At 38.0% G+C, this 283,921-nt stretch overlaps 1 protein-coding gene across 2 annotated transcripts; it reads left to right on the plus strand.

Moving 5' to 3' along the window:
• The first annotated feature begins 27,033 nt into the window (after nt 1–27,033).
• CCN5 (cellular communication network factor 5) lies at nt 27,034–240,695 on the plus strand. Of its 2 annotated transcripts, none has more exons than XM_044090008.1 (5): nt 27,034–27,545; nt 79,972–80,194; nt 103,089–103,331; nt 130,063–130,277; nt 240,007–240,695. In XM_044090008.1, exons 1-5 carry the CDS (start codon nt 27,444–27,446, stop codon nt 240,007–240,009), a joined length of 786 nt encoding a protein of 261 aa, XP_043945943.1. In that variant the 5' UTR covers nt 27,034–27,443; the 3' UTR covers nt 240,010–240,695. The 2 variants fall into 2 exon arrangements, with proteins under 2 accessions (XP_043945943.1, XP_043945942.1); XM_044090007.1 differs by having other exon boundaries at nt 27,036–27,545; nt 103,083–103,331.
• The last annotated feature ends 43,226 nt before the right edge of the window (nt 240,696–283,921 follow it).

The raw sequence follows: 283,921 nt of genomic DNA on the forward strand, positions 1-283,921 counted from the left end.
GAGGAATGAAGGTCAGCAGGACTAAGACAGAATATGTGTGTGTGAATGAGAGGGAGGATAGAGGAATGGTGAGGATGCAGGGAGTACAGTTGGCGAAGGTGGATGAGTTTAAGTACTTGGGATCAACAGTTCAGAGTAATGGTGAGTGTGCAAGAGAGTTGAAGAAGAGAGTACAGGCAGGGTGGAATGGGTGGAGAAGAGTATCAGGAGTGATTTATGAGAGACGGGTAACAGTAAGAGTAAAAGTGAAGGTCTACAAGAGGGTAGTGAGACCAGCTATGTTGTATAGGTTGGAAATGGTGGCACTGACAAAAAGGCAGGGGTCAGAGCTGGAGGTAGCAGCATTAAAGATGTTAAGATTTGTACTGGGTGTGACAAGGATGGACAGGATTAGGAATCAGTATACTAGAGGGTCAGCTCAGGTTGGATGGTTTGGAGACAAAGTCAGAGAGATGAGATTGCGTTGGTTTGGACATGTGCTGAGAAGGGATGCTGGGTATATTGGGAAAAGGATGCTAAGGATGGAGCTGCCAGGTAAGAGGAAAAGAGGAAGGTCTAAGATAAGGTTTATGGATGTGGTGAGAGAGGACATGCAGGTGGTTGGTGTGACAGAACAATATGCAGAGGACAGGAAGAAATGGAAACAGATGATCCGCTGTTTCGACCCCTAACGGGAGCAGCTGAAAGAGAAGAAGAAGTGTTATGAAGTAGACCCCTTACCACACATGTCTTAGGTAACCCTTTGCTAAATCCATCAGTGCATGAGCATGTTGATCAGTGCTCATACTTTGATTATGTTGACATTTCCTGGTAGGATCTTTGTGATGTTTGTGACTACTGCAGAATCCAAAGCCTCATAAATCATTTCATATATGACATGGGTAATTATTATTTGAAGTGCATTGATATTTCTGTATAAGTTATTCTAGCGTACTGGAGTGAAAATTTTCAGACTACACACACACGCACACACACACACACACACACACACACAATACTTTTTTCAGTCCAAAGTTCACCCAAAACATTAACAAACTTAAAGCATTCTTAGCCCTCCATGACTGGTCTAATATCTTTAATACACAAGACTCTAACTGTGTGGTTAAAATGCTTACAACTACCAACTTACAGCTCTATGTCAGATTGTTTACCAAAATCTCAAGACCCTAAAAATACTACAAAACACTATGGCTTACTAAAGAACTAAAACTCCTCCTGTACCTGAGCGATAAAGCATGGCTTAAATGAAAACTAAACCGTAACCCAAATACACAGCTCATGTTTATTACTCTGAGCAACTTCTCTAAGCAAGCAATCCACAGGCATTAAAAAAAGCTCCAGCTTATGTCTAAACAATTTTTTTACAGAAACCTGAACACTTCTAGAAGAAAGCCAGACACTTTTTAGGCTGTATCTCTCATCCAAACACTATAGCAACCTACCAGCACTGTCAGTAACCTGTTTCCAATCTTCATCTACTACTCTGTCTCCCCTTCTAATATCCCATTCTCATACTTTAAATATATTCAGTCTAAAGAAATTGAAATGCTGCTCAACCAAAGTCCTATTGCTGGACTCACTGGGTTTAAGAACTCTCATCCTTGGCTCATCTACCACTGCACAAACTATGTCATCAGTCACTTGAACCATATCTATAACATCTGTATTACAAAAAATATCATGCAAGTCATCTGAAAAACATTAGTCACACCTGAATAACCCAAATCAACCAAGACCTCAGACTTTTACTGCATCTCAATACTTCCCACTTTAGTGAAAAGCTAAACTATATGTAACAATTCTCCTACATCAGCAGGTGCAAACTTATGTCCATGAAGCAACATGGTTTCTTGACTAGTCCTAGCACAGTAATTGCTCTATCATCATTAACTGACAAAATTCGAACTGAACTGGATAAATGCAGACTAACTGTGATAACAGTATTCATTGATCTCGCTAAGGCTTTTGACTTGCTGAACCACTCACAGCTACTAAACCATATGCTGCACCTAAGTATTAGTCCAGGCACCTGTTCCTGGTTTTAAGAATTTGGTCCCAGCTGTTGTTTCAAGGTAAAAAGTAGGGTCCTCATTATCCCCAGTTGCTCCATATTTAAAGGTGTCCCTAAAGGCTTTGCACATACCCCACTCTTCTTCATAAGCAAACTTCAGGGTACCTACCAAACGGATTTCTCTTTATGTATGCAGCTTATATGGTAATATTCATATCAAGTCTCCCACACTCCTTTTTTCAGGAACAACTACAAGATGATACCTGTGCATTCTCTACTTAATGTATCAACAGAAAACTCTTCTTCAACACCTCAAAGTCAAAACCCATGTTCATTGGATCAAGACAGAAACTATTAAAAGCCCTACCATATTTAAACTTGCATGGCCTCTGCAATGAACCAGATGAAACAACAAGCTCCTTCAAACATCTAGGTATTTGGATGAATCATTCTCTAAGCTTTCAGCTTCACATCCAGGTCAAAAATGAACTACTTACTCTTCTTGGCCAGGGAATTAACTAACTTTCTCTCTTCAAATGCTCAAGTGGCAATCAGAAGAGGAACGCTACCATCCCAGCTTGGAAACAGACTACTGTTCAGAGCAGCAGCTTGATAAACAAACATCAAAGCACTGCTGAGTGGCACAATATCCTGCTTTATCACCCTAGTTACAAGATTTTAACAACTGTTATTTTACTTTCAAGAAGACTAAATAGTTCCCTATTAAAAACAGTAGTTACTTGACTCCGTACTATTTAAATGCTGCAATTAGAAACATCCCCCAGATTCCCAACCAATAGTGAAATGTCTAGTATACAGCCTTAGAAATCAGTCCCAGTAGTACACATTTCCAGAACAAACCTGACCTGCACAGAGCTCAGCTTTTCTGCAATAGACCCTAAACTATGGAAGCCCTTTCCAATACACCTTAATATATCAAACCACTTACTAAAAGTAATAGATCCCAGCTTAAGATATACCTTCTCAGAAAAGCCGAACGTAAACAGTCTTATTACAGACCATATTCCATGCTCAATAAGTTGCTAAAGCCAGTTCCACATTCACCTCTAAATATATTTGCAATAATATTCATAACCTGAGTCCCCAATGGCAGCATCTCCCCTTCTTCTCCCCATGTTTTTTTCAATTCCACCACATCCTCCTAAACAATATTTATGTTATGTAAATACTTTATAATAATGTTTTTTTTTCTCTTTCTGTATTATTTACCTAAATAATTGTCTGTGTTATTCTAACTACTAATGTTCATTTAATTTTATTTTTCTCCTACACTGAACCTAAAATTGTTAAATATGGATCAGTGCTCTACCCTGGTGAGGAAGTAGAAATAAGTAAAACAAAACAAAATATGTTCACTTACCACAATGATTCATCAAGACTCCTTTCACTGAGGCCTGATGGATCACAATTAAATTGTCAAATACACAAACCAATGAAAACTAAATCATCAGTAATATAAAAACTCAACATACACAAAAAATATAATTTCAACAACCATTTTTGAAGGGTTCCCCCTACACTTCCAATATAATAGTTTCCCCTGTATCCTCAGTCTCTATACAACCAAACTCTGAGGACACACAACCTCAGAGTAAAAAAAAAGTTTGCTAAGTAAAATTCACATTTATTATTTAATTCTTCTTATCTGACCTTAAAATAGACAGCTGACAGTATGTACAAGAAAAACAAAACTTGACAAAATCTCTTGTCAGCATACTGCATCTAAGTTTCAGTTTATTTAGTCCTGATAAAAAGGAGTTCAATTCATCATTACATAACCATCACATTGTATATTGTGTAGAAATGATTGTAAGATGCTTAGTGGTTTAAAATGAATAATTCTTTGTTAAAATATTTATACATAGCGAAACTGTTGAGTGAACAGTGCAATGGTGCAGTGTTTGTGTTGCTGATCCACAGCTCTTGCTTCTCTGTTTGTAACCCAGCTGGGGTATGTCTTCAGTGTGGAATGTGCATATTTTTCTTGTAGCTGCATTTTTTTTTCTGGGTTCTGCAATTTCAGTGCATGTCCAAAAACAAGCAAATAGATTAATTTGAGAGTTTGAAAACTGACAGAAGGTGTCCATTGAGAGTATGAGCATATATGTGTGTATATGTATGAATATCCTGTGTACATCTGCATGTATACGCATATTCTATAATGGACGTGTATCACCAGTATACCATCCAGGATTAGTTTCTCTGCAGCATGTCTGTTTAGTGTGTGGACAGATCCTGAATCCAGAGAGGGCTTAAAGAATAGAGTGACTACTGGTAAAAACAAATCAAAAAAAGAATGAATGAATAGCAGATTGTGAACAGGCTTCATTAGGACATTAGAGACAAGTAAAATATCCAACATAACATTACCATCAAAGCAAACATGTAACATCTAAAGTGTGACATATTGAAAGATAAGGACAGCCTACTTTTAGAAACTGCACACATAGAAATTACTTTTACAGATTGTGTTACATCTGTTAGATATATGAAATGATTTCTGAGGCTTTGGAGTTTACAATGATCATTTGGACCCCATGCAAATTGTGTACTAGTGAATGGTAAGATCTGTGATGGGGGTCACAAGATAGAAGACCATATCACAGTGTCATATGTTTATGTCTATATATAGACTGTACATAACAATGCCTTCACAGGGCATATTGCTTTAGTATTTGTGATATACTAAAGCAGATATAGTGTTTTATGAAAGTTTACAGCATGCCGTTTGTGAAGAAATTAGACACTGTCATCTGTGCTAGCATGTCTGGCTGAATTTTGTACATAATTTCAGATTAACCTGTGTATTATATGCTTGCATGACTAGCTATGATATCGTAAATAAGTTCTTAAATGTTGATTTATAATCTGTACAGAATGTTTTAAATACTTGAACAGTGTCCTTTTACATTTGTAACTGTGCATGTTTGTGAAGGAAGATTCTAATGGCAAACTGTCTCAGATTCAGCTGATCTGCAGATGATGCCATCAAAATGTTGACAGTTGCTATGTGTTGCTGTCAGAAGCTGAAAGACAGGAAAGAACTTTAGAAAACAGCTGTTGGTTTATTTTCAAAATGTTGTTGTCTTTCGGCTTTTCCCGGTTAGGGGTCGCCACAGCGGAACTCCGGTCCGCTAATGATTGGCAGTAGATTTTTCATGAATGCCGAGGTGCCAGCTCGAAGTTCAACCTTCAACGAAGGCATGCTTATTTATGCATGTGTTTCAAACGCCCACCCAACCACGGGGAGGACATGCAGCCTCCAAATATGAAATGAAAATTAGAACTGGAACAGTTATGACAGGTAGACTAGTCTATAAAAGAACCTGCTGAAGACAGTTGAAGTCAATTGTCAGTTACAGAAGTCAGTTGTCAGTTGCCAATTAACAGCCACTTGTGAGTTGTTCACAGATGTACTGTGCATTGAATACCCAAAAGGACTCACCAAGAACTGTAAGCCTGCCTTTGCTCTGTTGTCGTAATTTAGTTTAGATCAGGGACAATGTTCTTTAGTCAGATAGGAAATTATAACTAATCAGTTAGATCAGTTAGAGTTTTTCTGAATGTTGAATTTCTATCCCAGAGTATTGATTTCATTTTCCTGGTGACTGAGTTCAGTTTGTTTATTGGAAATTACTGTTTTATATTTTTAATCATTTTACTCATTATTAAATATTTTTCTTAACTTACATTGTGGCTGGTCAATCAGTGTTTTCTTTAGTGATCTGAGAGTGCTTATACTTGCCTCAATAACCCCCCCAGGACTCTGAAAGCCTAGCTGCTAAGGTCATTTGCTATCATTTGTTTTAATATTTAATTTTCATAATTGGACACCCCTTTAAAAGGGCTTGAAGATACTCTGATTGGTGGCAGCATTACTGTAGTATTTTGGGGAAGAGACACACCTGGAAATCTGTGTCAGGCTTTCCCAGAAGTGTTTGGATGTGTGAGATTTAATTTATTTAAGTGTGAGTGTAAGAGAGGTCTTAATCTGGGACACATTGCTCTGGAGTGTGTAATAAGGAGTTATATTAGGGGTGGATAGAAGTATACAGTCCAGTCCCAGGTTATAGAGCATGTTCCTGTTGTGGTTTTAGGGGAAAATTGTGAAATATTCCTCCTGTTTAAGTGACAATCTCACATTGGAGTCAGTAGTAAGAATTGAAGCTCTTTAATTACTGACCCAGGATAGTGGGAGATGTACATTATTTGGTGGCAGTTCAGTGGGATATTGTCTGGACGTCACACCCCTCATATTAGGGGTGACTGACTTAGTTAGGTATTGTGTCTGACAATACTAACATGAGTGTGTAGCAGTGCTACCAATATCTCTGCACTCTCTTAAGTATCACTTTTAGAAAGAAGTATTCACTTAACTGCACTTCATAGAGGATTCCTGCAGTGTCTTCATTAATTCAGATTTCTCAGATGTTGCCAGCTTCTGATGTGGCATTTCTGAACTCAGGGCCTCTCCATTTCTGTCTGATTTTTTTTATATACAAGTCACATCTCAGATGCAAAATTTTAATATATATGCCACTGTCTGCAACTCAGATGCAAAGATAAGAAAAAACATTTTTCTAACTTAAAATATCTCAAGCAAGGGAAGAGACTGTAGGACAACAGCAAATAATCTTTCAAATAAGCATTTGTTCAAGTCCTGTTGCTTATGCATAAATACACATTTAGCAACAGGACGTTTATCTCAGTCTGTGTCTAACCTAGTGGGAATATATCTAATATAATACACAGCATGCAAAAGCATTATAACAATGCATTGAAAGTCTGTCTAACCTAGTGGGAATCTATCTAATACAATACCCAGCATATACAAACACTATAAAGGCATGTTAGAAGTCTGTCTAACCTAGTGGGAATCTAATATAATACCTAGCATGGAAGAACATTGTAACGACAATTTAGAAGTCTGTCTCTTAACATCTTCTATAACAATGCCCTTGTATCCTTTTGCTCAGTCTGTGTTGCTCCATAACCCTATTTGCCCTTCTATCCTACTGGAGACCTGACTGATAGCATCATCTATAAAGCATACCTCTATTGTTTAACACACATTTGCTGGTTCTGGCTGCAAAAAGTGGCTGATATATTATTTATTTATTTTGATCCTGAAAGAAAAGTTTAAAGTTCCTGCAGGAAAACCCGAAAACATACTTTGCCTGTATATACAGCAATGTGCATTTCAGAATATCCCAACTTAATCTATGCTCCCAGTATGAAACATTTATATAAGCTCTACCACATGTTCCTTCTAAAATACAAATATCACCAATAACTCATAATAATGTAATTCTAGAATCCATCTGACGATATTTAACATACTTTTGTATGATTTTTATTTGGATGGCTTGATGATGCAATGATATGAAATAATATTAGTCCTGTCTGTTTTTATACCAACATTTCTTGGCAGACCTAAGGCTGTGGAAAATTCTTGATCATAGCCTTCTAAGACTCTCTCATTAAGTACTATTAGTTTAATAATGTTATACATGTCTGCAATGATCTTTTAAGTTGTATCAATTTCATTTTTTTGTCCATGGTGTCTTTTCGCAATGCTTTTATTTCTTTTTATTTTTCTCATTTGAAATCAGGTTTGACTGCTAGTTGGTAATGTCTAGTCATATATACAGGCTTTTGTTTTTGTCCACCCTGGTGACAACTAACCCATATGAAGTCCCTTTCTCCTTTACAGCTTTGTTCTTCCATTTTTCACCATCCTCTTTGTTCCATTTTTAGATGAAAAGTGTTCATTGCATAGTGTTAAAACCACTATAAAACTGGGACCCACTGAATATTTTGAGGACTTTCTATATAAAAGGAAGTTTCAGCAGTGGCCTAACCAAATTACAATGCATTATAATAAATGACCTCAGAAGTTTTTATAGACAAGAGCTGCTTACAAATATTTTTCTAAACAATGACTTAACTCCTTATCTCCATTTTACGTAGTCTCTTCTCCTTCCCTACATTCACTGTATACCTTACCTCTAAGATAAGCTTGCTAGATTAACCCCCCGTTCTCTCTCTCCAGTTTGCTAGATTAATAAATATCTCTCTCTCCTCTCTCCTGTCCTGTACCCTCATCCACACTTATCTCTCCATCCCACTCAGTCACTTACAACCTTCATAGTGTCAGCTTTCCTTAATTGCACCTTATTCACTATTCTACCTCTTTTCCACCATTCACCCTACCATGCTATCTGTCATTTTAGTCTGAATTAACTTTATAAATAGAATTGTATATATCTTGATAATAGACAGATTTCTTGTTTATTAGACAGACTTCTAGTATGTTGTTACCATGTTATTGCATGCTTGATGTTGTACTAGATAGACTCCCACTATGTTAGAAAGACTTCTAATATGTCGTTATAATGTTTTTGCATGCTGGACATTGTATTATTTTAGATTCCCACTAGGTTAGATAAACTTCTAACATGTCATTACAATATTTTTGAATGCCGGGTATTATATTACATAGATTCCCACTAGGTTATACAAACTTCTAAATTGTCGTAAAAATGTTTTTTCATGCTAGTTATTATATTAGATAGATTCCCACTAGGTTAGATAAACTTCTAACATGCTGTTGCAATGTTTTTGCATTAGATAGACTCCCAATAGGTTAGACAAACTTCTAACATGTCATTACAATATTTTTGAATGCCAGGTATTGTATTACATAGATTCCCACTAGGTTAGACAGACTTCTAAATTGTCATTACAATGTTTTTTCATGCTAGTTATTATATTAAATAGATTCCCACTAGGTTAGACAGAGTTCTAACATGTCGTTACAATATATTTGAATGCTCGGTATTATATTAAATAGTTTCCCACTAGGTTAGACAGACTTCTAAATTGCCATTACAATGTTTTTCCATGCTAGGTGTTATATTAGATTCCCACTAGGTTAGACAAACTTCTAACATGCATTTATACTGTTTGTACATGCTGGGTATTATATTAGATATATTCCCACTAGGTTAGACAGACTTCAAGAATGTTGTTATAATGTTTTTCCATGCTGGGTGTTATATTACATAGATTCCCACTACGTTGCACAAACTTCTAACATGATGTTATAATGTTTTTGCACGCGGGGTATTATATTAGATTCCCACTAGGTTAGACAGACTTCTAACATGTCATTACAATGTTTTTGCATGCTGGGTATTATATTAGATATATTCCCACTAGGTTAGACAGACTTCAAGAATGTTGTTATAATGTTTTTCCATGCTGGGTGTTATATTACATAGATTCCCACTACATTGCACAAACTTCTAACATGATGTTATAATGTTTTTGCACGCGGGGTATTATATTAGATTCCCACTAGGTTAGACAGACTTCTAACATGTCATTACAATGTTTTTGCATGCTGGGTATTATATTAGATATATTGCCAATAGGTTAGACAGACTTCTAACATGTCATTAGAATATTTTTGCATACTGGGCATTATATTAGATTCCAAATACTTTAGACCAACTTCTAACACGTCGTTACAATGTTTTTGCATGCTGGGTATTATATTAGATTCCCACCAGGTTAGGCAGACTTTTAACATGCCAGTATAATGTTTTTGCATGCTGGGTGTTATATAAGATTCCCACTAGGTTATACAGACTTCTAATATGTAGATACATCATTTTTGCATGTTGGCCATTGTATTAGATAGATTCCCACTAGGTTAGACAGACTTCTATCATGTCGTTATAATGTTTGTGCATGCTGGGTATTATATTAGCTTCCCACTAGTTTAGACAGACTCCTAACAAGTCGTTATAATGTTTTTGCATGCTGGGTATTATATTGCGTAGACTCCAACTAGGTTAGAAAGACTTCTAACATGACGTCATAATGTTTTTGCATGCTGGATATTATATTAGATAGATTTCTGCTGTTAGACAGACTTCTAACGTTGTTACAATGTTTTTGCATGTTGGGTATTATATTAGATAGATTCCCACTAGGTTAGCCTGACCTCTAGAATGTTGTTATGTTTTTGCAAGCTGAGTATTAAATTAGATTCCCACTTTGTTAGACAGACTTCTGAATTGTGATTACAATATTGTGCATACTGAGTATTATATTAGATAGATTCTCACTCGATTAGAAAGACTTCTAACATGCCTTTATATTGTTTTTGCATGCTGGGTATTATATAAGCTAGATTCCCACTTGGCTAGACAGACTTCTAACATGTCGATATTAATGTTTTATCGTGCTAGGTATTATATTAGATAGATTCCCATTTGGTTAGAGAGACTTCTAACATGCTGTTATAATGTTTTTTGCATGCTAGGTATTATATTAGATAGACTCCCATTAGATTAGACAGACCTCTACAAAGTTGTTATGTTTTTGATGTTGAGTATTATATTAGATAGATTCACATCAGGTTAGACAGACCTCTACAAAGGTATTATGTTTTTGCATGCTGGGTATTATATTAGATTCACATCAGGTTGGACAGATCTCTACAAAGGTGTTATGTTTTTGCATGCTGGGTATTATATTAGATAGATTCACATCAGGTTAGACAGGCCTCTACAAAGGTGTTATGTTTTTGCATGCTGAGTATTATATTAGATAGATTCACATCGGGTTTGACAGGCGTCTACAAAGGTGTTATGTTTTTGCATGGTGGGTATTATATCAGATAGATTCACATCAGGTTAGACAGAGCTCTACAAAGTTATGTTTTTGCATGCTGGGTATTATATTAGATAGATTCCCATTTGGTTAGAGAGACTTCTAACATGCTGTTATAATGTTTTTTGCATGCTAGGTATTATATTAGATAGACTCCCATTAGATTAGACAGACCTCTACAAAGTTGTTATGTTTTTGATGTTGAGTATTATATTAGATAGATTCACATCAGGTTAGACAGACCTCTACAAAGGTATTATGTTTTTGCATGCTGGGTATTATATTAGATTCACATCAGGTTACATAGACCTCTACAAAGATGTTATGTTTTTGCATGCTGGGTATTATATTAGATAGATCCACATCAGGTTAGACAGGCCTCTACAAAGGTGTTATGTTTTCGCATGCTGGGTAATACATTAGATAGATTCACATCAGGATAGACAGACCTCTACAAAGGTGTTATGTTTTTGCATGCTGAGTATTATATTAGAAAGATTCACATCAGGTTAGACAGACCTCTACAAAGGTGTTATGTTTTTGCATTCTGGGTATTATAATAGATTAATTCACATCAGGTTAGGCAGATCTCTACAAAGGTGTTATGTTTTTGCATGCTGGGTATTATATTAGATAGATTCACATCAGGTTAGACAGACCTCTACAAAGGTGTTATGTTTTTGCATGGTGGGTATTATATCAGATAGATTCACATCAGGTTAGACAGACCTCTACAAAGGTGTTATATTTTTGCATGCTGGGTATTATATTAGATAGATTCACATCAGGTTAGACAGACCTCTACAAAGGTGTTATGTTTTTGCATGCTGGGTATTATATTAGATAGATTCACATCAGGTTAGACAGGCCTCTACAAAGGTGTTATGTTTTTGCATGCTGGGTAATACATTAGATAGATTCACATCAGGATAGACAGGCCTCTACAAAGGTGTTATGTTTTTGCATGCTGAGTATTATATTAGAAAGATTCACATCAGGTTAGACAGACCTCTACAAAGGTGTTATGTTTTTGCATTCTGGGTATTATAATAGATTAATTCACATCAGGTTAGGCAGATCTCTACAAAGGTTTTATGTTTTTGCATGCTGGGTATTATATTAGATAGACTCCCATCAGGTTAGACAGACCTCTGCAAAGTTGCTATGTTGTTATGTTTTTGCATGCTGGGTATTATATTAGATAGACTCCTGTCAGGTTAGACAGACCTCTACAAAGTTGTTATGTTTTTGCATGCTGGGTATTATATTAGATAGATCCACATCAGGTTAGACAGGCCTTTACAAAGGTGTTATGTTTTTGCATACTGAGTATTATATTAGCTAGATTCACATCAGATTAGACAGACCTCTACAAAGGTGTTATGTTTTTGCATGCTGGGTGTTATATTAGATGGACTCATATCAGGTTAGACAGACCTCTACAAAGATGTTATGTTTTTGCATGCTGGGTATTATATTAGATAAATTCACATCAGGTTAGACAGACCTCTACAAAGGTGTTATGTTTTTGCATGCTGGGTATTATATTAGATGGACTCACATCAGGTTAGACAGACCTCTACAAAGATGTTATGTTTTTGCATGCTGGGTATTATATTAGATAAATTCTCATCAGGTTAGACAGACCTCTACAACGGTGTTATGTTTTTGCATGCTGGGTATTATATTAGATAGATTCTCACTTGGTTAGACAGACCTCTACAAAGGTGTTATGTTTTTGCATGCTGAGTATTATATTAGATAGATTCACATCAGGTTAGACAGACCTCTACAAAGGTGTTATGTTTTTGCATTCTGGGTATTATAATAGATTAATTCACATCAGGTTAGGCAGATCTCTACAAAGGTTTTATGTTTTTGCATGGTGGGTATTATATTAGATAGACTCCCATCAGGTTAGACAGACCTCTGCAAAGTTGTTATGTTGTTATGTTTTTGCATGCTGGGTATTATATTAGATAGACTCATATCAGGTTAGACAGACCTCTACAAAGTTGTTATGTTTTTGCCTGCTGAGTATTATATTAGATAGATTCACATCAGGTTAGACAGACCTCTACAAAGGTGTTATGTTTTTGCATGCTGGGTATTATATTAGATAGATTCACATCAGGTTAGACAGGCCTTTACAAAGGTGTTATGTTTTTGATGCTGAGTATTATATTAGCTAGATTCACATCCGATTAGACAGACCTCTACAAAGGTGTTATGTTTTTGCATGCTGGGTGTTATATTAGATGGTCTCACATCAGGTTAGACAGACCTCTACAAAGATGTTATGTTTTTGCATGCTGGGTATTATATTAGATAAATTCACATCAGGTTAGACAGACCTCTACAAAGGTGTTATGTTTTTGCATGCTGGGTATTATATTAGATGGACTCACATCAGGTTAGACAGACCTCTACAAAGATGTTATGTTTTTGCATGCTGGGTATTATATTAGATAAATTCACATCAGGTTAGACAGACCTCTTCAACGGTGTTATGTTTTTGCATGCTGGGTATTATATTAGATGGACTCACATCAGATTAGACAGACCTCTACAAAGATGTTATGTTTTTGCATGCTGGGTATTATATTAGATAAATTCACATCAGGTTAGACAGACCTCTACAAAGGTGTTATGTTTTTGCATGCTGGGTATTATATTAGATTCACATCAGGTTTACAAAGGTGTTATGTTTTTGCATGGTGGGTATTATATTAGACAGATTCACATCAGGTTTACAAAGGTGTTAAGTTTTTGCATGGTGGGTATTATATTAGATAGATTCACATCAGTTTAGACAGACCTCTACAACGGTGTTATGTTTTTGCATGTTGGGCATTATATTAGATAGATTCACATCAGTTTAGACAGACCTCTACAAAGGTGTTATGTTTTTGCATGCTGGGTATTATATTACATTCACATCAGGTTAGACAGACCTCTACAAAGGAGTTATGTTTTTGCATGCTGGGTATTATATTAGATAGATTCACATCAGGTTTACAAAGGTGTTATGTTTTTGCATGCTGGGTATTATATTAGATAAATTCACATCAGGTTAGACAGACCTCTACAAATGTGTTATGTTTTTGCATGCTGGGTATTATATTAGATAGATTCACATCAGGTTTACAAAGGTGTTATGTTTTTGCATGGTGAGTATTATATTAGATAGATTCACATCAGGTTTACAAAGGTGTTATGTTTTTGCATGGTGGGTATTATATTAGATAGATTCACATCAGGTTAGACAGACCTCTACAACGGTGTTATGTTTTTGCATGTTGGGCATTATATTAGACAGATTCCCACTTGCTTAGACAGACCTCTACAAAGGTGTTATGTTTTTGCATGCTGGGTATTATATTACATTCACATCAGGTTAGACAGACCTCTACAAAGGTGTTATGCTTTTGTATGCTGGGTATTATATTAGATAGATTCACATCAGGTTAGACAGACCTCTACAAAGGTGTTATGTTTTTGCATGCTGGGTATTATATTAGATTGATTCACATCAGGTTAGACAGACCTCTACAAAGGTGTTATGTTGTTGCATGCTGGGTATTATATTAGATAGATTCACATCAGGTTAGACAGAGCTCTACAAAGGTGTTATGTTTTTGCATGGTGGATATTATATTAGATAGATTCCAACTTGGTTAGACAGACCTCTACAAAGGTGTTATGTTTTTGCATGCTTACTATTGTATTGTATTTGTGATATTCGTCTGTACTGTAAACTGCTTTTATATCTACTATTTGTACTCACTTTTCCAGGGCTGAACATGAAAATGGTCTCTTGGATCAGTGCTCTACTTTAATCAACAAATGGTAAGTAGATATATAACTAAAAATCAATAAATAATGACCTTAGGACTGGAAATTGTCACATTTGGATCTCATCATGTCTGGTTGCATCCAGTAATCCTGAATAAAATAAAATACACAATGATGACAGAATAAAATGGAAAACTGGTTGTGCTTGCACTATGCACTTTGTAATTTCACTGATTATTCTGTCTAAAGTTAAAAATAAATGGCAACAAATGTATGACTTCTTTTGGATACACTCTTCCAATGCTGTATTACTTATCCCAGCTGTAGAGGAAGGGTTTCCAGCTATTTTGTTTTCTCACTTTATTTTCTTGATATGTGATCATCTTCTGTCAATACTTCTGACATAGATATATGTTAAAGCCATTAACTAAAATAGCATATTTTAATGCCTTAGCTGCAATACAAATAAATGTGACTTACCCAAGCAGCAATAACAATAAATAAACTAGAAAAGAAATATCAGAAACAAATGAAGAGTTCATTCCTTTATATTTGCACAGTAGTTAAGCATAAAATCTGTCTATATGAGAAATATAGGCAGTCACTCTAGCTGCTACAAATGACAAAGCAAACAAAACACACAACTCAAGATCTTTGTTCAAAAGATGTAACCTCACGTACAGGTGAACATAAGTAAGTGCGTCATCACAAAGCCTTGCTGACTGACATTCAGACCCCAAACTGTGGGCAGTAAAGCCAAAGGATGAGGAGTTTTAATATACATTAAAGACATACACACCTCCAGGCTGGTCAAAATGTATGACGCACAGGAGACACTCCCGGTGCAGTTAACTATTGACAAGACCCCTATTCAAATCATAGCTAGCTACTGGCCCCCAAATCTGACTCAAGATGCCCAATCCACCTATTTGGACCTGCTTGAATCTATCAAGATTCAACCCTTTTCCCCTGATCCTTGGTGACTTTAACTGCCCAAACACAGACTGGAAGAACTACTCATGCCAGAACACAAATGCCCAGAGATTTCTTGATTTTGTCAATGAAAATGCCTTGGAACAGCTAGTCGATACCCCCACAAGGGGTGATAATATCTTGGACTTGGTATTAACCAACATGAGTAACCACTGCAGCATTCCTATAGTATCATCCTCCCTGATAAGATCCAACCACAAAACGGTCACTTTCAAAGTCACCATCTTCCGCAATCCTCCTCTAGCTAGGATCAGACATAAAAATTTATCCAAATCTGATTACAGCCTCCTGAGGGATGGTATAAACAGCTTCACAGCTCCCTCCCCCTCTGTAGGAACTGACACCAATATCCAAAACTACACCAAAGTACTATACAAGCATTTTTATTGATGTGTGGAATCAGGAATATCTGACAGGACTAAATCATCTTCTGCAAGGAAGCGTAAATCTGCCTGGTGGGCATCTGCAATAAATAAACTCTATAACAAAAGGAAAAAAGATGCTGTCCAAGACCAAGAAGGAGCAGGTGCCCAGTTGGAAGCAATGTCTCCTTAGCCTGAACAAGTAAATAAGAGCACTAGTGAAATCCACCAAAGCAAACTTCGAGTCCAAATTGGCCACATCTACTAGCGACAATCATAATGCCTTCATCACATGTGTCTGCAACCTCAAAGGAAGCACCCGGATCTGTTCAGAACTGGTGGTCAAGGACACCACATATACAAATGCCATAGATATAGCAAACTTGCTGGCTGACAGATTCACTGAAAACTTTACCCCTCTGTCCCCCCATCAGTAAATCAAGACATCCCAGTGCCTGCCCCTTTCCCCTTATATTTAGGGAACAGATCATCACTGCTCTCTCAAAGGCAAAAAATACAGCCTCCAATGGGACCCGATAACATCCCAGGGTGCATCCTACCTAAACTCAGGCAGGAACTTGCAGCAACATTAGGCACCCTATTCAGCCAAAGCCTGAGTACTGGCTTCATCCCAGCTGAGTGAAGGACAGCCACTGTCATCCCTTTACACAAAGGTGGAGCATCCACTGATCTGGGAAATTATAGACCCATCAGCCTAACTAGCCTGATCTGCAAGGCCATGGAATGGATTATCATGGACCTCATTAACAAGGACATTGGCAACCTCCAAACACTTGATCCCACATGGTTTGGCTTTGTCAAGAAGAGGTCATATCTGCTACGTTTGGTCGACTTCTTTGAGATAGTCACCAAAGCCATGGATGAGGGAAAGATGGTGTACACCACCTACCTTGACATGGCCAAAGCCTTTGACACTATTACCCACTCAGGCATAATAGATAAACTCTCTCAACTAGGCACTAATCCATATGTTACCAGATGGGTAGCAAACTGGCTTACGGATAGAACCCAAGTAGTCAAAATAGGGGAAGCCACCTCAAGCAGTAGACCTATAACAAGCAGCGTACCTAGGGTTCGGTCTTGGGGCCTCTGTTATTTGGGATATACTTTTCTGAGGTGCAGGCCAAAACCAGTGGACTATGGCTGACCAAGTTTGCAGATGACTGCAAGCTGGCTGCTGTCATCAATTCCCCTAGTGATGTGGACATACTCCAAGAGGGTCTCACTCAGATAAATGACTGGTGCGAGAAACATGGCCTTAAGCTGAATACCAAAAAATGCATCATCATCCTCTTTGAGGAGAGTGACATCCCCACAAATTATCACATTAAAAACAATGTCCTAAGCACTCAATCAGTCGTGAGGGACTTGGGCACCCAGATTGATAGCAACCTAACTTTTGACCACCATGTTGCTTCCATTGTATGGAAAACCTTCTACATGACCCACCTCATAAGTAATGGTACCTTATCCAGGGACAACGAGGTCTTAACATCCCAGTATTCTTCCCTTACAAGGCCCATTATTGAGTACAATGCCCCTTTTGGTATGTACCTCACAAAGCACATGCAGCAGATGGAGACACCACAAAGGTTCTTCAACAGGAAAGTCCAGGGCCTCAAACATCTATCATACACAGATAGGCTAAAAGCCCTATCCCTCTACTCGGTTTCATACAGACTCCTCAAAGGTGACCTCTGTTTGGCATACAAGGTGATCACGGACCCCACCTTGATGGGACTGCTGCATATCCACAAGTCAAGCCCCACTCGAGTAACCCGCAAGCATGGCCTAAACCTGGTATGTAACATCAACAAGACCTGTTGGTGGGACAGATCTGTGTCCCAGAGACTTCCCCATCTATGGAATAGACTTCCTCTCCACATCAAGCAGAGTACCTCCTTACCCCTTTTTAAATGCAAGCAGAGTACCTCTTTACCCCTTTTTAAGTGCAGCCTGGACAACTGGATGGGAAACAGAAAATATAGCCCTGGGATTTAACCCATATCCCTGCTGGACAGGGGCATTGGGAGCTGATTTGTATAAACATGGGCAAAACTCTTGGCTAGGCATATAAGGGCCTCAGGGCCAATACCCTAGTATCCTCTTATGATCCTATGATCCTATAATCTGGCTTAGAATAAATCCACTAGACATAATTGTCCCTTTTCTGTGGCAACCTCAAGCACTGTCTGGTTAGTTAACTTGTTCATAGTCACAAAGTAGGAAATGAAGACAGAAAGACTCAAACTTTGTACCCAGGAAACAGGAAGCAGCTCATTAAGAGCTCAGATCTTTAGCTCTCTGCACTAACTGCCACTGCATGTTTAGTGGGCACAACATACATCATTACATATATGCAACTTTTATTTAATCTAATAAATGAGGTTATTACCATATCAAAGCGTCCATTTTATTTACTTTTGGACAGTGTTAGAGCTCATTAAATGAGTAAGTAGGCAGCACTTCGTAATGTAGGCAGTCCTGTATATAAGATAAAGGAATAAAGCAACACAAACATGAAGTAAGCACTGAGGAGCAGAGGTAACGCACATTGTGATGGAGGACAGAAGTCGTACCACATTCTGCAGAGGTGCAGTATACAGACCATCTTCTCAGAGTAGGACGATGATAAGGAAATGATAGATGGTATCCCCTAAACTATAAACAAAATATAAGCATTGCTCATGGTGAACCTTAAAATGCACCAGATTCTAAATGGAGCACTTTGGATACAATTGTATCTAACAGTAGAATTGTTCTTCATACCGTACATGTTTCAGGTCTCAGGCAGCTACCAGTATAAGCTATTTAAGAAAAAGTAGTCTTGTATTTTGCTGAAGTGCATGGGCAGATCATTTTCAGATATATATCCATAAACAGAGAAGCAGGGAATTTAAAGGATGAACTTTTTTTTTTCTTTTTTGGAATATAATAAGAACCACTGCTATACCTGATTCTGAACTATAGCACTGAAAGTACCTGGAAAGAGAAATGACTTAATGTAGCCGATACATCACGCTCATGATACTTTGACAGTTTCATTTTTTAAATATGTGTTTGGTTCATTCTTCTGCTTACTTCAGACCATGACGTGTGTAGTTGTAGCCTGGGCCTTTACACTGTGAGAAGCAGATGTTTTCTACATGTCCTGCTCACTGATTTTTATACATGTCAGAAACAGATGTATGTAGTGACTTGAATATGGACACATAATATGTGCCTTGCAGCATTTACCCATACCATTGATATGGTTCCTATTGCTGTAGTCTGTTGAGTCATTGACTGCCTTCTTCTCATTTTCCCCATTATCGGCTAGAAGGATCATTTACAAAAGCTCATCCCTCACCTATAACTACAGTTCAGTGACACATATTTTGCTCACTGCACTCTCAACCCACTCCACTCCATTCCCCAGATGACCTTTTGACTCCCAGGATAATATTCAAACCAAAGTCACCAGTGGTGATGTAGACAGAGAACTTGTACCAGATGTGGGACTTTTAATGGACAAGGTGAACCTTTTTCTTTTACTGACCTTCCAGTCATTACCAGCCCTAGATGTTATGACCATTCTCTAAGGTATGTTTAATACGTAATTGATATTTTTGAACATAAAGGACCCAGGATGTATGTTGCATTGGCTGGATTGTATTATTCATCCAGCACAGATATGGATTTTGACAGAAGGGAAGCTGTGGTTAAAAAAAAAATCAATATGTAATTAAATATTTCCAGGAAATTATTAATGGAGTAAATGAGTCACCTGATTCTATAGTAAAAAGTATCAAACAGGGAAAAGTAAATGTGGTAATGGGTAAATATGTAGCCAAAGACTCGCATCCTACTGAATTACTTTATGTTTCAACAGTTACAAGTGATGATAAATGCAAGGACAACCCAAACAGCAAATCTGTTAAGGAATAGCCAGTTAAGGAACAGTCAATGTCCCCAAATGTCAAGTGTGCAGGGATAAAGCTCTGGCTATGACCCCGACAACCCAAGTTTGATTAATGGGAAAAGGTGGGCAGAGAAGGGTAGGATTGAGTAGATTAAACTATTTCACAGAACCTGAGAAGAGAAAGATGGTGGTCCCTCTTGGCCAGTTGTTCCCGTGCAAGTGAAGGGCTGCATGCTTATAATGGCTGTAGAGCTGAGGGATGTAGACTTGTTGACCCCAAGCTACTGATGGCAACTCTCAGGGAGATGTCTGTATCTGAATGGAAGAACAAATCAGATCCAGCAAAACAGCGTATGTTGCTTAAGTGTTAAAAAAATGTGGCCTCAAGGAAAGGAATAAGGGAAACTGAGCACCCTTTAAGGTTTGTAAAGAATTCAGGATCCAAATGTCTTCCTGTTACACTGTAAGTCACAAACAAAACAACTTAAAATGGTCTCTCTCTTAGTAGTCTAAATCCAGTCTGCTTGTTTCCACCTTCCCTTTGTATCTTTTGGCTGTCTTTTTTACCAAAGAATTTTTAGTTTGGTTTCATTTAGTCTGTGGATGTTTCTTGTTCCTTGATATCTCCGAGTATACTGCTCTCCAAAAAAGTGTTGAACAGAGGTATATACTTTAAAATGAATTTAGATGTTTCTCTGAGTAAATGTGACTCTACACACACATATACAAGTGGGGGATGTAGAGGTGTTGAGGAGTCAATGTCCATTTGTCTTCCATCATGTTTTGTGTTGTGTGTATGGGTTGGTGATACTAATTCTCTTCTTTATGTGTGTGTGATTTTTTTTTCAGCATAATGTGTTTAGGACTTGTAATTTATGTGACATTCGCTCTTTAGAGCATACTGCCTTGTATTTGTTATATGTACAGTCAAGATCTCAGTCACCACAGGTGAAGTACATAAAACCATGTCTAAGCACATGAAGGCAAAACTGTACAATACTGACAAATTATGAAAACAGAGACCAAGTGAACCATAGATGAATCAGTCTGCAATACACAGAGGTATGAAAGCTTGTCTTAGCATTAATAGTTATATCTTGTTTAGTGCTGTTTCTATTCAAAAAGAGAGGGCTCATCTTGTTGTGTTGAAGTGTAGTATCACAGATGAAAAAGATATATTCCAGCTATTCATAGTTTAACTATAATCCTTATCACTGATGAAACCATTCCTGATTGCATAGATGAAAGGACCTTTTTGTTGGGGTGGAGTTGTTTTTGTGAAAAATGGTGTCATCTATTTATGGAAACCATGATTATGTGCAAAATAAGTGTGAGCCTTGTGCAATGCTTTCACAGTTCCTGCTTGCACCAAAAAAGATCCTTGTAGTGGGATGGTGTGGAGCTTTACAATCACAAAGAATATCATGAAGTTCCTGAAACTTTTTCTATATGCAAACTACTCAAGTAGAAAGTACTGATGACCCTCATAGGCAACTAGTGCTGATAGGTTTTAGCTGTTTGGCTCCAAGTCTAAGAAGGAAATCAATAATGTTATTGCATTAGAAGACTCACTCAACAGGAAGACAAAGAACAGGCAGCATTAGGTCATGTTGAAAGTACAATGTGTAGATGAGTTTAGCAGATATCAGCAATACAGAATGGATGGGCACCTGGGACGTACAGTGAGCAAATACCTGTATGGGACATCAGAGGTTGGGAATGTATTGTCACTTGAGAAATATAGCACACAGATACCACTATGAGATATCAGTGGTGCAGAATAGATGGGCACCTGGGAAGTACAGTGGGCATATGATTCTAGTGGCATTGGTAATACAGAATGGTTTGGTACCTGGGAAGTACAGTGGGCATATGATTCTAGTGGCATTGGTAATACAGAATGGTTTGGTACCTGGGAAGTACAGTGGGCATATGATTCTAGTGGCATTGGTAATACAGAATTGTTTGGTACCTGGGAAGTACAGTGGGCATATGATTCTATTGGCATTGGTAATACAGAATGGTTTGGTACCTGGGGAGTAGAGTGATCAGAGCCTCTAGAGGACATCAATGGTCCAGAATGAATGCATACCTGCGAATACAGTGGGCACTGGGCAGATACATGTATAGTATATCAGTGATACAGAACAGATGGGCACCTGGAAAGTGCAGTGGGCAGATACCTGCAAGGGACATCAGAAGCTTAGAATGAATGTAGAACTTAATAATAATGATAATAATAATTCATTAGACAATTTATAAAGTTTAGAAAGGGTTCCTATCAGCAGACCGAAGACGCATGTGTTCAAATGCATCTTGGTCGAACTGAAAACGCTGTGACGGCAAAATATTGAAGCAGCATGTAAGCGAATTCTTTCCCTGGGAAAGAATTTGCTTGGCCACTTCAGTAATTTGCCGTTTTCGGCACTGTAGTGCGGTCTCGGAGTTGGTATATTCAAGTAGGGGGGGTGTGGTGGGCAAAGCCCCCCACTTAATGTTATATTTTAAAGTGTTTTCTTTCTTTCTTTTTTTTTTTTTGTTGGAACAGCGATTTTTTTCCCTTTCGGTTTTGTAAGCTTTCGCTTACATGGGGTTGATTAATCACCATTCACTTACCTAAGCATTCGGTGATCTAATATAGACCCTTTAGAAAGTGGTTTATAAAAACCTAGAACAGAGTTACAGGAAACAAAATCAAAGGTATCAGTCAGTCAGCCAGTCACTCAAGTATTATTAAACATTTATTTATAAACTATTTAAATAAAGAAAAACTGGTGTGTTACAATTTAGAAAAAAACTGAAAGCAATGTGAAAATTCTATCAGGAAAATAAATCTAACCTGGCAAAAGAAAAATTCTACAGCACTAAAAAGATTAGCAATGGCTAAATGAAACAACAAGCACAAACCCGATGGAATACTATATTGAAAATCAGACATTTCATCATTTAATATCACATTTCAATACATGAATTTCAGTAATGGTCTGAAGAAGCGTATCTCCGAATAAGCGAAAGCGCTTACCGTTTGTTCATTAAAGTCTACTTTTATTTTATTTTCGTGGTGAGTCCGAAGTTTTGTTTCATCATGAATTTCAGTAATGTAACAGATGTAATGTAAAAAAGATGAAATAAATAAATAAATGTATATGCAGGCAGCAGATATTTGCACATATATTCAAGTGAATACAAGCAAAGTCAAAATAGCATATTAGACGGTAAATATGTTGATGCTGAAACTAGAGTAAACTGATATTAATAAGATATAAAAATCCAACAATCTGTGAGAATGAAAGGAAAGAGACAGACACCTACAGGTACTATTGCACGGTTGTAAAGTGCCAGGTAAAGAGCGACAGAGAGTGTGATGAACTGATATGGAGGTCTTTGCCAGTTAGATGTTGAGGAGGCAGTGAGCCCTGGAAGGGACTATTCAGTATTTGTAAAGATGCCTTTGCCCACAGCACCCCAATCTTAAGAAATGTGAAGGTGAGAAGCACTAACAGCATTTTATCAGCCAGTCAGAGTTTGGGCTGTACAAGACTGATGATGTGCTAAGTCAATGATAATACTGATTGCAAGCATAGGCTATGCTCCCTGAGATGTGACACCGTCTCAACGTCTTGTGCATAAACTGAGACTCCTTCCAGCCTAGCAGCACAAGAGTAAGAAAAGAATGAGTGTCATATGTCACTAGATGTTGTATTTCTAATGATTTGTGACTTATTTCCCCTATAAAAGACCTGTGAGTTGTTATGTATGTTCATATATAGGTTCCTATTCCCACAAGATTTCTATCATTTCTTTTTGGCCCAGCTAGAATCCATTTGGTTGAATCCATGTGACCAAATGTAAAGCTCATGGACAGAAGATATAACCTGCCTTGAGCCTTAAAAAGCTCTGAATTAGTTGTATTAGAAAGGACTATACATGAAAGGGAGAAGTCGCACCCTCACTTACTGAAAAAAAATACTGGTGAGTTGACTTTTGTTCAGCCACATATACTGGAAGAAGCTTTGTTAAACCAAAGTACATTTCCTTTCCAGTTCTTGCTAGTCCAGCCTTATCAGTAGGTCACAGCTGAGATAGACAATATAAGATGATGGATGAGATTATCCTCTTCCTTACTAAAGGTTTGATTCTGTCCTCAGACAATTGGTGGGGAAGTTATAAATTGAGTGGTTCAGCCAAAATCAGGAGAGTTAAAGGACAGAAAATAGAGTGTTGCACTTTGTATGCAGACTGTGTCTTCCAGTGAGTTATTAAGTCATGGAGAGTCTCACAAATCAGTACTGGATCTGTCACTTGAACGTGCATTCATTCTACACAGTATGCACAGCCTAGCCATTAGTACTGGTTTATGCAAATGCACTAAGCAGGGACAGTTGTTTCAATGTGTAATCAGAATACCTGGGAGGGGAGGGGATCCCACCTCTTGTGGGTGCTGAACAAAGAAGATGATGAAATAGGCCCTGAAATCCTACTCAGACCCAAGTCAAACCAAACAACCCACAGAAGAAGAGAGGGAGCCAAAGAAAGGTGCCTGATGACTGCGATAAGCTTGAAGTCCAGTGAGCCTGAATTTTCATTGTTTCCAACACAATGAGTACTGGTGAAGCCTCAAATGCAAAACGATCAATTATACAGTATTCATATCTCACAACTGTCTAGATTCTCTACGAATATCCACATTTTTGTCTCATATTTTTGGTCTGTTCCTCATAAAACTTGTGTTTTGGGGGTAAATCATTGAGGATTAAATTCACTAAATAATGACAAGCATTTCAGTTTCTGACTCAATATTTTTCAGAAAATACATGCTTATATGCTGTTCTAGCAACTTCAGAGTTTATAAGAACAATATTTAAAATCTATCCCTATTTGTGGCTTTTTCCAGATTTCTTTCATTAAGAGGTTGAGTGGTTTGCTTATAGCTGAAAAATTCTCACAAGTATTCAGAGAAGATGAAAAAGTTAATCAGTTACCGGCAATTTATGCTGCTTGCAGGAATAAATGTAAGGGGCATGATATGGAGCCACATGATTAAATAGGTGAAATGGAAAGGGGTGACCTTAGGAATATAGGTAGGAGGGAGTGTATTATGGATAAGTCAGGAACATAGATTCAGGAATTAGATGAAAATGAACCAAAAAGCAGGTGTCAGGACAGTGGAATTTACTACCACAGTAGGTTGCCAAATTTAGAGAAAACAAAGGAAATAAACAGATGATGGAATCACAAAAGGAAAGGAAATGTAGGGGCCTGGTAACTACCTAATAATATAAAGGGGTTTTGTGTGCCTTTAAGCATGTGAAATAACCTTCTTCCTACAGATTCTGGGTATGTTCCCAAGAATGTAGATTTATCAGTTGCCCTAGTCACATGATCTTGAAAGTGATAAAAGAATTGTTAATAATCATGAAGGTGATAAAAGAATTGTTAACAACAAAAGTGGTGCAATTCTAAAAATAGGAATTTCAACCCCGTGACTTAAATAAAGGAGGGAATGATTTCACCACTGAGTGGTGGTGACTGGAAGTTAGAATAATTAAGCAGGGGTCAGAGAACAATACTCCTGCATGGATGCATGGAGTAAAGGCCCTCACTAAATAAGGCAGGTGTCAAAAAATGTACATCATTTCAGTTACTGGGTTTACACTTTGGGTGCTCACAACAAATACTACAGCTGGGAAAATGTGCTAAGTCTGCTTGGGAAGCACAGCAGTTACAAACATTTTTATGTATTCCTAGACAAATAAGAGCAATAAATGCCTTGGGTGCCAATGTTCGTGGCTTCTTCATTTTATATGCCAGCAGCAGCTGTTCTAGAAAATTAACACCTGTCTGCAACTTCCTCTACAAATTCTGTGAAGCACTGTGACATACTAGTTCACATTCTGAATCCCAAAAGGACCATGATATATGGTTTTGCCTACCTTACCATCCCTTGTCAGACTCATTTTTCCATATTCTTCTAGTAAGTGTATACAAGCAAACACTTCATCTCCTCCCTCCCTCTATCTCCTCAGGTCTCCAAATCCTCTGCTTTAATGATGAAGTCTCCAGCAAGGCTTTCCATCCCTTCCAGGTTTTCCTGCTTGCAGAATTCTTTGTGATGACCAGGATTGCCCATAGCTGTTGCTTGATTAAGCATCCTGTGAAAATTCTGTACTCATATAAGATGCAGTTCAGGGGATACAGAGTGCATTTATAGTGTGGTTCTGAATGCACCAGTTCATTTGTGCCAGTGAACACTTGTAACATAACCTTTGACCTAAATATGAGCATTTCCTAAGGCAGCATATTAGAAATGGATGCAAAGAGTTTTGCCCAAGAAAATATATCTAAAGCAGAAAATTCAGTGATTTATAATAAGTGATATCAATGTGAAGAAATGACAGCTTCCTCATAGGTTTGCCATGTTCAGTTTAGCCCCAGTAAAAGCAATATATCTAAATGCCTTTATAACAGCTTTTGCCCTAGTGAGTATATCTACAGTAATAACTTGTTCATATATTACCATTCAGTAAGCACAGCATATCTCTCAACCAATTATGGATAAATGTCAACAGAATCAGGGACAAAGCCAGAAACAATCAGGGACAATCAGGGACAATTTTAAAATATTTGTGCTATTAACTTGAGACATTCACAGAATCATAACATATGAATTAATGTACATTTGTGAGGTAAAAGAAATCTACAACTCTTAATTATTGCCATTATTCATTAAGTTTAATTCACCAACTTTCCTCCAAAAGTCATCAGTTTTAGGAGGGATTAAGCGGGACAGAGCTAAAATTTGAGTTAGAATCAGGGACGTCCCTGAAAATCAGGGACAGTTGAGAGGTCTGCCCAGTAACACAAGAATAGCAGTCGGATAACAACATGAAAGGTAATCAAGGGCATTATTAGCTTCAAGACACCAATTCTAAATGATTCTTTCATGCACAGCACTGCAAAAAGCACCAAGTTATTAAACAAAACAGAAGAGTAAGGCTAGGAAAAAAGTATAAAAGTGAATCAGTATTTAAAAAAAGGCTTGCACACAGAATGCACACCGTGCATTATAATAGACAGCAGATTGGTCCTATGCTAATTTCCTTTCAAGTATGTCTAGCTAAAGTTACTTGAATCTGTCTGAGAAACAGTAGCTTTCACTTTTACAATCCCACAAAAGTTGTTTAGTGAATACTTCAGTGACATTAACCTATGACCAGTGTTAGAAGTTGTGTGGTGGTAGGCTTGATTTCATATAGATAATAGATACTGGCTGCGTTTGCCATAGCAGGCTCCTTGACAAGGCTACAGAAAATGGTATTACAAAATTTTCCAGCTTTGGATACCACAGTTTTTACAAAAGATTAATGTTGTTCCAGGTACAATACACTACTGTTTCCTGACCACCTATCTGCCAGGCCTGTGGTAACTGAAAATATTTTCCCTTCAGCATTTCTACAGAATCAACATACTCTCTCACCTTTAGGTAAGTGGAACTGTCAGCTGGAATGTGGAATCAGAAAAATCTTGATCCTTTTCCAGCGAATTCATGTTTGTACGGCAATCTGTGAATGACATCAGAGCACTGACATTATAAACAGCCCCAGGCTCTCATTCAGAGTTTGCAAACTGTAACTACACTTGCTCTCTGAAATCTCGTATGCTGGGACACTGCTATCTCATAAATCACTACAAAAAAAGGAAAATGAAGCCTGAAAACCAAGTGATTCCTTATCTCTGCTTTTTGTGTATCCTGCCTGAGGTAAATATACATTTTTTCATGAAATTGTTTGGAAAGAGGGCACTGGGTTAGTCATCAAGGCAGTTTTCTTTTCTTGTAAATTATTGCAGGGCATAATTTTCAAACCTTTATGTAGCACAGATGTTAAATTGCAGCATTCTTCCCATGCTGTGTCCTGCTTTTGTAAGTTTTAAAGTTTTATGCATGCTTTACTGATTTATTTCCACTGCCCATGATACAATGATTATCAGTTCCAGAGACTAAATCAAACTACTGAACTGAAAGTAATCCTGAAGTAACCAAAAAAGATTCATACATTTATCTTTCCTCATGAATCTTAGTAATAATTATTTCTAATTTAACATAGGCACATTCATTCCTGTGCTTTGCTTGAATCTTTAGAAAACAACTAAGATGCTATATAGCTACAAATGTTGCACTATTGCTTCCTCTGCTGGACATTTTCTGATACTGCAGCTTGACAATGTTTTTCTGCAGTAACATGTTAAGGACATGCACCTTCAATGATGACATAAACGTATTTCAAGAGTGTCATATGTACGAATTCTGTAAATGTTATTTGCATGCATGACTGAAAAGAAATTCTTGCCTTTGTGTAAAACACTATAATGCTGTACAGGAAAGACACTAACAGTTTAATTTAAAAAATAATTCAGGAAGCCCCTGTAACTATGTTCTTTGCACAATAACGTTCAACTTGTTTGCTCAAGAATTCTGGACAAAGTCAAAAATAATGGGGTGACAAAGTTCCAAAATTAGGGGCAATTTTAAAATATTACTCTGCTACTGCTGTCCGTATCTATTGGATTTGGCTATTCTACAAAGCTGATTGGCTCTTCTGAGGGGGTGGGGGTCAGGAACTAGAACCAGGCAGTAGGTGAGCCAGCTACAGCTGTGAGCATACTGATCACCAGTACAAATGTTATAAAAAACAGGACTTACATCCATTTTAATATTTTCCCCACTTCTGCTTTATTATTTTCTGAGCAGTAAAGAAAAACATCACTGCTGCTTATAATTCATTTAAAAACATAGTACATTGTTGGGACTTAAAGGAGCTGGTAGATGTGAATCAATGCTTTTATAGGTTGATTCAAACACCTGAGGTTTTGTTTACACTTACTCTAGAGTCTATTACATGACTTCTCTGCTTTCTCAATGTGTTATGTAGTGCATAACACGATACCTCTGCAAAGTAGTCTCAGACAGTGTCACCCCTCCCATTCATCTAGCTATTTATGAAGTTGTGTAAAGATTAATGTACCAAATAATGCCAAAGAAAATTCATTAGCCTTTGTTTGGCAAGTAAAAATGTACTTGTTAACATTCTCTGTGCCCAGCAGTCTCATCACGTCTCCTTGTCTACCATCTATTATCTTTGTTAGTACAGATACTGTGATGATACCAGTATATAGTCCCAATTACTGCCTTCAAGATTCAGGCAGGAGCTCTACAATAGATTGTATGACATGTTATTAGTGCACAAGACATCATAAAAGAAAGGGTGTTTCTTATGTTGTCAACATTTTAGTACACTAGAACTTGGACTGTCACCAGAGTGAGTTTTATGCTTGCGTTGCACAATCTGAGGAGTATGACATCAAGGCCCTCACTACAGCAGAGTACAGTGGGACATGTCCAGTGTAAACACAATGATGTGTAAATGTTTGGTGATGTTAATAGCAATTCTATGGCATTGTGATTCAGATTAATTTTAGTTCAGTCTCATTTAAGCATGATGTGATTATTTTTAGTAAAAGTGATTCTGGCACTGTCATGATATTGGTATGCAGTCACAATAACTACACACAGGATTCAGACAATCTCATGATAACTACAAACAGTCACAATAACTAACTTCAATTGACACTTCTGGTTTAAATATAGCAGAAGAGACTTCCACTGTTGAGAGTCTTATGTTAGCTCACAAAGGCCTACTGTATTTTTCACACTCCGATATACTTTATACATAACAACTGCAGTACAGTATGTATTAAAAATTGAAATGGGATTACTTCTTGGACAGTGAAGCTTATCTTTCATTTATTAGATAGAACGTTTAGAGTCAAATATCACCTTGAACATTAAAACTCATACTAACACTTCCAATTGGACTGGAATGGAAGATGTTTCTATTGCAGACCTTATATAGTGGTATCTGTATCATCTTGAATAATGGACTAAAACTAAATGCCAAGAAGGGTGCAATTGGATCCTTCAGCAAGCATGACTATCCTTGTAGCTATCATAACTCCATAGTGAGGAATCTGAGAACCTATATTAACAGTGAGCTGTCCATTGATCACCATGTATCAATGCTGTAAGAAGTCCCTTTTCATTGCACAGCTTATATCTAAATATATTACATCCAGATCCACTGTACTTAGCACTCGTTAGGCCAATCAATAAGTATAACGCCCCGTTCTGCATGTACCTACCCAAATACTTGTCACAACTGAAATGCTTTCTCACTAAAAAAAATCAAGGGCCTAAATCATAAAAACTATTCAGACTGTCTCAAAGCCTTGCCCCTCTTTATTGTATCATATAGGCTACTAAGAAATGACCTCTGCATTGCATATAGAGCTTCAGCAGACCCTGTTCGGTCAGGTCTATTACACATTCTCAAATCTATTTGTATCATTAACCCCTGCTACAAGAATCTCAAGCTCTTTTGCAAAACAAACAGAATATGTTGGAAGGCTATGACTGTATCACAGAGAATAGTGCTTCTATGGAACTGTCTTCTGTGCAACATAAATTTCTTCTCTTACTCCATTGAAATGTAATTTGGATGAATGGATGGGCAGCAACAAATTCAGTGTAGTTTAGCATTCCTGTCCCTCATGGATAGGGGGAAACATTTAAATGTCCCATCATATCCTTGCATGGCCATCTTTGGGTTATTTGTATGCAAAATGTATGGGCTAAAATCTACCATGGGAATGTAATGCTAGGCTTCTTAAAATCCTCAGAGATCAATATCCTATGAATCTATAAATCCAAATCAAAAGAAACTACACCATCCATTTTCATTACTGAAGTAAAAAGTCTCTTTATTGTATTCCTGCATTTCAAAATGTCACATTTCAGCGAGAAACACTGTTACATGAAGGAGTTTCAGCCTTTTACCTTCGTTAGTATGACCTACACATAGTTGTAACATCCTAGTATAATTAGTGTGTAACCAGTTCACCACAGTCACCCAACAACACATTTAAAGTGGCAGCAGCGTATTTATTAAGTAAATCACCATTTTAAAAAACTGTGAAAAATAAAAACATAAAGGATCTTATTTAAAAGCCTGTTGCCAAAATTTAAAGATTATGTTGTTCTTTCTAAAACACTAGTATGCTTTTCTGTACTTAAGATATACAAAAATACAAACTTTCTACTTTCACCTCCTCCCCAACACTACTGTATCATCATTGGAAAAGGATGGTATGAGGGATTTGCATTTTCATGGTACAGATATGTTGAAATTTGATACTGACAATTTTGATAAAATTTGAAAGGGAAGTTTTAAAAACAAAAAGATAGTAACCCTGCTAGCTAATAAAGGTGGAGCATTAGTTTTTTGGAAACAACAAGATTATATGGCTGAGCCTATGAGACAAATTAATGATGTTTATTTTTACAATCACTTGGTAGTAGACCTTACATGGATGTTTAAACATGAAATTGATTTATTTTTAAATTAGACTTTGGATGAAGGTAGCATTACCAAAAAAAACCTGTGCAGTGAATTAATATAGCAATAACCCACGCCTGGGTGTGGGTAATGCGGGATTTACCCACGGTTGGCATGGTTTGGTCCCAAGGGCGAAGCCCGAGGGACCAAACAAAGATAACCGTGGGTAAATCCCGCATTGCCCACACCCAGAAGTGGGTTATTGCTATTATACTATGACATTATTTAAGAAAAGAAATAATTACTTTTCTTAAATAATGGCATTGTATAATGCCTCTTTCCTGCCCTTCCGCAGCTGGCTGGTATCCGCGGCAGTGCTGATGTACTGCGCATGCCTACGCAGTACATCAGAGCTGAGGCCAAAAGCAACGGAGAAAGCAAGATCTCTGTTGCATTTTACTGTTTTGCTATGTTAAATGGGTTTAACATAGCGAGACAGCTTTAAAATAAACAACAGACATCTCTGTTGCTTATTTTAAAGCTGTCTCGCTATGTTAAACCCATTTAACATAGCGAACAGTAAAAGCAACGGAGATCTTGCTTTCTCCATTGCTTTTTTAAACCTGTCTCGCTATGTTAAATGGGTTTAACATAGCGAGACAGCTTTAAAATAAGCAACGGAGATCTCCGTTGCTTATTTTAAAGCTGTCTCGCTATGTTAAACCCATTTAACATAGCGAGACAGGTTTTAAAAAAAAGCAACGGAGAAAGCAAGATCTCTGTTGCTTTTTACACACTGTGTCGCTATGTTAAAGGAGTTTAACATAGAGAGACAGCTTTAAAAAAAGCAACGGAGATCTCCGTTGTTTTTTTTAAACCTATGTCGCTATGTTAAACTCTTTTAACATAGCGAGACAGTGTTTTAAAAGAGACTTATACTATTGGAAAAAGTCCGGGCGACCGGACCTTTTTCCATTAGTATAAGTCGATTTACAACGTGCACGCTGGCCAATTAGCATGCATGTTTTGGAATATTAATGGGGGGTCATGGTATAATGGTGGACAATCCATGGGTTCAGTCATATTATATACTTGCTAAGCTACACAAGGATGCACACAAACCCCCAGGGAGATCCACAGTATGAGGTAATGCTTCCTTAACTGAAACACCATCTGACATCTTGGCTACAAAAGTCACACATTTGTTATTAGTCAGGTCTTGCTTAAAAGATACTTCTCATTTCTTACAAGTAATTGAAGAAGTGCTGTTCGAACCCAACTGGTACCTTTGTACCTTAGATGTCAATTCTCTATATACCAGTATTTCCCACTGGGCTTATTTATGAGTCCAAGAATATGGTTAGAAACAGCTAACATTTATCTGCTTGAATTCAATACATTTTGCTACATCTCATGGAATATATCCTAACATTTATTTTTATTTTAACAGCCAATGCTTTTTCAGCTTAGTGGTAGAACTATGGGGGCTCCTTTATCCCCATATATATGCAAACCTTTTTATGGCATACTTTGGAGATATAATGATCTACAACCCAACCTACAATGTATTTATGGAAACCATAAACATGTGACAGAGGTTCCTTGATGACTGCTAGCTTATTTAGACTTCCAGTTCACATGACCTTAATTATTTTGTTGATTACCTGAATGAAAATAACTGAGACTTGAAATTTAGTGAGATATTTGGTAGACGTACAATTCCATTTCTAGATGTTTTAATAAAACAATGTAATGCCTCAGGTCTCCCACCAAATGCTGCTAATATCCTAGGAGAAACACATAAAGTGTTTTGATGCTAAACATAGATTTACATTTTTAGATTTACAGTTGTTACAGTTTGGCTTGAGGGTAGGTGACTATTTTAATAAGACGGAGTGTGGAGAGTTAAAATGTTTTTTAGTATTGTGAGCTGATAGAGGTTCAGGACTCAATGATACTGTCCCTTTAAAACTGGTGCTTAGGTCACATGATCAGTTTCATTAATGATGGGCTTGCTGGTGTTATATATGTACTTCATTTTTGTTTTTGTTTTTGTTTTTTTTTTTGAATGGTCTAAAGAAGCACCTTGTATGGCATGAAATTACTTATTGCAGTAAATGTTTTATATATTTTTTATTTGGTTGCGTTGGATGGTCTTTCTTTTATCTGTAAGGTTCTAGCTTACCTAGTTTCTCTTCTTGTAAATTGATCCATCACAGAAAACTATGTCCCAGGTCTGTGGAAAAAAGTCCTTCATTTTAGCATTATACAATGGTGAAATATCCACATAGCTCTCCAACTACAGGTCTACAGCAATGCTTTCTCCCCAGTCATAATTCAGTAGAAGTTCATTCACACACAGTTTCTGATGCAGTCACTGAAAACAATCTTTTCTTACAAACAAAGCTGTCTTTTGACCCAAATATAGCACCACTACTGCCATTCTTAGCTTTGTTAACACTGATGACCATTTAGGCGACCTTTTGATAACGCTCTTCCTTGACCTATCCGAGGCATTTGCTACTTTTACCAAAAACTATGACATAAACTGTCTTCACTAGGTTTGGCTGAGTTCTCTCTTCAGTGGTTTCATAGCAAAGTATCAAGTACAGAGCAGGCAGTAAAATGACATAATGAAGTTTGTTCCTTTCTACTACAAGCAGTAGGCATTTCCCAAGGATTAATATATGGTTCCTTATTTTTCAATTTATTCATCAATGATCATCACAGAGTTGCCAAACATAACAATATAGTTCAGTATACAGATGATTCATCTCTTATCTGCTCTGCCAAAAAGCGTTCCATTCTTCCAGAACTAGATGAAATATTCTTCTCTTCCCTCCAATTCTGGCTTGAAAGAACTCTCAACACCCACTAAACCCTAAGAATATTACGGTTATCATCTTTAGTCCTAAACAACTCTTATAGCAAAATACACTCTTCACAATAGCAGCAGCTGATAACACAAAAAATAGAAATTATACGACATTCCAAGCTACTAGGGATAACCATAAATAATCAAAATAAATTAGATCAAAATATACCATAACCAACAAAAAAACACCAAAATAGATTCCCTTTATAGAATAAAGTCTCACCTTACCAACACATCTAGAAAAACATAACTGCAGCTCATCTACATCCACCTCTCCTACATGCCTCTTCCATATTCCCCAACCTTTAAAATTACCTGAAAGCTAAACTCTAACGACACTTTAACAAAGCTGCAAAGCTGCACAATTTGCTGCAAATCATCATTATTGGACTCTACATATGGAAAAGCCTGATGTCATTCTGAATTTGGGAATCACTTTAGAGGGCCCTAAGTGTAATTTCATGATTGGCTGGGGGGGGGGGGGCATCTGTTTGTTTACTCATTTTTCTGTTTGTATAAAGTCGCAGCACTCCTCATTGCACAGTGGCAGTGTATAAATGCAAGGCACGTAGCACTGACATGTTTCCTACAAATCTACTTCTCAAAACTCCCCCCAGTCTTAATTGCACATAAAACAAATATTTTGCACACTGAGAATCACTGACCCATGAGTTTAGTCTTAGATATTCTTGACAGAAGTCTTTACTCATACAGCAGCCAAGCTAACCAATCACAGACCTCTCAGGTACCATCCCCTAGTGATTATGCAATAAGCATATGGATATGAACCTTCCTACAATCTCTGCAACCAATTTGGTGGATATAGGTGTTCCAAGGTAATGTAACAATTACCTCATGTTTACTGACAACCACCTAATTCTTAAACAAGCTGATATGGCAAGTACGAGATAATTACACAATGTGACTGGAGGCAAGTCTGTCACATACAAGCACTTATAAAACAAAAGAGGTTGTCAGAAACACACACATTAAACCTACCACTCATAATTTGTACCAACCACATAGACCCACATATGCTGAGGCTCTTAAAATACAATCTTTCAAAACCCCAAAAGCCTCCCAGATGTTGCACCCACAATAAATACCTTCAGCACCCTCAAAAGCACTCTAACAAAACAACTCCCCCATGATACATATAGGCACATCTCACAGCATCACAGCCTCTAAGCCAATAAGGCAAACAACCACATAACCCAATATTTTGCTGATATAGGACTGGGTCGTTGAGCCATCAGTATCAGTATGACTCAGATATAGTCCACATGGGTGTAAATAGCATAAGACTTTCCTCCCTGGACTATATGAAGAGACACATGATGGAGCTCTTGTACTAGTATGAGACAATCATTGAGCAACATTCTACCTTCTCCAAGGATGATGCCACTGAAGATAACTGACTTAACAAATGGCTTAGTGATTCAAAGGGGGTACAATATTTGTTAGCCTGGGAGGATATGGTTTACAGACCATGCTGCTTTGCCAGGAATGGCCTACACTTGTACCCTTTAGGCTATTGTTTATTGGCTAAAACCATGTACTCTCTAAGGAGCCTTTTTTTAAGCATTGATAATCTGATACACCTTCTGACATAGTAAAACCAGAATATCTAAAGGTTTTACTACTCAAAACGAGAAACTCCACTATCTGCAGGCTCTCCTTACCCTGAAAAATGTAGACATTTGTGAAGTTAATGAGACTTGGTTTAAAGCCAGGGCAAGCACCCCAGCAGTGCAGGGCTACAATGCCTTCCACACATTTAGACTACCTATTGCACCGGAATGGACAAAAGGTGGACGTGTCTCAGTTTGTATCAAAAACATGCACACCTCAAGGTCGGTCAATAAGTATGATGCACTTGAGTTTCTCCAACTTAAAATTACCATAGAAAATGTCCAATATCATATCCTTGCAAGCTATAGGTACCCCTCCAAAACCCAGGAAACCCATAACAGATTCTTCAGCATAGTGAAGACACTCCCTGTTCAACCCAACATCATATTCATTGATGACTTTAATTACCCCATTAAAGTCCAGTAATTATACAGGCCTCTAATATGCATGCCCAGAGATTCCTGGACTTTGTAAATGCAAATACCCTGGACCAGCTAGCCCATACACCCACCAGGGGTCAAATATTTTTGAATTGGTCCTCACAAGCATGGGAGAATATTTCACCATCCCTAATGTATTGTCCTCACTGATCAGGTCAGGCCATAAAGCTGGTTCCTTTGAAATAAAAATAAAACACAAAACCTGCATAGACCTGGACCTTTTATGAATTATTCTAAGGCAAGATTCCTACTATTAAGTGATCTCATGACAAAATTCCAAGCTCTCTCAAATCTTCCTATGCAGAATTGTTCAGGGAAATCCTGTATATTCATATTGCATCACCCAGGATAGAAACAGTTGTACCCACCTGTAGCAAATGCAAGACTAACTAAAAAAAAATACTATCCTAGTGGTATACAAAAAAATCAATAGGTTATACAACAAAAGGTAGAAAATCATGGCAAAAACTAGAAAGTGCTATGCCCAACAAGGTAAAAAAAAGTCCCTCATCAATCTAAACAAGTAACTTAGGGGGTTTATCAAGTCTATCAAAGCCAAATTTGATGTATAAATGGCATCCCACATCAAGGACAATCACAAAGCTTTTTATAGCAACCTCAAAGGCAATACACAACAGTGTATTGAATTAATTGTAAATGGAGCCACCTGTATTGATCTGGAAGGCATAGCAATTCTACTGGTAAACAAATTTAACTCCAATGTTACCCCCCAACACCCTTCAGGAAATATCCATGACGATAACTCATTCAGCTATCTCTAGAGAATAGGTTCTCAAGGCACTCTTCCAGGACAAGAACACTACATCAGTGGACACGGACAATATCCTGGGATGCCTTCTCAATAGCATGAAACATGAACTATCGGGTCCACAAGAATCATTGTTTAACCACAGGATACAAACAGGCTTTATGCTGAATGAATGGAGGATTGCAACAGTTATCCCACTGCACGAGGACAGGCCATCCACAGACCCAATGAACTATTGACCCACAATCCTGAGTGGTTTAATATGTAAAGCCACGGAAAGAATGATTATGGATATGTTACATGATGACATAGGAAGCCTACAGCCACTAGATGCAACTCAGTTTGTTTTCATCCTGGGCAGGTCATGTCTACTCATCCTGGTGGACTTCCTTAAGAAAGTCACCAAAGAAATAGATAAGGGTAAGACAGTGCAGACTGCCTACCTCAGCCTGGCTAAAGCATTCCAGACAATACCCCACTCAGGCATTGTAAACAAACTCACTGAATTAAGTATTAACCCCATGACACCCGCAGGATAGCCATCTGGCTCACAGACATGATCCAAGGAGTTAGGATAGGAGAGTGCACCTCCACAAAAAGGCTAGTCACTACAGGAGTGCCTCAAGGTTTAGTCCTGGGGTCGCTCCTGTTTGACATCTACTTCTCTGAAGTCATGTCTAATCTCAAAGGTTTCTACCTGGCCAAGTTTGCAGATAGTTGCAAATTAGATGCAATCATAGAATCCCCCAAGACACAAAGTCCCTCCAAAAAGGCCTAACACAGACTAATAACTAGTGCTGGAGTCACAGTCTTAAATTCAATGTCAAGTGTACAATAGTATCTTTCTCCAAGACAGCCCTCCTGCAAATTACTTCATTGGTAATACACCTCTAAAAGTAGACCCAGTAGTCAGGGACTTGTGTGCCTTATGTAGATAGCAAGTTGGCCTTAGACCATCATGTGTCTACAATAGTAAGAAAATCATTCTATGTTGCACAATGTTTAAGCAACAGTATGGCATCCAAGTGCAAGGATGTCACAGCTCTGTTGTATTCTGCCCTCATAAGACCAATCATTAAGTACAATGCTCTCCTCAGCGTGTACTTGACCAGGCATATGCAACAAATGGGGCATCCACAGAGGTTCTTCAGCAAAAAAATTAATGGATTAGAAAACAAGTCCTATGTGGCCACCTCAAAGGTCTGTCATTGCACTCAGTCTCTTACAGGCTGCTGAGCGGTAACCTATGCCTGGCCCACAAAGCATCCACTGATTCAGCCTTAATGGACCTGTTGCAAATCTGCAAAACAAATAGCATCAGAAACATCTGATCCAGGGACCCAAACCTCAACTGCATGCTGGAGGGACAGGTATGCATCTTAGAGGCTACCCCTTTGCAGAAATAGGCTTCCTATTCATGTGAAGCAAAGTTCTTCCCTGCACTTATGCAAACAAAACTTGGAATAGTGGATGGCCAATTATAAATTTACCCTGGGTCTGGCACCTATGTTTCTGTTAGAGAGAGGAAGCTTAAAAATGCTCAATCACTCATACCAAAGTGTATTCCCTCCCCCCAACAAACCTAAGGGATCAATATCTTTCTAATATTACTAGGAAGCATGGCTAGGCTTAAATATGCCCATTAGGGTCATTAGCCTAGTATTCTCCTATGAACCTAGGATTATAAACTTAGCACAGCCTATCACACATACAGCTTAACTGGCTTGAACTGTCACAATCTCTTACATACTCTTAACTGCTCAAAATATACAAGCTCACATAGAGCTCAGACACATGTACATCTCTAATTAATATCGTCAGGCTCTAGTCTTCAAATAGGGACCTGTGCTCAGGAGATAAACTACTTCTGACTATAACCAAATCACATAGTTCAGCAGGTGGCTCAATATATCAAAATCTTACTTCAGCAATTTGGAATTGCATTCCACTGTCCCTAAAAACAATTAAAAACTTAAAATCTTTCAAATTACAACTTATGCAGCATTTCACAAACACATGCTCTGCTCCTAATCAACCTTACACTACATGAAAAAATAAACAAACAACAAATATCCCTATCTAACTAACTAGTTATGCATATATTTTTTCTGTTTCGTGGCTTAACATCTTCAACAAACGCATAAACTTTTCCCACTATTTGCCATCCAAGTATACCTTCAACTCTGCCTGCTACCTTACCATTATCATCTTTCCTTCACCCTCATAACTCTCTCCTGTCTCACAGCCTCACAGCTCCTTCCTTCTCTCATGTAAGCTGTAATTCATACTTCATCACCTTTTTCAGCTTTTCAGGCTCATCCTGTTCTTTACTCACCCCGCCTCACATCTGCATACCTTTACTCTCTTTCTCTATCTGTCTGTGTTCTGCCTCCAGGTCTTCTATCATAACTCTACTTCATTCCCTCACTTTCAAGTCATTACCCCATCTGGCTGGCTACCCATCTACTGGGCCAGTATAATCCTCCCTTCTCCTACTTAAGTTAGTACTATTTGTAATAATCACACCAGTTCCATACCCAAAGTGACTATTGTTTCATTTTCCCAATGATAGTTCTAATGTACTGTGACTATGTATTGTAATCTTAACTGTAACTATAAATTTCTCTCTTCTTCCCATTTATACTGTATTTACTCTGCTAATATCTCTTTTTCTTAAAGATATACTTATTATTTCTATCCTTCTTGTACTTATTTCTGTTAGACTTTTTTTTCTCTAAAATATACTTGTATTAACAATGTCTCATGCATATAATAATGTTCTTTGTTATTAAGATGTGTTAAAATGGATGGTTATATAATGTTTATTCCCTTTTGCAGTATATACTTTTGCATTGTATTTTAAAACTCATTCTTGGTGGTCCCTACATTGTCTAATTTATAATTTTTATTGTATGTTGTTTCTTGAGGCTGTTCTTCCCATGCCTCTAATGAAAATGAGCTTTGCCCATTCAGACATACCCTGTAAACAAATGTAAAATAAAATAAAATATTGTAAAACATGATAACATCCTTGCCATCACCTTATTTAGACAAACTTTTTTCAAAAAATTCTTTATTACTAGCCAGCAGCTGTCATGGATTCATGAATGTGAGTCACTGAAAATCACTTCCATTTTACATGATTGCAAGCTTTTGTGGGGAGACCCCCCAAACCCTCTAACTTATACATACCAACTCCATGGTCACGCAGCAGTGGAAAAAGTGCAGCAACCCCCATTCACTGAAAGTGATTTTCAACAATTCAGTGTTCGCGCTTCCTTCCATCAAACCATAATCCTTCTACAAACTTTTATTTTGCCACTGTCATTCCCCACATCTTTAAAAGTGTTCCCAAAATACAATTTATTAGCCTCAGGTGAATTTGTTTTGATGAGAATGACTAATGCAAATATGGTAATGAACTGGCCTGACAGACAACTCAGAGAGTGCAGTGAAACTAATATCAGTAAAGCTCTGGAGACTGCTATTAACTTGATGTGCACTGACTTACTGGAATACAAAACAGTGAAGAATTTTTCTAATAAGAAGGAATTCAGTAATATAATAGAAAATCATTGGGGCATTTGTTGTTTAACCATGTTGTGTAAGAATTTCTACTTGAAAACAATGTCTGTTTTCTTATAGGATAGGAAAGGTATAAGACAATTTTGTCGGCAACATAAGCTGGAAAACACTGGAAATTAACAGCTAAAACTACACTTCTAGGAATAAACTGATTGGGCTGCCACCCATGTGGTAATTCTACCTTTTGCACAGTGGTAAAACAAAAAAACACTATGACTCTTAACAGGTTTAACAAGTTTAATTACTTGTTCTAGTACCCATGCTATTTATCTGGTTACATGTGTTTACTCTGCCTTTTGCACAAGGAAAACAAAAAGGATGCTCAAATACTATATTTCTGAACATATGTGATGTTTAATGTAAAAGGGAAACAAATGTTTCATATAAACAAAAGATTAAACAACCAGGGGTCCATCTTTACATCTACAGGCACCGACAAGGTCCTACAGAAAGGGGCTAATCCGGTATTTATTCAGAACTTAATAAATCAGGAAAAATGTGGATTGTTAACCTGGGGGACGGGTTGCTTTATCCAAGTCTAAATGAATATTTGTAATAAGTAACTATGTCCTTCTTACAGGTATAGTGCATAACCATTCACTCAATATCTACTATCTGCAAGGCATATTTATTCTATCTATGTTTGCTTTTATGCAAAGAGAAAAAAAAGTTCTGAGACCTTGCACAAATTTGTAATTTAGTTTTTGATTTTGCTTTATACATTTTTGTTAAAATGGTCACTTACTCATTTAATATGCTACCTTCACTTTGAATGTATTCTTGCATGAAGTGGTTACACCCTATTTATACCAGGATGTTACAACTATGTAAAGATCATGTTGGAGAAGGTTGCCGAACAACAGTGGTTCATGTAACAGCATCTCTCACTGAATTTTAACATTTAGAAGTGTTTGGAATACAATAAAGAGACTTTTAATTCACTACTCATTATTGTATGGAGCTAGTTACATTTGGTTAGAGTTTGCTGGGGAATAACTGACTCATTGAGTAAGGACGGCATCCGTACCTTGAGTGTGGTTTGCTAGTCACCATGTTAATGGTGACTTTGTCTTGTGAATGAACCAGAAACAAACACAGCACAATCTAGGAAAGGAATATCAAGGATTGTGTAACATGGTCATTCATTTGGGGCAAAAGAACTGTGACACTGTTGCTGTACTGTCATCTAAAAGTATAGATAAGTTTCTGTAGTATTAGCCGCATTACCACCTAGAAGTGTAAATGTGGTTCTGCACTGGTAGCTGCTTTGCCTCTTAGGAGACAAAGGTTGCACTAGTGCTAGCTGCTCTGTTACCTAAAAGTAAGAATGCAAAACTACAATTGGTTCTGCCACCTAGAATTACAAAGTAGTACTGCAGTGTTTGTTGCAACGTCATCTATTAGTACAAAGGTAGTACTGCAGAGTTAGCTGCACTGCCAGCTAGGAATAAAGAATAGTACAGCAGTGGTAGTTACAAAGTTACCTAGGAGTTCAAAAGAAGCACTGCAGATTTAGTTGCACTGCACTGCCACTCAGGGGCAAAAAGTGGCACTACAGCTGTAACTAAATTCCATTTAGTCCACAGAAAACAAGTACCGGGGACTGGATAGCAAGCACCTTAAGTTTTAATACAACCACAAGTACGCCAAGCACAAGAAAAAAAACATATGAACGCCTTCCACAAAATATGCGTTTTCGTCACAAATGGACTTCATCAGATGAATAATCAATTACAAATACACCTTATATACCTAATTAAAAACATCACAACCTATCAAATACACTCTACATTATGAAATGCACTAATCAAATTCCAAACTAATAAATTATTAAATATGCTCTCGATTTCATTTAAAATAAGTTAGAAAAAACTGTATTATATAATTTAATTTGTATAATTTAAATACTCTTTACTACAACAATAAAAACAGTTCCTAAAAAAACTTTCATTTAATAAATACATTTTAAATATATATATAAATATATATTAAAAACATTTTACTTAAAAAAGACCATTATTTTATGAGAGAAGGACATCTACTGGTGAAAAACATTACTACACCCTGGTTTTCATATCTTTGTGGATCTCATTTTAAGTAAGGGTAAAATTGAAATATTTTCATTTAATCCAGGTTTGTTGTTCGCTTCCAAAGCCACTTGCCACCATAATTCCCTATAGGCTATTATGTCTTCCCAGGGGCCCCTAATATCTGTACCTACATAATCTAAAACAAAAAACAGAAATTTTGCATTTGAACATACCTTAGTATGTCTAAAAATAGCATTTGTCTCTTTTTCCTTTTTTACATCATACATATGTTCATATATTCGTCTCTTTAAAGTTCTTTCTGTCTTCCCTACGTAGAATGAGGGACATTCCACACATATGGCTAGGTATATTAGGCCCCTGGATTCACAATTATAATAACCCTTACTGTTTAACCATCTTTCTCTACTTACCAAGAATATTTTATCTTTGTTAATAATGTACTCACATTGTTTACATCTCCCACATTTATAAGTGCCCATTTTTGTTCTAGCTCCCTTTTCCATTTTTGTGTTATTTCCCATATTGTTTTCTAAAAATCCTTTAATATTAGTAGTATTCTTAAACACTACCCTAGGTACATCTTTCGGTAGTCCTTCTAAATCTGTTAGGGTCGTGAATCTTTCCCATTCTTTACAAAACACTGTTTTTATCTTTTTATTTAACAAATTATATTCAAGGGTGAGGGATTGCTGAAAATTTTCATTTTTTCTATTTTCCTTTTCATACACATCTTCTCTTATACCAAGAATAGGTTTAAACCTATCACATCTTCCTCTTTCCACTTCAGCCCTAATTTCCTTGATAAATTCTACTGGGTATTCCCGCTCCAGGAACATTTTTTCCAACAAATCACATTCTAGGTGCACAAGCAGCTCCCATTGCTACTCCTTGCAACTGTCGAAAAAATTCACCATTGAAAATGAGAAAATTGTTTTTCAATACCAAATCCATTAAGCTTGTGCACACTACCTTTTCTTCCTGGGTCAACCTTTTATTTCCAAAAAGTTCATCTTCAAACATACACATACCTGCCTCATAGGGAATTGAACCAAATAAATAAATAATATCAATTGTGACAAATATTAAGTCATCATGAATTAAATCTGCATTTAAGCTTCTCAATAAATCCCATGAGTCTCTTAAAATAGCTTCTTTTTGGACCCATATATGTTTAGTCTTAACGTCCACGTATTTGGCTAAAGAATTAGTTTTGGACCCCCCCGCTGAGACAATGGGTCTTAGTGGGGGGTCCAAACTATTTTTGTGAATTTTCGGAATTCCAAATATTACTGGAATCTTCGGTTTCTCTATCTTTAAGAAAGAATAAGTTTTTATATCTATAAGATTTTCTATTAACATGCCTTCTAGTATATTGTCTATTTTTTGGTAGGCCATATTTATTTCATTTCTAGAAACTTCACTATATTTCACCTCATCTCTTAAAATTCCATTCATCTTTCCTTCATACAAGATGACATCCATCACAACTATACCTCCACCCTTATCGGGTTTCATTACCCGTATATCCTTGCTACTTTTCAACTCATTTAATTTTTGATGCTCATGGGGGTAAAGGTTGTGATGGGCATTATTAAACTTTATATTTTTCTCCATATTCCTAACTTCTCTTTCCATTATTTTTCAAAGTTTCTTAGCTGTAAATGAATAGGTGGATTAAAATGGATTTTTTAGTTAGTGCTTTGTCTCTTATTTGATTCCCTACTACTTTAGTATCTGGACCTAATCCTTCTTTATGAAACAACAACTCTAAATTCAATTTCCTAAGAAAAAGCTTCATATCTATTAAAGTTTGTGTAGAATTACCCTTTATAAATGGTATGAACTTGAAGCCTTTTTCCAATAACTTAAAGTGCTGAGAATCCAGCTCCAAACTACTAAAGTTATAAATAGTGAAGCCCCCTAGAGTGTGTTTGTGGTCTTCTACTACTATGTTTGTAGTGAGTTCAGTTTCATTTGGGTAAGGGGTCACTAAATCTAGTATCTCCCCCTCCCCCTTCTCCCCCCTCGCTTTTGAAAATTTCCATTCCACCTTTTTGCTGCTACTGTCCAATTTCCCCTTCCTCCTCCTTCTAAGGGGGGAAATTCTGTGTCATAGTCATTTCTATCTCTATCAAAACCTTCATCACTTTCTATAGGTTTTCCAGTAACATTTTCATTATAATTGTAATGACTATCATACTGATATTTATATTTATAAACAGTAGGTTTTGGGTAACTAACCTGATTTTCATAATCTTGAATGTCCCTCCTTAATTTATCCATCTTTCTATTCACCAGTAGTTTACATTTTCATCAACTTCTTCTTTTAATTTAAAATATTTCTGTCTTTCTAGCTCTATTTCAAAAATTAAATCATCTTTAATGAAAACATCGAGAGCATCTATCTGTATTTGAAGGTTTTCTAAGCTTCTATTATTTTCTTTTACAATCAATTTAACAACATCCAAACCACATTTATTGAATACTTCTATCAATTCTTTATGAAAGTTTGATCCAATTTGCACGTTATTTGGATATTTCCAAGTCCTCAGTCCCTTTGGGACTATATCACATTTAAGACATTCATTCAAGTATGCATTTTCTATCACTATATTTTTATATTTATACATCAATTTGTACAAATTGTCCATTTTTTTACTGTAAGAATCATTGTTTGAACCACCAAGTGGTTTATTGTCTTTAAAATTAAAACAGAATGGTCTCTTCAGCCATTCTTGCATTTCTATAGGTTTATTGTGGTTAACAGTACCTGGTGGACAACGCCTTTGCTGAGACTGTTTATTGCCAGAAAAATACGTCGCTCCTTCCTCCTGTTCATCATGAAAAATAGCTGGTAACGCTTCAGGGTTGAAATTACTACCATTCTGTTCTTCTCCTTCCCCATTCGCTCTTTCAGCGCTATTCCTTTCTCTTTTCCGTTTACTTTTTTGGCCACAAAATTCATAGTCTCCATAAACACCCTCCATGCTTCTCGTTGCTTTCACTTCCTGGTTCACGAAGGACTTACACAAAGGCATCAATAGGTCAATAAGCTTGGTTAATTGACCAATGAGCTTTCTTGACTGACCTAAATCATCTGTCCCTCCAGCTTTTGCCTGCGTCTCCGTCTCCATGGCTCGCAAAAAGCACAAAACCACGAAAAGCAAGCGATGTCCCAACCAAACTCCACAGAAAACAAGTACCGGAGACTGGATAGCAAGCACCTTAAGTTTTAATACAACCACAAGTACGCCAAGCACAAAACAAAAAACATATGAACGCCTTCCACAAAATATGCGTTTTCGTCACAAATGGACTTCATCAGATGAATAATCAATTACAAATACACCTTATATACCTAATTAAAAACATCACAACCTATCAAATACACTCTACATTATGAAATGCACTAATCAAATTCCAAAACTAATAAATTATTAAGTATGCTCTCGATTTCATTTAAAATTAGAAAAAACTGTATTATATAATTTAATTTGTATAATTTAAATACTCTTTACTACAACAATAAAAACAGTTCCTAAAAAAACTTTCATTTAATAAATACATTTTAAATATATATATAAATATATATTAAAAACATTTTACTTAAAAAAGACCATTATTTTATGAGAGAAGGACATCTACTGGTGAAAAACATTACTACACCCTGGTTTTCATATCTTTGTGGATCTCATTTTAAGTAAGGGTAAAATTGAAATATTTTCATTTAATCCAGGTGTGTTGTTCGCTTCCAAAGCCACTTGCCACCATAATTCCCTATAGGCTATTATGTCTTCCCAGGGGCCCCCCCTAATATCTGTACCTACATAATCTAAAACAAAAAACAGAAATTTTGCATTTGAACATACCTTAGTATGTCTAAAAATAGCATTTGTCTCTTTTTCCTTTTTTACATCATACATATGTTCATATATTCGTCTCTTTAAAGTTCTTTCTGTCTTCCCTACGTAGAATGAGGGACATTCCACACATATGGCTAGGTATATTAGGCCCCTGGATTCACAATTATAATAACCCTTACTGTTTAACCATCTTTCTCTACTTACCAAGAATATTTTATCTTTGTTAATAATGTACTCACATTGTTTACATCTCCCACATTTATAAGTGCCCATTTTTGTTCTAGCTCCCTTTTCCATTTTTGTGTTATTTCCCATATTGTTTTCTAAAAATCCTTTAATATTAGTAGTATTCTTAACCACTACCCTAGGTACATCTTTCGGTAGTCCTTCTAAATCTGTTAGGGTCGTGAATCTTTCCCATTCTTTACAAAACACTGTTTTTATCTTTTTATTTAACAAATTATATTCAAGGGTGAGGGACTGCTGAAAATTTTCATTTTTTCTATTTTCCTTTTCATACACATCTTCTCTTATACCAAGAATAGGTTTAAACCTATCACATCTTCCTCTTTCCACTTCAGCCCTAATTTCCTTGATAAATTCTACTGGGTATTCCCGCTCCAGGAACATTTTTTCCAACAAATCACATTCTAGGGCAAATTTATCATCATCACTTGTCATCCTGGACCCCCTTACGAACTGCCCTTTCACTATATTCTTTTTAGTGTAAAAAGGGTGGGCACTCTTAAAGTGTAAATAGGAATTCGCATATGTGGGTTTTCTATAAACTTTTGTTTCAAAGATTTTGTTCTTTATTGTTATTTCTACGTCCAAGTATTGTATACTTTCTTTGGAATAATTATATGTGAATTTCAAGAACTCAGTAGTCTCTCCTATATATTTAATAAAGTCCTTTAAAGTGTCTAGTCCCCCTATCCAAAAAATTAAAATATCGCCGAAAAACCTCTTATATAACGTTCAATATTTAACAAAGGTTGATTTAAAAATGAACTTCTCCTCCCAATTTGCTAAGACCAAGTTTGCAAAGGTAGGTGCACAAGCAGCTCCCATTGCTACTCCTTGCAACTGTCGAAAAAATTCACCATTGAAAATGAGAAAATTGTTTTTCAATACCAAATCCATTAAGCTTGTGCACACTACCTTTTCTTCCTGGGTCAACCTTTTATTTCCAAAAAGTTCATCTTCAAACATACACATACCTGCCTCATAGGGAATTGAACCTAAATAAAATTTATTTATTAAATGAAAGTTTTTTTAGGAACTGTTTTTATTGTTGTAGTAAAGAGTATTTAAATTATACAAATTAAATTATATAATACAGTTTTTTCTAACTTATTTTAAATGAAATCGAGAGCATACTTAATAATTTATTAGTTTGGAATTTGATTAGTGCATTTCATAATGTAGAGTGTATTTGATAGGTTGTGATGTTTTTAATTAGGTATATAAGGTGTATTTGTAATTGATTATTCATCTGATGAAGTCCATTTGTGACGAAAACGCATATTTTGTGGAAGGCGTTCATATGTTTTTTGTCTTGTGCTTGGCGTACTTGTGGTTGTATTAAAACTTAAGGTGCTTGCTATCCAGTCTCCGGTACTTGTTTTCTGTGGAGTTTGGTTGGGACATCGCTTGCTTTTCGTGGTTTTGTGCTTTTTGCGAGCCATGGAGATGGAGACGCAGGCAAAAGCTGGAGGGACAGATGATTTAGGTCAGTCAAGAAAGCTCATTGGTCAATTAACCGAGCTTATTGACCTACTGACGCCTTTGTGTAAGTCCTTCGTGAACCAGGAAGTGAAAGCGACGAGAAGCACGGAGGGTGTTTATGGAGACTATGAATTTTGTGGCCAAAAAAGTAAACGGAAAAGAGAAAGGAATAGCGCTGAAAGAGCGAATGGGGAAGGAGAAGAACCGAATGGTAGTAATTTCAACCCTGAAGCGTTACCAGCTATTTTTCGTGATGAACAGGAGGAAGGAGCGACGTATTTTTCTGGCAATAAACAGTCTCAGCAAAGGCGTTGTCCACCAGGTACTGTTAACCACAATAAACCTATAGAAATGCAAGAATGGCTGAAGAGACCATTCTGTTTTAATTTTAAAGACAATAAACCACTTGGTGGTTCAAACAATGATTCTTACAGTAAAAAATGGACAATTTGTACAAATTGATGTATAAATATAAAAATATAGTGATAGAAAATGCATACTTGAATGAATGTCTTAAATGTGATATAGTCCCAAAGGGACTGAGGACTTGGAAATATCCAAATAACGTGCAAATTGGATCAAACTTTCATAAAGAATTGATAGAAGTATTCAATAAATGTGGTTTGGATGTTGTTAAATTGATTGTAAAAGAAAATAATAGAAGCTTAGAAAACCTTCAAATACAGATAGATGCTCTCGATGTTTTCATTAAAGATGATTTAATTTTTGAAATAGAGCTAGAAAGACAGAAATATTTTAAATTAAAAGAAGAAGTTGATGAAAAATGCAAACTACTGGTGAATAGAAAGATGGATAAATTAAGGAGGGACATTCAAGATTATGAAAATCAGGTTAGTTACCCAAAACCTAGTTTATAAATATAAATATCAGTATGATAGTCATTACAATTATAATGAAAATGTTACTGGAAAACCTATAGAAAGTGATGAAGGTTTTGATAGAGATAGAAATGACCATGACACAGAATTTCCCCCCTTAGAAGGAGGAGGAAGGGGAAATTGGACAGTAGCAGCAAAAAGGTGGAATGGAAATTTTCAAAAGCGAGGGGGGAGAAGGGGGAGGGGGAGATACTAGATTTAGTGACCCCTTACCCAAATGAAACTGAACTCACTACAAACATAGTAGTAGAAGACCACAAACACACTCTAGGGGGCTTCACTATTTATAACTTTAGTAGTTTGGAGCTGGATTCTCAGCACTTTAAGTTATTGGAAAAAGGCTTCAAGTTCATACCATTTATAAAGGGTAATTCTACACAAACTTTAATAGATATGAAGCTTTTTCTTAGGAAATTGAATTTAGAGTTGTTGTTTCATAAAGAAGGATTAGGTCCAGATACTAAAGTAGTAGGGAATCAAATAAGAGACAAAGCACTAACTAAAAAATCCATTTTTAATCCACCTATTCATTTACAGCTAAGAAACTTTGAAAAAATAATGGAAAGAGAAGTTAGGAATATGGAGAAAAATATAAAGTTTAATAATGCCCATCACAACCTTTACCCCCATGAGCATCAAAAATTAAATGAGTTGAAAAGTAGCAAGGATATACGGGTAATGAAACCCGATAAGGGTGGAGGTATAGTTGTGATGGATGTCATCTTGTATGAAGGAAAGATGAATGGAATTTTAAGAGATGAGGTGAAATATAGTGAAGTTTCTAGAAATGAAATAAATATGGCCTACCAAAAATAGACAATATACTAGAAGGCATGTTAATAGAAAATCTTATAGATATAAAAACTTATTCTTTCTTAAAGATAGAGAAACCGAAGATTCCAGTAATATTTGGAATTCCGAAAATTCACAAAAATAGTTTGGACCCCCCACTAAGACCCATTGTCTCAGCGGGGGGGTCCAAAACTAATTCTTTAGCCAAATACGTGGACGTTAAGACTAAACATATAAGGGTCCAAAAAGAAGCTATTTTAAGAGACTCATGGGATTTATTGAGAAGCTTAAACGCAGATTTAATTCATGATGACTTAATATTTGTCACAATTGATATTATTGATTTATTTGGTTCAGTTCCCTATGAGGCAGGTATGTGTATGTTTGAAGATGAACTTTTTGGAAATAAAAGGTTGACCCAGGAAGAAAAGGTAGTGTGCACAAGCTTAATGGATTTGGTATTGAAAAACAATTTTCTCATTTTCAATGGTGAATTTTTTCGACAGTTGCAAGGAGTAGCAATGGGAGCTGCTTGTGCACCTACCTTTGCAAACTTGGTCTTAGCAAATTGGGAGGAGAAGTTCATTTTTAAATCAACCTTTGTTAAATATTGGACGTTATATAAGAGGTTTCTCGACGATATTTTAATTTTTTGGATAGGGGGACTAGACACTTTAAAGGACTTTATTAAATATATAGGAGAGACTACTGAGTTCTTGAAATTCACATATAATTATTCCAAAGAAAGTATACAATACTTGGACGTAGAAATAACAATAAAGAACAAAATCTTTGAAACAAAAGTTTATAGAAAACCCACATATGTGAATTCCTATTTACACTTTAAGAATGCCCACCCTTTTTACACTAAAAAGAATATAGTGAAAGGGCAGTTCGTAAGGGGGTCCAGGATGACAAGTGATGATGATAAATTTGCCCTAGAATGTGATTTGTTGGAAAAAATGTTCCTGGAGCGGGAATACCCAGTAGAATTTATCAAGGAAATTAGGGCTGAAGTGGAAAGAGGAAGATGTGATAGGTTTAAACCTATTCTTGGTATAAGAGAAGATGTGTATGAAAAGGAAAATAGAAAAAATGAAAATTTTCAGCAATCCCTCACCCTTGAATATAATTTGTTAAATAAAAGATAAAAACAGTGTTTTGTAAAGAATGGGAAAGATTCACGACCCTAACAGATTTAGAAGGACTACCGAAAGATGTACCTAGGGTAGTGTTTAAGAATACTACTAATATTAAAGGATTTTTAGAAAACAATATGGGAAATAACACAAAAATGGAAAAGGGAGCTAGAACAAAAATGGGCACTTATAAATGTGGGAGATGTAAACAATGTGAGTACATTATTAACAAAGATAAAATATTCTTGGTAAGTAGAGAAAGATGGTTAAACAGTAAGGGTTATTATAATTGTGAATCCAGGGGCCTAATATACCTAGCCATATGTGTGGAATGTCCCTCATTCTACGTAGGGAAGACAGAAAGAACTTTAAAGAGACGAATATATGAACATATGTATGATGTAAAAAAGGAAAAGAGACAAATGCTATTTTTAGACATACTAAGGTATGTTCAAATGCAAAATTTCTGTTTTTTGTTTTAGATTATGTAGGTACAGATATTAGGGGGGGGCCCTGGGAAGACATAATAGCCTATAGGGAATTATGGTGGCAAGTGGCTTTGGAAGCGAACAACACACCTGGATTAAATGAAAATATTTCAATTTTACCCTTACTTAAAATGAGATCCACAAAGATATGAAAACCAGGGTGTAGTAATGTTTTTCACCAGTAGATGTCCTTCTCTCATAAAATAATGGTCTTTTTTAAGTAAAATGTTTTTAATATATATTTATATATATATATTTAAAATTTATTTATTAAATGAAAGTTTTTTGAGGAACTGTTTTTATTGTTGTAGTAAAGAGTATTTAAATTATACAAATTAAATTATATAATACAGTTTTTTTCTAACTTATTTTAAATGAAATCGAGAGCATACTTAATAATTTATTAGTTTGGAATTTGATTAGTGCATTTCATAATGTAGAGTGTATTTGATAGGTTGTGATGTTTTTAATTAGGTATATAAGGTGTATTTGTAATTGATTATTCATCTGATGAAGTCCATTTGTGACGAAAACGCATATTTTGTGGAAGGCGTTCATATGTTTTTTGTCTTGTGCTTGGCGTACTTGTGGTTGTATTAAAACTTAAGGTGCTTGCTATCCAGTCTCCGGTACTTGTTTTCTGTGGAGTTTGGTTGGGACATCGCTTGCTTTTCGTGGTTTTGTAAATTCCATTTAGTACTACAAAGACAGTGACAAAGTTGTAGCTGCACTGCTACCCAGGGTTACAAATGCATGACATTACTGGTAGCGCCATTGTCATCTAGGCATGCAAATGTAATACTGTAAGGGTTGTAGTTATTTGCCTGGCTCACCCAAGCTTCAGCCATGCTTACCCAATTATAAAAGCTCAAGATGGACCTTACTCATACTTTGCTGCTGGCATCACAGTGGAATTAGATCATAGTACTCACACGATAGTGAGCTGTAGGTGATACAAGGTTAATACAGCTAGAGAAAGAGGCAAACAGGCATTGCATTGTCCAACAGTGACTATTCTTTCTCTGAGGTAAAGCAACCCCAAAATAAGTCATTCCCTTCTGTGATGGTCTCTAGTCCAGGGCAGTAACCAAGGAGCATCAATCCTCAACACTGACATCAGTAAGGGATGGCCACTGGGAACACAAATGGATACACACAGTATTTTCAGATGCATCTCTCTGCACCAAGCACAATTTCCCTTAGCACACAGGGAACACACTCCAGACCTGGGGTTGGACTCTCACTCTCTCTCTCTCTTTCTCTCTCTCCTGGCCCCAAACAAGACTCCACACTGAGCACATTAAAGCTCTGTGTCCCTGTTATATGTAGCTGACACACACACACACACACACACACACACACACACACACACACACACACACACATACACACACACACATGGATATCTGATTTTCACACACACACACACACTCACACACACACACACACACACACACACACACACACACACACACACACAGCCACACACACACACACACACACACACACACACACACACACACACACACACACACCTGGAAAAGGCTGGCACAGATTTACCAGCTATGCCCCCTCTGCCCAGAATATAGGATAATTACGCTGCCACCAGTCAGGTACTCTACGTTTCTTACAAGCGTACTCAATTATACTGAATAAAATTAATCCTAATACAAATGGTGCAGTTTGACCAATGCAACAAGGCTTTCAGGAGCAGCCACAGTGTCAATAAAATAAGCATAAGTACTCTTAAGATGTTAAAAGTATTATCTAAAAGAGCAGCCACAATGAAAGGTGTAGAAATATTTAATAATAAATAATAAAATAGAAAACATGAGAATACTGAATATCTAGTTACAATAAACACCAGAGTTTCAATCACAGGAGATATAAAAATAACACAGTTGGATAGATTCACACAGATGCAGAAAAACAATACTTAATTTATCTCACTATATTTTCCAGACTGACTAAAAAAATACTGTTCCCTAGTTAAGTTGCTTACTAAAGCAAGGCAAGATGAGTGTTGAGTTGCTTACTACAGCAAGACAAGATGAGGTGCTGAGTTGCTTACTATAGCAAGGCAAGATGAGGTCTATGGTTGTGTGAGATATCTGTGAGAGATCTTTCCTATCAAGTTCCAGAAAACAAAGTGCTGCTGTGAGAGTTCTGTCATATCTCTGACTAATATCTAAAGAATCATTTCAGTGCTGGTTGTAGAATGACATCACATCTGGTAACCTGACTCTAGTACAATACACACCCAGATCTTTGCTAAGATCTGTTGCAGCATCTGAAAGCTATAAAGCAATTTCAAAAACTCCACCCTTCCAGGGTAGCAATTAGTTCACTTCTCAAGACAATACAGTAAGATACATAGCTCTGGTTTTCCCAGGCATTTTTTGTCTCTGGCTGCAATCAGACCTGTAAGATAAAATCTTTATGGCCTAAACCAACCCATTTCATTTTCATCTTATTTTTCAAAATTAGCTGGGCTGAGATTAACCTCTTTCCTTTCAGAATTCTCTGTTAAAGCATATACACTTAATCAGTTATAATAGTACTGTCTGACATACATGTATATCTATTTTCTGTCCAGCAGAACCCAACGCTGATGCATTTTTAAGACAAGCAACTTTACAAATACATTTTTAACACAACTATCTGTACAAAACAGTCTGAAAGTCAAATGACATAAAATTCTTTACAAAACTCCAGATAGCTATGCTGGCATATGTTAAACATGCACTGACCTACTCTGCCTGGCCCAGATGGCACTACCTCATATCGTCACACTCTTCATAAGGGCTGAACATCAACCGATCCAGTGTACTACAGACCGATCAGTTTAACAAGCCTAATATGCAAAGCCATGGAACAAATTGTCATAGAAATGATAGCAATGAAACAAATTATCATAGAAATGATAAACAAGGACACTGACAACCTACAGATATTGGGCCTATCCCTGTTTGGCTTTCCCATTCCTGCTTAACATGGTAAACTTCTTTGAGGATCACCAAGGCAATGAACAAGGGTAGAAGAGTGCATACTACGTATCTTGACCTGGCTAAGGCATTTGATACAATACCACACTCAGGCATTGTTGACAGCCTCTCTGACCTAGGAGTAAACCCTTACATAACTCACTGGATTTCTGGATGGCTCACAGACAGGATCCAAGAAGTCAAGATCGGTGATACCACCTCCACCAGGAGACTGGTAACCAGTGGAATACCCCAAGGCTCCATGCTGGACCTGCTGTTTGACATCTACTTCTCAGATATCAAGGCTAACATTAAAGACCACTGGCTCACCAGATACACAGATGACTGTAAACTGGGAGCTATTATAGAATCCCACTAAGTAACAAACATCTTGAAAGTGTCTTTAGCACAAACGACTGGTGCCAAAGCCATGTCCTAAAAATGCCAAAAAAAATGCATTATAATGCCCTTTGGGAAACTGTCAATTATGTTAGTTACTCCATTGATAAACACCCCTAAGAGTTGACCCAGTAGTAAGGGATCTGGGTCTTTGACATGTAGCTAAGATAATAGGAAAATCAATCTGTCACCCAACTTATATGGCATCCAAGTCCAAGGAAGTTATAGTACCACTATACTCATCCCTTATCAGACCTTTCCCTGAATACAGGACCATCTTTGGCATGAATCTAAGCAGGCATTTGCAACAGCTGGAAAGGTGTCTCTCCAGGAAAATTCAGGGCATGACTATTTTGTCCATTGTAGGTTCATAGGTCCAGCAAGCCACTGAAAGGGCTCATCCCTTTCAGTAGCTCGCTGGACCTATGAACCTATAATGATTGTCTAAAGGCTCTGTCTCTATATTCAGTTTTCTACAGGCTGCTGAGAGGTGATGTTTGCCTGGCTTACAGAGCTTCCTCAGACCCTGCCCTGATGGATCTGTTGCATGTGCAAAAAACAAACACCACCAAAAATATTAGATCCAGGGATCTGAACTTCAATTGTGACATAAACAGAACATGCTACAAACAGAGTCAGATAAGTGTCCCAAAGGTTCCCTGCACTATGGAATAGGATCCCCAACCATGTAAACTAGAGTTCATCTCTGACTGTATTCAAACAGAATGTTGAGAATTGAATTGGAAATCATAAATTTACCTCCAGTCCGACCCCCAAGTTCCTTATGGACACAGGCCATCAATAAGAAAAGTATTATCCTAGTTAACATCCCTTAGAAATCTTTAGCTACCTGCCTACTAACATACCCCCCTCCCCACAGTGTATGATAATTGGGACCAAAAGGGTGTGCGGTATATGGCTAGGCTTTTAAGGTCCTTAGTGGTCATCAGCCTAAGTAACAACCTATGAACCTAAGAATATTAAAGTAAGGGGTATACAGACATGCTGGAGAGCTTGATCCTTGCAAAGCATGTTTTATTGATATCACATTTACTGATAAAGAGAAAAGCTTGATTACATATATTACTAGAATGCATGCCCTCAGGCTGTCATTTATGGGTAGATGACCTAGCTACTATCATATAAGCTTGGGTGAGGTGAGCAAACATAGTAGATCTGTTCTGCAGTGACATCTGCACTGCATTCAAGGAATACACAGTTAGTACTGTGGTGCCAGGTCGGAGTACAATGGGAGTACAGCATTTGCAGTGCTACTGATACGTAACAGGATTAGTGAGATTGTGTTGTTGTGGGTTCTGTACTATGACTGGGTACTAATGGTGTGCTGCAGTTCCATCTAGGAGTACAAATGTATTACTGCTGTAGCAGCTCTACTGCCACATAAGAGCACAATGATGTCCTGAGAACTGTACTACCAGTAAAGAGTATGACAGTAGTATTGCAGTGGTGGCTGTACTGCCATCTAAGAGTACAGAAGTATTGTAGCAGTCACACCAATGCTGAGAACTTGGTGTAGCATAGTATTACTCCAAGAGTAGTGTGGCTTGCATAGGATGATGACTTGAGGCGATGTGAGGGACCCATAATGTTTATAAACACCAGTTTTCCTACAGCAAGAATTCCAAAACACTTAAGCTGAGGAAAATATGCCTCACATTCCTACAATGACCCTAAAGCTTATCAGATTTTTCACAGATAGCCAGATTGTTTTATTCAATTAGAAAATTCAGCCAAATATTAAAACAGAGATGAAGGTATATGTGTTGGCAAGGATTTGAACTGTAGACATGCATAATTCTAATGTGATCATGCTGACCACTGGCACCAGCAATGTAACTAAAAAAATGGCACTTATATAGTTAACAAACACACACACACACACACACACACACACACACACACACACACACATATTTTCTGTATTCACCTGTTAGCATGGTGTATATTGCAGTGCCAGTGACCCATGCATGAGGACATACCCTGGATATTAAATATTTAGATGGGAAGAATAGAAACAGTGGCCACAGGATATGTTTAATTTCCTGTTTGAAGAGTGCTGAATTTTACTTTCCACATGCCGCCCTTGTTAGAGATCATCATATTTCTCTGGTAGGGGGTTTTGCTTGACTCATTATCCATGCCCTACTCACTGTACCATATGCAAGACTCTGTCTAGGTGATGGCCATGTGAGTGTCCAGTGTAACTGCTGAGCTTGAGATTTTCTCTTACTCTTTAACTACCTACTGTTAGAGGCAAAAACATCCTGATACATAATTAAAAGGTCAAAGGTTTTAGTACTACGCATGAGCAGGAGCAGAATACAGTACATGGGGGAAAACAGCCTATCATTTATTGCGTAGTACTAAAGCCATGGGTCTTATATATAGATACTGCTGTGGACTTCTCTGCAGCTACCAAGTTTCAGTAAGTCCATCTGTACTTCTCTGCTGTTATCAAGTTTTAGTAAGTGCATCTGGAACCTTAAGTTCCTATTTATATATAACACAGCAGATGTTTTAATTGAACTTCCATATATTGCAGTTTCACTGTCTTGTGTTGTAATGGTTTATTATATATGCTCATAGACTTGGTAGTCATCTCAAATGAACCTTTCTATGAGCCAGTTTGTGGCAGTGTGATGGGAAACAGAGGTAAATACTCTACAAACATCTTGAATCCTTTTGTGAAATACAGTGCATTCTACCTGACATCCAAGGGTTCCAAGATGCTGGGCTATTCAGTCTTCTCATATTGAAACACTGACAGCCTATTACCAGTACCTCTGTTTGATTATTTATGTTCAGTATTATAAAACTTTTCTCCCACCCTTCTTAGCATCAGTTTTTGGTAATTGTGGCTTTCACCACTAGTCATGAAACCTGGCGGTGATTGTAACTATGTGCTAGAGCCATGCTTTGATCACTCATAAGTAATTTGTGACTGTAGCTATGAGCTAGAGCCATGCTTAGATCACTCAAGTAATCTGTGATTGTAACTATGGTAATTGTGGCTTTCACCACTACTTATGAAACCTGGCGGTGATTGTAACTATGTGCTAGAGCCATGCTTTGATCACTCATAAGTAATTTATGACTGTAGCGATGAGCTAGAGCCATGCTTAGATCACTCAAGTAATCTGTGATTGTAACTATGTACTGGTGCCCTGTTTCAATCACTAATGATTAATCTGTGATTGTAACTACATGGTAGAGCCATGCTTCAATCACTCATGAATAATGTGTGGTTGTAACTATGTGCTAGAACCATGCTGAGATCACTCAAGTAATCTGTGACTGTAGCTACATGCTAGAGCCATGTTTCAATCACTAATGAGTAATCTGTGATTGTAACTACCTGCTAGAGCCTTGCTTCAATTACTTATGAGTACTTTGATCACTCGTGATTAATTTTTTAATGTAACTATGGAGGTAGTGGAGAGTTACCGAATAGCTGGGTAACTACAGCAGAACTAGTAAGGGAGACTGCTAGAAAGGTGTTTGGTGTGACATCTGGACAGAGGAAGGAGGACAAGGAGACCTGGTGGTGGAATGAGGAAGTCCAGGAGAGTATACAGAGGAAGAGGCTGGTGAAGAAGAAGAAGTGGGATTGTCAAAGAGCTGAAGAAAGTAGACATGAGTATAAGGAGATGAGGCGCATGACAAAGCGAGAGGTGGCGAAAGCTAAGGATAAGGCGTATGGAGAGTTGTATGAGAGACTGGACACTAAAGAGGGAGAAAAGGACCTGTACTGATTGGCTAGACAGAGGGACAGAGCTGGGAAAGATGTGCAGCAAGTAAGGGTGATAAAGAATAGTGAGGGAAAGGTACTCACAAGAGAGGAGAGTGTGTTGAGTAGATGGAAAGAGTATTTTGAGAGGCTGATGAATGAAGAGAACGAGAGAGAGAGAAGGTTGGATGATGTGGGGATAGTGAATCAGGAAGTGAAACAGATTAGCAAGGAGGAAGTAAGGACAGCTATGAAGAGGATGAAGAAAGGCTGTTGGCCCAGATGACATCTCAATGGAAGCATAGAGGTGCTTAGGAGAAATGGCAGTGGAATTTTTAACTAGATTGTTTAATGAAATTTTGGAAAGTCAGAGGATGCCTGAGGAGTGGAGAAAAAGTGTTTTGGTACCTATCTTTAAGAATAAGGATGATATGCAGAGCTGCAGTAACTACAGAGGGATAAAACTGATCAGTCACAGCTTGAAGTTATGGGAGAGAGTAGTAGAAGCTAGGTTAAGAAGGGAGGTGATGATTAGTGATCAGCAGTATGGTTTCATGCCAGGAAAGAGCACTACAGATGCGATGTTTGCTCTGAGAGTGTTATTGGAGAAATACAGAGAAGGTCAGAAGGAGTTGCATTGTGTCTTTGTAGACTTGGAGAAAGCATATGACAGGGTGCCTAGAGAAGAGTTGTGGTATTGTATGAGGAAGTCAGGAATGGCAGAGAAGTATGTAAGAGTGGTACAGGATATGTACGAGGGTAGTGTGACAGTGGTGAGGACTGCAGTGGGAGTGACAGATCCGTTTAAGGTGGAGGTGGGATTACATCAAGGATCAGCTCTGAGTCCTTTCTTATTTGCAGTGGTGATGGACAGGTTGACAGATGAGATCAGACAGGAGGCCCCATGGACTATGATGTTTGCAGATGACATTGTGATCTGTAGTGAGAGTAGGAATCAGGTTGAGGAGACTCTGGACAGGTGGAGATATGCTCTAGAGAGCAGAGGAATGAAGGTCAGCAGGGCTAAAACAGAATATATGTGTGTAAATGAGAGGGAGGGTAGAGGAATGGTGAGGATGCAAGGAGTAGAGGTGGCGAAGGTGGACGAGTTTAAGTACTTGGGATCAACAGTTCAGAGTAATGGTGAATGTGGAAGAGAGGTGAAGAAGAGAGTACAGGCAGGGTGGAATGGGTGGAGAAGAGTGTCAGGAGTGATTTGTGACAGACGGGTACCAGTAAGAGTGAAAGGGAAGGTCTACAAGACAGTAGTGAGACCAGCTATGTTATATGGGTTGGAGACAGTGGCATTGACAAAAAGGCAGGAGTCAGAGCTGGATGCGGCAGAGTTAAAGATGTTAAGATTTGCACTCAGTGTGACTAGGATGGATAGGATTAGGAATCAGTATATTAGAGGGTCAGCTCATGTTGGACAGTTTGGTGACAAAGCAAGAGAGACGAGATTGCGTTGGTTTGGACATGTGCTGAGGAGGGATGATGGGTATATTGGGAAAAAGATGCTAAGGATGGAGCTGCCAGGTAAGAGGAAAAGAGGAAGGCCTAAGATAAGGTTTATGGACGTGGTGAGAGAGGACATGCAGGCGATTGATGTGACAGAGCAAGATGCAGAGGATAGGAAGAAATGGAAAGAGATGATCCGCTGTGGCGACCCCTAACGGGAAAAGCCGAAAGATGATGATGATGTAACTATGTGCTAAAGCCATACTTCAATCACTCGTGTGTAATCTGTGATTCCAACTACGTGTTAGAACCATACTTAGATCACTCATGAGTAATCTGTGATTGAAACTATGTGCTAAAGTCATGCTTAGATCACTCATGAGTAAATTTCAGTGTTACATAGTCTAAACAACAGCAGGAGCAAAAGCAATTTGGTGCTCTTTTTTACTTGACAGACCCTTTACAACTAACCTTCCCTACCAAAAAGCAATGCAGGCATGCAGCTGCTTTCTGTAGGTCACAGGTAGGGATGTAATTGTTTTTTCTTATTTCATTCAGTTTTTTCCTGTGTAGCTGGAGGCAGACAGCTTTACCAAGCATATATCACAGAACACTGAATAGTGCAGCTTAACTTCTTAAGCAGATGGTGAAGCTGGACTTGTGTTCTGTTAGTGAATGACTAATAGGAGAGGTTCAGTGGATACCAGTCAGATTCCAAACTATAGATGGTCTGCCTTATCAAGAGTTAATGCAATAGGTTTTACAAGGATAAATAGCGTGGGGTATCTGACTAACTTTATTACTGACTGAGAGAGAGAACATATGTTACATTACATGAGTCCACTGTGCAGGTCCTTCAGTGTGCTAGAGTCAGTTGGGCAGGGGTAGGAAAATGAGATGGTGATGAGTCTAAGAATGGTATTTCTGTCAATCCCAATGCCACAAAAGCAAATTTGCTGAAAGTCACTAAAAGTTTTTTAGTTTTTTTTTTTTTTTGCAAGAGTTTCATTTTTTTCCTGCACCTATGTGCATGGCTCACTTATTCCATTCTCCCTTAAGTGCTATTTCTTGTACTTTCTAGCTTCTGTATGAACATCAAACACTTAGCTAGGCTTCATGAAAATTCACCAAATGCAGAGTTCATTTATTGCAGCTTTATATGAAAGTCATTTAACAGGTATTAACAGCAACATTTCCTTATAGAATACTCTTGGTGGTTGTGTTAGAAATGCACATGAGCGGTCATTTTAAATTCTCCCAGTCTTATAAGGCATCCTCAACATCTAAGGTCCAGCTTTTTCATAGTATAGAAAAGAAGTCAGCAATAATTAAGTACATGATTTTCCTATTTAGATTAAAGGATTTCCATCCCCAGTTCTGCTGATTTCAGCATAAAGGCAAATGTAATTATTTATAGCATTAATGGTAGACACCCACACAAGATATGCCACAAGGCTTATTAGGGTCGATTTTGTGTTGGAATGTTGCCCTTAGAAGCTGGGATGTAAAAGAGTGTGCAACACGCCTGAATATCAATTACTTGAGGATTAAACTGAGCCTGTTCTGAATACGGATGTTCATGAAGGAAGAAAATAACTTGAGTGATTTATACATCATAACTTCTCACAGAGCACTTTACATTAAAACGTCTTTATTCTAAGTGAACCATTTTACTGTAATATCCAATAACCATGTAAATAAACGGCTTCAGTGCAGTATTCATTTGATCTCTTGACAACACTCTTCAGCAATGATATAAAGAAATATGCCCTAAAGCATATCGAAAGAGAAGAATATTCAAAGAAGTAGCCAGTGAGTTACATCAGGCGTGCTGGAACATATCTCCTATTAGAGAGGATAATAGATGGGTGTCTCACTGCCACAGAAGATGAAAACAAAGAAATAAAATATGAGCCTGTACTGAAGTACAAAATGTATATTGTGTGTGTGTGTGTGTGTGTGTGTGTGTGTGTGTGTGTGTGTGTGTGTGTGTGTGTGTGTGTGTGTGTGTGTTGTGCAAGGTGACTAGTAATCGTTATTTCTACAAAGATTTTCTTTTTTATTTGATAACTTGTAAACAACAGCCATGTCTGATAAAAGCAAATCACAATAATAAACTAATATATAGTATTCAAACTGCATTATTAATTAACAGAAAGTCCACATTATTATATTTGATAATAGTGCTTTAAGCAAGCGATATTGCCTGGTAGGATGGGCATTATCAAGGAATTAACTCATGTACAGGGGTGTTATGTAGCCCAACTGAGTAAGCTCACTAAACAGCAAATCTGCATTTAGCGAGCATTAAAAACTGGCAGATATCTGCTTTTTTTTTCTGTCTGAGCTTCATGGCAGCTTAATATGATGCTGTTAAGCAGCAGACTGGTTTTATACTGGACATTACCTGTACATTAACACCCTATGAGAGAATGTTCATTCTCCAATCAGGATGAATATATGCAGTTTGCACATTCTCTAAGCAAGCAATAATGCCCAACAGGGTGTGCGTTATTGTGTAAATAACACCCACACATCAAAATGCATCTATGGCTATGAAAACTTACTGAAACATTAACTATTAACATTTAGACAGAAATGTAAAGTTTCTTTTGCATAAAATGAACTGTCAGACAGCTTCTACTCAAAGTACTGAAAACCTAATTTTTATCACATTTGACAAAAGCTCTCCTCATATCAATAGTATGTATCAAATGAGCAGTTCACCTAATGCTTTGATAATGCAGTAGGTATACAGTCAAAATAAAGTTTAGGGCAAAAATGCAGCATTAAATGGAATGTTCAGCTTTCTGCTGTTTACTTTGTTTCCATGAAGATGTTTGTGTTACTGTGTTGAGCATACCAGTAGCAGATTCTAGCAAGCATATACAACAGGACAGCAACATAATGTAGAATGATCGTAACATCCGTGCTGCCTAAAGCATGAGACAAGCAAAGAAATGAAATGCAAGAAACACATTTTTCCCTCAACTCTAGATACATTCTACAGAATCTGTAGTTCACATGTTCTAAAAAAACTCATTGAGGTCTAGCCCCAGACTAGTTTGTGTTTCTTACTTCACTGGTGTGGACAGAAAAAAAGCACTACGGTAAACTGTAATGTGGCTAATAGGTAACAGAGAGTTGATGATATTGATAACAGTAGTACATACCAGAGGCATCTTCAGTTGAAAATCTGTAGGGCCTAACTAGGTCTGGCCCACCATCCAGCACTGCATTGTGGGACTCTGTCGAGGTGGTACCACTTATAATTGAGACCAGAAACTCCTCCTTCTCCATAAGAGGTGGTACAGTAGATGGACAAACTCCTGTTACCCTCTATTCCCATGCTAGTGACTCTGCTTTGTGAGTGGCATCATGGATCATATTAGTCACCCTGCAGTGGACCATGTCATAATTACAAACCTGACCACTCAGTGTTGACAGATATGGTCAGGGAAAGGCCGGTCAGTGGAATCGATAGCAAAGACTCATCTGCTATGAAGACGGACAACCACTACTAACTCTTCATTTTCAGCATCCATAAATGTAGGCTTGCAGGAGGATGCGGCAGCACCATCAGATGCAGTAGCCTTTTTCTGTATCTGTTTCTTAGGCATAGCTATTGGTATGGAAAACAGTGGAATTAATAGCTGTGGTTCTACACTGGTCTTAGAAATCCTAGCACTAATATTCTAATAGGCCATCTATTATGCATTAGTCGGAATTGACACTAACATGTGTATCCATAAACCATCTTACATGAATAACAGGCATGTTAGTGCCCTGAACATAATCCACCCATCCTAAAAAACAAGCACAATATAAGTAGAACAAAGGTTGCGGTTAATCATGCATATAGAAGGCACACACCTGTATAATGGTGTATGGGATGGTATTGCTGCTACAACCTACTGCAACAAGCCTGCATGCCAGTACATTTAATAGCGTGTTGCCCAGTACATTTAGAAGCACTGACAAAATGACATAAGTTATAGGCCTTACATTACAGTGCACACAAAAAGTTACCCTTGGGCAAATGAGTAGATTCATATAAATTAAAGCAGATGCTTTATTTAGCAACAGATATTGCGACAATATAGGATTCAAACACCATTCATTGTTTTCTTTCATAGTGAGTACAGATTTGTGCTTCTCATCATGTGTATACAGTGTAGATTCTCCACTCTAGGCATGATGATTATGCTAATTAGGGTAAGTCTCATTATTGCTTCTGAATTGATCAACTTATACAATGAGCAAACCTGATAGACATTGTAAAAATGGTTACATAATGCTGTGTTTATGCTTGAGAACCTGCTGGCAGCTTTGCACACATACACAGGAAGCCAACTATGTGAGAGATGAGAAAATTGTCATCCCATAATTAACTATCTATAAATGGAGTTGCAGAGGGATTGAAGGTCGATATGTTTAATGCCTTAAGGTGCCATTGGAAGAATAATAATATAGTACCAATATTTTATTACTTTGCTATCCATCATGAAAATGAATTGCTAGTCAGTGTACATCACTGAGGGAGGTTTAGGCACATGAGAATTGTTTTGGGCACCAATTTCCTGACATTTTTCCTGGGGCCTCTAAAGATGAGACAATTACAGCTGGAAAAGGCAGAGGTAGTGCTCCTTTTACTACACACAGGTAGTGTGAGGAGGAGTCCAAGATCTTTCATGGACATACTCATTAAGCATTATTGTCAGAGTCTCCTGCAGGAGGGCTATACTGGACTAGAGTATAAGGCTGATGCTTGGAATCGTTGGTCCAAGGCTGTCACCCATGCTACTGGCATCCCACACATGGGGGAATATTCTCATCACCTGCTTAGTGCCTTGAGTTGATGCAAGCCTGATCTCCTTGGTGAATGGGAGGTTGAAGGTGGGGTGCAGTCATCACCTCAGTACTGTAAGTATAACATATATTAAGCAAACAAATAACCTGCCACTGCATGCCACCATCTTATTTTTCATTCTATCCTTTTTGTCTCTTGCCCCTGTAAAGAATGAAAGGAATACAAAGATGCACATGAGCAGAACACAGCACTTAAGAGACTGCCAGGGTAAGTAAACATGCAGGTGTGAAAAATGCCTCTGTTTAAATAGTAACAGTTGTAAGCGCTAAACATAATTCTGTATAGCTTTTCTACACCAGTACTGCATCTATGACTACTGGCATTGATCAAGACTAGTGGTATGACGGTGCAATGTTAGCAGGCCTGCTCCTCTACAGGTGGACAAGTACATCTTCATGTTAACCCTGTGTGCACAGAGGTTGTTTAGATGGCTATAAGTTCAATTGCCCCTTCCCAAAAACTGAGCTGTTGTCATGGCAAAGTATATTTGTCATGCCAGTAATATTTATGTACCACTAAAAGGTCCTTATATGCAATATCCATTAAGTAGTAGTTTGCTAGGAATTTCATAATAGACAGCATAATTGAATGGCCCTTGTCTTTTACCTGCACTAGACATATTTACTGGGTGATCAACATGTTTAATATATATATATAGATATATATATATATATATATATATATATATATATATATATATGTATGTGTATATATATATATATATATATATATATATATAAATATATATATTTCTGCTACCATTTATCGAAATTACACTTACCTGAAATCCAAAAACCCATGACTCCACCAAAAACTTATTTAACCGGGGAACGAACCAACAATACTTTTAACAGGGAAACTAACCACTTGGCCACTAGGGTGAACTTTGCCCTTTTCCCCAGTATAGTGCAATTGCAGAGTTGTTATATTTATTTAGGATGGTGTGGGGGGTGTAGCCCCCCATTTCCATGGGTTAAATTAGCTTTCCTTGTTTTGCCTTGTGTCCTGGTGGCCAAGTGGTTAGTTTCCCTGTTAAAAGTGTCGTCAGTTCATTGCTTCACTTGATTAAGTTTTCGGTGGAGTCATCTTGGGTTTTTGGATTTCGGGTAAGTGTAATTTTGATAAATGGTAGTAGACCCATATATACAAGTATAGTTTTTTATTGTCAATATACTATAATTTTGCTGTAAGATATTAAATCTAGTATTTCCAAATACCTACAAAGCACTGAACAAGAATGTCCTTCTCCGTAAATTAGAATATTGTCTCCTGTAATCCCTTTACACTCTACTTACATCACTCAAAGACTACCAGTCACTGAGAATAAAATTGTTAGATTTGCCTACTTGCTGATGTCCATGTACACCATTACAACCTGCTAAATGACCTACATTGATTATCCATAACTAAAGCTCCACTTATCTTCTATGCACCTTTTGCAGCCCGTGTGGATTGTTAAAACCTAATATAAACCTGCTACTTTAATAAAAATGGATAAGAGCAGTATAACATTCTGCTGTATGCAAATTGTATCATAGCTATATATGAATTTTCTAAAGTTTTGCAGTTATGTAATCCTAACACACTTTCATATTTGAAATGCATAATGAAAGTTTCCTTGCACTATTTATTGCCTTGAGCCATGGTCATGGTTGAAAATGGTGTCTGGACCAGTCCATCTACCCAGTTACCAAATAGTAAGTAAATAAATAAATAAACACTCAAATAGCATCACTGCTCACAATCATAGCTGTGATATCCTGATAAATAGGTCTTGCAGTTGGTGTTTTCTTATGTTACACTGTATGATGAGATGGCTTCCGCCCTCCATCCCATATACTGTAATCAGACAAACAGGTTGATGATGCAGCTGTGTAAGTCCTACTATTATATTACATTGTTATGGTTTACTGTATCAGTAACAACACAGTTAAGAATGCAATACTCATTGTTTTTGTGTTTTTCTCCCCCCAACCTCTTTGTCACTATCATTTCTCTTTCATACATCTACTTATTATTTTTTTATTTCTCGTTATTAGTTTTACTATTATATGCAGCAGAACAGTAATCTGCTCCTCAGCTACTGGCAAGGCCTGTTATCCCCACAGAGGTGTCAACAGTTACAACTCCACAACCACCACCAAAAGCACCCAGCACATCTAGGTCCCCTTCTGCCACAGCTACAGCCACACCTTTTACCTTACCTTTACCACCTGATTCAGGAAGTCCTGCATCAAATGGTGGAACAGGGGTACCTGTCAGTAGCAGTGCAAGTGGAGATGACACTTTTGTCACCCAACAGGAGATGGCAGAGAGTATGAGGCAGATAATAGTCGGGAGGCTGAATCTCTGCATCAGCACCATGGACACTATGCTCCTGCAACTCAATGAGTCATGTCCCTGCCCAACCCTGACTCTACCTTCTGATACAGGACACAATGGTGATGGTTACTTCACCCTGAGAACCATCACCATTGTGCCCTGACTCTACCTTCTGATACAGGACATAATGGTGATGACTCTCAAGGTGAAGTAACCTCCCAGTGGGTCTAAGCTGGCAGAGATTGTATCTTCAAACACCCACTCCTTGCCCTCAATCTTGTGTTCCCCTCTGTTTTCTGTCCATGTACATCCCTTTATGTTATATAATCTTCCCCTCACTATTGTCTTCCCTCTGTTTGTCTGATGTATCCTTCACCATTGTTTAACCCCATTCCCATTGTGTTATGCTGCACACTGTCAGCCATGTGTGTCATGTGTGTTTTTCCTGCTACCCATCTTCCCTGCATTTTCCTTCCTTGACTTCTTTTACCAACTTTTCCTTTCCAAAAAAAGATATCTGTCCCACAAAAAAATGTTCCCACCCATACCTCTCAACTTCAGGTATTTGACTAATGTACACATGATTGGCTCCAATAGTTCATTATTAAAAGTGATTTCAGTCATTAAATAATTACAGCTTTTGTTGTAATTCACCAGGATCAAAACATTGCAATTTGTGTTCCTATTATATCTCCATTCTGATCATTCCTTAGTGGGTCACCTTGTGTTCTAGTCTCTTACTTGCTTCACCTTTCCATTTCTATCCTATACTCCTATTTTCAATCTATAATCTGGTCAAAAAATAAGTAACCACAACAGACACATGCCCACAAAGGGCTTGTTAAGAAAATAAACTTTCTGTGGTCATGCATTGTGCCAAAATAAAACCACAGAGAAAAAAAAAACTTTTGTCACCCTATAGCAAAACTGAACAATATGCACTAACAGTACTGCCATCAGTCATGCAAATGCACTGCGCATTAATAAGCAGCACCCAGCAACTGTAATAAGTTAATGTTAATAGTTTTACTGTAATGGCTTCGATGGCTCATTATAATCATGCAGTTTGTCAGTGCACTGAGTGCAAGGTTCTAATCCCCTAAAGGCAGTATGTTGTTTTACAGTTTGGTTTGCATTCTGCAACTGCATTCCATTCCCCTGCACAGTTTTTTTTCTGATGCCTTTCCTGTGAGTGCTTATGTGATATACCTGGTTAATGCCCTGGCCCAGAGAATATGAGTGAGAAAAGCCATTCGGTTAAAATCCATTCGGGTGTATCTTGCTTTTCCTGTTCCCTTGAAATCTGTTTTACTGGCACTTTCTCTATAAATGCTTCTGCGGCACGCCTGGCTAATGCTGTGGCTCTGGGAATATGAGAATATGAGTGACAAATACATTGGTTGAAATAAATGTGGGTGAATTGCTGCTTCCTTCTTATTATGTGTTCCATTCCCTGAAATGTGTTTTGCTGACACCTTTCCTGCTAACGATTGGCATACCTGGCTAATGCCCTGGCTCAGAGAATATGACTGGCAAAAACATGGGTTTAAATCCACTGAGGTGTATTTCACTTCTCTTGCTATCATTTGATCCTTTATCTTGAAATGGAATAGTGTTATAACCAATATGCAAATTATATCCGGGAGTTTAGTACCTTCTAATCAAATTTATATAAGGATTTGTCTAGCATTGTTGAGCTAAGAAGTTGAGAGAGATGCTCTTACCCTACCTTCATCCTTCTCATTCCCTACTGGGTCACCCTGTGGTCTCCCCCCTCTGCTTTCTTCTTTTTTCATCTCTGCTGTATACCCCTATTTACAGCCTTTAATCTGGTCATAAAATAGATAAGCACAACCCACACATTCTCATAAAGAGCTTATGAAACAGAAATCATCTTTCTGTATTCATACATTACATGAAGGTTGCAGACAACAATATAGATGTAAATGTACCACTAAATAAAAATGGCTAATGCCTTTAGTCTAACTGCATTGATGGCTCAGTATGCTGAAGAAATCATTTCTACAGTGTCAATACATTGAGTGTGGGTTTACATCCCTTTGGTGGTTGTATGTTGCTTTACAATGTTGGTTTTGCAATCTGGAAACGTGTAAGATTTCCAAGATTTGTGTGCTTTTTTACAACTTTTAGCCTAACTGCTTCATTGGCACCCTGTGTTTATGCACTGTGGAGAATTTCACTCAGAAAGGCATGGGCTCAAATCTCTTGAGGTCTATCTTTCTTTTCTTGCTATTACTGTGCCATTGTACTACATTCTGTTATGTGTGTGTGTTTTATGACACCTTTTAATCTAACTGCTGCTGTGGATCCCCCTTGCTAGGGAACTGAGCATATACTGGTATGTGGACTGAACTAAAATATAGACTCCCCTGAGGATACCACATTTTCTTTTTTAAGATATTCATGTTATAGTACAGGTCCGCTATTCACAGTCTGATGTTATTAGAAATAATGAAGGTTGGGCTGCCAAGTTAATTTACTGTATCCCACCTTTCCTTTCTAAATACATTATTTTAGATTTAAGTATTGTAATACCAACTTCTCTATTTTATTTTGATACTCTGTTTTAGTGGGAAACTGTCTTATAGATTCATAGATTGTTAATAGGCTAATGGCCTGGAGGCGCCTTTCCTAAATCTAGCTAAGTTTTCCCAAAGAATAATGATGTCCTGTATCCAAATATGACATTGGGGGCCAGACACTTATAAGCTCTTTGTACTGTTTTGCTTTTCTCTAAGGTTTCTGCTTCTATAACGAAAACTCTACTCCACCTTGGATATGCACTTTTTTCACTTTTATGGAACATTTCTCTGCATATATATTATTGAACGTCACATCAAAACTGTCAGTGTAGTTATTCAGGCTGTATTAAGGGTACACACAAAACACATATTCGACAACTACCAGAGATGCTCTTTCACATACAATGATTATCTCATCTGCTCAAAATTGAAGCTGTCTGTGAGGGGATCTAACATGTTGGCACCACAGGTCTTTTCTGTGACCAGAGCCAAAACATGGCCAAATGGGGCTCTAGGCAGGGTAATGGACCCACCTCCCACAGCCATTCCAGTGTCCCATTACTTGGCTGTCTCTCCCCATTTATCATATGCACTGTTCAAACTTGTCAGTATGCATATTATTTTCTTTTTCAGTGATTACAGAAACTTAGATTTAATTTAAAAAATTTAATTTCAAACTTTTAGAGCACAAACATCGATATCTATTTGCTAACCAAAACAAAAGTCTCACTGAAAAAAGACTTAACGTGAGCAACATTAAGCTTCTCTTTCCTTGAAACTCACATTCATTGAAAATGCATGTGGCTAGTGGCATATGCAGTGTACCTTGATCCCTGGGCTGTTTGCAGACCATGTCCCCTGCGCACATTTTTAGGACCATGCATAAATGCATGTTTTCTTTGATTCATCTTCCTAATTGTTTTAAATTATATTTCTTGTTTAATACAGCAACATCTGTTACAGTGTGTTTTAACTTTGTAATTCTGAACATTTTTCTATTAAGCAGTGAAACAAAAAGTATGAACCAATAATGACAAAAGTGTTGATTTTCAGAACATTTCAACTATAAAAGGCCACTCAGCCTACTGTTATTATAATCCACCAATATCCATACTCACCAATATCCATGCTCAGCAATTACTGCCACTTTATCACCTGTGAACATATCACATGACTGACTGTGATAAAGATGGTCACAATAAAGTATTCCAGTTTGCTTGCTTTACAAAAATGCACATTAGCTCTCAAAGGCAGACTAACTTTGTCAGCTTAGCAGGATCATCTTTATCCACAGAAATCCCCAAGGACAACAATTATAGCTGCACTCACATCTGAGAAGGATGCAAAAAATTGTGTTAAAAATAATAATGACCAAAGTCACATATTTCACATTTGTTTCACACAACCACACAGTGGCCAAATATTCCACCTTAATTCACACACTTGCACATTAGTCCTACAAAGCCAGATTAAAAACTGTGTAAAAATTACCAGATGATAATAACATAAATGTAGTTTCATCCACAGTGAGTCCCCCAACCTGCCCCAATTATAGCCACTTTTTTAACTGTGTACACCCCTCATTTTTATGAAGCAATACATTTCATGTACTTTATTGGTAGCTTTGGATGAACTACACGAAACTGTATAAAGAGCACTAGTATCATACCATAAGATCCAGCCACATGTAGCACAATTTTAAACTGTAGAGTATTTGAGAGCAGAAGAAATATTAATATCATATGCTAATTTAATATGCACAATCACCACAGAAGTAAAAGTCATCCAACTAATTCCACATTAAATGGGAACTATTACTAATGCAAAGTTTGCTGCTGGCAAACAACCTTGCATGTCAGTGCTTCAGCTACAACTACAGTGCCTACTATCCTTGAAGAATAAATTTCCTATGTTGCCACAACATTTCCTGAACTAAAGCAGCTCTACACTAGGGAATGACTAGCAAACGATTACCAGTTCAAAGTTACTAGGCCTGCTGTTCTGGAGACCACTAAGGAGCCTAGCTGAAATTCCCAGTTATTCCAACCCACTTTCTGCTTAAGTGATTTGCTCAAATGTCACACAGTAGGTACATTAAGGTGGAAAGATCAAACTATGCACTATTGACACAGGAAGCAGCACATTAACAAGTTGGAGCTTTACTCCTCTGCACTAACTGCCAGAGTAACTGCTTTGAACTAAATTCAGAAACCCTTTACAATCCTGTCTTGTAGAGAAGACTGTATTACATTAATATACAATGACTGCATAATGCATGCAGAAGATTTGATGGCTCTGATCATCAGTCCAAATAATGCAAACTATATGACCTGAAAAATATCAACCCGTTTGCAGTTGCTGGAGGCTGTAAAGACAGTATTTCAAAATATATTACTAAAATGCAACATGCGTAGACTATATTACACAATCCAGGTCTATTAAAGAACTAATTTATTCTTTAGTGCAAGGAATAAAGCGAAATGATTAAAGACAATATAAATGCTGCAATAACTTTTGTTTAATAACCCTTAAGTCATACTAAAATCAGAAGTGTTGCTGCATACTGTTTTGGGGGAGAGGGGCTTACATGTTTGCAGGACACCTACACCTCATTTCTGACCTCCCCATGTCTTCTCTGTCTTCAGAAATTCAGTACTGGTCTGACCAACATGAATAGCTAATAATTCTGTATCATTGCAGCATACACTTTCAGAGTCAACAGAGACAGATTATGGACAAATGGGGCCCTATGCAGGATAATGAAATCAGATCCCCACCAGCCATACCAATATCCACTACTTGGCTACTTGGCTATCTCTCCCCAGTAGAGCCCCAAACACTAAGCCCCTAAGGCAAGCAAACACACTTTCCAGGACTCTCATCCTAGGGGACTCTATTGTAGGGTATACTAATATCCTTCTAACCAGACTGAACAAGGAGAGGATAACAGTTAGTTGGTCATCTGCAGGCAGGATCTACCAAATCATGCTGCACTCAAGTCACTACACCACAGGTACCAGAATGATTCCATCATATTCCATGTATGTGTAAGTGACCTGAGATGTGCCTCCCTAGGCTATAGGAAGAGAGACCTTATGGAGCTTTCAGAGTGTATCACAGACTGTTATGAGCCTAGCATTGAGCATCATATTACCATCACTGAGGATGCTGCCATAATATGAGCAAACGATGATTGGTGTCAATAACTGGCTGCCTTTCTGGTGTCGTTCTAAGGGGATCCAATATTTGTCACTTGGGAGGACATGGTTAACAGACAACATTGCTTTGCCAGGGATGGTCTGCACCTCTCCCCTCTAGACCTTTGAATACTAGCTAAAACTTTATCTACCCCCATAGTGCTTTTTTAGGCAATGCCAAATTGACAAACCTACCAACATAGCAAAATCAACTCAAATGAACTTGAAGGTGTTACTGCTCAATGCCAGGAACCAAAATAAAAACCTTCATTTCATTCCCTCCAAGCCCTCTTCATACTGTAGATTATAGACATCTGTTCGGTTACAGAGACATGGTTTAAAGTGGCAGAGAGTACCCCAGCAAGCTTTTAGTGCCTTCCCCACTTTTAGACCAGTAGCTGCACAAACAAGGGCTAAAGGTGAAGTTGCCTCAATATACATCGATAACAGACATACTGTACTTCTAGGGTGGTCAGACAAGAAGTAGTACTGGAGTTCCTCCACATGCATATCACCATAAACAAAATCTCATAGTATATCCTAGCTATCTATAGGTCACCCTCCATGTCCCAAGAAGCTCACAATGCATACTTGGGCCTACTGGAGCACTTACCATCCAACCTAACACCCTACTCATGGCAAGCTTTAATTAACATTCTATAGGCTGTGAATCCTACATGATCTAAAATCTAGAGGCACAAGGATTCCTGGACTATGTAAGTATATACACCCTTGACTAAATAGCAAATACACCTACTAGAAGGCCCAGCATATCATACCTTGTGCTCACAAATATGAGAGAATACTGCCCCACCCAAAGTCTTGTCCTCCCTGGTAAAGTCTGATCAAAAAGCCGGCTCCTTTGAAATCCAAAGCAACTCAGTAATCCCTTTTCAGTGCAAATTACCTTTTATTCGGTGATGATTTGTCAAAATTCAATGTCCATCCAAACCTTTAGAACACAGCAGCCTATGCTGAATTGCTATCAGAAATTCTGTACAGCCACATCAATGACTGATGAAAGGCTACTGTACCTACCAGAAGTAAGGGCAGGGCTAGCCCCAGAAACAAATCACTCTGGTGGCATCCCAAATTAAACAGGATATGCAACAAAAGGCAAAGGTTTATGGCAAAAATCAGGAAAGTAGTTCCCATAAAGATAAAAACTCTATCATCAAATTTAATAGGTGACTAATAGGGCTAATTAGGTCAAGTAAAGCTAATTTTGAGGTTAAGATAGCATCCCAGGTGAAAGATAACCATAAGGCCTTCTTCAGCTATGTCAGAAACCTCAAAGGCAGCACACAGCAATGCGCTGAACTGGTGGTTAATGTTGACACATTCAGCAAGTCTTGTGATATAACAAATCTGTTAGAGGACAAATTCAGTTCGAACTTTACTCCCCTCTCACCCCAAATCATCCCGCCAAAAATATCCTCAGACATAACCCACCAACAATAACTAGGAATAATGTACTGGCTGCACTTGCTAAAGCCAAGAACATGGCCTCAGTAGGCCCCAGTAACCTCCTAGGATGCCTCCTGAACAGTCTAAAATACAACTTATCAAGACCCATCACATTATTTTGTAAAGTCAACAAATAGAATCCAATTGCTCTAAACAGTCCAGCCAACACAAATACAAAGGAGCAATTGAAAAAGAAAGCGTGAATCCTTGGTAATACGTAATACACATGTGTTCGAAGGAATAGGAGTCTCAGTGGAATAAAGTGTATTACGTATTACCAAGGATTCGAACATTATTTTTTAACTATATTCTTAAAACAGGCTTTGTGCCGTGTGAATGGAGGACTGCAACATTCATCCCCCCTTCATAAGGGAGGACATTCAACAGATCCTGGAAACTACAGACCCATTAGTCTGACTAGTCTTTTCTGCAAAGCCATGAAATGAACTATCATGGGAATTATCAACAAGGAAATTGGAGGCCTCCAGACACTAGAGCCACCCGTTTGGCTTTGTCATAGGAAGGTCATGCTTACTGAATCTGGTGGACTTCTTTGAAAAGGTCACTAAGGCAATGGATGAGGGGGAAACTGCGCATACTGGCTACCTATATCTGGCTAAAGCATTTGATACAATACCCTATTTGGGCATTGTCAACAAACTTACAGGACTAAGTATAAACCCCTTTATAACATACAGGATAGCTAGCTGACTGACTAATAGGACCTTGGAGGTTAGAATCCATGAGGCCACCTCCACAAAGTGACCAGTCACCAGTGGAATTCCCCAGGGCTCTGTGCTAGGCACACTCCTCTTTGGCATCTACTTCTTGGATGTCAAAACCAATGTCAAAGACCTCTTGCTAACCAAGTTTGCAGATGACTGCAAACTGGGAGAAGTCATAGAATCCCCCCCCCCCCCAAGATGAGAGCACACTTAAGGAAGGTGTGACAAAGAGAAGCAATTGCTGTCAAAGCCATGGCTTAAAACTTAATACCAGGAAATGCATTATAATGCCCTTTGGGAAGTCTGCCACCCCGGGTAACTACGTCATCAATAAAACACCTCTAAAACTTGATTAATTAGTCAGGGATCTCAGAACACATGTTGATAGTAACCTAGCTGTCAAGGTAGTAAGAAAATTCTTCTATGTTGTTCAACTTATAAGCAAGGGCATAGCAGATACCTTTCAACAATGAGATCCCTTTGATGCTTTGTAAGCTCTCTGTGAACCATGTTTTTTGCTGTAGCAGGCAGTAAATGTCAGGAAAATCTAGGAAAATACTAGGGCAGCTGAACTTTATTTGGGGTTAATCAGAGTCTCTTTAATTGATGGCAGGTGTGTACCAAAGAAGACTGAATACTGTAATTAAATCAAAAGGTGCTTCAACAAAGTATTAGTTTAATGGTGCACACTTATGCAACCATCTTATTGTACATTTTTTATTTTTTATATTTTTCCCCTAACAAATGTGTTTGTTTTTCAGTTGAATTGTACAGGTTCTAGATCACATTAAAGGTGGGAAAAGTTTTGAAATGATTTATTGTGATCTCATTTTTGTATATCACAATTAAATGGCTGAGTATGTGCATGAATGCCATCTGGAGAGGAGGGGGGGTTGTGTGTGTGTGGAGGGGTGGCTGTCATACTTTCACACATCCCTAGACTAATGAGCAAAGCCAGGAAAATTGAACTGGGGGAACTACTAGCCTTGAGGAAGGAAGACTACATATTTGAGTTGGGAGGAACAGTAAACATCAGGGATAACCCTACAGACGTAGGTCAGGGGGAAACACTAGACACCAGGGATAACCCCCACAGATGTGGTACAGGAGGAAACACTAGATATAGAAGATAACCTCACATCTGCGGGTCTGAAGAAACACTAGAGACACCAGGGATAACACAACAGGTATGGGTGGGGACACTAGATACCAGGAATAACCTCTTGTGACATAATGGTACTTACTCATATTGAGGATGGGGATAATAAATGGAAGGAATAGCCTCTCATGTTTTAATGGCACTGACTCTGCATAGCATGCTTTGAAGGAACTTAATTAAAAATATTAAAAGTGGTGCAAGGAACCACTAGACACCACGGATACTATTAATTAGTGTGCCTGAAGGGCCCTAAAAAGGTTTCCAATTCTGCTGCTTTCCACTGAGGATATTAGTCCTCTTTGCCAGGGACAAGTAATTGCAAAGGGGGTAAAGGGATTTGAACCCCACACCCTACGTACAGTAAGCCTCGGCATTAACTGATAAGTTAGTGAAATGTGGGTTTTTTAATTATATATTGAGGACCTTATGCATTATTCCATTCATACAACAATTAGTGACATATAAAGGGCAGGGACAAAGAACAGCAGGCAGACCTCTCAACCTTGTAGTGCAAGACAGAACAAAATCAGAGATGAATATTAATTATCCCTCCTACAAATATAGAAAGTTGTCAGTCTAACAGTGTTTACGTTACCACTGTTACTGGAAGATATGAAGAGTGAAAATCTAATGTCTAGCATTAATTATCAACCCATATCAAGCCTTTGTTGCTCCTTTCCTTTTCACTTGTATACCGAACAACTTTGGAATAGAAGCGATAAGAGAGTTTGCAACCCATTTTGAAGTTGATATGGATGTAAACTTAGTTGCAACTTGCTAGAACTAATCCTGTAAAATAATGTGTTTTTATATGAAGATAGCTATTATTACCCCTGTGCAAATAGCTAGGCGAATTTAGTCTTAGCCGAATGGGAAAGACGATGGGAAATGGACACTAATAACTATTGGAAGAGTTAGATCATCTTTTACAATAGATTTGTAGATGATATACTATTCTTATGGAATGGAGGAAAGCAGCAGTTGAATGGTTTTGTTAATTATTTAACAAACACAACTATCTTTTTAAGATATGAAGTGAAAACATCAGAAAGTGACATAGAATTCCTGGACGTCAAAATTCTAATGAACAAAAATAGCAACAAAGGGATTGGTGCTACCTTGTATATAAAACCAGTGTGGAGGAAGCACATGCTACACTATACGAGTATGCACCCAAGACACAGTTTTCAGAATATTGTTGAAAATCAAGTGACTAGAGTGTCTAAACTCTGTACTGATGATGAAGTATTTCTAAAAGAACAAGATATCCTGTTACAAAATTTTGCATCCAGAGGTTATGATAGAAGGAAACTAGAAATGAGTAAAGATCAAGCAATGGCTGTTCGTCATAACAAGGGACAGCCATACTACTCAAAGAAATCATTTAATAGTGTAAATAAAGAAATAGTAATGACCTCAGGTGCATGATGACCTACAGCACTGACAATTCTGAGGTGTGTGAAACCATAAAAAAGTTTTGGCCCACCCTCACTGCTGATAGCAAAATCAGGAAAATAGTAGGAGATAAACCTAGTTTTTGTTTCAAAAACAAGAAGAACTTGAAGGACTTGCTATGTAACAGCAACAGCAAATCTAGTAAACAAAAGACAGATGGAAAAAAGCTAATGGGTACTCGAAAGTGTGGCTTTTGCAAAGCATGCAGCTTCATTAATTGTACAAATAATTTCACACATCCTGTAATGAACAAATGCTTTAAATTCTATGGGCTTGCAAATTGCAGTACCAAGAATGTTATTTACATTGCTACCTGCAACTCATGCTGTGCCTACTATGTAAGAAAAACGAATAGAAAATTTAAAGAATGGATACTTCGTCATCAATTAGATATCAAAAATAAAATAGAAACGAATGCTCTTTCTGTTCATGTGCAAGAGAACTCAGGACATCTGTTCTCTTTTATGGTAATCTCATGTATACACCCCAACTTACGTGGAGGAGATTTGCTTAATAAAACCAAAAAGTAAGAAATGAAGTGGATCATGAATTTTAGAGCCAATCAGCTGCCAGGACTTAATCAAGTAGTTCCTATTAAACCTATGCTAAAAGACAGAAACTTGAATAGGAAGTGACATCATGACCCAGTGAGTGTGTTTACTAAACATCGTTTTTATTGGCTGGAAGTTCGTAGATTTTATTTAAATAGTATTGTATCAGGTCAGTGTAACAGGATCTGTTGTTTTTTTAACTGAAAGCCCTTATCCCATCTGACCTGCAGTTAATCACCAGTTCATGTTTTTATGTGTTTTATTAAAGACTCGGGCTTTTAAAGATTTCTCTTGCTTTGGTGGAAGCCTATTTTGTTTGTATATTGCAAGTAGTGGGGTTCTTTCTGAACCTCCATGAAAGTTTTAAATTACTAGTCCTTTTATTACACAAATGTTCACATTGACATTACCTTTGGTGAATCACTTGTACAGTTATAAAAACTTTCCTTCTTTTTTCTTTTAAAAAACTCATCAGTACTCAGAAATTACACCATATGTCCGTTCTTTATGCATGCATCAGTTATCCACCTGTGATGAACTGTAATCATATGCATGCCGTTAATTCTCTTACCATATCTTACTCTCAAAATCAAATTTCTGCCTTCTGGGTCAGCTGATGGTTTCCATCTCTCCAGCCATGCTATTTTTTTTATCTTTTTTCTCTGCCCTTACCAATGCTTCTGTCTTGGAGATGGATTCTGGCCATGTCAGCAAAACTTCTTCAACCCTGTGTACCTGACACATCAGAATACCCTTGTATTACTACCAAATAATTCACGAAGGCATAGCTGTTTGAATGCTTCTATTAAGCTGCTGGTCTAACAAACATTACTGTGATGTGCCAGGCACATACCTTCACACACGCACATACACACATATGCTTGAGCACACACAAGACATGTAAACATGTACATGACCACTAACATTGTATTCACTTCAGCAGTCACTAAATTAGTTATATCTAAAAAAGGGTTCCTATCAGAACAACAAAAAATCAAAATCATGAATGCTCGGATGAGCGAAAACGCAGGTAATTAAAATCGATATTGTGAGATCGCGGTACAGTGAAGATTGGAAAATTTGCCCTTTCCTCACTGTAGTGCGATCTCGGAGCTGTAATATATTTTTAGGGGGGGGGTGCAGCCCCCCACAATAGCAATTTCGATTACCTGCATTTTCGCTCATCCGAGCGTTTGAGATTTTGATTTTCATCTATGTAATATAGACCCTCTAAAAAAAAGCATAACTGTTAAGGTAATGAGTGACCCAAAACATAACTTCTCGGTCTAGCTGGTAATTTTGCAAGACAGCAATTGGTTTTAGTTACTTCTGTGTATACTTTTAGAAAGGCATGTGTTATACTGGGTTATAACAGATTACGTATTTTCAGCTAATGGACAGCTTAAGTTTCTATGATACTAATAACCTGGCAAGTAACCACTGCAAAAGTACAGTATGAATATTTAATCAGATTTTTAATTTTAAAGATATGTTACATTTCACACAATACTGGCACTATAATCCTAAAAATGTATCTTTTAAATGTTACAGAGTTTTCAAAAAAAGGTCAGGCATTTATCAAAAACACAGATGTTGCAATCTAAGATATGCAAGTCATGCCTCAATTGCTAAAACACTATGAACTTTTCTTTGCAGATTATTGCTCAGCTGTGTCCGAGGCCTTGCTACTGCCCATGGTCACCTCTGCGCTGCCCAGCCCATGTGCCTCGAGTGATTGATGGATGTGGTTGCTGCATGATTTGTGCCAAACGGCTAGGGGAGCTATGCAACCACATGTACGTGTGTGACCAGACTGAAGGCCTCACATGTGACTTCAGCACTCCCTATCCATGGAGGCCAGGATGGGGAGTTTGCAACTGTGAGCATGAAAGATGAAATTTTAAAAGATAAGATTTTGAATTATTTATGATATAAATGCACTGATACATCAGAAATTTGCTAGAATCTTAACAAAGTTCAGGTAAAAGGTTCTTGTTAATGCCTCGAGCACAAAACTGAGGGAGCCATTTGAACAGCACAACAGCACACAGATAAACGCATTCAGTGACATTAACATAGATGTGCAAACACAGACACACACTATATAAACATATGTATATTAATATATATATATATATATATATATATATATATATATATATATATATATATATATATAGATATATATATATATATATATATATATATATATATATATATATATTGGTCCACAAAATATTGTTGACTCTATTGTTGCTCGACATCTGTTGTGTTCACTGCACAGATGGTCGACATCTGTTGTGTTCACTGCACAGATGGTCAAGAAGTGTGGGAGACTGCACAATCTTCAAAGTAGGGTAATATGCCCTTTCCCTGACATTGTGTGATGTCGGAGTTAATATCTAGAACAACAGAGCATTTATGCAAGTAGATGCATCTGTGCACTGAAAGTCATACCCAAAAGTATAAGACACAAGCCATAGCACAGTTGCACACCAGCACTACATGACATGACATGATATTGTTACATGATCTTGTTACAACTGAAAATGTGAAATCACAGACTGGTATAGCTGAGGAATAAAACAATGCATGTATTTCCTGGATTAGATGTGTCAGCACATTCCTAGGACGGATAGAATAAAGTGCTGCAGAAGACTATATAACCACAGGTATTTACAATTGCAGGGCTACCTGCCATATGCATAAAACAGAAGGAAGGGATGTGAAAGAAACCAAAAGAAAGGTAAGGCTGTATGAGGCATAGCATATACAAGGACAATACAGGAATGTGAAGTAAAAGGAGGAGGTAGGGCAACATAATCTTGTGAAGTCCCATTTCTTGCATCATAGAGGGCAAGAGACAGAGACAGAGATTAGAAGAGATGGAATGATGAAAGTTAAAGCAGTGCAGGAAATGGGGTAAGAGATTTGCATACACTACAATTGGAAGACATGGTATGTATGGAGAAAAACACAGGGTAAAGAAATGGTGGTTGGACAGGTTGAACAATGCACAGGGTATAAGGTGTGACTCAAGAGAAAGGGGGTGTACATAGCTGAGGGCAGAGCAGGGTATAAGCATCAGTGCATTGTCTACCACACCATTCAGAGTGACATTACAGTAATCCGTTATCATTTTATGGATCAGTATGACTAGTGCTCTGAGTCACAATCTGGTGGTCTGATGGTGGAGAACAGCTGGGTGAGTAAATATGCACTACTCTACGAGAGTGTGCACCTGTGCCATACCTGCCTACTGCTCTCTCCACCACAGCTGCTGGGTCATCTCAGGCAATGGTGCCAGGCTACCTGCTGGTAAAGGACCAAGACCCTCTGGTGAAGCACTCCCAGTCTCATTACCCTCCTGATCCACAACAACAGCCTCAGTAAAGGGCAGAATGCAGTGTTGGAGCCTGCTGAACAAATCTATCAGTCAGACCTGCATTGAGTAGACACAGTAGTAAGTTTGCTATAGATGAACTATCCTGAAATTAGACTGAATACATATAGGGCATAGTCTCACTCTCCGTCCTAGAGCATAGTCTCACTCTCCTTCCCAGAGCATAGTCTCACTCTCCTTCCTAGAGCATAGCCTCACTCTCCTTCCTAGAGCATAGTCTCACTCTCCTTCCTAGAGCATAGTCTCACTCTCCTTCCCAGAGCATAGTCTCACTCTCCTTCCTAGAGCAGAGTCTCACTCTCCTTCCTAGAGCATAGTCTCACTCTCCGTCCTAGAGCATAGTCTCACTCTGTTTCCTAGAGCATAGTCTCACTCTCCTTCCTAGAGCATAGTCTCACTCTCCTTCCTAGATCATAGTCTCACTCTCCTTCCTAGAGCATAGTCTCACTCTCTTTCCTAGAGCATAGTCTCACTCTGTTTCCTAGAGCATAGTCTCACTCTCCTTCCTAGAGCATAGTCTCACTCTACTTCCTAGAGCATAGTCTCACTCTGTTTCCTAGAGCATAGTCTCACTCTCCTTCCCAGAGCATAGTCTCACTCTCCTTACTAGAGCATAGTCTCACTCTCCTTCCTAGAGCATAGTCTCACTCTCCTTCCTAGAGCATAGTCTCACTCTGTTTCCTAGAGCATAGTCTCACTCTCCTTCCCAGAGCATAGTCTCACTCTCCTTCCTAGAGCATAGTCTCACTCTCTTTCCTAGAGCATAGTCTCACTCTCCTTCCTAGAGCATAGTCTCACTCTCCTTCCTAGAGCATAGTCTCACTCTTTTTCCTAGAGCATAGTCTTGCTCTCCTTCATGCACCATTCTCACACTTCCTGACAGGCACTAGCAGAAGCTGTCATTCTTCCTAATCTTCTCATTTTGGCTTAGTCAAGATTTCTTGTAATAACAGGTTGAGAGGTATGGTGGTGGCACAATGTAGACATTTATAGGCATTCGTGATCACTGGCCTAAGGCCTAATTTGCCTGTGTCACATAAGCAGGTATGAAATTAAATTGTTTTAGAGGTGTACCACCATTTGGTATGATAAGTCAAGCACATCTGGAAAGCTATACTGAATGTTTGGATACCAATATTAGGAGGAAAAATATTAGACTGTTTCCATACACAGTTCTGAGGAGGTGCACAGTGCTCTGAATGCCTGTATTAAGCTGTTTTATTTGCCTTCCTAAAGATGTGCACCCATGCACATGAATCTTAATTACAAAAATCTAGCAATAGGGCTAAGCCTACCTGGGTGTGTGTATTGAATGCAGATTGTACTGACAACAAGGTAACTTATGATATCAGGGCAACCTGTCCCTTTACATTCCTGTCACTAGGTATGGTGAAAATATTGCTTGTCTAGTCAATGCGCTGACCTTTGTTGGTGAGTACAAAGGCCCTATACCTGCACACATGTATTCTTTACCATTGCACTAGGCCAGGGATATGTTACCACTTACCAAGGCATTACTTAATGGTGGAAGTAGGGATAATTCTCTTACTTAGCACATGTCTGTAGGTCCTAACAAAGTAGATGAGCCCTGTGGGGTGTGTTTGTGCCAATGTGTGGAATGTACACCTACTATATATTTTTCACACATCTATCCCTACATGTATCATATGGCATATCCCCATAGTTATTCCAGTAAATTTATCCCTACATGTATCATATGGCATATCCCCATAGTTATTCCAGTAAATTTAGCATAGTATAACTATGTTAACCCTTTGCCTGTATCTGTCATGTTATCCGTCTCAGTAAGGTATAGTCTATAACTCTGTGATATGTGTTCTCAGGAGTCTGTATCTCTACAGGATGAGGTGAAAAGCAGAAGTTGGACAATTTCAGCTCTGATGAAGACTATGTCTAATAGCTATCACTCAGGACACACAAATGGCACCTGATGTAATGCAGGGTTGCTCACCAACCCTTGTAAGATCTGATTCAGCAGACATTGGTCCATAAATGCCATCGAGGTGACAACTGAACATTACAGCAGTCTCTTAAACATGTTACCAGTATGATACACCATGCCATGCCAGCCCAATGAAAAGGCACATTCCACAGAAGCTGAGTGGTCACTCTGAGGGCCTCCCAGGAGCAGCAGACTGACAGGACTAGAGGAATTTTTTGTGTCCATATAGGAGGGGCAATGATTCTGGAATTATCCCTGAAAGATTAGGCACTGACTTGAGAATACCCACCCTCATGCATCTCAGTGGATTTTTCATCAGGTTACTGCCATATTCAGCAGATCTCTGCATGCCATCAATGTACAGCAAGACTGTAGATTAACCACAGCATATGTTGCCTATATTTTGTTATAGAAACAGCGGGCTATATCTCTAAATCAGGATGGCAGTAGAGATAGGTTACAATTGTACTGCACATCTTGTAAGTGCACCATTTGCATGCATACCACAGGGACACATTTTTATAATAAAGACTCATACTCACTCATGCATTCACTAGAAGCTATATGAGATTATGTCAAATGAAGAGAAAGGCGGGCTAGAAATTATAGTAAGTGAAATCTAACTATCTGGATTTACACGTGCCTGCAGTAATTTTCACAATGAGCTCTTTTAAATCAATGTCATGCTCTTGACCTGCACCACTAATAGAACAGAGACGTGTATACGTGGAACATTGCAATATGCATCACAGAGGGCTCGCAGCAAAACTCTGAGCACTTCTTTTAATTCATTACATTTATTGCAGGTCCGAAAGCTGTTAATTTGCAGTCATAAGTGTATAAAAATGGCCCACATTATCTATGCCTCAAGCAGTGCACTCAGCTCAATTGTCTTTAATAACTAACTAGGGTACTAATGAAGAAAGGCATTTTCCCTGTACGTGAATCTGTGACCGTAGTCCTCTTTACACTGGCTGCATCAGAAGAGCAGCAGAGTGATACAAACTGAAACGGACACAGTGCCGCACTCTGTTTATACAAAGAACCAGTATGCAAGCCAATCCATCTGGTTGTGTAGCAGGTACCCCAATGCAAACCTGATGAAACATTATTCATACAAATGCAGCTGCATAATACTTATAAAAAAAATTATTAATACTGAGGGTTCCTGTTTGGCATAGTGCTTGTAAGAAGCTGCCCACATATACATCAACCACTCATCTATAAGTTGTAGGAAAGTCCAGTGAAACTTAAATAGCACAAAATATCGTAACTTTCAGAAATTCTGTTTTCTTTTAATAAAGTTGGATAATAAAAAAATGGCAGCTTATTTAAAACATTTAAAAAGTAATGTGTAAAACTTCAAGCTAATGAGCAGACCCCTTAATGCAGTAACAAACTAATCAGGCAATTGAAATAATCCACCTTCCCCGGGGCAGTTGCCTGCCCACACAAGTTTCATTCCCTCACAGAATAGTGTAAGGCAGCACCTGAATGGCTAATAAAACACAAGGGGAAGTTGAAGTGAATATTACAGACTCAATTTCCACTACAAGCAACTGCTTATGAGAGAAATGACTGACTAATGGCAAGTTATTAGTGAAGACGCCCTCATCGCAAAATATAAAAGGGTTAGTAAGCAACCAGCTACCAGAAAGCTCCTCCTAGCAAATTTCAGTAAAACAAAGTGGCAAGGAACAAATCTATATGGAAGGAACTCAGTGAGTGTGCTATCTTAGATGTCTGTGGGACTACTGGTAAATGGGGAATGGGAATCTAGTACTGCCTGAGCCCATGTCTGCTTCCAAAGAGGTGATGCTGAGGGAACCCAGTCTCCTGCCAGGGGCTATTTAGCCTTCAGCATCACCTAGCCCACTGACAAATCTTCAGAAAAAAATATATACACAGGAATTAAGAGCCCCAATGGCCCTACCTGTAGAAGTAGGACTCCCCAAATTTGGAAACATTGCAATATATCAGGATAGATCAACCTGAAATCAGTGGTGTACTGTCATATAATGATAAAATGGGATCATAATGAATTAGTTTCTAAGCTAGAGGAAATAGTTGTAATTCCAAATCATTTCTACACCATCTTATGTAATCATGTCACCCTTCAGTGCAAAGTGCAGCTTATGTTCCTCTTTCTAGGAAGACATGAATTTTAAAATAATGGAGTGGCCACTCTAGTGTTGTAGAGGGATAAAGCCCTGACTACAGTCAAGTGACCTGGCTTTGATTAGTGGCTTGGGTGACTAGTGGATCATCAGGGAGGGATGGGCATGTCCATCTTCAGAAGATGGTGTCATGAGTGTCTCCTACGATGATCCCTGGTGGAGGCTAGAGGCAATGTGGGGTAGGATATGTGTTCTAAAGAAGAAGTTGGGTGGGTGGACATGACCAAACTGCTGCAGAGGTGAGGAGATAGGCCACAATTTATCCACTGCAAACCTGCCCCATAAATGTAACCAGAGACATTGTGAGGGGGGGTGGTAAGGCATAAAAGAAAAAAATCCTGACAGATTCAGATGTCTGAGACCCCATGATGCCCTCAAGATCCACAACAGTCCCCATCAGATTATGGAGTAAGTCAGAGTGGAAATAGCTGGTAAACCTGGCATGGATCTGGGTAGCAATGCTTGAAAATGATGTGGGAGGAGAAAAAAAATTATGGAATGAGGACATATGCTTACTAGATTTCTGGTAGAGTGCTGAGAAGATAGACTGCAGTGCACTGCATGCTCTTTCAGTCTGGATAAATGTAGTGATTATTTGCTTAAATATCAATAATTTATTTGTTAAAAATTTTAAAAAATAAACTAAATAATTCCTTCACTCTTCTCTGCAAGTAACTCATTTTGCTGACTTTTGTTAACAACTTGTTGTTAACCTGGAAGAGAATAATTTAGGAGGTCCAGCTCCTAGAGCTTTAGGACAAGCTAATTGATTGTTTTCATATTCCTTAATCTAAGTTCATTCACCTGGATGATGGTGAATAAATGTGGGTACTGCAGAAATTAGTAATGTTTAAAATCCAACAAGACTTGGGGCACATGGCAGTGAGGTGGAGTTTTACTCACATTAGGTGAGGAGCTAAAAGATGAAGCCATCAAAGACAGGCACTGGTGCTAATTTTCACAAAAGAAAGAGGTCATAGGCAATAAAATATCTGATAATGATCTTAAAAGTGTTTTTATATGTTCATTACAAAGGTGACAATCACATAAAAAGTCATTTTCAAAATCTGATATTAGAGATTAAGAAATTATATAAGGAATGATTTTAGGACTCTGAGAGGTACTCCTAAAGGCTACACTTTAACATTACTAGAAGTAAAAGAAATTGCTATATATTATGTCATAAAAAACATGTAACTACCTAATAAGGAAAAAAAGGAAAACACCAATACTCACTATTCTACTCTGCTTCATTTCTGCACATGAATTTACCCTTCACTAGACTGTACCTTTCTCTGCCTTCCCTTCATAGAATAGTTCCTTTTCATGTTAAGGTCCTTTGTTCATAACTCCTCTTTTCTAAAGAGTCGGTGGCATATAAATTTAGGTCCCACTGCCAAATGTTGTTGTTCTTTCGGCTTTTCCCAGTTAGGAGTCGCCACAGCGGAACTCCGGCCCGCTAATGATTGGCAGTAGATTTTTACGGTGCCAGCTCGACGCCCAACCTTCAACTAAGGCACACCAATTCACGCATGTCTTTCGAATGCCACTCGACCATGGGGAGGACATGCAGACTCCACACAGAAGGCGCTCCAGCCGAGAATCGAAAGGGAGAACCTCTTGCTATGAGGCAACAACACTACCTACTGCCAAATATGATGTAGATATTTCAATTACTTTTATGTAATTTTTTGCAATTCTTCAGCATTCTCCCCAATCACTGTTTATACTGCAGAAGCTAATTTAACTCAGTTGTAGAATCTAATCTGACGCAATCATACCTCACATGTATGTTCATATCGTAGTCTAATATTTGCATAACAAAATAATACTTGCATGTAATCTTAGTCTCATTAACTATATTTATGCAATTCATGGGATTTTCTGTAAATCTATTCATGATAATTCATGCACATTTCTGAGCCTTTGACTTGGGTCATGTTTGTAAAGGGTTTTATCTTGTTATCAAGTTAAGAAATATAAATAAAATAAACTTAAAGTCTTCAACTAGATAAAAACACAGTCAGAATAACCAGCTTTGTTAATTTCCAATATCCACAATAAGAAAGTTTCATTCCCTAGCTATGACTCATCATCTAAATAACATTTTCACGCAATGTGTAGCAAAGCTCTTTATATACGGTTTCACATCGCTGTACCAATATCTCTTCCTATATCTCAACATACATGTATATACCACTGAGCTTCAGTATAAAAGCAAACTAAAGAGCAGTTACCATGAACATATCAGATAAAAATGTAAAATGATATAGCAAGTACCTATATACTTTTCTAAAATGTCCGCGTTTTTGTTAGATCAGATTTTTTTATCTAGGTGTGCACATACCCACTGTCATTGGTGAAAGAAGAGTAACATATTAGGTTTGTTAGAAGACTGTGTTTAAATGCTGTAGCATTGGACAGTAATGCTGCTATAAATCATGGAAATGGAAGAATACATAAAAAGACTAAAATAACCTTTCTATCTACTTGCTTTCTATCTACTTGCCAGACAGCAATACAATCAGAGAGATTATGACAAGTCATTGAAATATTTTTATTGTGCTGCCAAAATAAAAAAAGATTAGATGAATCTAAAATGATACATAAAAAAGGTATAAATCTTAAAATAATGCTCAGTCTGAATTCCATTTCTGGTGAGTGTCCATTATCCCAAAAGAATCTTTCTGAGGCTATGATTGCTGGCAATTTATTTACTTAGCTGTTTTATTTTATATAGGTCTATCCCACTGACCTAAAGGCTACTTAACAGGAGAAACAAGCTCTACAGTACAACCTAGGGAAATTTGTTGAGAACTCAAGTTTGTTTGTCTTGGGGATGTCAGACAAATTTCTGAATTACTATGTTTGAAGAAAATTACAAGGAGGACAGACAGACTCCTTCCAGATACCATATGAATAACACAACTAAATCTAAGGCCATGCCACTAAGAGACAAGATCACTAACCCCTGTGTTGACCAAAATATAGATACACTGAATAATTAGTCCTTTTAGGTTTGATCTTGAAAGAAAAGCACATAACTGGCATCGTTTATAAAAAAAATTAATGCGGGCAGATATTTTTGTATGTCTGCATTGTGAAAAGCAATATTTAGCTGTTGGCTACTTATTTGGCAGTATTCTTAAACTAACTTGTTCTGTTCTTGTTGTTTTATTTGGCAATAACATCTGACTATTGAGTATCACAGAATAACACTTCATTAACACAGTAGAATTAATACAGCGTTGAGATGCTAAGAGTATCTGCTGATGAATGAATTAATGCACACTCTAAATCCTATGTTTTGTGTCTGGTAAAACTGCACATGACAACTTCAGCCTACATTAATTTGATCGCTCCCAGAGCACTCTAAATGAAACTGAATTACTTGATCCTTGCTGTCATCCCATCACTCCACTGCATCCTGTTACACCACTACTAGTGTTCTACCAGCAGAGATGGATCCAGCACATGGTGACATAGACATGAGCCAGATCCAGCACATGGCTAGGGCCTGGTACTGGCTGGGGGGGAGGGGGGGGAAGAAAAATGCCCCATCTTAGCAAAAAAACAAAAACAAAAACCTGCATTTTAGCAAAAAAAAAAATCTTTAGCTTTAAATCTCAGCATACCAGAATGCACATCATACATTCAGGGAGGAATATATCAAAAATCTTTATCTTAAAATCTCAGCATACCAGCATGCACATCATACATTCAGGGAGGACGATATCAGCACAAGTAATCAACACCTCTCAGGATTTCTACCAGCATGTGGGAGATTTGACTGATGCAGGACTTTTTGTCAAACAAGCAGAGTAGCTTCCAGTGGGACTTTGTTCTCTTGGCAGCAGATAAGCAAAAGTGAGTGCACACGGGGATGGGGGGGGTGTATATGTCATGCTATGATTTGTGTAAGCCACTGAGGATTACTGTCTTGTTAGTGTCAGTCACAGAGTTTCATAGTTTGTGGTTCACAACATACATGTTCATATAAAACATATTACTCTGTTCATTTTTGAATGATCTAGAGTAGTTTGCTTGATTTGTCAGTCAAATGAAATTTAGGTTATTTGGGTGTCGGTCAAATGGGTGTCAGTCAGATGAATTTTAGGTCAAGTGAAGTAGACACACACAAACATATGCACACCAATCTTGCAAAGCCAGATTAAAGACTGCATTAAATGAACAGATAAAAAGAGCATAAGGTACTTTCATCCACAAAAAGCTCCCCAGCCCCACCAGCAGTTGCAGCCACCTAACTGATGGTGCACACCCCTTATCGTTAAGAATTTATTTATTATTGTTATTTATTTATTTATAATAAGAAGAAATGAAATGCCAAGATGATTTCTCCTCTTTCCTTCCTTCCTATAGCTAGTCCCACAAAGCTTCACCCTAGCACCACTACTGTTAACTTACTTATCAACAACTTAATAAAAGGAAATAAAAAAGTAAAAAAAAGAGTAAATGTAAGTATGATGTCCAGATAATATCCCAATGAACTGCCAGCAAATAATGTGACATCCAGACAACATTACACCAGACTGCCAACAATAATGTGACATCTCCCACTACCCTGGGTCAATAACTAAGGAGCTTCAATCCTCACTACTGACTCCAATGTGAGACTGTCACTTAAAAAAAGTAATATTTCACAATTTTCCCCTAAGAGCACAACAGGAACATGCTCTATCCCCTGGGACTGGACTACATACTTCTGTCTACCTCTAATGTACTCACACTTAAATAAAATAAATCTCACACATCCAAACACTTTTTGGAAAGCCTGACATAGATTTATAGCTGTGCCCCTTCCCAAAATAATATAGTAATGCTGCCACCAATCAGAGCATATTCATGTCCTTTAAAGTGGTGTTCAGTTATGAAAATTAAATATTAAAACAAATAGTAGCAAATGACCTAAAAAGCCAGCTTTCAGAGTGGACTGGGAAGTTATCAAGGCAAGTATAAGTACTCTCAAATCACTAAAGAAAACACCGATTGACTAGCCACAATGTAAGTTAATAAAATATTTAATAATGAGTAAAATTATTAAAAATATAAAACAGTAATTTCCAATAAACAAACAGAACTCAGTCACCAGGAAAATGAAATCAGTACTGAAGGATAGAAATCCAACACTCAGAAAAACTCTAACTGATCTAACTGATTAATTATAATTTCCTAGCTGACTAAAGAACAATGTTCCTGATCTAAACTAAATTACTACAACAGAGCAAAGGCAGGCTTACAGTTCTTGCTGAGGTCTTTGGGCATCCACTGCACAGTACATCTGTAACTGTCACTGTTGTAACTGCAACTGACTGTTAACTGTCTTCAGCAGGCTCTTTTATTGACTAGCCTAACTGTCACAACTGTTCCAGTTCTAAATTTCATTTTATATTTTGAAAATCAAGCAAACGCTGTTTTCTAAAGTTCCTTACTGTCTTTCAGCTTCTGAAAGTAACACACAGCAACTGTCAATGTTCCGATAACATCCTCTGCAGATCAGCTGAATTTGAGACAGTTTGCTGTTAGAATCTTTCTTCAGAAACATGTGCAGTTAGAAATGTAAAAGGACACTCTTCAAATCTTTAAAACATTCTGTACAAACAGATTATAAATCAACATGTAAGAACTTATTTACAATATCATATCTAGTCATGCTGGCATGTAATACACAGGTTAATCTGAAATTATGTAAAAAAAACTTCAGCCAGGCATACTAGCACAGATGACAGTGCCTAATTTCTTCACAGTAAGAAAAACAAGTTTTGTTCTTAACATTGTTATATAGTAAAGTATTTTTCAGTGATTGTTGTATGTAATAAAGATACTAAAGTTAAAAAAATACTTATTTTCTTTTTTTTAGTTTTAAGGAAAGGTAAGCATTACAATGTAGAAAGAGAAGAAAGGCTAGACAAAAGCATGTTCAAGTTAATATGCTGTAATCATGGGATGGGGATGGGGTGCAAAAGTACATTGATTGCAATATTTATTTGTTTATGTTTTATTTTATTTTACATTTGTTGACTGGGCTAGTCCAACTGGATACATGTCCCTTTTCAGTGGAGGCCCGGGGAGAAAAGCTCCAGTTAAAAGCATACTATAAAACATACTAAAAAACATACAGAAACATCTAATACAAAAATTAGAAAATGACATTAATATAGAATAAATCATCTTCAGTTTAACAAAATTTACAAAAGGACTGAAAAAAAGACTGGAAGAGTTAAGCATGGTAAGTGGTACTACAATATATGTAGAGCTAAGATGTTTTCTCTGCTTTTGCCTAGGTGAATGTCTGAATTAATGTGCTTGGGTTAATCTAATAACAAGTTTCTTGTGTAAGCATGTGTGCTATAAAAATAAGAGAACACTTTGAATATAATGAAAAATATTCTTTTAGTAAATAAATCTTCAGTGTGAGTTGAGAAGTCTGCAGTGGGAGGCAGCTATACATTTGGTTCTTATGTTTTCATGGAGACAAACTGATTACAGGTTGAGGCACTAAATCTCAAGAGCTCTGGACATTGTTTGCTGAGGAAAGGTATAATTAAAAGATACAAGGGCAAGCAGCTTATTAAAAAATACAATTTTACATTTTTCAAAGTAAATAGAAGATATCAGTTTTCCTGGTACCTAAATACCTCAGTGCATTTACTAGAACAGTTATGACTTCGACTTATTTAAAGATAGTCAGTGCACTTTTTCTTAGTACTAAAAGTTAATGTTTTCTGAAAACATACAAGCTGTTTTTTACATCTAGGATGGGAATAAAGATAACTCACAAACACAGGAATTAATGTAAGTAGGAGTGCAGGCTGTAAGATGTGCTTTAGAATGGACAACCGTAATTTAGGTTAGAGAATGTCTGTGGCTACAGCATTTGATTTGGGACAATTTCTTCTTATCAGGAGAGTTAAACTTCATTATTTGAAGATGTACATAGTTTTGTATGTTTGTTTTAAACTAAAATATTATGGGGGTGTTCTGGGGTGTCATTTTTTTGTTTGTTTGAGGGTTTTCATTAAAACAAAAAGGCTTGTAAAATGTGGCATAGATTCAAATGGAGATGACAAGAAACAACTGTATAAAGGATCAGCCTGCCAAACATTAGTAGGTGCATGTAACATAAAATGCCTGAAATAGACATTTAAAAAAGCTGACATATGTAATAGGTAGATGTAATAACTTCTGATCATAATGGTTACACTATCCATATTATTTTAGAATCTGGATGCCCTCACAGGTATAGATAAAAAGGTAGGAAATTTGAATTATATAAAGAAATGCAGAGTACAAATAGCAATGCTATAGGAGATACATTTAGAAAGAGATTAATAAAGAAAGGATTTCAGGATTGATATTCAGCAGAATAGCATGGTCAAAGGAAAAGGGGAGTACTTATGCTTATTTCTAGAGGAGTTCCAAAAGTGATGGAAAAGGGGAAGAAAGACAATAATGGCAGACCTGCAGTAAGGGGCTATTGGCAAGGGAATTATGTTGGCATATATTTATAGTCTACCTAAAAGTGCTGTTATGAAGCTCAAGCAAATTGTGGGAGAAATGATCAGTTTTCAGCATGGAATATTACTTATAGGTAAGGAACTTGAGTTGCAACAGTGACGATCTTCTTCTTCTTCTTCTTTCGGCTTTTTCCCGGTTAGGGGTCGCCACAGCGGATCACCTTGTCCGCACATTGAATGGCAGTGGAGTTTTACAGTGTCGAGTTGCCAGCCCGGCGCCCAACCTTCCACAGAAGGCACACTCACACGCACACCTAGGGCCAATTTAGAGTGTCCAATCCACCTGCAGCATGTCTTTGGGATGTGGGAGGAAACCGGAGCACCCGGAGGAAACCCACGCGACCACAGGGAGGACATGCAGACTCCGCACAGAAGGCACCCCAGCCGAGGATCGAACCGGAGAACCTCTTGCTGTGAGGTGGCAATGCTAACCACTGCACCACCATGGCCACCCGAGTTGCAACAGTGACGATGTATCTGAAAAACCTAGAAAGGAAAAATGTAACAAAACAGGGTAGATTTCTGAAGGAATTTATGAAAATATTTGGTATAGAAGACTTGAATTCAGTACTAGGAACTTGGAGAGAATTTACATATTATTCCCCAAGGTGGGATAACTGGGCTAGATTAGACAGAAATTATATTTCACAGGAATGTGTGCATTTATTTGAAAGCTTCAGCTCCATCCAATAGCTGTTTCAAATCATGCAGCAATAACAATTAAAATAAATATACATGATAATATATCAAGATAAGACACTGGTGCCCCCCACCTATTTGTTACAAAGAGAAGAATTTAAGGAATGAGTAGGTGAAATTATTTGAACTTTATTATGGAAGACAGACATTTCTTCAGAAGTTATAGCTAGTGATTGTGATAAAATGAAAATGGAGTTTAAAAATAGGGTAGAAATAAAAGAAAAAAGATATAATTAAGTAACAAAATTATTTAGTGGGTCTGACAAAAGTTAATGTATTAAATAATAAGGGGAATCTCAAAGAACAAGAAGAGCGTAATTGCAGAGTGTGAAAGAAAAAATACAGGAATATCTGGATAATATGCATTAGTTTAAAAAGATTTCTCTTAAGCACGTGTATTTTGATAATAACTCCAGACCACAGAAACTTTTAGCACAATGACTTAGGCAACAGAAAGTAGAAAGGGTTGTTGCCAAACTTAGGGAGCCTATAACAAGAAAAAGAACCGGTGATCCTACAGATGTATTAGAGATATTTCAAAATTTTATGAACATTTGTACAAAGCAGAGAAATGTGGAACTCAAGAAGGAGCATAAATGGAAATATTAATGGAATACTTAAGTTTGCCAAGGTAAATGAGGCTCAACAATTAACAGTTAAGATAGGAAGAGATGTGACAAAACAGTGACGTGTAATCAATCTGCAGGAAAGTTTCTAGGAATAGATGGTATTCCTATGGAAGTTTGGAGGGAAGAAAGTGAAAAAGATCTGGAAAGTTCTGTTAACAGTATTTTAAAAGTAGGGGATGCACAAAAATCCTGAAAGAAAGCTGTGGTGGCTGTAACACCTAAAGACGGTAAAGATCCATCAGACCCAGCTTCTTACTGGCTCATTTCAATTTTAAACCATGATTATAAAGGTGTTTATAAAAGTGATAGATATGGATCAATGTGGTTTTGTGGAAGGAAGGCAAACATTTAACAACACTAATAGCATAATGATGATCCACAGGGGGCAGAATGTAAGAAAATACTGCTGCTGTTGGTGGATCTTGATGCAGAGAAAGCATTCAACAGGGTAAACTGGGATTTTATGACTAGGGCAATGGAAACATTTGCATTCCTTGATAAAATAATAATGTAAATTAGGAGGATATATGAAGGATCTGAAGCAAAGACTGAAGTGGAAATGTTCCTCTCTGATAACGTATGTGTGAAGAGTGGAACCAGGCAGGGTGTCCTCTTTCCCCCTAGTTATTTATGTTATATATTGACAAAGAAAATAAGGGACTCAGAAATAAAAAGTATATAGTTGGTATGGTAATCAAGAAAAGTTGTCTTTATCTGCAGACAATATTATTTTTTACCTAATAAAACCAGAAAAGGACATATCAGTATTGTGGAACATTTTGAGACAGTTTCAAGTCTTTTCAAGATCAAAAATTAATGAAGATAAAACAAAGGCTATAGCTGTAAACTATGTACTCACACATGAATTGGTTCAGCAACAATACCCATATTTCTGGGATATGATAAAATGAAGTATTTAGGAGTATGGACTAAAAAGGATTCTGCTATGGCAGCTAAGGATATGTAAGAAGAGACTAAAAAGATAATACAAAAACTATCTTCCTCTCTTAAAACCTAGTTGCCTCGTGGTTTGAGCGTCTTTTCAGGCTTGTTGGCTGTTGGTGAAGCACCCTCCAAGAGGAAAAAACGCTAAGAGAAGAAGGGAGCCACTTTTGAGATTTTAAGTATTTTTTCTCTGTTTATTTGCTAAGTTTTTCTGCATAGCTGCCTAGCTTGAGCATTTTCTGGCTTGTTAAACTTGATTTCTGTATTAGTAGCTGTATTTAGAGCACAACCAAAAGCTGTTTGCTGAATTTCCTGTTTGCACTTAATTTTAAATCGTTTTTTTCTTAAAACTTGCATATTTTCTGTCCTTGACCTAGCACTCTTGTGTGGGGTCATTTACTGCACTGTTATAGCTTGATATTACTTGTGAACCTCTGCTATCTCTGTAAAAAACAAAAACAAAAAAAAATCTTGCTTTTTCCCACTTTTCTGAGAGTTAAAAAAGTTCAGTTACAGGCTTGCTGTTCCTGAACTGTTTGAAAGTTTCTGTGAGGCCATTTTGCTTGGGCTGAAGGAGGGTCTCTGTGTTCATCAGTGGCAGTGACTAACATTGAGCAGCTTCCCTGCCCCCCGTAGAGGTGGTTACTGACTTGAAACTGTAGTTTTATTGGCCACTAGGGGTCATTCCCATAACTCCTTCATCTTCCTCTCTTAAAACCTAGTTGCCTCGTGGTTTGAGCGTCTTTTCAGGCTTGTTGGCTGTTGGTGAAGCACCCTCCACGAGGAAAAAACGCTGAGAGAAGAAGGGAGCCACTTTTGAGATTTTAAGTATTTTTTCTCTGTTTATTTGCTAAGTTTTTCTGCATAGCTGCCTAGCTTGAGCATTTTCTGGCTTGTTAAACTTGATTTCTGTATTAGTAGCTGTATTTAGAGCACAACCAAAAGCTGTTTGCTGAATTTCCTGTTTGCACTTAATTTTAAATCATTTTTTTCTTAAAACTTGCATATTTTCTGTCCTTGACCTAGCACTCTTGTGTGGGGTCATTTACTGCACTGTTATAACTTGATATTACTTGTGAACCTCTGCTATCTCTGTAAAAAAAAAAAAAAAAAAAAAAAAAAAAATCTTGCTTTTTTCCCACTTTTCTGAGAGTTAAAAAAGTTCAGTTACAGGCTTGCTGTTCCTGAACTGTTTGAAAGTTTCTGTGAGGCCATTTTTGCTTGGGCTGAAGGAGGGTCTCTGTGTTCATCAGTGGCAGTGACTAACATTGAGCAGCTTCCCTGCCCCCCGTAGAGGTGGTTACTGACTTGAAACTGTAGTTTTATTGGCCACTAGGGGTCATTTCCATAACTCCTTCATTTGTCCTCAGAGGAGTGGTTTAAGGCAGTAACTTGTAGTTTATTGGCCATTTTGGGTCATTTCCTGTCTTTTCCAGCCCCCTGCTATAAAGCACGCTTTAGCGCGCATTAGCGCGATTTAGCACGGAGTTGCCACTGTTGCACACTAGGGCAGCTCGGTTAAGCAGGTTTAAACTATTCGGCTACCTAAAGTCCATTCTTCAAATTTTCCCTTAAAACTACCTTCCTCGAACTATACTACTGATCTAATCAGCGTATCCTATAATTAAAAAGATCATCTCTACTTGACTCCAAGTAGACTATTCTCTATCTGTTAAACGTAGCACTTGCTCCTACAGTACTTATTACCTTGATACGGCACTCTTGTCATAGATAGTACCCCAAAAAGGCAACCCCCATTTCTCAGTCACCCACATCCCCCGGAATCTTTTTTAAAGTTTTTTGTCTATTCCTTCTAGCATGTCGAGGGATCAGTTGCTAGTGTCCTCTCCTGCTCAGCTGGTGAACCTGGGAATATTGAGGCAATGTTACAATTGCCTCATGTACACAGACAACCCTCTCCTCCTCCCACAAAACACAAATACATGCGAGAGATGCAACTATACGGCCAAACTGGAGGCTGAGCTCTCTCAACATAGGACTGGCAAGACCAGTCAGGAGGAGAAGGTTACCACACACACTATAGACCCAGTCTCGCATAGTACCATTACAACCTCAAATCATACACATAAACACACAAAGACATACTCGGAGGCTCTGATCAAAAATCTACCAAAACAGCAGAGGCCACCAAAGCAGACACCCAAACAACCACCACCTCAGAACACAACACCTGCAACACATAGACCTCACAGTCAGAGTGTCAAACAGTCACAGCCCTTAAGGCCAAACACAATGCCAGACACACTAGTCATTGGTGACTCCATAGTCAGACACACTGATGTCCCGCTCACCAGACTGAGTAAGGAGAAGGTCACAGTAAGCTGCCTGTCGGGCGCTAGAATCCGCCACATAACGCAAGCACTCAGGTCTCTCAACAGCAGGTACAAATATGACTCAGTCATTGTCCACGCTGGTGTAAGCGACCTGAGGCGTACCTCCTTGGACTACATGAAAAGAGACATTGAGGAGCTCTCTGATTATGTAGCCCAGGCAGGTATGACCCTGACCTTGAGCAGTATCCTACCTTCACCAAGAATGATGCCACAATACAGAGATAAGATGATCAGCTTTAACAATTGGCTTAAACACTGGTGTCATTCAAAGGGGATCCAGTGTCTGTCTGCCTGGGATGACATGCTGGACAAGCCACGCTGCCATGAGGGCGGCTTGCACCTGTCACCCTGGGATTCGGATATTGGCAAAGGCTCTTGCCACCCCATAGTGCCTTTTTAGGCAAGGCTCAAATTCTAAACCTACCACCCTAGAACACAAAAAGGAAAAAACTAAGGGTAATGCTGCTCAATGCCAGAAGTCTAAATCTCAAAATGCACGCACTCGAGGCCCTTCTCAGTATGGAGAACATCGATGTCTGTGCTGTGACAGAAACCTGGTTCAAGGCTCCTGAGAGCACCCCAGCGCTATCAGGTTTTACCTCATATCATGCGTTCCGGCCCCAAAATCCGGACAATACCAAGAAAGGAGGGGGGGTATGCATATTCATCAAGGACACCCACACCTCAAGACTGGTGGCAACGCACGATGCATCGGAGACCATCCAGGTGCAATTAACCATAGGCAAGACTGCTCTGCAAATTGTAGCATGTTACAGGCCACCCTCACAAACTCAGGAACCTCACATGGCCTTCCTGAAAACACTAGAGGGGATAAATGTATCACCAAACACCATCATACTAGGTGACTTCAATTACCCTAATATAGACTGGGAACACTACTCAAGCCCAAACACCCTAGCCCAAAAGTTCCTGGAATTCATAAACTCAAATGCCATGGAACAACTAGTCACCATCCCCACAAGAGGAGATAACATACTTGATCTCATCATCACGAACATGGGAGCACAATGTTCAACACCGGAGGTGTACCCCTCACTGGTGAGATCAGACCACAAACTAATCTCGCTGGAGGTCCTCATCCCACCCCCACCTGAAATAAAAAGACCACAGTAAAGAACTTCTCAAAAGCCGACTTCACACTTCTAAAGACTAGTGTGGTCTCCTTTAAGGCCCCGAGCCAGCGGAAAACAGTACTCAAGCCGCTGAATCACTTACAAATGCCTTCTACCAGCACCTGCAGGACTGCATGGATAAGGCAATCCCAAGCAAAACAAAGACTCTTTGTACCAAAGGCAAGCGTCCAGTCTGGTGGACCCCAGCCATAAACAAACTCTACAACAAAAGGAGGAAGCTACTACAAGATAGAGCAAAATCCTTAAAAGGTAAGACACCCTTGATCACTATAAGTAAAAACTAAGAGCTCTCATAAAATCATCCAAAGCAAATTTCGAGAGAAAAATAGCTAAAGACTCAAAAGACAATCATAAGGCCTTCTTTAGCTATGTTAGAAACCTGGGAGGAAACTCCCAGATATGCTCAGAGCTAGTTCAAAATGATGTGAAGATTACTGATCCTACAGACATTGCCAACATACTGGCTGACAGGTTCAGTGCAAACTTCTCCCCTCCCCAAAGGAGAGATATCTATACCAAAGCGATTGCAGCACCCCAAACATCTCCAGCGCCCAAGTGAGAACTGCTCTCTCCAAAGCAAAAACACAGGTACCATGGGACCTGATGGTGTCCCCGGCTGTGTGCTCCATGAACTCAATGAGGAATTAAAACCACAGCTAGGACAGCTGTTTAATCAAAGTCTTACCTCTGGATACGCACTCAGGGAGTGGCGCACTGCAACTGTGGTACCACTTCACAAAGGCGGTGCCTCCACTGACCCTGGAAATTACCGCCCATTAGCTTGACAAGCCTTATCTGCAAAGCCATGGAGAGGATCATAATGGACCTCATAAATAAAGACATAGGGAATTTGCAGACTTTGGATCCAACCCAGTTTGGCTTTGTCAAAGGCAGATCATGCCTTTTAAACTTGGTTGACTTTTTGAAACAGTCACCAAAGCCATTGATGAGGAAAGGCAGTCCATACAGCCTACCTCGATCTGGCTAAGGCCTTCGATACAATACCCCACTCGGGTATCATTGAAAAACTCATCAGCTTAAATGTCAACCCATACATCACAAGATGGGTTGCAAACTGGCTGAGTGACAGAACCCACAGGGTCAGAGTTGCTGGCGCCATGTCAGACTCAAAGCCTGTCACAAGTGGTGTCCCACAGGGCTCAGTCCTGTGCCCACTCTTGTTTGGCATCTACTTTTCCAGTACAAGCAAACACAGGAGGGTTATGGCTGACAAAGTTTGCAGATGACTGCAAACTGGGCCATAGTAGAAAACACATCTGACACAGATATCCTTCAGAAGGGTCTCACAGAAAGCGGATAACTGGTGCCAGAGCCACGGCCTAAAGTTAAATGCAAAAAATGCATAGTCATACCCTTCGGGAAAAACAAGGTTACCCCTAGCTACCAAATAGGTGGCAATCCACTGAGCACAGAAGAAGTTATCAGGGACCTGGGGACCCAGGTTGATAGTAGTCTGTCATTCGACACCCATGTAGCTAAAGTAGTTAGGAAGACCTTCTACATTGCCCACCTTATCATGAAGGGATTCTCATCTAGATCAAGGGAGGTCATAGTCTCCCTTTACTCATCACTCATCAGACCAATGATTGAGTACAATGCCCCATTCGAGATGTATCTGACCCGACACTTGCAGCAGCTGGAGAGGCCACAAAAGTTCCTCACCAAAAGGATAAAGGGTCTCAAAAATCTGTCCTATGCTGCCCGACTGAAAGAACTCCAGCTCTATTCAGTCGCACCGCTGCTCAGAGGTGACCTTTGCCTAACATACAAGGCCATGTCAAACCCAGATTTGATGAATATGCTTCACCTCAAAAATCTAGATCCATCAGAGCCACAAGGGCGGAGACTTAAACCTTGACACGGCTATTAATAGGACGTGCTGGAGGGATAGATTCATCACCCAAAGACTCCCTATGCTGTGGAACAAAATCCCGGTACATGTGAGGCAGAGCACCTCGCTGGCCTTGTTCAAGAGAAATCTTGACCAATGGATGGGAGATCGCAGATATACCCCAGGGATTACCTCAGTGTCACTGCTCGACAGAGGCACAGCAAAATAATGGGTATAGTTCCCCATACTAAAGGGGTGGCGTAAGCCACAAAACGATGGGCTAGGCTTGTAAATGCCCTCGGGCAGATAGCCTAGTATGAACCTATGAACCTATGAACTAAGAAACTGTCAGCTCTTGTTTTATGATATTGATAGCAAGTTACAAGCAGTGAAAATGTTTTCAGTCCCCTTAGTTTTATATATAGGAAAGGCATATTTTATTAACCAGAGGAGAGGAGAAGTTGTGGACAGTAATTAGTAGAGTGTTGAAGGATTTTATCTGGAAGGAGAAAAGGCAAGATTCAAGTTGGATATGTTGATTCTTCCAGTAGAACAAGCTGGTTTAGGATTTGAAGATATTTGTGTGATTCCCAAATATTCAATAAAGTCTAGAAGACTTAGGATGTTTGGTTGGACATGTTATGCATAGGTATTTTTATACACCAATCAAACTCAAAATAATTTTTCCTCATGTTGATGCCAAATGGTGGAGGTGTGATGGAGAAGACAGCAGTGACTGGGGACATATGTTTGGGGAATGTAATGAGTTGGCATTAAAATTTCCCTACAGAGTACTCTGTCAGAAATATTGGATGAGCAAATGGGTGTAACTAAGGAAATGATTTTTTAGAGCTGGGATACAGGAACTGAATTGCCTAGACATGTTAAGGCCTTGTTTAATTGTGGTCACTGCAATAAAATCAATTACTAGAAAATGGAAAGCAAACAGTGTAGACTTAGTAGGAACCTTTATGAATCCCAGTGTCTATGTGATATATAATGTTTTGCCACTGTGAATATTAATTTGGTTTGTTTTCTTTTATAGAGATGCATGTTTGCCTATGTCTTAAGTGATAATTCAATAAAGGTTTTTAAAAATAGCTCTGTCCCTGCTAAACCATCCTAAAACTGGTGATTTTGGAAGAAAAGGTGATGGATTACATTTCCTAAATAATGACAATAATTAGGTTATATACTGCTTTTACTTCAGAAAACATGTGTTAATACACATTTTCTTATTCTCTCAATGCCTAAAATTAATAGTACTCATATTTTAATTTTAAAATGTGTCTGTGATTATTTCTGGATTTTTCCTGATTTTGGAAGTATGCAATTGAGAGACAAAGTGGTCACCAAAGAAGAGCATCAGGAAGCTGGTATAAAAAAGTCCAAATGAACTATCTAATGGCTTGTCTCTGTTAAGCACTACTAATGTTTTAGTGCAAGACTAGTACTTAACAGCATGGGTAGGTGGTGATTAACAAAAGCTTGCTAAGCACTTTTCTGATGTTAGAAAGGTACTTAACATTACTGTCCACTAATTTTGGAGTGCAATGATAGCACTCCATGCAGTACTGATATTGTGAGAACAGTCTTTCAGAAATGGAACAGTGGCCAACAGACACAGACTGTTGCTAGCAGATATTCAGATGAAACTTGAATCAAATACTAGAACTGGTAGTCCACCACTGCTGGTGGCAAGATGTTTACCAAGAAGTCTCTGATCATGTTTCAGTAATATACAGTTCAAGTTGCAAATCATGTCCTAACAATATGCAGTTCAAGTTAGGTTACAAAATCACAGCAGTGTAATGCATCTAACACATTTCATTAAATGTGCTTAGTACTGTCACAATACAAAATAGTAACAAAACAGTACACTTTGTTGCAACAAGTATAAAGTTAATTCAGCACACTCTATAAAATTATTTGCATTTCAAAATGCTGCAAGTCAAATGATTATTACTATAAAATTTCTCTGACCAACTTTAAATTACCTCTCATAAGGTAAATTAAGAATCTGAAAGGTGACATACTAAATTCTTTACACTTTTAGTTGCAGATGATGAAGGTTGTGAAGTAGATGGAAAGGTTTACAAGGAAGGTGATGTTTTCCAACCAAGCTGTAAGTTTCAGTGTCGGTGCTCAGATGGTGGAATTACATGCATCCCACTATGCACCGAGGATGTCCGGCTGCCTAGTCCTGACTGCCCATACCCACGGCGAGTGGAGATCCCTGGAAAATGCTGCAAGGAATGGATATGTGAAAAACGAGAAAATAGAATCTTACATCATGCCATGACAGGTAATGTGTATGGTTGCAAAATAATTAATTTACTATTTATTTATTTATTTGACATTTGTTAACCAGGTTGGTCCAACTGAGTCGAAGCCTGTTTTCAGTGGAGACCCAAGGAGAAAAGCTCCAAATACTTATACAATTTTATGAAAATAAGCAAATTAAAAATAGACAAAGATACAAAAATCAAACAATAGCAATATATCAGTTTACAAATTTGAGAAATCCAAAACAAATTATAAACATAACTATGGTAAATGCAGTAGACCAACACATGTCAATTAACTTTTTACGTGTTCTTATTACATAAGGGGAAAGCTGTTTAAGCCTTAACCTCCTAAAAGTGTTAGCAGGTAGAAGTAGTAGAGGAGGAAATAAGAAGTAGAAGGAAGAGGTAAGGGTTTACGTGGGGTCTTGACAAAGGCATATCCAAGATTTAGCTAGACAATTTTTTAGTTCTTTTCTTAAACTACTGGAGTGTGTAATGCTTCTTATGTTGAGTGGGAGTTTGTTCCAATTATTAGATACTGGAATATTTGATAATACTTTCCCAATTGTTTTATTGGGTTTATATATTTGAAGAAGTTGGTCTGTGCTACGGAGTGGGCACATAGGGGTGTAGTAAGATACAAGATTTGCTATGGAGGATAGGCCGAGGATTTGTTGAGTAAGAAGTGAGTTTTCTGGAGTTGTAAAAGTTGAAGATGATATGGGAATTTGAGTCACTGCAGATACTTTAGTGCTATGCAATGGTGAGAGGTATGTGGTAGGTTTGCAGCAAATTTTGTGATTTTACTGTATGCCTATTCCAGCTTAGTAATTAAGGAAGAATAAAGGTTTGTAAGGATTGGGGCAGCAGAGAGAAGGCTTTGAAGTAACTAAGCTTGAGTCAAGGAGAGTCCAGAGTCTAGAAATAGGAATTTTTTGTTCCTATAGAGGATACCCAGTTTTTATTTTTTTTTTTTTGTTATTGTTGTTTTGTTTTGTTTTTTTTATGGACTGCTGGGCATGGAAGTCAAATTTTAATTGATCATCTATTATCATTCCAAGTAGCTTTGTGTGGGATTCCACATTAATGATGGTTCTATTTAAGGAAGAAATAGTAAAGGTGGGTTTGAGATGTGAAGGTGATTTTGGGAGAAAGAATAAAAGTTTATAGCCTTTTGTAAGCTTAGTTTTAGGCTGAAATACATAGCAGGGCTCTGTATCTATCAATTAAGGATCCTGTGATTGAACTGACCTTTTAACCAAAACAACATATTTTAATTATCCATTGCATCACAATTTGCAAATTTATTTTGTAAACAAAGAAACAAACTCACATGCGTGCACACACACACACACACACACACACACACACACACACACACACACACACATACACACACACACACACACACCTGCTCTATAAGCCCTGCTACTAACATAGTCAAACCCAGAGGTACTGAATCTTGAGGCCCAACCTTTGTAGTGACCAGCTCTGATTAATTGTCTGTTCAGCTTCATGCAAAAAAATAAAATCACAAGTCATGCACTGCATTGTCACAAAATAAGATGGGAGCACTGTCACAGCTGTGTCTGTTATAATCCATTCTACATTTTTGTACAGGAATCATATGTGTACAGGTAATAATTTTTTAAACCTCCACATCAACATGGTGGCAGTATTTCTGCATCTGCAGTACCTTTTGTATTTACCTAAACCAGTGAACAACTGCCTGTGCTACTTTTCAATTTTATATGCTCCAGCTTAAGCTGTCCTGCTGTAGCACATCACCTGTTGAAAGCAGACCTCCATACCTCTTGAATTCTTAACAAATCTGGATAATTAGGAACAGGTTTTGCATTTTATGAAGGATATAAAATCTGAAACTTAAATGCATGTCTTTATTTAGCAAATACAATTCTCAGTGATTTGCCAGAAAATCATAAAGTTTATGAGAAAAGACCAAAAATATAAAATAAAAATCTGGATGTTTTCCATAAATCTGAACAGTTGAAAGGTATGCAGACCTCTCAACTGTCCCTGTTTTACAGGAAGGTCCCTATTTTCCGGTTTGATTTACCTGCATACATGATATACTTATTTTGGAGGTATTTCCCTATTTTTAGGCTTTATTTATACCTTCACACAATTTTCTAAATCCCCCTCATCACAGGTGATTTTTAAGCTTTAAGTTTGGTGGACAAGCTGACAAAAGTGAAAGCACAGAGGATCAGAATTCCAGAACTGCATTCTCTGAAAACGTCTTGCTGAAAAACTGTTTTTAAAGAATTTTTGCAGGGAGACAAGCCCCTACACACCCCAGATTAATATATACTGTCTCTATGGTTGCATCAACTTGAAGAAGGGGAAACTCCCCCCAAAACGGAATCCCTATTGGCACAACTTGCTGTCACTGATTTCCTATGGAGGATCATTAGCAAGTTGAAACGCAGGCATTCAAAACATGAGAATTCAAACTTCATCCACCAGCTGGAGAACCAGGTTTTTATAGCTGACTAAGATACAATAAAATACTACATGACCAACAAACAACTGATACCAATGATTTAAACAAAAAAGATACACATCTTCATAGGTTCATATGTTTCTACTAGGCTATCGGCCCTAGGGCCTATATAAGCCTAACCATAACAATTCTCTGGCTATTTCTTCCCACACTATTTACTTCCTTGGACCCTTGTCTAGCAGGGCGACTGACGCAATCTCCGTGGTGAATTTTCTTTTTCCCATCCAATCATCAAGGTTCCTTTTGAAGATGGCCAAAGAGTTGCTCTGCTTGACATTTATGGGCAGTCTATTCCAGAGTCTGGGTAGTCTCTGGGTCAGGAACCTATCCATCCAGCATGTTTTGTTTATTGTGATGACAAGGTTTAGATCCGTGGAGCGTGTGGCTCTGAGGGATTGGGATTTCTTTAAGGAGAGCATGTCCAACAGCTCTGGGTTTGACATGGCCTTGTATGTTAAGCAGAGATCACCTCGGGGTAGACGATATGCGACAGAGTATAGATGGAGTTTTTTAAGGCGGTCAGCATAGGGCATCTGCTTTAGGTCTGTGATTCTTTTAGTGAGGTATTTCTGCAGCCTTTCCAGTTGTTGCAGATGTCTTGAGAGGTACATACCAAATGGGGAGTTGTGTTCTGTAATGGGTCTAATGAGGGATGAGTACAGTGGGACAACGACCTCCTTTTTTTCTGGATGAAAAGCCCTTAGTGATGAGGTGTGCCACATAGAAGGATTTCCTGGCTGTTGTGGCAATGTGGTTACTGAAGGTGAGACCACTGTCCACCTGTGCCCCTAAGTCTCTTATCACACTTTCGGTGTTTAGTGTACTGCCACCTATGTGGTAATTCACAGGTACATGTTTTTTTCCCAAAGGGGATAACTATACATTTCTTGGCATTGAGCTTGAGCCCATGGCTCTGGCACCAACCAGCTGTTTCTGTAAGGCCCTTTTGTAGAGTATCGACATCATTTGGGGATTCAATAATGGCTCCCAGTTTGCAGTCATCTGTGAACTTTGTTAGCCACAGTCCCTTAGTGTTGGCCTGTACTTCAGAGAAGTAGATGCCAAACAAGAGAGGTGCCAGGACTGAACCTTGAGGTACTCCACTTGTCACTTGTCTGGAGCTGGATTTGGAGTTAGCTACTTTTACAGTGTAGGTTCTGTCAGTAAGCCGGTTGGCAACCCATCGAGTGATGTAGTGATTAATGCCCAGCTTAGTACGTTTATCTATGATTCCAGAGTGGGAGATGGTGTCAAAGGTCTTAGCGAGGTCTAGACAGGCTGTGTGGGCTGCCTTACCCTCATCCACGGCTCTGGAGACTGATTTGAAGAAGTCAATCAGGTTCAGGAGACAAGATCAGCCCTCCATGAACCCAAACTGAGTGGGGACCAGTGTTTTAAGGTTGCCAATGTCTTTGTTTATAAGTTCCATGATAATACGTTCCATGGCCTTGCAGATCAGGCTCATCAGACTGATGGGGCAGTAGTTCCTGGGATCCAAGGTGGATCCCCCCTTGTGGAGTAGGATAACTGTAGCTGTGCACCACTCAGTGGGCATGAAGCCTGAGGTGAGGGTATGATTAAACATGACACTTAGGTGAGGTGCCAGTTCATTCTGTAGTTCATGTAGTACACAGCCCGAGATGTCATCTGGTCCCATGGATGCTGTATTCTTAGCTTTGGAGAGTGCGTTTTTTACCTGTGTGGCCGTAATTCCCGGAATTTGGCAATCTTCCGGTATTGAAATGGGCCGTTTAGGGGGTGAGAGGGGGGGTAAAGTTGGCACTGACTCGATCGGCCAGGATATTGGCAATATCCTTGGGATCAGTGTATTTAATGCCATTCTGTTGTAGCTCAGGGCAGATCTGAGCATTGCCATTTAGATTCTTGACATAGTTATAGAATGCCTTGTGGTTGTCTTTGGAATCTTTGGCAATTTTATTTTCGTAACTAGCTTTGGAGGATTTTATGAGGGATCTCAGCTTCTTACTGAGGCTGATAAGGGAGTTTTTTGCATCCTGGGATTTTCCTCTTTTCTGCAACAGTTTCTTCCTTTTGTTGTAAAGTTTGTTTATGGCAGGGGACCACCAGATTGGCTTCCATTTTTTGGAGGAGAGCATCTTGGTTCTATTTGGGATGGCATGATTCATTCATGAGTGGATGTGCTCGTACAGTGCCTTAGTGTAGGACTCAGCATTCGAACTTTCAGTTCCCATCTGCATGGGTGTCATGAAGTTGGCAACGTCTGACTTGAGTAGCATGAAGTCAGCTTTGGAGAAGTTTTTTATGGAGGTTTCCTTACTGGGGGGGTGGGGGTGGGATGTGGATGTTAAGAGTGATTAGCTTATGGTCTGACCTGACCAACGAGGGGGTGACCATAGGTGTGGAGCATCAATTTCCTATGTTGGTAATGACCAGGTCTAGGATATTGGAGCCCCTGGTGGGACTATGGATTAGTTGATCCAGGGCATTGGAATTTATGAATTCCAAGAACCGTTGGGCAAAGGTGTTGGTACATGAGCAGTTTTCCCAGTTAATGGCAGGGTAGGTGAAATCACCCAGTATTAGGGTGTTTGATTGTATATTAATATTTTCCAGTATGTTTAGAAAGGTGTAGGGAGAATCTTGGGACATGGTGGGGGATCTATAGCAAGCTACAATTTGGATTGCAGTCTTACCTAGTGTTAGTTGCACCTGGAGAATTTCAGACGCATTGTGTTGGGCAACTAACCTGGTGGTGTGAATATCCTTGGTGAATATGGACACTCCTCCACCTTTAGTGTTTCAATCCTGGTTTGGTGGCCAAAAAGTGTGGAAAGAGTTGTAGCCTGGTATTGCAGGGGTGCTCTCTGGAGCCTTGAACCAGGTCTAAGTTACTGCACAGATATCAATGTTCTCCATTTTTAGGAGTGCCTCGAGAGAGTGCATTTTGAGGTTAGACTTCTAGCATTGAGTAGCATTACCTTCAGATTTTGCATGCTTGTACCTGTTACGGTGGTGGTTTTGTCTTTTGAACTTTGCCTAAAAAAGCACTATAGGGGGTGGCAAGAGCCTTTGCCAGTAACCTGAATCCCAGGGGTGACAGGTGCAGACCATCTCTGGCAAAGCATTGTGGTCTGTCGATCATGTCGTCCCAGGCAGACAGATACTGGATCCACTTTGAATGACACCAGAAGCTTAGCCAATTGTTGAAGTCAATCATTTTGTCCTTATATTGTGGTATCATTCTGGGTGAAGGCAGGATGCTACTCAGGGCTAGGGTTATACCTGCTTGGGCCACATGATCCGAGAGCTCTTCCATGTCTGTTTTCATGTAGTCCAGGGAGTCCAACCCTAACACCCCACTTAAAACCCAGCTGAGCAAAGGACATGGCTGATAAGTGATCCCAAGCCTCACCAAAGCTCACCCTTCTTCATCTCCCTTTTCAGAAGCAAAAAATAAATAATCTTACCTATGAACCTTGTATTGTATTTTTTAAAAGGCAGTTCACTGAGGTCTACAGATTTAGCACTGTTTTTCTGATAATGCACTTACATTTTTCCATCATCTCTGTCACTTTCTCTGTTTTTAAACATGTTTCTGGAGTACTATTCCACATTCCTACTGAAACTAGGACGATTTATATGCTGTTTGATACTGAGATGTTATGCTAATTAAATACCTAGATTTTTGGCTGGATGTACTTTCTTTTCAAGGACCTTTGTACTTATTTTCAATATCTGCAGGTTGAGGTATGGCAGGCAGCCACAGAAACATCTGAGTGTTACATTACGCTGTAAATTCAGCCAAAATATTCCATAAATATACAGGTTCAGAAGGTAAGAAGAAAGAAAGGTGTAATCCTGTCATCTCACTAACAGTAGTTTTGGTGATATTAAAAAGTGTGAAAACTTCCCACATAAACTACCTTCAGTGAAGATAAGAAAGCAAGCCCGGTTGCACTCATCATGTGGGGGACACCCACATCTCTCCCAAACTTATATCTACCAACTCTGAGGTCACACAAAAATGGATAAAAAGGCAAACTCCATTGAATAGTGTCTGCACATTTAATGTTTGGTGAAACTAACTTTGTCGATTTGGCACATTCCCAGGAAATGTATAATGGAAACAATTTGAGATGAGCTGTGAACAAAGCAACTTGAAGTAATATTATGGACATTTTGTGGATTCTGGAATTTTTTAAAGGCAGATGTTGCCAGCTTTTACCTCCTTATCTGGTTGAAATTAATGGGTGGCAATGATATCCCTGATAACACCTGTATATGTTTACACTAAATCCAGCCTGACTCCTGGGTATAACATAACCACTGACTATACAAAAACCATACAATACAATACAATATAATACATGAAAAGTGTCTCTGGGAATAAACATTTAAAAGCTAAAGGTATAAATGAGAAGTGAAGTATCAATGAGGACTGTATTCTAACATCTACATTTTTTATTATTAATTTATTATTTAGAAGAAAAAACGCTGCTCCAAGCCACAAAACGGTATTTTAATAAACAAATGTAAGCGCTTTTGTTTCCAATGCTACAGAAACATCATCAGACAAACAGATACACTACATCACATCCTTTAAATGCCATAAAAACATCACTTCCTTAAAGGATGAACCTCACTTCCTTGAGGAGGTGGGGCCCAAGCGCAAGGCATGTTATACAACATCTTGTACATCTCACTTCCTAAAAAAGGTGGTGCCAAAATCAAGATACAAAGTTACAAAACATTTTATCACCTTCATAAAATCCTAGTGCATTTTCAATACTAACAGGCCCCACATTTTTTCATTCCACACCCATTGGTGTGGCCATTCATTTGTTGCTTGCTGGTTTCAAAAATACCCTTAAAGTTTTTGTTATTTTCATAAACAAATTTGGGTTCTGGGCCCAACCTACCCAAAAGTCCCAATGATACAAAAACCATTGACCAGTATTTCTTAATTGTGTCCTGTAATAAATAAATACCTGGATTGTATTGCAAAACAAATACTTGTGGCAAGTTTTGCCGATCCTGCCAAGTGTTAGTTCCTTGACCATCAAGATTAATAGAATTGGTACCCACATCATTGTTGCATAAAAGGAGCTTATATCTAACATCCCTGTTTTCCATAACATAATCAATGGTGCTATCCAAAAAATCTTTGGGGTAACACCTTTTGCGGAACATACCAACCAATTTTGCAACCTCTGCTTTGAGCACTTCACCATCTTTGGTTGCTATTTTATTATTTATTATTAGCTTATTCAGGAAAGTCTGACTTAGAACAAAACCAATTTTCAGAGGAGGCCTGGGAAGAAATGCTCCAGATGCATGTCTTTTTAATGTGGGAGGAAACCCACATTAAACCCAGGTCACACCAGGAAAGAAGCACTTTCAGTCAACTGGCAGTATAAGCAGAAAGACTGCATGTCTGTTTGTGTGCATATATGAACTGATTAAAAACTTAAGGGTAGAAAGGAGTGAACATCCGAAGACTAATATAAACACACTGGATAAAAACGTAAATTGAGTGTTAAAGAAAATCAGCATCTCATGGAAAATATAGTAAATGACATGAAGGATAATAAAAAGTGATCTTATCAGTATTTCAGAAAAGGTTAAGATACGGGGCCTTCTCAGGCTTACTTTATAGCCTTTAAGACTTTTGGGGAAGTCACAGACATTTCCATATTGTTTGCCATTTTGTAAACACCGACAAATCAAAAAGTTCCAACTTAAGTAAGTCAAGTTGGGGTGATATGAAGGGTCACCTAATGGTTACAGAACAAAATATAACAATATTCTTAGGAAAGCTGGATTATGTCTAGGCCACTGGCATGGATGATAATTAAAATAGAGATCTGAAGTAATTAAAAGAAGCCCTAGCAAAAGTTTAAACACGATTCATTAGGGTATTTTGTGAGAAAGAAATAAGAAATCAGAGGACTGGAAATTAGTTACTGTTGAAACAATACATAAAGAGAAAGGAAGACCCATGAGAGCATTATAGTTACAAACATGTGACGTCATGAAGGCCTTAGCCCTAAATAACCTATCTAAGGAGTTGGGGAAAACAGGTTTTGTGAAATATTTATCAATGTACATATACAGAAGGTAGATCAGTTACAACCTGTAATCAGCTTTTTTAGATAACATGCTCATGGCAGTTGAATTGAATAGCCAAACTGGCGGGGTATTAATTGACTACTCTGCTGCTTTCAATAAAGTTACTCAAGTAGCCAGGTCAATTGGTGTATTACTGAGCAATCCCCAGATTGGCACCCCTTCAACCCAAAGTTATGAAGCAAAAAAAAAGTCAGCTGACATTGAGGAACAAGAAAAAAGGTCCATGAACAGTGCAGAGCAGCAAAGAGCTTATACTGCCTTCTTGCTCCAGTTATAAACATGCACACATACTAACAACTACTAAATACATTCATTTAATTGGTCCTGGTATTGGACACTGCTGTTGAAATGGATGCTATCACTCCACTGATGCCTGAATGACAACAATGGTGCCCACTAACAGCTTTTGTTTGGATCAGCCATCCACATCCCTCCATCATAGCTATTATGTCAAGTTAATTATGAAGTACTGATTGCTTAATTATTATAACTGGGATTATCTAGACTCCTTGTAAATTGTATAACAGCATGAAAACAGGAAATGACAAAGTAAAAGTCCTGTTGTGGAGAGATCATGAGATGTGGAAGTGGGGTGCTGCAAGTGTCTATTCTGGGGCCTTACATTTCACATATTAACTTTCTATCTGATGCCTTTTATAATTTGTATGTAGATAATTTGAAATTGTGTAAATATGTAACCTGTGAAGAAGACCACATAGAATTCCAGAATTATCTTGACAATGTATTCATTTGGGTAGAGATAAGCAACGTGAAAACTAAAATAGATGAAACTAAACATATGCTGTGTGGCCCTTAACATTTATGGAACTGTTATAAAAATGGCAACAATGGATGGAGCATGAGATTTTATTCAAGGATATGTGTGTGTGTGTATATATATATATATATATATATATATATAGAGAGAGAGAGAGAGAGAGAGAGAGAGAGGGGGAGAGAGAGGAGAATGAGAGAGAGAGAGAGAGAGAGAGAGAGAGAGAGAGAGAGAGAGAGAGAATTAATGTAGTGTTAACTGTCAGATAAATATTTCATGTTGTGAAAGCGTATCAAAAATACTTGTCTGTGTCAGAAAATTTATGAAAGAGTACAAAAGACCATTGGCTATGTTACAGAATTTATTTATGTTAAAGTGATGACAGCTTGTTATATTAGACCAATTAGATCAAAAAATCAAGTATGACAACTGCCTAGGGTTCCATATGGCAAGATCCAAATGACAAGATTAGAAGGAATATAGCAGACATTTACTAAAAAATTATTACCAATTGAAGATGCTGCCAGATGAGGAAAGGCTCTTAAGATGAGGACTATTTTCAGTAAGAGGCATAAGGATGGGAACTTTATTGGCTTGGGAGGTTGGCCTAATGGTTAAGGTGTTTGCCTTACAAATACAAGGTGCAAGGTTTGAGTCTCCCAAGGGATAATTGGCTAGGCTTAAAATGTCTTGCAAGGGCAGTTAGCCTAGTACTAATCTATGAACCTATGAACCTATTCAGGTATACAAGCCATACAAGGGACATTTGTTGAGAAAATAGATATATTTAAAAAAAGAAGAGAAAATACTGACCATGTAAAGTTGTTAAGATCATTTAGGGAAAAAAAGAGCAATAAACTACTTCACAGAGAGAGTGGTAACTAAATGGAACAATATCCAACTAGGCACGAAAAATGGTAAAAGCTTAACGTTTCAGGATTGCCGTTGATAAGTGAAATAGGGCAGTCTGTTACAAGGCTTGACTGGCTGACACAACCTTGAGTCTGGGTCTGAACGTTTCCTACAGAGTATTGTATTTTGCTATAAAACTAGATTTCCTTTCTAGGTAAAACCTCTTTTTCTAGAAATAATGAGTCCAGATTTTAGATTCTTAATTACCATTATCTTTGTCAGAGTATATGAACTAACTAATTAACTTGTATATAAGGGTGTACACACAAAACTCATGTTAGGATTATAGACAAGCAATCATCAAGAGTAAAGAAATGAATTAGAAAAAGGGAACTTAGGAATGAAAATTAAAATGGCAAGGAAAGAGGATAGAAAAAGAGAAAAAAGATTGTATGAAATTTCTAATAAGAAAGATAACAACAAAGAAAAAATTTATTATTTTAAAACTGTATGAAGTGATTAATGGTTAGTAATGAATAAACCAGCGTTTATACTGAAAGAAAAGCCTGTGGTGCTTTCAAAAGAAAATATAGCTCTATAAAAGCAAACCTGAATATCCCTAGGTGAAAAGCCTGAACATATATAGTGTTTCACCTGTGCATTTTAACAAAGTGCCTTGAAGATGTGCTGTTTGTCTCTGTGCAAGTTTCTTTAAGTATGTATCATATGAAGAAGGAAAAGTGACAATGACATTAAGGTTTATTTGGGAAGATCTAAAAAAATACATCACTCAAGTATTGATCAGCACATATGTAGAAAGAACTGTGTAATTTTTTGTGGTGAGCAGAATTCCTTTAAAGAAATGTATGATAATGTCATTTAATATTATGGGATCTTCCACATAGAGATTACTTTAGAACTTGGGCCAGAAAAACAGAAGGATAAATCCTATGAGCAGATCCTTCAAATATTATAAGGACAGTTTGAACAAAATTGCTAGCAGTTACAGAAAGATTTAATTTTGATCAGTGTCTGATTGTCTAAACAAATAGTGATGCAGTAAGCTACTGAACAAAACAATGAGATGAAAACTGAAATCATAAGAAGTATAGATGAAGCACTTAGACAGAGATTTATATGTGACGCTTAAGTAAAGCTTCCCAGACAAAAGTACTTTCTGAACCAAACTTAACAATTGTAAAGGGGTTTGATATTGTTTTGAGCACTGATAATGCAAAGATTCTCAACAGCTGAGGAAGCATAAGGCACAGTTTATTGTGGTACACAAAATCAAAATACAGGCCAGTCCTGTGTAAGGTAAGAAGTTTTGTTTGGCTATAACAGTAGAAATCATTCCCCATATCAGTAGTTACAACAAGGGGAAATACCCCACTTAGGAAACATGGGACACATAAAGCTGACATTTTATAGTAAAACACAGTTTCAGATCCAAGAGTAGAAATAGTAAGCATCACACCAAAAATATTAAATATATATATATATATATATATATATATATATAATGACAAACTTAAAAGCAACTCTGAATTGTATATTTTTGATATGTTCTCAGAAGAGAAAATAATTTGTTTTTATATTTAAATCCAAAAAATATTGCTGAGGTATGGCTCCAGATTCAAGACAGAATATTCAATGCAAAGTCTCTTATCAGTACTCCCTTTATTCAAGCACAAGCGCTTTCACAACTTAGCTTCATCAGGTGCATATAAAACAGTAAATGATACACCTTTTATATAGCATTCAAATAAAGCACATGATCATGTTCTATCAAATCTTAAAGACATACCACTCAATAACAAAAACTTAAAATAAAATGAAAATGCACATAAAAAATACATATGTATGAAAATAATAAATATATAAAAACAAGCATACTACTCTACATATAATGATTTAAAATCATCTAATAAAACCTCTCTTTGAAAGTATTGGTTTCATGGGAACACATTCATTAAGCCCATGACCAAAATTAGCCCTCAACATCACTATCCACCTGGCCTCTGCTTCTTCTGTCCTAACTCTAATATCACCTCCTCTAACACTTTCATAAACCTTAGACAAAACTTTAAAATGAAAATAATGGTCCTTCCCCATACTAGTAACATGCTTGGCTAAGGCATTGGTCTTGGTCTCTTTTTTGATATGATACGTATGTTCCCTAATCCTTTCTTTCAGCATACGATCTGTCTTTCCTATATAAAAATGGCTACAAACTACACAATTTGCCAAATAAACAACGTGGGAACTCTCACATGTAGCTTGTACTCTAATGTCAAACACCTTACCTGTGTCTGGGTGCTTGAAAAATAAACTATCATCAATGCATACACGTTGCGCACATTTGCCACATGGCCTGGTCCCATTAATTACTTCATCACTAGAAATCTCTCTAACCCTACATAATCTCATTTTTAGATTCTTCTTATTCCTAAAAGTAAACTGGGGCCTCAAACCCACAATCCCAGAAATAAAGGGATCCGAAGTTAAAATTTCCCAGTGACTATTAATAATATCTGTATAAGCCTTCACATCTCTAGAATATGGTATACATACTTTCAGTCTATCATCACTTCTCCTGGGTGACTTATCTGTGGTTGCATTCTTTGATGTTGAGGGCTAATTTTGGTCACGGGCTTAATGAATGTGTTCCCATGAAACCAATACTTTCAAAGAGAGGTTTTATTAGATGATTTTAAATCATTATATGTAGAGTAGTATGCTTGTTTTATATATACTTATTATTTTCATACATATGTATTTTTATGTGCATTTTCATTTTATTTTAAGTTTTTGTTATTGAGTGGTATGTCTTTAAGATTTGATAGAACATGATCATGTGCTTTATTTGAATGCTATATAAAAGGTGTGTCATTTACTGTTTTATATGCACCTGATGAAGCTAAGTTGTGAAAGCGCTTGTGCTTGAATAAAGGCAGTACTGATAAGACACTTTGCATCGATTATTCTGTCTTGAATCTGGAGCCATACCTCAGCAATATTTTTTGGATTTGTGTTTCACTTGCTTGTTTTTGCTGGGGTGCCTGCTGTTTTTTGGGCTTTGTTATGGATTTTATTGTTTTTATATTTGTTGCAAGTTATTAAAAAGTGCATATGAAAACAGATGCAGATGTAGCAGTATCTATAATACCTTGATGTAAAAGGTAGTGATAAATTGCAAGGAAACTAAATATGTAACCCAAATTTGTTGCATGGAGTTTAACTCAGTGCAATAAGAGCTTGATTTGGATGAGTAATAGTTTAATGATTAATTTAGAACACTGTAAAGTAAATCAGAGTGCTGCACCAAAGTTTTGCAAAAGTAAACAATTAGCATTAGCATTTCCATATGCCGCGGTGGTACGGCAGTAGTGTTGTTACCTCACAGCAAGAGGTTCTCCCATTTGATTCTCGGCTGGGCTTGAGAGTGTCTTCTGTGTGGACTCTGCATGTCCTCCCCGCAGTTGGATAGTGTTCGAAAGACATGCGTGCTTAAATGGGCATGCCTTCGTTGAAGGTTAGGCATCGAGCTGGCACCTCGGCGTTTCATAAAAATCTACTGCCAATCATTAGCGGACCGGAGTTCCACTGTGGCGACCCCTTACCGGAAAAAGCCAAAAGACAAACAACAACAACATTTCCAGTGAAAGAGCAGATAAAGAGCTTTGAAGGCTTGAGAGAGGGGAAATGTGCCATTAGCCAAGTGAAGCATAATAAATGGACAGATCTGACTATTCCTGCTGTAAAAGAGATAATTCCATATTTATCTGTGGAGATTATAAATTGAACCAATCTGCAAGTGACATATCCTCTCATTTGAATGTAAAATATGATGACTATTTTATGCAGTGTAGAACTATTTTCTAAAATAGATCTAACCACTTCTTATCAACAAGTATTACTTGATGATGATTTTAGAAATACGTGATGTTTACTACTCAGAAAATCTGCTTTGTATACAAGAGATTACTACTCACTGTAAATTTTGTAACGTCTAATGTTAAAGAATAATGGAAAACGTATTCAAGGGTCTGAAAGTAGCTGTAGACTTTTTATGATTTCTTAATTAGAGAAAGTCATGCAAAGGATGCTAGACTACAAAATTAGAGTTAAAAAACAATCAAAATATGAGTTTTATGCATCACAGACTAAGTGTCTATGACATGTGCTGGACAAGAAAGTGATGCACCCTTCCACAACACAGAAGTGAAGGCTAGTCACAAGGGGCACCAGAATGTGTCAAAGATTTGCAGGGATTTATTGACTTAATTAAATATTATGGATTGCTCATGCTTCACCTAGAGACAACTGTATATGCTGCTGAAAGATCCAGGTAATAGGTACAGTCAGCAAAATACTTTCAGAAAAATGTGAAGAAATGAAAGCTTATAGTAAGGTGCTGAAAAATTCTGATCATTAGTTGCGAGTAGCTTTTTTTTTTTTTTTTTTTTTTTTGCATTACCACGGTTTATGACATTGATACAATAATTCAACATGTAATGACATTAGGAGATGAAATTTCAATAGCATATGCATCAATAGCCCTTTTTCATGTCAACAGAAAGTATTCTGAAACTCTAAAAGAAGCACTTGCTTTTTTCTGAGTAAATTAATTCTCTCTGTTTTTAAAACCCAAACTTCTTGCTAGCTATAATCTTTTTCTAACTTTACTTGATGAGTACAATACCCGCGGTAGTGGTGCTGCAGTAGTGTTGTCGCCTCACAGCAAGACGTTGTCCCGATTTTCAGCTAGAGCGCCTTCTGTGTTGAGGCATGCGTGAATGGGCATGCCTTTGTTGAAGGTTGTGCTTCAGGGCTGGTAACTCGGCCCATAAAAATCCACTACCAATCATTAGCGGACCGGAGTTCCGCTGTGGCGACCCCTAACCGGGATAAGCTGAAATACACAACAACTTGATGAGTACAATAGTTTATGCAAGGGCAGCAGGAAAAGTGAGAAATAAAAATAACATTATAAGCCTGTACAAAGTTTTCAAAAGCTATGATAAAGCTGATTAACTCTCTAGAATTTGGATAAGGGACACTTTTGGGTATTCTTGTTAAAGCTGGTTTCACTGCATGGTAATTGTAACTTCTATAAGGCTGTCACAGATGTTACATTTTGTGACAGAAAGTTTACCAGCCCAAGCAAAAGCAAATGCTGATGTGAGTCTGGTATTGTTTTTAAATATTTGGAGGAAATAGGATATTTTATATGTGGCACTTAAGTACATATTTTTTTGAAGCTGGAAAAGCCGTATTTGAGAAATGCATTATGAACATACAAACTATCTACTGTGCTGATGAGGTTAGTAAGAAGGCCAAAACATTCATGTCTACAGCTAGTAGGGTTTGGCTTTATTGGCCTGAATGTGACCATAAGGACATAAAAAGTAAAAAAAAACTCATGGACAATAATATGCCAAGTAGCTGAAACACCTGATGTCCTTAAGAGGTCACTTTCATATATCCTATGGGCCTCCATTACAGGGGGAACAAGATTCCTCTTCAGCTGTTTGACTGCATTGATATTTGTTTTTTTGTTTTTGTCTATGTTTAAGGTTTGGATATTTCCCATTAATTTTTTATGTTGATGTTATTACCCTACAGTTTTTGTATTTTAAACTTTGTTTTATGTATTTTTTTCCCTGAAGTAAAAGTTGGTGGTGATTGGGTCATTTAGGAAACCTTCTTTTTGATTTATTGATTGAAAAGTAATTAGATCAAGTTAATTAGTGGGAAGAGTTGATAAACAGTTTTCTTATGTAAGGTAGTCACCTACATTCCTCTTCAGCTAAGAGCTCTGAGTTTAAAACTGCTGTTTGACTGCATTGATTTTTAAATTTTTTTCTACCCACTCACCCAATTCTTGTTGGGCTTTTAAACTTGGTGCCTTTTGGCTTGACATCCCTACTGTAAATTAGAGTTTGCAAGCCCCTCCCAGTACTATTTCTACTGGGCACTGATAGCTCAAACTATAAAGCACTCCCATTAGACTGTGAAAGATGAAGTTAGCTTCTGTTTCATATAATCCCATTTCAGGTAGTGCACACTGCAATATTCAGAGTGCTAATCTGAATTGTGTGTTGTTCTTTTCTACATTTATTTATTTATTTATTTATTTTATTTATTTTACATTTGTTGACCGGGATAGTCCGACTGGATGCATGTCCATTTTCAGCGGAGGCCCGGGGAGAAAAGCTCCAAGGGTAAGCAGATACAGCATTACATAATACCAGCATTACATATTACAAACAGTTTATTTACAGAGATTACATAAGTAAGCAAGTTAAACAAGTTCCACAGGTTAAAGTTAGTCCTGAGCACAAGTCAGGATTAAATTAAATTACACAGTAAACTGGTTAACAGATTTTTACACATTCTAGAGAGAGTTAGCCAGGCTTGATACATTGACATAGCCAGTTAAGTGACAAATGTTGTTTGAGTCTAGTTTTAAATTGACATAAGGTGGAAAGTAAGGTAATATCAGCTGGAAGAGAGTTCCAGGATCTACTTACAGAGTTTGCAAAGAGAGAATCACCGGCTGTGTTATTAATTTTGCTAGTCTGAATTAGTAGTTTGTTAGAGGATCGAGCGGTCTAGGATTGTTATAGGGGTGATAATATTTTTAAGTGCAGGAGTATTGTCCGGATTATAGAGGATTTTATAGGCCATAATCAGTTGGTTATACTGGATTAGGCTAGGTATTTCAAGCCAACCAAGCTGATTTAGATTGATGCAATGATGTGTCCTAAAAGGCAGCCCAGTGGCAAACCTGGCAATGTGGTTGTAGCAAATTGAGAGTTTGTTAAGGACAGTCTTGTTCAAATTCGAGAGTAGAGGGGATGCATACAGAAGGGTTGAAAGAAGGTGAGAGCGAGCTATGGCAATTTTAGCTGGAGGGGTTAGGAAGGCTTTTATTCTGTAAAGTGACCCTAGTTTTTTATTGATGGTTTTGATAGTTTGGTTAACATGTAGGTCAAATTTGATATCATTGTCTATGATGACACCTAATAGTTTTGTAGATGGGTCAGGGGAGATTATTGTGCCATCATTTGATTTTATGGTAAAGGTGAAAGCGGTAGACCTACGTGTTGGTGAAAATAACAGCATTTTAGTATTTTTGGGATTTAGGATCAGACGATGTTCAGAAAGCCAGTTTTCTATTGTATTAAAGGTGGTCTGGGTAGCTGACCATAACTCTACTGGAGATGTGGCTGAGCAAATCAGAGTAGAGTCATCAGCATATTGGATACAGCTGACTTTTGGGATGACAGTATAAAGGTCGTTAATGAAGATGGAGAACAGCAAGGGCCTTAGTACAGAGCCTTGTGGTACTCCGGGGGTGTTAGGTAGAAGGTTAGAGAGTTTGTTCTGCCAGAGGACAGCCTGCTGTCGACCATTCAGGTAGGATTGAAATGATTGGAGGGCTCCAGTATCTAGACAGAATGTTTGCAGGGTGTGGATTAACAGTTGGTGATCAACCATATCGAATGCCTTGGAAAGATCCAAAAAGAGGGCTGAGGATATATAATTATTGTTGCGATTATGGTTTATGGTGTTAGTAAAGGCTAGGAGGGCTGAAGTAGTGCTGTGATGAGGACGGAAGCCATGCTGAGTGTCTGCCATAAGGCGATTTTGGATTAGGTGGTGCATGAATTGTCTATGAATACATTTTTCCATAATCTTTGCAAGTGGAGAGAGTATAGCTATTGGCCTATAATTGGAGAATTCAGTAGAGCTGCCTCCTTTGTGAAGTGGGATTACATAGGATATTTTCCAGATGGTGGGAATTTTAGCTTCTACTATGGTTCAATTGATTAGTATTGAGACAGGGTAAGCAATAGCATCAGCTGATTTTTGTAGGTACTCGGCAGGGAGTTGATCAGCAGAAAGTGTAGTGGGTTTTAATTTTTTAATCAAGGTACGGATAAGTGAAGTGGCGACTGGTTGGAAGCTGAACGCAAGTAGGTTTCTAGGGGTGCTACTTTCAGGACCAGGGGAGCTAGGAGGTAGTTGGCTAGCTAGGGCTTGAATTGTCTCAGTAAAGAATTGGTTAAAACTATCAGAAACATCTTCAGGGTTTTATCAATAGTAGCAGCAGGGATTGGGGTTGAAGTTTGTCCAGGATGTAGTAGATTATTTAAACCTGCCCAAAACTTCTGAGGGTTATTTTGATTTACTATCTGTAAATTACAGTAGTGTTGTTTTTTGTCTTGTAAAATTGATTTTTTGGTTTCGTTCCTGGATTGCCTGTATTTAATGTGATCTTGAGGGTCTTTAGAAGAACGCCATAAAGCCCATGCTTTGTTTCTAAGGGTAATTTTGAGTTTAGACTCTATAGAAAGCCATGGTGCAGTTTTTGCCTTGGTTCTCTTTGAACGAACAGGTGCATGCAAATCAAGGATCTCAAGGAATTTGTTGTTAAAGTATGCTACTGCTTCCTCTAAGGGGAGGTGTTCTAGAATAGACCAATTACATGAGTTTAGTTCTTGTTGGAATTTGGCAGGGTCAAAGTTTTTATTGTTTCTAACCTTTCTGAGTAAGGGTTGTTGGGAATTAATGGTTTTGTGCTTAATTACATATGTGAGAAGGTGATCGCTTAGGCCATTAAGGAGGGTACCAGAGGTGTACAGTTGGGGTGACTGTTTATGAGTACCCAGTCAAGTATACTTTCTTTTGGTTGGGTTTACCTATCCTGGTAGGGGTGGATATGATTTGTGTAAATGCATGCAGGTTAATATGGGTGGTTGGGGATTCTAAGGAACAGATGCCCCAGTCTATGTTAAAGTCTCCAAGTAGTAGGGTTTCTTGGGGGTAGTGACATGATAACCAGTGCAGGATATCTTCAAATGTAGATATATTGTTACCTGGGGGAATGTACATACAGATGATATTAATGCATTTATTTTATTAAGTTGCAATTTGGTGGCAAGAATCTCAGAGTTATTAATCTGAGGAGGTTGTATTACATCTATGGTGACATTCAACTCAGATTTATAGAGTACAGCTACCCCACCCCCTTCCTCGAAGCACGATCCAGCCTGTGTATGTTGTACCCAGGTGGTAACACTTCATTGTCTTTAGTGTTAGGTTTTAACCAGGTTTCAGATAAACAGAGAATCTCAGGAGTGGACATCCAGAAGTGCATGCAATTCATGTACCTTGTTATTAATGCTTCTAATATTGAGATGACAGACTAGGAGAGAGTTAGTTGGCCTATAAATTGTAGGTTTGTAGCTTAGATTACAAGTAGAGGGGGTATGTGTATCTGAAGTGAGTGGGCCAGGGTTGGGGTGAATATCACCACCAAGTATTAGGTTGAGTCTATACTTGGTGATGAACTTCAGGAATTTGTTTATTAGTTTGTGGTAGTGTTTGGTTCTAGAGCTAATGTGCCTGGGGTTGAGATGTTGATAGACTGAACAAGATGTTGGATAGATTTAACCAAAAGTTAAATGTTTGCATTTTAACTTGGTCTGGGGCATTAGTTTTGTAGTATAACTCACTATAGTGACAGAATTGTAAATTGCTGCAGTATCGGAGCCTCATTTATTACATTTCTACTGCATTTTTTTCTGTTTGTATTTTACTTAGTCTGGGAACCATGGTGTTGTAATACCACTCATAACAGTGAGAATACTGTGAATTGCTGCAGGATCTAACCCCCAATTATTACATTTCTACTGCATTTTTTCTGCTTGCATTTTACTTGGACTGGGACCTTAGTCTCATCTTGTAGTATCACTTATAATAGTAAGAGTATAGTGAATTGCTGCAGGATCTGAGAACTATTTAGTAAATTTCTACTGCATTTTTGTTTGCATTTTACTTAGTCTGGGAAACTTGGTCTTGTATCACTCACAATAGTGAGAGAATTCTAAATTGCTGCAGGATCTAAACTTTGTATATACATTTATACAGCATCTTTACTGTTTACTGATTGGATGCCTCTATAACCCATCTCCTACAACCTGTGTTAAGCTGTGCAGCAGTGGCTTGCAGTGCCCTGTATAGAAGCAGGCACCTAGAGTTGTAATTTTCCATATAAAACTTCCTCTGCTATTTTCAAGTATATAGCTGAGTGCAAAGCAGCTAGATTTCCCATTGAGAAGCATTACCCAAAGAGTGTTATTTGAAATCAATTATACTGCTAACCCAGCAATTCTAAACCATAATTGCACCACCCCCTCATACTTCACAAAAAAAGAGGATCCATAGCCATGGATGTATGCTTTCCTACTGTCTCTGTAGCCAGCTTATTTGAAACTGGCATCATGAAACAATGTAGCAATTGTCTCATCTTTACTGACAACCACTTTATTCTTAAGCAGATTGACACAGTATTTGAGATATGTAATTAAACTATGGCTTTAGAGGAAAAGCTCCCACATATAGACACTAATATATCTCCAAACATGTTGCCAGTAACACACACATTACCCCTACTATAGATCAGATGAATAAACTCACGTGTTCTGTGGCACTTAAATGCAATCTACCTAAACCTCAAAGGCCTCCCATACACTGCTCTCAGCAACCTCCTAAGCAGTCTACCGAGACAACACTCCCCAGGACACATACAACTATATTGCATAATTTCTTAACCTCTAAGCTTTTAAGGCAAACTGCCTCACAACCCAATATATTAGTCATTGGGAACTCTGTTGTGAGACACACTGATGTCCTCCTCATCAAGCTGAGCAAGGAGACAGTCACCATTAGTTGCCTGTTAGGGGCAGGGATCTACCAGATCACACAGGATATTGAACGTTAAGTACCAGCATGACTCTGTCATAGTCCAAGTGGGTGTTAATGATCTGAGATGTACCTCTCTGGACTATATGGAGAGGGATATGATAGAGCTTTCAGATTATGTGTCCCAGACAGGTATGAACATAGTATTGAGTAGCATTTTACCTTCTTCAAGGATGATACCACAATATAAACATAAAACGATTGACTTTACCAATTGACTTAGTTATTGGTGTCATTGTAAGAGTCTAGTATTTGTCACTTTGGAAGGACATGATTGACATACCACGTTGCTTTGCCAGGATGGTCTCCATCTTTTCCGCTAGACTTTCAGATATTGGCCAGAACATTATCCATCCCATAGCACATTTTTTAGGCAGTACCAAGCTGATAGACTTTTCAGCATAATAAATTCTACAAAAGATAAACTAAAGGTGTTACTGCTCTATGCTAGGAGTCTCAACAGGAAGCTGCACTCCCTGGAAGCGCTCCTCAACCTGGAGAGTGTTGACATCTGTACAGTTACTGAGACACAGAAGGCACCCCAACAGTACAAGGCTATAATGCCTTCCACACATTTACACCAGCTTCCCCACAGAAGGGACAAGAGGTAGAGGTGTAACAATCTACATAAAAAAATAAGCAGACCTCAAGATTGGTCAAACAATATGACCTGCTTGAGCTACTCCATGTCCAACTAACCTTACATAAAGTCCAGTACCATATCCTTGCTCATTATAGGTCCCCATCTTTGACCCAGGATAACCATACCACATATTTGAATGTACTGGAGTCATTCACCAACATCATATTCATGGATGATTTCAACTATCCCACCATAAACTGGAATGCATACACAACCACTAACACTCAGGCTTAAAGACTCCTGGATTTTGTCAATGCAAACACCCTGGAACAGGTTGTCTGCACACCTTCTAGGGGTAAAAAGATACTGGATCTGTTTCTCACAAATATGAGATGCCCCCACCACCTTGTAATGTCATCACTGATCAGATCAGATGGCAAAGCAGTCATTCTTGAAATAAATATAAAGGTTGAACTCCCAGCAAACCCCCAAATGTATAAGAATTTTTCCATGGTTAACTACTTCATATTAGATGATGGTATAGTTAAATTCCAACCCCACCCCAAGTTCAGAGAATGCAGTAGACTATGTGGAAGTGTTTATGGAAACCATGTGCATGTATGTAAATAACTGCAGAGAAACAGCAGTACCAAACCAAAATAAACTTATGACAAACTCCAAAAACAACTCCCCTTGGTGGACCCCCAGTATAAATAGGTTGTACAACAACAGAAAGAAAAAACTATCCAAAAATAGGAAGCGTTATGCCCAAAAGATAAAATATTCTGTCATCTGTCTCAACAAGTAACTCAGGAGACTAATCAAGCCCACTAAAGTCAATTTCAGGGCAAAAATAACCTCCCAGACTAAGGATAACCATAAGGCATTTGTCAGTTATGCACGCAACCTCAAAGGAACATCCAGCAGTGTGCTGAACTAATAGTAAATGGAACTTCCTATACCAAACCAAGGGATATTGCAAATGTGTTGGCCAATAAATTTAGCTACAATTTCATCCCCCTATCACGCCCAGTTCCCCCAAGAAATACCCTCCACCATTTCTCCCCCAGTTACCACTAAAGAACTTGTCCTCATTGCACTGCATGGGTCCTGATAATATCCCAGGATGCCACCTAAATAATTGAAATATGACCTGCCCACTAGAATCTCTTTTCAGCCAAAGCCTCCAGACAGGTGTTACCTCCGAGTAATATTTGTTCTTTGTGGAGATTTTCTCCCCGGGCCTCCACTGAAAAAGGGCACATGGTTAGTCAGACATACCTGGTTAACAAATGTCAAATAAATAAATAAATCTGTAGTGAATGGAGGATTGCAATGGTCATCCCTCTACACAAAGGTGGACCATCAGTAGACCCAGGGAACTACAGACTCATAAGTTTTAGTCTTATATGCAAGACCATGGAAAGAATTATTGTGGACCTGATAAACAAGTCATAGTCATAGGAAATCTTCAAACAATGGACCTATGCCAGTAGGCAGGTCATGCCTACTAAACTTGGTGGACTTCTTCGAGAAGGTCACTACAGCCATGGGTGAAGGCAAAATAGTACATACTGCCTACCTTGACCTGGCAAAGGCATTTGATACAATACCTCATTTGGGTATTGCAGACAAACATCACAAGTTTAGGCATAAATCCCCATGTCACTATGATGGATAGCCAAATGGCTCACAGATAAGACACATGAAGTTAGGGTGGAGTAATTCACCTCCACCAAGAAGCCTGTTAATGGTGGTATCCCACAGGGCTAGATATTGAGACCTCTCCTGTTTGGAATATACTTCTCTGAAGTCAAGGGAAATGTAGAGGGCCTATGTATGACCAGATTTACTGACAACTGCAAGCTGGGTACACTCATAGAATCCTTCAAAGATGTAGAAATCCTCCAGGAGGGTCTGACACAGAAAAACAAGAAGAACAAGGCCTAAAACTTGGTGCAAAAAAATGCAAAATTATGCACTTTGGGAAGATGACCACTCTGCAAATTACAACATTGATAACAGTCCCCTAAGAGTAGACCCAGTAGCAAGTGACTTGGGAACTCAGGTTGACAATAACCTGAACTTTGATAACCATGTGTCCATGGTAGTAAGAGCATCCTTCTGCATGGCACAAAGTATAAGTAAGGGCATGCATCCAGATCTAAGGAGATCATAGTCCACTATACCCAGCCCTCATTAGACCAATAATTGAGTACATGCACCCTTAGGCACTTAAAACAGCTGTAATGGCCACAAAGGTTCCTCACTAAAAGAATACAGGGTGTAAATAATGTGTACTATGTGGACCACCTCAAAGCCCTGTCCCTGTACTCGGCCTCCTACAGATTACTGAGGGGCTATCTATGCCTAACCTACAAGGCATTTTCCAGTCCAGCCCTGATGGATCTGCTACACATTCGCAAATTAAACAGCACTAGAATTATCTGATCTAAGCATATAAACCTCTTCTGTGACATAAATAAAACACGTTGAAGGGGCAGTATATGTCTCAGAGATTATCCTTTCTCTGGAACAGACTCCCCATTCATATGAAACAGAGCTCTTCCCTAAGCCTTTTCAAATGCAATTTGGACCAATGGATGGGAAATTGCAAATTCACCCTGGCTTGTCATCAGTGGCCCTTATGAAAAGAGGCAGTTTGTAGATGCCCTAAGACACAGGCATATACTAAACCTATTATAGTCTCTGGGCATTGATAATTGGGAAAACTGGATCGTGAATATCTAGGCTTAAAAGGGCTGTAGGGCCATTAGCCTAGTAACTCCTGTGATCCTGTGAGCCTATGAGCTTATGTTGCAGGCCTTCCTAGCATTGTTATGCACCTACCTCAAAAAGTACATTATTTATAAATGGTCCAGCAAAATCAATTTTTCCAGCATCTTCTTGGAAATTTCAATGGAAATGTTACTTGTCTGGACATCTATTCTATTTCACATAACAAGCATGCTTTACATATATTTGTCATACATTGACACTGGAACGCAGCATAAAACAAAGGTAGTTAGCCATGTTTGCATGGAAAAAAGAAATGATTAATAACAATAATACACCTAGTTACCTAGCAACAAATGCATTAGCTGAAAAATATGTACAAGCCTTAAAGGCAACTGTGAGAAAATTAATAAATGCCATGATGGAAAATGAATATTAAATTTCAGTTTTTTGGTTGCAGTAGAGAACAACTTCGAATTGCACGGACAAACGCCTGCTGAACTGTTTTCTGAATAGCCATATCAGAACTAGACTGCATATGATGAAAGATTAGACAAAGTTTGGGTGGGACTGTCTGATAATGGTTTTGCAGGTGCTTGTCCTATAGTGTAAGTCAAAGTTCTTGTCTTCTGCAACCAAACAAATTTGAAATTGAATCATTAGTTTCGTACAAGACATTTATCAATTTCCTCATACTTGCCTTTAAGGCTAGTACATGTTTTCAGTTGAAAGAAAGAGTACTTGCAAAGGTTTCATAATGGCAATCATTAGATGGACAAAAATCTGCAGCATGGCAGTCGTAAAAGGTACAGATTATTCAAACAGGAAAATTCAAAGTATTTATGGTACATCACCGGAGAGGTCCAAAGTGGATTCCCTAGATGAAACAGGCCCTGTTTTGTATCAGACCTAGATTAGCAATTACACTCATAGAGAAGTGAATCCCGATATCCAATTACTGTACAGTGACTGTGCTAACATGACATTTATGGAGGATTAATAAGCTTCCAGTCTTGATTTCCCTTGACTCTAGAGACTAGTAGGCCAAACAGTGAGTCTCACGTGCCAGTGAGCTGAAAATTAGTACAAGAACTCAAACAAATCTGAAAGGGCTAGATATCTATGTCATCATCTGTAGTACTGTCAAGTAAAGCTAAGAGAAATGCTTGTGAACCTCTGTATGAAAAGGAGGACTGAATATGTACCAGCACTCTATGAGCTTCCTGTCTAGTAGACTATTTATGTGCATTGAAATAATATTAAACTTCAGTAAGTTAATAAAGCCAAAGCTAAAAAGGAGGGATAATGTGATGTACTGAATAGTGCACGTAGCTCAGAAAATGGCAGCCTGCATACCGCTATATAAAGCTACTGCATATGTGTGTGTAGTGCAGTCTGTGTTCAGTCCATATTTGGTAAAAAAAAGCAGATTCAGCCACTGTTATTGGTCCCTATGTGAGTTTCATCAAAGTAAATAAGATAAAAATAAACTTACTATACGGCAATAACACCATGCATAGGATTACGGATGTTTCATCACTACATGTGTATGCTGGACAGTGTAGTATAACAAGGATTTGCAGCCAGAGAAAGGCACTACACTCAATTTCATTTTACTCTTGTAAATTACATTTCCTAAAACATTATGCTATAAGAATGTTGATCTGTACATTAATTTAATTTACTTCTGTTTCAGTTTAATTCCGGTTTACTGCATATGGATTCCCTGCTGTTGACTGAGTTGTAACTAGAAGAGGCTACAATTGACTGTGCACACTTCTCTACTCTGCACCTTACCAATCTCTGCTCCCCATAGAAAGTCATTACCAGTGTGGAATATATTACTGCATAAGCAGTTATTCTTTTGTTTATTTATTTTTTCACAAACATGGAATTAATATATATAAGTATGACTGTAGTGGGTTTGCCTCCTCCTCCCCAACATACACACACATACACACACACACACACACACACACACACACACACACACACACTCAAAACATGCTATTTTTTCATCTGGTTGAAGCTTTGACCAGCTTAGTTCTTAAAGTTGAACCTTTGACAATTTCATCTCAGCAAGATTTTGTGGATCTGCATATTTTTAGAATTCTTACTGCAATATTTCAACGTGAATATATAATGCTGTGAGTGAATTGCTTTTTATAGAAATAAGGCATGGGCTTTCAGAAAGAAGTCCTTCACTTAATCTCTGTTCTTTGTGCAAGACAAATGGTTCTGTTTGACATGTAACTCATAGCAATGCTTAGTGGTATAGAAACATTACATGCATGCACAAAAATAACTGAGGGAAGGCAAGGCTGCCTAGCAAGTGTCCTTTGACATTAAAATTAGTGTAACAGAGCTTTGTGACTCTTACTTCCGTTTCAGCGTCCACAGTCACAGATGTTAAACCTGGAGGAGATTCCATACATGAGCACCCAAACTGTGTCGAGCAGGTTGAGGAATGGAGTGTATGTTCCGTGAGCTGCGGAATGGGAATATCAACTCGCCTCTCTAATCAGAATCAAGAGTGCAGGCTTCAGATTGAGAGACGGCTTTGCTTCATGAGACCATGCCATGGTTATTGGAGGGGCATAGCTTTTGTAAGTTCTAATTCTCTAATTTGAACAGTCAGTGTACTGAATTTCATGCTGACCTATAAGTAGATTTTGTACATTGTTATTGCAATGATTTCTCATTCTCTAATGTTTCTGCAAGTTACTCAGATTTATCTAATCCCCAACCTTTGCTGCATCTTGGTAAGATAATAGAAATTATATTGTGCTAAACACAAGTGTGAGTTTCCTTAAAAAAATAAATATATATATATATATATATATATATATATATATATATATATATATATATATATATATATATATATGGATCTAGGACTTTTGCTCGAATGAGCAAACGTCCGAATTCTTAACAACCGAACACACTTTAACTGCACCCCCATGTGGGGAGCTGTACCCCCACACCCTCCCTACTTTAATATTCTCCCTCCAAGACCGCACTACAGTGGGGAAAAGGGAATTTTCCCTTATCCCCACCATAGTATGGCATCGGCAAGAGGCATACTTATGCTAAAGTACTTCTTCGGTGAAAAGCACTTCACGTAAGTATGCCTGGCTGTTTGGGTTTCGGACGTTTGCTCATTTGAGCAAACTTCCGAGACACATATATATTTATATATATATATATATATATATATATATTTTTTTTTTTTTTTTTTTTTTTTTTACATTTGTTTACTGGGAAAGTCGACTGGGCAGAACCCATTTTCAGTGGAGGCACGGGGAGAAAAGCTCTAACATAGTAACAATGCATAAAAACACAGATATAGTGAGATTTTTTATACAATGATAAAAGCTATGACAGGAATATTGTAATTTACAGTACTTATATAATAAGTAGTAATTGAATAGAATTGGTTGAGTTTTATACGGTTTTGAACTATACAGTTGTCCAATGGTACTAACTGTTACATATAGCTTACATTTGGCAGAAAAAAGTTAAAATGTTAATTATAAAGTTATATTTGCAATTCGAAATAAAAAAATAGAAAAAGTAAAAATTGCACTGTAATCATTTTCCGTTCAATTATATTAATGAAAAGGAGAGTAAAGGTAAAAGTGAGGAAGAAAGGAGGTCTGCATGAGAAACAATTGAGGGAAGATAGGAGTTTTAGATAGAGCTAGTTAGTGAATAAAATATTTCTGTTTAGATAAGTGAGGTAATTGATAGGTATTAAGGTAGTTTTAGGTGTAAGGGAGAAACAAGTTATAGTTATTCGAAGGGTAGGAAGAAGAACGTATGTGTGAGATACTAACGTTTGTATGATACGTTTATGAGTAAGGGGGAAAGAGATTATAGCTGTTCAAAGTTAGCCTGCACTGTTGCACGAGCAGAGCCTGAGTCTGATAAATAATTGTTGAGCAGCTTTTTTAAATTGAGGTGAGTTGATAGTAGTTCTAATAGAGTGAGGAAGTTGTATTCCAGGTTTTTGCTATGTGCCATGAACATAAAGTCCTCTGCAATGTTTGTAGATTTGGTAACTTGCAAAAATGATTAATTTAATGAGCGTAGTATACGTTTGTTGAAATAAGGCTGTATTATATTTAGGAGAGCAGGAGTTTTCTTAGGCCGATAGAGTAGTTTATGAGCCATAGTTAGCTGGTTATAAGCCAGGAATTGTGGTAGTTATAGCCAGAAGAGTTTTTTAGAGGGAAGCAGTGGTGTGTCCTACGTTTAGAGTCTGTGAGAAATGTTGCTATTTTGTTATAGCATGTTTCTAGTTTGTCTAGGTCTGTCTTTTTGAGACTGGTAACAATGGTTGAGGCATACAGGAGAGTTGACAGAAGGTGGGTTCTGGCAATGGCTACTCTAGAAGTTTCTGTTAGAAATATTTTGTTTCTGTATAGGGTTCCTACCTTTTTATATATTTTGTTAATTGTTTGTGATATGTGTAAGTCAAATCTCAGTTTATTATCTATTATAACTCCTAGTAGTTTAGTTTGAGGTTTGGTAATACAAGAACAACATGCTTGAACTGATACCCTCACAGGAACAAAAATTATAAAAAAAACTTCACCAAAGCTAACTACAGCATACTAAGCTATGGTATAAAAAGCTTCATACCACCCACAATCTCAGACACCAATGTTCACTATGCAAAAGTGTACTCAAATGCCCTGTACAAACACTTAAGCGACTGCATAAACTCTGCTGTACCTGACTGGATCAAAACCAGGTCTTCCCATAAAAACAAGTCACCATGGTGAACTTCAACTGTAAATAGATTATATAACAAGAGGAAGAAACTGTTGTCAAAAAGCAAGAGGGATACCACTCTGCAGAGGAAGAGATCCCTCCTAAGCCTAAAAAAAAAAAAAAAAAAAAAAATCAGAAATCTTGTAAAGTCTTCTAAAGCAAATTATGAAACTAAAATCACATCCCTAGCCAAGCATAATCATAAGGCATTCTTTAACTACCACCCAAAATCTAAAACGATATGCCCAGCTATGTGCTGAAATGGTTGTAGATGGGATAATTCATACTAGACTGGAAGGTATCGCCAGCCTGCTAGCTGATAGATGCAGCGCAAACTTCACCCCCTATCTCCACCTACCATATCCCAAAACATACTTGACACCAGCTGCCTAGTATCTCTAGAGAACAGATCATCTCTGCTGTCGTCAAGACCAAAAACATGGCCTCAGTGGGAGCAGATAATATCCCAGGATGTTTACTAAACAAGTGAAAACAAGGCCTAGCACACCTCATAAGCAAGGGCATAGGATCCAGGTCAGGGGATGTTATAACTCCACTGTCCTTAAGCCTCATCAGACCACTAACAGAGTATAATGCACCCTTTTGCATGTACATCACCAGATACCTGTAGCACCTGGAGAAACCTCAGAGGTCTCACTAAGAAAATACAGGGACTTCAAACCATGATCTATGTGGGAAAGCCCTGTATTTTACTCTGTATCTTATAGGCTGCTGAGAGGTGACTTGTGCCTGGCCTATAGGGTAATCTCCAACTCTGCCCTAATGTAAATGCCATTCATCCACAAGTCAAATGGCACAAGAGTCCCTCACTCTAGGGATTTCAGCCTAGCCAAAACATGCTGGCGAGACAGATTTGTCTCCCAGAGACTGACGCTTCTCTGGAATAGACTTCCTAGTCACATAAAACAGAGCTCCTCACTGACTCTATTCAGACACAACCTATATAATTGGATGGAAGACTGCAAATTTGCCTCAGGGGTGGCACCCATGTCCCTAATGGACAGGGGTAGCCGGTGTTGATCACAGACCTGCTCTGTTAATAAATTTGTTCTGTGAACTACCTAAAAAGAACAAATGGGGATACTTGGGATTAATATGGCTAGGCTTGTAAAGGCTCTAGGGCCGTTAACCTAGTAACCTCCTATGAACATATGCCACATCATTCATACTCCAGTATCACAGGACAGTAACCCATAGCATGGGGATGGACTGTGTTGTGACTTACTCTCTATCAGTATTCTGTACCTAACTATGCTCGAGAAAGCCCAGCTATCTCATGCTCCACATGTTCACCCACACACGTGTGTGCGTGTGTGTGTGTGTGTGTGTGTGTGTGTGTGTGTGTGTGTGTGTGTGTGTGTGTCTCTATGTGGTTTCCACTTCACCTTGTCCACACTATGTTCCATATGTTATCCACAGATGAAGATGCTATGCATCTCAACAGAGTCCTCTCTCTGCCTGAGCTACATATCAGGGAGTCATAATGTACCTCTCACAGTCTCACAGCCAATACCGTGGTGGGCTACTGATGACTGCATGAATCCTGTCTTCTCTCATTCATTGTTGTAACCCTCCATGCACTCTTCACTCCCCTGTCGGTGAGTTGCTATGGAGCCCTCCAAAATGTCCGATAGTTATCTAATCAGTCTCTCCACCTGCCTAAAGCCAATATATCCTTACCTCAGCAGATTTTCCACACTTGTGTAATGTATAGACCAATTTAGATATTTACTACAGATCTCCATCACAACTGTCCCTGAGCTCCTCATCCACTGTCATCATGTAGCTGAGAAGCAACCCCCCCCCAACTAAAAATAAAAATATTGTTACCCAATCAATCTCTCACTTTCCATTGGCCTGATATCCTTACATAGCAGCTGTGAATTTGTCTTTTCCCCTGCAGACCAAGAAATATATTACAAAACTGTGTTCTGCTCACTATTCCTGCAATATCAGTAACAGAAGGAGCACCATGATGACTGTAGTTGTTTTTTATCATGCAGTCTTGAGGCTCTTAGTTATGCTGAAGTGGCAGTTTTGGCTGAATGAATTGCACATTTAAAGCAATGCTTTCCTTATGTAGCTTGCACAATGAGGCTTTTGCCTGCCCATGCACATGCACTGAAGACTACAAAGTAGTTTGCATATGCACAAACAAGTCAATGACCTCTACAGCTCCATGTGTTCCTTGAATAACTCCCAGTACCTTGGGGCACTGTGTCATAACCCTGGACACCAATGTGCTTTGTACAGTGCCGCAGCCTTAAGGCTAGAACTTCCCTACCACTACCATAGTACATTGGTGGTAACATGTGACTATATGGTGACATTGAGCTTCATCATGCTGCTCTGCTGACCATCGATGTACATCACATGACACTCACAATGTGCATCAGGGTGATTCTGCTGCTATTTTCCTGTGGGAATCTGAGAGGGCTCCCAAGTGGTGCAGATACAAAAATAATAAAATCTTCCTACACTTCCTGCACAGGGATAACTGGAAGTACCTGCTGAAGACTTCCGTGTCAGCTTCCTGTACAAAATGGGTACCTGGTACTGCCTTGCCAAGGTAGAAGAGTGATGCCACAGGCAAAGGTTTAGCTGGCTCATCTAGTTCCCTGTGCCAGTCCCATGAACTTGTATCTCACTCCTTCAACTCTTCAAGTGAAGACCAAAGAAAAAAAAAACTTTGACCCCCAAGTACCTTATGTACTGGAATTTTGGTACAGAAAACAGCTCTTGATCATGCCCCCTAAAACTCTGCACCCAGGGCTTTTGTCCCCTTCACCTTGTTACATTACTGACAACAGGCATCATGCACTCTGGTGAACAGTGATGATATTGATACATCTACCTAAAGAGATGCCATCATAACCTTATTAGCCAAATGAAGAGAAAGTTAAAGGAAAAGACCCCGATTTCTACACTAAGTAATAATGACTGGTGGTTACTCGAACATAAGTAGACATTATTGCTCATCTATATGCAGGTCTTGGGGTTGATGGACATGTTTCTTTTTTGTTTTCTGTTTCCAACACCTGATGAAATAGAAGACTATAGGTTGATTTGTCGGGGGAGGGGGCAAACAATACTGTTCAGGTATCAGGATATGTGCATGTTATTCATGTTACAGTTGCATATTTGTTAGTCACCTGCTTCACTGCCCTTGTTTGCATTGCTGCTACTTATTGTAACCAATGCATATAATTTTGTCTTGCATTATGTGCCACCTTACATATTAATGCATCATTGAACTGTTATACTACCTTTCTTACAACTATGGATTGCCACCCATTAGATGGTAATGCTGAATGGGATGACAGTGGTTATTCCACTACCATCGTGGGTGTCATTGTTTACTGTGGACTTGAGTGGTTGCCTTCATTCAGTGCCATATCCATGGCCATACCCTATCATTACATTGCAGTACTCTGGTTAGTCTGTCATAGCTTAATCTTAAACTGGCCATTAAATTTCCCTTTCATGTGCCAGTTAAACCCAGCATACCATAAGCATGCATCTACTTTATGGTACCTGCCATATGTCATGATATGCTTTTGCACTGGGGTTTGGAGTCCCATGTGTGTATTAGTTTTAGACATATGTGTCAGAGTCTGCATGGTTTGATCTCCACAATACCATTGAAGGTGCTGTTAGCAGGCTGTGTGCTACCTGATATAAGCTTGTATAGGATGGCACTTCAAAATCATGAGGTTGTTAACCCCAGCATCACAGCTGTCTGCAGTGACAAAATTTGCATCTCATGAACTGTTCACATACCCTGGGGGACTAGTTACGTAACATTTAATCTTGACTCTTGTGGCACAAATGCTGCTGTAGTACCTTTCATCCAGTGGACTATATAGTTTTTTATTTACCTCTGCAAACTTAACAGTATTTTATTCCTGCTAGGACTGTCTTGTCACCCTGTGTGTCAGAGTTTGCTGATACTGGTTTTCCTTTTGTGTTTTTCTCTCTCGTTCTCTCTTTCTCCTTATCACTGCCTTCATTTAATTTTTCTTTTTTTTTTAATTTGTCCTTTGATTTTTTTTTTCTTTTTCTCTTCATTTATGTTTATACATTATGCACTGCCCACCAGTGGATCAATTGTGGCAGCAACCACCACACATTACTTCTGCTTTTCTATTACTTGTTAATTTGTCAGCAGTCTGCAGGTCAGCCTATCTGCAGGGTAATGTAAGTCATCTAGAAAGGGGTGACCTGGAAGGGTTCCTTGTTTCACTCTGATGGTCTGACTCTGGTGGGGAGAACAAGTTCACCATCTGGGGGGAGCAGCAGTGATTCATAGCATACCAAACAAAATAATATACACTCCTCAGTAAAAAAAAAAAAAAGGCACATATACAAGAGACAAACTAAACGTTTAATATAATAGTAAGTGCTTTCACTTGAAGTTAATCCAAGAACTTCATCAGACTAAATACATTTGCTTCAACCAACATTTAATTAACCCGCTCTTCAGTCACATGACTTAATAGCCAACTCATCACTTACAAAATGTACTACAAAAGACACGCCTCCCTCCCTCCCCTAGTTATGAACCAAACATGACTATATAACAATATAAATTAAATATAAACCATTCTTAAATAAATGACTTTAGTTAAAAATCACATGTATATTTATATTTAACAAACATTTAATTCTAAACCTTATCTATTTCGTCTTTTAAGCTTTAACAAACAGGCAAGTGAACATAAATCATTCAAGCATGGGTAATGATAAGCATTTAACTTCACTTGCCAAAAAAGCTCTTTTCTATCTAATTTTAAAACCAATGGGCCACCCCTAATATCTAAGTCTACATGGTCAATAACTTTAAATTTGAAATGATGTCTGGGATTTTCAAATACATGTTTTGCTAAAGCATTCAATATTTTACCTTTGTTGATACTATAAATATGCTCATGAATTCATTCTCTAAGTCTACATTAGTTTTTTCCTACATAGAATGCTTTGCAAGCCTGACACTTAGCTAAGTAAACTACTGCTTGAGAATTCCAACTAAATTTATGTCTAATATTGTATTTCTGATCCCTTACAACAAAGGTCCGCCCAGTTTCTATATATCTACAGTATGGGCATGATTCACATTTAAACATACCTGCATGAGCCGGCAACACTACTAAAGGCTTCTCCAAAATGCATTTTATATTCGGCACCTCAAATATAACTATAGGTTTATTAGCTAATTTTGTTCTTATGTGTGAGTCGTCAAATAACAAAGTCCAATTCTTAAACAGAATTTCTCTTAACATGTTAGAATTCTAACTAAACCAGGTTATAAGTTTCATACTAAAATTATGTTTCGACATATGTTGCTCCCTTGACAAAGTTAACTGGTGGGTTGGTATATTGGTTTCAATATTCTTACTTAAAATCGATTGAAAATGGTCAATAAATCTCTTTTCCTGTACTTCTTTAATCAGATCATCAATTAAAGAAATTGGGTAAGTTCACCTAGAAAACATTTCTTTTAACTTTTTACACTCAAGAGAAATTTTTTTTCCAGAGATGTTATTTTGGCCACCCTTACTAACTGTCCTTTCACCATGGAACGTTTTTGGTGAAATGGATGAGCACTAGAAAAGTGCAGGAAGGAATTTGAATATGTACTTTTCCTAAAAATGTTTGCTACATATCTCTGATTAACTCTGTCTTTAGATAACTCCATGTCTAAAAATGGATTTTTTTTTAGTATTAAATGCAAAGAAAAATATTAAAATATTAGTGGTATTGTTCAAATATTGAATTAATTCAGTAGCTACATTCTGATCCCCCTTCAAGATAATAAAAATATAATCTAGGTAATGGGTAAAATAATATATTTTATCAAACAATTGTTGGTTTGTAAACAGATGTTCCCGTTCCCAATATGCCATAAGTAAGTTAGAAAACTTGTGCCACATGCGAAGCCCATCACTACATCCTTAATTTATAAATAATAAGAACCTTCAAATAGAAAGTAATTGTTACTAAGAATGATATCCAATAATTCCTCCATTAAAGACATTTCTGAAGGGAGTGCTCCTTTTTCAAACAATAATTCTGTTACCCATTTAATTCCCAGTTTCTGTGGAATAATAGTGTACAGATTCCTTACATCCACTGTTAATAAATTATGTTTTTCTTGAAACTCCAAATTGTTACACTCTCAACAACGGACCAAGAATCCTTACATATCTGGGATTCAGTAACCACAAACTTTTTAAGTATGTTATCCAGTACCTTTGCACATGCATGAGAGATAGAATTCCTCGCGTCCACAACTGGATGAAGAGGGGGGTTATATAAGTCCTTGCAGATCTTAGGGACTCAAGATCACTGGAATCATAGGTACAGACATCATTAAATAATTAAATAAATCATAATCCACTTGGGCATCTATATATAAATAGAACCAACACGAAGAACCCAATAAAACTAAAAACTGCAATCTAGATGTGAATCCAATAACCACTTAGAAACAAGTTGTTTAGCACTTTCATTCACAATTTATTTAGTGAACTTCTTCAGAAAAAAATCTGTCTAACCCTTATTTCCTTTTATATCAAATCTTACAGGAAATGACCTCATATATCAACCATATTATTTTATATACATAAAAAATAAATTTCCTAACTTGTATTTAAAAAAATACATGTGTATACATGCACTCATGTTGCTAGTATATCTGAACCATTTTTTTACACATTTTTTTTTTGTATGTGTTATCTATTCTTTAAAAAACATTTAAGATTGATGGACTCATTCAGTCCTGGTACATCATCAGCTCCAAGTAACAACTGCCAAAAGGCTTCTTTGCATTCCAAAATATTGTTCAAGTCACCTCCAAATACAATTTTGTCTATCTTATCTATAACAAAAAACTCAAACTTTTTAAAATATACACATATAGAAGCATGCTTTGCCAAAGAGTTCGTAAAATCCTTATTTTTTTATGGCCAAATTGTGCTCATAAATTCTCCTCTTTAAAACTCTTATAGTTTTTCCTATATAGTAATGGTTACAAGTTAGGAAATTTATTTTTTATGTATATAAAATAATATGGTTGATATATGAGGTCATTTACTTCATTCAAAGAAACTCATGTATAGGTATCTGAATTTAATAAGTTGAACATCTCTCATTATAGTCCCACAGATCCATAAAGACAAGGCTGCCTCCTTTATCAGGTTTCATTACTCAAAATTTACTCATCCTTAATAAATTCAACAATTTCATTCAGTAGTTGTTAAATGACTTCCCTTTTTAAACATGGCTTTATCATTCCTACTATGACTGTTAACCAAACACTGTCTCACATCCATTTCACACACTCATTCAAAACATGCTAATGTAAAGTGAAGTGGCGGGTTAAAAACACTTGCTAATCTATTTTCATTGTTGCATACAGTAAGTATTCCCCAATAAAACAGATACATTTAATTTCTGTACAAATAACTTCAAATCCAACAACGTTTCTACCAAGTCAGCTCAACGTGACTGGACAAAAGTCAAGCCTTTTGCTAAAATGTCTACTAGTTCTGGTTCGACTTTAAATTTTGAATAATTAAAAATATTAAAGTCACCTTGAGAATTTCAAACTATTTCCAAACTGTTCATCTCTGCTGAACCACCATCCACTTCGATGACAAGAGATGGTTTCACTACTTGCACCGTTTGTTGGAGCTGTGAGGTTTCATTCTGAATTTTGATCTTTGTTGGCCATTCCTGTAATTATAGTTGCTGGAAAATTTCGAATCTTGGATTGGTTACAAGTGTCATTAATATTAATGTTGGAATGGGAGTCGTTAGATTGATCCCTCAAATGTTCACTCCTTCTCAGAGGTGGATTCATAGACTGGCTTTCATTTGAATTAACTTGTGCTACTGCATTAATATTAATTGATGCAGTCAAAGTTTGCGCTGCTGGTTGGTTATTTATTGCTCCGTTTGTTTTATTCCACTCTTGTGATGGCGGGGGTTGTGGATATGCTACCCCATTCTCATAATCAAGTCTAACATGCTCCAGGTTTTTTTCAGTTTAGTAGCCCTCAGTTTCTGCATTAACTGATCTATTCTGTCAAAGACCCTCCCATACTCATACCTGTATCGGTCAAAGTCTAGGTCCTGATGCACAGCATTATCTAACAGGGCAAGTGCATCCATCAAATTATCTGCAAACATGGTGTAATGTTTTATAATCATTTTCAACAACTCCACACTCTGTTTATTAAATAAATGAATAAGATCAAAATAAAAAGGAAAATTAGATTTGAGCCCAGTTGGGTAACACCTTTGCCTTAACCCCTTAGGGACTTGTTGCCTATGTAAACACACTTTAAAAAAGGCAATCTCCAATTGTAGGTTTTTTTTTTATATTTCAAGAGCTTATAATCTAACACTTTCAAGTTATCAACAATATTGGCACCACTGGCTTGTTATTCCAGGTATTTATCTTCATTGGTCACCTCAAACCCAATTGATTTGAGTAACCAGTCATTAAGAACTGGGACCCCAATTATCAGCAACTGTGCCTCCTGTGGTTGTGTCAATGTCTCAACACTTGGGATAGTTTGCTGGTCCATTCAGAACATACAAGCTCGAGAAATGCTGTTAACCAAACCAGATCTAGAAATGTTTACCAACTCAATTTGCCAATAATGGGGGAGGAAACAAGGCAACATTATGAGATGATGTTATGGAACCAGGACACTCCAACCCAGGGACCAGTAAATTAACAAAATTATGTCCTGACACTCTACAAGAAAGATCATCCACCTTTTGGGTAAGTAATTCAACCAATCTGGTCAAGTTTCCTATGGCTTCAGCAGCATTTTCTCTCTTGCTATTTCTCTGCGAGAATAAAGCAGGAGTATGAATGCCTCCTTCAGTAGCCATGCATTAAATACACCAAAACAAACCAAACCAAACAAAATAATGTACATTACTCAGTAAAAATAAAAAAGGCATGTATACAAGGGACAAACTAAACATTTAATATAATAGTAAGTGGTTTTGTTCAAAGTTAATCCAAGAACTTCATCAGACTGAATACATTTGATTCGACCAACATTTAAATAACCCGCTCTTCAGTCACATGACTTACTAGCCAACTCGTAAGTTACAAAATGTATGACAAAATACATGCCTCCCTCCCTCCCCTCATTATATACCGAACATGACTGTATAACAATATAAATTGACAGCTGTGTCTCTATATTCTTAAAGGATATGCACACCTCCAGACTAGTAGCCCAGCATTACTCTTCTGAGATACTTCAGGTACAACTAACATTGGGTAAGACAGCAATTCATATTGTAGCCTGCTATAGGCCCCCAGCCATGTCCCAAATCTCTCACTCCATGCTCCTAAGCACCCTGGAAACTATTAGGGTCCAAACCAACACTCTAATACTAGGTGACACCAACTACCCCTCCATCAACTGGGAAAACTACTCATGCACCAATACACTGGCCCAATGCATACTGGAAGTCAGCAATTCCAATCCCCTAAACCAGCTCATTCTTACCCCCACCAGAGAAAGCAACATTCTTGACCTGGTTATTACTTACATGGGAAACTGTTGCTCTATGCCAATAGTCAATTCCTCCCTGGTTAGATCCGACCACAAACTAATCACCATGGAAATCCACATCTCACCCACACCCCCCGCAAAGGTAACCACCATGAAAAACTTCTCCAAAGCTGACTTTGGGCTTCTAAAAATATAGGTGGCTAACTTCACGGAACCCATGTCAATGGAAAATAGATGCATGACTGCCGAATTATACACCAATGCACTGTATGAACATGTACATAAAAGCATGGAACTAGCCATTTCCAACAGAACCAAGATGCTCTCCTCCAAAAAAAGGAAGCCACTCTGGTGGTCCTCTGCCATTAATAAACTCTACAACAGAAAAAAGAAACTGTTGCAGAAAAAGGTGAATTCCCATGACTGGAAACATTCCTTTATTAGCCTCAACAAAAAGTTGATATCCCTCATCAAAACCTCTAAAGCCAGCTATGAAAGCAGAATTGTGTCAGACACTGAAAACAACCACAAAGCTTTCTATAGTTATATCAAAAATCTCCATGGCAATACCCAGGTTTGCTCTGACTTACTGCACAATGGTACCTCCTATACTGAGCCAACAGATATTGCCACCATACTGAACTACAGATTCAGTGCCGCCTTTACCCGTCCCCCCCAAAGGATCAATCACAATACCAGAGGCATTCCGGGCACCCAGCATTACTGCAGCACAGGTTAAAGCTGCATTGTCAAAGGCCAAGAATACAGCTTCCATGTGACCCGACAATATCCCTGGATGTGTTCTACATGAACTACAAAGTGAACTGGCACCACATCCGTGTGCCTTGTTCAATCACAGCCTAACCTCATGCTTTGTCCCTAACGAATGGTGCACTGCTACAGTCATCCCTCTCCATAAAGGGGGAGTTACTACAGACCCTGGAATTTATCACCCAATTAGCCTGATGAGCCTGATATGTAAGGCTATGGAGCGCATCATCATGGACCTAATTAACAAGGATATAGGGAATCTCCAAACTCTAGATCCCATGCAATTTGGTTTTGTGAAAGGTAGATCATACCTGCTCAACCTGGTTGACTTCTTTGAGTCAGTTACCCGAGCTGTGGATGATGGCAAGGCAGTTCATACAGCCTACCTTGAAATGGCCAAGGCCTTTGATACCATTCCCCACTCAACAGTTATTGATAAACTCACCAAACTAGACATCAATCCCTATATCACTAGGTGGATTGCAAACTGACTCACAGATAGAACCCACAGTGTGAAAGTAGTGGACTCCAAGTCAGACTGATGACCAGTCACGAGTGCAGTCCCATAGGGATTGGTCCTGGGTCCTCTCCTGTTTGGCATCTACTTGTCAGAATTCCAGGCCAACACGGAGGGACTCTGGCTGACCAAGTTCACGGATGACTGCAAGCTGGGAGACATTATTATATCCCCAAGTGATGTAGACATCCTACAGAAAGGCCTCACTGAGACCAATGACTGGCATTGAAACCATGGCCTTAAGCTTAATGCCAAAAAATGTGTCATCATCCCCTTTGGGAAAAACTCATTGCCCACTAATTACCACATTGATGGGAGCCCACTGAACACTGAAGGCATGAGGACACAGGCTGACAGAAACCTCTCCTTCAACCACCACTTTGCCACTGTGGTCAGAAAGTCCTTCTATGTGGCACATCCCATTACCAAGGGTTTTGTATCCATGAAGAAAGAGGTCATCATCTCTCTCTACTCTTTCCTCATTAGGCCAGTCATCGAGTATAATGTCCCATTTGGCATGTACCTCACTAGACACATGCAACAGCTGGAAAGGCCACAAAAGTACCCCACAAAGAGGATCCTAGGCCTTAAACACATGTCATACATGGACAGACTCAAAAAAAGAGCTATTCTTTGTCTCATATCGTCTGCTAAGAGGTGATCTCTGCTTGACTTACAAAGCCATGTCTGACCCAGCTCTGCTAGAAATGCTACATCCAAAGAAATCTCAATCACTCCACACCACATGCTCCAGAAACCTCAACCTCATTACCACAATCAACAGAACATGCTGGAGGGACAGGTTCATAACCCAGAGACTGCCCATGCTCTGGAATAGACTTCCCATACATGTCAAGCAGAGCACCTTACTGGCCCTCTTCAAAACAAATCTTGATGAGCGGATGGGAAAAAGAAAGTTCACCCGGGGATCACTCCAGTGGCTCTACTTGATAGAGGCACTGGGAACTAACGTCAGGTGGCAATATGCCAGGACACTTCTAAGGGCTAGGCTTGTAAAGGCTCCACTGTCATTAACCTAGTACACACCTATGAACATAAATATAAATCATTCCTAAATAACGGACCTTGGACAGAAATTGGGTGGACCTTTGTTGTAAGGGATCAGAAATACAGTATTGGACATAAATGTACTTGTAATTCTCCAACAGTGGTTTATTTAGTTAAGTGTCAGGCTTGCAAAGCATTCTATGTAGGAAAAAAATGAACGTAGACTTAGAGAACAAATTTATGAGCATATTTATGGTATCAACAAAGATAAAATCTTGAATGCTTTAGCAAAACATGTAATTGAAAATCCCAGAGATAATTTCAAATTTAAGGTTATTGACCATGTAGACTTAGATATTAGGGGTGGCCCATTGGTTTTAAAATTAGATAGACAAGAACTTTTTGGCAAGTGAAGTTAAATGCTTATCATTACCGATGCTTGAATGATTTATGCTCAGTTGCCTGTTTATTAAAGCTTAAAAGCCTAAATAGATCATTTTTAGAACTAAATGTTTTTTTAAATATAAATATAAATGCAATGAGCAAAAGAAGTAGAGTAGAACTACACGATTCCTCCAGGTTAAAACAAGAAACTTTAATTACAAAATGTAAGCTCGTCACAGTTAAAATAATTGCTTCTTCAGATGTTCTAACACAATTTTATATTATATATTTTATATTTTATATATATAATTTATATTTTATCTATCTATTATGTGGATTCATTTTTCATTCTTTAATTTTTAGCTCTGTTTGTGCTTTAAGGCAATATTAACTATGCAATTGCTTAATTGCTTTCATCGGAGGGTGAAGTGAATTAGGTACTATAAAAAGGGAGATTTTTTAAATTGTGTTTGACTGTCTGAGGAAGCAGTTATTTCGACTGTGAAAGCGCTTACATCTTGTAACTAAAGTTTCTTGTTTTAACCTGGAGGCATCATGTAGTTTTACTCTACTTCTTTGACTGATTGGATTTATTTTTGTGTTGAATAGAGCTTTTATCCTGAGCTATTGGATTTTTGTGGATATAAATATAAATGCGATTTTTTACTAAAGTCGTGTATTTATTTATTTATTTATTTATTTTACATTTGTTTACTGGGGAGGTCCGACTGGACAGAGCTGTCTGTTTTCAGTAGAGGCCTAGGGAGAAAAGCTCTAGAACAATTGCTAACATACTATACATAGGATATTTACATGAGCATTGTGGTTTACACATTCAGTTATAAAAATATAGCAGAAAATAACATGTGATTGCATAAGATATTTACATAAGCATAGTGGTTTAGACATACAATTAAAAGTATAGTAGGTAGTAACATATGATTGTTGTTCATACAGCATGTTTAGTAAAGATAATCTTGAAGATGTCCTGAAGATAAGACAAGAAAGGAAAAACTAGAAATGGAGGAGAATATAGACAACTTCATATGAGGTGCATTGACTTTACAACTTAGTCTAGGGGAGAGTTAGGGGGTATAAATGGGACAGTGGTGAGTAGGCAGCAGTGAGTCGGTAAGTAACGTGTGATAATATATAGTAAATATAAAAATATATAAATGTATTTAGGAATGGTTTATATTTAATTTATATTGTTATACAGTTATGTTTGGTTTATAACTAGGGGAGGGAGAGAGGCGTGTCTTTTTTAGTACATTTTGTAAGTTACTAGCTGACTAGTAAGTCTTGTGATTGAAGAGTGGGTTATTTAAATGTTGGTTGAATCAAATGTATTCAGTCTGATAAAGTTCTTGGATTAACTTTGAATGAAAGTGCTTACTATTATATTAAACATTTAGTTTGTCTCTTGTATGTGTGATTCATTGTATGTCACCTGTCATAAGGTAGAAGGCATGATGATAGCCTTGGAAGACTGGCAGCTGGACATCCATATTGGCAGCCTGCAGAACAGAGGAGACTGACCTAAGACTGGGTATGGCATTGTGCAGTGTGGCAGACAGATGATGTTGTACCATATCCCCCATCACTATCTTTCCTTGCCTTCTGTATTTCCTCCCCAGTTCATTGTCCAAACCTCCCTTTCACCAATTGCCCTTCCACTGCCTGTCTGTATGTCTCATTTATGTTCTCCTTATAATGATGTTTACCTGTCTGTTACTTGTGTGTGTACCTATGCTGTCATCATTCTACCCACTTTCCTGCCTGCAATTCCCCTTGCTACTTCCCCCCATGTATCACCTTAAAAATATTAAAATGTGGGGCTCTATCTCACCCTTGTTTCCCCACCCTCATGCCATTCTTCCTTTCCCTTGCCCTTTTGTGTGTTTCTCTGCTTGATTTTTTCCTTTACAATATAAAAGCATTATGGAGTTTGCACTACAGCCATTAGCTGGGCTATCAGCCATGCTCATAGTGGCACATCATTGCACATGTGAACGTGCAGTCTCACATGCAAGCTACATACATGCTGTGGACTCATGAGATCACATGTTTGACATGATACAGTAATGGTCATTATGTGACCTCTTTTGTTTTTCTTATTCTGTCCTCATTGTGCAACATAGCCCCTATTGCATAGTTAATCAGCATCAAGCTGCATTCTGCTACTTTGTCTATGTTGTTTGGCCATTACATAGCCATGTAAACAATTTTTTTTTTCTGAATTCAACCCAATGTCTCTTTTCAGGAATTAAAAAATATAGCCTGGATTGGGAAAGTGTCAGTTGCTACATGGATGCCATGTTTTGAAAAACTACTGTAATTTTCAGTCTGATACGTAACTGATATAGAAATAAAAAAGGAATTAAAAGTCCTGCAAAAATATTAAGGCACAGCAAGCACCTTACCTCTGAAAGAAAAGTCAGTAGCCCAACTTTTGTTATTATTATTTAAAAAACAGACAAAAAAATATATGCGACACGAAATAGGCAACTCAGGACTCAAAGAGCTGTAATGCTCCACTAAGTATAGCAGCAAAGTTAAATTCTAAAACTGCAAGTAGCTAAAGTGAACAGAGACAAAAACAAATCAAGGATTCAAACCAAATTGTGATTTAGTTTATTTTTTTTAAATTAGCACAAAAGTGAATACTGTTATGAATTCACCACTAAGGTTTAATCTAGACATTCTTTGTTACAAGTGAAATTGCTACTAATTTACCGCAACAGTACAGTAAAATACAATCAATGCACAAGAACAAAGCCAAGTTTCAGAAGGGCACATGAGATCAAAGTACAAAGCCCATAACAGCACCTCTCACACCTTCAGTCCCCTCGCTACTCCTGTTACTTACACATAGTAACTCTGAGATCATTAAAATAGGTTATTTTCTTTCCAATTCCTTTAAACTACAAAAAAGCATAAAATAAGGCTGTCTTTTATCACCTTTACTTTTTGTATTGAACCCTTTGCTAATAGTATTAGATCCAATAAGAGCATTAATGGTATCAAAATCTCTTTGCTGATGATATTTTATTAACAGTAGGAAATATAGAGAACTCATTAGAACATATAATTTGTTCCCTGAGTCTGTTTGAAGAAATCGCAAACTTAAGATTTAATCATAATAAAACAAGTACATTATTAATTAATAAAAAAATTTTAAAATCCAGACAAAAATATTCTAACTTCATTTGAAATAGTGATCAAATGAAATACCTTGGTTTAATAATTATGTCTAACAGTAAAGAAATGATACAAACAAACTTTGAATAGGTTAGTGGTAAAATTTTAAGTTTATTCACAAATTGGAACAAATTCTTCTTTACCATGGAAGAACAATTAATGCTTATTAAGATGGTAATACTCCCTAAATATTGTTTGTCTTACATCTCCACCACAAAAATTGATGAAGAACATAAATAATATTCTACTTAATTTTTTTTGGCATCCTAATAAACCAAAAGTTTCCTTTGATTGGCACAGAAAAGGTTGGGATAATGGTGGAACAGGATTCCCTGATATTCAATTGTATGCTACTTCAACAACTACAAACATTTTAGCATTGTGGATAAATTCATCTTATGATTCAAAATGGAAACAAATGCTTCAAGAAATATCATTAGCAAAAAAACATATCACAACCAGTCATAAACAAATAGTCCCTAATATTCTTATCTGGTTATTAAAAGATTTTTGCATAAATGGAATTATACCCTCTTCTCAAACTCCTTATTTAAATAATATAATTTCCTCTTAGCAAAAGTTCAAATCTTTTTCTAACCATTGTATTAAAGACTTAGTATGATCTGTGTTTCCAATTTCATATACAAATAGCTGCTTAAAAACTCATAACTTTAACAAAATGCTAGTACTGAAATAACAAAGTAATCAGTTTTTAAATGGTACTGATATATATACTGTTGAAAATTTAAGGTCCAAATACAATCAAGATTCTGAGAACTGGTTAATTTTACAAATATTTAGAGACTTTGTGAACAGAGATTAATAAGATATTTAACCTAGATAGGAAATTATTCACCAAATTATTGGAATTCTTAATAAATATCAATAATAATGCAATGAAAAATAAACCATATTTGTCACAAATTTATAAAATTCTTAAGTAAGAGTTCACATGTGTAGACTATTCCTATTGGAACTACTCTGCAAAAATTAATAATGAAGACGTCTGTGAAGAATACAAGAAAATAATATTAAAATCTACAGATAAAACTACATCTTCATTATATTGGAAAATGTTCACTTAGAAATTCTTACACAGAGCTTTTGTCACTCCTAACAAATTACAATTATGTATAAATCAAATAGAATCAAATGCTGGAGATGTGATTTTGAAATAATAGTTGGTTGGATGCATACCGTATATGAGTGTGAAGTCATCTCCCCTTTTTTGGAAATAAATTAAGTTAATTCATGTAATATTTCTAAATCTTTAGTTTTATTTAATGTACCAGAAACCAAGGAGGACAGAAAGTTGAAAATAAAACGGGGCGTGTAAAGTGGGGAAATATTGGAAAAACAAATTACAGATAAAAGAAAAGAAGTTGTAAAAGTTATGACAAAACAACTCTGCTCACAAAAGCTGCAGGCGTATACAATAACAATTAGCCCTATTCAAAATAAGTGAGCATTACTTAGTATGACAGGCTAGCAAATCTGTGTCTACTTATACTGCTCAGGCTGAATTACAGTGCAACTTCATAAACAGTTCAATGATTTGTGCTTTCAAAACATTCATAAAAAAGTTTTTCCTATCAAAATGCAGTTTGCATAATTCATAGCTACAGCACAACTGTTGTAATTGGCATTACAACCATTTCAGTACAAGATATCAGAATATAATAGCTTTTAAGCTAATTGACCACCTCCTTTTCCTTCACTCCCTCCAAGAAATTGGGGTTACTCCAATACTGTCACCTAGTTCCAACATTTCTTAACAAATAGGTATTTTGCAGTCAAATTGGGGTCATCCCTATCACTTTTAGTATCCCTTACTAGAAGAGTGCATCAGAATCCATATTTGCTCCTGTTTTGTTTTCAGTCTTTATTAACAAGCTGCCTTTTTTTTTCATTTTTTTTGGAATTTTTCAAATACATTTGAATGAATTCTATAGTATTTATACATAACATCTTAAATAGCTATGTAAACTATTTACATTTGCCTGACACTATAACAGATCTTAATTTACGCAGTTACTTTATAAGTATTTCCAATCCATTATCAATTATTGTATAGTGTCAATCAACGATAAGACTTTTCCCCAACGATTGTTGATAAATGGCTTAGGATAAATTCTTAGTTCTTTAATTTTAATTTCCAATAATGCTGTCATCTTCAGAAGGCTGTAGAAGTCTTCTAAAGTTGGTATTGTGCTTGCATTCCATCTTCTTGTTATACACTTCCTTGAAATTCCAAGTATAGTCCATACTAAATACATGTTTGACCTATTCAAATGAGGACATTCGTTCACATTTAATAATAAAAGAGCTTTAGTTAAATAAAATGATTCCTTAAATAAAGCTTGTAGAAAGTTATTAATACCATTCCAGAACGGCTTAATTATAACACAATCAAAGAAAATGTGGTCCCAATATGCATTGTGTACTTGCTCAGATCGCCAACATATTCCTTTTATGGAAGAACTAATTTTACTGATTCTGTCTGGGGTTAATAATGCTCTGTGCAAGCATTTCCAATTAAAACCTTTCCAGTATTGTGTAAAGGCTGTATATTTTTTTGATAATAAGATATTTGTTTTAATATCTTCAGTTAACTGTACTGAGTGTCCTTTTGTTATATATTCCCAATATGAGGTGTTGGGTGTTGTTTTATAATTTATCAATATTTTGTAAAATTTTGAAATACTGTTTCCTATGTCAAAGTCATTATATATGATTTCATATATGTATTTTGTGAATTTAGGTATTTCTTTAAATAAAGAATTGTTAATTATTCTACTTAAATCTTGTGACTATGACAAAATACTCTGTAAAGTTACCCAGTCCTGTTGTGGAATTTTGTATGATATTTTTATTACTTTCATATCAAAAACTTTTAGTTCTTTGATACATTGGAGACAACAAACAAATCATTTCTGTTCCCAGGAATTAATAATTTCTCTGTATATTGTGTGGAAAGTTATTTGTGACTATAAATGGTGTTAAAAGATCAAACCAGATTTTTAAATCTATATTTGCCTTAATAATTTTTCTAAATGAGTCAATGTAATAATTAATCGTACGAGTTTTAGTGGGCTTAGTTATGTTATATTGCATACTAATGCATAATATGTGCCATGACAAATTGTTTTTATCTGTTATTTGAATTTTTTGTACATCAAATTCATTTATTGATATTACAGTTAGTAATTCTTTCCAATTTGCAGAGTAATTTGGACTTATCCAATCTGAGATTGTTTTAGATACTGATGCTTTTATATGTGTTTCTATATCAGGAAAGTTTAATCCTCCCTGTTTCCATGGTCTAATATGATGTATTAGAGCTATTCTGTTTCTTTTGGGAAACCATACAAATTTTACTAGGCATGCGTTTATTTCTTTAAGTATATTCTTTTCTGGTAACAGTTGTATTGCCAAAGCTATATATAGGATCTTGGGTAGTAAAAGCATTTTATTAACTGTAGTCTATCTTCAAATGTTAATATTATTTTGTTCCACTTTTCCACAGAGATTTTAATTGTATTGATGATATTATTTTAGTTTTTGAGACTAATTCATTATTATCCTTGCATAACTCAATTCCTAGATATTTTAAGGAATATTCTTGTTTCTCTATGATGTGATCCCCCTTAGTCTGCAGTTCTTTTTTTATTTAAAAATAAACATTTTGATTTTAATTTATTGAAATCGAGTCCTGAAGTCATGTAAAATTTGTCAATTAATATATCTAATTATTCTAATGTCTATTTTGTATTAGATAATGTTAGCAATATGTCATCAGCAAATAGCATTACTTTAGAATTGTATTGTTCATAAACATCTATTCCTTTAATTTTTATATTGTTAGGAATTGAATCTGCCAATATTTCAATAGTCAGAGTAAATAGAATCGGTGACATGGGACATCCGTGTTTAGTGTGTTTTAGATTCAGAGGTAAAAGGACCTAACTTGACATACACTAAATTATTTGTATATATATTCTTTAGGAGATAAACAAAGGTTGCAGGAAATTCAAATAGCATTAGGATATGGAATAAATAGTCCCAATTTAGGGAAGGCATTCGCTATATCTAAGCCAGTTATGAGTGTTTCTTTATTTTCTTTATTAACATAATCTATAAGAGAAATTATCCTTTTAATATTATCATGTGTGTGTCTATGATATATAAATCCAGTTTGATCATTATTTATTGTTTTGGATAGTGGTATTTTCATTCTGTTAGTTAATACTGTCATAAATATCTTATAGTTATTATTTAATAATGATATAGGTCAATATGAGGTAGAGGTTTGGCGACTTCTTTTCCTTAAGGATTGGTGTGATTAAGGAATATCTCCAAGAGGGTGGTATTAAAGCTTGTGACTGAATGTCTAATAGAATTTTATGGAAGAGGGATAGTATCTTTGAAGGAAAAAGTTTATATATTTCCAAAACTATGCCATCTATAACTGGAGCTTTATAATTTTTGTCCTCTTTTATTCTATCTGTAATTTCTTTGTATGATATGGGTGCTTGCAGATCTAGTTTTAATTTTTCTGTTTTTTTATATTAGAACATTTTTCATCTAGATTTAATTGATATGTATATTTTCTTTTTGGAAATGTTTCATATAGTGATTTCTATAGACATCAGAAATGTCACCTATATCCAAGACATTTTCCCTTTCTTTTCATGGAAGATACTTTCAATGTTATTAGCTTTTGACTGTATTTTGATTCTTGTGGATAAATTATGTAGATATTTGGGAGAAGTGGCCAAGGTATTAATTTTTAGTTTTTCTAAAGCTAAATCAGTTTTATGTGTTAAAATGTCATTGTATTTATTGTTTAATACTTCTGCTTTCTTTTTCATCTCAAAATGATTTTGATTTTTGCAGCTTTTAATGACAAAATTTTGGATTGCAGATCTAATAATTCAGAATCCTATTCTCTGATTTTTTTTTATCAAGTTAGGGCTTTACCATATATGCAAGCTTTTAATGAGTCCCATATTATTATTTTGTTTATCTCTGTGGAGTAATTACTATCTAAGAAGAACTGTCATTCAGATAATAACCAGGGATTGAACTCTTTAATTTTAGTTATATATGCTGGAATTCTGGAGTTAAAGATTAATGGTTTGTACCCATTTTGAAGTTCTAGACTCAATGAATTGTGGTCTGAAAAGGGACAGTGAGTGATTGAGAAATTAATGATTTTAGAATGTAAGTCATGGGCATCAGATATTTTATTTATTCTAGTTTGGGTACCAAATCTGTGATCTTGATGAAAAAGCAACAAAGATTTATCTTCTTTAAATTTGAAAGTATCTACAAGATGACATTATTCTACCCACTTGTTTAAAGCTTTTGATACAGCAGATGTACGCACAGGTCTTTTATTTGTAGTTTCACAAATATCAGATATACAATTAAAATCTCCTCCTAATATTAAGTTGTCTTTATAATTATTGGAAATGAAATCCAAGTGTTTTTTAACAGTTCCTGTTCCAATGCCTGGGAACCAGTATAGATTGGCTAGGGTCCATATTATGTTATTATATTTAACTATTACTAATGCCATAAGGCCTTCTTTATCTTCATACTTATAAATAATTTCTGGATTAATCACATTTGTTTTCCATAAAATTATTACACCTTTTTGTCTTTGTCTTATAAATGGAATGCGCCAATATCATATATTCCTTAGGATTCCATTTGTAATTGTCATTTGTTTTGAAATGAGTTTCTTGAAGGAAGACTGTGCTTTGTTCAGTTTTAAATATTTCAGTAGATTTGATCTCTTGCTAGGATTGTTTAAGCCATTGGTATTTAAAGATAATAACGTTAAATCCATCTTAGGTTATTTAGACTATGTATTTTTTGTTTTATTGTGACTATTAAACATTTTCCTCTGATAACTATAAAGTATATGTTTGAGCTTTTAAAGGAAATTATCAGTTTTATACTTTGAGTGTTTATCAATAAAGTAATGTTTTGGTCAGGCATACTAAAATGTTTCTGTAAAATAACAAATTTAAATTAATAAATGTTAACCAAACTAAGATCCACACTAGTCATGGAATGAAAATCATTCCTAATCTGATGGATAAACCTAAATCCGTCAGATTATCACTCATACCTTGACAATCCAGACCATCTGAGCTCCATAAATATCATATGGAGGATATTTGTAATAGGAATATGCAATATTTATATTATTTTGAACATATATAGTAATATTGTAGATTATACAGAATTCTAATACAATATAAATGTCTACCTATTGTATAAACAATTAATATTTACATGAAATATAGATGACAAGCAATTCAATCATAGTAAAGTAGGATGTAGCATATATAAAACCTCAGTAAAAGATTATACCACACAGTTATTTAATGTTCACCCTTATTGATGAAGTCTTTCAAAACTTATTACTTAATATAAATAGATGGCAATAATATTTATACCTAATGTTTATAATGCAATGTATTTTACTGGATATTTCAGAAGTCATATTTCATTGTTTGCCAGCATTTAAGTAATCACTTTGTTACTAACTTAGTTAAAACATCAAGTTTGTTTTATGTGAACATTGATGAAAGTTAGCGCATTTTAATTTCAGTGCATCCCCCCCCATTTCCTACACATAAGGATTTTCATAGCTATCATTTCTTATTACAAAATGAGTGAAATTATAGGTTAAAAATAACAAATTAACGTATTGTGATTAATGATTACAAGTTCCCTTTCCATATTCATAAATTGCCATTTTATGGCATATACTGAACGTTTTTAGATTTAAATAGCAACATTCTATTTTATATAATCAGCAAAGGCTAAACTGAGTGAATATTGTCAATTTAATACTATTTGTTCAGAATGTAATTGTTACATTCTGTGACATTCCTAGTTCAGGCCTCTATTGTTTCTCTTGAACAACTTTATCAGTTTGATGTCATATATAAAACATTAGTTACCTTGGTAACAGCTTAAGTATTATATATGGTCACGATGGGTTACAAGACCACAATTCAAGTTAAATCAATTATATGACTTGTTATGCACATTTACTTTTATTAGAAAATCATCATGCTTCCCCTTCATATTCAATATAGTGTATGTCATTAGCGACAAGTTAAAAGAGTAATCTTATTATACACAAGCCCATATTATTAAACTGTCTATTGTCAATTTAATACTATTTTTCAGAATATGATTGTTACATTTTGTAACATTTCAAGTTCAAACTTCAATTGTTTCTCTTGAACAATTTTGTCAGTTTGATGTCATGTATAAAACATTAGTTACCTTGGTAACCACTTAAGTATTATATATAGTCAAATGGGTTACAAAAACTACAATTCAAGTTAAAGCAATTACATGACTTGTTATGCACATTTACTTATATAACAAAATCATCATGCTTCCCCTTGATGTTCAATTTAGTGTATGTCATTTATGACAACTTAAGACAGTAGTGCTATTATACACAAGCCCATGTTATTAAATCCTGTCTTCAATATTTAAATTCAGCAGACTGCCTCATCTTATATGATGATTATATATTTTATGTCTAGATTTACTAAAATCATACATTACATAACTATTGTGTGTGTGTTTTTTTTTTTTTTTTTTTTTGGCTGTTGCTTAGTTATTTGAGAGACCACAAGCTGTAATGCTTATTCTTATTATTAGCTCCTTCCAAGCATGTTTATACAGTCCATAGACTTTAAATTATGAGACCCTTCTAAGTTTCTTATTTGGTATAAGCATATTTCAATCCTTACATACACACATATCAGTACTTCAAGCATGGGCAACAATGCCCATCCAGTTTTGCCAAAATACCATTCGTTTGTTCATGTGGTGTGTTTCCAGGCTGTTCTTAAAATATCCAAACCAATATTTGTCCTGTTCCATTTTACCAGCCTGTTCCATGCAGTGGCCACTCTGCCAGTGAACCACTCAACACACCTTCCATTCACACAGATATTTCCATGAAGGAAATCTGATGACTCTCTAGCACTTTCTGGCAACCCTAAACAACCCTAGAATCAGCTATCCCCATATGCCCAACACATCTGAGCAAGCTCACCTCCCAGACCACTGCAAAGGGTACTGCACAATATCAAGTGCTGTAGTCTTTCACAATAACTCAGACTTCCACTCTTATGTAAATTCTTAATGTGTTTGGACCAAAATACATTTTAAATATAATTTTTTTTTCAAGAATCAACTTAATGAGCTAAACAAAGTGTTGGGAGACCATCAATATGTGTACATGTGGTTTAAAACAGCCCTTTTATTATATATGTATTTTTTAAAAAACAAAAACTTCATTGCCACAAATCATCTCGAAGGCTCCTCAGAGCCATTAAGCATTATCATCACTCTGTCTCTGTTACCATAGCAACCTGGGAGCATCTGTTTCTGTTAGTGTGTCTGTGCACTGCATACCAGAGGCTTGTGATGCTCCTGAAGCAAAGCTTCACTTCACTGCAACTTCAAGCCTAAATTCTTTCAGTGAGGCAGCAGCCAGAAAAAGAATGTTGAGCAAACAAATAAAAAAAAAAAAAAAAAAAAAAAAAACCTCCCAACAAGTCGCCACAACAAGCGATAACACTTTCTTCCAGCCTTCCCATCTCTCACTCGGCAGATGTATAAACAAACTATTTTCTGCCAAAATATCCCAAATCACAGTTTTATCCACCCCCTTCCCCTGGATCCAGGCTAAAACACCAAATGTCTCTTCCTAATACAGAAGCATCAGTAAACCTTAAGCACAAGCCTCAACCCACAGCTTCTCGGAGACAAAAGTGGCAACATACAACAGCTGCCAGACACAGCTGCATCCATGCACACCATGTCAGGCTTAATCAAACAGCACTCGAAGCTATGATACCTGCCATAACTGATATTAACTATGTTTAGCCAGAATAATAATGACATTTGTACTAGCTGCCAGACATGGCTGCATCCACACACACCATATCAGGATTGATCCAAAAGCACTCGTATCTATGGTACCTGCCATAATTGATTTTAACTATATTTAGACAGAATAATGATGACATTTGTACTAAGAGCTTGCCACTATTACTTAACCAAGATATACATGACATTTCTAAATCATACTTTAACTGAATAAGGCATTATTCTTCATGACAGCATTTGTTTTCAAAACACTGTACTGTTACTGCTATTAAATATGCTGTTAATTTGTTACATTTGAGTCTGAACTCTGATGGATGGTACCTTATTGAATTAGTTAATTAATTACTTAAATTATTATAAGTAAAATCAATGAAAAATGAACAAGATAAGTATTCACTGAGTTCAAGTAGGGGAATAGAAACTTCTATGTCTGTATTATATGTTGCTTTGTTTGGTTTATATATATTGTAAATAGTAACCCATCTTGACCTACCTTTGTTTGTGAAGAATTACTGGACTCTTTGAACATTCTGAATAAATCATTACTGCTTCTCAGTTGTTTAAGAAACCCTCCTTTTTTTAAATAAAAACAGATGACAAGTGATGTACCATATCAGTTGATACTTTTTTTTTTTCAAAACAGGTTTATTGTTTTAACATACAAGAGAAATATCATAACAATTTTATACAATTAATTAAAAATAGATATGATTATAACATTCAACAAAACAACTAAAGTATTTACAAAGACATCCACTACAATCAGATCAATTAATTAAACTAAAATACCATGCTATTGAAATTAGGATTTTTTTTAACAAATTTTGTAAATTATCCCATACAATATAATAAGATGTTTTTCTAGTTGTTCTTGACCTAATTGTGTTTATTTCCATATGGCACACTATATTCATAACATTTTTAAATTCATTGAACGAAGGAGGTGTATCTGAAATCCAATTTCTAGTTATTATTTTCCTAGCCACTGCTAGAATAGACCATAACAAGGGAAGCTTAACCTTTTTAACACTTTGAGGTACAGGTGTGTTGAATAATATAAGAGATTTAGAAATAATGAAATTATCTGTAATAAGAGCCTGCAAAAATTCATTAATTGACTTCCAGTATTCTTTCAATTTTATACAGTCATAAAACATATGAGCCCAGTCAGCATTAATTTCTACATTACATCTCTTACATAGATTATCTTTATTATTTATTTTATTCATCATCAAAGGTGTATAAAAAGATCTATGTAAAAATTTCCATGTATAAAGTCTCCAGACAATGGAAGACGTAGTTCTATAGGCAGATTCCAATATATATTGTTTATCTTGTTGATTTGGTGGGTCCCTATTAATAGAAGTGAAATAATTCCAGTATGAATCTACACTGTAAAAGGTTTCTTGTCTGATAATTTTATGTATGTATGAAAGTTTACCTTTATCAGAAACTTTATGTTGTAAATTTAATATCAAGTAATCAATCAGTGTTGGAATAGATTCTTTAACTGTTATAGGCATTAGATCTATTTTATTAATGAGATGTTGTCTAAAGGTCTGAACCTCTAACCAGCAAGTTTCTCTTAGATCAAATTCTTGTTTTAAGAAATCTAGATTTTAACTTTATTATCAGATATCAACTGATACCAGTACTTTAGATCATTATCTATAGCTAAATGAGTTCCTTCAGAAGTAGATGACAAAAGCATACCCTGAGTATACATTATAGGGAATATAATAAAATTCTATTCCCTATACTTAGGGTGCATGAATATAAAGTTACGATAGCTAATAATAATATTTAATGGGTAACAAACCTTATGTTTAGGTGTAATAGGTGAAGTACAAAATTCCTTTAGTAACCATAACATGGAGTTATTTACAATCATATTTTTATGTGTTAAGGAGATTTTCATGAAGTGCATACTAATTAGCTCCCAATAATCTTTCCATTTTGCGACATATGACTGATCTATTAATAAAGTAATAACTTTTACAATAGAAGAGATAGTATATAAATTAAAGTCTGTTAAAGAAATACCCCCTTGAGACCAGCTATTAGTATGTTTCTTTAATGCAATCCTAGGTCTATTAGGTGCCCATAGGAAATTTAACATTAGTGTATTCAGTTTCTTGATAATTATTTTTGTAGGTGGAAGTATTATTGATTGTATTAAGTATAAAATCTTGGGGAATATTATCATTTTAATAATTGTAAGTCTCTCCTCCATAGTAAAAAACATATTATTCCAGGTATTAAAAAGATTTTGTATATTAAGAAAACAGGTATTATAATTATTATATATAATAGATTTAATATCTTTAGGTAGTATTATACCTAAATAAGTTATCTGACCTGAATTGGGTACATATTTAGTAAAATCACTAATGAGAATATTTTTTCGTGTATATATAGGTAGTATTTTAGTTTTTTCTTCATTGAATATTAAACCAGAAATACTTTTAAAATTCATCATTTTATCAAATAGAGACTGCATAGAAGAATTAGATCCTGCTGATGTAATTAGAACATCATCTGCAAAAAGTTGAATTTTGGATGTTGTATTTTTATCTATTTCAAAACCCTCTATGTCAGTACTGTTTCTGATCAAATTAGCCCAAGGCTCCATTACTAAAGTGAATAATAATGGAGAAAGTAGACATCCTTGTTTTGTACCTTTAAAAATGGGTATTTTTTGTGAAACATATGTTCCTACCTTAATATAAGCCAATGTTCCTTTGTATAAATGCTCAATTAGATTTACAAATGCATCTGAGAAGTTTGTGCACTTCAGTAAGGTAAACAGATAGTCCCAACTTACTGAATCAAATGCTGAACGTATATCAAGACTAATAAGTGTTAAATCTTTCTTTTTCCTATTTGCAAAATCAATTAATGTTAAAGTTCTTCTTATATTATCAAAAGTATTTCTATTTACAATAAAGCCTGTCTGATCTATATCTATAATGCCGGGGATGATTGTCTTCAATCTATCAGCAAAAATACTCATAAACATTTTATAATCAACATTAAGTAATGAGATGGGCCGATATGAAGTACATCTAGTTGGATCTTTATTAGGTTTTAAACTTGGCGAAATAAATGTATATTGCCAAGATGGGGGGGGGGTTATTAACTCAGTTTGGGCCAAAATAAAAACCTTATGTATTAATGAATATGTACTTTTAGAAAGGATTTTATATATCTCTGGTATAATACCATCATTACCCGGTGCTTTGTTTGATTTAAGCTTATTTATTTGTGTAATAACCTCTGTATATGAAATACTTTTGTCCAATAGTTTAATCTGTTGTTTATTAAGCTTTTTATTCATGTTTGTGGTTATAAACTCCTTTATTTTATGTTTAGGTTCCATGTTAATGTTATTATGGTTAATTTTGTGAAAGTGATTTCTAAATTTATCTAGTATTTCTGGTATACTAGAAACATTCTTCTTTTTCCTTAGAGAAAAGATTTCTTTGATATGGTTTTGTTTATTCAACCTTTTTGTTTTATTTTTAAGTCTATGTAAGTATTTGGGGCTTATTGAATAAGACAAAAACTTGTATTCCTCTAAAGTTATTTTAAATTTATGAGTTAAAATTTCTTTGTATTTCTCATTTAGTTTGTTTATTTCTTCAATAACTTTCTTGTCCATAATATTTTCTTTATTATTATGTTTATAAGAGTCTAATTTACTTTGAATATCTAACAATTCCTTATCCCAAGATTTCCTTTTATTATTATACCATCTGATACTTTGTCCATATAGATATGATTTTAAGGCATCCCAAACATAGACAATGGAGACTTCAGGAGTATTATTTATGTCTAAAAATGTTTTACTTCTGAAAGTATATATTCTTTATAGTCTTTTAGTTGAGTTAAGTATGCTGGTATCCTTTTGATCTGAACATTATGAGTATTTTTTATCATGAATTCAAAACAATTGAATTATGATCAGATATAGGACATGAAATGATTTTGGAATTAATTAAATCTGTTACCATCTGGTTAGAAATAAAGACCCTATCTATTTTTGAATAAGTTTTGTATCTGTTAGAAAAAAGGTGTATGGTAATGATTTTGAATCTATCTGATTATTAATATCATTCAAATGATAAGAATTAGCAAAATCATTTAAATGTTTTGCATTAGATGTAATTCTTCTTTTCCTATAGTGGTAGTATCACTTTCATGTAGTATATAATTAAAGTCACCAGCTAAAATAATATCTCCTATAGAGAATGATATGATCTTATCAAGATGATGTTTCACTGTATTAATACCAATTCCAGGTATCCAATATACATTAATTAAAGTGTAAGTCTTCCCATTAATTTGTATTGTAACCATACAAAACATTCCTTTGTCATCCTGATAAGACTTAATGGTTTTAGGAATGGGCATACTTTTATTCCATAAAATAGCCACTCCTCTTTTTCTGAGTGTGCTCTGAACTAACCAATACTGTATATTTGTTTGTGGCTAGTTTATCAATATCTTTTTGCAAGAGATGGGTTTCTTGCAGGAAGACTAAGTTGGCCTTATGTAAATTAATGTATCTTATTAGGCTTGCCCTTTTACACGGATTATTCAATCCATTAATGTTTAAAGAAATTCCTTTTAAAGATGTCATTTGGCATTTTTAAACTTAAGAATCTTATGATCAAAATAACAAATAACAACATAAGTAATATTACATCTCCTCCTTTAGGTGTACCTTTAAATATAGCTGTATTTATTGAATCTCTTATGGGATTTTGTATAGGATTCAATTTTGTTTGTAGTGACAATAAGTGTACAAAATATATTGTGGATGTCAAAACTATATACATATAACAATGAACAAGTGAAAATAATGTAAGGATTAAACCTTGCATCCAGCCTGGAGTTAAAAACTCCAACTTAGAGTAGTATTTACCACTCAAGTTAACCCCCTACCCTAAGCAGCAGTACCTCAGCTACCACCTTATCAATTTAATACTGGTTATATTTAACTTAAATTAACAGCTTTCAATTCCATTATTTAGCAAGACAAGACTACACATTTGATAAAACAGCATCATATAAACTAAAATAAACTTTTTTTTTTTTTTTTAAAACTATTCATACTACTATATACATCTATGTAATATAATACACTTGTATTCAAATAGCATTCAAATAATCTTGATATTAGGAACCAAGAGGAGAGAGAGAAATAAAAGACGTGAAAGAGGGAGAGAGAGTGAAAGAAAGAGAGAGAAAAAAAAAAAGGAAGGCATATTTACATATTAATTTATTCAAAGTATGTAAAAATAAGTTCTATCATTCATTTAAATCAAAAACTTTGGCTAATATGGTTCAGACATTACATATATTAAGATGCATCTATTTTCTGTCATGTAAATGCAGTCAACAGCTTCCAAAAAAACCTTGAATTGCTTGTATATGAGCATTTTACTCATACTCATTATTGTCAATAGAATAAAATATTATATTTATAGAAACTGTTATAAATCATACTGCATAGTTATGCAAATTCTCAGAAACACTTGCATTATTGTAAAAAAGCCATCTGTATTTTGTATGTCTATACTACTGCTTTAAAATATATCACATGACAATTTCTGCCAGAATAGAGTTATAAAGTTATTTATGCTTGTCAATCAGATGAATTAAATGAGTTATAGTAATGTATATGTTTGGAACATAAGTTTTTAACACAGATTAGTATGCTGCAGTCAAGTAGATTTTCAAAAACACTTGAATAAATGTTTCATTTTCTATGCCTTCTAAAATAAGACATTTACTTACTACAAGAAACTGCATAATTTAAAATCATTATAACTGACATATTTTATGGATTATAACATAGATATTTAAGTAATTATATAAAATAACTCACATTTAGATGTTAAAGAGTTAATTTTCCTTCACATAGTCACATTTGCATCAGTTCTACTTCCTGGTAGAGTGTTCTTCCTGAATCTGTGATGTGTCAGTGTGATATCTGGGTCAAAGGTCACACTGACTGCTTTCAGCTTCTCTGTGAGAATTCTGAGAGTTGAAGCTTTTGAAACAACTCGAGGACACTGTTCATGAGGTAGCACACATCCCAGATTGTCTCCCTTAACATTTTGGTGGGAAACTTGTTAAAAACTAGTGACAAACATTCATTTAGCAGTGTAAATGCATCTAAACATGACAAAACCATCGCGATATATTTTACAGGTTATTACAGCCTCTATGTAAGTGAAATTAAGCCCAAAGTTATTAATAAGTAATAAAACTCAATATTTATGTCCCAACTCAATTTTTATGCAAATCTTATTATTTACTATGTCTATATGATCAAAAAGAACTCCAGCTCTATTCAGTCTCATACCGCTTACTCAGAGGTGACCTGTGCCTGACATATAAGGCCATGTCAAACCCTGATTTGATGAATATGCTTCACCTCAAAAAATCTAGATCCCTCAGAACCACAAGGGCGGGAGACTTAAACCTTGACACGGTTATTAATAGAACATGCTGGAGGGACAGATTCATCACCCAGAGACTCCCTATGCTGTGGAACAAAATCCCGGTACATGTGAGGCAGAGCACCTCGCTGGCCTTGTTCAAGAGGAATCTTGACCAATGGATGGGGGATCGCAGATATACCCCAGGGATTACTTCAGTGTCACTGCTTGACAGAGGCACAGCAAAATAATAGGCATAGTTTTATTCAAACTAAAGGGGTGGCGAAAGCCAAATAAGTATGGGCTAGGCTTATAAATGCCCTTGGGCAGATAGCCTAGTATGAACCTATGAACCTATGAACCTAAAAGTATTTCTATATATTAATATGAAAAAGAATAAAGAGAAAGAATAAAGAAAAGAAAAAGAGAGTAGAAAATAAAAGAGTGTAAAGCAGAAATAAAAAAATGTAAGAGAAAGCTATAAGATGTATATACAATGGAATATTACTTACTGTTTATATTAATAGAGTTAAAAATAAAACATATTATTTACTATTATTTAGTTCTAATTATTATTAGTTAAAGCATGACAGATTATTTACAAACAAGCATAAGCAGTATAATCAAGAAAGTATAATTAGGAATAGCATTTGAAGAACATATAAACTTTTTGCAAGAAATAAATATGTTATTATTCTATTAATCATATTTTCATTACTCTTCTCTCCCTGCCCTCCCCCACCCTTTACCCACTACATAATCTAAATAGAATGTCATTGTTTAAACAAAGAAAAGAAGAAAAGGAGAAAAAAAAGCGAAAAAAAAATGTATCAAATTACTGATCTTACTTCTCTTTTTCAGAAAGAGAAACAAATTGAATAATAGCTTGTTATTAGTTCCTCAGATATTTTGACTGGTTATGAAACAAAACATTTCTTTGCACACAGAGAATAACTTGATTAAATCTTTTTCAGAATATTTGTGGCTTTCTGGAAATGCAGGAACTATATTTAAAAAGATTAATAATGAAGTAAAATGATGAGAGAAAAAAAGAAAAAACATAGAACAAATCATTTGTTTTTTAGTCTCTTCTTCTTCTCTGAAGTCTTCCACGAAGTTTCAGTTGCCAGTCCCTTTAATGAAGGACTAGCCCATTCCATTTCCTCTATTTTATCCAAAATCTTATTTTTTTAATAAACAGTAAAGCAGAGTCTAAGTCATCAAAAATTTTAGGACCATCAGGAAGGAAGATTTTTAGCTTGGCAGGAAACAGAAGGTATGTTTTAAACTGTGCTTTTTAAGCTCCCTTATTAGTGGCAGAAAAACTTTTCTTTTAGCTATTACCAAGGAAGAATAGTCATTGTCAAAACGCACAGTTGTCTCATTAATCTTAACAGGAGCTTTAGCCCAAGCAGATTTAAGAACCATCTCTTTATCAAAAGATGATAGAAATCTAACTATAACTGATCTAGGATAGTTTTTGTTTGAGTTAGTATTAGCAATAGATCTATGTGCTCTTTCGATACCAAAAGAGAATGCTTCTGGTAAGTCTAAAGTTTTAGGGAGCCATGTTGTTAAAAAAGAAGTAATATTGTTACCTTCAATATTTTCTGGCAGTCCAAAAATCCTAATGTTATTGCGCCTAGATCTATTTTCCAGGTCATCCAGCTTTGTTTGTAAATGTGTATTTTGTTTCAGCAGAAACTCAATGTTGATTTCCTCTTCTTGGATTCTATTTTCCATGTCATTCACAGCTTCTTCTATGCCTGTCATCTGGATCTTCTGTTGTTGCAGGTCTATATGTAACAAGTCTATTTGTTTTGTAGTTTTTTCTATGAAGGTATCTATTTTAGTATCCATTTTATCCATCTTAGCAGTAAGTTGCTGGATTATAGTTATCAGAGACTGAAGTTCTTTCTTGATGCTGGAGTCTTGAGAATTTGTCTTACTGGAACTCATTTCAGACTGATAAACTGACAGGAAAATTTCCAAAGTGATTTCTGACAGGAATATTGTTAAAATTTCCTTTCTTTTTTAGATATAGTTCAAGAACTATATAAAACAAACATATTTAGAAAGAAAATTACTTCAAAAATTTATTTTTTAAGTAATTAATTCCTGTTAGTGTAATGAAATTGGTGGAGCTGAAGAAATCTGCTGCTATCCTGTGTTCATCCTTGGCCACACCCCTCATCAGTTGATACTTTGAGAGATGTAGTTGCAAGTTATTTTTTTGGGACATCTATCTTGGAGTCAGTTTTTTGTTCCTTTTTTCTAGCATCAGTCCAAGGATTTGTTTCTTTTATTCTTTTAAGAGTAGGTGCCATCCATGCCATTTCTGCTGGGATAGACACTATGTTGTTGTTTTTAATGAATATAGTAGCTTCTTCCAAGTCATTAAAGGTTCTCATCTCATTGGCAAAATGTATTTTGATCTTGGCTAGAAAGGCCAGCTGTGCACTAATATTGTTTTGTTTTAACAGTTTTATTATTGGCCAGACTTTCTTCCTTTGTTCTAGTATTCTGGAAGAATAATCATTGTCAAACCTTATCAGGCTTTGATTGTATTTTAAGGGTGATTTTCTCCAAGCAGATTTAATATTAGTTCCTAGTCCAGAAATGAAAGAAATATTATAACTATGGATCTAGATCTAGATGGAGTATTTGTTGAGTTAGAAACAGGTTTCCTCAGTTCTCTATGGGTCCTTTCAGTTCCAAATGAAAGTCCCTCTGTGAAGTCTAAAAATTCAGGAATCCAGGTTGTTAAGAATAAAATAATGTCTTCTCCTTCAGTGTTTTCAGGCAGACCAACGATCCTTATGTTGTTTCTCCTTTCCCTGTTTTCTAAGTCATCTATTTTGTTAAGCAAAACCAACAACAGCCACCAACACTCAAACTCACTTGTCCTGTATGGCAAGAAATTCCAGAACTCCAAAAGAAACAACAGGACTAGGAGACAACGTCAGGATTCAGTAGAAATACTTTTAATAAACACACACAAGTGCTTTTGTGGGCAACCCCACTTCTTCAGGTGTTAAAAACAGTATAAAATAAGACAACTAACCCCCTGATATATACACAACCTATTAAGGCACATGACTTAAAATAACCAATGCTTTCTCAAAACTCATTAAATACTTAATGTCATTTAAGCACTACATATACTTTAGGGTTACCACCTGTCCCACTTTGCGAGGGACAGTTCCTCTTTGGGCAGTTATGTCCTGCAAAAAACTTGTAAAAATGGCAGATGTCCTGAGATTTTAGGACAAAATTATTTCCTATATTTTATATAATAGTTGCATAAAACAGTTATTCTGTATCTGAAACACCTAAATGTTATAAGAAACAGAATAAGCAACTAAAATGCTACAAGAATAAGCTTTTATTTAGGCAAAAAAGTGAGGTTCTGTCCTTTGTACTGGCTGTGGGCATGTTTTAGCCTGCAAAATCTGACATTTGTACCAAAAATGTCCCACTTTGGGCATTTGAAAAGGTGGCAACCCTAATATACTTTTAAAATACACTACAAATTTCCACATGCACATATAAAAAGCACATAAATTGAAATAAAACATTATTATTATTAACAGAAAATAATAAAAAATAATAAAAATAAAAAAATAACAAAAAATATGTATATCAGTTTCCAACATAAAAGTTAAAACTTTCCTATGCAATTTCACTTAAATAAATCTATCTGTAGAGTTGTCTAGACTTCAGTTTTGGCCATAATGGAATATACTCATTCAATCCATGGCCCTTATCTGCCCTTAGTTTCATTATCCACTTGGCTTCTAATTCTTCAGTGGTGTTCCTTAAGTCATTAAGTCACCCCCTCTAATATTTGCATAAGTTCTCCCAATAACCAAGAATTTAAAAGTATGTGACACATCAGTATTACTTACATGTTTGGCCAAGGCATTGATACTACTCTTTTTGTTGATAGCATATATATGTTCACGTACCCTATCTTTTAAAGGCCTGTCTGTCTTACCCACATAGAACTTACGACACTCCACGCAATGGGCCAAATAAACAATATGTTCAGTGTTGCAAGTCGCTGATACACTGAACTCATAGGTCCTATGCTGGTCTGAATGTTCAAATTTAAAGCTGTTGTCTATGTACTTACAGTATGAACATCTGCCACACTTCTTGGTACCTACCTCCCCTTTAGATCTGTTGATTCCTTGTTATGCCTGGGATGGCATAGCTGTCTTTTCAAGGACGTATTATTCTTCCAAAACAGCTGTGGCAGAGTTTTTATTATTTATTTATTTCAGTTTGATGACAGGGGATGTCCACTGGGCCTAAAAAGAGCCCGATTTCAGTGGAGGGCTGGGGAGAAAAGCTCTAGTAACAATGACAAACATATTAGCATATACACATACAAAGAAAAGAAGTCATACAGCTTTATGCAGCATTCTACAGTAAAATAAATCTACATTCTACAATAATAATAATAAAATCTAGCAACTGTACAGTCTAAAAGTCTTTAACAGTGAATTGCAATTGAAATTTTACATTCCACAATATCAGTAGTAAAAATCTAGCAACAGTACAGTCTAAGGGTCATTAAGAGTCAATTACAGTTGAGGACGAGAAATTGTTGTAAATAAACTAGTAACAAAATTTGGAGGTTAAGGAGGAGTAGGAGGGCAAATGATGTGAGTGCAAAGATGATGCATAGAGTAAGAAGGTGTGTTTTAATATAGGAGGGTCCTGTGTAGGGAAGGAGCAAGGGCATTTCCACTTTGAAGATAGGTAGGAATGGAGGAGGGATTTAAAGTTAGAGTGGTTATGAGTATTTCTAAGGGAGAGGAATGGAGTTCCATAGTTTAGCTAAGGAACAGGATAGCAGAGAGTGCTTAGATGGCTGTAAAGGTTTGTAAGTTTTAAGCAGGTTCTGATTTTCTGACCGAAGTGAGTGATTAGGAATATAGGGAGTTAAGGAGGTGGAGAGAGAGGGACAGGAGGATGGATTAAATATGAGCTTATGGGCAGTGGTGAGTTTAAGGAGGTTCAGATAGTTGGGAAGCTCGAGCCATAGCAGTGAGTGGAGGGGGGTGTAGTGATCGGATGAGTTCCTAGAGCTAGTGACAAATTTGCAGATTTTATTGTAGTAGGCGTCTAATTTAGTTTGAAGGCTGAGCTGACAATTCAAGAACAGAGGAGCACCTTCAACTATAGGTTTAGCATGAATCTGTAAACCAAAGAATTCACCACACATACACACGCACACCCACATACACACACACACGCACACACACACACACACACACACACACACACACACACAGACACACACACACACAAACTGTGTGTGTGTGTGTGTGTGTGTGTGTGTGTGTGTGTGTGTGTGTGTGTGTGTGTGTGTATATATATATATATATATATATATATATATATATATATATATATATATATATATATATATATATGTATATATATTTATATATTTATATAAATATATATATATATATATATATATTACACCTCTGAGCCCAGTCTCCACTAGGGCTTCAATGAAAGATCTGACTGGCATGCACCATCCCATGGCCATCCTACCATGCCTGTGTCATCAAGTTCCTAAGCTGCTAGTTGAACTCTGGTCACCTAGATAATAGACAAGGTTTCATCTCTCTATGCTACCAGTGCATGTGAGTTTTGACTATATTTCCTAGCCACAGATAGTTAGGCTAATAGCTGAAGTATACTGGATCTCTACAGCCTTGGATGAGTTAGGCGCTCTGAACCTCCATGTCTCCATGTGGTAGTGAAAATACAAGTCTGGGTACACTTACAAATGTCTTTTATAGTAGATTTCTTAGAAAGAAATTGTTTTTTGATCACCCTCTCCTAAATGGGTTAGAGGACATGGGATAGCAAGTTATAAGCAAGTGACTAATCCAGTTGCTTCTCCAAGTATTGACACAAAAGTAATTTTGCTTTTAATGAGTCATCTGTTAGTGCCTAGTGAGATATGTCATTCATTTACTTACTTATTTTCACTGCAGAAACTGCACATAAGAGGCTGGTCCAAAGGGTATCATTTCTCAGTAAATACAGACTAAAGTTGTCTGAAGACCTTAGAGGGATAGAAGGATTCAATATCTGCCAAACATTTTCCATTAATATCTGCAAAGATGGCATTATTTTGGCATAGGTGGAAATTACTGAAAACACCTGGGACACATTAGGTAACTGGAGAGTAATTAGAATCAGGTGGCCCACCAGTGCAGCTATTAATTCATCTGATGACAGGTTTTCTGTAGAATCAACCCCCAAATCATAAATGCCCTGGTAATCTTGGATGAATGCTTCAGGGATCCAACTACAGGAAGAGGATATGAGCACGAGGATAGAAGCATTTAATGGATCAGTTAGCAACCGCCAGGTGACAAGCACTTATATGGAAGCAACTTCATCTGTACTTCGTAATTTGCCTATCCAAAATGTATCCATTAGTGCCTCCTCTATGCTGGAGGTACAGAAATTATAAATCAAGGAACTATGAACAAAATGTTTTGATCTTTAGAGGGGTTAAGCCATTGTTGGGCTAGAAACAGAATAATGCATAACATGGGGTGGGAAACTTCATTTCACCTTATGAAAAGATTAGAGCTTTTAAAGGCTTTACTATAACAGCTTAAGTGTCTATGAAGGACAGTCATATGCTGACAGTTCCTTTAGCTCTACATCAGAAATATATTAGCTGCTGTAAATGTCTTGCACCCTTCAATGGAAGCTGCCAAATCAGATACAGGTAGAACAGTAGATGACTTAAGACAGAGGCTTAGCACTAAAGGCAGCTTAATACTAGCACAGGTGTGGCCAGTGCAAGACAAAAGGTGATCATCAGCCAACTAGAAAGGGAAACTGCCTAGTCAAGAATGGAACAGACCACAAATGAAAAGGGTATTAATAACAAGGGTGGTGGAAGTAGCTCTGCCATTTTGATTTGAGAGATGGAGCTACATCAGTAGTATAAGATCTGCTGTAATAAATGATGGTATAAAAATGTTGACGAGATATTAAATAACATCATATTCAGCCATGTGACTGGAATCTGACATTGTGCTTTCCATCGTCTTCTTCTTCCCGTTTTCAGTATTCTTAAATTATTGCACAAAGTTAAATAACAGTTTGTGAGGGAAAATCTAGAAAAATACATGAATAAAGGACAAACTTTCCTTCTCCAAGGATCTTGTTAATTGTGTGTGATATATCAAGATACTAAACATCCTTCAAGGTCAAGAGAATGCTAAAGCCTCAACCACTGTGTCATCCTAACAGATGTCCAGATTATAATCAACACAGGAACCAGATCAGCTTGTTGCAGTTAAGCAAGCAATAAATAAATAAGAGAATGCTTGATAAAGCTATATCATAATGATATATTTTGAAAAAAACATTGCTTAATAAGCCTAACTGTGGCAGCTAATCCATCTGGTTCTAAGGTTATCTGTTCTACCCTCCCCTGGCATTACCCCACAGCTGTATAACCATCATGTTATAGTAATCTGGCTACCCTGATGGCTCTCAGGTGCAGAATCATTCCTAACTGCAAGGGTTGTGATTCATTAAGCCAGACCTAGTAATATAAAGGCTTAGCCCTGTCCATCCACAATACCAGTTACATAGTCTAGAAGGTCTAAGTGAGCCATCAGAGATGAGTCATATTCTGGGATCAGGCACAAATGTGGTTTCTGGTCAGCACAGTACACTCAGCTAACCACCCAGGGAAATAATTTTTATATGTGACAATTAAAAAAGGTAATTATATGCTTCATTGTCATATACAAGACCAGAGTAACTGGATCTTCCAATGCAGATGGCAGGAGATAAAATGTGAAGAAAGGGAGGATTTGCAACATCTGTTAACACACTGCACAGGCTGCTGGGAGAGGTCATATGCTCTCCTATCCATGGAAGCAGTACATAAAGGTGCACAAAAGATTACTTATGCACCAGCTGATGGCAACTGCTTTCACTGCAAGGATGGATCTAGGAGTAAAAAGGGGACATTGATCACTACCAGGTTAGGGTAGAACAGGCTGGAGAGTTCAGCAGGTGCAGAGATTGATGCCACATATGCGTCAGAATGGTGTGCCAATTAATGTGATACTTAAAAGGATGTTTCTATTACTTCAGCGACATGGAGCAGATTGGATAAGGGGAATCTAGGGCTCCAATCACTGCTGAAAGTATTACAATGATGTGGGGTTCTGAATATTCCTAGCCTGAGGAGGGTGTCACATTGCTCCCTCCTGTCCCATCAGATTTTACTCTGTGTGGGTACTCAACACCAACTGTTTAATTTTTGCACCTCTGAAAACAGTGGTCTCCCTCAATCAAACACCAATGCCATTGCATATATTTAAGGCAGTGGCAGCTGGTCACTTCAAATCAAAGGGGGGCTGCAGGGGACAGTTGAATGGATGGGGCCAACAGGAAGGGGTGTGGCCAACTAGAAAGGGGTGGAGCTGTGATAAAAAAAGACAAAATCTGGGAGTTTAATTAAATACACTGCCATGGATGCCACTGCCAGACCATCATTATGAGAGTCCAATCAAGACAAAATGAATTGTAGAAGAAAAAATATTTCAATGTATTCGTTACATGACAGCTTAATTAATATCTAGATGGAAACAAAAAGGTTGCAAGGCATGAAAAAATAAATTACTTTTTAAATACACTGCTGGAATGCCAGTCAAAATCAAGTATAAAAAACAAGCAGCACTTAACTCAAACCACTTCTCCTTGCAATGCAGTTCTAATTATAATTTATATTCAGCTTTATATAATTACCAAGTAACATGCTAAAAGTAGCAATCTCTGTGATACCCCTACTTGTAAAAATGTTTCTTATCCAAAAAAGACCTGGTGCCTGACAACTATCTACTTGTTTCATGGGGAAAACATGATCAAAGTAAAAAATGAACAGCAAACAAGAAACAAGCTCAAGATAAACTGCTTAAAGGATTACTGCACAGGTTATGGACCACACATGATAGATTGGCATTCTGTTTAGTTTACGGGTAAAGCCTGCAAAGATGACTGCAAGTCTTCAACAAATGTAATGAGCTTCTGAAAATACTGTAATCCTGTCTTTTATTACAAATACTGTCATATGCATTTCAATACCTAAGGCTTATACGCTATCTAGGTATGTAAATATTCTCTGCAAGGCAACAACAAAAAGGCTTTCAATGATGGTAATTCTTTAACATTATGCTTATAAAAGCTTACTTCCATCTTACAGTCTGACAAGCTTTCCTGATGGTCATTAAAGCATTGCTACTTAAACACAGAGCAACAGGCACTTCAACGACATGCATTTTCTGAATAAGAAGCATAAATCAACAGTATAAAAATATGACAAAAAAACAGAACATTCTGCAAAATCAAGGACACATGAAAAGCCACTGTAGTACTTGTGTCTATCTTGGATGGGGGGATACTCTGCACACTTACACTGCATAACTGCTCCTTGTCTTGCTTGAACACATCCAGAGTCACTACGTGGGGGAGTGGGGTGCAACAAGTATGTCACAATATGAAATGTCTCTGGCTTATGGTGGTGGCCCTAACACATTTGTCGTACCTCTTAACCTCAGAGCAAGAAATCTGGACAATGCCATAAATAGAAGTGAAACAAAGGCCCAAAATAAGGACAATTTTTAAATTTTGCTCTTATAGACTTAGAAAGATAATAGAATAGTAGGTCTTGCATTAGTATGAATTTTCTGAAGAGTATGAAATCTGAAACTCAAATGTCTGTCATTATTTTTTAACTTCACTCTTTAATGATTTGCCACTAATTTGCTAGAAAACCACAATTTTATGAAAAACGGACCAAAAATGTGATGCAAAAATATAAAATAGCCACACAATACAGCTGTGAACCTGTCAAAGAAGGGACACTTTTTAATATTAGTACTGTTAACTTCAGCAGCTGACAAAATAAGAGAATTTACATGCATTTCTGAAACTACAAGTAATCTATTACTCTGATCATTACAATTATATATTAATTGTAAACCCTCCACATTTTCTTTTAAAGTTGCCATTTTGCGGAGGGATTATTAGGGGGGAGAGCAACATTTTGAGCCAAAATCAGGGTCAGTTGAGAGGTTTGGATATACCTGATTCTATAAAGCGATTTATTTGCTAATACCTCTCAACCTCTTAATGCAGGAAATCTGGACAAGGCCAAATATATTGGGGGAACATACAAACAGTACTAAAAGTTGCTCTTGTATAAAACTTAGACAGTTGACAGAATAACAGGTCTTGCTTTAGCATGCATTTTTCTGAAGGGTATGAAGTCTGAAACTCAATGTCTGTCATTATTTAGTGACTTCATTCCTAAATGATTTGCCAGAAAACCGTTATGAGGAACAAACCAAAAATAAGAAGCAACAATCTATTAATTCTGCAAACATCTGGGCAGTTGACAGGTATAGTTCAGCCAGGGCTGAGTTTGCCACCCTTCCCCCTCACAAAATCATGGTCAAATGGGGCTTCCCCCATGCAGCTATTCAAATGTCCCATTACTTGACTATTTGGCTCCATTTACCATAAATACTGTAATGTGCATACTGCTTTACTTCTACAATGATATGGATTTCATTTAATTTATTTATTTTACATTTTACAGCACAAACACTAATAGACATCTGCTAAACAAAACAATGCAGTTTCACAATGAAAATAGATTTAACATTAAAACTTCTCTGCCCTTGAAACTCACATTCATTGAAACAGCATCAAAACCCACATTCAAAGAAAATACATCTGGGGAGTGACAGATAAAGATTAACTTTGGACCATTTTCAAATCATAGGGCCCTTGCACAGGAAACATACATGTGTTCCTTGATACACCTTCCTGACTGTATTAAATTATATTCCTTGCATAATACAGTACAGTTGTTAAAGGGCATTTTAAATGTATTGTTTTGAACATTTTCCAGTAAACAATGAAACAAAAATGCATGCACCAATAATGACAAAACTGCCGAATTCAGAACATTTCCATCATAAAAGTCTATTCAAACTTCTACAATCCACCAGCATCAGTAAATATGCACAATCTCTGCAGAAGTAAAAGTCATCTAAATACGTCCACATTGAAGAGATCTGTAACTAATGAAGAGGTTGCTGCTAGCACACAACTTTACATTTCATTGTTTCATCTACATATAAAGTGCCTGTTGCTCTTGAGGAATAGATTGCCTATGCTACATTAAAAATATGATAAGCTAGTAATATTGCAATAGGGAATGGATGGCAAACTGATAACAGGTCCATCGTTACTAGGTATCTCTGCCAAAGAGGGCATTCTCAGGATTGCATCATGCACCCCTTTAAAAGTACAACAGAGTACAGCATTGCATCTATATACTGTGGGAGTAGAACCCACGGTCTTCTGCATCAAAAGCAAGTACACTACTTGTGCTATTAACACAAACAGCCACAGCATAAGCAGCACTAAACTTCTCTTCAAGCTCTCAATGCCTTGTAAAATGCACTCAACACTCAACTGTATCTCTCAACTTTGAAGCACAAGAAATCTGGAAAAAGCCAAAATTTATTGGGGGGGGCAAAAGCCCAAAAACTAGGGACACATTTTAAAGAGTGCTTCCATAATCTTGGAAGGTTGCTAGAATAAAATGCTATGTTATCACCATGCATTTCACTGCCAAGTCTTGAACCCAGGACCCTGTGCACTACAGTCAGAACAACATACCACTATGCCAAATCAGCTGTTTCTTGAAAGGTAGACTGAAACTTAAATGGCTATCATTTAGTAAATTCAGTTCTCACCATAGCTCTCAACCTGTTAGCACAAAAAACCTGGACAAAGCCAATAATGGGGGAATACAGCCCCAAAAATAGGGACACATTTCAAATATTGATCTTATAAACAGAAATTTGCTAGAACAAAAGGCCTTGTGTTACCATATACTTTCTGAAGAATATAAAGTCTAAAATTCAAATGCCATGCCTGTCATTATTTAGTGAATTCAAAATCCAGGAAAAAAAAACAGAGATTTTTATGAGGAACGGAACAAAAATGAGGCAAAAATTTCACAAGTGGTGGTGGGTAGGGAATTCAAGCTCTTGCTACCTACTCCCAAGGTACAAGGTTTTAGTCTAGCCACCAGGTATATTTCCTGACTTCTTTTTACACACACACACACACACACACACACACACACACACACACACACACACACACACACACACACACACAGACACACACACACTCACACACACACACACACCCTTCTAGTATAAACAAGTAGTACCTGTAGAGTTTCAGTCCAAAGCAGCTTCATTAATGCCAGCCAAGCTCCAGTTTCAAACACAAAAGCCCTGCAAGAGAGTCAAAGTCCTGTCCTTCCCGCAAGAGCAGGGTCCAGCCTGCAGACATTGCAGTCCAATCCCCTTCCAAACTTCTGGGATCTTTGCTGTTGCAGACTGTCTTCCGAGTCCTGACTGTCTTACCAGCAGTCCGGATTCTGTGCTCATGCTCTGGATTGGTTCAGTAGCAGTCCAGACTTGGGAAATGCCACAAGTGCACATGCGTGAGTTCAGGACTCTGGAAATGCAGTGAGTGTGCATGCATGAGTTCCGGGGACTCACGTTTGTTTTTATTTATATTTTCTTTTGCTTTTTTATTCATTTCTTTTCTTTTGTACAGCTGGAGGGGCTGTAGTCCTGCAGACCAATAGCATGAGCTGTCCCTGATTTAAGGATACTATTAACAGTGCAGTAGAGGGGGCTGGAGGGTCTTCCTGAATCTGGATTCTTCTTATTACACCTGGGGGAAGCCTGAAGTAACATTATACTGCACATAATACTTCTGTGGAGTACACAAAGGGGTCACTAGAGCTCCACATAGTATTACTACAGCTGTTCTACACAGACAATAAAAACTGTTTGAACAGGTCTCCAGAATTTCAATGACACAAAAAAAGATAATAGACTTTTTCCATAACATATCTAAACCAACCACTAATTATGACAGATTAAAATGACAGATTAAAATATAAGATGCATTATTTTTCTTTCCACATGTATAGTATGGCACTAACAAATATCTCAGGTTTTCCTTGAATTGATTACTTGATAAAACAAATTTGCAGGAATAAAAATCATAGATGTATTCACTCCACTCCCTAACCTTCATCTCAGTCATCATCATTATTATTATTGGTATTAGTAGTATTATTAGATGGTTATAACTTCTGAGTGAATATTTACAGAACTGAGTTCAGGTTTACAATCTTTTCAGCCATGGATTTTAAGGGGTATTTTACAAACATTTTTACAAAGGAGCTGGTCAGTTACATGGAAATCACATATTTTTACTGTACATTTCACTGTAACAGGTGTAATACACATCTCAAGATTTTTATTCTTCCAGGATTGATCTCATTATGTCTGACCTAGACTGAACTCCACCTCCTAGTGAAATGAGAATGTTGTAGCAATAATGCGCTAAGGGGTCTGTATACTATATGGAAGTTTATTCACAATAGGCTTGGTTTTGTCTGTTAAGCCCTGAGACTGTAGAATCAGAAACACTTCTTCCAACACCAAACACCCCTTAAAAATGTATTAATGAGTTGTCCATTAAACACACTCCAGCCAATGAATCATTCCAGGCTTGTAAGCATATTGAACTCTTGTTTCATGCTTCTGATTTAGATGTAAGATACAGGACTACAAACTATTTTCTTCAGAAACATAAGCAGATAGTGTTCCCAGTTTTAAAACAATATACCAATATAACAGAGCTTAAGACAGAATTACTTTTGTAACTTGATGTGACAGAACAAACTCTGTAACCCAGACCCTAGTCAGGAAATAGGGTCTGGGTTACAGAGTTTGTTCTGTCGCACAGTGACAAAAGTCATTCTCTCTTGAGATCTGTTGTACTGGTAGGACTTAAAAGGTCCAAGTCTTTTTTTATCAGTTTTATTTGTTTCATTTTTAACAGAATATAGTGTGTACATTGATAAAGAAGCTCTTAATTAATAACTTGATAATAAATTCGTTTTTATAAGCCATCTGTGTCTATTTATTTTATCTGTGTTCTACTCCTCTGCTTATATAGTTCATTGAAAGATTATCCCTGGGATTCAGAAGCTTACACTTCATTCCAGTTGGCAATGTTATACAATGAGCAGCTACGTACAGTGTGTGTAAGATTCAAAGACACTCTCAGCATGAGTGGTGGAGACTGAACAGTAGAGCTGCCCATAGTATATGCTAATGCTGTATAAGCAGCTAGTAATGAGCAACAGTATTAAAATGAGGTGCTCTGTGTATGCAAATAAGGTAAAATAAGATGATGGAGTGACTTACAAATGTGCAAAGAGTGCAAAGTGATGTAAAAACACTAGTGGCAATGACTTCAGCCAAATCATCAGCTACATGCAAGAGATTCTCCGAGAATGTGCTAGGGGTTGCTGCAGCATTAGTAAATGTGTATATGAAACAGCCATTATTACCACTACAAGCCATGGTGAAGCATGGTTTAGGTTTATAGGCTCATGTGTACTTATTAGGTTATTGATTTGTGAGGATCTTAAGAAGCTTAGTCTTACATTCCTGTGGTAGTTTTTTTGGTCCTTGTGTTTTGTGTATGAATAGCCAAGAGACAGGCAGGCAGAACAAGGTTATGTTAGGGCTTATGTTGCCCCATCTGTGAAGGACATGGGTGCTCAACCATGGAGTGAATTTGTGGCTTGCCATGCATTCGACCAAATTACATTTGAATAGAGTAAGAGAAGTAGTTTGCTTTACGTGGAGTGGAGGACAGTTCCATAGAAACAGTATTCTCCGTGATGCAGTCCTATCCCTCCAACGTCTCCCATTTATGTTGCAAAAATCTTGAGATCCCTTGAGTGGGTGTTTATGCTATCATTGGACCTGTAAATGTGTAATAGGTCAGAAAGGACAGGTTCTGGTGAGACTTCATACGAAAGGCAAAGGTCACATCTTATCAGCCTATATGATGCTGAAAAGAGGGACAAGGCTTTGAGATGGTTTGCATAGTTTTTATGATTTAGGCTCTTGATTTGTATTAATTAAGAAAGCATTGCAGTCTTTCCAGTTGTGACAAATGTTTGAACAGGTGCATACCAAAAGAGGCATTATATCAATGATCATCTTAATGAGATCTGAACAGAGCAGAATGATTACACCCTTGGACCTGGGCACTATACCTTTAAATACCACACCTTTAGCTATGCAATGAAAAATGACTTCCTTACAATACTGGATATCTGGTGATAAAAGGGCAGTTCATTGTCAACATAGGCTCTCTGAACCTTAACTATGGGGGGGGGGGGTGTTGTTGATATTTTCCTTAAAAAGAAAATCATATTTACCAAAGGATGCCATTATCCATTTCCTGGCATTTAGTTTTAGTTCATTGTCTTGACACTATCATTTTGTTTGGGAAAGTCCTTCTTGGAGGATCTCTATGTCCTTTAAAAGTTGATAGCACCAAGTTTGCAGTCATCACCAAACTTGGTAAGCCATAAACCTTTAACATTTGTTTTAACTTCCAAGAAGTAAACATCAAACAGGAGCAGCACAAGAACTGAGCACTGGGGTGTACCACATAGGTCTTTTGGTAGATGTAGAACCACCTGGGTCTATATTATATTAGTGAAAATCCTTTTAAGCTAATGCGAAAAGACCGACACGTATTGCGCAAACCGCAATTATGCCGAACGTACTAAACTGTGAAATTCAAAAAGTCGAAGTGTCATGGTTGGCCCATCTGTGGTACAGCTCCATAAGGTAAGTGTGCAATAGTTATGGACCTTAGGTCTAGGGTGTGGGTTAAGGTAAGTGCATAGATAGGTAATGTATGTAAGGTTTAGTGTAGGGTTAGAATTAGGGTTTTGTTAAATGTATGTGTGTGGATTATTTGTTTTGTTTTGGTATATCGCTGTAGGGTAAGTGTGCGATAGCTACGGACCTTAGGGTTAGGGTGCGGGTTAAGGTAAGTGTATAGATAGGTAATGTATGTAAGGTTTAGTGTAGGGTTAGAATTAGGGTTTTGTTAAATGTATGTGTGTGGATTATTTGTTTTGTTTTGGTATATCATTGTAGGGTAAGTGTGCGATAGTTATGGACCATAGGGTTAGGTTGCGGGTTAAGGTAAGTGCATAGATAGTAATGTATGTAAGGTTTAGTGTAGGGTTAGATGTAGGGTTTTGGCGCTTTACTTTAGGGTTAGAAGTAGGGCTTTGGTTAGTGTATGTATGTGGTTTATTTATTTTGTTTGGGTAGGCAGTATATAGTGGAAGGTGGAGTTGGCCGACTATCGGGATTCGACTTTTTGTATTTCGTGGTTTAGTACGTTCGGAATATTCGCTGTTCACGCAATACATGTCGGTGTTTTCATATTCGCTTAAAGGGATTTTTGCTATTATAATATAGACCCGAGCCACCCACCCTGATTTCTTGAGTTCTATTGTGTGCCCATTAGTTATCCCATAAGTTACATAGGGATTTATATTTAACTGGAAAATTACATCTACTATACCACAGTGTAGGATGGTACTGAATACCTTTGCAGGGCCTAGATGTACTGTGTGTACTGATTTGCCCTCATTCATTGCTTCAGTAACTTTCTCAAAGAAGTCAACCAGATTAAGTAGGCAGGATATACCCTTGGTGGATACAAACTGATTTGGATCAAGAGTTTGTATGTTACCTATGTCCTTATTTTATTAATTCCATAATGATCCTGTCAATAGCCTTACAGATGAGACTGGTCAGACTTATGGGTCTATAATTACCCTAGTCCATTGACTCCTCAGCTTTGTACAAGGCAATGACTGTTGCTATCATCCAGTTAGCCAGTACAAAGCCTGTTTGAAGCTGATTTTGAATAGCCTCTGCAGGGTACCTGACAAGCCCTATTTCAGGCTGGCCAGTAGGCAGCCCGGTATGTTATCAAGTCCCATAGAATTAGTGCTCTTTGTCCTGGATAGTGCCTTGAGGACTTGTTCTTGGGAGATTTGTGAAGGTAGATACAGATATGTGATCCAAGAATATAGGAGGGGTGAGGGTGGTAAAGTTTGACCTAAATTTGTCCAACATTAGATTGACTATGTCCTCTAAGCCTGAGTTCATGATACCATTTACTATTATCTCTGAACACTGTCAAGCACTGTTTCTGTGGTTCCTGGCATAGTTAAAGAAGGCTTTGTGTTATGGCTTCTGTGTCATATCTGGCTTTGGTTGATATGATCAAGGTTCAGAGTTCTGTGTTAGGTTTAGCAAGAACATTTTGGCATCATATAAGTTAAACTTATTTTTGTGTGCAATGAGTTTTGTCCTCTTATTATATACAGTCTGTTTGCAATACGCATTCCACCACGGGAGTTCTCTTAAATTTGGCATTGTATTTACTTTAAAGTAAATAACGTAATTGTTGCAATTATTTACATGTGCATAGAATTTGGCAGTAAAATATTCCACATAAATAGTGGGGTCATCAGATTGGAAGGGGATTTTGAATGCAGCCAATACATCACTCAGTTTTATTACATTAATCTTAGCATAATCTCTGTGAAGATTCCTCTGGCTTCATTCATATGGTGATTGTGACTAAACTGTAATCTGATTTATCCAGGAAGGAAGCTACAATTGTTCATGAGCAAAGATTCCCCATATATGTAAGGACCAGGTCTATGATTTTATCACCCCTGGTTGAGGTGCAAATTAATTGGCCTAGTGAGTTTGTATTGATGAAGTTCAAAAAATTTCTGGACTTACATGTTTAAAAATGTATGTCTACCAGAGATGGAGGGGTACTTGAAGTCACAATAGGAGAATGGTGTTTGGCTTTATGCATAGGGACTCCATACTATTTAGGTAGAAGGTATGGGCTACGGGAGGGGGGCATAGAGGGGGTCATATAGTTAGCTGTGATATTATAAGGGGCTTTAAGAAAAGTGAGTTTGACATGGAGATGTTTCTGGTCATTATCTTGTCTAATGTGTGTTGAGGTGAAATGTCTCATTTCAAAATATGAAGACTCCATCACCTTTAGTACTTTCATCTAAGTGCTGCGCTCTTGAACATGTGATGTGTCTGAATGTGTGGTAGGAACTGAAACCCTGTATTGATGGAATGCTCTTGCTCTTATCGGTCTTGAAGCACATCCTTGACAGATATCAGTGCTGTCTAGCGTAAGAAGTGCTTGTAGGGATTGAAGGTTTTTTGTTATGGCTCACAGCAGTGATCAGCAATGTCCTTACATTATCCAGTTTCTATTCTGTTCTGTCATGCTGGAAACTTTAAAAGACTGACATTTCCTGGAAAAGGTGGGTCTATATTATAACATAGAAGTCTTAAAACTTCGAATGTTGTAATATCAAACCATTTTGATCGAAAGACTATAACATCGAACACTCAGAATAGTGAATTTTTTCCCAAGGAAAAAATTGCTGTTCTGACAAACATACACACAACACAAGCACACCAAAATAAATAATCCACACACATACACTTCACAAAACCCTACACTAAACCATACATACATTACTAGCTATCCACTTACCTTAACCCAACCCTAACCCTAAGGTCCGTAACTACCTCACACTCACCTTACCTGCTACCTAACCCTAAGGTCCCTAACAATCCCACACTCACCTTACCCGCTCGCTAACCCTAAAATCCCTATCACACACTCACCTTACTGGCTAAGGCTCTTGTCACCCCTATAGTGCCTTTTTTAGGCAAAGTTCAAAGGACAAAACCACCACCGTAACAGGTACAAGCATGCAAAATCTGAAGGTAATGCTATTCAATGCTAGAAGTCAAAACCTCAAAATGCACTCTCTCAAGGCACTCCTAAAAATGGAGAACATCAATATCTGTGCAGTAACTGAGACCTGGTTCAAGGCTCCAGAGAGCACCCCTGCAATACCAGGCTACAACTCTTACCACACTTTTCGGCTACCAAACCAGGATCAAAACACTAAAGGTGGAGGAGTGTCCATATTCACCAAGGATATTCACACCACCAGGTTAGTTGCCCAGCACAATGCGTCTGAAATTCTCCAGGTACAACTAACACTAGATAAGACTGCAATCCAAATTGTAGCTTGCTACAGATCCCCCACCATGCCCCAAGATTCTCACTACACCTTTCTAAACATACTGGAAAATATTAATATACAACCAAACACCCAAATACTGGGTGATTTCAACTACCCTGTCATTAACTGGGAAAACTACTCATGCACCAACACCTTTGCCCAACGGTTCTTGGAATTCATAAATTCCAATGCCCTGGATCAACTAATCCATAGTCCCACCAGGGGCTCCAATATCCTAGACCTGGTCATTACCAACATGGGAAATCGATGCTCCACACCTATGGTCACCCCCTTGCTGGTCAGGTCAGACCATAAGCTAATCACCCTTAACATCCTCATCCCACCCCCACCCCCCAGTAAGGAAACTTCCATAAAAGACTTCTCCGAGGCCAACTTCATGCAACTCAAGTCAGAAGTTACAAACTTCATGAGACCCATGCAGATGGGAACTGAAAGTTCGACTGCTGAGTACTACACTAAGGCACTGTACGAGCACATCCACTCATGCATGAATCGTGCCATCCCAACTAGAACCAAGATGCTCTCCTCCAAAAAAAGGAAGCCAATCTGGTGGTCCCCTGCCATAAACAAACTTTACAACAAAAGGAAAAAACTGTTGCAGAAAAGAAGAAAATCCCAGGATGCAAAAAACTCCCTTACCAGCCTCAGTAAGAAGCTGAGATTTCTCATAAAATCCTCCAAAGCTAGTTACGAAAATAAAATTGCCAAAGATTCCAAAGACAACCACAAGGCATTCTATAATTATGTCAAGAATCTAAATGGCAATGCTCAGATCTGCTCTGAGCTATAACAGAATGGCATTAAATATACTGATCCCAAGGATATTGCCAATATCCTGGCAGATCGATTCAGTGCCAACTTCACCCCCCCTCTCACCCCCTAAATGGCCCATCTCAGTACTGAAAAATTGCCAAATGCTGGTAATAACAGCCGCACAAGTAAAAAATGCACTCTCCAAAGCTAAGAATACAGCATCCATGGGACCAGATGACATCCCGGGCTGTGTACTACATGAACTACAAAATGAACTGGCCCCTCACCTAAGTGTCATGTTTAATCATACCCTCACCTCAGGCTTCATGCCCACTGAGTGGCACACAGCTACAGTTACCCCACTCCACAAGGGGGGATCCACCTTGGATCCTGGGAACTACCACCCCATCAGTCTGACGAGCCTGATCTGCAAGGCCATGGAACGTATTATCATGGAACTTATAAACAAAGACATTGGCAACCTTAAAACACTGGACCCCACCCAGTTTGGGTTCGTGAAGGGCCAATCTTTTCTCCTGAACCTTATTGACTTCTTCGAATCAGTCTCCAGAGCCGTGGACGAGGGTAAGGCAGTCCACACAGCCTATCTGGACTTCGCCAAGGCCTTTGACACAATCCCCCACTCTGGAATCATAGATAAACTTACTAAGCTAGGCATTAATCCCTACATCACTCGATGGGTTGCCAACTGGCTTACTGACAGAACCCACACTGTAAAAGTAGCTGACTCCAAATCCAGCTCCAGACAAGTGACAAGTGGAGTACCTCAGGGTTCAGTCCTGGGACCTCTCATTTGGCATCTACTTCTCTGAAGTACAGGCCAACACTAAGGGACTCTGGCTAACAAAGTTCGCAGATGACTGCAAACTGGGAGCCATTATTGAATCCACAAATGATGTGGATAATCTACAAAAGGGCCTTACAGAAACAGATGCTTGGTGCTAGAGCCATGGGCTCATGCTCAATGCCATTTGATTGGGAGGGTGGCCTAATGGTTAAGGTGTTTGCATTACAAACACAAGGTGCAGGGTTTGAGTCTCACAAGGGATAATTGGCTAAGCTTAAAATGGCTCTAGGCGTAAGTAGGTTTAGCTTAGTAAGAATCTATGATTCTATGATTCTATGATTCTATCTAAGAAATGTATAGTTATCCCCTTTGGGAAAAAACATGTACCCGTGAATTATCATATAGGTGGCAGTACACTAAACACTGAAAATGTGTTAAGAGACTTAGGGACACAGGTGGACAGTGGTCTCACCTTCAATAACCACATCTCCACAATAGTCAGGAAATCCTTCTATGTGGCACACCTCATCACTAAGGGTTTACATCCAGAAAAAATGAGACCATTGTCCCACTGTACTCATCCCTCATTAGACCCATTATAGAATACAACACCCCATTTGGTATGTACCTCTCAAGACATCTGCAACAACTGGAAAGGCCGCAGAAATACCTCACTAAAAGAATCACAGACCTAAAGCAGATGCCCTATGCTGACTGCCTTAAAAAACTCCAGCTATACTCTTTGCATATCGTCTACTCCGAGGCGATCACTGCTTAACATACAAGGCCATGTCAAACCCAGAGCTGTTGGACATGCTACACTTAAAGAAATCCCAATCCCTCAGAACCACACACTCCAGGGATCTAAATCTTGTCATCACAATAAACAAAACATGCTGGAGGGATAGGTTCCTGACCCAGAGACTCCCCAGACTCTGGAATAGACTGCCCATACATGTCAAGCAGAGCGCCTCTTTGGCTCTCTTCAAGAGGAACCTTGATGATTGGATGGGAGGAAGGAAAGTCACCCTGGGGATCATGTCAGTCACCCTGCTAGACAGGGGTCCAGGGAAGTAAATAGTGTGGGAAGAAATAGCCAGGGAATTGTTATGGCTAGGCTTGTATAGGCCCTCGGGCCCATAGCCTTTTACCAACCTATGACCCTAACCCTAAAGTCCCTATTGCGCACTCACCTTACCTGCTCCCTAACCCTAAGGTCCCTATCGCACACTCATCTTACCCACTACCTAACCCTAAGGTCCCTATCGCACACTCACCTTACCTACTCCCTAACCCTAAGGTCCCTATTACACACTCACCTTACCCGCTCCCTAATCCTAAGGTCCCTAACTATCACACACTCACCTTAACCTGATCTGTTCGCACACTTACCTTAATCTGGTCCGTAACCTTCGCTCCACAGTCGAGGAAATAGCAAAGCTGCAGAAATGGCCCATCGAATACTTTCCCTAGGAAAGTATTCGATATTCTGCAGCTTCGCTATTTTCAGCGTTCGGTGCATAGTGTTTGATATTATAACATTCAAAAAGACTTCGATGTTATAATATAGACCCGAAAAGGCATGGGGTTGGACAACAATTTAGCCAAAGTACTAAAGCCTTGGTGGGATAGGTGCAGGCCATCACTGGCAAAGCAGTTACAACAGTCTACCATCTCTTCCCAGGCTGACATATATAGATATAGACACACACAAATTATATATTCTCCCCCCTTTGAATGACACCTGAATCTTAGCAAATTTTTGAAGTCAGTGACCTTTGTTGTATTGTGGCTTCATTCTTGATAATGGCAAAATGTAGGACACCCAAGCAGTTACCATGACTCCCACATTTGAGGCATGTTGTGATGGGTAACTTCCCAGGGGAATCCTCTTGGTAATGCTGAATATAACCTGCAGCCTTGGCTGATGATACTCATTCAAAGTCCACAGAGTGTGACAGACCATGGATACAATACAGCTATGCCCTATCACAAACCTAGGTCATCATGGTGTATGGTTTTGGGTTGCTGAAGGCATGCTTTCACAGCCTGGTTGTATCTGGAGGTACCCTACAGTATGACCATGACAAATATACAAAAAATATTCTCAGTGTGTGCAGTGTTAGACAGCATGACAATTAGGAGGCAGCTGCAGCAGGGATGCCAGTTGTAAGTTGAACATCTCCAAGCACACAAGGTAATGAAGGGTGAGACAGATGTTGAGGCAGTTGGAGGACTAAGCATTAGGGGATGAACAAGCCAGATGGAGCTGGCACAGGATACCATGGCACTGGTAAAAAGGCAGTGTCTGGCACATAGCTTTAACCCATAGAAAAGTATGTACACTAAAGTAAAAGTGATACAGGCATACCCAGTATCAGACTGTACTTTCCCATGAATGGAGTGGCCACACTGTGCATCAGACATAGGCAACTCAAGCAGCAAAGTATAAAAGGCAGAGTACAGTTTGCATCATATGCACAGGTGGGAGAGGAAGCTCAAGTGTGCAATGCCTTCCACAGGTGTGAGTGCTGTGCAAAATGCAATATTTTGGGCACACCATGTGTGTGTGTGTGTGTGTGTGTGTGTGTGTGTGTGTGTGTGTGTGTGTGTGTGTGTGTGTGTGTGGTGGATCTATAGGGGATTACTGTGAGTGTGAAACACTTGGGGCTGTAGTGCTATGCATGTGGGTATGCTGGGACACAGCCTCACATGTGGGTAGGCTGGGAAACAACCTCTATAATAGTTCAAGCACTGCATTTAAAATTAATGAACAGGTCCAAGGCATGCAGAGAAGATGAATGAGCATCCTGTATGTATTTCCACCCATGGAAGGTGCTTCTATCTGTGTCTCAAAGATCTAGATGTAGGTGGGTTATGTGACTGGTAGGGGTGTCCATTACCAGTTGTGCCACTGCTGCAAATGCCACGTGCTTGGAAATGATGTCTCCTGCCAGTAGGCACCTCCACACCTGATGTTGCCATGGAAGTGCTAGAACTGCTTGACCTTTACCTTGAACATTCATGTCAATGATGGCTACAATCCATGGAGGCAGAGATGGATCAATTGAATGGCCCAACAAGCCTGGAATCATTTGTCTTGTGTCAGAATGCAATTATTTATGTCAGGAATGTGACATGTGAGAGACATGCACTCTCAGAGTTCATCCTATACACCCTGCAGTACCCATATTATCTCTTCATCATATGTCTCCATGATGGCTGTCTACATACAATGGGTCATACCCATTGGCACAAATGGTCCTGGTGGAGAGCAGTGCTCATGCATCAGTATGCACATTCATGCAGTCACCCTTCCCATGGATCTGTGGTAGACATCAGTGCTTGAAAGACAGTGGGTGACAGACTGCCCTGACCATGAGTATCCACACAAACCTGTTCGCCCTGTGTGATGTGTGTCTATAGGTACAGAGGCAATGTCCATGTTCTGCATATGGGATGTTATGTGCTTGAATCTCCTGTCCAACACAGACACTATACTCCCTGACCATGCCAGTTGTTTACTGCCATCATCAACAGTTATAAGATTATCCTGCATCAGGCTGTGCAAGTTTTACAGTGGTGCACTGGATACAGAATTACTTGTGAAGACAGCAAAGCACTAAGCCAAGTATATATATAATCCATCATTTGTTAATAGTTAATAGTACAGTGATTACAACCAGCAATGGGTAATGCACCTTATCTCATGCAGTTGTCCTTGGAGGTTGTATGTCTGATGTACCAATAGTAAACAAAGCATGCATAAGGGGCCAATCAAAATTAATTATGTCATTATACAGGAACACCAGTCCCTACCTGGGAAATCTCCAATTAAAACTTTTGGGACGTGCTACAGCTCAGATCTGAGATACAACACCCTAGCATGAGGCAGTGAAGAATGGTCTTTCCTGTTCCCCTTTCTCAGACATGCCAGAAACTCATCCATCTCCATTAAAAGTGGCATGATTGACTGCCCCCTTCCCATTGCCCTACTTTCTTCTAAAAGGTAAACAGCACATTTTTCAGCATCACGGATAATGTTGGTGACCCTATGTCTGACCTGCTCGTAATTGTGGTCCTGGCCACTGACTGCATTGAGATCAACAACAAAATCCTGTCAAGTGCATTCATGGCAAAGCCAGTCAGTAGTCTCCTGCCCAAAGAGTTGTCAACCAGGGTGACAAAGACACTTTAGCAACAACTTATACTCTGCATCACAGAGCTTGCTCTTCCTAACCTTTCCTTTGCCAGACAAATTGTTGTGTTGATAAAAAATACACCATGGGAGAAAGCCTCTCTGGGCTACTTGTCCAACTAGTCTATGTACAGTATAGCACCCTTCATGTACATTCATTTGGGACTAATAATAGTAGACATTGGAGTATGCTTTACAACCTTTAACCAGTAACAGGCACACAAATAACACTACAAGCAACTGTCCCTCCAAACTGCACACACAGTCCTAATCCACGCAAATAACTGGCCTGGCAGTTGCCCACCAAAGTCATAATCCTGTTTTGTATGCAGTCTGCAATATGCACCCCTTCATAGGAACACCACAGAGTAATACCCCTGTGGTCACCTTCAACAGACAAACAGCCACCCACAACCACATTATCCTGTAGGATGCAGCAGTAGTAGCATAATATATATTTTTTTAACTGGGAAAGTCCAACTTGAAACAAAGCTGATTTTCAGCAGAGGCCCATGGAAAAATGCTCAAGACACATCTTTGTAACATGTGAGGAAACTTACATGAACACAGGGAGGACATGCAGACTCCACACCGAAGGCACCCCAACCAAGAATTAAACCGGAGAGCCTCTTGCTGTGAGGCGACAATGCTACTGCTGCTCTATTGCACCATCCAGTATGTGTGGCAATACCAAATTACTGTTATACACATCCATGTGCTTTTCAAAAAAGCCATATACAGGTTTATATGTATCACATCTTTACACAAGACAGTACTCTCCTGACTCCTTTAACAGCCACATTTCACAAGTGCTTTTGGGTGTGCCTTCCATTAACTTTCATAGCACTTACATATACAATATCTGTGCTTCACTGACTGCTTTTCCCTTGTGAAAAAAATTAACAGTCACTGCATACTTCCCAACAGCAAGTATTTCTACATGGAAACATTCATTTACATCTGTAAGCAAGTAATACTTAGGAAACATCTGCACCCACCTTCAGCCATTAGTATTTCAGCTTTTCATAGTGTTGGTAGCTAGCCTGCAGTCTGAACTTTTGTTGTAGATAATTGTCACTGTTCAAATGAAACCCTGATCCCATGTGGGAAAAAGGAGTGGTAGGTGGATGCATGGATTGCCTTTGACAGTTGAAGTTTTCAAAATGCAGCATTACACCTTCTTCCATAGATTTATATAGTGCTGATTTGGGCATCTGAGTGTGAGGATTATGCAAATGAGGGCCAAACTCATGAATGTCTCTGAATTGCTCATTCTGCACATTAGGCACATAAGAAGGGTTTTGCTGACACAGTTGTACACATCAACTTGCACATGCCAAAGCAGTGTGTGTGTGTGTGTGTGTGTGTGTGGGTGTGTGTGGGTGTGTGTGTGTGTGTGTGTGTGTGTGTGTGTGTGTGTGTGTGTGTGTGTGTGTGTGTGTGTGTGTGTGTGTGTTTGTGTGTGTTTTTGTGTGTGAGTGGTTTAATGGGTCACAATCATATTAGCAGCTGCACAATATGCAATACAGCTGAACTGTAGTTGCATATTTCACACCTTTTTTGCCCTGTGTTGTACAAGTTCCATTGGCATAGTTTATACCAAACCCTGACACTGGGCTGCTCTATTTGTGAGATAATTTTGGCAATAGAAAACCAACATGACCACAAGATGTAAGCCATTTTTCTCTGATATGAGACCTAGTGACTGGTCATGGCATCAGATGACATTCATATCTGAATACTGGCACACTTGCATTAAGAGTACCCCACTGGTGCTCACAGGAGACCAAAATGTTTCACCACTTGTTGCATTGATATCACTGGGACTATTTCCTGGTGAACTCTTATCAGGGAACCCTGGTATACCTCTCAACCTCTTAGTGCATGAAGTCTGAACAAGGCCCAATGTAATGTAGGGACAAAGGCCCACAATCAGGAACATATTTTAAATAAAGCTCTTGCAAGCTTAGAAAGTTGTTAGAATAACATGTTCTGCATTTGCATGCATTTTCTGAAGGATCTGAAGTCTGAAACTCAATGTCTGACACTATTTGGTAACTTCAATCCTCAGTGATATGCCAGAAAATCCCAATTATTTTAACTAAAAATATAATGGAAAACACTAGACATTCTGTGAAATTCTAGAGACTTCAGAGCTACGTCCCAATATAAATTGGAAGCCTGGCCCTGTCTCAGCAAGGAGGCTGCTGATGTCACTGGCATTCCCCATACTGCACAGTAGTACAAGCACCACTACAGTGACCTGAAGAGCAGCCATCCAGGCTTTCTTCACTAAAGAGAAGAAGAGGTTTATCCTGCCAGTATGGACTGTACTGTATTTAATGAATCTCTAATTTTGTCCCATAGCCCAAGAAAGCAACCCAGAGCACAGCATTACCTACAGTACCAGGGGAAGATGTCCTGCCTTTCTCAGGTGAAGAGGCAACTACACATTTCATACTGTACAGTTTGAAGTTTTAGTTATCAGTTTCACAGTATAATTATTGGACATAAAGCATTTAAACCTTTTAGGCAGCTTAATTGTTTAGAATATTTTATCATTGTACAGTTACAGATTATAGTCTTTCAGCTGATTGGTTAGCCATTGCAGTAGTTTGCTAGTATATGTACTTCTTAGTTGCTAGAAGTTAAATTGCCTGCAAAGACTGTCCCAGTGGCTCAACAGGTCACACACCCTTCTTTTATGGTACACAATAAGAAAGTCATGGGCTCTACTCCTTCTCCAGGTGCTTTGTTTCCATCTACATTATACATACTACAGTTTAGCATCAGGGGACATCAAATGTCATCCTGTTCATAAGACTTCATTGGGCAGTCACACACTCTGTATTTAAAACTATTGCACATGCAACTTATTCAGGTTATAAAGACTGCATATGTCTGTATTTGTAGGAGACTTCTGTTATTGTCTCTAATCTCTTTTCGTAAGAGTACTGCATTTACTTGATCTAATGTTTTCATTATTATGTTGTACTATATTTCATTGCATTTTTGCATTTCTCTCCCTCACACTCTTTGTCAGTATCTTTTCCAATTATTAAATTTTTTTTTCTGTTGTTTTGTTATTTATTTCCATTTATTTTTCCTTCTTCATACAGCAATGTCCACAGTAGCAACTGTGGCCCCACAGTGGACAACCAGTCCCAGATGACCACCTGCCCAGTTGACATCCCAAGTTGTCAGTGTTGCCTCTCCAGAGGCATTTTTGGAGGAGGCAGGTAGGACCGCTAGACCGTGCCCTTCCTTAGTGGAGCTTTATTGTTCAGAGGCACTGACATTCCCACTGGTAGCTTTGCCAGGGGTGAGGACCCTCAAATTGTTCAGAACCAACTTGACGAGGTGATAAGGGATCTGGAAAAATGGTGTTTTGATATCTTGGCATCATCAGCCACCTGGAAAGACTCATCTTGTGGCTTGCAAGACCACATCCCTGCCAACCACTGGCCACACTACAGCAGCCAGCACCCAGTAGTGAGGGTACCCAAGGTGTAATCTTGTAGCCTACTGGGTCTGACAGGGGCTGATGATTATACCCACTCTATCTCGCAGTTTTTTGTTCCTCTCCCTTTTGTGTCTGTGGCCTCCCTTAATTGTTGCATACTCCTCCTCACCACCATTATTTTGCCTTAGTTTGCCTGATGTTTCCTAATCCACTATGCTCCCCCTCCCTCAGTGTGTCTTTAACTCCCTTGTCAGTCTTGTCTGTCTTCTATGTTTGTTCATGTGCCCCTGCTATCTACCCTAACCCTTTTGCCATTCCTTTAATTTTCCTTACTTACATACTTCCCCACCTTACATTCCCGCTATATAAAAAAAATGGGCATCTGTCCCTAAAAAAAATATATGAAACCTTCCACAATCCTATCCCATTCATTCCTTCACAGTACCCTTTATGTACTTCCCTCTGCTTGCGTCGTCCTTTTTTCATCACTGTTCTATACTCCCATTTCCACCATGCTCAGAAATAGACAAAACCTTGTAACCATTCCTCTAAGGATGCTAGCTGTCTTTCCCTCCTTGCTGCTTTTGTGTGTGCATGAATATGCTGAGCCACATCAAGGCAAATATATGAGCCAAGCTACAAAAAGTTTCTCATTACATTCCTTTGCTAACACTGGGGAATATGTGCTCTGACTGCAGGCCGATCTCTGACAAAGGGTATGTTTTTTAATTAGCTGCTGTATTCACGCAGCTATTTCACTATAATTGTTAATAAACCTAAGGCTACATTGGACCCAGTGATTAAACAGCCGCTGACCCCATATGATCACATCCGCCATGTGTCTGAGTCCCAGAATGTAGTAATAAACCCATAATAATATCCAACACAACGGGGGCAGAATTAAATGTTTTTAACTGGAAGGATTATTGATGAGTTTGTGCTGACTGAATCATTGATATAACATTGTCAGTGACAAGGGATATTTGCTTTCTTGTCCATGATCATTTAAACTGTTTATTTTTATGAGTGTTCCTGAAGTCTTACATTCTTACCAAGTTTTGCAGCCATTGTTTGGTAATTAAAGTTGAATTTTGTGCTTGTTTAGTCATTGCAATGTTTTATAGTGTACGGTTTTGTAAGCAAAATACAAATGTTGCGTTAATGGATGTGGAAAAAAAGTTTAATGTAATGTGTCATATTTTTGATAATGGAAATGAAATTCTAAAATAGCGTAATATACTGTTATTTCTTCTATTTATTAAGGTTTTGTAGTTTCTTTTTTAAGAGGAGATGGTGGTCTTTTTGGCCTTTTTTACTTTGCAGCCTGTGTAGTTCATGCACTGTGATGTCACTTTCAAAGCAGGGAGGTTATAGGAATATAATATCCCTGCTCTAAGACTTTTTTTGAGCAATTGCATTTGGCAAAGGGTTGAATAAACAAGCAATAATGCCTGACAGAGTAGAAATTAGAGAGAAAATAGTTGACTACCAGGGCTGTTTTAAGGCCTAACACTGTAGCCAGAGGGCTTCCCCACACCCAGATTTGTTATTTCACTGTAATGCCCTCCCTCAGAGGTATTCTGAGAAATACAGACTGTTTATTTAAATTTTCAGTTTTGATTATCAATGTTTCATTTAACTTTATTTTTTGATTAAAAAAAAATAATTAGTCTGCCATTTTTAACAATAAAATTAAAGAAGTTAATTATTTTTTACTCCAGTGATTCATCTGGAAGTATGCTGAAACAAGTATTTAGGTTTTAATTTGCTATATATATTCATTATTCTGTTGCTATTACATATTAGTTTGCTTTACAACAGCAGTCATAATCATTGTTGATTTCAGTTTATTGTAACTGGTTGCAGTTTGCAAACATCAGAGGAGATTCGATAATACTTGTCTTTTTGATTACTCCTAATCAGAAGAATGGGTAATGTTGCTTGTTACCCATATCTTAGATAAACAATAAGCTGGATATGCTATACAAGGCAAACCTACACCTTACCGAGTAAAGTATGCTAGATAGACACACTGCAGCTAAAGACTTCCTTCTATGTACCCTCCGCTATACTGAAAAAACATAAAACTCAAATCCAAAAGTTAGAACAAACCTGAAACAAATCTTCCTTACAGATGACATCAAAGCCTGGAATTACAAAAAGTTAACTGGTTAGTCTTGAAAAGCCAGATAAAATTTACTGAGCTAAAAATTGGTCATAACATTATCTGCATCATCATCATCATCAGCCTCCTTTTTTTCCATTTTTCTACATGGGGTCAGGATATTGTGTTAACTGTCGCCAACTCTCTCAATTCAGTGCCACACTCCTGCCTTCTTCAACACTCATGCCTGACTGTCACAGATCTTCCTTCACACAATCCAGCCACCTCTTTTCTGGATGTCCTCATTTCCTTTTACCTTCTTCCTGTCTGTCCCAAATCGTCCTGACCAGCTTGTCTTCTGGTTTTCTACACATGTGCCCAAACCATCATAATCTGTTCTCTTTGATCTTTTCTGCAATTGGAGCTACTTTGGCTTCTGCTCTTATGTCCTCATTTCTTCGTCTGTCCCACAGTGTGCATCCTATCACCTTTCTCAGGCACTTCATTTCCATCATCTCTAGCTTCTTCAACTGTTCTGCCTTTACTGACCAGGTTTCTGTACCATACAGTAGTACTGATCGCACCACTGTCATCAGAGTACACCTTTTCAGCTTCTTTGGCATTCTTCTGTCATAGACTACACCTGATACTCTATGCCAGTTGGCTGCAGCCCCTCTGATTCTAGCTTTGACCTCTTCATTCAGACTACTCTTCTCCTCAACCACCCCTCCCAGATACTTGAAGCTGTTTACCTCTTCCACTATCTTCCCTTCTATCTCTGTTCTCAGCTTCTTCTGATTTCCCCAATTTGCTGCCATTGCCACCATCTTATCTGTGTTTAGTTTCATCCCATGTGCCTTCAGATTTGCATTCCATTCTCCTATCCTTTGCTGAAGTTGTAGCTTAGAGGCTGCCTGCACTACCACAACATCTGCATACAGCAGATTTATTGATCCCTACCCTCCGACCTGTTTGCTAATGTAGTCCATCACCAGTATGAACAGCAATTTATTATGAGTGAGGTTGAAACACATAAGTCTTTTAATAAAAAAGTCCAATAAATGTAGTCATTCCTTTCACAAAAAAATGTACATACTTTGGTTTCTGACATTCTCACTAAGATGTATTTCTTTAATAAATATTATACTTTTAAGCAATATTTTTTTTCTTTCTGCACTTATTTACTTATTTCTGTAGAGCATCATTATTCAGCCATTTTTAAAATGCTTCTGCCCTTTGGTCTCTTATAGTTGTTATAGTACTTATGTATTATCGCAACCACACACTCTCGCAATCATGTTATTCATGTATTTGACCCTTCTTTGCTCCACAGTCTACACATGGTAGAATAGTCATCAAAACAAAAAAACACATAGCATAAAATGGGTCTGCCCTTACTGAATTTGAGTAGTCATCAAAACAAAATGTCCCTGACCCAAAAACCTAACAAAATATTTGTTCCACAATTGGACCCGGTCCTTTAAGAGTTAATCAACATTTTAGGTACTTCTCCACAGCCCAGTCTGTGGAAACTACTGAAATGTATTTCTTGCACTTTAATCCATTAACTGAGAGAATCGAGTTCGATTACTTTCCTAATGTGCATCACAATTTCACAGCGTACTCTGACTTCTAGGATTTTACTCCTTTGTCCCTAATTCCTCTACCTGGATGTTTACCCAGTCTCAAACAAATGTGCTTAGTAACGTCACAAAACACAACTGACTCCTTCTTCAATAACATAAATAATGTGATTGTGAGAATGTGTGGTCTTTCAATCACTTTGTAAAACAGTGAACCCAATTATAATTGGGAAACGGACCCCTAAGTACCGGCAGGACCAAAGCATCAAAAATAACCCAGCACAGCATGTCCTGGACACATTTCCAGTGAAGTGACCCAAAGCAACAAGAAGAAAACATCTGGAATGAGAAAAAACAGCACAAGACCACCTGTGATCTGTACTTCCTACAGCTAAACTGAAGAAACAGATTTCATTCTCTAAAGCCACAAGGAGGGTGCAGAAGTTTGTAGGTACTGGTCTCTGACTTTTTATAATTTACCTTTAATGCTGCTGTTCGGATTCTATTCTCTTTTCCAGGAAATGGGAAAGTTCTGCTCAGCTTTTAGGAAAGAGTTAAAAGGGATATCCGTCCTGTCAGCAGGGAAGAAGGAAGGGTACTTCGACCAAGCATTCTCGCTATCACTTTATTTTATTGAGAAAGGAGTCAATAACATAAATAACGTGATTGCAAGAGTGCGTGGTTGTCATAATACGCAAGTACTGTTGTTGTTATTATTAATATTAGTATTAATATTATTTATTACTATTATTATCATTATTAATAGTATTAGTATTTATTTTTATTATTATTCATTATTATTTAGTAGTCAAGTAGGTTGACTGATCCAGAGACCCTTTGCAGCCGTGAACCAGGCTGAATTCTTTTGTAGTAAATGCCTTTGATGAAGCCTTCTGATAGAAGATAAAAAGCACTTAGCTTGTTAAATAAAATTATGTGTTTTGTCCTCAGTCTGTGTTTCATGAAGTTTCAAGTTTCAACTTATATTTATTGTTTTTTGTGTTTCCCGCCTTTTCTCTTTGCAGAGGTAGCTGGTGTGGTATGGTGCTTTTTCCTGAATGAATTCACACCTATTCAGTTGTCCTGAATTCTTGACATCCTAGCACACTGGAGATAGAGACAAGAGAGCTGAGATCTTAAAAAGTTTCATGTTTCATTTTAGCTTACTTCAGAGTAGCACGGTCTGCTTAGTGGAAGAGAATTATTTTGTTTTATTCTACACCAGTAGCAGGCCAAGAAGGAGGAAGGGGGTTGAGTGTGGGGTGCTAGATGGTGTGGTTAACTGAGGAGCCACCAAAAATTATCTATATTGGGCCTTGCAGTTGCTAAGGCTGGCCCTGACCAAGATTCTCATGTACACCTCTGCTTGATTTGGGAGGTAAGCACTATTAAGTGCTCGAAAAAGGAGAAATGAACTTTTAAAGTGTGTCTTCTTAAGGGTGTATTTGGCTAGGCCTCTCATGATCACTTGCCTAGTGTTGTTTCTATGGTCCTATGAATGCACCCACTTGCACACAGGCACACACACAGACAGACAAATAAAAAACTTGCAGTACTCCCCCCCCCCCCCTGCAGTGCTACTTGCCTTCTACTGTCACAGACAGCAGTGGTCAGTTTCCATAAAGCATGGTGTTCAGTCTCCATTAGTCTGCTCTGAAATTGCACAGTAGAGCTTGTCTGTGAATCATTCCCCTGCACTATTTTGACTCTGTCATATGGCTTAGGCAGCACATTTGCGTAATTTACTTTACCTTCTCCCCCAAGAACCCCACATTTGCACTGCAGCACTACTTGTGGGAGGTCTTAGTGCAAAAGTGGTCTCTAAATTATCCCTCATAATACACAGAGTAAATCTGCTAGAAAGGATTTAACAGTCCTCTGCGTATTTTGCAATACCCCCCAATTTCCCATTAACCACTAGTTATACCCTTACTGAAATTAGAACTTTTTTAATCTAGTTACAGACTTGCTTATGATATTAAGCAGTTATGTCTATTATTTGAGAATTTCAAAAATTATGATAATATAAATAAATAGTATATGAACAATATTTAATGTCACTTTAGCTTTACTAGACAGTTCAAATATCAATGCAGCTGCATTGCCCTTCATGTAAACTTTATGATGAAAATTATTAATAGCTTGTTTATAAAATAGCTTCATTATTATTAATGTAAATACCACTAGGCTAAACTAGACACCTAGTGATATCACAGGGATTTTTCTAGAGAAACACCTGGAGGCATGGGGTGCTTATACCTCAATGGCTAAAATGTGAGAACAACTAAGAATGCCATTACAAAAAAGCATCTCTGAATAATATTTCTTCAGCACTCTCAATAGCTTCTGAACTTATCATAACAAGTCTGTGGTCCTAACTCAGTCCTTGAGTTATATATGTATTATATAAATATACATACAAACATGCATATTTATATATCTATCTATCTAGATCTAATATATATATGTGTGTGTGTGTGTGTGTGTGTGTGTGTGTGTGTGTGTGTGTGTGTGTGTGTGTATACAAATATATATATATATATATATATATATATATATATATATATATATCCACAAAAAAGTGAAACCAGTCTGCTATTGAACATAATGGTTACAATATATCCAAGTCAATGGTTACCTGAGCTGGTATTTGTTTTAACAGCAATTTAAATTGTTATTTTGAGAAGTTTGTCTGTATTAAAGACATTTTTGCATTGTCCACATCGGTGTTCGAGTGCTGGATCTTTGGTGGTGTGGTTTATATATATATATATATATATATATATATATATATATATATATATATATGTGTGTGTGTGTGTGTGTTTGTGAAAATGATTTGTAACATTATAATTATAAGAAAACTCATGCATGTTGGGCAATTTACATATCCTTCACTGCAGGCAAATACAATTCACTCTATACTTGGGGAAGAAATCAGGATCTACAAAGTGCAATGTGTTGAATAACACAGAATAGTTCAGGCTTCTTTTTATAATGCACTATTATTTGTACAGCTACATGGTTATGCTAGTGAAATACCAGAGTTTCTTTAAGCCATTTCTATTTTAAATCAACATCTTTATATGAAAATACTACAAAGACAATTAATGACCACATTTTTGAAAGCCATGGCACTTCTACTTTACTTTTTATTTTTATTTATTTATGCATATTATGCTCTTAAATTCCTTTTCCAGTGTCTTGGATGTACTCTGCTGTTATCTTCTGTTTATTATATGTAACTTTCCATCCACATTCCTGAAGACTGGAATCATCCTTTCAAAAATGTGTTGTCCAGTTTGAATCTTTCCACATGTGGAACCATTTAATTTGCAGCTGTATTAACCTGTGATTTTGTTGTGTTAGTTTTCTTACTTGGGTAATAGCCCTACATCCATGGTTTGTCCAACAGGATGACCTTAGAATGCAGTAGTGTTATTAAAACTCTTCTCAGATATATACAACCTAAATATGAATAAGATCTCAGTAATATTAATATATGTCATACTGCCAAGAATTATTTTTTAAATAGAGTTATTCTCTGGAGCCAAAAAAATCAGAATCTCTTCCTCACAAAAGAAACACAAAGGTCAGCTTGAAGTCAGTCAGTAATGCCTTTGTTTGGATCCAAAGAAAACAATGTAGCTTGCCAAAAGTGTTAAAACTATTAACAGTTTTAAGAACAAGATAAACATTTTCAGTACAAATGACAAAGTCCAGACAGTCTACATAAACAGAGTACCACTAACACTGAATGCATTTCCAGCCACCCAGCTTGTAGAATGCTGGTAAACATTGCCTTTATAGCTCAGATTTTCCCAAGCCCCACTGCTTCTTACTAAGTAATGAGCAGGTTGTTTGGGCAGTCCAAAAACGCATTCACTTTCCGTGTTCATTAAAGAGGAGGACATTATGGTAAACAGTGCAAGTAAAGGAAGGATCTAGCATGTTGTACACCTGACAGTTTTGATCTGAGCTGCATTTACAGTGCTGCAAAACCAGTGGCTTTATACCCTTTTCTTGATTTTACCAACGGTTTATTTTTATTTTATTTTACATTTGTTTACCAGGAATGTCCGACTAGACAAAATTGTTATTTTTCAAAGGAGGCCCAGTGAGAAAATATATATATATATATATATATATATATATATATATATATATATATATATATATATATATATATATGGTTTACCATCAAAATGCTGAAATGCATCCATTTGACATATGTGCAAAAGGTTGATTTCAAGGTTACGTAATGTCGGAAATTGTTTTATCGAATCTGCAATGCTAAAACTCTATTCCCGTTTTATGTCCTGGAATGCAAATGGGTTTTCACACAAAACTCCTGGAAATAGTGAATGTTGAACTCCAATTTTACCATGTTCGACATTATGGGGGAAAATTATTTCAAAATTCAACATTTAAGTTTGAAATTCCAAACACTCGCACGGATGCATTTCAGCATTTTGATGGTAAACCTATATATATATATATATATATATATATATATATATATATATATGGGTCTACTTTTACTCACCAAATTTACACTTCTTTGAATTGTAGTTGGCCAGCTCCACTTGAGAGAAAGAGCATTCCACAGAAAGCACGGACTACCAAACTTCTTTCCCGGAGAAACAAATCACTTATACATGGGCGACAATCAGAAGGTCGAAGTGGGTTCGGTTGAACCCACTTCAGTCAAAATCTGGAGGTCAAACAGTGACAATGTCGAACCCGACATTGTCGAAGTACGAATCTTGCCCCTCGACCCATGTTAAAGCCCGTTCTGAGGTTAACGGCGAGTCATATTTCAGCAATTTCGGAATTCTACATTGTTGGTTTCGCAGAAGTGAGTCGTTGATTCCATCATTCGATGGGGTCAGGTTCAACCTTCTGATGGTAAACCTATAGATATATATATATATATATATATATATATACATACACACATATATATATATATATATATATATATATATATATATATATATATATAGTTTAAACAATGATATTTAAGCAACAAAGATAAACAAGTGTGAAGTTTTGCTTAGCATTCACAGCACAATATGTTAAGGATTAAACAAGCATACTGGAAAATGTTTATTACATTACATAGGGTCTGAAAAGGAATACTTGTCAGGAATTATATTCATATAGCTGCCAGTTAGTAAGCTTTTTGCTAATCAGGGTTACTACCAGAGCAGATCCAGCTATTAGATAAGTGTGATTTGAGTAGTTTTTTTTTTTTTAATTTGGTGTGCATGTAGTGGATCTAATGTTATGTGACAAGGAATTCTAAGTTTTCGCTATGTAGTTTGAATAAAGGAAATCAGCAGCTGCATGATTTGATTTTGTTATATTTAAAAATGACTTGTTACTGAAACGCAATATACAGTTGTTAGAGTAGTGATTTAGTAGGTTTTGAAGGGATGGGCTTTTTCCTGGTTGATGAAGTATTTGATTGGCCATGGAGAGCTGTTCATAAGTTAGTAAATTGGGTAGTTTGAGTCACAAGAGTTGTTTTAACACCAAGCAATGATGGAATCTGTAATGAGAATCTGTGGCAAACTTTGCAATTTTATTATAGCAAGTGACGAGTTTTGATAAGGCATATTTCTTTGGGTTAGTGAGAATCTGTAAAGCATAGAGTAAGGCAGAGACAAGGTGGGTTCTTGCAATTGTGACCTTTGTATTTTTATTAAGGAATTGTTTATTCCTGTATAGGGTCCCTAGCTTTTTGCATTCTTTATTATTGTCTGTTCTGTTGTATGGGTATGTCAGATTTCAGGTTGTGGTCTATGACAATTCCAAGAAGTTTGGTTTGAGACACTGGTGAAATAATGGTATTGTTTGACGATAAGATGTTAAATGGTGGGGGAGAGTCTATGGCCCTAGTGGGACAGAAAAGCATGAGCTTAGTTTTATTAGGGTTGAGTATAAGTAGAACATTATGTAGCTAAGACCCAACTGCCATAAAGGACTGCTGTGTTATTTGTTGAAGTTCTTGAATTGTTAGGACTGCACAAATCAAGGTGGAATCATCTGCATACTGCACTAAGGAAGTATGTAGGGTAGCGATGTGAAGATTGCTAGTAAAAATGGCAAAAAGAGGAGGTCCCAGTATTGACCCTTGCAGTACTCCAAAGATGACAAGCAGTAGAGGAAAGTGGTTTTATTGCCATTTTATGACTTGCTGGCATCCACATAGATAACCCTGGAACCATGCAAGTGCAGAGTGGCTAAGTTTAAGTTCAGAAAGTGCATGTAAGAGTTTATTTTGTGAGACTATATTGAAAGCTTTGGAAAGATCAAGAAAGGCAGAAGAAGCTAGATTGCCTTGATTGCAGTGGTGGTTAACAATGTTAGTAAAACTTATAACGGCAGTGGTGGCACTATGGTTAGGGCAAAATCCATGCTGAGTGGTAGATTTAAGATTATTAGATAGTAGATGGTCTTGGGTTTGTGAATGGATGTACTTTTCAAGAATTTTGGATACTGGAGATAATATAGCTCTAGGTCGGTAGTTGGACAGTTCTGTTGAGCTTCCACCTTTGTGTAAAGGGATGATATGTGATATTCTCCAGATTACTGGGACTTGGTGTCCTGAGATGGGCCAATTTATAAGTATAGATACTGGAATAAAGATGGCTTCTGCAGCAATTTTGAGGTATTCAGCAGGCAGGTTATCGGCTGCAGGTATGGTAGGCTTAAGCCTTTGTGTGGATAATCTGTCTTTACTATTGGCGGTTGATGGGAGGGTGTGCTAACTTGTCCTGGTTGCAGGAATTTTTATAGCAGACCAGAATTTTGCAGGTTCTTTAGAAGTTTTGATTGGATGCTGCTGTAGTGTTTTTTCTTGTCCTGTCTAATTTGTTTTTTTTTAGCCATTTTTCTTAATTCCAGATATGTCTATTGATTGAGTACTGTTTCATCACTGAGCCATTTTTCCCAGGCCTTGTTTCTGTTTTTTTATATTGATCTTGTTTCTGTGGTTAGCCATGGTGCATAGTTGGATGTTATCATTATAGTTCTAGGAGGGGCCATCCTGCTTACGATATTATGAAAGGTAGAGTTAAAATACTGCACTGCAGCATCTAAAGGGAGATATTTGAGCAGTGCCCAGTTGCAGAGTTTGAGGCTGGTTATGAAGTCTTGGGGATTACATTTTTTTATTGTGAATTTTTTGGTATGTAGTGAGTTTTAGTGGATTTTTTGGTGCAGGAGAATGTAGGTTGGAAAATGGTCTCTGCCACTGTGTGGGAGATAGCCAGAATGCAGGGTTAGCTTGGGTCTGTTTGTTAGGATCCTGTCAAGGTTTGACTTTTTTTTTTTTTTTTTATGTTTTATCAATTCTAGGGCATGTTTGGATTATTTGAGTGAACCCCTGGAGGTTAATATTATCAGTGAGTTATAGGAGAACCAATCAACATTAAAGTCCCCCATTATAATTGTTTTCTGAGGGAGGGATGTTGCTGACCATTGTAAGATGTGCTCTAGAGTGCACAGGTTGTTTCTAGGTGGGATATAAGGCCCCTAATATAATTAGGTATTTCTTTGAGTTGATTTTTAGTTTTGTAATCATTATTTCAGCATTATTAAACTTTGGGATGACTTAATCTGTTGTTTCTAGGTTGAGGCTTTTTTTTAAATAGTATGGATATACTGCCTCCTCTTTTATTTTGTCTATCAAGCCTATGTATGTTATATCCAGGGGATAGTATTTCATTGTTACTGATGTCTGGCTTTAGCCATGTTTCAGTAATTAGGGCTATGCCTGGTGTGTATAGAGAGATGGTGACATGTAATGCCTGTATTTTGTTCAATATGCTTCTGAGGTTTATATTTACTAATAGTAAGTCAGTTCTTTTTCTGGGGAGGTTTAATATGTGTTGGGCTGGTTTGGGATATGAAGATGCAGATGGGTTGGATTAATTTTGGGACCAGGGTTGCAGTGAATATCACCACTAAGCATGAGCTGAGATAATATGTGTACAATCAGTTTTAGGTATTTAGAGATAAACTTATTGTATTTCAGTGTTACGTGAGAATCAGACTGTTGGAGTAGTAGAGAGAATGGTGTGTGGTTAAAATTTATGGGATTACAGATTGTAGGTGCTATCATGAAATTTGTGGGCTTTTGTTCTGATGAGTTTGAGAAGAGGGTAGTATGGGATAATAATGAAGTGCTTAGTTCATTGTGATAAAATATCATGTGGGCAGCTATTGCAAGAATGAAGAGGGCTGTAGTATATAAAGGTAACATACTGTCTTTTTTAAAATGTAGATGAATAGTATGTATTATAAATATTTATAGTGTATATGTTTTCAGAGTATTTGGTAGTATCAGTGTTTTTTAAAGTGTGGAAGTCCTAAGTGTTGAAATATTAATGATGGGGGTTATAATATGAAGTATTGCTAAGGAGCAGATATCTAGAATCAATAGAGAGATGTAGATAGGATATACAATGTAAAGTGAATGCTGTAGGCTATATGGGCTGGTTAATTAAGCCTTTACCACTTACAAGTAAGATTTGTTAGGGTTGTTTTTTTTTAAAAAAGGGGCAGTAGCTATGTGAAAAAAATGTTAGTGTTGTGGGGGTGGGTGGGAAATGGGGATAGGATTGATAAGCAGAGTGAGCCCAAGTGCAGCAAGGGTGAACAGAATGAGTAGAACCAGTTAGCATGCTTGGCGTACTCAAAAAACAATCAGTAATACTTAGGCTAAATGATAGGAGAAAACTTTATTTATTTATTTATTTTATTTGCGGTTTGTTTACCAGAATGGTCCATTGGGCCATGAGGAGCCCATTTTCAATGGAGTTCTGGGGAGAAAAGCTCCAAAAAATACAAATAATAAGTAAAAGAGTTACAGATTTACAGAGTAACAGGGTAACAAATAATAAGTAAAAGAGTTACAGAGTAGTAAATAGCAGTTGCAGAATTTCTACATTTGAGCCGCATCAAAATCAACAGTATTTACAATACTTACAATACTTGGCATATGCTGGATTGAGTGTGAGAAGTCTCCTATTAGAGAAGTCTGCAGAATTATAGAATAGACCTGATTTGTTCAGGGAATAGGCTAAAGATGTGTATTCAGGAGTTAGATGGCTAAGGGAGGCTATTGGCAGATAGGAGAAATTGTAAACAGACAGGGATATTATGTAGGATGGGAGCAGGAGCATTCCCATTTTGAGGTTAGGTGTGAGTTGAGAAGAGTTTTGAAGACAGATAGATTATTGGTGGTGTGTATATGGGGTGGGAGAGAATTCCAATGGTGAGCTATGCAGAAGGAGAGAAGATTTTTTCCAGGAGGTCAGCTGGGTTTGTGCAGTTCTATTAGGTTTTGGAAGTTGGACTGAAGGCATCTATTTGGAAGATGCATTTTGAAGGTAGAGGAGAGGGAGGGGCAGAGATGAGGTTTAAAAATAAGTTTGTGTGATTATATAAGTTGCATGTAGATAAGATAGTTGGACAATTCAAGCCAGTTAGGTTGGTGCAAGGAGATACAGTGGTGGATATTGGAACTGTGGCCAGTTGCAAATTTTGAAATTTTATAGTAACAGTAGGAGAGTTTAGATTTAAGGCAGGCATGCAGATTAGTAAAGATGGCGGCACCATACAAGAGGGAGAGGATGAGGTATGTAATTGCAAGAGTGAGTCGGGTGGAGGGAAAGATGAAGCGATAGTGGAGATAAAGCATGCCGACTTTTTTCTGAGTTTTTTTTATGTTCATCTGGATATGGCTGTCAAATTTTAGTTGGTCAACAATGAGTATTCCTAGTAATTTAGCAGTGGAGACTGTTTCAAGAGGAGTGTTGTCGTCTTTGCTTGTAATGGAAAAAGAGCTTTTGTCAAGGGTAATACATTTGGAGAGGGAAAATAGCATAAGTTTTGTTTTAGTAGCATTTAGTGCTAGATGGTTTTCTAGCATCCATTGTTCTGTGGAGGAGAAGGCATCCTGGATTCATTTTATTAGTGCAGTAGTGGAGGTTGCAGAACAGATTATAGTAGAGTCATCTGTGTAATGGATGAGGCTAGTGCTAGGGATGGCCTAGTAGAAGTCATTAATGAAAATATTAAAAAGAAGGGGGCCAAGAATTGAGCCTTCGGGGACCCCTGTGAGTGTGTTTTGGAAAGGGGGGATAGCTTTTTTTTCCCATTTAACTGCTTGTTGCCTATTGGATAGGTAACTAGTAAATCAATTAATAGAGGAGTGTGATAGATTTAGTTTAGAGAGTTTAGTAAGAAGAAGGGTGTGAGAGATGGTATTGAAGGCCTTAGAAAGGTCTAGGAGGAGTGTAGATACAATATGACCAGAGTCTTGGGCTTTGTTTATAGTTTCTAGGAAGGAGAGGAGGGCTGTTGTGGTGCTGTGGCTTGGACGAAATCCATGTTGGGTAAGAGTAAGGAGGCTGTGGTTTGTGAGATAAGGTAGAAGTTGTAGGTGGATACATTTTTCGAGGAGTTTTGAAATGGGGGACAAGATAGCAATGGGATGGAAATTGGAAATGTCATTATTATTATTCCCCTCTTTGTGTAGTGGAATGACGTAGGCCTTTTTCCAGAGCTGGGGAACATAGCTTTCAGAGACTGAGCAATTTATTAGGCTGCAGATTGGGAAGACAAGGGCTTCAGATGCTATTTTTAGGAAGTAGGAGGGTATTTCATCATGGGCATTAGAGCAGGGTTTCAATTTTTGAAGGAGTTTTTTTATGATAAAGATGGGGATAGGGTTAATAGAGAAGGGAGGAGTTAGGGAACTAGATGTATTGGAGGAGGAGGGGATAGGTGAAGTTTATTGTGGGGTAGATAGGTTATTAGAGAAGGATGATGTTAGTTTCAATATGGAGTCGATAAAGAATGAGTTGAATTCGGTAGCTAGATCTGAGTCAGAGGCATTTTGGTTAGGGCAGGGGTTTTCTTTTTTACCAGGATTTAGAAGGGAAGAGATTCCATCCCAGAACTTTTTAGGATTGTTATTGTGTTCTGTTTGCAGAGTGGTGAAGCAGGTTTTACGGTCAGAGTTAATATGTTTCTTTGCTTTATTGCAAAGTGTCTTATATTCATTGAGGGAAAAAGCAGTCTTAGTTTTATGGTAGCGTTTCCAGGCTTTATCTCATTGTGGCATAGTGGCTAGGGTATTTTTAGTTAGCCAAGGTACGGAACTGATTTTTGTGCATTTAGTTCTCTTGGGGGCAAAGGTGTCTAGTAGATTTAAGAATGTTGTGTTTTGAAATAGGTAATGGCATGATCCAGGGGTAAAGTTTTTAGTGGGCTCCAGTTGGCTCTTTTTAGAGTGTCAGAGAAGGCACTGGGATTAAAGTATTTTAGGGATCTAGTAGTAGTGTAGGTGTGGCTGAGTTGTATGCCGGAGGGAAGACGAAGGGCAAAAGTGGGCATGTGTTCACCTAATGGATCAGGAAGGGTGCCACTATTAGAGATATATTGAGGATGAGAAATAAGAATCCAGTCCAGGATGCTACCAGTAGTGGAGTCTTTGGACGGCCTGGTTAGTGAGTTAATAAGTTGGGTGAAGTTATATAGGTTTATATTTAAGGAGTTCATTGGAGATTGTATAGTGTCCCAATTAATATTAACATCTCCCAGGATTATAGTTTCATTTGTTATATTAGATGAGTATGTCTTCGAGGACTGTAATATTGTCTCGGGGAGGGATATAAAGGGTGGTTATGCAGATGGATTTTTGTTTGTTAATTTGAAGGAGGGCTAGAAGTAATTCAGCTTTGCCAAATCTGGAGATAGGCTTGGAGTATGCAGTGACTGAGAGAGATGAGGAGTAGAGGAGACTGACACATCCCCCTTTTTGTGTGTTCTATCATGTCTAAGTATGCAATAGTTGGGTGGTATAAGTTCTGAATCTGTTATATGTGGTTTAAGCCAGGTCTCAGTAATGGAAAGAATGTCATTTTTTTATGCAGAAGCCAGGCATGGAGGTTTGGGATTTTGTTACAAATGGTCTGGGCATTTAGTGCTGTGAAGTAGAGGGATCTGCAAGCTGACTTAGGAGGAGACTGGGAAGGAGAGCTAAGAGGTGAGGAGGGGCCAGGGTTTGGGTGTATGCAGAGGCAAGGATAGAAATAAATTGGGGAATGTAGGTGAAGAGGTGTTTAAGTTGTTTGGTAAGTGGTTTGTAGGTTATGGAGTTGCTTGAGATGGTGTTTGTAATGATGGGGCTGGTAAGAATTTGAGTAGAAGGTTGGTGGTATGGTAATAGTTTATAGGAGAAGAAAAAAATGTTATTGAGAGAGTAGAGGTTAGGGGATATGTAGGTGGTAGTGTGTGTGTATGTGTGTGTTGTGCAGGAAATGAGATGGTTGAGTGAAATTAGGGAGAGTGGTTTGTGTAAATAGGTCTGGTTATGTAGAAGATATAGGATAGGGAGATTAATGAAAGGGCTAAAGTTATAAATGTCAGTTGTTTGAAAGGCATGGTGTGAAGTAAGTTATGATTAGGGTGTAGGTATAAGTTAGAGAAGGTATTTAGAGACCTTTAAGTGAAGAGTGTAAATATAGTGGGTGGAGTGAAGGTGAGGGTTGGTAAGCTAAGATTAATTGAGGAGTTAATTGGTAAAATTAGGTAAGTTAATTAGTATGGGAGAGGTGGGTGTGTTTTTTGTTGAGTATAAATGAAGAAGTAGTGGGGGCGGGTGAGAATTGGGGCCAGGGAAGGGGAGCGGAGTGAGCCCATTTGGTGAACAGAGCATAAAGAACTAAGCAGATGGAGGAGAAGGTAGGAGAAAAAACATCAGTCAGTGTAGAAGCCAGTAAATAATGATAAAGTACTGTAGGTTAGGAGAGTTACTTTGTAATTTCTGGGGTCAATTAAGTAGGGAAGGATATTATTTGCTTACAGTAAAGAGTAAAACGTAACTAGGGGGTTGATGAGGGTGTTTAGGAGAGACTAGACTTACGTAAAGTAAGACTGAAAGAATAGAAGGGTTAACACTGCCACCTAGTGGCCATCAATTTAGAAGAACAGTATAGAAAAGCCAGAGAATAACAATGGTCAGGGAATATGGGGGAACAAAGGGAGAAAGGGGGGAGCTAAAGGCGACAGTGGGCTGCTGGTGGACAAGTGGCTGAGGTCCTTAAAGTTACAAACAGTCACAGCTAGAGAATTAAAAACATTCTTATTACATACATTATTGTTCTATATGGTACACTAAGGTTTAATGGTGGTGCAGCGTTCCTGTAGGTTGTAGCTTCAAGGGGCAGGCTGTTCTTTAGGGCAATAGGAGGCACTCGTGACAGTGGGAATTTCTGTAGAGCAGGCTGTAAAGAGAGTAAAAAAAAGGGATAATTATTAGAATACAATGATTAAGAGGGATAAGGGAGGATTAATAATTGAGGAAGTAAAGAAGTAAAGTAGTCATAAAACCCTGAAAGTGGGATTAGCAGAGCATGCAGGTGTGATTATGCATTGAAACTGAGGGAAGGAAGTGAAAGGGAGAGGAGACTAGAAGTGAACACAGCTTAAGTAGGACAAAGAATTAAAACATATGCAATGAGCTGATAATTTTTGCATTGGAGGAAAGGAAACAGCAGGCACAATACATTCATAAATATATGATTAACATTGCAAAAAAAAAAAAAAAAACTCTTTCCTAATACATCAGCATAGAGACATAAATGCAGTTACTACAAGCGCACAGTAAAATACACTCTTTGACACTCGCAAATAAAAAACTCTATCCTGCTACATCAGCATAGAGATGGGAATGCAATTACTAGTAGTGCACAGTATGATACACTTGTAAACGCACTCGTAGTATAAGCTTTACATTGCAAAACCCCATGCCAATATATCAGCCTAGAGACAGAAATGCAGTTAACAGTAGCAAGTGCAGTAAACCTAAGACAATGTTCTGACAATAATAAGTTGGAGCAAATATGTCTCGCAGGGCTTAGGTCATACTATTCTAGCAATAGTAAATTGGAGTGAATATATCTCACAGGGTTTAAGTTGCAGTATTGTAAACAGAATTGTAAAAACATGTGGGAACTACAATTGCATGGGCAGAATTGAACTGTACTAACGGTAAATAATGGAAGCAGTGATCTCGGGCCTCTGAACGTTGCCGCAAGGAAAAGAAAGTGTAACCGCTTTTATACAGGAGCTAGTTTTGTGGCAGCTGATAAATGTTGACTGAGTAGATTAAAAGCTTTCACTTAATACCTCTGAATGTTGCCGCAAGGGAAAGATAGCGAACCGCCTTTATGCAGGGGCTAGTGTTATGGTAGCTGATAAATGTAGACTGAGGTTAGAAAGTGTTCACCTGTGCACATTAACTGAGGCAGGTAAATGTAAAACGCAGTTCGGGCTTCTTTACAGAAACAGGAGTATTGTAACAGCTGATGGTGTTGCCGCTATGGCTATAAAGAAATAAAACCACTGAAGACAGGGTTTAATACTCCAGCTGCTACTTTGTACATAGCTATATGGGCAGGGGAGCATTGCTAACACCAGTAGGTAGCTCGTTGAAAACTGAGCACAGTCCTAAACTATAGCATGCGCACATGATTATCACTTGTGGTTGGAACACATTAATGGTTTAGAGACGGCATGGAAAAATGCAGATAGCTAAAACTGAACAAAAAAACAGTAAAAAAACACTTATTCTGTGTGTAAAACAGCACAAAGTAAAAATAGGAACTCACTGACGAGTAGGGCCAGCAACCAACTGGGGGACAGGTCAGGAATGTCTGGGAATTAATTTAAAAATGGCGCCCAGGATACTGACATCACTATATGGATGTTTTGGCGGGAGATGGGAAGAAGAAGGGGAGGGGCAGGATGACAGACACGAAATGGGAACTGAAAGGGAGCACAGAATAGAATGGGGGGGGTGGAGAAGGGGGAATAGAGAGAAGGCAGCTAAGGCGATGGAGGAGAAGTAGGAAAAATAACTATCAGTCTGTGTACAAGCCAGTAAGTAACAATAAAGTACTGCAGGTTAGGAGAGTTACTTTGTAATTTTTGGGGTCAGTTAAGTAGGGAAGGATATTATTTGCTTACAGTAAAAAGTAAAACGTAACTCTATCAGGGCAGGGCATGGGGAACCAAGGGGCTGATGAGGGTGATTGGGAGACACTAGACTTACGTAAAGTAAGATTGAAAGAATAGAAGGGTTAACACTGCAACCTAGTGGCCACTAATTTAGAAGAACAGTATAGAAAAGCCAGAGAATAACAATGGTCAGAGAATAGGGGGGGGGCAAAGGGAGAAAGGGGGAATCTAAATGCAACCGTGGGCTGCTGGTGGACACGTGGCTGTGGTGTTTAAAGTTACAAACAGTCACAGCTAGAGAATTAAATACATTCTTATTACATACATTATTGTGCTAGATGGAACACTAAGGTTTAATGGTGGTGCAGCGTTCCTGTAGGTTGTAGCTTCAAGGGGCAGGTGTTTTTTAGGGCTATAAGAGACACTCGTGACAGTAGGAATACTGTAGAGCAGGCTGTAAAGGAGAGTAGAAAAAAAAGGATAATTATTAGAATACAATGATTGAGAGGGTTCATCATCTTCTTTCAGCTGTTTCTGTTAGGGGTCGCCACAGCGGATCATCTGTTTCCATTTCTTCCTGTCCTCTGCATCTTGCTCTGTTACACCAACCACCTGCATGTCCTCTCTCACCACATCCATAAACTTTATCTTAGGCCTTCCTCTTTTCCTGTTACCTGGTAGCTTCATCCTTAGCATCTTTTTCCCAATATACTCAGCATCCCTCCTCAGCACATGTCCAAATCAACATAATCTTGCCTCTCTGGCTTTGTCTTCAAACCTTCCAACCTGGGCTGACCCTCTAATACACTTATTCCTAATCCTGTCCATCCTCGTCACACCCAGTGCAAATCTTAACATCTTTAATTCTGCCACATCCAGCTCTAACTCCTGCCTTTTTGTCAGTGCCACTGTCTCCAACCCATATAACATAGCTGGTCTCACTACCCTCTTGTAGACCTTCCCTTTCACTCTTACTGGTACTCGTCTGTCAGCAATCACTCCTGACACTCTTCTCTACCCAATCCATCCTGCCTGTACTCTCTTCTTCACCTCTTTTCCACACTCACCATTACTCTGAACTATTGACCCCAAGTATTTAAACTCATCCACCTTCGCCACCTCTACTCCTTGCATCCTCACCATTCCTCTATCCTCCCTCTCATTCACACACATATATTCTGTCTTAGCCCTGCTGACCTTCATTCTTCTTTTCTCTAGAGCATATCTCCATCTCTCCAAGGTGTCCTCCACCTGTTCCCTACTCTCACTACAGATCACAATGTCATCTGCAAACATCATAGTCCACGGGAGCTCCTGTCTGATCTCATCTGTCAACCTGTCCATTACCATTGCAAATAAGAAAGGGCTCAGAGCTGATCCTTGATGTAATCCCACCTCCACCTTAAATGCATCCATCACTCCCACTGCAGAGATCATCACTGTCACACTACCCTCGTACATATCCTGTACCACTCTTATATACTTCTCTGACACTCCCAACTTCCTCATACAATACCCCAACTCCTCTCTAGGCACCCTGTCATATGCTTTCTCTAAGTCTACAAAAACATAGTGCAACTCCTTCTGACCTTCTGTGTACTTCTCCATCAACACTCTCAGAGCAAACATCGCATCTGTATGCTCTTTCCCGGCATGAAACCATACTGCTGATCACTAATCATCATGTCCCTTCTTAACCTAGCTTCCACTACTCTTTTTCATAACTTCATGCTGTGACTGATCAATTTAATCCCTCTGTAGTTACTACAGCTTTGCACATCACCCTTATTCTTAAAAATCGGTACCAAAACATTTTTTGCCATTCCTCAGGCATCTTCTCACTTTCCAAGATTTCATTAAACAATCTGGTTAGAAACTTCACCGCCATTTCACCTAAACACCTCCATGCTTTCACAGGTATGTCATCTGGACCAACAGCCTTTCCATTTTTCATCCATTTCATAGCTATCCTTACTTTCTCCTTGCTAATCCATTGCACTTCATGATTCACTATCCCCACATCATCCACCCTTCTCTCCCTCTCATTCTCTTCATTCATCAACCCCTCAAAGTACTCTTTCCATCTGCTCAACACACTCTCCTCGCTTGTAAGTATGTTTCCCTCATTATCCTTTATCACCTTTACCTGCTGCACATCTTTCCTAGCTCGGTCCCTCGGGCTAGCCAATCGGTACAGGTCCTTTTCTCCCTCCCTAGTATCCAACCTTTCATACAACTCTTCATATGCCTTATCCTTAGCCTTCGCCATCTCTCTCTTTGCCATGCACCTCACCTCCTTATACTCCTGTCTACTTTCTTCATCTCTTTGACAATCCCACTTCTTCTTTGCCAACCTCTTTCTCTGTATACTCTCATGTACTCCCTCACTCCATGATTAAGAGGGATAAGGGAGGATTAATAATTGAGGAAGTAAAGAAGTAAATTAGTCATAAAACCCCAAAAGTGGGATTAGCAGAGCATGCAGGTGTGATTATGCATTGAAATTGAGGGAAGGAAGTGAAAGGGAGAGGAGACTAGAAGTGAACACAGCTTAAGTAGGACAAAGAATTAAAACATATGCAATGAGCTGGTAATTTTTGCATTGGAGGAAAGGAAACAGCAGGCACAATACATTCATAAATATATGATTAACATTGCAAAAAAAAAAAAAAAAAACTCTTTCCTAATACATCAGCATAGAGACAGAAATGCAGTTACTACAAGCGCACAGTAAAATACACTCTTAGACACTCGCAAATAAAAAAACTCTATCCTGCTACATCAGCATAGAGATGGGAATGCAATTACTAGTAGTGCACAGTACAATACAGTCGTAAACACACTTGTACTATAAGCTTTACATTGCAAAAACACATGCCAATATATCAGCCTATAGACAGAAATGCAGTTAGTAGTAGCAAGTACAGTAAACCCAAGACAATATTCTGACAATAATAAGTTGGGACAAATATGTCATGCAGGGCTTAGGTCATACTATCCTAGCAGTAGTAAATTGGAGTGAATATATCTCACAGGGCTTAGGTCATGGTATTGTAAATGGAATTGTAAAAACTTGTGGGAACTACAATCGCATGGGCAGAATTGAACTGTACTAACGGTAAATAATGGAAGCAGTGATCTCGGGCCTCTCAGCGTTGCCGCAAGGAAAAGAAAGTGTAACCGCTTTTATGCAGGAGCTAGTTTTGTGGCAGCTGATAAATGTAGACTGAGGTTAGAAAGCGTTCACCTGCTCACATTAAATGAGGCAGGTAAACGTAAAACGCAGTTCGGGCTTCTTTACAGAAACAGGAGTATTGTAACAGCTGATGGTGTTGCTGCTATGGTTATAAAGAAATAAAACCACTGGAGACAGGGTTTAATACTACAGCTGCTACTTTGCACATACCTATATGGGCAGGGGGAGCATTGCTAATGCAAGTAGGTAGCTCGTTGAAAACTGAGCACAGCCCTAAATGATAGCATGCGCGACTGGGTTATCACTTGTGGTTGGAACACATTAATGGTTTAGAGATGGCATAGAAAAATGCAAATAGCTAAAACTGAACAAAAAACAGTAAAAAAACACTTACTCTGTGTGTAAAACAGCACAAAGTAAAAATAGGAACTCACCGACAAGTAGGGCCAGCAGCCAACAGGGTGACAGGTCAGGAAGGTCTTGGAATTAATTTAAAAATGGCGCCCAGGATTCTGGCGTCACTATATGGATGTTTGGGCGGGAGATGGGAAGAAGAAGGGGAGGGGCAGGATGACAGAAAGGAAATGGGAACTGAAAGGCAGCCCAGAATAGAACGGGGGGTATGGAGGAGTGGGAATAGAGAGAAAAGAGCTAAGGAGATGAAGGAGAAGGTAGGAAAAATAACTATCAGTCAGTGTAGAAGCCAATAAGTAACGATAAAGTACTGCAGGTTAGGAGAGTTACTTTGTAATTTCTGGGGTCAATTAAGTAGGGAAGGATATTATTAGCTTACAGTAAAAAGTAAAATGTAACTCTATCAGGGCAGGGCATGGGGAACCAGGGGGATGATGAGGGTGATTAGGAGATGCTAGACTTACGTAAAGTAAGATTGAAAGAATAGAAGGGTTAACACTGTAACCTAGTGGCCACTAATTTAGAAGAACAGTATAGAAAAGCCAGAGAATAACAATGGTCAGAGAATGGGGGGGGGGCAAAGGGAGAAAGGGGGAAGTTAAATGCAACCGTGGGCTGCTGGTGGACACGTGGCTGTGGTGTTTAAAGTTACAAACAGTCACAGCTAGAGAATTAAATACATTCTTATTACATACATTATCTTCCGTGGTGGTGCAGCGGTAGTGTTGTTGCCTCACAGCAAGAGGTTTTCCCGTTCGCTTCTCGGCTTGGGTTGGGAGTACCTTCTGTGTGGAGTCTGCATGTCCTCCCCACGGTCGAGTGAGCGTTCGAAAGATATGCGTTGAATGGGAATGCCTTCGTTGAATGTTGGGCGTTGGGCTGGCAACTCGACACCATAAAAAACAACTGCCAATCATTATTGGACTGGAGTTCCACTGTGGCAACCCCTAACCGGGAAAAGCCGAAAGACAAACAACAACAACTTATTACATACATTATTGTTGTGCAGGAAATGAGATGGTTGAGTGAAATTAGGGAGAGTGGTTTGTGTAAATAAGTCTGGTTATGTAGAAGATATAGGATAGGGAGATTAGTTGTTTGAAAGGCATGGTGTGAAGTAAGTTATGATTAGGGTGTAGGTATAAGTTAGAGAAGGTATTTAGAGACCTTTAAGTGAAGAGTGTAAATATAGTGGGTGGAGTGAAGGTGAGGGTTGGTAAGCTAAGATTAATTGAGGAGTTAATTGGTAAAATTAGGTAAATTAATTAGTATGGGAGAGGTGGGTGTGTTTTTTGTTGAGTATAAATGAAGAAGTAGTGGGGGCGGGTGAGAATTGGGGCCAGGGAAGGGGAGCGGAGTGAGCCCATTTGGTGAACAGAGCATAAAGAACTAAGCAGACGGAGGAGAAGGTAGGAGAAAAAACATCAGTCAGTGTAGAAGCCAGTAAATAACGATAAAGTACTGTAGGTTAGGAGAGTTAATTTGTAATTTCTGGGGTCAATTAAGTAGGGAAGGATATTATTTGCTTACAGTAAAGAGTAAAACATAACTATATCAGGGCAGGGCATGGGGAACTAGGGGGTTGATGAGGGTGTTTAGGAGAGACTAGACTTACGTAAAGTAAGACTGAAAGAATAGAAGGGTTAACACTGCCACCTAGTGGCCATCAATTTAGAAGAACAGTATAGAAAAGCCAGAGAATAACAATGGTCAGGGAATATGGGGGAACAAAGGGAGAAAGGGGGGAGCTAAAGGCGACAGTGGGCTGCTGGTGGACAAGTGGCTGAGGTCCTTAAAGTTACAAACAGTCACAGGTAGAGAATTAAAAACATTCTTATTACATACATTATTGTTCTATATGGAACACTAAGGTTTAATGGTGGTGCAGCGTTCCTGTAGGTTGTAGCTTCAAGGGGCAGGGTGTTCTTTAGGGCAATAGGAGGCACTTGTGATGGTAGGAATACTGTAGAGCAGGTGAAGAGTAGGGCCAGCAGCCAACGGGGGGACAGGTCTCTTTTTAAATTAAGCTGTTTACTTAAGTATGTTATATTTCTAGTGTTTTTAGGTAAACTTTTAACTTGAGCTAGCACACTGAGCTTCCCAGTAATATTACTAGCGATGCACAAATTGGGTATAGAGGGGATTATCAACTTAACTCTTACTGGTGGTGTGCTCTCCAGTATTTCTACAATAAATGCCAGTTAAGTTTGCAGAAACCCGAAGCCATGAGATCTACATTGTTTTAGGATGTATACTTTTCTTTCCAGCAGCACTTTGGCTTCCCAGTTACTTGTAAGAGTTTGCAGCATGCAAAAGAAACAATTACAGTGGACTTGGGGAAATATAGCAGGACTAGCTGCTTGTCACTTTAGAGATACTGAAAAGAAACAGGCACTGGATGAGTATATTAATGGTTGGAATGATTTCAAAAACAAGTGGGGGGGGGTAAAACAAGGTAAAAAATGCAAATATTATGTAATACTGCCCGAATGGTACTACAGCTAGTCTGAAGCTTAGCTTTATGACATCTGTAACACATTAGTAAATTTCTACAGATACTTTACACATTAACTGATAAGAACATTCAAAACTTGATATAGGATTCACCTCTGTAAAACATAAATTCAAGACATGAGTGTTGTTCAGTTTAACTAAAATTCATATATAAATCCAATATCATGTCCAGTGCAAGCTCAGTAATTCAGTCTGGAAATTCTCTATGGTTCTCTTAGCAAGATACTATTGGCACTGTTAACATTGTTTAACAAAGCAGTACAGGAGGACAAATATGTCGTAAAGGAACCAGTTTCATTATTGCATAATTCTAGCCCTAACTATAATTAATGATGTTACACAGTAGCTATATACACAGAGAAGACATAGCAGCAGTATAGTAATACAAGGCCTAACAGTGCGGTATTAATGATGTTAATATAAGGAAATTACAACAAACAGATAAAGCATTTATCCTTATAATAGTACATTTATTAAGGTAGTATCATAGAAATGCTAATAACTATCAAATAGATACAAATAAAGTGTTGAAAAATAAGCAATCTGGTTTAAAGAATATAACTGCATTAATAAAATCACTGAACACTTACTTGGGGAGCACACTGCACTGGAAAAACAATTGAGCAGCAACAGGCTTATTTAAAAATGGTGCCAGTATCTCTTTCAGTTAAAAAACTAGCTTGGAGGAGGTAGGGGTAACCTCAATAGGTAGGTGGAAACTGGTTCATTCAAAAAACGTGTTACAACCAATGTGCTTGGCATACTAAAAACAATTGTTAAACCTCGGGCTAAATGGTAGGAGAAAAGTTTTTAAATGAAGCTGTTTACCTAAGTATGTTATATTTGTAGTGTTTTTGAATAAACCTTTAACTTGAGCTAGCACACTGAGCTTTCCAGTAATATTACTTGCTATGCACAAATTGGGTATAGAAGAGATTATCAACTGAACTATTACTGCACCATTATATCTAAAGAAGAACTACAGACAAAGGTCCTTAAGATCAATTGGGGCGAGGTACAAAGAGAAAGACTACTTGCTACCACCCTGGTGGTGTGTTCCCCAGGATTTCTACAACAAATGCCAGCTAAGTTCGCAGAAACCTGAAGCCGTGAGACTTATGCTGCTGTAGTATGTATACTTTTCTTTTCCACTGCACTTTAGTTTCCCAGTCACTTGTAGGAGTTCACAGCACACAAAAGAAACAATTACAGTGGACTCGGGGAAATACAGCAGTTAAAACAAGCCAGACAAAATTACCAGCACCAGGAATAATAATGGATTAAAACTATAATATTCCCAGTTGCTTTGCTCTGTTAAACCAAGACTAAAATACCATCAATACCCAAAACTGAATAAAATTATTTTTGTATTCATTATAGACTTGAGCAAAAATATCAGAGTCTTGCACCTCAACTACTGGCCTTCCAGACGTTTCATATGCATCTTCCTTAAAACCCTTGCTTCATGACATCATGAATTATGGATTCACACATACACATAGGCACACAGATATTCAGACATATACATACACACATGCACACTTAAACACACAGAAACATGCATGAGCTCAATCACAGACATGCATACCATACACATACACACACACACACACACACACACACACACACACATGAATGCACGCACACATAGGCATATATATACATGCACATACACATATGCACACATATACACCGTCGCATACCACACACACATACACACACAGACACACACACACACACACACACACACACACACACACACACACACACACACATATATACATGCCTAACACATGCACATACACACACGCATGCATGCGCATTGCTTGCACACAAATACATGAACTCACTCACACACATATGCAATTATATACTAGTGGGCTTAAGAGGTGACTGGCAGACCCTACGATGAATGTGGGAAGAAGGGCAGTAGGATGATGCAGGAAGGAGAAACCCTCCTCCCAAAAAAAAAACCCTCCATTAAGCTTCTATAGTCAGCATAAACTAAGTTGACTATAGCAGCAGTAGACTAAATCAGTATTCAATTAAAAACATAGCCATACAGCATGTTGACCCAGCTGCATGTTCAGTGGACAGCATATACATTTACACATTATATATATATATATATAGAGAGAGAGAGAGAGAGGAAGTGAAATGAGAGCAGTCATAATTCAATAGAGTTACTTACATGCAGGGACCTCATTCTGTGTAGCCAATACCAGTAAATGATTGTCTAATTCTTTCAACACATTTGAAGGAAGCCTCAAGTTTGGTCATGGATTTACTGTGTTTAAATGTGCAGTTTAATGCAGTACTTCCATTTTATCAAAATACATCTATAATACAAGGTTTTCACATCTGTAATCAAATATCTAGATACATTAAAGTAGGTAAAGCCTGTTTGTTTGTGTGACACCAAATCTACTTGGCTTTAGGCACCTTATGTACTCCTTACATAATTCATATGCTTTCCATTACCTCATTCCCTTTCAAGGTAGCATCTGTCAGTTTGGATCACATCCCAGAAGCATTACGCTTCTTTGCCATTTTATTTTGTTATTCACATTCTTCTCCTGTGATAATCAGTGTAACAAAGTACAGTTTTTGATGTTATAAAGCTGTCGCAATCTTTCTGTTAGAGGCATAACACTATTGCCATGTCAATGAGTGCATAATGAAACAAGATTTATGAGTGAAAGTCTGTATCTAGGCCATCGTTAAATGTATGTAACTGTGTTTATGCACACAATAGTGCATTTCCTGTTCTTTTGCCCTGTATCCCTGTACTGAATGTAACAAAAAGTTTATACCTCTCAAGTTATCTCAGTGCAACCATTTTTCTCTTTTACCTCATTTCAACTTGCAAGGGTTATTGGCCCATTCAAGGATATAAGTATCACCAGTTTGCTTATAAGGTGATACAGTAGACTGTAAACTTAGCAAAAATAGTCCATGTGCTTTGTACTTTAGAGTGAAGTATTGCAGTGTTAGGTTACAAAATTGTTGTATTTCAAAATATACAACAGCTCATCTCCTTCTCTCTCTCTCTCTCTCTATATATATATATATATATATATATATATATATATATATATATATCCATTCATCCATCCACAACTCCTTTTTACCATTTTTGCACATGGGTTTCACTTCTACAGTGACAATCATCCAGAGCCAAGGTACACACCACCAGGTGGCTAGCCCTGCCTTACCTGTTCTTATTTACCACACACACACACACACACACACACACACACACACACACACACACACACACACACACACGGCCAGTTTAGAGTGTCCAATCCAGCTACTGCATGTCTTTGGGAATGTGGGAGAAATTATATCATTAAAGGTAGAAAATTGAAAAGAGAGAATCACAAATGGTAGACCAAAAATGAGAACATCACAAAACACTGAATGACTCATAAGAGTAAATCACAAAACATTGAATACTTTTCTCCCACTAAAAATCCCTATGTTAGTAAACCCAACTACAAAACTGAGATCAAAGGTCATCTTGGTGATGCTATTGTTATGGGAAGGGTTTTTAGTAACGTAATGTGGAGACTTAGGCTTAAGGTTAAGGTTACAGTTAAGTTTAGCACACATAGTAAGGTGGATAGGGGTAGCAACACAACTTTGACTAGTGGCTTGGGCATTTGTTGGACGTGACAAGGGAGAAAAAGTAATGACAAGGCCTAGGACTGCTTGCCTGTCTTGGGGGAAGGGATGTATGCATGCTCATTGACGCACTATCAGCAGTAGAATCCCTAATGAAGACAAGGGATCACATGGAGGTGCTTGTTTATTGGGTGACAGAGCCAATACACCAAGTCATGCAGAGACATGGTACACATCAAAAAGGTGTGTTGCATGCCACCTCCATGGATGGTTGGGATCTAGCATTCAAGGAAGTTATGGCTTAAAAACAGAAAAAAAAACATGGCTGCCTGAAAGACATCTCTTCTCATTTGGTTCTCTCTCCAGTATGGGAAATGCATGGACCAGTTGGCTCAAAGGGGTTTGATGCTCAGCAGACAAATAAGCCAGAAATAAAGCAAAAAGAAAAAAAGTAAACAGGAGTCACAATAGTAGATATACTAGATGGAAATCTGTTTGCTTCTTCTGACAGTTTTCATTTCCAATTTGCAACTATAAGCATCGTGAGTAAAAAAATCCATTGAAAGTAAAAAAAAATGAAAGTGCATTTTGAATGCTGTGTTCATGGATGCAAAAAAAATCATATTATACCTCATTACGTAATATAATTGACACCAAACTTGTTTGCAAATAGATAAAAGGGAAACTTACCATTTGGAAACATCACTAGCAAATGAGGATTTTCACATTCATAGAAAACTTTAAATGTGCTAACTAAATAATGAACAGACATTATTAGCATTATTTTATTAATTATTTGTATTATAGTTGTATTAATTATTATTATTATTATTATTATTATTATTATTATTATTATTATTGATTAAATAACATTATTAACTGTCTAGTTTTCTTGATTTGGTTACCTTTAGAGTAAGTAAATATGTAAATACTATAAAGAGCCAGAATTATACAGTATGCCATATTTCTGTATGTCACAGGGAAACAAACCTTGAAAGTATTTAATATTTTTACCACTCAAGAAGAGGATACAATATAAAATAGCAACAATAAGAGAGACAGAGATAAAGAGAGAAATTCAGAAATTATTGAGAGACTTGAAAATGTCTTATGATTTATTCTGTACAAGAACAAGGGTCAGTAAAAAAATGAGCACAGGATCATAGCACCTCACAGGAATGCAGTAACCAACATGGATTACAGCAGCAGATGCTGTGAATATAAAAGCAAGGTGACTACATGTATAATCAAGAAAATGAGTGAAGGAACCACTCAACCACAGCCAAAAGTTCATTTGTCACAAAATGGACATTTGTAGAAAAATCCAGGATGGAATAAAATGACACTAGGGTAAACAAATGTAAATTTATTAATCTGAGTGCTTTTGCCCGTATTTAGTACACTGGAACTTCATCAGAGATAAAATTAATCAAACAGTCATTGCTTAAAAAAATTAAGGACCACCCCATTGTGATTAAAATATTTCCTTAAAGGAAAATTCCTACAAAAAATATGTAAAACTTATCCTAGCACAACCACTAAAACCATGTCTCAGTAGTAAATACTATGTCATCTAACAATTCAAACACTAGTATTAAAATAACCATTAGAATAATAGCAAAAAATATATATAAATCAATAATAATAAAATACAGCAAGGACCATGTACACAGAGAATTTTTTTAAAAAAAACTGTATGGATTTCAAGTTTAAAACAGGAGAAATCAATATTGTATCGTTAAGACCATTTGGGCCGCCAGCATTTTATTTAATCTGCCATTGCAGTTGTCTAACTTCTAACATGATCTTCCATGGACCAAACTTGATATCATGATTTAAAGTATGCAGACCAAAAAACTTAAAACTATACCCTTCATTAGACTGAATATGTCTCCAGAGTGCATTAGTCAAATTCTGTTTTTTATAGTGTACAAATGTTCATAAATATGTTCTTTCAATGCCCTTTCAGTCTTGCCAATATAATACTTGGGACATAATTAGCAGGTGGCAATGTAGATCACACATTTTGTACCACAGTTTATATAACTTAGGATATTTACCTCACCCCCTCATGGATAGATGGACAATATAAACATCTACCACATTTGTACATACCTACTCTAATCACAGAGAACCTTTGGCTGATGTCTGAATTGTTACTCAAATACTCAAGATAGTTCTTAATACACCAGTCTTTCCAAAATACTATATGGGATAAGGTAGGAATTGCATAAGTGTTAACCCATCCTAAACTAAGCACTCTCCAATTATTTTGGACAATCTTGGTGACCCTTTCACTGTCACCATTACAGGTTAAATTATCATGTTTTAATACTTCTCAGGAAATCCCAGAAATTTCTATATGTATGGTTCTCATGCTTCAGGATATCTTTCAGTTTATAATCCACAAATTTAGACATCCAACTTGTCTTGGACCCTTTAGCATCGACAATAATCTGAAATGGGAGGTCCAACTAATTTTTGTATCTTTAGAATACCAAAGATACAATGGATGCATGAAACCTGAACAAAGACAATCCAAAACTAATGTCCTGAAATCTGTTTCTGCATTAATAAATTGTAAAGAAGCATGTCAATTTTACTAAAAACTATATTCAACTCATTTCTAGAAATTATTCATATTGGTCAGTTAGAAGACGGGACTCCATTTTAAAATTATAGTCAAAAATTGAGCTAGAGTTCATGGAATTTACTTTAATAAATATAAATATTTTAAATAGAAAAGGACCCAGACCGGATCCCCGTGGTGCTCAAAGTTTCACTGGGAGACATGTAGAGGTGGAGGTTTGTCATTGAACAGCTTGTATGCTTTGAAATAAGTAGTTATTAAATCATATTGTTGCTTGTTTGCTTAGGCCCATGATATTTGTTAGAGGAATATCTACTGAGATACCATATCAAAAAAGGATTGGAGAGATCAGGGAGTATTACTGTGACCCCATCTGCCATGATTTAAGAATATTATGTACATTAAATAATAAAACTTGACCCTGAAATGAAGCATTGCAGTAATAGTATTGGTGAAAAGAAAGAAAGCCTTGCAGTTTACATGAAGTATGATTCAACATCCTTTACCGGCTGAGCTATAAGAACAAGAATAGAAAAGAAGAAGAGTAAGAAGTGGCCACTGTTTGATTCATTTTCTAGAAGCTGTGGAAGACAGATTCATTTCACAAAAATGCATAACGTGGAGAATAAAAGAGTTTCAAGGAATTCGCTCTTATTCTAGAAAATGATGAAAACAAATTGTTTGTTGGTACTGCTAAAATGGAAAGAGTTCATTCTAAGTCACCAGAGAATAAAGAGGCAGTGCATTAGGGTAATCAAGCTGAGTGGCAAGAGAAGCTTCAGAGTTAATAAACAAAGTGTTACTAAAAAATAGCATTGGTTCTAATGCAATATTTTGTCATAAAATACTTTAAAGCACTGGGGATGAAAATCAGTGAAAGTAAAGCAGTACACACAAAGTAAAGCCATTGTGACAAACCTAATGACATGAATATAAATACAGAAAGTATAAAATTCTCTAATACACAGTAGCAGTGAATCAGGAAGATAATTTGCCTATACTTTGAGATGATTAGCTTGTGATAAAGTGGATATCCAGAAATGCATTTACAGTGTATAAGCAAAATATAAATGTAAGCAGGAATAGTAACATAGCTGCAGAATCATCTCAGTCACGCTGCAGAGCCATAACAGCAATATCATGCATAACTGTGCTGATTTATTTACAGAGAGTTAGTCTGACAGGTGAATATAATGTTCAGATAAGTCCAAGTACAATGCCAGTAGTACATGCTGTATGGAAAGTACCAAAAGCACTTAGGAGTAGAATTAAGCAATAATTGAAATGAATGGAAAGCCTAGACTTCATTAAAAAACAGACTGAGATAGCAAATTGGGTAATAGTATGGTCACTGTGTTGTGAAGCATAAGTAAATTCGCATGATCCAAAATAAATTATAATGATTAAAAGAGAGCATTAGTCATTGCTTCTGGCTATGAACATATTCTGAACTATGTTGAATGTTATTTTTTTTTCAATTTTGTATGAAAACTATGGATTCTGTAAGATAATTGTATATTTATGTAAAATTTCTGAGAGTTCTGTTTGGTATCTCATCTGAGGCAGACGTTTTTCAAAAAGATGCAGCACAAGAAACTGAAGGCCAAGATAGTACTGTTAAAAGTACAAGACTCACAATTGCAGGTCCTGAAACTGTGAATTATGAGATAACATTTCAAAAGCAAAACAGAGAACAGCAAAATATACTGCAAACTGTTTAAAGTGTGTGTTGTCCTGCATCGCTGACATAGGAGTGCATACCAACCCCATCCCTACTAACCAATAGTAACATATTAGTTAGTGGGGTGAGTGAGGGTGCACTCCTACATCAGTGTTGTGCATACTCTGATGACAACGTCACAGTACCTCAGAGTAGATGAAATATTCCAACTTGCAGCAATCTTGTCCTTAGCACATAGTGCCCCCAAATCACTATAACAATCTTGTAATTCCAAGCATAACAATTACTATCCTCAGAATTACAGCAGGCACCAGCTGGAAACAACCAGCAATTTGTTAGTGTGGGAAGATTTGAGAAGAGCATAACAAGATACTCATACATCTGATAAACAGATTGGGGCAGCATAAATTTAAACTAAATAAGAAGTCTAAAATAATAGCAATATGTCTAGAATATATAGGTCATAGTCTAACATGAGAGAGATTGGATCAAGACATGGGTAGAGGTTGGTATAATATGTGAATCCCAAAGCAAGGAGATAAACGGGCATGATGAAGTATTTTGCAAAGTTTATATTTGACACACTTGGGGTAACTATGACTCTTAAAAGGTTGCTGTTACAGGATGCAGCATGGGAATAGTGCAGAAAATAGTTTTGAAATACTTAACAACTAGTAACATATTATGAAGTTAATAAGCAACTTGTGTTGCAGGTAGTTGCAAAAATAATAAAGGAAATGAGACTTTACAGAAAGACTATTTTCAGGGAAATTGACTTACAGTTTGCAAAAAAAACTAATAAAATTCCTTTTCATGAGATGAAGTCCAGGAATTAAACTCTTTTATAAGTATATTTCTGGTCATTACCATGACTTTGACAGAATTATAAGTAGTAAATTGAGAAGAAATAAAAGTTGTAGTGAATGAATGCTCTACCTTAAAAATGCCAGATTCCATGAAAATGCCATTGTTTAACAATAAGATATTCCAATGTGGAATTGTCCAGTATTTTTCACAGAAAAATGGAAAATTGTTGTCACTGGTCATTTATCTATGACTCAAGAGCTTTTACAGATACACAGAAGAAACATACTTAGGAAGAGAAAATATTATTCACAATTGCAGAGGCATGTAAAAATTCCATGACTACATTTATAACAAAAATAAATGAACAAGCAGAAACAAAGCCATAACCTTCAGTAAATTGTATTCAGATGTTTTTTTTTTTTTTTTTTTTTTAATAAGGCAACTGCTAGATTGCAAAGAGCATTCCATAATCAAAAGAAGTATGACCTGAAAGTGGAATTAAGGCAGGGCAAGGTAATATTATATCTAGCACATATGCAAAGCAGAGTATAGTAGCAACAGAGAATGAAGCCTCACCTGAAGAAGAATCAGAGATTCTTTGGATGATACTACAGTTGTCAGTGACAATAGAAAAAGTGAAAGAATTTCAGAGATGTATGCACTGTGACTTAGAAATGCAACTACAAAAACAAGTGGCAAACATAATCAGTCAAAAAAAATCCAGGCCAGGATTCATAAAGAGCTACACAAAGTGCAGCAATCGTGTAGAGGTCACGCAGTGCTGCCAACATGATCGCACGCTAATTCATTAAACAGTCCTACACAATGTATAGGTGAAAAATTTAGTTTCGGCTGCAATAGGTAGCTCAAACCAGCCAGGCAGCATTGTAGTGCAGATAGTACTTAGGGAAGAAAATACACCTGACATTTGGGAGGCAACAGATATAAATGCAGTGAGCTTATAGATAATGTGCATCTGATGAATGGTTCAAATCCACTGACATGAAACTTTCACAGAGGATTATCTGAATGCATATTTAATCCAATTTTGTGATACCATTGTGCTGTTGTTCAAAAATCAACTATCACTATTGCTAACATGTGATCATTAGTCTGTCTGCTTTAACTTAATTTGTCCTTGACTACCAGTCTGATAATGTGTTCCACAAAGTACATGTCTGATATTATAAGGAGATGTGAAAAAGAAGAATTGCTCACTTGAATGCACTTCTTGCTCTGGTCATTGCTACATATACCCATGCATTGTATTTTATTCACTTTCTGTAATTTCTCTAACATAAATTACTCTTCTAATATCTCTTCCATTTAGCATCATGCAAACAGAGATCACTACTTATGGAAAAAAGTAAAAAATTTAGTTTAGGCTGCCTTAGGTAGCTAAACATGCCTCCGCTTTCTTCAGCTCTCTGGACAGTACTGAGAGTTGAAATTCCACTTTTCATAGAGCTCTCTCTCTAGCACAAGCCATAAGGATGGTGACTTTTGATAAATAATACAGCCTATTAAGTGTTCAACTCCAGCTACAAGATACTTCAGAAGCACATTTTCACAAATGTTTGAAGAGGACTGTAACAGTAAAGAAAACTGATAATGTTAAACCTTATTATTGCAAGCAATGTATCAGTAAGCCTTGCATAATGAAAATGAACTGTTCGGCATATACATGACTAATGTTTTAGTGAAAAATACAACCTAATGTATGTCCACCTTCGTAGACATGACAATGAATATATTTCATATGAAAATTGGTTTACCATCAAAATTATTAGTGAACGTTTGATAAAAATGGGATGTCGAATTACAGTCGGCTGACTCCAGTGTTGCCGAACCTTCATGTTTGTGAGTCTCTGTTTCAGTGAATGTGTAGTGCATTCGCACATTTGTGGTCAACCTTAGTACTAGAGATCGCAGTACAGTGCAGATCAGGAAATGCACCCTTTTCCCCACTGTAGTGCAATCTCGTAGTTAAAATATATAATTTGTAGGGGTTGTAGGGGGCTTAAACACCATGCAGATGTTCCTGCATGTCTTACAAAACATATTTTTGCTATTCCTCTCTGCAAAGGTCTCTAACTCTCTCTGCTCACCACCTTCTTCAATATCTTCAATAAGTTTTCAGTGTGCTTCAACACTGTTATTTTAATGTTGAGAAGTCCTTTGTTGTGTGAAGAGCCAATACTCAGATGTGTAGAAAGATTTTGAATATGTTCAAGGGTCTTGCTCCAGCCATTAATTATGTGCTAATGAGTGTTTTGGGTTCAGTAATTTACATCTACCTTATGTCTGCATATCGCTGTGAGCCACCATTATCCTTGTCCAATGATAATCTACTTTGTCCCTGCCTCCATGTCACCCTGAAGATATATCTTCTCTCTTCTGTATCATTATTCTTCCACCTCTGCATTTGTGCAATGTCTGGTGCTGGGCAACAAATGCAAATAAGGCTAAATACAAGTATGCAGCTTATGGCTATATCTTCGCATTTGATTGCCTTCAGCCACATTTCTCTGTCTCACTTTGCTCCACTGTGCTAAGCTATGTTTATTCAGTTTAATGTAATTTTAAACAAGATGAAGAGCTGGATGTATGGATTATAGTGGTGAAGAGAGTAATAAAGATGATTACATACATTTATTTTTGCTGAAATCATCTGTCAAATATTAACTTTCACAAATATAAATTTCTAATCGTTCTGTTAAGATAATGTTGAGGTCTAAAGTTTTTTCTTCATATGCTTAAAATGTTTGAATCCACATGGATGACAGTGTGTTTCACAATGTTTTGTCTGACTACTGTGTCTGTAAATATTGCTTTAACCTGTACTTCACACATAGTTATCCTGCTGCTACAGTAATTTGCCTGATACCTATTGTGAAGGCTGTCCTGTAAAGATCGGTTGCACTAAGTTAGCACAGAGTAACATAGAATACTGCTAATTACCATTGCAAGTTCAACACTTCAAGATATGATTATGTATACACTAACACATTGTGATCAGCAGCACAAATCAGCTTAGCGGCACTGCACTCACAGTAGAAGAAAAAAGTTGAGATCAAAGTATTATATTTTTCTGTCACACAGTGTTTGTATGTCTGTTTTACTCATGCCCAAAAACATGATCATGATTTTTGAATGATGTTGAGTCTTGTTGGCTCATTTAGTTTATTCATGTAAAGTAATATGTCTGCTCTACAGTGTTTTCACTTGCACTGTGTTACAAGCTTGGCTAACCTGTTTTCACAGAATCCATCACTGTCATTATGCAGTACACTGTCCTATGTATGACTTGTATGTTTGTCTTGCCACTGCACATAGTGTGACTTTGAGACAATACAAATGTGCAATCATCCCAACATGATGTCACAACAGCAATGTTTGATTGATAATCCAGTGGTGTACAACAGTCAATGTGAATATCATCCCATTATGTGGAACATGTCAATGTCCCTCACAGTAACACAATGTGCACTAAGGACAGTGTCTACATTTCATTATAAAATGATGTCATTATCGTGACAGCCATAGTAATGTTACACTGTCCTGTGCGCACATATGCATTGTCCAACCACTTGTTTGCTCTGCATAAAATTTGCCATTCAATAAAGAACGGCTTCACTGAACAGATATTCGACAAATGGTTATTCACTGAATAGCCATTCAATGAAGTGATATAGAACCATTTTAAAGACATATATAATATGTAGCTGTACAGTGTTATTGTGAACTTTGAACACTTTTGAGCATAATCTTCCAGCTAATAAGCAGTGGTGCTGTCATCCATTTACCTGTGCGCTGTCTCAGTTGTACATCAACATGTCACGTGGCACTTACAATTCAGGCACTTGGGAATTAGTTTGCCTCCTTCCATTACTGCTCAGACTACATTTTGTCAGTCTTACTATGACTGTGCATGTCACTAATGCTGTTCTTAGATACATTTGCTTTGTACACATATATGTATTGATCCCCATTATTAAAAGCTAGGACAATTTGTCACACAGTGATGCTTTTATTCAGAGTAATGATGACACTTGTTTTCATGTTCCTTACATAACATATGTTGGGAATGTTATCCTTGGGCACAAGGGAACGAAACAACATGCTGTCTGTTGTTGATGTACTACAGCAATTACAGGCATACATATCCTTTGCAGAAAGAACATGATGCAATGCCTTCACATAACCACATATCTCACAACTGCACTGACATTTCTACCTTAGTGCATTCATCCTGTAATATATCATGTACTGTCTGCTGTCAAATGCTCATGTGTTCAACATCCAAGTTAAGTGCCTTTTAGCATTGTTGTGCCTTATACTATAATGCATGAATGAAATGTAGCACAGTTATATTGTGTCTATTTAGAGTGTGAGAGTCCACAATCCCTTTCATCTCGGAGATTGCTCACCAGACATACCTCTGATGTAGTTAGCATAGGTAAATTGTCATACTAGCATTAAGTCTTCCACTGTGGCATTTGTGGATCATCCAGATGTCATTAGTCAGTACAGCTGCATTGCTTGCTGTTTAATTCCTGAAAGGGGCAACATTACATGAATATGCTGATGTTACATAAACACCATTGTTTGCAATTATACATATCAGTTTTTATGCTGGACAATAATATATCATCACAGGTTGTGATTGTATGGCATTGAAATGTTTATTCAGGGCATGTAATGTGTGTGCTCCTGTCACATGTGCATTGAATATTGTTATTTATGACATACCTACACAGATACACTGGTGTTCAGGTCTGGGGCAATGTGTGTCCTATTTGAAGGGTCAGTTTCCTTGTCAAAGAATCAGTCCTATTGTAATGTAGTGTTTTGTGGGTAGTAACATGTGTAGCTCCTTTCTGGTAGTCTGACAAAATCTGATTGCTCATATTATATCCATACGTCCTCTCTTAACACACACTTTCAATTCAGTTATTGGTGACAGCCTCCTTTGCTATCTGATGTGGCACATGAGGTCAATGCAGGGGTCTAGAGAAAGCCCTGTATAAAAGACTGGGATTTGAAATCTAGTATCATCTATGTGTCAGACTACAGCATCTTACACTCAGAGGGCCGGCTTTTTCAAAAGTGGTAGGTCATCAGTACAGTATGATAGTGCTGTACACCCTTTGAGGGTGTTTTTCCTTACATGACCGATATGCGTATGTATGTGGTGCCCGTGACATTTATGCATCCCTCTAATATCTGTTCAGTCATGTGTTCTGAAAGGACACGCTGCAAATGTTTCTCAGGTCATTTCTTCCTCATACACATTACCCATTCCGAAGAAAATTATGTTCCATATCGCATGTCTTTCTTCAGACGTGTTTAATACTACAATTGTTTCCATCACAATATACAGCTTAATGTCAGATGTGTGTTGTGTGGTTATATAAATATTTCTTACTGAATGACTTGCAGTTAGACTATCAGGAAATGTGATTGGTCCTCTGTTACAACACTCTGTTGTGTTGCTGCTGTCGAATTGAGGTTCTCTTACTGTTCCCTGTAATTGTATGTGAGTATGCCCAGTATTAGTATATCAGACATGTTTGTGAATCAGCAATGGCAAAACTGGACTCCTGACAAGTCATCCTCTCATTCATGTTATTGGTCACTTATATATGTTGTTTTTTATTAAACTGGCATGTATCATTTGCATACAACACTTGCTTGTCTATTACATGCTCGTAGGTGATAAACCCCTTTCTTATTGGTGTCACTGTCATTTCTTTGCAAAATCATGTCCATTTTTGAGTTACACATTACAGCTGTGAGGTCCTTTTGCTCTTGTGTATACATGGTGAGATGGATAATACAGAGGTGCTGTCAGCTTATATACATCAGTTCCATGTATATACTTCTTTATGTGTCATGACTGTATTCTGTGCATTGATCCCATAATGTATTTTCCATCCTTGCAAACTGTTATCTTACATCAGCAGTTAACTAACATGTATATCACATTTTCACTCCTCTTTAATTCACTGCAGCTTTATGTCTCTATCACATACTTTGTTGGCATATCTATTATTTTTATGTGCAAAACTGTGAGATTATCATCTGTATCAATTAGCAGTACATCAGTCTGCAGGTTTTATGTAAAAATGCTTCATATATACACTTATGTCTCATTTGTCTGTGGGATATCAGTGCACATTGAACATTTTGCCCACTGCAACATTACCACTTAATTATAACACATTTTTGTGCACCAATTCCCCCATTTCACTTCTCCTCATTCTACATTGTTTCCCCCTGTACTTGCCATTAATTATGTCTGAGCTACAGCGTGTGCTCCTATGTGAGCATTGCCTGTATGTGATCCATTTTGTTTACATTGTATGCTAGTGCTTGCAAGCACCTTTTAGTGGCAATGAACACTATTGCTGACCACGAAAGGTACTTGCTACCATGTAGGCTCGATGAGCAACATGCATATTCAATTTGCACTGCTGCTCATCATGTTAACACACTGAAATTATGAAGGTGAAGCATGATTCCTACATGATAGTCAATGAATCTCAGGGCTAGTCCTCCTTTTCATTCATAGAGGAATACGTTAAAGAGCTTACCACTAATGATAACATTTTTGAATCTCGGACTATTTGTTGGCAAGGAATGTCATAAAAGATAGGTAAATATTTAAAAATTGTGATGTATCTAAGTATATCATAGCAAAAATTGATGAGAAGAGGTGTTCCATTCCACACTCTGCAGTGAATTGGGTGCATATTTTATTCCAATTCTAATAATCGCTGTATTTAGTATGCGCAGATGAGTACCCTAAGTACCACAAAGTGATTAAATTAACCACAAGTGGCAAAGTGGCAGTGTGATAAGTGCAGCGAGTCTTATCTTTTCAAGACAAGGTATATCTGATACCCTAGTATCAGTCTGTAATTGACAGTTATTGAATTTAAGTGATTTAAATGAGTGGGGGTCCAAGCATGTAACTACAATACCAGTTGTCTGTGAAGAATATGGACAAGGGAAGAGAACTATCCAAAAGGTGAAAACTCTAATGTAAAAGATCACAAAAAGTAGCTATAAAGACTTACATGTAGCAAGTTTGGAATATAGGATACTCCACTGCAGAATCTTAATCTCTCATCAGCTCGGATAATAATGGGAAAAATAAAGTAAATTACCAGTCCTACAGCCTTATTCATGCCCCAGAAGCAAGGCAAAGTAAAAGAAATTCCAAAAAGAAACTAAATAAGGCAATAGCATCACTATGACAATTACACTGGAAGAGTCTCATAATTGCAGGAAGAATATTACTAATAAATTTCACAGGATCAGCTGCCAAAAGCTGTAGTAATTGGTTGAACAGTTAACTAATGTGTTTCAAGAAGAAAATGGCCAGTTGTACAGAAAAAAAAGTGAAAACATATCTTTCAGACAACAATGTCAAGTCCAGAGAGTCCGATATCAAGCTAAGAAATCACACAGGTAAAATGTACCATAACTATATGAGAAAAAATAGCCCTACTTGATAAAGACGTTTGTTCTCCATTCATTAGTGCCTGCATAAGCAGAGCTGTTCCAAAAACAAAATGCAGAAGTCATGAGAAGGCTATCATATTAAATACTGCAACTTTGACAAACCACATAAGAAACCTATCAAATACATGGACAGTTTAGGAGATGATCATGATACTGAAGTCTGAAAAGCTAATGGCTATTATTCTAAGTAAAGATCTGATTTAATATAAAAGGAAACATAATGTGCCTATTGTAAAATTAATAATTTAATAATGATCATAATACAGCTTTACATGATATCTCAGAGAATATAAACAAAATAGTATATTTCACAACTAGGAATAAGGAGGATTCATCATATATCTTTAAATATTATAAAGTTCACAGACAGGAAATGCATGTCGTATGATGTACTTTTTCTTAACAAGAGTCACACATACCTCTCATCCTCTTAATCTACAAAATCTAGACAGTGCTAAAAATACTAGATGCTGTTGACTCTTTATACCTGCAATAAAAAAGATAATTTGCTAATTCTGTTTGAGATACTGAAAATGTACATCTTCCTCAGTATCAGTGATATAGGAGTGCTCAGGTATAAAGAGTCAACAGCATCATTACAGGACATTAGTGGATGCTGGCAATATAAAGAAAGTTATATGAGCTCAGAAATAATGGTGGCAACAAATGTTGCAGTCATTTTTTAATATCATCCTCTTCATTCATCATGAAAGCTGGACTTCCAAGCCCTTCCCTGTCCATGGCCTTAATGATATCAAGAGTTGTCCAGCTTATCAGAAAATAGCTTCTCTCATAAGGAAGCAGCTGTTGATTCCTCTTTCTATAATAAACAAAAACAGTCTGAAAAGTTTTCTTAGGATATAGTTGCTATCACAAATGAGTAGTAGTAGGACCAGACTACAATTTTTGCTGACATCCTGATCTTGTAACTTGGCTGTAAAACAGCATCTAGGAAGAAAGAGATGTATGCACAGCATATGCTGAGTGACCAGCAAAAGAATGCACCAGCTTAAAGTCACATTTGTCCACCAGCAAGAAGTGAAACATGTAATAATTAAACATTCTCTTTTGCTACTCACATCCTGCCATTTCCTTGGTTTTTTTTCATTATTAATCTTACTGTACAAGTATTAAAGTTTGCATTGTTTGTGGGTGTTAACAATGCTGTTTACTTTATACTTTCCCCGATAAATTAACAAAAATATTAAATAAAATGAAAGATAAGACATTGAAACTATTCACTTCAATCATGGCATTATTTTAGTGTGACATTGGCAATGGTCCAGTGATTACATATTTCTTATTTTGGTAATTATACAGCCCTGCTGGGCAATTGTTTTTTTCAGAGGCAACCAGAGAAAAATGTTCCCAACATACAAAACATATATGCATAGTAATGTTGTGTTTTGTCATCTTTCAGTCCAATACTGTGTTCTTTCAATTATTTGAGTCTGATGTTATAAACATCAACTTTTTTTGGCACGGCGTCAATTTTTGGCAAGTTGATATTTTAACATAGATCCATGCAGTGGGTACCAAATGGTTCTGCAGGCCCTGTTAACACTGACGCTTAGACATCCCATAATTGCTACCGATAGTGAGAAAGCATAAGGAGTCTGGGAGCATGCATGGTCTATTTTAGTCCATGCTATTACTGGGAGTTGGTAGGTTCTATTCTACCCTATGCTATTAAATGGACTTTGGAAATTGACTTTTATCTAAAATGTAGTGTTGCTATAAATAATGGTTGCTTGATCATTACTTTCTACAGAAAAGTGTGCTTCCTGGATTGCACTGCAGGGCAAACCAATGTGCCATAGTGCACTCCAATGTCAGCACTTCTATTCAGTGACAAAGCCCAGAAATCTGTACTACATATGTCAAAGCCATTAGCTGTGCTCTGATTACCAGTGGAAGAATACACCATTAGTCTATTCCACTGATATGGCTGATGTCACGTCTTAATATTAGCTTTGCTTATATAAAGAAAAGAGAACCATCAATACCTGAGTCCCTGTGTCATTTATGCATGTATCTAGTTAAACAAAATAAAAAAATGAGATAGGATTAGTTTAAAAATGAAAAACACAGGTAAGGTACTACCCATTAAAGCACCGGTAACATCTTACACCACATTTCCACTGGTCAGATTAGCATTCTTTAGCTACCTGGAACTGTATACAGCTGCCTGAAGTCTGTAAGTAAACTAATGAAATAAACAGGTCTGAATGTTTGGGGCATGACATACTCTGTAATTGCAGATTATTGATTAGTATGTCAAAGTGGCTCTACTGAAGAAGTGTAACCAATTAATTCAGAACTGCAGCTAAACAAAGCAATTTATGGAATTATTTTAAATGGTCTCTGCTGAATTAATTATTGTCTTCTTTTGGCTTTTTCCTGGTTAGGGGTCACCACAGCAGATCACCTGTCCACTCATGATTGGCAGTGGAGTTTTACAGTGTCAAGTTGCCAGCCTGGTGCCCAACCTTCCACAGAAGGCACACACACACACACACCTAGGGCCAATTTAGAGTGTCCAATCCACCTGTAGCATGTCTGTGGAATGTGGGAGGAAACCGGAGGACCCAGAGGAAACTCACGCGACCACAGCGAGGACATGCAGACTCCACACAGAAGGCACCCCAGCCGAGGATCGAACCGGAGAACTTCTTGCTGTGAGGCGACAATGCTAACCACTGCACCATCGTGGACACCCCTTCTCTGCTGAATTAATAAAGTATGCATATGATCTTTTCTAAAAGTGAATAACTCGCAGCCAATGACGCTATTTGATCATGGCTGTTATGAGTAAGTCATTACATACCACATGACAATGAGTAAGTATTGACAGTTCTACAATCTGCTGATTCAAGGATTTTTTTTTTTTTTTTTTAATATTAGTAAATACTGTCAATTAAAGTTGGTGGGTGAAGGTTCATTTTGCTGAGAGCCTATCTTTCAATGAGGAAGCTGCACTACTTTAAATGTACTTTTCCCTGACATGCAAGAGTGAATGACTTATTTATAGATAAAGGGATCATACTGATATGGTTTCTCATTGGTAGTGCTGCAATCTCTCCCTCAATAAAATTTGTATCATGTCCTCCCAAGACACTGTTTCTTTCAAAAAGGCAGTAGATGGCTTGACTACAAAAAAAAAAAAAAAAACATTTGACAGTATATAGTAAAGATAAAACAACTAGAATTGGGATCTTTAGAAAAAGGAAGGAGCTACATAGGAAAAATGGGAATTGTGTGAACAAAATGTGCAGAGAAGGAACGAGGTTTAAGAGGCAGGATTTGAATGAGCCATATAATGCTTATCTGACAATGACTAGATAGATTATAAGTGATGTATAATCTTTGCAACTACAGTTGTTTCAATGGTGTCTGTCATGTATAATGTTTGCAACTAAAGTGGTGTCATTTTGTTTGTTTTTTATTTATATAAATGTAAGATTGCCTATACCATATGTGTTAATTTAATAAAGATGTTTATTAAAAAAACATTTGACAGTATCCCACATTCATGGATAAAAGAGTGGTTAAAAATGTATAAGAAACACCATACACTGATAGATTACATTACAGTGACCGTGAAACAGTGGCCGACCACTTAGCAATTAAGTCATGATAAATGACAAATTATTATTCCAGGGATAAAGATTCAAAGGGGGATATTCCAGGGTGACTCCCTGTTACTGCTGCTCTTCTGTCTTGCCTTTAAGCTGTCTACTTAATAGATTAGGTCACAGCTATAATTTGGCTCCTAGAAAACAACAAAGTGTAAAGACTTCTCATCTTCTCTTTGTCGATGATTTAAAACTGTGTAGCTCATCAGATGAGGAACTGAAAGCACAAGTGCAAGTTGTCAAAGCTTTTTCAGATTATATAAAAATGTCGTTTGTCCTTAATAAATGTGCAAAAGCAGCCTTTAAAGCAGGAAAGCTGCAGCAGCAAGAAAACATCAGTTTGGGACAAGAATGTGACATAAAAGAACTTGAGCAAAAGGGAGTGTATAAATACTTGGGAATTGATGAAGGATTAGCAATAAAACATGAAAAAAAATGTGAATAAAACTTAGAAAGGAATATTTTAGAAGGCTTAAATTAATTCTGGAAACAGCATTGACATCTAGGAACAAAATTCAAGCTATAAACCAATTTGCTCTTCCTGTCCTAACTTACAGTTTTGTAGTGATGGACTGGCCCCAAAAGGTGTTGACTAGATTACGTAGGAAAACAAGAAGGATGTTTCATGCTCTGGAATGATTTATAAAAATCAGTGCATACCAAGATTATACATTCCCCATTCCAAAGGAGGTATGGGTCTCCTTGAAATTGATTACATGTATAGATCTGCAATCGTGGGACTGCATAATTATCTGCTGAGCTCACAAGACCTAAACATAGTAAAAGTTTTAAAACATGAGGAGAATAAATCTAAGATGACTTCCCAGCTTAGTCTAGCAGAAGCATATCGGCATCAAGGGGAAATGGAAATCCAACTAGAAGTAGATAAAAATCAGGCAGCAACTGAATGTGCCAAAAAAAAAACAAAAGAAAGACTACAAGATGAAGGATCAGATGAGAAGGAAAGATACATGGAAAATGCATAAATATAGTTGCAAGTATAGAAAACTGGAAGAACCTCATGTTGATCAGAAACAAACACTGGAATGGTTAAGGAGAGGTGAATTCAAACCAAGAGATGAAAGGTTAATATTGGTGGCCCAAGATAGTGGGCTACATGCACACTGGTTTACAAAGTCCATTGAACATGTAGGAGAAAAGGACAAATGTAGGTTTTGTAAAACAGAACTGGAAACAGTCGCACACCGTGTTGCTAGTTGTGACATACTAATGACAGAAGGACTGTATACTGAAAGGCATAATAATATGGTAAGACTGTTGCACTGGGGATCGTGCAAACATTATGGTACTGATGTGGGTGAAAAATACTGGAAACATGAGCCACTTAGCATCATAGAAAGTGATGAAGACTACATCTCATGGGATCACCCATTGCCAACACTTCAAAAGATAGAGGCAAGAAAACCAGATATAGTGGTCCACGAAAAAAAAAGACAAAAGTAGCATTTACACCCAGTGACTACAGTGTCTTGCATACAGAGACATAAAGTCATAAAATATCAGGATTTGTAGGTAGAAATGAGAGCAATGTGGAAGAAGGATGCCCAGACAGTCCCGATGGGGGTAGGAACAACAGGTCTTATAAAAAAAACAATGTAATGTTCAAGAGCTAGCAAGTTAGGCGAGTGCACGGCAAGTGCGCTTAGTAGACCCAAAAAGAAAAACTGCCAGCACCAAGGAAGATCCAAAATAAGTTTATTGTGACTGAAACTAGACCGGTTTCAGCGGCAAGGCTTTCATCAGTAGTGCAGTAAGCAAAACCCACTGGGTGATGATGATGGAAGTGATGTCACATGAATCCACTAATTAATATTATATAAGGTCATGCAGAATTGCTTTTGCTTACTGCACTACTGATGAAAGCCTTGCCGCTGAAACCGGTCTAGTTTCAGTCACGATAAACTTATTTTGGATCTTCCTTGGTACTGGCAGTTTTTCTTTTTGGGTCTTATAAAAAAGAATCTACAATCGTATTTAAATATTTTACCAATGCATGCAACTCTGCACAAATTACAGGAGTCATTACTGGGCACATTGCTGGTGCTGCAAAGAGTACTTCTGCCTAACATTAAAGATTGAAACAATACTAATTTTATGAACTTTAATTGTACTTTGACTTAGGAATGAGGGTCCATTCCTGTCATGGTATTAGAAACTCAAAAGACTTGCAGAAATTAAAAAAGGCAGTAGTTAATTTATCAACTTTGTTCATTAAGCCAGGATTTATGGAATAATTTTTGGCAGGTTCCACTATATCTTCATGATATTAACTAGGGCTAATAACAAACCACCTTCTGACAGTTTCCTTGTCCCTTATACCTCAGACAAAAACTGTTTCACCTGTGAGGTTCTAGATGTATATAGCAGTCGGTATCAAGTGTTAATGTAAATTGAAACATTTCAGAGAAACATGCTTGATTGTTATTTCAGAGAAGGCAGTATTCCTTTACCCTGGCAATAAATGGGTAACAATTTTGTGGTCCACCAAGAATGCAAGATCTTGTTTCTGTATCCAATATTAAACATGGGTTTATTTATTTCTGCTTTTCTGGCTGTAATTACAGGAAATCATGCTAACCTACAAGTGTGTAAACAATACTAGCTTTGAAAGTTCCAAGGAACCCTGACCCTCATCAGGAAAGCAGTTTAAAATGTATATGGATGAATGGCTGTATGGAATTTGGAAGGAAATGCAAGATTAGTTTGCCACTTTAGAATGTGCTTATAACTGCATGTTGAGCAAAAATGTTGATTTTATGTGTAATATAAATAAAGTCCTTTTTGTAAGATGTATTTCAATGACCATTTAACACGACATATGGGTGGTTATTTATAGTCATTATATAAACTCACTCAAGTCATTTATTGTTGTTTGTTATTAACTATTAACTGTTATATATCAAGTTATTTCATGAGGAAATGAGAATCGTGTTCTAAATTTCACACTACAAGAAGTATGCTTCTCACATTTGCACTGCATCATCTGAATAGGAAATGTCATGCTTCAGCTGTTCCTTGCAAGACTAAAAGCATTACGGCCACATATTTTAAAACCGTGGAAAATTCAGATATTGCAGTTCAACAGCAAAACAAATTAAGCTTTTCAATAGCTTCTTACAAGCTGGTTCTCACAGTAAACAATATTTGGCTAGTGTAGTTGTATGAAAATACCAACAAAATGAAATGTAGAGCTCACTAACCAGAACAGAAGTTAAAGAAAATGGTTTGCCTTAAAAACAGAGCATTTACAGCTAAATGTATGTTTTTGATAGTAAATTATGTAAATGTCATTTGTACTGACACCTTGCTACAATTCATTGTTTATCAAATTCAGCATGTCTAAGCAGTTTCAATAAGAGATACATAACATTTTTTTTTTGTTTGAGGTATAGTTTATAGTCACCTTTTCAATAGTTGTGTATATATATAAATATATATATATATATTTTTTTTTTTTTTTTTTTTTTTTTTTTTTGTTACTTCTTGGTAGTGGCAACAGTGTTGAACCACATTTCTTTTATTTTTTTAAATGTATGTTAGAGTATTGCCATGTATGACAAGCATCTCTAATTCATATCTCTTTTGTTGGATTTGACAGTAAAGACCCTTCACTTTTTGAAATGAAGAAGTTGTGAACATAATAAGACATCAGAGCACTAAATCCTATTCAAATGACATTCCGAGGCTGTATCAGTATTACAATTCACTGTCTGAAATACTGGAGGACATTCGTTGTCGGACTTGTACGCTCTTTAAAATCAGAATATGAATACTTGACTTTGAATGCAAGGAAAATGGTTATAAAACAACAAATTTTGCTCACTAACTAATGTACTTGCATAACTCCATCAGTTTATAACCACGTTTGTTTCACTTGTGCAAACCACAAATGGTAGACATTTGTAAAAATGTATAATTTGTAGTTATGTATCTTATTTTATGTTGACAGAAGAAAGATAAGGTATTTATGTGTGCAAAACAGCTTTGCATTAGCTGTGCATTAATCCCTATGTATGACCATTTTTTTAAAACAATCTTCAGTATGTTACCAAGACAGACATTAATTACAGAACATTGTAGAACTTAGATGCCATTTACTGATGTCCTTCAAATGTGAATGCATCATCCATATCACTGCACTATCAAGTACCTGGAATTATTTTAATGGAACGTTTTGTGAAAAAATATGCTTAATTTTCATTGCTGTATTATTATTATTTTATAATTGTAGTAAGCCCTTATAGGGTATATATTGTGCAGAATCAATAAACTGTTATCTGAATTACACCTGCTTTTGCCAGCTATTTCTATCATCGGTAAAAAAAGTATTTACGTAAAAGCACATAGTGGAAAAGTTAATAAAATGAAAAAAAAAAAAACAATAAAGTAGTGCCTTCAGTTCATGCATAGCATGGGGAAAATATATTACAGTGCATATTTTTTGAATATTTTAGCACATTCTGATACTTTATTCAAAACTCTGTTATTTAAGATAGGTTATATGACTATGATTTCAACAATATAAATCTGGAGAGACAGCAAGAATGAATTAAAGAGCAAAGTAAGGCTCAGAGTTTTTAGGTTATGCAGTTCATACTTTCTTAGCATTTGTATTTGTCATTTTCTCATCTGTTGTTTCATTAACTTTATTTCAACAGTAGCTCTACATATAATACAGATATAAAACAAAATGTAAGCTTTGTTTTTGTTACTTACCAAAAAAAAGTTTCTCTACACGTTATGAAGTTACCCTTCCTCAAGTGTCAGATGCCTGAGACAAAAAACACTGAGGAACAGAAAGCTGATCACTGTTGTCCATTGAAAATCAATGGTTGTATGATATCTAAGTGTGCTCCCACAATAATTCCCTTTATTTTGGGAGATATCTGCTTTCTTTCCCTCTTTGTGGCTATGGGACTCTGTAGTAAGTATGTATAAGTTTGGGGAGTATGAGAGGGTTTACCACAACATCAAGGGTGCCCACTGCTGTATAATCAGACTTATCAATCTAGAGTTGAAAATGACTAGAGACGTTTTTATTTGGTGTGACTACAGCATGGGATTTCAGACCAAATTGGAAGAAGCAGCGGTAGGGCCTATTTGAGACATGGGGCTCCAAATCAGGCTCTTTGTTAATCTAATCTTAGGGTGAAAAAAGGGGGCTTGTTCCATGCAAAAATAAATGCTCACAGTTGTGTTTTTTACCACTGTGATTTCTGGTTTTATGGTATGCTGAGTTTTTGGCAGTGTCCAATATTTTTATGGCTTTATGTATTTACATATGTATTTGTGCATTTATTAATAGGTAAGCTAACTATTCAGGAGACCCTTTTTAGCAACAACTTACACCAAAGGCAAAGCAGAGATAGGGAATGCATCATAGCTAAGCATTCTAACATACATGCAGGTTGCACAGGTAATTGGAATTATGATGTCATCAGTTACAGTCCGTCTATGTAACAGCATTACTGTATGCACTACTGCAACAGCAAATAATAGGATCTTGTTGTGCTGCCTGACCCTATACTGGTTGAGGCAAGGCAGCTGTTTACTGTTTTCACTCTTTCTCAGTGGCGAGACCAACAGCCAGTGCTGGTATTACTGGGCTGGCAATGAGTTATGACGATTTTACAGGTAAGGATGGCTGAAGGCACACTGTGTGAAAGCAGAACTATCTGCAGTAAGCAAAGCATATAAGCTTATCTTTGATGAGCTGTTGTGTGCATGTGAGGTTCCACACCTAGCAGCTCATGGGATACAGTAGTAGATGTAGCCACACACTAAATTCTGTGTCTCAGCATATCTGTGTAATGAGTACACTATGTTCTTAGATGTCCATCTCATAAGGAACTGCAATCTTTATGGGAGGGGGGTGAAGTGGGAATTGAAATAATCTGATGCTTATTTTCAAAATGTATGAAATAGTTATTGAAATCACATATATAACATGTATTTTTAATATATCATTGCAACCACATGCACTGTATATGGAATTGCAGAGTTACTTCTTTTTTAATAATAATACTCAATAATGCTAAAACTGAAAACAATATAACTTAAGAAAGAATAAAATCAAATACAGATAGAAGACAGATGCAAGATTTTTCATTTTTGAAATATATTCTCTGTCACTTATAATCACTGAAACATCCCATTTTATGCAGTCATACAACCTGAATTTAAATGGAATAAAAATGTGCTTCCAATAAATTCAAACTCATAGCTTCAAGCAGTCTATAAAATTTTAGCGTTTCAACTGATATTGCTCCTTTTTTATTTATTTACTTTATTTTACAAGAATTTTCTTAATAGAATCAGCATGATAGAGTTCTTTCTGCAACACCCATTGCGGATGTCATTCCAGCCACAAGGGGATGGGGTTGTCTGTACAAAGGTGCATCAGCCCACTTTCTAAATCTATTAATGAAGGAAGTGCTCCCCAGAATATAGTCCAGTTTATACAAACATCCCCAGCCATGTATCTGTAGTGAGATGCTGCTGTATAGCACATTTTCTTTCTGGTCCAGGAAAAAAAATGCAAGCACATCAGTAAAACAATGTTTATTTTAAATATTACTCTTACAAACTTAGAAAGTTGATATAATAACAAGTTTTACATTAGCATGACTTTTCTGAAGGGTATGAAGTCTGAAACTCAAATGTCTATCTTTATTTTCTGAATTCAGTCTTTAATGAGTCGCCACTAATTTGCCAGAAAACCACACTTTTATGAAAAATTGACCAAAAATATTAGGCAAAAATCTGGACATTCTGTGAAAAATTGTATAGTTGAGACGTATGATTCCCAACTATCTTTCTCCCTCCCATACTGCTTTGCACTATATCCATTTATAATCACACCCTCTCTAAATAGTAGCTATCCATTCCCCATTGTATCGTCTTTTCCCAAACAAACCCTTATTTTTATTACTTTGACTACATAATTATACTCTAGCCTTTAATACGCCTCTATTCCTTACATTCCAGAGAAGATACCATGACAACCTAACACTCTTCTTTTATAAAATTATACTTCCTTTAGCTCCACCTCCTGCAAACTCCCTCCAATTCCAATTACACTTTAGTCAAGCTATTACACAACATCCCCTCCCACACCTCACCTATATTACTCTAACCACACCCCCTTTTTCTACATTACTATCCCACAGTATTTTCACTTATACTCTATCCCCTATAACTGCTTCACCTCCAACAGCCATAACCCCGCCCCCCATTTCCATTTAAGCTGTCTCACTCTACACCAATCATGCTGTTTTACTCGTGCCTATCATTTCTCTTCCTTCTTCTCCTTTCTACTCTAACAACTCCTCCATCAACACTACTACAAAAGCATTAGTCAACTATTACCTCATCATCACTACTCAATCCCTCTACCACAAGTTCCGCCCAAATAAGCCCAACATACCAATCTTCTGTTCCCACCCTAAAGTCCTCAATACTAACCACTACAACTTAAAACCAGTACAAATATCAAAATTACTTAAAACTCCTAAAACAACTAGATGATCTTTCACTGTGTTAAACTTGTGCGGGGACATTCACCCCAACCCAAGTCCCATTCCTACTACATAGACAAAAACCTAAAACGTATCACTCTTAATATCAGGAACATGTGCAAGAAACTGACACTCTTTCATGCCTGGTTAACACACTCTAATCTAGACATCCTTGCTATTACAGAGACTTGGCTAAAACCAGAATTAAAAGATACTGAAAATTTTCCCCCTGGTTACAGCATTGTCAGAGTAGACAGAGCACATAAAAAGGTGGCAGACTAGTCCTAATTTTCCCTAACAACTTGATAGTTTCCCCATACTCAATACTATGCCAAAATTCTGCACAGCCGAAATCCTTATAACATTTCTAAAACTTAGCTCATCTAAGAACATCTGCTTAGTTGTTTTATACATCCCTCCTGGGCAAAACATTCCCATTCTGGAAAATATTCTAGCCTGGATATCTGCAACAATACCAAATTAAACCATAATCCTAGGGGATGTTGACACTGACTGGCAGATACTAACCAACCAACAGTATAAATCTGTGTGGGTTTACTCAACTCATAAATAATCCTACCAGATATAGCAAAAGTAACATCCAACACTTCACTGTGAACTGGAAACTAGTCTCCAACCCTTCTAACTTTGCATCCTGAGGCACACTCCCCAATTCCTTAATTGACCACCTACCAGCCTATACTCACAAGAGTATCACTCAACTCACAAAACAACACAAGCTCAAAACTATACACACAACCTACAAAAATTCAGCAAAGAGGTATTTAATGAATCTTTAAAAGCTATAGACTAGTCAATCCGAAAAAGACTTCCCCTTAAAGATGCAGCTGAATATTTCAACAGCACTTTCCTAAGCAATCTTAACTCCCTACCTCCTAAGTGAACAAAAAGAATAAAACATAACCATGACCCATGGCTCACCAAATCACATAAAATTCTAATGAAAGACAGGTACAAACCATGGACTCAAAAAGACAAATATTACATGATAAAAAAATTGTACTATTTCTACATTCAAGATAACCACAAAAACAATCCTAAGAAAGTCTGGTCCTCTGTAATGTCATTACTCAACCCAAGAAATAAAAATAATCCCAATCCATACCCCAATATACCACCTCTTCAAACAGCCACCAAATTCAATACTACCTTATAGAGTCCATATCCAACATTACTCATCCACCCCAACTCACTACTTCTACTAATACCCCCAATACTAACCACTATACACCCCACCCATTACATGCATACAACCAACTCCTCACTCATAACCAAAAAGCAAACCATCTCCAGCTAACTTTTCAGCCCTATCCTTTATCTCAAATAAAAAAAATGTACTGCAAAAATGAAACCTTGCCCAACCTCAGCAGAGTCTCCCACCAGAATACCTAAAGCTTGCAGCAGAGGCACTAGTATTCCCTGTCAGCATCGTACTTAATAAATCCATAGCTGAATCACATGTTCCTAACCTACAGAAAAGCTCACACATTATTCCTTTACATAAGGGAGGCAACTCCACTGACATCACAAACTTTCGTTCTATTGCAATCTTGCCCCCTCTCTAAGATTCTAGAAAACTGTGTGCACCTACAACTTCTCCACCATCTTACACACAACAACCTACTTCCCCTGCACTCAACATGGCTTTAGACCTGTACACAGTACCGCAACAGCTTTATTATCTTTCATAGTCTCTGTCAACAAAGTCCGTGACACTGACAAACTAGTATCTGCAGTATTTCTAGATTTGCCAGAAGCATGTGACATGGTATCTCACCCCAAACTCCTTAAAGAGCTTTCCAGCATTGGTCTGTACTTCTTCTTAATTCAGTGGTATTCTAGCTACTTAGCTGACAGGCAGCAAGCAGTGAAATGGCAAGGCTCTATCTCCCCATATCACATCACCCCCACAGGTGTACCTCAAGGATCCATTCTTGGATGACTATTATTTAATGTCTTCATCAAAAACTTACATACATCCTCCAGTGAAGTTACTTTATTCCAATATGCAGATGACTCCACTATCGTCTGCATGTCAGACACAACTCACCTACAACACATAACACAACAAGCTTTCTTTTCCATAGAAACATGGCTCTCTAATCCTGAACTCCTACTGAACCCCCAAAAAAGCAAAGCTTCTCTTCAGCCACAAACCCCATACCTCCAGCAAAACAAACTTCAAGATCTTCAGCCAACAATACCGAAACTGAATAGGTTCAGCATACCAAACTAAAAGGTATCACAACTGACGATAATCTCAAGTTTGACCTAAACATACAAAAGAATATAAAAAAAACACCAAAAACTAGGCTAGCTATAAAGGAATAAAAACTTCCTCACTGCAGCTACCAAAATTACCCTGGCCAAAACCTACTTCTTGCCCTCACTGTTATATGGTGCCCCGATTCTAACTTACAGACCTCCCTAAGAAAAAAAAAACAGAAAATTGCTATAATAAAATTGCCAAATTTCCCATAAACGCAAGCCCTCTAACTCATCGCTGTAAAGCCCTACATTCCCCAAGATGGCTTAAATCCCCCTCCACCTTCAATACATACAACTTACTATGGTATACAAAATCATCCACAACCCATTAATCGACTTTTATATCCCAAATAAACATCTCAGATTCTAAAAAAAAATATCTCCTCACAACTTATAAGCCTATCAAAGCCCCAGGCCTAAGCCTTTACTCCTACTCTGTGGCAAACCTATGGAACTCCGTTCCTTTAACTATCAAAGCTGCTAATATCCTTCACTCCCTCAAAACCTATATAAAATAATACTTCAACAAAACCTGGATTTGCTCCTGCATGAGCCCAGGATGAATTACTCTTACACCTTTTTCTACCTCTACTCTCTCTATCCCCACTACTAACTTACCCTACCCTCCCATCCTCTACACATACTCCCCTGAGGTTACACTCATACCATTTCCACATCTATTCCTACTATCCCCTAAATTACACCCTACCCTTCTCGACTTGTACTATCCTAGGCCTTCATCAATATTATCTGTTACCATATAGCATTGCTGCCTCACAACAAGAGGTTCTCCTGTTTGATTCTCGGATGGAGTGCCTTCTGTGGGGAGTCTGCATGTCCTCTCCGTGGTCGAGTGGCCTCCGAAAGACATGTGTGAATGGGCGTGCCTTCGCTGAAGGTCAGGCGTCGGGCTGGCAACTCAGCACCATAAAAATCTACTGCCAATCATTAGCGGACCGGAGTTCCACTGTGGCGACCCCTAACCGGGAAAAGCCGAAAAGACAAACAACAACCATATTTCATGACCTCTAGAATATTAATAATCATTGTGCCAATCATATATTGTTTAAATAATGCTGCATCTTCCTATTATCAGGTTTTCTATATAATTTATATTTGAACACAATGACTATATTATGTCTGTTGAGCTTTTATTCTGACAAGCTAACATGTAGTTTTTCAAATTTGGTGGTTGAATGTTATGACCTTATTTTGTCTGTTAAGTTCGCATCCTGACAAAGTAATGTGTTGTTTTCATATTTCTGCTTGAATGTTATGACTTTATTATGTCTGCCTAGTTTTTCATTCTGTTAACCATATGTATCTGAAACTTTCCTCCAGGCCTCAGCTGAAAATGGGTACCTCATGACCCAGTAGGACTTTTTCGGTAAACAAATGCCAAATAAATAAATACAGATGATGTAGTTATGGTTTCCAAGCATATTGTCAGTACTAGCAATGCCACATGCCAACACTCCAAAAAAAAAGACTAAAAATGTAGAAGAGCAATCAAACATCAAACATTGCTCATCTACTTTAAATTTGTTTTTTGCAACCTCCCACTGTGGGAACGAAAGTTCAATAGTCTGAATCCACAGTCACCGAACACACTTTAACAAAAGTGCTTTCACCGAAAAAGGGCTTTTGTTAAAGTATGTTAAAAAAAAAAAAACACTAAATCTACTTTTATGCAGGGGGGGAAGCCCCGCTGCACCCCCACACCCCCTACTTTAATATTCTCACTACTAGATCGCACTACAGTGAGGAAAAGGGAATATTCCCTTTTCCACACTGTAGTACGACTGCTGCAACAGGCATACTTACACAAAAGTGCTTCTTTGGTGAAAAGCACTTTCGTGTAAGTATTCCCGGTTGATAGTGATTTGGTGATGTTGTAGTTCGGGGATCAGTACAGATCCCATATATATATATATATATATATATATATATATATATATATTGTGTGTGTGTGTGTGTGTGTGTGTATGGATTCACTTTAGAAGCTTGAAATATTGAAATATTGAAATTCAGTATTTTGAGACCATAAAGTGTAATCCTGAAAACAATGAAACCTCAGAAGTGCGAAATTTAAAACCTCGCACACCGGAGATTTTGAATTAACGGTTTTGGTGTTTTGCTGTGGTTGTGGATTCAGGTAAGTGTTTATTTGTTAAGGGTTTTGGGTAGGGGCTGTGGTATGTGTTAGTGTGTTTTGTTGCTGTGATGTGTGTGTGTGTGTGTGTGTGTGTGTGTGTGTGTGTGTGTGTGTGTGTGTGTGTGTGTGTGTGTGTGTGTGTGTGTGATGAGAATGTAGCTTGTGTGGTGGTGTTTTGTGTGTGTTTGTATGTAGTGCGACCTTGGAGTTAGAATATTTAAGTGGGGGGGTGCAGGGGGCTTGCCCACCCTGCTTTTATGTAGTAGAGAGCTTGTGTTTGTGTGTGGGGAGGAAGGTGTGTGTGTGTGTGTGTGTGTGTGTGTGTGTGTGTGTGTGTGTGTGTGTGTGTGTGTGTGTGTGTGTGTGTGTGTGGAGTAGAAGCACTAAATCAAAATCTCCGGTGTGCGAGATTTTGAATTTTACGCTTCTGAGTTTTTGCTGTTTTCAGGTTTCGACTTTATAGCCTCGAAATACTGAATTTCGATATTTCAGTATTTCGAGGATATAAAGTGAATCCATATATACATATATATATATATATATATATATATATATATATATATATATATATATATACACACACACACACACACACACACACACACACACACACACACACACACACTCACACACACATATATATCTACTCTGAGATTGCCATATCTTGTAGAAAATTGAATCTTTTGAGAAATGGCCATCTCTGAGTTGGTATATTCAAGTCCATAGATTTCAGCCATACTTGCCCCCCCATACTTTTCTCAATATTTATTAACAAACTTCCTTCTGCCCTACCACACATGCCTCTGAGACTATATACAGATAATACGGTTATGTCTTCCTACTGAAATGTCAGCACTCATAATACTGAGTGCTGACACACCAACAAAAGACTGAAAATGCAAGGGAATTGCAAATATCATACATCTCTCCTCTCCTTTAAACTAATTTTGCCTTCCCTGCAGTCCCTACACCCCTAAACATATAGACATTAACCGTGGAGAAAAAGGAATAGTCTGAGAAATTACAGTCTCTCACTGGGTATTCGCAAGTCCATTTTTTTGGCGTCATTGAATCTCTATATTTCAGGACTCACTGAAGTGGATCTCAACATTTCAAATGGTTATTTGTGGTTATATTTAGATCCAGCCATGCTCACTCAACAATTTAAACTCAGATTGTGTCGGACCTTCATACCTTTAACAGCTGGCTAATCAAACATAATTTTCTATCTAACCCATCTAATATTAAAAGTGTTCACTTTGGTACCTCTCACAAAATGGCTAAATCACCCAAACCTCTCAACATCAAAGATCTTAAAAACGATTCCATAGAATCGACTAGATTCTTAGGATCTGGCTAGACCAAAGCCTCAACTTCCAAAAATAACATAGAAAAAATATGAAAAAAATAACTGCTTTTATAGGCAAGGAAATTCTTCCCCTTTCTAAAAGCTCCAGTCAGAGCTACAATAGACAAAAGAGATCCTGTGGTCCAGTTTGGATAAGCTCTTCACAGCCTCCAAGAAAAATACATCCACTCTGCAATGTATTATAAACAAAAAATGTTGTTTTATCACAAACCCTTCCATCTCATGAGCACCATTAATCACCCTTCCCAAAACCAACTGAGATGACTTACTCCTAGGATCAATGCAATTTAAATTCCTACAGTTTGATACATTCTTGTCTGTTGGAGCCAAAGTCTCAACAAAAAAACATGCCATACAACTCAGGAGTACCTCCCAAATAGTACTAGTTCTGAAGACCCCGCATATCAAACTTCAGCCTAGAGAAAATTCATTCTACCTGTTCCCCTAAACACCTAACCCTTACTCTGCATTCTCAGTACAATATGAAGGTTATCTGTGCACCAAATCTCAATGTAAGTGCTTTCTAACTGGAGACATCACCTACCCCCTACTCTAATTACTAACAAGTCCCCTGTCTCCTTGTTATCCATCCCTTGCCTTAAAGTTTTAACCCCCCTGTTTCAGATTCTGTATATATATGATGTCTTACAGCTTGCATAACTTGATAATTTTATAAGCTGTATTATTATGGTGTCTGTAAGCAACATTCTGTGATTATGTGCTATATGTAGGTATGTCTGTTCTGTGATGTATTCCTCCATGCCTGCAATCAGTTAACTGAGATTAGTGTGCTAACCCAGTAAACAAACTTAAATAAATAAATAAATAACATCTGTATTTTTGTATATATATATATATATATATATATATATATATATATATATATATATATATATATATATATATATATTCACTTTATAATCTCAAAATACTGAAATATCGAATTTCAGTATCCCGAGACTATAAAGCCAAAAACTCACAAACCCAAAAACAAAAACCACGAAATTCAAAACCTGAACATCAAAAAACACTACAGCACACATGCAAACACAAATACACCTACCTCCTGACACTACAACAAATCAAAACAACACACACGAACACAACAAAACAAACACACACACCTACCTTTCCTATAGGCAGGGGGGCAAGCCCCCCTGCACCCCTCACACTCCCACTACTTATATATACTAACTCCGAGGCTGCACTAAACACTGAAAGACAGAAAACCCACCACCACACATTCTACACCCCCCCTTGCACAAACACACATCACATACATACAAACACCACCACTCTCAACACTGGCACACTCACACTCTTACCTACCTACCCTAACCCACATCTAACACTCCCCAACACACTCACATGCACACAAACTCTCCCCAAAACCCTTAAAAAACATAGCACTTACCTAACGAGCCATCAGTACCATGAATTCGACATTTCCGGGTTCAATATTCTGCAGTTTCACGCAACTGCAGATTCAACAATTTAGTCTCAAGTTACTGAAATTCAACATTTCTGTATTTCGAGATTCAAAAGGGAACCCATATATATATATATATATATATATATATATATATATATATATATATATACATACATACATACATATAGGGTCTATATTATATTCTCGAAAGCCGACAATGTTGAATCTGACATTGTCGACACGAGAATATCGAACGCTCAGAATCTCGAGCGTGTAAACGGAAATCTCCGAAGGGAGATTTCTGTTTACTGCAATGTAGTGTGGTCACGAAGTTGGTATATTTAAGTAGCGGGGGGTGTGGGGGCAAGCTCCCCTGCTTAAACCCATTAGGGTAGTTTTTTTTTTTTTTTTTTTTAGGTTCATGGGTTGGTACTAGGCTATCGGCCCTAGGGCCTATGCAAGCCTAGCCATAACAATTCCCTGGATATTTCTTCCCACAATATTTACTTCTCTGGGTCCCTGTCTAGCAGGGTGACTGACATGATCTCCAGGGTGAATTTCCTATCTCCCATCCTGTCATCAATGTTCCTTTTGAAGAGGGCCAATGAGGCGCTCTGCTTGACATGTATGAGCAGTCTATTCCAGAGTATGGGGAGTCTCTGGGTCAGGAACCTATCCCTCCAGCATGTTTTGTTCATTGTGATGGCAAGGTTTAGATCCCAGGAGCGTGTGGCTCTGAGGGATTGGGATTTCTTTAAGTGGAGCATGTCCAACAGCTCAGGGTTTGACATGGCCTTGTATGTTAAGCAGAGATTGCCTCTGAGTAGACAATATGCCACAGAGTATAACTGGAGTTTTTTTTAGATGGTCAGCATATGGCATCTGCTTTAGGCCTGTGATTCTTTTAGTGAGGTATTTCTGTGGCCTTTCCAGCTGTTGCAGATGTCTTGTGAGGTACATACTAAATGAGGCATTATACTCTATAATGGGTCTAATGAGGGATGAGTACAGTGGAACAATTACCTCCTTTTTTCTGGATGAAAAGCCCTTAGTGATGAGGTGTGCCACATAGAAGGATTTCCTGACTGTTGTGGAGATGTGGTTATCGAAAGTGAGACCACTGTCCACCTGTGTCCCTAAGTCTCTCATCACACTTTCGATGTTTAGCGTCCTGCCACCTATGTGGTAATTCATGGGCACATATTTTTTTTCCAAAGGGAATAACTATACACTTCTTGGCATTAAGCTTGAGCCCATGGCTCTGGCACCAGGCATCTGTTTCTGTAAGGCCTTTTTGTAGAATATCCACATCATTTGGGGATTCAATAATGGCTCCCAGTTTGCAGTCATCTGCAAACTTTCTTAGCCAGAGTCCCTTAGTGTTGGCCTGTACTTCAGAGAAGAAGATGCCAAACAAGAGTGGTCCCAGGACTGAACCCTGAGGTCCTCCACTTGTCACTTGTCTGGAGCTGGATTTGGAGTCTGCTACTTTTACAGTCTGGGTTCTGTCAGTAAGCCAGCTGGCAACCCATCAAGTAAAGTAGGGATTTATGCCCAGCTTAGTATGTTTATCTATGATTCCAGAGTAGGGGATGGTGGCATAGGCCTTGGCGAGGTCCAGATAGGCTGTGTGGACCACCTTACCCTTGTCCACAGCTCTGGAGACTGATTCGAAGAAGTCAATCAGATTCAGGAGACAAGATCGGCCCTTCACAAATCCAAACTGGGTGGGGTCCAGTGTTTGAAGGTTACCAATGTCTTTGTTTATAAGTTCCATGATAATACGTTCCATGCCCTTGCAGATCAGTCTTGTCAGACTGATGGGATGGTAGTTCCCGGGATCCAAGGCGGATCCTCCCTTGTGGAGCGGTATAACTGTAGCTGTACGCCACTCAGTGGGCACGAAGCCTGAGGTGAGGCTATGATTAAACATGACACTTAGGCGAGGTGCCAGTTCATTTTATAATCCATGTAGTACACAGCCTGGGATGTCATCTGGTCCCGTGGATGTTGTATTCTTAGCTTTGGAGAGTGCGGTTTCTACCTGTGTGGCCGTGATTATCGGAATTTGGCAATCTTTTGGTATCGAGATGGGCCCTTTAGGGGGTGAGAGGGGGGCGAAGTTGGCACTAAATCGATCTGCCAGGATATTGGTAATATCCTTGGGATCAGTATATTTAATACCATTCTGTTGTAGCTCAGAGCAGATCTGAGCATTGCCATTTACATTCTTGACATAACTATAGAATGCCTTGTGGTTGTCTTTGGAATCTTTGGCAATTTTATTTTCGTAACTAGCTTTTGAAGATTTTATGCGGGATCTCGGCTTCTTACTGAGGCTGGTGAGGGAATTTTTTGCATCCTGGGATTTTCCTCTTTTCTTCCTTCTGTTGTATAGTTTGCTTATAGCAGGGGACCACCAGATTGGCTTCCTTTTTTTGGAGAAGAGCATCTTGGTTCTATTTGGGATGACACGATTCATGCACGAGTGGATGTGCTCGTACAGTGCCTTAGTGTAGGATTCTGCAGTCGAACTTGCAGATCCTGTCTGCGTGGGTGTTGTGAAGTTTGTCACGTCTGACTTCAGTAGCATGAAGTTGGCTTTGGAGAAGTTTTTTAAGGAGGTTTCCTTACTGGGGGGTAGGGGTGGGATGTGGATGTCAAAGGTGATTTGCTTATGGTCAGACCTGACCAATGAGGGGGTGACCACTGGTACAGAGAATCTAGTTCCCATTTTGGTAATGACCAGGTCTATGATATTGGCTCCCCTGGTGGGACAATGGATTAGTTGATCCAGGGAGATGGAATTTATGAATTCCAAGAACTGTTGGGAAAAGGAGTTGGTACCCGAGAAGTTTTCCCAATTAATGGCAGGGTAGTTGAAATCACCAAGTATTAGGGTGTTTGGTTGTATCTTAATATTTTCCAGTATGTTTGGAAAGGTGTAGTGAGAATCTTGGGGCATAGTGGGGGATCTGTAGCATGCTACAATTTGGATTGCAGTCTTACCTAGTGTTAGTTGCACCCGGAGAATTTCAGATGCATTGTGTTGGGCAACTAGCCTGGAGGTGTGAATATCCTTGGTGAATATGGACACTCCTCCACCTTTAGTGTTTCGGTCTTGGTTTTGTGGCTGAAAAGTGTGGTAAGAATTGTAGCCTGGTATTGCAGGGGTGCTCTTTGGAGCCTTGAACCAGGTCTCAGTTACTGCACAGATATCGATGTTCTCCATTTTTAGGAGTGCCTCGAGAGAGTGCATTTTGAGGTTTAGACTTCTAGCATTGAGTAGCATTACCTTCAGATTTTGCATGCTTGTGTCTGTCACAGTGGTGGTTTTATCCTTTTAACCTTGCCTAAAAAAGGCACTATAGGGGTGGCAAGAGCTTTAGCCAGTAACCTGAATCTGAGGGGTGACAGGTGCAGATCATCTCTAGCAAAACATCATGGTTTGTCGATCATGTCTTCCCAGGCAGTCAAATACTGGATCCCCTTTGACTGACACCAGAAGCTTTTCCAATTGTTGAAGTCTATCATTTTGTCCTTATACTGTGGTATCATTCTGGGCAAAGGCAGGATGCTGCTCAGGGCTAGGGTCATACCTGCCTGGGTCACATGCTCCAAGAGATCTTCCATGTCTCTTTTCATGTAGTCCAAGGAGGTACATCTCAAGTCATTCACTCCAGCATAGACAATGACAGAGTCATATTTGTACTTGTTGTGGAGTGACTTGAGTGCATGCATTATGTGGTGGATCCTGGCACCTGACAGGCAGCTGACTGTAATTTTCTCCTTGTTTAAAAGGTCGACGTTTGAAGACATCGATCATATGGTGCAGACCATATGTTGTTCAATGTTTTCAACCATCGATCTTATAATATAGACTATATATATATATATATGTATATATATATATATATATATATATATATATATATATATATACACACACACACACACACACACACACACACACACACACACACACACACACACACACACACACACATATAACTCAGCCACTGGGGATGCACAAGCCAGTGCATTTCTTTGTGCCGGTCCCAAGCCCGGATAAATGGGGAGGGTTGCGTCAGGAAGGGCATCCTGTGTAAAATTTTGCCAAATCATACATGCAGACAACAGTACAGAAATACATACCAGATTGGGCAAGGCCCTGGTTAACAACGACCGCCACCAGTACTGTTGGTCAAAAGGGTGCAGAGTGATGTTTATGAAGCTGGAAATTGATGGTGTAATGATGAATGTTGTCATCTGCAAACATCATAGTCCATGGAGCCTCCTGTCTGATCTCATCTGTCAACCTGTCCATCCCCATTGCAAATAAGAAAGGGCTCACAGCTGATCCTTGATGTAATCCCACCTCCATTTAAACACATCTGTCACTCCCACTGCAGATTTCACCACTATCACATTACCCTTGTACATATATTGTACCACTCTTACATACTTCTCTGCCACTCCTGACTTCCTCATACAATACCACAACTCCTCTCTAGGCACCCTATCATATGCTTTCTCCAAGTCCACAAAGACACAATGCAACTCCTTCTGACCTTCTCTATATTTTTCCATCAACACTCTCAGAGCAAACATTACATCTGTAGTGCTCTTTCCCAGCATTAAATCATACTGCTGATCACTAATCATCACTTCCCTTCTTAACCTAGCTTCCACTACTCTTTCCCATATCTTCAAGCTGTGACTGACCAGTTTTATCCCTCTGTAGTTACTACAGCTCTGCACATCACCCTTATTCTTAAAAATAGGTACCAAAACACTTTTTCTCCACTCCTCAGGCATCCTCTGACTTTCCAAAATTTCATTAAACAATCTGGTTAAAAACTCCACTGCCATTTCTCCTAAGCACCTCCATGCTTCCACTGGTATGTCATCTGGACCAACAGCCTTTCCATTCTTCATCCTCTTTATAGCTGTCCGTACTTCCTCCTTGCTAATCTGTTTCACTTCCTGATTCACTATCCCCAAATCATCCAACCTTCTCTCTCTCATTCTCATCATTCATCAGCCCCTCAAAGTACTCTTTCCATCTGCTCAACACACTCTCCTTGCTTGTGAATACGTTTCCCTCACTATCCTTTATCACCCTTACCTACTGCATATCTTTCCCAGCTCGGTCCCTCTGTCTAGCTAATTGGTACAGGTCCTTTTCTCCCTCTTTAGTGTCCAACCTTTCATACAACTCTTCATATGCCTTATCCTTAGCTTTCGCCACCTCTCTCTTTGCCATGCTCCTCATCTCCTTATACTCCTGTCTACTTTCTTCATCTCTCTGACAATCCCAATTTCTTCTTCGCGAGCCTCTTCCTCTGTATACTCTTCTGTACTTCCTCATTCCACCACCAGGTCTCCTTGTCCTGCTTCCTCTGTCTGGATGTCACACCAAGCACTTTTCTAGCTGTCTCCCTTACCATCTCTGCTGTAGTTACCCAGCTATGTATTGTTGTCCGCATATGTTATTTGGCAGAGGTTTTACACCGGACGGCCTTTCTGACGTAACCCTCCCCATTTATCCAGGCTTGGAACCGGCATGAAGAAATGCACTGGCTTGTGCATCCCCTGTGGCTGGGTTAATGTTGATCCTTAATGTATAATCACTAAATGCAGACAGGATATGTGAATAAAAATAATCTTAAAAAATGATACCGCATCTTAAAAATGTGTAGTTTAAACATGTCCTAGAGAAGTGACACACACACGCACACACACACACACACAGACACACACACATGCATATATGGGTCTACTTTAAAACACTGAAATTTCATAACATTGAAATTCAAAACACTGAGACCTTAACATCAAAAACACAAAACACTGAAAACCCAAAACAATGAAATCTCAGAACATTGAACCTTTGCTTCATAAGACTGAAAACTACACCGTGCATGCAAATAACATCCCCTTCAGCTATAACGCCACCAAACTAACAAACATACTTTTTACTAAGGTTATGCAGGGGGGCAATCCCCGCCACACCCCCCTTAAATTAAATATACCAACTCCTAGATCGCACTACAGTGGAAACAGTTAATTTCCTAACCCCACTGTAACATGATCCCTATACAAAATGTAAACATATGGATGTGTTGCTTTCATGGAAGTTAAGTTAGTGCTCTGAGAAGTGCTGGGAGAAGTGAGTAGAGGAAAAAGTGTTTATTTTGCCAGTCTGTATGTGTTTTTAGGCCATACAGGTAAGTGATTTAGACATTCCCCAAGATTCAGCAAGCAGCCTTGCAGGAATAAGTTATTTCTGCATGGCAGGGACCGTTCCTGTTCAGCACGGCAGCGCACCATGCATATTTATGATGCTCTAAAATGGACATGGTCATGTGTATGAGCACAGGAGATGTGTCTGAGAGCAGAGGTCTCACAATACACATGCCCTCTGCACTCCAGAATTGCCTTTCAGCAACTAAAAACGAGCGAGAATGCTCGCAACACCCCCAGTGCATCAGGAAAACAAATCTGTGGTCAAAGGCATAAGGAACAATCATCCCTACCAAGCACACCTCTCAACTGTACAGATTTTCACAGAATGCCCTGATTTTTGCCTCATATTTATAGTGTGTTCCCCCTAAAATCTGTACCCTTCTGGTAAACAGCTGAGGATTGAAGTCATTAAATAATGGCAAAACATTTGAGTTTAAGACTCCACACAACCTTCAGAAAATTCATGCTAGTGTAAAAACAAAGGGTGGGAAATCGGCCGTATTTAAACCCCACAGGTGGGAATACAGCTCATAACTGGTTGCAGCTTCTCACTATAGGCAGGATGACAGGAGTTGGAGAGGGATTGCGCTTCTGGGTGCAGCGCTGCGGCATACAGGAGTCCAAGGTCATGGTAGGACTCCTGGTAAAAAACCATGATGAGAGACGGCTGCAGGGCCAGTACCAGGGCTCCCAATATAAAGCAGAAGCCTGGGACCATCTCACCCATAATCTCACCAGTGCCACTGGTATCCCTCAAACTGGTGAGCAGGTCAGGCACCACTATGCCAACTTGAAGCGGAGAAAGAGAGAGCTCTTGGACAAGTGGGTCCAAGAAGCAAGGCAGAGGAGTGATGTCCCAGCAGTGTGTAAGTAGTCATACCATTACTGTTTACTAAAGTCCAGCATGTGTATGTGAAGGATAGGTATGCCTAAATATGTCTCTATTTCCTTTATAGCTGCAGCTGAGTGGGCTGTGAATCAGGAAGCCCATGCAAGTAGCTGCAAAGGCTGTGTCGCGAGGCTGGTGAGTAACAATTCTGTTTGTAGTAGTCATACCAAATAAATATAAAGTAGTAGAAAGTCACCTGGCAGTATAAAACCTGTGTATGGGTAGTACTGAATAAACCAGACAATATGACAGTAATAGTCCCACATAGACCATATGTAATAAAAACTGTAACTGCCTGGCAATAAAGCGCTAAATCCTGGACTGGTTGTGTTTACTCTGGTATTGTATGGCATGCATTGTTGCATTCTATGAATAGTAATGTTGTGTTAACCACTGTTACCCACACTGTGCTAGATAAAAAAAAATGTCTGTACAAGATCAGATTGTACAACCAAGAGAGACTTAGACAGAAAAAAACTGAACAGATAGCCAGCACTGTCCAAGTACCACACTCTACTGTGATGTAAATTGTTGCATTTTTAGCAGACACAGCCATGGTTTGAATCCTGGGAGTGGTAGTAAGCTGTATGCATAATCATACCTCTCAACTGTACAGATTTTTCAGAATGTCCAGATAATTGGACCATATTTTCTGCCTGTTCCTCTGTCCCCCTGGCAAATCAGTGGGATGATTTCAGAATTGCAGTCACGAAATACTGACATACATTTGATTTTCAGACCTCAAAACCTTCAGAAAATGTATATTAAAACAAATTCTGTCACTCTAGCAACTCTCCAAGTTTATGACAGCAACATTCAAAACATGTCCCTATTTGTACCCCCATGTTGTCAAGCTTTGTCCAGAGTGTGTGCATTAAGAGATTGAGAGGTATGTGCATAATATTAACTTTGAATCTGGGAATATGTCTAGAAACAGTCAAGTAATGTTAACAAACATTCCCTCCACTGGTCTACCAGGTAAGAGATGTAAGAATTTAGCTATACAACAGTTGAAGTATACATTGTGTACAAACATACCACTACCCAAACCAAGGCCATAGGGTATTGTAATAATACCTGTACCTTAATGATTAGAGCAATGATCATTAAAGTTGTGAGTACTACAAGGATATATAAGTTGTTAATTGACATCTCTCTCTCTCCCCCACCATATCTGCAACAATAATCAAATACACAAATCACTGGATATGTTTACACCAGACCTACTGTTGGGGCATATGTCCTATTGTTCAATAAATATTGAAATGTGTTTCTATTAATGTTCCATGTTGAAATACTATCATTGGTGGCCTGTTGCTATCAATGTAACCTGCATGCTATTGTAATGGCCACTGTGGTTCCATATATGCATGTGTTCTGTTTGCTATGCAATTGTTCCAAATCTGGTGTTTTGGGTTAATGGAAACATCTATGCATGCTGTTATAACCAATCCTGGATTGTGTTGACTATTACTAACCCACATATATTTTAAAACTGCAACACCATAGCATGTATGGGAAGGACGGTCCTAGCCGATCCACCTCTCCCACCTCATCTGGCTGTGGCACCGGGCCCCAGCACACCTGGGACCCACCCTGGGACCTCCTCATCCACTGGTCCTGCACCACTTTTGGGTGGAACAGCCTCAGGGGAGGGGGCCCGTCTGCCCCCTGGGAGCGGGCAAGGACAGGATCCTGTAACCCGAAGTCAGGTCCGGGGATTGGTGCATAGTGAGCTCTGAAGGGAGTTTAGAGATCTGCTATGCCAGCTTGAGGGCTACATGGTGCATTTAGAGGGTCAGCCTGCCCCTCCTGCTCAGCCCCCAGCAAAGCCACCTTCAAGGCTGTGAAGGTGCAGTGGTGACTGCCCATGGGTGGGGACCTTAGTCCCACTGTATCCATTTGGGGGCTCATGGGCTTCTGACTTCCAAACACCCCTCCCCAACCAAGGTGTTTACCCCCACATGTGTCATATACCACCCCTGTATGCTTTCTTGTCTATCTTGTCTGTCTTCTTACCCAACCTACCTCCCCAAATATACCTACTATACTTCTCCAACATCCCACTCTCACCTTAAAAAAAGGGGGTAATCTGTTCCCAAAAAAAATTTCACCCCATACATAGCTGTCCATTTTGCACTGGACACATGTAATCTGGTCTAATTGGCTTCACAACACATTATTTTTGTCCTCACCACCTCTCTCTGGGGTTTTTGTGTCCAAATCTACCTCCAAATTCAGTACATATGCACAGCTGTTGCTGTAGAAGAAATGGACAGCTATGGACCTTTCCTACACCCATCCTGCACATCCTTAGCTACTTTCCCTATTATTTTTCCTTCTGCGTGCCCCCTTTTTCACCACTTTCCTATCATCCCTTTTTTTCTTTTCTTTTAAAGAAATTAGAACGGAGGTAAGTGGCTGTAAGCACTTTTAAGCAGTAGCAAGCAGGTTTAAGCCTTTTTGCATGGCGGCAAGCAATGGCTACACATATTAAGCACTGTCAGGCTGTCTGTAAGCTTATTTAACTAGAAGTTAGCAATGCTTACCATGGCAGAAACCCACACAAACCCACTTACAACTGATTAAAAGTGCCTTAATCACTCTGTATCCAACAGCCTTTGTTCTGCCCAGCAACAAAATGATCAGCCCTAGCAAGTCTCGAACCCAAGACACTGCACACTATAGCCACAGTGACTTACCACTAAGCCATTTGAACTGCACACAAATGTGATGTTTTCTCAAACATATCATGCAGCACAGTCATTCAACAGTAGGGAAAATGTATTTATATATGTAGATGTATGATATATATATAATATATATATATATATATATATATATATATATATATATATGTAGACATACATGTTTATATATATATATATATATATATATATATATATATATATATATATGTCTCCATATAGGTTCATAGGTTCATAGGTAGGTACTAGGCTATTGGCCCTGGGGCCTATACAAGCCCAGCCGAAATGGTACCCTGGCTTTTGCCACCCAAGAAAATTATTTCCTATGTCACTGTCGAGCAGAGCCACAGAGGTGACCCCTGGGGTGAATTTCCTATTTCCCATCCAATCATCAAGATTTTTCTTGAAGAGTGCTAATGAGGAGCTTTGTTTGATATAGATAGGTAGTTTATTACAGAGTATGGGAAGTGTCTGGGGCAGCAATCTATCCCTCTGGCATGTTCTGTTTATTGTGGTGACAACGTTTAGGTCCCTAGAGCGTGTAGCTCAGAGGGATTTGGATTTCTTTAAGTGGAGCATGTCCAACAGCTCCGGGTTTGACATAGCTTTGTATGTTAGGCAGAGATCACTTCTGAGTAGGCGATATGCGATGGAGTAAAGCTGGAGTTTTTTGAGGTGGTCTGAGTAGAGAATCTGTTTGAGGCCGGTAATCCTCTTTGCGAGGTATTTCTGTGGCCTCTCCAGTTGTTGTAGATGTCTTGTGAGGTACATACCAAAAGGTAGGAGAGTTGTACTCTATAATGTGTCTAATGAGTGATGAGTAAAGGGGAACAATGACCTCTTTTTTTCTGGATGAGAAACCTTTTGTGATGAGGTGTGCCACGTAGAAGGATTTCCTGACTACTGTGGTGATGTGATTATCAAAGGAGAGACTACTGTCCACCTGTGTCCCAAGGTCTCTTATCACACTTTCAGTGTTAAGTATACTACCGCCTATGTTGTAGTTCATGGGTACAGAGATTTTACCAAAGGGGATGACAATGCACTTTTTGGCATTGGGCTTGAGGCTATGGCTTTGACACCAGGCATCTGTCTCAGTGAGGCCCTTTTGTAGGATGTCCACATTGTTAGGAGTTTCAATTATGGCTCCTAGTTTGCAGTCATCTGCGAACTTCATTAGCGAAAGACCTTCTGTGTTAGCCTGTACTTCAGAGAAGCAGATACCAAACAGGAGAGGACCCAGGACTGAACCCTGTGGTACTCCAATTGTCACTGGTCTGAAGTTGTATTTGGAGTCTGCTACTTTCACAGTGTGGGTTCTGTCAGTGAGCCAGTTGGTAACCCATCTTGTGACATACGGATTTATACCTAGTTTAATGAGTTTATCTATAATTCCAGAGTGGGGGATGGTGTTGAAAGCCTTGGCAAGATCTAGATAGGATGTGTAAACCACCTTACCATTGTCTACGGCTTTGGTGACTGCTTCAAAGAAGTCTATCAGGTTTAAGAGACATGATCTGCCTTTTACAAACCCAAACTGGGTGGGGTCCAGAGTTTGGAGATTATCAATTTCTTTGTTTATAAGTTCCATGATGATACGTTCCATGGCTTTGCAGACCAGGCTTGTCAGGCTAATGGGGTGGTAGATCCCAGGGTCCATGGTGGCTCCCCCCTTGTGGAGTGGGATAACTGTCACTGTGTGCCATTCAGCAGGCACAAAGCCTGAGGTGAGGCTATGATAGAACATGGTACTTAGGTGGGGTGCCAGTTCATTCTGTAGTTCATGTAGAACGCAGCCTGGGATGTTGTCTGGTCCCATGGATGCCGTGTTCTTGGCTTTGGAGAGTGTGTTTTTTACCTGTTCAGCTGTGATTACAGGAACTTTGTATTCTTCCGGTATAGAGATGGGCTCTTTAGGGGGTGAGAGGGGGGGTAATGTTAGCACTGAACCTATCTGCCAGGATGTTGGCAATATCAGTTGGGTCTGTATATTTAGTGCCATTGGGCTGTAACTCAGAGCAGATCTGAGTGTTGCCATTGAGATTCTTGACATAGCTATAGAATGCTTTGTGGCTGTCTTTAGAATCAGTGGTGATTTTGTTTTCATAACTAGCTTTGGAGGATTTTATCAGGAATTGCAGCTTCTTACTGAGGCTGACCAGGGAGCTCCTCCACTCATGGGATTTTACTCTCTTTTGCAACAGTTTCTTCCTTCTGTTGTATAGTTTTTTTATGGCAAGGGACCACCAGATTGGCTTCCTTTTTTTGGAGGATAGTGCCTTGGTTCTGTTTGGAATAGCATGATCCATGCACTCATGTAAGTGCTTATAAAGTGCAATTGTGTCGGATTCAGTAGTCATAACTGTATTGTCCATCTGAATGGGTGTTATGAAGTTCACCACTTCTGTCTTAAGAAGCATGGAGTTGGCTTTGGAGAAATTTTTTACCATGGTTTCCTTAATGGGGGGGGGGCAGGATGTGGCTATCTAGGGTAATTTGCTTATGGTCAGATCGGACCAATGAGGCATTGACTTCAGGTGTGGAACACCGGTCACTCATGTTGGTAATGACATTTAATACCACTCCCCCATAAAATGTCTTACAAGGGCATATAACAATGTTCTCCATACACTGACCTCTGGGCTGTACAAGGTCACACATGTTTTGTCCAGCTGTAGCCCTCATATATATGGACCCTACCCCACAATTTGTGTGGGAGTCCACAACATCACTGGAATGATAGCAGGAATGTCAGCACTAAATAATGATAGACCATTACCTAACAACCTCTTACATCTGACATCTGGACAAAGCCTGGTATATAGATATATAGGTGGAGGACAGAGGCTGAAACACAGGGTCACATTTGAAATATTGCTGTTATATACTGTGAAAGTCATTGGTGTTACAGGATTGGTTGCAATATACCTTTACACAGGAATATGAAGTCAGAAACACAAATGTATGTTGTCATGTACTGATAGCAATCAACTAAGAGAATGCCATTGATATGCCAGAGACAAGACCTGTGGGGTGAACAGACATAACATAACAGCTAATCCTCTGGCCAACATGTGGCTAGGCCCACAGTTGAGAGGTATGCAGACAGACTGCATTCCATGCAAAACTAGCATGTACACGCAAACCCTGTAGAACTAGCAGTATTCAATACATATAACAGCAATACTCACTGTCCCTAGGTCTGGAACCTTACAGAAACATGTAGTTGGCCTGTGTCCACAAGTCCTGTTGTAAGAAGTAATGCTACCTGCCCACATTATGTAATCATTTATAGTAGTGGGTTGCTATGACACTGGCAATTGGCAGTACTACACAGCTGGCTGCATGCATATAGCAAGTGGGGAACACCAATTGGTGCAGAGGCTATCATCTGATCATGAGCATCACCTACAAAAGCCATGCTGCAACCTATTCAAACCAGCTTGATCCCTGTAGTGGAGAGAGAGAGAGAGAGAGAGAGAGAGAGAGAAATTAAAAAAAAAAGAATAAAAATAATACTGAAAAAACAAAAATACTACAAAAAAAAAAAAAATCAAACAAGGAAGATATCCAAATGGCACACAGAAGAGAGCACAATAATAAAACAGGTATGCGAAACATGTCAGCATGTAATTGAATATAGTACTTGGTCTGTAATAATGGGATAGATGATGTTGAAAGATTTATATGTGCCATCAAGGCTTGCCGTAATGATGTCCTGCTGAACAACTACTATGGACATAGCATCTGGCCTTGTGGGCAGTGGGCCATACCTGTCAACTGTGCAGATCTGCACAGAATGTCAAGATTTAAGCCATCATAGTGTTTGTTATGTTCCTCCAAATATGTATATTAGTCTGGCAAATAGCTGAAGGTGGAAGTAATGAAGTCATGATAGACGCAAGTTTGAGACCCCACCACCTTTAGAACAGTCATGGTAATGTGAAATGTATCATGCACAAACTTCATAGGTTTGTGACAGGCATATCTACGCTCTGTACCTATATATCCCCCCAATGTTGAGCTGTGTCCACATGTGACGCTCTGTTTCGTAGCAAGACAGAACAATGCAGGTGTGGAGGAAGGAGGTTCAGAATGTGGATCCGATTTCTGAATGCACTCCATGTGTATATATGGAGTCACTTCAGAAGCTCGAATTTACAAAATCTCGAACTGCAAATAACCGTAAGCAAAAGATTGAGTTTCGTAAACTCGAACTTCTGAAGCGAAACCAAAAAAAAAAAAAAAAAAAAAAGACAAACTTTGCTTCACCCCCCTGCACCCCCCTACTTAAATATACCAACTCCAAGATCGCGCTACAGTGGGGAAATGGGAAATCTCCCGTCTTACACTGTATGTGGAAGCGCAAAATGGGAGATTTCTCATTTCCTGTCAACACCGCAAAAAAAAAAAAAAAACATTACATACACACAGAGCGTACAACAATCCTTGCCTCTGTGTGCACGCAATGTATTAAGGTAAGTAAACTCTTATTTTTACACACTACACATCTTCGATTTACTGAAATCTCAATCATATGGTCTCGACCATATGACATTCGAGATTTCAGTAATTGATATGTAGTGTTCCAATATATATATATATATATATATATATATATATATATATATATTTATATATATATATATATATATATATATATATGTATATATATATATATCGTGTAAGTCTGCATATATACAGACATTTATATAAATATATATATATATATATATATATACATATATATATATATATGCATATACACATATACACACACACACACACACACACACACACACACACAAACACACATACAAACATACACACACACACACACACACACACACACACACACACACATATATATATATATATATAGAGAGAGAGACGTGTACATCTACATATATACAAACACACAGATATATATCTATATATATATATATATATATATATATATATATATCTAATAGAGAGAGAGACGTGTACATCTACATATATACAAACACACAGATATATATCTATATATATATATATATATATATATATATATATATATATATATATATATATATATATATATATATATATATATATATATATATATCTATATATATATATATATATATATATATATATATATATATATATATATACATACATTTTCCCTACTGTTGAATGACTGTGCTGCATGATATGTTTGAGAAAACATCACCCATATCTGCAGCTCAGATGGCTTAGTGGTAAATTGCTGTGGCTATAGTGTGCAGGGTCCTGGGTTAGCCGCTTGCAAAGGCTGATAATTTATTTTCTGGCCAGAACAAGGGCTGTTGGGTACAGAGTGATTAAGGCACCTGTAAGCAGTTGTAAGCAGGTGCAAAATGGACAGTTATGTATGGTGTGAAATTCTTGTTGGAAACAGATTGCCCTTTTTTGTTAAGGTGAGAGTGGGATGTTGGGGAAGGATAGTAGGTATATTTGGGGAGGTAGGTTGGATCAGAAGACAGACAACTTAGACAAGACAGCATACGGGGGTGGTATATGACACATGTGTTGGGTAAACACCTTGGACGGGGAGGGGTGTTTGGAAATTGGAATCCCATGAGCTCCCAAATGGAAACAGTGGGACAGAGGTCCCCACCCATGGGCAGTCACCAGTCCACCTTCATGACTCTGAAGGTGGCTGTGCTGGGGGCTGAGCAGGAGGGGCAGGCTGACCCTCTAATTGCACCATGAGGGCCACAAGCTGGTGCAGCAGATCCCCCAATTCTCTGCAGAGCTCCCTATGCACCAGACACTTGACCTGACCTCAGGTGACAGGATCCCATCTGTGGGGGGGGGGCAAGCACTATCCTCTGAGGTGGTTCCTGAAGGCAGTGCAGGACCAGTGGTTGAGGAGGTCCTAGGGTGGGTCCCAGATGTGCTGTGGCCTGGTGCCATGGCCAGATGAGGTGGGAGAGTTGGTTCTGCTGGGAACAGCCTTCCCAAACATGTTATTGTGTTGCAGTTTTAGAACATATATGGGCAGTAATAGTCAACACTATCCAGGATTAGTTATAACAGCATGCATAGATATTCTCATTAACCCAAAACACCAGATTTGGAACAGTTGCATAGCAAACAGAACATATGCATATATGGAACCACAGTGGTCAATACAATGGCATGCAGGTTACATTGTTAGCAACAGGCCACCTATGATAGTGTTTCGACATGGAACATGAATAGAAACACATTTCAATATTTGTTGAACAATAGGACGTATGTCCCAACAGTAGATTTGGTGTAAACATACCCATTGATTTGTGCGTTCAGATTATTGTTGCAGATATGGTGGGGGGGGGAGACTATTATATCCTTGCAGTATGAGGTTCTCAGACCTTTTTTCCTGTTTATGTCTTCCAGGTACCATGTCCCGGGAGTGTATCTCTGCTTATACTCCACAGACGAATGAAATAATAATAAACAACATTGTGCATCACCACAGAACCCTCTTTGGGCATACGGCCCATGATCTGCAGGAGAGGACTGACCTATGGAATGAGCTCATCCACAGGGTAAAGGATTTTGGCCTGCATAACTGCAGTTATAAGCAGGTGCGACATCATTGCACTGATCTCATCCACTATGCCCGTCAGTGTGCTGCTGCAGTTAGGAGGGACCAGCTGGCCACAGGTGGGAGTCATGCCTTCCAGCCTCCACTGACACATACTGAGTAGCTCCTTGCCAGCCTTGGGGCACCTGCCCACCAGCCAAGCCAGGAACCTGACAATAGCAGTATGTAGGTGGGTGCTACCCACACAATGGACGAGGAGTGTGCAGGTAAGGCCGCAGGGCACATTAATAGACCACTGTTGCTTATCCATCTTTATCAGTAAAGTATCTTTATGCATATGTCAGATAACATAGTCTGTTGCTGCAGTGTAGTAATGAACAGATGTGCATAATCTCTAGTACTGTGGGTTTGTACTCTTGATGTACTGAAATGCAGCTCCCACCCTGTACCAACGCCACAGGTGTGGCTATGACATTACATCTCTCACACAACTATGTAGGTCTCTCTGGTATACCTCTGGGACAGCAGCCTGTAGCTGGTGAGTATGGAGATTTTTTGTTCAAGTTTGCCAATACACCAGCCATATTATGGCCATAGTATTTGTCATGCACACATTTAACACACATACCCATAATGCATGCTGTACATGTTCACTTATTGTTGCTGTTAACTGCAATGCACCACAGTGATCACCATGGTAGCATATCTGAAGGGTACGTAAGAGTCCTGCAGTATACCTAACAACCTGTCAGTGCAAGATGTGTGGACAGAGATGAACATAATGGTGGGACAAATGGCCTACAGTAAGGACATGCCTGAAACATTACTCTTATACAATGGCTACAACAGTGTATACACCACTATTACAATGGCAAATGTTACAGATCTGCACAACAGCATATCACAATACCACATTCCACACCTTTTCCAGCCTGTAATGTGATCCTAACATGAGCAATGAACGTGTAATATCAAATCCTATGTAAGGACAACAAATATGGGGAATACATACCTTAACAAATACTGGAAGCATATGTGTGCACACACTCCAAATAACATATTGTGGAAGCAGCTTTTGAGGTACTGACAGCATTCACTCTTCTTGAGTACGCACCTTCCATCAAGTACAGGGTCTCAATGTCACACCAAGTAATGGTCTGCTGTCCAAGAAGTATGTCCATGACATTTGCCCACTCACCTGCACACATCTTATAAACCATGGAATGGATCTCATATCCAAAAGGTAGCACTCAGGAGTGGGAGACATAGCCTTAACTCACCATTGCATATACCATGGTAAACAGTGCAGACAGTCATGTATGTGACTATGAAGTATGGAGCAACATTAATGTAAAAAAAAAAAACAGATGCCCATCCAAAACAGATGACAACACATGTTGCAAACTGGTCACAGAGACTGTCCAGAAACATGCAGCAACACTGCGGGACTTTCAGAAATGTCTAGCAAGTACTGCCTGTGCAGTACCTGTGTTGACAATTGCCTGGACTCTGCATAAGTGTGGCCTATGGGTTAGGGTAATCAGATTGAAGAGTTGTTCCAGAGGAAACCTCATCCAGGGCTCTCTACAGGTAGCATATGCATAACATCAAGTCTCCCAAAGGCATGTGTTGCAATGTGTAATGGTGTACTGAGACCAAGGCTGAAACCTACAGACACTATTAATAAAGACATATGTGGTGCACAAGCAACACCTCACTCCACCTCAGGCCCAGCATCCCCATCTGTACCTTGCTGGTGCCAGTGTACACTTTTAAGTTTGCTGTTCATTAGCAGGAACTAGGCCAGTAGACATGGTGTTCTGAATTTGGAACATTGCAAAATGACACTCGTGTGGCCCATAGTTGTCAAGCATCTGCAAAAAGGCTGAGGATGGGGAGGGGTGGGGTGTCATCCTGAAAAACAACAGTGAACTGAGGCATACATCCAAAGCTCACTAAGAATGGCTGTATCTGAACACAGTCAAGGTCATGAATTGTGGCAGACATAACTCTGACTCCACAGCAATAGTGTAGGCACTGTGTGACCTCCAAGGGCTGTGTACATGAACTGACTTTGCAATCCGGCAGAGTTGGGGGACATTTGTAGGGCGGAGTGACCAAATACTGGCAAATGAAGATGGGCCATGCTGGTATACCCCTTCCAAGAATAGTGACTGCTGTAGTTCACTTAACAGGTACTGCAACAAACCATCATGTTAAGGGTGTGCACACTTATGCAACCCACATATTGCATGCATCTCAATCAGCATCTGCACAACTAACACATTTTTTTGATACTGCATTTGATTTCACAGGTCATATGTCACATATCAGGTGTGTGTAATGTTAATATATGTAGTATTGTGGCCCCATTACATATCAGGGAAGAGACTGGCATGTCAATAAGGGTGTGTACACTCCTCATAGCTGCAGTAAGCTTTGAAGGTTGTCAGTGTAATTGGATTTTATTGCTCATACATGCACTGCTGATGATGAGATCTGCAAATCAGAGGTCAGGCATTCATTATTGACATCTGTCCTCATATCATCCCAGGTATGTGTCAGACAAGCACATAGGGGCTGTGAGCAACAGAGGAAACATAACTGCCACACATATACACATTCAGAAAAGGTGTGTTCACTCATGAAGTATGGTGCACAGTACATGCCAGGGTGCTGAGCAGGTGCACAGCAATACTGTGTACATGGGTGCAGCATGTACCAGCGGAAGGGGCATCACCTACTAACACACCTCATGCATCACAGAGATGTATAATGTTGGTAACAAGGATTGAGTATAGCTGCAGTGCATGCTGTTGAGTGCCATATGTCATGCATGTTGACTGTTGGGTAATAAGAGGTCTGTGTAATATCTTTGTGCCACCTCACCTGTAAGTGTGTGTGAGTGTGTGTGTGCATGTGTGTGTGGGGGGGGGGGGGTGTGAGTGTGTGTAGGTGTGTGTAGAGGTAAGCAATGACATGCAGGTCTTAAATTACATTTTTTTGTTTTCCCCTCACAGGTGGTGAGGTGGGTCAGGGTCCCTCCTGCAGGCAAACTGATGTTAGCATCCATAAAGACTCTGACAATGAGGATAGGTATGGTGAGTCACAGGCAGGGTTGTCAGCAGCTGAACCTGTGCCATCATTGACATCCCACTTTTACCCACCCCATCCAAGCACACAGTTACATTGCCTATACATACCCCATCACCAGTGGCCATAGATGAGGGACAGTTGGTGGGTGGTGGCATGGGACAGGACAGTGTAGTGACTATGGCAAGTGTGTCTGTACACAGCAGCCACAGCCGGATGACCGCCGAGGTACCACACAGGCAGATTACAGGGATGCTCATAGGAGGGCTGCTGGCCATCATGCCCCTGGCAAAAGTGCCACAGCAGGTGGCACCAGATGCATGTTTCGAGCCATCATGAAGGCACAGTCACATGAGGGCTACTCATTCTGCTGTACTTGACAACATCCGTGATCTTACAGGTGCCCACCGTTATATTGCAGAGGTCCTGGATAGATGGTTGGGTGAGATGGTGGGAATCCTTGACCATGCAATGTCTATGTTAGACCATATTTTGAGATTAAGGCAACGTAGGTCAGCAACACCAACAGGTGGAGGTCTATGTGGACATGCAACAAGTCACAGCTGCTCCAGTAGTGGCAGTACCAGAACCAGCCCTGCAGGGGGGTGCTGTCCACACCACAACACAGCAGGCCATGTGCACGTGGTCCTGGCCATTCCCAACAGGGACCCAAATCCAGCGGACATTTGTCATCATCAGGGGAGAGTACCATATCTGGGCTTGTACCTGGTAGTACCAGTGGAACCCCTGGCAGGCACAGTTCCCATGTCCATGGCCGGACATGGTGAACTGCACAACCCTGTCACGTATGTTCTGCAGCTGTCCAACAAACCACTGTACAGGGCAGCCACGTGGCAGAACTGTGTGCATACATATACACACACACACACACACACACACACACACACACACACACACACACACATCACCATCACAGCTAGGGCACCTCCATACCTACACACACCACATCTGTACAGCCCAATTGATAATGAAACCCCCTAGCACACACACATGATGTCAACCAAGTGGCTCAGCCTAGGTCTCTGGCAAGCCCACAACACACCATGTGCATATGATGATTCCTGTGCTACATCCCTGTCATCCATACCATCGATGCAGGGACAGGTTAATATGGTTCTGATGCACAAGGTGAATTTACTAAGGTTTAGCAATGTAATGCTGTGTAACATGTTTTCAGCAGGAAAGTTTGATGCTTACATGTCAGGATGTGTACCTGTCCAGCCATGATGCATTATAGCTGTTATTAACACTGACTAATTGTGGTCTCCATAATTTATTCAGTTTGTGTTGTAGGTGTCTATGTGTCAGCAGGATGTTGGTCTGTTGTTTCCTACAAGGGGTATGGCACTGTGGTGACACATTGACTGTGTCATATCCTGGGTACAGGTCAACACAAGTAACAGGTCTGTATAACAGTTACTGCATGTGCCACATGGCTGATAGGTCTGAGGGGTGTATACAGGTGAGTGCATGGTGGCTGATGTCAGCAGCCCTTCTACAGTGGACAATGATAAGTGTACTGGGTGGCACACACAAAATGTTTGTGAATAATACACACACACAGAGGCTTTGGTGATGATGCAATACACAGAGAATAATGTACGCATGGATGTACTTAATTTTGCAGTGAACCCATTTTAGCCTATGTACTTCCACTAAGACAAAATAGGCAAAACATCACATCAGTAAATAATCAGTCTGCCGGTTTAATGTCATTGACGATGGTACTGGCAGGGTATATGTCCTCTTCCCCAATGTAGTGCAATCCTGGAGTTGGTAAACATAGGTGTGCTGGTGTGAGTGGTACAGCCCTCCACTTTGCAGGGTGTGGGGTGGTGTATAACCACATATAGTGCAATTGACAACTTCTTAACATGTTAACATAAACTGTACAGTATTACAGCAGACTAAGCGGGGAGGATACACACAACAATAACCACAATGAAGGTGGCTGTGCCCACAACATCCACACCCAGCTATATGTACCAATGCCAGTATCGCTGTACAGCTTTATAGTGGGGAAGAGGGCATTTACACATCTACTACTAGTTTTGATGGAATGAATTTCCACAAGATGATTCCTTTGAAATGTTAGCATTTGCCAGTCAGTTCTCAGACAGATGACCTCCTGGGACATGTATTTTTTGCAAACTGAAGTAGATCCCATCACACACACACACACACACACACACACACACACACACTTACTTGGCAACACTGTACTTATTGCTACTAATGTGTTTGGCCTTAATTGCACACACCACACAGCTTTTAGGATGAAGTGTGTCCCGAGTTTCTTGTTAAGTGAAGAACATCACCAGGCCTTGTACAGTATGGTAATGGGGGATGCACTGGGTGTTAATGAACAATACATAGTATGACATACTGTCATATACACATTGACAAACACATGACAGTCACAGACACATCTGAGAGACCTGGGTTTATCAGTGCTAACTACCTTGTCAGTGAGTCCATTCTGTTACAGATAATTTGCACACAGCACATGCATCATTGGGCTGGATAGTGTAATAAGTTACCTGTATGGTTGATGGTGACAGTGGTCTCCATACAGTGGACCTTGGGACATGTACTGGGGGTGCCATTGTATAAGGACAGTATACCCAGCACCCACATCCTACATTGGATATAGTACTCACTGAAACCCATGATAATGCTCTGACATACCCACAATCACACATTGACCAGGAGTGCAATACAACCCCTTATATATCTCATCAGTGCTACTACAGGGATATGCATTTATTGCACATGCCACAGGGATAGTAGAGTGAGGGTTTGTCATGGCTCTTCTGATGTAAGCAACATCATTATCCCTTATAATGTATGGCAATGTGTATTGTATTTGGAGAATGTGGCCTCAGAATGCTGTATCCTACAAATATACACACTTGTACACATACACACACTTGCCATGACTCAGAGGGTAACCCATGCCTATCTACCCATTTGTACAACAGTGTTATGCTGGTACTGCAAACTCCAGGTAGCTCATAGGGTGAAGAGTCTAACAAGGTACATTTAATGTCCATTACAGCAGCAGCCATTTTTAACTATGGCAATGGGGGTGTAGTGGGTGAGAAGGCCCTCAGGGTATTATCAACTACATGTTTGCAAACACACAGACACTGTTATTCTCAGTAATGCACACTGACACATTTGTCAGTACTGGGGTCCATAGGTGCAGGTGTTTCTAGGTGTGTACCAGGATAATGTCCATGGAGAGATGAGAAGAGTAGGGAATGTGGGTACAGTGGTATCATGCCACCTGACATTTGTCAGCAGGTCATTTATCAACTGATGCCACTTGAGTGATCCCAAGGGTGACAGTTAAATGCAACATCCAATCATCTGGTTGTCTCTTGCAGAAGGCCAGTTAGGTGCTCCAATTAACATGTATGCAACATATATTACATAACATGGCCAGTGTCTGGGTTGGAGACCTGTACCCAAGCATGTTCTGTTGACTGTGGCAGTCTAGTTGAGGTATACATGGCATGTGGTACATACAGGATGGGGTTTCCTAGCTGTGGCTTTCATAACACAGCTGGACAGATATGTTAATGTCAGTCAAGCATAGATTGCCTGTAAGCAGTCAAGATGGATACCTGACATCTGCACATCTGTACAGAGGACAGCCAGAAATCAGCTAGCCAACAGGTTATGCATTAGGATGAATATTTGACAAACAGACGTCTGACGCTGATAGGTATGCCATTGTTACATGACAGCAGCCCTCAATGACATGTCCTATACACATAGTAGTCTACAGTTAATATCCACATATCAGATCAATATCCAGATGCAAATACTTAATAACACACAGATCACACACCAAGAACAAGATACTCAGTACTCAGAGTCCAGCTTTGAATGCAGGGGTGTATGGTTCAAGTAATACAATATGCATTCTACTCTTACTCGGGAAAGCACTGTTAACAGTAGTAATGTAATGATATAATACATGCAAGTGTGACTGCATATAACCTGGGATACTACCCATGTTTGAAATACATAAAAAGAGAAAAGACTGTTGTGCTAGCCATATATACTCAGGTGTCCCATAGACTATACTCACACCCCTAGCTACTGTAATGACGTCACATAGAAACATGTTATGTACATGGAATTCAATACACTTATTAAAGATGTCATTACCCTGCTATTTTGTCAGTTTGGAATGTGATCACTGGTTACCAAGGCTAAGCTATACTTAGCAGGAGTAAGCATTGTTTAAATGTAACAGCTAAGCAGATTTGCGCAGTGGTAAGCGAAGCCTACATGGTGTAAGTGCATTTTTGTTTAACCGTACGTTAGCACCGCTTACCATCATGCAAACTGTGCAGACCCACTTAAAGGTGCTCAAAACTGCAATAACCACTCTGTATCCAACAATCCTTGTTTTGCCTAGCAACAAAATAATCAGCCATTGAACCCAGGACCCTGAACACTATAGTCACAGCAGTTAACCACTAAGCCATCACAGCTGTGAAGATGTTGGTTGTTTTTTCAAATATATCTGTCAGTACACATACTGAATAGTAGTGAACAACTGCTTTGACTTGTACAATTGTTTAGTACTTGTTAGTGAAAATAGTGTTGAATCAGTATGTTGTTATATCTAAATATACACATATCAGATAAATATGGTGGGATACATCTGGGAAAGTATATACCACACTCATGTTTACACATAACAAGGATATGGATATATATATATATATATATATATATATATATATATATATATATATAGGTAGATATATGTATACATGTACATACACACATGTATTTATATATATATATATATATATATATATATATATATATATATATATATATATATATATATATATATATATATATGTCAGAAAAATATGTATTAGTGTATGTATTAGTAATATGCTTAGTGCATTTAAGGCTTGAAAAGGGTTAACACATTTATTCTATTTCACACTGCATAAAATCTGTACAAATTGCAGAAGCTTTCTAACCTTGTATTGTCATGAAATATGCGCAGCTATAATCTTTGCTTATGCTTTGGAAATTTACAGGGAAGCAGATAATTTCTGCTTGTGACAGAAAAATAATGAATAGATGTATCACTTGTATTAATGTTATGAGACTTAGACAAGGAGTTCCGCTTGTGCTGTGAGAAAATACACAGCTGCAGAAGCTATAGATAATCAGAACAAAGACTGTTTGAAAATATGAACTGTAATCAGCATTTGCTTGTGCCTAAGCTATAAAAGTACCTTGAAATGTAACACATGCATTAGAACTACACAATAGAAGCTTGTAACGGGCTAGAGCCCACCAAGGCCAGGTTGTTTTTCTCAAAATGTTTTTCATAAATCCAGTCATGTCAGCAGAAAATCTGAGTAACATCTGCTGTAGAACAACACTGAAAGTTGTGTTTGATTATGTCAACCATAGAAGGCAATGTCTTGTAGAACAGTATAAGAATAGCATACTTCCTGTTAGTAGTTAGGCAAAATCCTGTATTTGCATGTTTTTGTCTCCTTGCAGCAAGTTATTAAATGTGCCTTATCTGAACCTTACGTGTATTGGTCTTTGAAGTTTTTTCCTTTGACAGATTGGTCCTTTGGACCGGAAACCCTCACTTCGCCTCAGATCAGATAGGCCAGGTGGCTTGAAACCGCACGGGGAAGAAACCACATCGGTTCTTCTTATTTGAAAAGCCCTCTGACTGAAGAGGCCAGCCACTTTCTGATCTGCGACTGAAGGATGGGTTTTTCACAAACCAGGTGATCAGTCACAAAGGCTCAGGTAAGGTGAATCTACCTTTTTTTCTGTTTTAGATCAGGGACTAGATTTGCATTGTTTTTGTCAGGACTGTATTTTTACAAGTCAGGGACAGAAAAGATTACTGTCTTGTCATAGATCAGGGAAACAGAGTAGGTAGGCAGTCACTCTGAAGAGACTATAACAAAATCTGTGGTACCATGTTAAAAATAAGGAGTTATGTAATGATTAAAAAGGGTAGAACAAAATGGGTAATAATTGCACAAAAAGACCCCAAAATCTGCCGTTAACCGAAGACGCAAAATACCTGCAGTCACAGCGTGCTGATAATATTAAATACTACTCAAAGTGGGTTAATAAGTACGAATTTGTCGGTAAATTAGAAAAATCATCGCTTATCAAACTTGTCAAGCAGCTTAAAACCGATTCCAAAGGTTGGGTAAAAAAGCAGCGCCAATTAGGAATTCCTCAGGCACACAGGTGGATTGAGGAAGCAAACCGTAGGGAACAAAAGAACAATAATTCAAAAGCAATGTTTTTAGATAAGGAGGACAATAACTTAGTAATAGCATCGGCCCCTCCACCCCCCTTACCAGAATATGAAGCAAGTGAACAAGTTAGTCCACCCCCACGATATCCTGCTGCAACTGTAAATAGAGACACTACAAAAGCAAAACCGTTTATTAGCGATCCCATCAAGACCAGGTCTCGAACACGGGCAGGTAACTCAAAAGAGGACATTGAATTATATCACATGGGTAGGAATTCACGATCTATGAGTGAAGAAGAAATATGCCCACTTATAGAAGTACCTAATCCTCAGGCAGGGCAAGAAGGTCAGGACCCAACTATTCTAGTGTATAGACTCTGGACTCTGGAAGACATCTGGAAAGCCACTGAGGGAATTCCCCATCCAAGAGTTAATTTTAGAAAGTTCTTAGAAGATTTATAAGGAATGAAGCTAAGTTATAATTTACACGGAGAAGAGGTAGAAAAAGTAGTCAGACAAATTGTGGAACCAGATTGGCAAATGATTAGTGGCAACTGGAATCCCCGTGACACAGCACACAGGCCCCTCCCACATAGCAGAACAGAACTAGATAACAGAGTAAAAGGTCTTACAGACCACATCTCTGAGAAATGGAAGCCTAGGGCAGACTGGACTTGCATTAATCAATGCATCCAACAAGAAGGTGAAACTATTGACAGATATTATGCCAGGCTGTTAGAATGTTTTAACAACCATTGTGGAGTGCAGGTTCCTGAAGATCAGTCACAAGATTCCCCATATGAGCAGCAGTTAAAGAATGCATTTTTGAAAGGCAGCATTGCACCCATAAGCAGTTTTATTGCAAAGCACATGGTAGATCATCATACAAGCAGGTTACAGTCATTACTTGAATATGCTAGGCATGCAAAAAGGCATTTTAATAGCAAAAAGAAAAAGAAAGCCCAAGTATTTTCTGTAGAAGATGGAGCAGAAGTTTATGTAGTACAGTCCAGGAAAAAGGGCAAGAGAAATGCCTAGGGAAACAAACAATCTACGATCAGAGGACTTTGAAGGGCGAAAGAAAAGAGGTGAATGTTTTAAATGCGGTAAAAAGGGACACTTGGCAAGGGATTGCAAGAAAAACAAGAAGGCAACCACGGAAGACAAGGAGGGTGAGGACTGACTATATGATAGTCAAGAATCACTAGAAGAGGATAGCAGAGAAAGGACAAATGAGAATGTGATAGAAGTAGTAGAGGATGTGACAGAAGAAATAGAGGAAGTGCAGGAAGTTACGGATAGTGAATAAAATTAAATATTGGATTTAGCTTTATTGAGCTTAGAGCTCTATATAGCAGACACAAAACCAGAAGTTACACTCCTGGTAGAAGGGAGGGAAGTCAAATTCTTGTGTGACTCAGGGGCATCACTGACCCTGATACATCCCTCCAAACTGCCAGAGAATTCAAAGTCACCTGATTACATACTAGTGAAAGAAGCTAATGGACAGCTGTATCAGGAGCCCCTCTCCTATAATATTGCAATAACTTATCCTGTTTCAGGATTGACCCAGAAAAGCAAAATTGTTGTTTCCGCAAAATGCCCAGTAAACCTCTTGGGCAGAGACCTTATGCAGCTATTTGGTATAGCAGTAGTTCCGACTATGCAGGGTATGGAAGCACAGCGACAAATTGATACCTTTGCAGTGCAATTGGAGGGTGAAATGTTCTATTGGAACAGCCAGGACTTGGTTACGACTGGTCCAGGGGCAGTGACCGAAGAGTTGATGAATATAGCCATCAGCAAGTTCCCCTCCCTTGACATTGATAAACAACATTTGTTGCACTGTACACTGTATTATTGTAACACACCAGGTCCTGATAAGGAATATGAGCAAGAATTGTTTGGAAATCGTGCAAACAGACTGATATTACGTAATCTGTACTGGGATATGAAACGGAACAGTGTAGCCAGCTGTTCATTGCCCCAGGAGTTCTTTGCACTCTATAAATCTAATTGATTACCACATGTTAGCTTAACTAAGGACAAGAATGTAAAATGGGTAGACTTAGGAGAAAAAGTCATGAGATGGGAGAAGCAGACAGAGTTAGGACTGTCAAAACAGGGAATACAAATGCAGAAGTTGAATTGGATAACTCAGACCCACCCAGCTGTGCACTTGCAGTATAGCAAGGAGAGCTGATTAGCACTCCTATTAAAGGAGGAAGAGAATGCCTTACAGAATATACCAGAAACTCTTTGGTCAACAGGAAAGTCAGATGTAGGACTTATTCGTACAGCGGGACCAGTTACTATCATGCTAAAGTCAGCATTTAGACCACAGAAAAGACAGTATCCCCTAAGAAAAGATGCAGAGGTAGGAATCAAACCTATTATAGCAGCTTTACTTAAGGAAGGGGTGCTGGTGGAATCTCCTGATTCACCATGTAACACACCCTTATTTCCTGTTAAGAAAGCAAATGGAGAATGGAGTATGGTCCAAGATTTACAAGGTGTAAATGACGCAGTAATACCAAGGGCACCTACAGTGCCAGACCCACACACCCTGTTGAATGATTTAAAACCTCAGCAGAAATATTTTTCTGTGATAGATATCAGCAATGCGTTCTTCTCGATACTGATACACCCTGACAGCCAATATTGGTTTGCATTCACATTTCAGGGGAAAAGGTATTCATATACGCGACTACCACAGGGATATTGTGAAAGTCCAACAATATTCTCACAAGAAATGACAAGCAACTTGGCGGGATTTATCCCACCAAGAGGCAGTCAGATTTTACTTTATGTTGATGATATCCTGCTGGCGGCCCCCACCCAGCAAGATTGCAAAGAAGATACCATAGCGCTATTACAATTTTTAGCCACTGAAGGACATAAAGTAAACAAAAATAAACTGCAGCTTTGGAAAAAATAAGTTAAATACCTAGGATAGGTAATATCCAAAGAGGGTAAGACATTAGATGAGGACAGAAAAGTAGCGATTTTGCAAGCACCAAAACCCACTACCAAGAAGGAAATTATGTCCTTCCTGGGTACGACTAATTTTTGCCGGAGCTGGATTCCAAACTATGCCTTGGAATCTGCACCGTTGACTAACCTGATATATAAAAAGCCTATGGCAGCACAGGATTTGTTACAATGGACACCAGAAGCAGAATCTGCTTTCTGCAAACTGAAACAGTTAATAGCGTCCTCATTAGTTTTAGGATTACCAAACTATCATAAACGTTTTTTCCAAACTGTGGATTGTAAGCAAGGTTATATGACATCAGTGTTAACACAGCAGCATGGGGACAAGCAATGCCCTATTGCTTATTATTCATCACAACTAGACCCAGTGGCACAGTCTTTACCCCACTGTGTACAAGCAGTAGTTGCAGCTGCAATGGCAATACAGGCTTCAGCCTCAGTAGTTTTGTTCCACACTCTCACATTGAGAGTGCCTCATGCAGTCGCGATTATTTTACTGCAAGAGAAGGTAGCATATCTTTCCCCTGCTAGGCATCTTTCCTGTATGACTGTATTGTTGAGCCAACCTCATTATGACAATTGAACGATGCATGACTTTGAACCCTTCTACCTTGCTCCCAACCCATGCAGATGGCACACCACACAGCTGCATGCAGGTGATTGAGCAAAAGACACTGCCTAGAAAAGATCTCACGGATGTCCCCTTGGATGATGCCGAGGTGACATACTACGTGGATGGCTCGTGCAAAAGGGGTCCTGCAGGACAGAACCTAGTAGGATATGCAGTAGTTTCTGATACTGAGATTATAGAAGCAAAACCTTTACCACACAATTTATCTGCACAGGCAGCAGAATTGATTGCCTTGATACGGGCATGTACCTTAGCAAAGGGTAAATGTGTGAACATTTTTACTGACAGCCAGTATGCTTTTTCTACTGTACATGTTTTTGCGCAACAGTGGAAAAATCGAGGAATGATAACATCTACTGGCAAACCAATCAATCATGCACAGTTTATTTTTGATCTTTTAGAATCTATTCAGTTACCTCAGAAAGTAGCTATTTGTAAATGCACAGCTCATACCAAGCAACAGGATAGGATTTCAAAAGGTAATGCGAGAGCTGATACAGCTGCAAAACAGGCAGCTTCAGAAGTATTTCTTTTGAATAAGGAATTACAACCCTCTGAGATTTTAGACTTAGAAATGTTAAAGACAATACAGATACTTACTACGCAGGCTGAAAAACAAAAATGGGTAAGACGAGGAGCAATTCTCGAAAAGGGGCTGTACATCTCTAAAGAAGGGAAACCGATATTAGCATCTAATTTGTTTAGATATGCAGCTTTGTTGAGCCATGGGCAACGCCATGTCTCAACATGGGGGATGGTACAGCTGGTGAACCGAGTGTTCAGGACATATGGATTCTTAAACTACTCTAAAAAAGTCTGTTTAATGTGCCACGTTTGTAACAAACATCATGCACAAGGGGCGTTAAAGCCCAAGCAAGGGAGTTTCCCTACACCACCGTATCCGTTTCATACTATCTGTATGGATTTCATAGAACTGAATAAATGTGAAAATAAGAAGTATTGTCTTGTCATTATAGATATGTTTTCCAGATGGGTGGAAGCCTTTCCAACTAAAAATCCAGATGCAGCTACCATAGCAAAAATCCTCGTTAAAGAAATCATCCCTAGATTTGGCATTCCGGAAAGGATCTACAGTGACAATGGTACACACTTTGTAAACCAAACCATACAGCAGTTAAGTAAACATTTTGGTATTTCTTTAAAAAAATCATTGTGCATATCATCCGCAATCTGCAGGGTTAGTTGAGAGACATAATGGGATTTTAAAGAGTAAGCTAAGAAAGTTAATAGCAGAAACAAAGAGAAATTGGGTGTACTGTCTGCCTCTGGCACTGTTGAGCATGAGAACTGTTCTGAATGCAAAAGGATTGATGCCTTTTGAAAAACTATTTGGAAGGGCTTATTATATACCTCAGTGGAAACCTCTCATGCCTGCAGACCAGGAAGCCAACTGCACACTAGCAGAGTATATGAGAAATTTGTTGAATTCTAAACATCTGCTGCAGTCAAATTCTGTTTCAGATAAAGAACAAACCAGACCATCAGAAGTGGCAGTGGCTCCAGGAACCTGGATCTGGGTGAAGACAATAAAAAAGAAGAATTGGACGTCACCAAAGTGGGAAGGTCCATATCAAGTGCTTCTGTCGACACCCACTGCAGTCAAGATCACAGAGTGTGCCTCGTGGATCCACCTGACGCACTGCAAACTAGTTAAGAACTTTGAACTGGACAAAAATCTTGTCACATGTCAAGAGCAAAAATGATAGAATCCAGAAAAAGCAGGAATGCAGAACAACCATTTCCTCAGAAGTATTGTATAATCATCCTGTTAACTGTACTAGTGACAATAATCTTTTTGTTGTGGCCATTCCTTTTTCCAGCCACACAAACTGAACTGAATAAACGTGAAGCGTTACTCATAAAATGGCACCCAAACTTCAACACTTACCAGGCAATTAAATATGTGTATGCTGAGACTTTCAATGTTTTGAATTGCTGGATTTGCACAGCTTTGCTGACAGCATACGGGGGGTTATTAATGACTACAGTCCCCCTAGGGGTCAACAAGACCTGGGAAAACTTGATTTATGATACCTCAACCATTACATCACAAGATAAAATAGCATTGCACTTGTCTATTCCACAAAAGGGAACTGTGTGTTTTTATAAAAATGATACTGTTCAGGTGGGTTGGAGCAATTGCAATGTGACTGTTCCTTATAAATGTTACACTAAAGCTAACAATGCTGGTTCTTATTGTAATACAAACTATGATTCATTTCTTGAATTGATGCACAAAACAATTGATGAAGTAAAACATAATTCTGTTCTCTATAAACAACTGTCTATAATTGATAGAAAAGTGGTTACCTGAGAATTGGTCCGGCAGTTGTTTTTTGGGCTACCTGGTTCCGGCCATACGACACACTGCAGTTTTACCTCGAGGAAAAATTCGGAATGTCCGAGAAGTCATCAAGAAACCTGTAAATCCAGTGGGGCAAATCGATGCGCATTGGAAAAACTATCATTCTATAGGCAATGGACTGACACACATGGACTTGAGTGATAGTGTTATATCGTGGGCAGGCATATTACTAGCATATGGAGCAGTGAAATCGATCTGGGAGCTGAGAAAACTGTATAAACGTCTCAAAGTAATGATCAATGCAACTTTTTCCGCTCTTGAATTGGTGACTGATGAACTATCCTGGGACCCCTCTTGTTCAGCATTTATTTTTCAGATGTTAAAGCAAACATGGGAGGGTTGTGGCTGACAAAGTTCGCAGATGACTGCAAACTAGGCGCCATAGTCGATACACCAGCGGACACATACATCCTACAAAAAGGCCTCACAGAAACGGACAACTGGTGCCGGAGTCACGGCCTTAAACTAAATGCCAAAAAATGTATAGTCATCCCCTTTGGGAAAAACAAAGTACCCACAAATTATCACATAGACAGCAACCCACTGAGTACAGAAAAAGTAATCAGAGACCTAGGGACCCAAGTCGACAGTGACCTCTCATTTGACACCCATGCTGCCAAAGTGGTTAGAAAAACATTCTACCTTGCACGCCTCATCATGAAGGGATTCACATCCAGATCCAAGGATGTCATTGTACCCCTATACTCCTCCCTCATCAGACCCATGATTGAGTACAATGCCCCATTTGGTATGTACCTCACCCGACATTTGCAACAGCTGGAGAGACCACAAAAGTACCTCACCAAGAGGATCAAGGGTCTCCAACATATGTCTTATTCTGCCAGACTAAAGAAACTTCAGCTCTATTCAGTAGCATACTGCCTGCTCAGAGGTGATCTCTGCCTGACGTACAATGCCATGTCCAATCAGGACCTGATGGACATGCT

Source organism: Protopterus annectens, chromosome 12.part0, assembly GCF_019279795.1.
Source record: "Protopterus annectens isolate FY-2018-M chromosome 12.part0, PAN1.0, whole genome shotgun sequence".
Lineage (NCBI taxonomy): Eukaryota > Metazoa > Chordata > Ceratodontiformes > Protopteridae > Protopterus > Protopterus annectens.

Bases quoted from the DNA above. Each gene is read 5' to 3' on its own strand.
- CCN5 (XM_044090007.1), top strand. From the start codon at position 27,444: ATGCTGGGACACTGCTATCTCATAAATCACTACAAAAAAAGGAAAATG. The intron at 80,195-103,082 runs GTGAGCATGAAA...TTACACTTTTAG, and splicing joins AGGATGGGGAGTTTGCAACT to TTGCAGATGATGAAGGTTGT. The intron at 103,332-130,062 runs GTAATGTGTATG...CTTCCGTTTCAG, and splicing joins CTTACATCATGCCATGACAG to CGTCCACAGTCACAGATGTT.